This window comes from Heloderma suspectum, chromosome 11, assembly GCF_057233095.1.
Source record: "Heloderma suspectum isolate Gila_16-S chromosome 11, 16-S_ref, whole genome shotgun sequence".
Classification (NCBI taxonomy): domain Eukaryota; kingdom Metazoa; phylum Chordata; class Lepidosauria; order Squamata; family Helodermatidae; genus Heloderma; species Heloderma suspectum.
In genome coordinates, this window is record NC_139468.1 from 5,436,825 (window position 1) to 5,709,776 (window position 272,952).

At 42.9% G+C, this 272,952-nt stretch overlaps 1 protein-coding gene and 1 pseudogene across 3 annotated transcripts; both read left to right on the forward strand.

The window, feature by feature from the left end:
- The first annotated feature begins 16,598 nt into the window (after positions 1 to 16,598).
- Positions 16,599 to 230,247, forward strand: OTUD7A (OTU deubiquitinase 7A). Of its 3 annotated transcripts, XM_084816692.1 has the most exons (15): positions 98,589 to 98,722; positions 111,570 to 111,642; positions 114,062 to 114,141; positions 114,519 to 114,577; positions 134,243 to 134,397; positions 158,183 to 158,368; positions 167,707 to 167,925; positions 191,299 to 191,400; positions 195,988 to 196,115; positions 196,883 to 196,995; positions 203,390 to 203,517; positions 208,838 to 208,987; positions 224,945 to 225,059; positions 225,546 to 225,630; positions 228,635 to 230,247. In XM_084816692.1, the coding sequence occupies exons 5-15, from the start codon at positions 134,247 to 134,249 to the stop codon at positions 230,057 to 230,059; spliced, it is 2,802 nt and encodes a 933-aa protein (XP_084672818.1). In that variant the 5' UTR covers positions 98,589 to 98,722; positions 111,570 to 111,642; positions 114,062 to 114,141; positions 114,519 to 114,577; positions 134,243 to 134,246; the 3' UTR covers positions 230,060 to 230,247. The 3 variants fall into 3 exon arrangements, with proteins under 3 accessions (XP_084672817.1, XP_084672818.1, XP_084672816.1); XM_084816691.1 differs by lacking the exons at positions 114,062 to 114,141; positions 114,519 to 114,577 and adding an exon at positions 16,599 to 16,783; XM_084816690.1 differs by lacking the exons at positions 98,589 to 98,722; positions 111,570 to 111,642; positions 114,062 to 114,141; positions 114,519 to 114,577 and adding an exon at positions 116,565 to 116,623.
- Positions 148,003 to 155,391, forward strand: LOC146336928 (uncharacterized; annotated as a pseudogene).
- Positions 230,248 to 272,952: the final 42,705 nt, after the last annotated feature.

A 272,952-nucleotide genomic window follows, 5' to 3' on the forward strand; every position in this document is an offset into this window, starting at 1 on the left:
GGAGACGGCTAGAACGCAGGTGGAGGAAAACTTGTGCTGAGCCTGACCGAACACAGGTAAGAGCCCACTATCAAGCCTACTCTGTGGCAGTGAGGGTGGCAAAGAGACAGTTCTTTTCCACCAGCATTGCATCTTCTCAGTGTTGTCCAGCGGAGATTTTCTGAGTGGTTTGCGGCCTGTTACACTCTGGGCCAAGGAGAGAGACGGTGGAACCCTCGGTGGCACGCTGTGATAAGTTTGCAAGGCACTTTGAAGATAAAGTCGCTCAGATTCGTCATGAATTTGGACACCACATTAATGCAGTTCCATTGGTAGAGGCGTTCAGAGCACCGTCTGGTCCAGTTTTATTGGATGAGTTTCGGTTGCTGAGGCCTGAGGATGCGGACAAGGTGCTTGGCCAAGTCCGATCGACCATTTGTGTGCTTGACCCTTGCCCTTCATGGCTTATTAAATCAAACAAGGAGGGGATGTCTGGCTGGGTCCAGGAGGTTGTAAATTCCTCCTTGAGAGAGGGAGTGGTGCCTGCCACTTTAAAAGAGGCAGTAATTAGACCACTCCTGAAAAAGCCTAACCTGGACCCAGGGGATGTTGTTAATTATAGGCCAGTGGCCAACATCCCCTTCCTGGGCAAGGTGCTTGAGCGGGTGGTTGCAGGACAGCTGCAGGCACTGTTGAATGAAACGGATTATCTAGATCCATTTCAATTGGGCTTCAGGCCTGGTTTTGGAACGAAAACTGCCTTGGTCGCCCTGTGGGATGACCTCTGCCGGGAGAGGGACAGGGGGAGTGCGACCCTGTTGATTCTTCTGGACCTCTCAGCAGCTTTCGATACCATCAACGATAGTATCCTTCTGGATAGGTTGTCTGGGTTGGGAGTTGGAGGCACTGCACTACAGTGGTTCCGCTCCTACTTGGATGGCTGATTCCAGAAGGTGGTGCTGGGGGATTATTGCTCTGTGCCATGGCAATTGTGCCATGGGGTTCCACAGGGCTCTATTTTATCCCCTATGCAGTTTAACATCTACATGAAACCACTGGGGGAGGTTATCCGGAGGTGTGGGCTGAGGTGCCATCAATATGTGGACGACACCCAGCTCCACCTCTCTTTCTCATCAAAACCAGGTGAGGCAGTGGCTGTTCTGAATCAGTGCCTGGGCACGGTAATGGACTGGATGAGGGCCAATAAACTGAAACTCAATCCAGACAAGACGGAGGCACTGTTAGTGGGTGGTTCATCTGCCCGGCTAGGTGATATTCAACCTGTTCTGGAGGGGGTTGCACTCCCCCTAAAGGATCAGGTTCGTAGTTTGGGGGTGCTCTTGGATCCAGAACTGTCACTTGAGAACTCAGTGGCACAGAGCACTTTTTATCAGCTTAGGCTCGTTTACCAACTACGCCCTTATCTGGACAGAGATAGCCTAGCTACAGTTATCCATGCTCTGATAACTTCTCATCTGGATTACTGCAATGCGTTATACGTGGGGCTGCCTTTGAAAATGGTCCGGAAACTTCAGCTGGTCCAAAATAGGGCAGCAAGATTGTTAACAGGGACTGGCTTGCGAGCTCATATTACGTCAGTACTTTCAGCTGAACTGGCTGCCAGTCCATTTCCGGGCCCAATTCAAAGTGCTGGTTGTTGTTCAGTCGTTCAGTCGTGTCCGACTCTTCGTGACCCCATGGACCATAGCACGCCAGGCCTTCCTGTCCTGCGCTCTCTCCCGGAGGGTGCTCAAGTTCATATTCATTGCATCCGTGATGCTATCTAGCCATCTCATCCTCTGCCGTCCCCTTCTCCTTTTGCCTTCAGTCTTTCCCAGCATCAGGGTCTTTTCCAGGGAGTTTTCTCTTCGCATTAGGTGGCCAAAATATTGGAGCTTCAGCTTCATTATCTGTCCTTCCAATGAGCAGTCAGGGTTGATTTCCTTTAGGATGGACTGATTTGACCTCCTTGCAGTCCAGGGGACTCGTAAGAGTCTTCTCCAGCACCACAGTTCGAAAGCATCAATTCTTCGGCACTCAGCCTTCCTTATAGTCCAGCTCTCACAGCCATACATTACTACTGGGAAAACCATAGCTTTGATTAGACGGACCTTTGTCGGCAAGGTGACGTCTCTGCTTCTTACTATGCTGTCTAGGTTTGCCATAGCTTTCCTCCCAAGGAGCAAGCGTCTTTTAATTTCATGGCTACAGTCACCATCCGCGGTGATCCTGGAGCCCAAGAAAGTAAAATCTGTCACTGCTTCCATTTCTTCCCCTTCTATATGCCAGGAAGTGATGGGGCCAGATGCCATGATCTTCGTTTTTTTAATGTTGAGTTTCAAACCAGCTTTTGCACTCTCCTCTTTCACCCTCAACAAGAGGCTCTTTAGATCCTCTTCGCTTTCTGCCATTAGGGTGGTATCGTCTGCATATCGGAGGTTGTTGATAATTCTCCCGGCAATCTTAATTCCGACCTCTGATTCATCCAACCCGGCGTTTCTCATGATGTACTCTGCATATAAGTTAAATAAGCAGGGTGACAATATGCAGCCTTGTCATACTCCTTTCCCAATTTTGAACCACTCGGTTGTTCCATGTCTGGTTCTTACTGTTGCTTCTTGACCCTCGTACAGGTTTCTCAGGAGACAGGTAAAGTGGTCTGGTACTCCCATCACTTTAAGAATTTGCCACAGTTTTGCCAAGAGTTTGCCAAGAGAGCCTCTTGTTGAGGGTGAAAGAGGAGAGTGCAAAAGCTGGTTTGAAACGCAACATTAAAAAAACTAAGATCATGGCATCTGGCCCTATCACTTCCTGGCATATAGAAGGGGAAGAAATGGAAGCAGTGACAGATTTTACTTTCTTGGGCTCCAAGATCACCGCAGACGGTGACTGTAGCCATGAAATTAAAAGATGCTTGCTCCTTGGGAGGAAAGCTATGGCAAACCTAGACAGCATAGTAAGAAGGAGAGACATCACCTTGCCGACAAAGGTCCGTCTAATCAAAGCTATGGTTTTCCCAGTAGTAATGTATGGCTGTGAGAGCTGGACTATAAGGAAGGCTGAGTGCCGAAGAATTGATGCTTTCGAACTGTGGTGCTGGAGAAGACTCTTACGAGTCCTCTGGACTGCAAGGAGGTCCAATCAGTCAATCCTAAAGGAAATCAACCCTGAGTGCTCATTGGAAGGACAGATACTGAAGCTGAAGCTCAAATATTTTGGCCACCTAATGCGAAGAGAAAACTCTCTGGAAAAGACCCTGATGCTGGGAAAGACTGAAGGCAAAAGGAGAAGGGGACGGCAGAGGATGAGATGGCTAGATAGCATCACCGATGCAATGAATATGAACTTGAGCATGCTCCAGGAGAGAGCGCAGGACAGGAAGGCCTGGCGTGCTATGGTCCATGGGGTCACGAAGAGTTGGACATGACTGAACGACTGAACAACAACAACAAAAACTGCTGCTAGGTTTTATTGTGGTTGTATTGTTATATTGTGGTTTTAATGTTCTATATATTTTAAATTGTTTTATTGTGTGCTGTCTGGTTTTGGTTTTTGTGAACCACCCAGAGAGCTTCGGCTATTGGGCGGTATAGAAATTAAATAAATAAATAAATAAAATAAAGTGCCCAGACTTTGGAATTTGTTGCCTCAGCAGACAGGTCTTGTTCCCTATTTGCCAATGTTTAGGCACCAGGTCAAGTTTCTGCCACTTAAGCAAGCATTTGTCCAGGGTGAATGTTCAGGAGGTGGTATTCTACTATTTTATCCTATGCCTCTCCTGCCATAATGATTATCTGAATCAGTGCTTGGGTGCAGTAATGGACTGGATGAGGGCCAATAAACTGAGACTCGGTCTAGACGAGACAGAGGTAGTTAGTAAGTGGGTTGTCTGCCTAGCTGTGTGGTGTTCAAGCTCCCCCCAAAGGAGTTCGTAGCTTAGGAGTGCTCTTGGATCCAGCATTGTCACTGGAGGCACAAGTGGGGTTGGTGGTGCAGACTGCCCTTTTCATCAGCTTAGGCTGCTATTATTAGCCTCAGTCCTATCTAGACAGAGATGGCTTAGTCACAGTTATTAACACTTCGGTAGCCACATGTTTGGATTACTGCAATGTGTTATATGTGGGGCTGCCTTTCAAAATAACCTGGAAACTTCAGCTGGTCTAAAATAGGGCAATGGGATTGCTAAGATGGACTGGCCAATTCACTCATATTAAGCCAGTGCTTTGTGATCTGCACTGGTTTCCACATTGAATTCAAAGTGCTGGTATTAACCTTTAAAGTCCTAAAAATCTTCAAGCCAAGTTAGGTTAAGGATAGTCTCCTCTCATATATTCTGGTCCAGGCATGAAAATCATATTCAGAGGTCCTCCTCTGGGTTCCCCCACCAAATGAGGAAAGGCAGGTGGATACAAGGGAGAGGGCCTTTTCACTGGTGGTGTTCTAGTGCTTAAATTATGGTCTTTTTGGTGCCAGGTGAAGACTTCTTTATTCTCCTAGGCTCCTTAGCTCTTCAGTTTTTAAAAACAGTATTGCCCTTTTTTTAGGTCTTAGCACTGCTGTTGGTTTTACTTTGGTGCTATTTTGTAGGTGTTTTCTTTTGTTTAGGGTTTTATGCTGTGTTTTATATTTTGATATCTTACGGTTTTAGCTCTATTTTGCCAGCTGCTCAAAGAGCTTTGGCTATTGGGTGCAATAGAAATATAATTAAAACAAATTGTTGTGCTTTATTGCAGGGGCACACAAAACATAGAGTGGGATCTATTGCTAGGTTTCTGAATAATTTGAAGCAGATGGGCAAGTGTTCCTGGCTCCCAATATTGGCTATCTGGCTATTGTTGACAATAGCAATAACAAACAGTCTCTCTCTCTCTCTCTCTCTCTCTCAGACTCTAACAGAAAGTGAAGGGGTGGAGGGAAGTGAAACCAGGAGTTGGTTTGTGGGTGAAAGGACTATGAACTCAATTCTGGCACTGTAAACAAATTCCTGGGCTGAGCATGCACTCAGAGGGACATTGTTCCTTCATTTTCAGCATATGTCCGCCTCCTTAGCCACTATTTTGCACCTGCCTCCAGTAGGCAGACCTTGCCATAAAAATCTTCGGCTGTTACAGTTCTGCATTAAGCTGCTGTTCTTGGTACAGTAGCGGAGCCAGTGAAAGAAAGATGGGAACTCTGAAAGAGAGCATTGATTGACTGAGACCAATTCTTCCCTCTGACTCCCCAACACCCCATCTAAAACCAGCAACAAGAAACGCAGACATTCAGTCAAAAGATGTACAGCAAGAACCAACTCTACTGCCGACCATTCTGTGCATCAAAGCAAGTACCACTGTGACTTGCACGGTTCTTGGAGGCACCCGTGGTCCCTGAATGATAACAGTGCTTTAGGGAGCAATTAGGCAGGCGATGAGTGTTCCTGAGGTTCAGACCCTCTGTATACGACAGATGTTTTCATTGCTTTTACATTACAGGCCTGACAGGAAGTTTCACAACCGCTGCGTGGAGCCTCTGGCATTTCGGAAATATAACTCCTACAAAAAGGAAAATAAAAATGTGGTGAGACTGTTGAATGGGGGCAGTTTTCATTAACAGACGTTTCTGCTGCGGTTTGTCAAATTGTGAAAGCCAAGTCAGTTTTTATTAATGTGGCAGTCACAGGATTTGAATGAAATGATCTCCAAACCTTTATCCCTTCTGGTTTCAATTAGCCTGCTGCTTCTTTTTTTGGCACAGCACCCAACAGACACAGGTCTCTATATTTTCTGTCATTGGGAGGGCTCATACCCAATGACTTAATTCAGGCCAGACTTCAATGCCACCCCTCTGCTGCCTTTCTCTTGCTGCAGCCAGTGTGTGACAGTACTGGACTGGAGCCAGAGATGGGGAGGTAGCAATGAAGGAAGAGAGGGGAAGGGTTCCAGTTATCATCCAGCCCTCCAGCACCTTGGGTGTGATTAAGGAGGAAGGGCTGCAGCTCCCCCCAACCCCACAAAGGACTGCATCCTTTAAGAAGGATGCAGACAAACTGGAGAGGGTTCAGAGGAGGGCAACAAAGATGATCAGGGGACTGAAAACAAAGCCCTATGAGGAGAGACTGAAAGAACTGGGCATGTTTAGCCTCAAGAAGACTGAGGGGAGATATGATAGCGCTCTTCAAGTACTTGAGAGGTTGTCACAGAGAGGAAGACCAGGATCTCTTCTCAATCATCCCAGTATGCAGTACACGGAAGAATGGGCTCAAGTTCCAGGAAGCCAGATTCCGGCTGAACCTCAGGAAAAACGTCCTGACTGTTAGAGCAATACGATAACGAAACCAATTACCTAGGGAGGTGGTGAGCTCTCTCACACTGGAGGCATTCAAGATGAAGCTGGACAGCCACTTGTCAGGGATGATTTGACTTGGATTCCTGCATTGAGCAGGGGGTTGGACTCGATGGTCTTATAGGCCCCTTCCAACCCTACTATTCTATGATTCTAGGTGGTGGCCCCCTGATTGAGAAATGCTCTCCAAACTGAGGTCAGCCTGGTACCAACATTGTCATCTTTCTGGTGCCAGGTCAAGACATTCCTCTACTCCCAGGTATTTGACAGTGTATGATAAAAGTGGTTTTTTTAAAAAAAAAAGATTTTTAAATTGCAGATTGTGTAAAATTGTTTCATACACTCTATGTGAATTTTTTATTCACAAAAATTACTATATTGTATTTTTATGGTTTTAATTTTTGTAAAAAGCCCAGAGAGCTTTGACAATTGGGCAGTATAGAAATGAAATAAATGAAATGAATGAAAACATTTCCATCAAATGATCCAAGATTACAATGAGTATTTCAATAGATTATAAAAGGAAGATCCCCATTCATGCTTTTGCAACCTTGAAGAGGGAGACTTCTGTAACATTCTTTTTGTGGGGCTGCCTTTGAGGACTATTTGGAAACTTTAGCTGGTGCAGAACACTGTGACCCCTTCCTTATACAGGTGAGTGACAGGGAGTACACTGAACCAGTATTACAGCATCCATACTGGCTTCCCATGATTTAATGGACTCAGTTCAAGGTGCTGATTATGATTTGGAGGGCTGTAAATGGTTTGGTCCTAAGAACATAAGAAGAGCTGTGCTGGATCAAATCAAATGCCTCTCCAGTCCAGCTTTCTGTTCCCATAGTGGCCAACCAGCTGTGAGGCCAGCTGGATCAGGTGACCTGCGGAGCCAACAGGGGCCTTGCCCGCCTTATGTAAGTACTGTCACAGGCTTGGTTCCCACTCAATTAATGTGTTACTGAGGGTAGGCTTTGCCTCATACTCCTGTGGCAGCTGGAGTCATAGGTTTGTTTAAATCAGCCTCCCCCAACCTGGTGCCCTCTGAATGTCTTGGACTTCAACTCCCATCAGTTTCAGCCAACGTGGGAATGCTGGGAGCTGTACCCCAACACATGTAGTGGGAACCAGTTTGGGCAAGGCTAAAGCTTAGAGTGCAGCTGGTAGGAAACCCTGTTCTGTCAGTCAGGATCCTAATAGATTTCTGGCCTGGCCAGTCCAGGGGCCTCATAATGACTGCCAGTCATAGGGTCTTACGCTACTAATCCCTATTCCCAATCTGTCCCTGGAAGAGAGCTTTGGACCCAAGTGTCATGCCTGTGTTGTAATGCTCCTCTGAGGAGGAGTTAGAGGGCATCATCCCAACATAGGCCCACACTGCAACAGGGGCTTGAGTCCATGGAGGAGCCTGCTGAAGTCCCAGATGCTCAGGAAGAGGGGGACTCTGCCCATGTTCCATGGAGAGCTAGTGCCAGAGAAGGTAGGCCCAACTCATGGAACCTCAGTGAAGTGCTAGGCTGCAGCAGAGGTCAACTTGGGAGGAAGGGGGCTCTTCGTGAGTCGGGCTCTGACCAGGGAGCTCTAATGTACTGCAGCTGAGCCCTGGGTGGGGCAGCTGGATCTGCTGTTAAAAGCCTGCAGTGTCTGCCTAGCCAGTGCTGGAAACAACACCATTCCAGCATCTCCAATGCCTTGTACCTTGCCCAGTGACTGATGCTCCATAATACTGATCCATGGACTCCTTTTTGACTCTGCTTCTGGACTGTGTAATGTATCTGACTGCCTAACCATGCTTGTGCATTTGCCTGCTTAATTGATCACTCTATTGTTTACGTACCTGCATTGGCTAGCAAAAGAGGTGGGACTCAGTTTAGAGTGGGTAGCATACTAGGCTACTACCCTCAGAATGGAATGTGAGGTTCCTGATTCTTTGATTCCTTCTGCTCCTATGACATGGGATACTACAATACACCAGTGTCACAGTTTCCAAGAAGCCTGGTGTATTGTGTCAATTATGGAATTGATAGGTATGTTCAAGGTGTTTAGACCATATAAAGGACTGACAGAACTGAATATAGCCTGTATTGTTCTGTAGAGTCTACAAGGTGCATCATGCAGTCTGAGACAAATTTTGACTCTGAAGGCATATAAACGCATGAATGTCTATTCATAATGAGAGAACTTTCTCAGCAGCAGCAGCAACTTTCAAACGCATAAACGCTTCTTTAAATCACTTCTCTCAGTCTGTTACAAATAGCAAAAGGAGATTTCCCAGGTACTATTTGTTTAAAATACTCTGTATCAGTACATAAACAATAACTTGCTTTTGGGCTTACAGGTGTAGGAATATTGCCCAGTTCCACTCTCAAAAATGCTTCTTGGAGAAAAGTAGTGTAGTAGAGGCATAAAAGAGTTCAAAAGGCTTGTTTTGGACTACTGCTAGTTCCTGCATTTGCCCACAGTTTTGCACAGTACAACACAATGGCTTTAGCTTTATACTAAAGCTAGCTTATACTGTAACTAGCTTTCCCCTTGAGATCTCATTAATTGCAAGATTGCCTGCATAGCTTGCAATGCCCATAACATAGCAGAGTGCTGATGACAGTTCCATCTGGCATTTACTTAAAAAACAAAACCTTTTACAAATAGTGAATGGTCATAACTTTTCTAAATGGTGGTCATTCACTATCTTAAAGTAAAAGGGGTTGATTTGGAATTATTAAAATTTTGAACTTTGGGAAATTAATAATCGGGTAGAATACACATTGAAGTGATTCAACAAATGATTCAAGCCCATCCTGTTTAGAAATAACAGAACATTGTCCATATACAACTAGGTGGAGGTATGGAAATTCGAGATTTCCAGCTGTGACTGCTTTATACTGTGTTTATATGAATTGATTGTTGCATTTTATTGGTTTTATTGTTAAAAGTTTTGTTTAATGCTCTGGGAAGTAGCCACTCATAGAAGGGTAGGATCTCTTCTTGCTCATCCCAGAGTGCAGGACACAGAATAACGGGCTCAAGTTACAGGTAGCCAGATTCTGGCTGAACATCAGGAAAAACTTCCTGACTGTTAGAGCAATAAGACAATGGAACCAATTATCTAGGGAAGTAGTGGGCTCTCCCACATTGGAGGCATTCAAGATGAGGCTGGACAGCCACCTGTCAGCAATGCTTTGACCTGGATACCTGCATTGAGCAGGGGTTTGGACTTGATGGTCTTTTAGGCTCCTTCAAACACTACTATTCTATGATTCTGTATAAATCCCCTAAATACATTATTTTGGCTTTAGGCCCTCCCTATTCCCAAAGACCATAACTTTTGGAAACATAGTGAAAAAGCTTAATTTCAAAGGTGTTCATGCAAAAGAATGTCCTGCTGGATTGTGGCTCTGATCCCCATTCCAGCCCTGTGATGGTAGTCCTAATGATGAAACTGGAAAATTAATGTTTAGAGACCCTCACTCCTTTTTTTTTTTTTAAAGGCAAAGTATTAGCTAGCCTACTGAGATGATGCATAGTTCACTTTGTTGAACTAGATTCTTTCAGTTTTATTCATCCTTATCTCTTCAGAACAGCATGGAGAATCCACACTCTACTTGTCCTGTTTGCACCAGAAGGCATACTGAATTTCTTTTGCACAACTACTTATTTTTTTCTCCCTCTACATCAAAGCCTCTGGGATGACAGAACTCGATTTGCTATGCAAGTGTGTATTCATCAGCTGTACAGCTATTTCCTTGGGGTCCATTTGAGGATCCTTTCCGTTATCCTTGCGGGCACCCATTCCTGCTGCTTACCTCATGGAATGAATATTAATATCAAAATGCTGCCCCTAGGCTTGAATCTGTGCTCACTTGGGTTCAGAGGAAAATAAAAATTAATAGGAGTGCTATTCTTTCTGTGGCTTTTGATCAATACATTTGTATCTGTCTCAGAGGAGTGGAAATTTGACAGCTGTGTAGGTAAGCAGATCTTTTTTCTTGTTCTTCCTCCATCTCTATCAGGGCACTAAGTGAAGGGGGTGGTTAATTGCCCAGCAGCAACTGTATTAAACATCCCCATATATTCAATATGGCATATTTGTTACACTGCATTCAATAAAATGCCATACATTCTATCCAGTGTCTCTCTGGTTCTGAGAAGAGAGATAAATGTCCAGCCACTACTGAACAGAACTCTACTGTCACTTATCGTCTGGCATCAGGGTCTTGGTCTGCAGGTAGTATCTCTGCTCAATGCATCTGTGTGTGGTCAAGCCACAACAAACTAATGAAAATCCCACTGAAGTTTATTCATTTAAAATATTTCTACACCGCCCCATATCTAAAACAGATTTCGGAGAGGTGAACGTAAAAGGTAAAATAGTAAAAGGGTAAAAAGATTAAAACACCATATTAAAATTATGCTTAAAAAACATTTAAAGTTAAACTATACACCCTATTCTAACTTCACTAGAACTTTGAAGATCTGCTGTGTCATGGTCAGGCAATTCACAGCCAACTATTGATCCTTTGCCCTCATAAAACGGCAGTTCCTGGCACATCTTCTTAGTCCAGGCAACAACTTCCAAAACTGGTCGCTTCCCAGGGGTCTGAACGCTGCACCAAGATGTAACTACACTTCCACAGCCCTGCTACTTCCAGTGTTGATTTCCCTGCACTCATTATTTGCTATCTCATAAGTCTGCACACAACAGACCTCTCTCATGAAGGCTCCTCCTCCTTCGACTGTTACCAGCTGCAGCCATTCCAGCAGGCTGTGCTAAGAAAGAGGAGAGGGGGAGGCAGGGCCATTCCACCAGCCCTGCTGAATTCCCCCCCCCTTCCCTCCCCATTCCCTTTTCCTTGTTTGTCATGTCTGTTCAGACAGTACGTTTGCGGTCAGGGACTGTTTCGTTTAACTGATTATATATATACTGCTCTGGGAGCCTTTTTGGTTGAGAAGCGACATAAAAACACTTCAAATAAATAAAAACAGAATCTGACAACCTATATGTCCACTTTCCCCAATCTGGCTCCCCTCCAGATGTTTTGGACTACAAATCCCAACAGCCCCTGCCAGCATGGCCAACAGTCAGAGATTAAGAACATAGGAAGAGCCCTGCTGGATCAGACCAAGGGTCCATCTAGTCCAGCATTCTGTTCACACAATGGCCAACCAGCTGTTGACCATGAACCCACAAGCAGATTAGGGGAGTTGACATCCAGAGGACAGCGGGTTGGGGAAAGCTGCTACAGGTCCTGCAGAAGAAGCACTACACATTCCTTAGGAAATAGCTTCCTGGACTCAAGCCTGCAATGATCTTTTTTGGTGACAGCAGGGCTCTGTAATGCTAGGGAGCTGTTCATGGTGCTGGAACCAGAGACATTCTGCTTTCAGCTTTTCATAGCCAACACATTGAGGTCTGACATGAAAAAGAAATGTCCACTATGCTCCGTGATGATGGTTTCTCCCCTTTGGCCACTCCTACCCTAGCCTAGAACTTTCCTGTGATTGCTGACGTGCCTTCCTTGCTGCTTTGTGGCTCTCAGTTTTCTGGCTACAAACCCAGCTCCAAATCTATGTAATTCTTTGTTGTTGTTCAGTCGTGTCCGACTCTTCGTGACCCCATGGACCATAGCACGCCAGGCTTTCCTGTCCTGCGCTCTCTCCCGGAGCGTGCTCAAGTTCATATTCATTGCATCCGTGATGCTATCTAGCCATCTCATCCTCTGCCGTCCCCTTCTCCTTTTGCCTTCAGTCTTTCCCAGCATCAGGGTCTTTTCCAGGGAGTTTTCTCTTCGCATATGTAATTCTACTGGCAGGTAAATATATTCCCAACTTTAACTACATCCTGCCCCTTCACCAATTACAAATTTTAAAATCTAGCCCTCAAGAATGGACCCATTACTAGTAGGTTGGTCATCAGATCTTTTGAGACAAAAATACTGAACAAGTCTTCACTCCCCAGATCAGAAGTAGGCCAGGGTGCTCAGTTATGACCTCGCAGTAGGAAAAGCAGGCTACAGCCTTTCTCAGACTTATTTAAATAATTGTAATACTAAAAACAACCTGACCTCACTGTGAAATTTGCCCTGAAATACGTGAATAATTTAACACAGTTGTAGCCAAAACCTCTAGCTTTCATGGTCTTAGGGCACAACACCACTACAGATTTATCCATTGTCAAATTGATTTAACTTTTATGAATTTCACCTTAACTCATGACAATGAGCTTGCAGGGTTGCCAATTCAAGTTTCAGTAAAAGGTGAGGGGACAAGATTAACTGATACCTGTTCTGGGATATATTCAAGATTACACTGCAACACACACAGTATATTCTAGGAACATTTGCTGCCTTTACATTTTAATACCTCATAATAGCTATAACAGTATTATCAACAAGGTCACATGGTAGGCCCCCCCCTGCTTTTTAAAAAATAATAATAAAAGAATTGATGCCTTCAGCATGCATAGCTAGCACGCAAGCTCATTTAATGTTTATAACTGTCAGGGAGTATGAGATATAAATGCTCCTGAGGAAGAATCACAGCTGGTTTAAAACATCTGGGGCATTCCCCCCCACCTTCCCTAAATTGCTCCCCCAGTCTGTTCTTCTCTTTTGCACATATGCACATTTACTTATTTACACAGCCACGTTTAGGGACATATGCAGACTTCTCCCCTCCCTCCGCCCCACATGAATTGAAGGGCACTGGTAGCTGCTGTGTGAGCCAAATTGGTGGCTCCACATGAACAATTTTCACCATGGCACTGCAAACTGTCAAAGGGGTTGGGACAGTATGAAAAACATCTGTGTGGTTCATATTTTATTGGACAAGCAAAAGGTTAGGACAAAAGGAGTATTGCATCAAAAATACAAATAACTGGGAATTAAAAAAAATAATAAAACAAAGAGAAATGTGTATATATAGTACCCTGGCCCTCAGGTTCCTCCAACATACCAATAAAGTTTGCTCTGATTTTCTTGGCTAGTAATGCAAACATGGATAATCTATAGGTAGTTGCCAGGTTGGACTGCAAATAACAGACTGTTTTTCCATCTGAAGCAAACTCACGACTAGGATGCCAGCCATAAATTTAATCTGATGCCACTGAACAACAGACATTGCAGGAGGTAATGCACTAAATCCTCAATCTGATGTGGGTGCATCCAAAATGCCCACATCTGTGTATCTGCTCAGCACATAAACCCAGAAGTGAGCTTACCATGAGGTGGCTTTTGGGCACCTCTGATGGAGGCCAAGTTGGAGACAAGACAGCTCAGACTCATGGCACACAATCCATTGGGATGTTTTCCTGTCCAGCCACCATGGGAGATTTTCTCAAGAGCACAGCAAAAAAGAAGAGGCTGGCCCTGCACCCTAAAACTTCTCTCTCTGTCCCATGTGTTCATATTCTGTGTTTTATCTCCAACATGCCTACCTTGCAGGGGTATGACTGGCATGTCACCCTTGAATCTGAGAGATCTCAGTTAAAATTCCAACGCAGCCATTAAACTCACTGCAGCTATGTTTGCACCTATCCTCTCAAACAGTTACTACAGCAGTAAGATATTTCACCTTAGTAGGTGTGGGTACATTGAAGGGAATTTACAGTTTATTCCCTGCTGCACTGGTGGCAAAGTACTTCAGTACTGGAGTAAAAGAGAAGTACTTTAGTACTGGAGCAAAAGGGTGGGTATGAATGCAACTGTTGTCCAGTCACTCGCTCTCAGTCTGCCTACTGACCTACCTCACAGGATTGTATGTGAAAGCATACAAATGGGATAATCTCATGTATTCTGCCCTGGCTGAGTTCCTTGAAGAAAAAAAGGGTGGGATTAAAATGTAAGAAATAAGTAAAATAAATTAAGCTTCTCTCACACATACCTGTCTACTACACACAGAGCTTCTGCACCAAGCTACTCCTAAGTGTTCTGGATCGTTTGGAAGCCTCAAAGTGTATACAGTAGTATATGTGTAGGGGGGCCCTTTGACATGTTCAGTTAAATGCATGGAGATTGTACAATGCACCCCCTCCATGGGTTCAATTAATGTGTGGAGGGGACCATTTCATGAGTTACTGGTCCAAGGTCACCCAGTGAGCCTAATCTTGAACGCCTAAGTTCCAAAACCTCAAAGCTGACTATGGAATTGAACCTGGCTCTCATAAAAGAGCCAGGCTGGATTAGACCAAGGGTCCATTTAGTCTAGCATTCTGTTCACACAGTGGCCAACCAACTGCCTGTGGGAAGCCCACAAGTAGGACATGAGTGCAACAATGTCCTCCTGCTCATGTTCCCGGGCAACTGGTGTACATAGGCGTACTGCCTGAGATACTGGAGATAGCATATAGCCATCAGGACTAGTTGCCATTGATATCCTTCTACACGAATTTGTCCATGCAAATTTTAACACCATGCAAATTGGTGGCCATCAGTACATCTTGTGGAAGTGAATTCCATAGTTTAATTATGCTCTCTGTGAAGAAGTACTTCCTTTTATCTATCCTGAATCTCCCACCAATCATCTTCATGGGATAATCCCTTTGGGTTCTAGTATCAACTTTCTCTCTTTTCCCCTCTTCTTTGGCAACCCTTCTTTAAGAACCTAAGAAGCTGTGTGGGATCAGACCAAGGTCCATCTGGTCCAGCATTCTGTTCACACAGTGGTCAACCAGCTGCCTGTGGGAAGCCCACAAGTAGGACATGAGTGCAGTAGAACTCTCCCACTCATGTTCCCCAGCCATCATGACTAGTAGTCATTGACAGCCTTTAATCTTACTGGTCAAGAAATCTAGTGCTCTATCCTCTGTACTGCATCAGCAGCATCACCTTCGAGTAGGGAGACTCTTGTTGACTCCCCATTTAGTCAAGAAGCTTACTGAGTGACCCTGGACCAGTAACTCCACTCTTTCTTTCAGCCTCACCTATCTTACATGGTTGTTGTGAGACATTGTTTTAAAGAGCTGGTGTGCGGTTGCAGAGACAATGTGGGATTTAAGACTGGAGAGATCCAGGTTCAAATCCCCACTTAGCTGTAAAGCTGAATTGGGCCACCCACTCCACTCCAATTCCTGTCAGCCTAACCAACCTCACAACGTTGCTGTGAGAGTGAGATCTGGGATTTAAGACTGGAGAGATCCAGATTTAAATTCCCACTGATTGGTCTTTGCTTGGGACCAACTGCCATTTTGCTTCTCTTGTCCATGCGGTAGTTGAAGAAAGCAAGCAACGCAGATCCAAGTTTTATTTGACTGGTGTTGCGAAAGCCACCTTGAAGGCTTTAAAAGTGGAAAGGAGGGGCAAATATACCCTAAATAAAAAATAAAATAAGTATGAATTCAACGGGACTTATTCAGGCTGCACACTTACTAGGAAGTAAGTCCCAATGTGGGATTTACTCCTTCCTAAGTGTGCAGCCTGAGTGACCTTAGGCTGGGCCCAACGTATCTGCCAGGGCAGCTGTGAGGATTTTTATTTTGTTTTTTTAAAGGAGGAGGCTGGGGGTTAGGAGAACCATGCCTCTTTTGGCAGGAAACTTAACGACGACAACCACCCCACATTTAAGCTTTCCCTGGCTCGCCGTCGTTTATCATGACGCTGCTCGCCTCGACTGTTTTCCATCGCTGTGTTTTAACCGTATTTACTGTTTCTGTGCATCTTTGTTCGTTGTGGCTGTTCTTGTTCATCAGCTGAGGTTCATCAGGGCCGGAGCGGGCGGCCGGCCGGCCTCGTTCAGGCCCGCTTGGCTTTGGCCTTCTCCCCAGCGGAGAGCGATCTCGGTGCCCACGTCCAGGTACCGTGGCGCGTGTGCCAGCGCCCTCTTGTCCGTCTTCGTTTTTATTCTTTTGTGACCCGCTTCGGGATTTTTGTTCCAAAAGAGAAGCGGTATAGGAATATGGCTGGTCGGTAAGGAACAACGTAAGGAACTTGAGCGTTTTCGTACATGGATGTGTTGTTGTTGTTGTTTTAAAAAAATAATTCCTCGGCACGTCAAGCGGGTTTCAGAGATGGCTGTTATAGCAAGCGGTATACAAGTATAGGCAAATACATAAAATTAAATGTTAAGAAAAATTCTCCACAGGGGCGCCCCCCCACACACACAAGCGTTCGCGCCCCCCCCCCCGTCCCAGTGGCGCGCGCGAGGCCGCCCTGAGGTAAAGCGTGAGGCGCGGGGGGGGGGGGGAGGCCAGGCCGCCTCGCCTTTTTCCCGCCTAAACGGCGCCGGCCGCCTCCCCTCCCTCGTCCGCGCCGGTGCCTTCGCTGCCGGCGGCCGCACGTCTCCCGGCGTGCGAGGAGGAGGAGGAGGAGCCCGGCTGGCGAGCGGGCAGGCAGGCTCTGGCTCGGCGTGGCCGCCGCCGCCATCACCTCGGAGGGGCGCCGTCGTCGTGAGCGTGAGGCGAGTGGGACGGCCCTCCTTTCGCCGCCGCCGCCGCGGTGACTTCATGGGGACGCCGAGAGGAGGACGGAGGCGACGGCCGCCGCCGCAGCAGCGAGAGGTGAGGCGCCTTCTCCCTTCCATGACGCCCCCCACCCTCTCCTCCCCGGCCCCGTCGGCGCGTTCCGCTCCTGCCCTCCTCCGGCGCGGAAGCAGGTGACTGGGCGGCGGCGGCGACGTGCCTCCCCCTTCCTTCCCCGCCGGTGCGAGCCTCCTTCGCCACACCCCGGGGCGCCCGCTCTGCCCTTCCGCGGCCAGCCCGGGAGGAGGCAGCTGCAGCCGCCCTTCAGGTCCTCTCGCCCCCCCCGGTGCTCGAATTACGGGGGGGAGGGCGGCGGGGGCCCCTTTGCCTTGTGTGAAAGGGTGCTGGGAAGAAGCGTGATGTGGCTGGAATGGGGAGGGGGTTGGGCGGGGGGGGTTCATTAAGGGCCCCCCAGCCTTTCCCCTCATAATTCGAGCACTGCTTCCTCCCCCCCCCCCGTTTATTTATTTATTTAAAGAGAGGCAGACAAGACAGAGCGAGCCTGGCTGGCTTGTGAAGAGTCTGCATTGCAGAATCTCTCGTCCTCCCCCCCCCTTTCTCTCTCTTCCCCCCCCCATTTCCCCCCTCATTGCTGCTCTGAAATTCCTTCCTGACCCGGGACGGTGGAGGCTTACTTTGCTGGGAGCAGGTAAGGGAAATGATCCAGAGTCTATTAGACCTTGGTTGGCTTTTAAAGGAAGGTCAGCACAGGTGTGTGTGTGTGAGAGACAGAGAGAGAGAGAGAGAGAGAGAGAGAGAGAAAGAGAGAGAGAGAGATTTTGGGTATATCTTGTGTGCTGAATTGATGGGCTAATGGCTCTCCCGGCATTGGAGAACACTCATTGCAGGGGAAGGGGGAAATGCCAAAGAAGACCTCCCCTCACCCCAAAGGATGCTTGGCCATCCTGCTGATAGTTGCATGCACTTCTGTCGTGTGTTCGCACACATGTGCGTCTATGGACATGTGCATACATATGCATCAACGTATAGGTTCATAAAAAAGATAAATAGTGTTCTTCTCACTTTTTCCTCCCCCAGCGTCCGAGCAATGATCTGAGTGAATGAGCATCCTTAGGAGTTTGAGCTGGAAGCGTAGTGCAATGAGCATATCAAACATGATGCAGCAGCAGAGGGAGAAGCCGTCTTTGTTTTGTGCGGTGGTCTTTTTTGGGAGCATGATCTTAATTTCTCTTGAAGCGTGACTTTATAATTGCAGGAATGTCACAGCTGTTGATGTTTCTGAAGGCTGGAATGGTGGGCCAGTCCTGTAGCATCCCACCACATCCTGAAGTAAAGACAAGAAGAATGGGTTGGGTTAGGTGGCTTGCAAGAAAAGAAATGTGGTCCTGGTTGCTAGAGAAGTGGAACTGGATACTTTGATCATCGCTGGCAATGAGGCAATAGAGGTGGGAAAATGTGTCACTTGTGTGACCCTTCAGATTTAGCCCATTCCAATGATGTCATAGTGTAAAAAACTTGTGCCTTCATCAGCTCTCCTCTGTCTCTCCCTCCTCCTGCCCCACAGCAGTGCAGTAATTTACAATGAATAAACCATGGCAAGCAATTAGATAACTAATACCAGTGAACCTATACAAAATTAATATGTGCATTAGAAGTAAAAAAGCATTCTAGGTTAAATTATAGAGTGGATATTTGAAATGATCAGGGTGGTTGATTTGCATGAAGCATGTGAAGAAATGCTTGATTTTAAGCAGTTGGAATGCCAGCATCAATATTCGGCCATCACTCTTAAGCTATGAAAAAACTAGGCCCATGATAATGTGGCTGCTATTATGTCTTGAAATGTTCCTTAAATTTTGAATTATTTTCTGTTTTAATTTTTGTGGTTTTTAAAATACTCTGTCTAGAACCAACCATATACTATAAGTATAATATTTATGAATTGATGTAGTAGGTGAAATCCCTTTCAAGAGCCCAAATAAGAAGAGTCACAATTCTGCTGTTAACCTGTTTTAAGACAGGCATGATGGGCATTTGTGCAATGTCGAAGGACTTTTTTTTTAAAGTGTGAGATTATTTTAAATGACAGCTGTTGTGGGCCACTGGTTAGAGTTATTGGGCTTAGTTCTGGAAGATGTGGGTTAGATGTTATCTCAGTCATAAGCTCACTGGGGTCAAGGTGTCTCTCAGCCTCATTTCCCAGTCTGTAAAATTTTAGTATTATGAAGATGTGCAAGATAAAGACAGATAAATCGTATTATCCTGAGCATTAAAAATATAGCACCGTTTAGGTGCAGGGAAAGCTTGCTGTTTTATGTCATTTATTGTTTTAAGTGCAAATTGATCAGATTGTTCCTTTATTTTTATTTTTAGTAATGAAATCAACGTTTGCCCTCCAGATGTATAAGTGTAATGGAAAGATGTATATCCCTGAGTATATGTGTTGAAGAGAATTTCATTGTCTTGTGCTTTATTATAGTGCAGTCTACTTGTATCATAGGCTGCAATCCTATACTCACATAGGAGTAAGCCTCATGGAATTCAGTGACATTTACTTCTAAATAGTTATGTATGGGATTGCACAGTAATTCACCTCAATTCAGACAAACATAAATGTCCTGTAACTAGGATATTTGGAGCAAGACACTGACAAACAATGGAGCCATTAAATCTAGTCTGTTAGAAGGCTTTTTTCAAATGTTGAAAGAGCAACAACATAAGGTAATCTAAGATAACAAAATAGTTAATCATTTGAAAAATTCAGACTAAGAAGCTGAGATGAGGAGGCACCTGGAATGTACGATTTCTGTTCAGCTTCACACTCAGGTAAGGCCTGATTCTCTCTAGTGTATCTGATGTAAGATGAAGGAAGTTGTATCTTCGTGTTTCAACCTGATGGTATGAAATAAACTTTTAAACTATGTTACAGAAGTCAACATTTTCTTGGAAAAAACTACTTTTTGCAATTCATTTTCACTTGACCTCACTGTTTATGTATTCCTCCTCCCAACTCCAAGGATGTATATATAAATGCCAACTTGAGGTTAACACTTCATGCGTCTGATTAAGTGGACAGTGTTCATGAAAGCTTTTGCCATAATAAATTTGTTAGGCTTAAAGCCTATCAGTTGTTGTTTTTGCTGAAATGGACTAACACTATCCCTCTGGAAATTTTCTTAGATATTACTTGTTGATATCTTTTCTTTTTTGTGGGATGGGGACACAATCTCAGACTTTGATATAGCTTGACTTATGTCTACAGTAATGATTATTAAGAGCTCTCTCCAGGAGTAAGCACAACAATGTCCACTAGAAATGATGACTGTATTTTATAGGTGTGAGCTGTGGTTGCCTGATACTGCCTCAGCTCTCTGACTGATGCTGATCTGGTGCTTGAAGTGTTGTTCTGGGGAGTGGAATAATAGTGAAATAGTGGAGTATTTCTCTCTCACACAGGAGAAATATAGAAATATAGGAGAAATATAGGAGAAATATAGGAGAAATATAGGAGAAATAGTGGAGTATTTCTCTCTCACACAGCACATTTGTGTGCGCACACACAAACACACTTTCTGGTCTGTTTTACATTTGCAGATGCAAGGGCTATCTTAGTCACATGCATAGTTCCTATTTCATTATCCAAAGCTTAAGTATTGCTTTGCTTTAAAAAAAATAGTTTAAAACATTTTCTGAAAGATATGCTTCTTGAGTTTTTTAAGGATTGTTTTAGTCATTCATTTCTCTAGACTTGCTCCAAGATCAAATGGAACCTTGAGGACACGGATAAGATACTGAGTCAGTGCACAAGGTGTGCAGTTTAGTTCTGTATCACATGTAATATATACAGAGGGATGTGTAACAAAATGTTGCAGTGTGACCTGCTCCTGTTTCCTGTTCAGTCAGCTATGCCTCCTCCACATTACTCCATTCTGTCCCCCCATTAACAGTCAGCATTCTATGGCCGCTAAGCATGCTTGGTCCTTATTGTGCTGGGGTTTTGGGGTCCCTCCTTAAGGGTTTTTTTCCTAAAGATATTTTGTACTTATGCAAACCTGGGAGTTCCCCAACCCTGTTTATAACTTTCTTTTGTGTGTAAGTAGTGTTATTTTGGCTACATAAGGAATGGCACTTGCAGCCTGATTGAACACTGGAAATAGAGGGTATTATTATTTCTAGTAGAAATTCAATGCATATTGTGTTAGTATCCACCATTATAAGCTATCTCATTACAGAAATAAAGTAGAATATATGTTGTTCAACTAATGCTTCCCCAAAATTTCTGTTTGGCCAAATCCTCTCTGTGTCCCATTATCTGTGAATCACTGTCACTGCACTCCTATATAATTCCCTTATAGATGAATTTCAGATTATCCAAGAGTTTTAGATGTCCAATAGCCATATTGTGGAATTAACAATGCAATCCTATGCATGCTTACACGGAAGTAAGTACTACTGAGTCGAACAAGGCTTACACCTAAGTAAGCACATTGGATTGCAGCCTAAATTGGACAATAATTTGCCCAGAGTTGTTTGCTAGGTAAATTCTACCAGAAATGGATTATCTAACATAGGACTAGAGAGGGGAGAAAGGGGGGATTTGAACTTTCTCATATGAATAGGCTATAAAAATTGCTAATCATATGCCTAACAGCGCAATCCTATGAATGCCTATTCAGAAGTTAGTCCTACGGAGTTCAGTTGACTTACTCCCAGATATGTGGGTGTAGGATTGTAGCCTAAGTCCCTTGTTTTAATAGGAAACATTTAGGTTGCAATCCTATACCCATTTACCTGGGAATAAGCCCCACTGAACTCTGTGGGACTTACTTCTGAGCTGACATACATATGATTATGCTTGTTGAGAGTGCTTGGCATTAGGCGGATTGTGCTCTACACTTCTAACATCTATATTTGTGTTCTTTACATAAGGCCCATCAATCCACACAACTATAGTTTCATGTATTTGTTTCAATACAGGTTGACTTTTCCAGGGGATTTATGTATGTTAAACTGCTTTTGTGAGTAGTTGATAATATATGCAGGTTGTGTTCCTTGAATTTTCTTTAGTTATTAGACAAAGTGTCACAAGGAAGCCAAATGTTTCATGCTTTTGTTGAAAGAATTGTAACTTCGTAATGCTTGGATTTTTCAGGATAGTTATCTGATGATACTGTTTGAACAATCCCCTTTTTTAATATCTCACCCTCTACTCTTACACATGTATTTTATATCTCCAAACAAGAGGACAGAGTATTTCATGGTCATTGTTATACTGGTGCTCTTATTGGTGAAATTATTTGGTGATGTAATGGTAGCAGTAATTCTCTTCTCTTGCCCTCCATAGCTGAACAAAATGCCGACAAAAAGCATGGAGTGGGAGATGGTTATATATACTTTCTCTGCATTCTTAATACAGTTTTCCAATCATTTTTCAAATTTTAACAGCTTTTCCTGGCTTGTATCCTTTTTTGCTGAACAGGTCCTATGCTCTGCTCTTTCAGTTTATTTCAGAACACTCAGTGTTATTTAGAACAGTTAATGTGAATATGACTGCACGTTAGATTTTTCTGATATCAACAGCATGGATGAAAATAATAACTAAAAGTTCAGTTACACCGAATTATATTAGTACCAGAGCAATAAGAACTACAGAGTAAGAACTAAAGTCCTCAGATAACAGAATAGTTTCAGGCAGTTACAAGTTTTCAACAAAGTGGCTTGCCTAAACTTCCTGGAAAGAGTGCTCCACCAAGAAAAAACCCTCATCTGTATATTTATATACAGAAGGATTTTGGAGCTGGGTCTATTCAACCGATCTTAGGGAGGTACATACAGGAAATGCTTTCCCTCAGATATACCCTTTTGACATGTAGCAATGTAGATATCCTTCCTCCCACCCCCAGCTCTACATGAATGGTTGAACAATAGCATAACAACCCTGCATTCTACTCTGCCATGACTGTACTTGGGTACCACTGGGCAAGAAAAGATTTTCCAGCCTCAGTGCTCCCTGGACTGTAAAATGGGAACAAGCATAAACTATCCTACAAGATTATCCTGTGGTTGAATGGCATAAAGGCTGTAAACCAAATCCTTTTGGGAGATGATATAAGAACATAAGAAGAGCCATGCTGGATCAGACCAAGGGTCCATCTAGTCCAGCATTCTGTTCACACAGTGGCCAACCAGCTGTCAATCAGGAACCCACAAGCAGGGTATGAGCACAACAGCACCCTCCCACCCATGTTCCCCAGCAACTGGTGTACATAGGCTCACTGCCTCTGATACTGGAGGTAGCACAGATCCATCAAGCCTAGTACCTATTGATAGTCATTTCCTCCAGGAATTTGTCCAACCTCTTTTTAAAGCCATCCAAATTAGTGGCCATAGCTACCTTCTGTGGTAGCGAATTCCATAGTTTAACTATGTGCTGTGTGAAGAGGTACTTCCTTTTATCTGTCCTGAATCTCCAACAAATCAGCTTCATAGGATGACCTTGGGTTCTAGTATTTTGAGAGAGGGTGAAAAATGTCTCCCTATCCACATTCTCCACAATATGCATAATTTTGTAGATCTCTATCACGTCTCCCCTTATCCTCCTTTATTCCAGGCTAAACAATCCCAGCTGTTGTAACCTTCTCTCACAGGGAGATGCTCCAGCCCCTTGATCATTTTAGTTGCCCTTTTCTACAGTTTTTCCAGCTCTACAATATCCTTTTTTAGGTCTGGTGACCAGAACTGTGCACAGTATTTCAAGTATGGTCACACCATAGATTTGTAAAGGGGAAGTATATTGGCAGTTTTATTCCTGCCAATATCATGTAGATTTCTGCACTGAGCAGGGGGTTTGGCTCGATGGTCTTATAGGCCCCTTCCAACCCTACTGTTTTATCATTCTCAATGCCTTTTCTAATTATGCCTAACATGGAGTTTGCTTTTTTTACAGTGGCTGCACACTGGGTTGACATCTTCATTGATGTCCACCACAACCCCAAGATCTCTTTCTTGGTCGGTCACTGCTAGCTCAGATCTCATCAGGCCACACTTGAAGTTGGGATTTTTTACCCAAACGTGCATCACTTTACACTTGCTTACATTGAACCATATTTGCCATTTAGACGCCCATTCTCCCAGTTTGGAGAGTTCCTTTTGGAGCTCTTCACAATCCCTTTTTGTTTTAACCACCCTAAATAATTGGTATCATTGGCAAACTTGGCCACTTCACTGCTCGCTCCTAATTCCAGATCATTTATGAACAGGTTGAAAAGCGTTCTTCCTAATACAGATCCCTGTGGGACCCAACTATTTACTTCCCTCCATTGGGAGAATTTACCATTTATTCCTACTCTGCTTTCTGTTCTTTAACCAGTTATTGATCCATAAGTGGACCTGTGCTCTTATTCCATGGCTGCTAAGTTTGCTCAGGAGTCTTTGGTGAGGGACTTGGTCAAAAGCCTTTTGGAAGTCCAAGTAAACAGTGTCTACCGGATCACCCCGTCTACATGTTGTCAGGGTGGAAACTGAGCTGATAGAACCCCAGAGCAGTTCTGATTCTGAGGAGGATCAACAATCCGTGGGAGAGGAGCCAGCTCATCCCTCACAGGCACAGCAGCTGGCAGAGATTCCTCCTGCCAGCATTCCTGAGATAGTGACCCTGGCAGTGAGAAAGTGCGGGGGGGAGGCTTGCTAGACGCTCGACGCAGACGCAGGGAGCGATGAGCGACGGAGGGTGCGGAAAGGAGGTGTAGCGCCCATTTAGCACGCAAGCAACGGCCGCGTCCCGTGGACCCAAGGGAAAGAGGGAGGATCTCTCCCTATCCCATAAGTTCAGGGTCTTCAAGTGATTCTCCTTCAAACGGGGACCAACTGCCTACCCAGAGCATAGGCTACTCTGCTGTTCATTGCTTAGTTTCTGGTGATTAGCATCTGAAAGAGTCATTAAGTTGTAAAGGATTAAAGCCTTGAAAAGAATCTTTTCGTCTGTGTCTTGAGTTGGCTATTGGAGTGTACTGAAAGAGGCCACTAGGGCGCTCCTGACACATGTTTACTGACACTCTCAAAGAACTCTAAAAGGTTAGTGAGACAGGACTTACTTTTGCGGAAGCTCTGTTGATTCTTTTTCAGCAGCACTAAACTGGCACAGTTGCTTAACTTGCTTTGTTTGCTGATTCTTTGCCAGTGGGGCCGAAACGCTTAATCGCTGGGACTCCTTGTACTCGGAGAGAAATGCATAGATTAATAGCTATGGCAGTACATCACAACATCACAAAATATATGCTGAAGTTGTAGATGGCTAGGCCAGTGCAAATGGTTAGTGCTTGGGTCACAAAGTACAGTATATGTACTTAAAACATGCTGTACTTTTAGAATCAAGGCGCAGTCATCATTTGAATGGTGCCTAATGCATGAATTTTCTAAATTTTTGTCTTACTCAAAGTTCCATTTTAATAAGCATGTTCTACAGTTGTGCCTTAAGCAAAATGAATTAATGCTTTAAAATGGAAAATCAGTAGTTTTAAAAATCCATTCTCCAGAACAGCTGGCACAATAGACTATATGTTTTTTTTTCCTTTGGAAGGGATAATTTTCTTGGGGTTTTCCTTTGTACAATGTGATGTTCAAGCAGCAAAAATGGTAAAGCCTTGATAGTTCCTGTATATTTTCCCAAAGAGTTTTGATTGGAGTTTTGTAAGTGAATTTTTCAGAAGTGAGAGGGAGGCTGGATTTTCCCTTCTTTGACCCCCCCCCCCAATTTGGATGCAATTTTAAAACATTTCATACATTGAGACTTTATGCCTCTTAAAACTTGAAGGCAGCATAGTTCTATATTTTGTGCTACAGAAAATCCAGGCGAATGTGTGAATGCTTCCCTCACAGGAGGTAAATATTTTTGGTATATCTTTGCTGCAACATTTGCTATTTTAGCAAGGAGCTAATGTGGAGAGAAAAGTCAGAAGACAGCTTGTGAGTAGTAGGGCATGCCATGGCTATCACGAGAGAACGTATGCCAAGTACTTCTGGCATAACGGTCAGACATTTTTGTTGCTGAAGTCTTCAGTTAATAATGCTGCAATCCTAGGCTTAGCATGTAATTTTCAAGGAGGTATCACTTGCACAAAATCTTTTCCCTTCAAATCTCTGAGAACAAGGTAGGAGATGTCTCTGATAAACTGTATTATACATTTCTCACTTACTGCTTGGGGCATCAGATCTCTCTCCTTACAGACTGTAGTTAATGACTTCTCAATAGTTACATAATTTGAAGCTGTTTGTTTCTTAGCAAAATATGTTCTGCTTGCATCTTAGGCTACAATCCTTTATCTATTTACCTGGGAGTACACCCCATTGATAACTTAGTAGTAATAAATGGAATATCCACAAACTTTCAGTGTCAATGAGTGGCTGTGGAAAACCTGGAAAATCACAAGGTTTTTATTTGTTTCAAAACATAAAATGTATAAATAAGAGAAGGTAGAAAATAGTATTTTGAAAAACAAAAACCTTGGATGTTGTGATTTCATTCTGGAAACAGTTACAACTTGGATATAAACATTTTTCTAATTAACTGTCAAAAGTCTATCTTTTGTATTTAGTTAAAACTATTTTAAAGCTAAACGTCTCTTCCCTGTTTATGCTTTAATGATGTGAGTAAGGAATAATAAAGCCCCAAGAGGTCTTAGAATGCTAGCTATTGAGATTATGGAATCAGTCTGCTTATTACTCTGAATTGGATGTTTATGGTGTTCATAAGTGATAAATATAATGACCACATTCAGATGTCACAATAAGCCAGAATTCTGGCTTATTCTGAGCAACTAAGCATGCTGGTACACCTACGTTTTGGCTGCTCCTGCCAGGGAGAGTAGCTAAACAATCAAGGGACTCTCTGTCCATGGTTTGTTTAGCATAATGTCCAATCTGGGATCTCTGTCTTGTTGCTCTCCCAACAAGCCAGAGTCATAAGCCAAAAACAAACTCTGGCTAATCACTCTGGTTTGTTAGGAGAGGAACTAGAGAGAGATTCTGGTTTGGGCATCATGCTGCTTGTTTGTTTGAGACATTTTTAACTCACCCAGTAACCAAAGTACTCTGGGTAGTGTACGCATTAAAAACATAATATACAAACTAACAATATAATAAGGGTAATAAAACAAGACAGGTTAAAACAGGATAAAAATAGCAGAACATGCTGAAACCAAAAATAAAAGCTGCAACAGGGTTAAAACAGTGCAAAGATCTAAATGTGCTAAAAAGATCTTAAAATGTCTGGGAAAATAAAAAGGTCTTCACCTCGCTCCAGGAAGATCCAGGAAGTGGACAAGGTGCTTTCATCTGTAAACCCAACCACCTGTTACTTGATCCCTGCCCATCTTGGCTCATTATGAGCTGCAGAGAGACTGGGTGGGGGGATCAGGGCAGTGGTGAATGCCTCCCTTAAGGAGGGAGTGATGCCATCAGCCCTCAAAGAGGCAGTGATAAGACCGCTCTTAAAGAAGCCCTCCTTGGATCCTCAAGTTTTGAACAACTTTCGCCCAGTCTGGAATCGGCCATTTTGGGGCAAGATCATTGAGCGGGTGGTGGCGATGCAGTTGAAGGCACACTTGGAAGAAGCTGATTATCTAGATCCATTTCAATCGGGCTTCAGGCCTGGGCATGGGACAGAAACAGCCTTGGTCGCTTTGGTGGATGATATGAGGAGGGCTTTGGATAGGGGTGAATGCTCCTTCCTTGTTCTCCTCAACCTCTCAGCAGCTTTTGATACCGTTGACCATGGTATCTTTTTGGACCACCTGGAGAGGATGAGCATTGGAGACATCCTATTATGGTGGTTCCGGTCCTTCTTCTTTGGCAGGTACCAGAGGGTAGCACTGGGAGAGGAGGTGTCGGACCCATGGCCGCTCATGTGTGGGGGCCACAGGGTTCCATCCTCTCCCCAATGCTATTTAACATCTATGTGAAGCCACTGGGGGCTATCATCAGGAGGTTTGGGGCGCGGTGTCGTCAATATGCGGATGACACGCAGCTCTACCTCTCATTCAAATCTTCATCAGGGTTGGCCATGGAATCCCTGTCTAAATGTCTGGAGATGGTGAGTGGCTGGATGGGGAGGAATAAGCTGAAGCTGAACCCTGACAAGACCAAGGTACTTCTGGTGGGAGACAAGAGGTGGTTGGGGGATGTTGACCTGGTGTTGAATTGGGTATGGCTACCCTTGAAAGACCAGGTCTGCAGCCTGGGGGTCATTTTAGACTCCCAGCTGTCCATGGAGGCTCAGGTGTCAGCTGTGAGCCGGACAGCACTGTACCAACTCCATCTGATATGGCGGCTGCGCCCCTACCTTCCCAACCATCTGCTCCCATCGGTAGTACATGCCCTGGTCTCCTCTCATCTAGACTACTGTAATGTGCTCTCCGTAGGGTTACCCTTGAAGACGGTTCGGAAGCTGCAGCTGGTGCAGAACGCTGCGGCTTGCCTGATTAAAGGCAGCCGCCGGCATGATCACATCACTCTGGTGCTGAAGGAGTTGCACTGGTTACCAGTTGTTTTCCGGGCCAAATTCAAGGTGTTGTTTTGACCTTTAAAACCCTATACAGTTCCCGCCCAGCCCATCTCAAGGAGTGCCTCCAGCAACCTCAGACAGGCCGCTCAACAAGATCAGCCTCGGATGGCCTTCTCTCTGTCCCATCAGCCAGGACAGCTAGGCTGGTGGGGACGAGGGAGAGGGCCTTCTCTGTGGTGGCCCCCATTCTGTGGAACTCCCTCCCTAGGGAACTCCGCCATGTCTCCTCTTTAATGAGCTTCTGCCACGCACTGAAAACGTGGTTATTCAGGCAGGCATTTGGGGTGGGTTAGGGTATTTTTAAATAATGTTTTAATGTATAATTTTACTGTTTTAAATTGTACCATTGTACATCGCCCAGAGTGGCCGGGTGACCGGTCAGATGGGTGATTAAGAAAATAAATAAATAAATAAATAAATAAAGATTATAATGTAGGTGCCGGGGGAGTCTCTATGGGGAGGGCATTCCACAGGAAGGGTGCCACCACTGAAAAGGCCCCCTGTTGTTTAGCCTGCCATTTTCTGGGGACACCTGGAAAAGGGCCTTTTATGAGGACTTTAGGGTCTAGGTAGGTAAATATGAGAGGAGATGTGTCTTCAGGTAACCTAGCCTCAAGCTCCTCCTGCAGTCGGGAGGAGCCAAGCAGGAGTGAGCTGTATGCACCAGCACTTGTGTGCTCATTGACAAACAATAAGCTGGAATTCTTTAGAATACTGATTTATCATGAACACGGGCAGTATCTTGTAAGCTGGGCTGTGACCTTTGTTTTTGATTATTTAATGTTTATAAAGCACCATTTACACTACCGTTTGATCCTTTTAAAAAGGCTCTGTAGTAAGGATTGCTGAAAGGAAATGGTATTGGTGGACAGAGAGTTGGAATGAATGAAGGGAAGTAAATAGTTCTTCAGGAAAGCAGCATTGCCTTGTGGAGTTTCTCTGTCATCTCTGGATGTCTTGTGGAGCCATTCTGTTGCTTCATTCAAGAAAGAGGAGAAAATCATTTTTGCTACAAGCAATCTGCTTGTACCTTGTAGTTCATTTGTTCATAAGGGAGGCCACTGGGAAATGCCTGTACTTACTGAGGTCTGCAGTCTTTCCTGTTCAATGTGTTTCATGTTTGCTTTCATTTTGAGTTGTATTGAATATTTTGCAGTGTTCTGTTTTGTAAGAGAGTGATAAAAATATAGCTGCTTTAAAGTGTCTATAGGATGGAATTTTCAGAACGGCTCCTTTATTCTTGGTGTTGAGGGAATGCTACCCATTTCCTTTCCTGCAATCTCTCTCCGTGGAGGTCATCAGCATTTTTGAGTCAGAAATGCAGTCATCACAGTGGGAATTGTTAGTGAAGTATTTGGAATTACAAGTGGAAGACAAGAAAGAGCGATTGTAATGTAACAGGCCAAAGCAGGCAAAATGAAAGCACCAGGCACAGGGCACACAATAGCAGCAGCTTGTCCAACTGTTGCTCCTTTCTACCAAGTCTTAGGGTGAGTTGGTATGATAATTTTAAATGGAGAAATCTGGTCACAAGAATGTTGTAATTATTCTGTATGATTGATTAATTAATTAATTAATTTCATTTCTGTCCCACCCAATAGCTGAAACTGTCTGGGCTGTTCACAGCAAATCACAAAGTACAAATACAAGATAAGAAAATACAGCATAAAATTTAAATATACAAATTTAAAAAAAAATTTAAACAGCTAAAAATATATGCCATTAAATGCCTGGGAGTAGAGGGCAGTCTTAACCTGGGGCTGGAAAGATGACAGTGTTGGCATCAGGCAGGCCTCAATAGGGAGATCATTCCAAAATCAGGGGGCATGACTAAGAAGGCCCTGTCCCTTGTTGCCACCTTCCGAGCCTCCCTTGGAGGTGGAGCTTGGAGGAAGGCCTCAGATGGTGATCCTTGTGTCTAGGTAGGTTTAGGTAGTCATTTGTTCTTATGAATGCACCCCACCCATATGGTGAAATAGCACATTTAATTTAAAAGGCACCATTAATTTCTCAATAAATAAAGAGGTAGGATGCCTGAATGCATAAGGGAGGGTTTTTGGCAGGTGCAACTTGCCATACAGAAGCAAGGAAAGGTGCAGCTGCTGATATTCCTTCCTGTTAAAAAATCAGAACCCTTATCTTCCTCTGCGTTTGATCACTGTTAAGATCTTAACACATGACACCTTAACATGCAGTGGAAGAAACCCTAGTATGATGATCTGCGCATAGACTTAATACCCCCCCCCCCAATACATACATAGGATTGCCCTGAGAACAACGCTCCCCAGGAAGGCCTGTTGGAGCTCATCTTTTTCTGGTTTTTAGGAAGCAAGTGAAAATGACGTTATTACAAGGATTTTTAAAGAAATTATTTGCATTTTAGTCCTTCGCTTAGCCTGAAGCTGTAGCCTTGTAGTGCTGCTTACAGAGGATAGTTTTTTGTTTTTACTATCCTCCTGAAACCTTCCCCCATTGAACAATATATAATGTTGAAGGGCTCAGGATTGGGGCTGGCTTCCACCCCTACATCTAAGAGCTTTATTGCTATATAGGTGGGTTGAGTGAGTATGGCGTGGCGATGAGAGTTTTTAAACTTCATGTCATGCATCCCCAGACCCTAATTCTCACTTTCAGGATACTGTTAGCTTTAGAGTAGCCTTCTCCAGCTTGGTGCTCTCCAGCTGTTTTTGACTACAACTCCCAGCATTCCCGACCATTGATCATGCTAGCTGCTGCTAATGAGAGTTGGTTCAAAGCATCTGGAGGGCACCAGCTCGGGGAAGGCTGTTTTAGAGGCTTGAGCAAGCCTCTCTCCTTCCTTTTTTAATTGACACTTCCAAAATTCCATGCTCTCAATAATAGATTTAATTATTGGTCTCATACTGTCTGCCTAGCTTCTGATTCCTGTAGACTTGTGGTGGAAGTGAAAACTGCCTATAGAACACAATGGAGAAATCCAGGATTTTAGCATACCTGTGACTGGATAGCAGCAAGAGTGAGGTTCCTGTCTTTGGCATTCAGTGTGAACCTGAAAGTTCCCTCTCCAGATAATGAGAGAAGTTATAGTATTTGTTATGGATTTGGCCTTTGCTGAATGTTTTCAAACTATAGTTCCAGCATTTAGGAAGCCTATGGCTGCCAGTAAACTACCCATAGCTGATAAATACACTTCAAACAAAGCGTACACCAAAAATTGTTTTAGTTGGATTCAATTTTCTTTTGTACTAACAAGAAGTAGTTTTTAATTTTTAAGAATTAATGTTTGTGAACCGTCCAAAGAGCTTCGGCTATTGGGTAGTATAGAAATTTGATAGATAGATAGATAGAATGAATTAGTAAAGGAAAATCTTTTGGAACCATTTTTATTTTTTATTCGAAAGACACTTGTAACATCACATCAAAACATAACTTGCATAAAATGGTATAAAACATTTCTGTTGTTAAATAGTGCTTTGTTAGACATTCTTAGAACTTAGTAGCTTAACAGGAAATAGAATTTCTTAAACATTTCTTGTTCTTAGACTTCTAACAGCTTAAAAAGGAGAGATCTCATTCTAAGTACCACATTCCCTATTCAGTATGACATAGGCTATTCAGCTGATGTGGACACAGTCCTGGTGAGCTTTAATAAGAGACTCCCACATTCTACAATCAGCACATATTTATACTTCTTTTGTGTAGAAATTATTTCATAGCTAATATTATCTACTCTCCCACAAATTAGGGCTCACAGTCTTAATTATCTCATTGTTATTAAACATTCCTATAAAATTAGAACATACAAAAAAAGGCTTACACATACACCTTTCAGACTAGAGAAGATCAATTTTGAATTATATCTTTGAGAAAATAACTCCTTACTCAAAATTTGCCAGTTAAACTTAAGTCTGTAAAATCTTCTAGACATCTGTATAACAAGCTGTTTGATGTGTATACCCTATACAATATTTTTTGCTCATTAGTTGGCAAGACTAAGTATACTTTTAACTTAGAATAATATAGTCTCATACCTGTTCATTACTCAAATAACCTTTTGGCCCATGTGATAGGGCTTTAATTTAGCTTTTTCTCTTTGGATACCATCCTGGTGAACTTGACGATTATTTTTTATGCCAGTTACCCAGAATTCATTGTGCACTTGCTTGTGTCTCTGCATTGTCTTCCCTTTAATACAATTACTACGTCTTATTTACATTTTCAAATTCTTAATTATTTATCATTAAATAGTTGGCATTCACATTTCATAATAAGACATCCTACATTGTTTTAAGAAAGGTAGGTTAGCATTTTCTTAATAGTTTTCCCAGCAAGTCCAATAAAGCAAAATCAGCTATTTCCTAAAAGTCCAGAACATAATGCTTCCTTATCCCTATGCCCTCAACATTCTAGAAATACTCAGGGCCTTTGGGGTGGATTAAAAAGCCTTAAAATTCACATACATCTGCATACCTAGGGAGTCTCCCAAGTATGTAGAAACCATGACTTTATTTTTCAGTGCACCATGATTTTATATTTTAATTTCCATACCTCTAGGCAATCAACCATCTAGGTTTGCTATGAGAGGAAATGGTAGTGTTGCTACCACTTTTCACTACTAGCCAATGATGTGAGATGGGAGAAGATAAATGTACAATGGAATGACCTCACATCACACATTGTTTGTATTGTATTAATTATTATAAGGATAAAAGAGCAAACTGATTTAAATTAGAGGAGTATGCATGACTGTGGGTGGACAGTCATGGCCAACCATGAGATCAAGAACTCTGATAACTGGTTTTCACAACCATTTCAAGAAACCCAGTTATCCTGAAATATATGTGGTTAAGGGCGCCATCCTATGGCTGCTAGTCAGCGGCTAGATGGCCACAGGATATGTTGGTTTCTGGGAACCAACCTCGGAGCCCGCGCACCGAGGTTGGTTCCCTGAGAACTGACCTTCCCCCCCTCCCGCACTGCCTCGTAGGCAGTGTGGAACGGTCCCACGCTCTGTGCTCAGAAGAGGAACGTGGTAAGGCAAAAACAGGGCGTTCCAGGGCAGGGAAGGAGGAAATGCTGGTATGACACATCCAACGTGTTGTCTGGGAGCCGCTTCCCCCACTCCGCCTTCCCGTGGCTAGACAGCCGAAATAGGCTGTCTAGCCACAAATGCAGGGCAGCTGAAGCACCAAGGGGACGATCCCCTCTGCACTTCTCCTGCCCTGCATTTGATAGGTGGTTGCCTGTGAGTTCGGAGGCGGCTGCCTATCCCAGTAGGATAGCTCCCTAAGTCATCAAAATGATTTTATGGAGTCATTGCTAAGAAAGAAGGCATGTGGGGTTTGTGTGAATGGGCAGAGCCTCATGTTCACAGCTGGTTGGTTGCAATAGGGAATGATGTATTGAATGTTTTTTGATATTTTCTCTAGTTTTATCAGTTTCTTGATGAATAATCTGTAAAAATTCCAAATATTTTTTTTTTCAAACTTACGTAGAGGATCTCTTCTGCGGTGACACATGGTCTAATTTTTTCAGAGTATAATTTTGTTCTGAGGTGGTGTACACTGCTACTATTCTTTAGCCGTGACTATAGAAAATTATCCCTCTTTTAAAAGGATGACAGATGAATAGTTTTTGAATTGATGACACCACTTTTAAAAATAGAGTTGTATAAAAAGAGGATGCCACAATGCAGAGCATGATGGTATAATTGCTTCTACCAGGTAGCAGGAGTAGAATCCTCAGTACATCCTCAGAAGTAGTATTTTTCTGAGAAGAACTCTGTACAAGGTATTTTAGGCCTATTTCTCACTAGAGGTGGGGTGGAGGATAAATCTGTGGCTGGGCTCACATGATTGAATGTTACTCCATTAAAAGAAATCTCTGATCATAGAAAATTTGCTTATTAGGGGAAAATTGGTGAGAAACCTTCTCCCTGACTACTTCTCTGTGTGTAAGGATTTTTTTTAAAATAGAGTCACAAGAGTCCCCACCTGCAGCATGAAATGATACTGCCCAGGTGTAGGTTTACCACCTCAGTAAAAACTGTGCCCAAAATTAGTACTTTTAGATGAATTCCCAAACTGATGGCTGGTTGTTTTGGGGATATAATTCTTACAGTTCTATAAACATTTTATATCTTCTTGAACATAATTTTTTTTTAAATTTATAAAAGAAAATACAAAGTCAGTCAAATAACTTTAACAAGAGAAGGGGTGTAGTGTGGTGGCAGTCTATAAACCAATGTAACGCAGTACAGTACAGAGTCCTTTCATCCTATGCCGAATATATATACATCTCAAAGTATGAAATCATATGCACATTTAGACAGAAAAAATCCTACAATATGCACAGGATTGCGTCCTGAGTTACTTAACACAGAAATACTGTTCTAATACCTAATAAGTGGGTTCTGTTTTAAGAAGAACTCTGTCTGAAGCATTAGCCCATTTCTTTTATGGACCAATTCTGTCAGTTTGGCCATATGAGCCAATTCTAGTATTTTAAGTATACCTAGTACTTGGTCTTGCAAGGTAGACTCCAGCAATTCATGGAACGAGAATTGCCAGATGTACAAGCTGGGTTTAGAAAAGGCAGAGGAACTAGAGACCAAATTGCCAATATCCACTGGATAATGGAGAAAGCCAGGGAGTTTCAGAAAAACATCTATTTCTGTTTTATTGACTATTCTAAAGCCTTTGACTGTGTGGATCATAACAAATTGTGGCAAGTTCTTGGTGGCATGGGGATACCAAGTCATCTTGTCTGCCTCCTGAGGAATCTGTATAACGACCAAGTAGCAACGGTAAGAACAGAGCACGGAACAGCAGACTGGTTTAAGATTGGGAAAGGAGTATGGCAGGGTTGTATACTCTCACCCTACCTATTCAACCTGTACGCAGAACACATCATGCAACGTGCTGGGCTTGATGAAGCCAAGGCTGGAGTGAAAATTGCTGGAAGGAACATTAACAATCTCAGATATGCAGATGATACCACTTTGATGGCTGAAAGCGAGGAGGAGCTGAGGAAGCTCATGACGAAGGTGAAAGAAGAAAGTGCAAAAGCTGGGTTGCAGTTAAAGCTCAAAAAAAACAAGATTATGGCAACCAGCTTGATTGATAACTGGCAAAATAGAGGGAGAAAACGTGGAGGCAGTGACAGACTTTGTCTTTCTAGACGCAAAGATGACTGCAGACGCTGACTGCAGCCAGGAAATCAGAAGACGTTTACTTCTTGGGAGGACAGCAATGACAAATCTTGATAAAATAGTGAAGAGCAGAGACATCACACTGACAACAAAGGTCCGCATAGTTAAAGCAATGGTATTCCCCGTAGTAGCCTATGGCTGCGAGAGCTGGACCATAAGGAAGGCTGAGCGAAGGAAGATAGATGCTTTTGAACTGCGGTGCTGGAGGAAAATTCTGAGAGTGCCTTGGACTGCAAGAAGATCAAACCAGTCCATACTCCAGGAAATCAAGCCAGACTGCTCACTTGAGGGAATGATCTTAAAGGCAAAACTGAAGTACTTTGGCCACATCATGAGAAGACAGGATATCCTGGAGAAGATGCTGATGCTAGGGAAAGTGGAAGGCAAAAGGAAGAGGGGCCGACCAAGGGCAAGATGGATGGATGATATTCTGGAGGTGACGGACTCGACCTTGGGGGAGCTGGGGGTGGCAATGGCCGACAGGAAGCTCTGGCGTGGGCTGGTCCATGAAGTCACGAAGAGTTGGAAGCGACTGACCACATAAACAACAAAAAGTACTTGGTACAGTGGCTGATTTCCAATATTTTGCCAACACAATCTTTGCAGCCACCAAAAGATTAGCTATCATATACACCTGATTCACATTTGGGACATCAGTGATATAATTAAACAATATTAATAAAACACTCACAGTCAAGTTAAACCCATCATTAGTTCTATCTCATGAAAGTTTTGTGTTGAATATAATTGTACTTTAGGACTACTCCAAAAATATGTAATAAATATCCAGTTCACCACAATTTCGACAACCAAATGTATTGGTACCATATATTCTATTCATTCTACTTTGAGTCATATACCAATAAAAATAACTTTTAACACGGCCTCTTTCAGTGTCATACAAACTGATTTTTTTTGTTTCTATCAAAGACTTTCTGTCAAGCTTCATCACCAGTAGTCATACCTAAATTCCTTTCCCACATCAGCGTATATGTTTCTTTTAGTTTATGAAATGATTTAATGGAATATATCTTAGAAGACTAATGTTTGTCCTCTAATGTCATCAGAAGTTCAGCAAATGAGGCCATTTTTTGAAGTTGTGATATTTTTATTTCTTGTAGAATTAAATGTCGGATCTGAAGGTATTGGTACCAAGGTGGTATCCACTACTGGCTCCCAAACTGCTCCCTATTGATCATCCCTGCATTTAAAATTCAGTTCTTAAGTCCATAACAACTTTTTGCCTCCCAAACCCTAAATCTTTTAAACAGAATACCAAACTTGCCATGCCTAAGTATAGAGGCCAAAGGTGAAATCTCCAGACTTAACTTTTGCCTATACCAAGTCCAAGTTTTCAAAATCTGATCTAGGATCAGTTTCAACCCTGCCGTATTTATTTGTATTGATGCAGTAACCCATTCCTGCTTGAACATATATTCCTTACTGGATTTCTCTTCTGTGAACCACATCCTCATCCTTAAAAGCTGAGCTGCTTAGTACTATAATTGCAAAGAAGGAAACTCTAGTCCTTCTAATTTTGAAGCTTGTAAAGTATCTTAATTTTAAAGGGTTTCGTATCCCAAATAAAATGCATCAATTCCTTTTTCCCAACTCTTCATCCATTCATTTATTATTATATTTCTATACTACCCCATAGCTGAAGCTCTCCGTAGTCAATCAACAAGGGCAAAGCCATAAATGAAAAGCACACACACTGTCATTATATTGTTAATGGTCTTTCCCCCCCATATCTGCTATAACAAATGGTTGGATATTTGGGATTTATTCAAATTTGTTCAGTTTTAAATAATTGAACATACAAATCTTTCCTAGGTTTTTTTTTTTAATTCAAGTAAAAATAAGTTATGCTTTGAATATCAAGATATTAAACTGAATAAAAATATGTAGACAATTCTCTGATTATCAATTAGGTCCTGTATCTGTTGAAATAAGTACCATTAGCCCCTGAATTTGTATGTTAGGACGTGGACCAAGACTATTCTTGAAGATCAAGCTTGATATAATCCTAATTGCTGTTTATGTTTCAAGTACAATACATATTTTGTAGCAGAGGTTTTATAAAGCTTGTAAGGAGACTACAGAAAGGGTCTGTGGCATTGCAGTGTTGCAGGTACATAATGTTGGGAATGTTTACTATTGGCAACAGCTTCAGACAGGCATTGAATTTTAGGACTGAATCACACAGATTATTAATTTATTTGTGAGAACTGCAACTATCACATGAGGGCTTGGTTGAGGAGGTTTCCGCTTTCATAAACAGATCCTCAATGGAGGCTTCTTGGGATAAGCCACCTCAACTGATTATGTGTATTGGTGGTCTTCAGCAGCAGCCCTTTGAGGCCAGGACAGGTATAAATTGTGTGTGTGTGTGTGTGTGTGTGTGTAAGGGAGAGAGACAGAGTGTTTGTGATGGCAACAAGATGGATATGGTGATGGCCAAACACCATGACATTTGTTCACTAAACCAGATATATTAAATTTGCCTTTTTTCACTTAACAAATTTAATTCTTCAAAACTCAGTTGTTTAATACTATACAAGCCTTAAAGTAAGAAGCTAGCCTATAGTACTTTAAAAGCTGTACATCAGACTTCCCCAACCTGGTGTCATTCAAAACATCTGGAGAGCAACTCCCATCAGCTGTGACATTGGCCATGCTGGCTGGGTCTGATGGGAGTTGAAGGCCAAAACACTTGAAGGGCACCAGGCTGGGGAAGGCTGCTGTACATGGTTCCAAGTCATATTCAAGTTGCACGTTGACAATTTTCTGTTAACACAGAAGTTAGCAAACCACTCACTTCTGGATGCATGTACTATGCCTGAAAATACATTTTAAATGCTTTTATGGTTAAAAGGTCTATTGTCCTTAATAACTGTGCAGAATAGGTTATGTTTGCTTTTGTTCTTTAGGCTTGAAGTTCTTGAGATATATGTTTTTAAGTTGCTCATCATAATTTTGGATTTTGAGTGTCTGTTGATAAGATAAAACAGTGGTCTTTTTCTGTTTGGTGCTGTGAAGTACAAAGGCAGTGTGTGCATCTGGATTTAACAACTTTCCTCTCTCAATCTTTGCTTAGCTAAATTAGGTCACTGAATATGTTACGTTTAAATGAGAATAAAAGCTTTATGGTTGTGCAGAAGAAACAATGGTCCCTCAAATGTAGTTACAGATACTTTATAAAAAGCATTAGACCTTGATCTATCCTTCTCTCCACACACCCTTCCCCTAACATGTGGGCAGCCTGCAGACTGCATGCAGCCCTTGGAGGCATTCAGTGCGTCTTGCACTGGGTACCAAAGCCACCCCCACTGCAGATTCCACACTCCCCAAAGCGAATTTTGCTGCCTCGCTGGCCCCATCTACACTACCCTTTTACTCTGGGGCAGCTGCGAGTCAAGGTCCCTCGGGACAGATGCCACTTCGCAGCCATCCGTGGTTTTCTCCTGGAAAATGGAGATTTCCAAGAGGCATTTTGCTGCAATGTTTTTCGTTTGCTGTGGGTTTCCCCACAGTTACGAGCCATCTGTCTCTTCCCCAAACCAACTTCACATTTTGCAGTGGGAATGTTGTAGGCGTGCATAGTGCTTGCATCACTCTGTGATGCCCCTTTACTCCCCCCATCCCTTCACAGATGTGCAGTTACAGAGGCACAGATGGGCATTTTCATTTATTTAATCACACTTTTGCACATTTTTGTGGCTTCATATCTTCGCAATGGTTGCTCTTGGACCTGGTGCCCAAGGGCCTGGGGAGTCTTGGGGGAGGACGAAGTTCGCTCCGGCCACCATTTTGGATTGGTGGGTAGGCACACCAAACTTTCACAAGAGTCTCAGGCTGGGGAACTGACAAACAGGTGGCATGGAAATGAAGGCGCATGGAACACCCCCTTTTTACCTAACAAGGGATGGAAAGACACAACAGAACCTCTAAAACAGCCACTGAAGTGTCGCACCCCCATGCTCATGGGACTACACAGCTGCGCATTAAAGTATAATGGCAAAAAAGGGCATGGTGGTGTCAGTTAGGGAAGCCCGCAGCAAATCGTGGGTGTACCACCAGAAGCTAATTTGAAGCTGCAATGCTGTGCAGTTACGATGAAGTGAAGGAGTGAAAGCAGTGCCATGTAGATGGGGACCCTGTCAATTTTCCCTCCCTGCTGGGTTGGGAGAAATAGAAGCTTCTTCTTCCCCACTCAGCATGGTAGCTGAATGGAAGGTAAATGTGTGAATTGAGGGATGTGGATGGAAGTAAAGTGATGGAATAGGGGTGGATAGATGGGTGTGAATGTATGTGTACTGAGATACATGCCTTAGTTACATTCCATTTGTACTACTGTAATGTGCACTGTTTGGGGTGGCCTTTGAAAAGTGTTTGGAAACTTCTGCTGGTGCAGAGTGCTATGGCCAGACTTTGACCAGGGCCAGTTACAGGGAGCATGTGACTCACTTGTTACAACAGGGAGAGGAGAGGGTGTGTGTGGCTGTGTAGCTAGCTCTACCTCCCTTAGTTTATGGTGTTTGGGTATGTGTTTGTGTTTTCTAAGCATTTCTCACAGTGATGAGTAGCTGGTTCACATAATTATTTTGTATATGTGAACAATGCCAACTGTTCTTAGGCATGGACATATATGGAAAATGTATTTTGTGAGTTGATGCAATAGCTTTTGAGTGTTAAAAGGCAGTGAGAGAGAACTAGTAGCGGAAGCCATAGTATACCTGTAGATGAAGTTTGGTTAACCAATGACTATTTTTCATCCCTTCATAGCATTATAGGATGAAATACTTATTTCTGAAAAGAAATGGATGCAAAGAGCCTCCTAATGCTACCAAGGCATTGTAATGTAGGGGGAAAGGCTCACTGTGTGTGGGGAAAAACCAGTTAATTCCTCTTCATACAGGTCAATGCTGTTGTGAAATTGACTAGCCCAGACAGTAATCAGCTTCTGTTCTAATCTTTGTCACTTCTGTGGGAAACATTAAAAAAAAGTATTCTAAAAGTAAATAATATTTAAGAACAGCTTGTCTTGATACATAAGATACTCCGAATCTAAGACTATAAGAAAAGCCCTGCTGGATCAGACCAGATGCCTATTTAGTACAGCATCCTGTTTCCACAGTGGCCAGCCTGATGTTGTGCAGCACCAGTGCAAGATGTCCTCCCACTGAGGTGGGAGAATATGCCTCTGCTGCCTCTCTCCCTTTCCCTCCCCATCTTTTCCCCTTTTGCTGTTGTGTCAGCAACAGCAGCAGCAGCGAAGATGGTATCATCCATCAACACCTTGCTCTGAGGTTTCCTGTGGTTGAGGTGGCCATGGAAACTGCCTGTGCCACCATGACAGGCAGTCTTCAGGCCACCACACGACAGTGCTTCACTCTGAAGAAGGAACCCTTAGAGCAAGGCATTGTTTGGGCTTGGCAGGTACTCTGGAGAAAAGGCTATCAATGAGTACTAGTCAGAATGGCTACATGCTGTCTCCATTTTCAGAGACAACTCTGCTTGTTTCCATCTCCACATCTCAGGGATTAAGCTGAGTCTTAATCCAAACAAGACAGAGGTTTATAGCTGGTCTTAGATAGGGTTGTAGTCTGGGAGTCCTCCTGGACTCTGCGCTAACTGGAGAAGCTCAGGTGGCTGCAGTATCCAGGAATGTGTTTTACCAACTTAGGTTGGTACGCCAGCTGTGGCTCTGTGTGGAAAGGCCGGACCATGCACTAGTGATGCCCTGGAGTACTATAATGCACAGTACATGGGGATGCCTTTGAAGATGATCTGGAACCTTCAGCAGGTGCAGAATGCAGCGGCCCCAATTTTATTGGGGTGAAGTGTTCAGATCATATAGTGTCTGTACTGTGTCAACTGCACTGGTTACCAGTGTGTTTCCAAGCCCAATTTAACATGCTCGTTTTGACCTTTAAAGCCTTAAATGGTTTGGGATCAAATTACTTGAAGGACTGCCTTCACCCATTCAGCCTCCCCACATTTAAGATCAGCAACAGAGGTTCTCACTTGCCTACCTTTGAGGGTAGTTAGGTGGGCAAGTACATAGCAGAGGGATTTTTCTGCAGTGGCCCCACACCTCTGGTGAGAGTGTTGGACTGGGAGCAGGGAGATCTGGGTTCTAGTCCCCACTCGGTCATGAAAGCTCACTGGGTGACTTTGGGCCCATCACAGATGCTCAGTCCAGCCTACCTCACAGGGTTGTTGTTGTGAAGATAAAATGGAGAGCAGGAGGATAATGTCAGCCACCTTAGGTTCCTTGCAAGAGGAAAAAAGGCAGGGTATAAATTCAGTAAATAAATAAAATCCATCAGGCCTCATCATTGCAGGGTTTTTGAAAGGCCATGAAGCCTTACTTGTTTACTCTGGCCTTCCCCTCACTATGTTTTATTGGACTGTTCTCGGTTGTTGCGGCAACTGTGTTGTAGGTTTTGCCTCTTGATGTTGTTGGATGTATGAATGGTTGCTGTTTTATTACCATACTAGCTGATATACCTGGCGTTGCCTGGGATGTAATTTTGTCATAGGCCCTATTTGTTAGAAATACATTAAGGTAGGTTTACATTTCTCGGAAAGGCCCCATAAGAAAGATGAAAAGTTGAATACACCAGACTTGATTAAAAGAGCACAACAATTATAATGAGCAGATTGAATAAAAAACACTACTAAAAATGCAAGAGACTGAATCTGTAAGCAGTACTACAATATAATCCACACTGAATCTCATACGACTATTAAAATGTTCAACAGAGGCTTCCTTGCTGGATATTGCAGGAACAGGGGAGAGAAACTAAATGCTCTCCACAGTCAGAAAAGGGAACAAACGGGGAGGGAACAAACGGCAGCCAGCCAATCCAAGGTGAAGGAAGTCGGAGTGAATGGGAGAGAGACCAATAGAATGAAAGATGGCCAAAAGGTTGATTGGTAGCTGAAATCAGAAACCTGTCCTGTACCATGATTGAGAGGGTGTACTTGTTAGTAAGGGAAAGTATAAATAAAGTAATAATGTAACCCAGTGACTCCAGTCATACACTCTGGCAAGTGAGAATGTGAAGTAAAAGGGGCAGGAATTCTAGGGCCCAAATGGCAGGCTCAGTGGCCCTTGCAGTGTGATTAGGCCCAGGGCAGCTCCCCCTTATGCCTTGTCTTACAGACAGCTCTGCAGCCAGCCACAAACACACAAACCCCAAAATCTTCAATTCAGCTACACGTAAAACTCTGCTATTTTGCCCTTCATTTTGCTATTGCCTTCTCAATTCCCCCCAGTTCACTCTTTTATGAATAAAGCCCTAAGTCTCCACTCCACTGTGTCATCCCAGCCCCTCAGACAGCGAGCACACACCACACCACATTTCACATTAGTGTTAATCACACACTACTAACAGATATATCTGGCACTGAAAGAGGTAAAGATATTTAACACTAGCTTGCTTGCTCGCTGGATATTGCAGGAAGAGGGGAGGGAAACTAAATGCTCTGCACAGTCAGAAAATAAACCGTGAGTAAAGGGGAGGGAACAAATGGCAGCCAGCCAATCCAAGGTGAAGGAAGTCAGAGTGAATGGGAGAGAGACCAATAGAATGAAAGATGGCCAATTGGTTGTTTATTCGGTCAGTCGCTTCCGACTCTTTGTGACTTCATGGACCAGCCCACACCAGAGCTTCCTGTCGGCCGTCGCCACCCCCAGCTCCCCCAAGGTCAAGTCCGTCACCTCCAGAATGTCATCCATAAATTGGCCAGTAGGATGACTCATAGCTGAAATCAGAAACCTGGCCTGTACCATCATTGAGAGGGTGTACTTGTTAGTAAGGGAAAGTATAAACAAAGTAATAATGTAACCCAGTGACTCCTGTCATACACTCTGGCAAGTGAGAATGTGAAGTAAAAGGGGCAGCAACTGTAGGGCCTAAATGGCAGGCTCATTGGGCCCCTACAGTGTGATTACACCCAGGGCAGCTCCCCCTTATTCCCTGTGTTACAGATGGCCCTGCAGCCAGCCACAAACACACAAACCCACACACAGTTTTTGACTTTTATATATATAGAAGATAGAAGATTGTTTTATTATATGAATGTTATTGTTGTAAGCCATGTTGGGAGGGCTTCTGCCTCAAAGGCGGCCTAGAAATATTTTAAATAAATAAAAAAAAATACTCCTCACAGTAGTCCTGTGAGGTATGTTACACTGAGAAGCAGTGACTAGCCCAAAGTCACGCAATGAACTTTATGGCTGAGCAAAGATTTGAACCCAGGTCTCCCATCCAAGTCCATTCAGTGCACTATACTACATTTTACAGAATGGAACTTGCTTTATTCCATAGTTACTTGGGGAAATACAGCTTTTTTTGTAATTGAGCTATATTGCATTAAATTTGATATGCCTGCAGATAAATCTATTGCTTAGAATTCTTTATGAATGTTGTGATACTTAATGAAAGCTAAATTTGCTTTTATCTATTCAGGCCCAACTCTGAAACAGTTTATATAAAATATTTTAAATGCTTTTCCCCTGGAGACTTGCAAAGCTACACTCAACAAATAATTAGTGCTACGTCCCTGTTTTTAATATTCTGTGATACTAATTTATAAATATCAGTAGTTACACTTTGGAGAGATGAATGAGTAACTGTTAGTTCTGTCTTTTGTTGGCCAAAATGGATTTACATTGTTCTGATATCTGGAGCCATTCAATCTACAACTCCTAGACTCTTTTAAGGCAGGAGATCCTTGTGACTTCCTGAATACCGTTCTTTTTGGTTCTTTCAAAAAGTATAATTTATGTATGTTCCACATGCATAAGTGCTTTTGACATCTAATCTTGATTCACTAGCTCCTAGGCTCATATCTGTGTCACCAATGCACATAATTAATGAGTATTATACATTTTGTCAAATCAGAAATAGTGTGGTTGGAGTGAGCTGAGGCACTTCTGTGTTTTTCATCTCCTCTCTCCCTTCCCCCATGGAATATTCTGGAAAAACCTGAACATTTATTGATCTTGTATATTAAATGAGGGCTTGTCTATTGAAACTTTAAAACTAAATGTTTAGTACCTTTACCTTACAGCCCTGCAAAACCCTTTATACATTGTTGTAGAATTGTATGTAATGGGAACTAGAACAGTTAATCAAGCATAATGTGGAACCTGCATTTGGGTGACACTGGCAGATTGTGGTTTAGCTGTGGATTCATTGGGGAGCACTGGGCAAATGACTTCCTCAGCTTCAGTTTTCTGCATGCAAAATGGAACTACTTGCCACATAGGGGTATGTGAGAATTAATTACTATAAAAATGGCAAAGTATAGGAAATCTTTGTAAACAACCTTTAGAACCTTTGTTGAAACGTGGTTTATAAATAATTTAAGTAAATTAGGAAGGTGTTACCTGAAGGCCAGCACTTTGTTTTAGTTTTATCTCTCCACCGCCTCTATGTTCTGAAACTAATCTCCTCCTCTCTTAATTACTGGGAAATTAATAGGCTATGCAGCTTGTTGTCTGGGTAAATACTTACATGGGTCTGTCTTTTGTATTAATTCAGGCAAGCTATTCAAAGGTAGGGATATTTACTGTGAAACAATATACCCCTCAGGAGTACAGGATTTTCAAAGCAGCATTTTCAAATGTACTACCTGTTACTTGTGCAGGGCTAGGTAGATAGGCAGAACATTGGAGTTTCTGTGGATGAGATGAAAGCATTAGGAGGAAGAGTTTGGATTTGATAGGCACTGTGGATCATTTTGGCTGATCCTGTATAAAAAGAGATGTGCTCCATTTGAGCTGCAGTGGAAGCAGGCTGTTGGTGTTTAGTGTCAAAAAAAGTCACAGATCAGCTTATATATGGACTACTGGGGAAAAGCCAAAAGAAGCTGGGAAGCTTCCATCCCTTAGAAATTATGTTGTAAATGTTTTAGGTCCTCAAAGTGCAGATAGTGTACACCTTGGCAAAGAGTGTGCAGAAAAAAATGACGCGCATTTAAAGTTGTATGAAAAAAAACTTCATTAAAAAAGGCTTCTGGAGAGAGATGCAGTGTATAAGTACTTCAGATGCCAGACTTCAAGCCAAAATGGGGGAAAAGGGTATAGTTATTCCTGGATATAGTATCTATAGAAAAGACACACACACAAAAAGGGCTTATTGTGGGTGCTGCTGCTCTGTATGTCAGAGGAAATTCCCTTTAAAAATGAGAGAAGAAATCAAAAACCAGAGTCAGGAAGGTCAGTCTCTACCATATAACTACCATAATAGAAACCCAAATGAAACATGTAGCACATATTAGAAAAGGTATGAACCATCCAAGAGGATGCCACTATGGTTAACATGCTTAGAAAGCCTGGAAACGGTAAAAGGCAAGAAGGTACCTTTTTAAAAATGAGAATTAGATGAGGAAATTATGAAAGAGCATACATTCTGGTGAAAGACATAAAAGTTGACAATTAGGCAAGTTTTCTTTAGGGGTTTTAGGAACATAAAAGCATTAAACAAGCAATAAAAGAGAGGGGGGTTTGGAGCGATATTTTTCCTTTTCTGATTACATTGTCCTTTCCAGGCTTTTTGCACCCCCACTTCCTGACAAAACTTTTTGGTGCCAGGCCATCACAGCTTACAGCTGTGGCTCATATTAATGGGGATGGGAACAGACAAAAACCTCTTGCCATTAGATCTTCAGATACGACTTCGCATTTTGTGCCTATGTTTTCAGATGTTTCAATGATGAATGTTACATTTAAGACCTTTTCTGCAGTGGCACTCTATTATTTGGATCTCCCTACCTAGGGAATCCCATTTTGTGAGTTTGTTCTTGATTTAGAAGAGTGCCAATCACCTTGCGTAAGAAGAGGACTTTGAGGTTGCTGAGCGGGGTGTGCAACAATTTTATACATTTCTGCTGCATACTTTATTCTTGAGTTAATATTCTGGTTTTATTGTACTGTATTTTATTGAAAATTAGCCACTCTGAGAGACCAGTTGGCTAGAAAGATATGATACAAATTTTAGAAATAAATACATTAATAGAGCGGGGGGGGGGGAGGGCAAGTAGAAGCATTTCTGCTTTATAACAACAGAAAAACTAAATTTAAAATCATTAGAACAGTTTTCTCTTGAAGGAATCCAAATGGCAGAAATAATGTAGTAATGTAGAGTTCAGCTCAGTATCTAGAAAAAACACTGGACCAAATAGCAAGGTTATTAGGATTAGCTCTAAATGCTGTATTTCATACCAATAACATGGTTCCTTTATGTTTGTTCCCTAAAAGGATGTAAAAATAGAATTGTCTGTGTTGTTACTGTGCTGGGAAATATAACTTGACTTCTATACTTATTTTAAGACTGCATAAAAAGCAAGCACATTTCTTAAATGTTCCTCTTACAGGAAATGGCTTCAGTTTCTTCAGCATGTGGTCTGCATGTTTTCATGCAGACCTCAAATGGATAACTGTAGTATTCAGCAGCCTTCCTATTGCAAACCTTTTCTGTAAGTGAACTCATTTATTAAAAATTACTCTTTATGTATACAGTGGCTGGTGTACAACAAATGTAACTGCTGCATTTTAAATTGGATAATTTCTGAATAATGGAAGAAAACAAAAATGTGTATTTGCAATATGCCAATATGTATAAAACTGTTTTGGAGCACTTACTGAAACTGGTTTGACATGTACAGTTTGCTCTGTTATTCCTGCCATAAGTAATACTGCAAGCCAGACTCTTTTGGGGGAAAATATACTGTGTTGCCCATGGGATGTGTTTGTATTTTTTACCATATGTTATTGGCTCTGCATACTTGTTCTAACTTCACTACTGTCCCTATTCCTGTGCTATCACTTGCAGTGTTCTCCAGTGGCTCTCACCACCAAGGAAAGCCAGAATCAGCGTAAGATGTTTTGTACCGTAAACTGAAGTCTCTCAAATCATATACTATATTGTCAACTTGATTGATTGATTGATTGAATTCTTAATCGCCCATCTGGCCAGTCACCTGGCCATTCTGGGTGATGTACAACAATACAGCAATCAAAAACAGTAAAACTAAGCATTAAAACATCATGTTCTAAAAATACCTTTGTTGTTGTTGTTCAGTTGTTCAGTCGTGTCCGACTCTTCGTGACCCCATGGACCATAGCACGCCAGGCCTTCCTGTCCTGCGCTCTCTCCCGGAGCATGCTCAAGTCCATATTCATTGCATCGGTGATGCTATCTAGCCATCTCATCCTCTGCTGTCCCCATCTCCTTTTGCCTTCGATCTTTCCCAGCATCAGGGTCTTTTCCAGGGAGTTTTCTCTTCGCATTAGGTGGCCAAAATATTTGTGCTTCAGCGTCACCACCTGTCCTTCCAATGAGCAGTCAGGGTGGATTTCCTTTAGGATTGACTGATTGGACCTCCTTGCAGTCCAGGGGACTCGTAAGAGTCTTCTCCAGCACCACAGTTCGAAAGCATCGATTCTTCGGCGCTCATCCTTCCTGATAGTCCAGCTCTCACAGCCATACGTTGCTGCTGGGAAAACCATAGCTTTGATTAGACAGACCTTTGTCGGCAAGGCAATGTCTCTGCTTCTTACTATGCTGTCTAGGTTTGCCATAGCTTTCCTCCCAAGGAGCAAGCGTCTTTTGATTTCATGGCTACAGCCACTTTCTGCAGTGCTCTTGGAGCCCAAGAAAATAAAATCTGTCACTGCTTCCATTTCTTCCCCTTCTATATGCCAGGAAGTGATGGGGCCAGATGCCATGATCTTCGTTTTTTTAATGTTGAGTTTCAAACCAGCTTTTGCACTCTCCTCTTTCACTCTCAACAAGAGGCTCTTTAGATCCTCTTCGCTTTCTGCCATTAGGGTGGTATCGTCTGCGTATCTGAGGTTGTTGATAATTCTCCCGGCAATCTTAATTCCGACCTCTGATTCATCCAACCCGGCATTTCTCATGATGTACTCTGCATATAAATTAAATAAGCAGGGCGACGATATGCAACCTTGTCGTACTCCTTTCCCAATTTTGAACCAATCGGTTGTTCCATGTCTGGTTCTTACTGTTGCTTCTTGACCCTCGTACAGGTTTCTCAGGAGACAGGTAAGGTGGTCTGGTACTCCCATCTCTTTCAGAATTTGCCAGAGTTTGTTGTGATCCACACAATCAAAGGCTTTAGCATTGTCAATGAAGTAGAAATAGACGTTTTTCTGGAATTCTCTTGCTTTCTCCATGATCCAGCGAATGTTGGCGATTTGATCTCTAGTTCCTCTGTCTCTTCGAAACCCAGCTTGTACTTCCGGTAGTTCTCAGTTCACATACTGCTGAAGCCTAGCTTGTAGGATTTTGAGCATCACCTTGCTGGCATGTGAAATGAGCGCAGTTGTACGGTAGTTTGAACACTCTTTGGTGTTGCCCTTTTTTGGAATTGGAATGTAAACTGACCTTTTCCAGTCTTGTGGCCACTGTTGAGTGTTCCAAATTTGTTGGCATATTGAGTGCAGCACTTTAACAGCATCATCTTTTAGGATTTTAAATAGCTCAGCTGAAATACTGTCATCTCCTCTAGCTTTGTTGTTAGTAATGCTTCCTAAGGCCCTCTTGACTTGGCTCAAGTTCAGTGACCACACTATCATGGCTATCAGGGATATTCAGATCTTTCCTGTATAGTTCTTCTGTGTATTCTTTCCACCTCTTCTTAATCTCATCTGCTTCTGTGAGGTCCCTGCCTTCTTTGTCCTTTATTATGCCCGTCTTTGCACAAAACGTTCCCTTGAGATTTCCGACTTTCTTGAAAAGATCTCTAGTCTTTCCCATTCTATCGTTTTCCTCGATTTCTTTGCATTGTTCATTTAAGAAGGCCTTCTTGTCTCTCCTTGCTATTCTCTGGAACTCTGCATTCAGTTGGATATATCTTCTCCTTTCTCCCTTGCTTTTCGCTTCCCTTCTTTCTTCAGCTATTTGTAAAGCCTCAGCTATTTGTAAAGCCTCATCAGACAGCCACTTTGCTTTCTTGCATTTCTTTTTCTTTGGGATGGATTGAGTTGCTGCCTCCTGAACAGTGTTACGGACCTCCGTCCATAGTTCCTCAGGCACTCTGTCTATTAGGTCTAATCGCTTAAATCTATTCCTCACCTCCACTGTATATTCATAAGGGATATGATTGAGGTCATACCTGAATGGTTTAGTGGTTTTCCCTACGTTCTTCAATTTCAGCCGAAATTTTGCAAGAAGCAGCTCGTGATCTGAACCACAGTCAGCTCCAGGTCTTGTTTTTACTGACTGTATAGAGCTTCTCCATCTTTGGCTGCAAAGTACATAATCAATCTGATTTTGATACTGACCATCTGGTGATGTCCATGTGTAGAGTCGTCTCTTGTGCTGTTGGAAAAGAGTGTTTGCTATGATCAGCGTGTTCTCTTGGCAAAACTCTATTAGCCTTTGTCCTGCTTCATTTTGTACACCAAGGCCATGCTTGCCTCTTATCCCGGTGATTTCTTGACTTCCTACTGTAGCATTCCAATCCCCTATGATGAAAAGGACATCTTTTTTGGTGTTAGTTCTAGAAGGTGTTGTAGTTCTTCATAGAACCGATCAACCTCAGCTTCTTCGGCCTCAGTGGTTGGGGCATAGACCTGAATTACTGTGAAGTTGAATGGTTTGCCTTGGATTCATACTGAGATGATTTTATCGTTTTTGAGATTGTACCCACCCTTTTGTTGACTATGAGTGCTACTCCATTTCTTCTAAGGGATTCTTGCCCACAGTAGTAGATATAATGGTCACCTGAATTAAATTCGCCCATGCTTGTCCATTTTAGTTCGCTGATTCCCAAGATGTCAATGTTCAATCTTGCCATCTCATGTTTGACCAACTCCAGCTTACCTTGATTCATTGATCTTACATTCCAGGTTCCTAAACAATATTGTTCTTTACAGCATCGGATTTTCTTTTCACCACCAGACACATGCACATCTGAGTGTCCTTTCGGCTTTGGCCCAGCTGCTTCACTCTTTCTGGCACTACTTGGAAATGCCCTCTGCTCTTCCCCAGTAGTATATTGGACACCTTCCGACCTGAGGGGCTCATCTTCCGGCGTCATATCTTTTAGCCTTGTGATACGTTCCATGGGGTTTTCTTATAAAGAATACTGGAGTGGGTTGCCATTTCCTTCTCCAGTGGACCACATTTTGTCAGAACTCTCCACCATGACCTGTCCGTCTTGGGTGGCCCTGCATGGCATAGCTTATGGCTTCACTGAGTTACGCAAGCCCCTTCGCCACAACAAGGCAGTGATCCATGAAAGGGAAAAATACCCTAACCCACCCCAAATGCCTGCCTAAACAGCAAAGTTTTTAATGCATGGCAGAAGCTCATTAAAGAGGGGGCATGGCGGAGTTCTTAACATCATAAGTTATACTGTCAATTTAAGAAACTGTACTGAAGTAAGTGTATGTGTGTATGATGTATATGAATACACACACACCTCAGTTGTAACAAAAGAAAAGCATGTACCAATTCAGAGCTCAGAGAGGATATCCCCCGCCCCGCCCTCTCCCAAAGTATCATGGTCCCCAAAGCAGCAGAAGTGCATGAACACTAATTAGAAATAGAAGCTAAGGTTTGCCTTTGATTCCATTTTTCAGTACTGATGAGCCTCTTTAACGCTTAGAATTGTTGGGACAGTGGAAAATGTGAACAGTACTGTATACAATTGTGGATTTGAAGACATTTTTTCTTAGGCTTGATGTACTGTATGGAGTTGTAATTAGGCTTGATGTACTGTACTGAGTTTAAGTACAGTTCTTTTTCTGTTCCTTGGTTGAGGCAGAGGTTTCAAGTCTACTTCGCACCTGAATGGACAAAGATCAATTTAAGTGAGTCTCTGTTTATTGCCTGCCCTCTAGAATTGGATTATAGCCAGAAGTGGTGGCTTAAGAGGAATCTACATCTCCTCTGGCAGCTATTCAGGCCTCCTTATGGAGACCCACTTTGCACTATAAAAGAACAGTATCACGGCCCAAGATGGAGAAATGGAGCATCAAGCAGGATATGCTTGATAAGGATTCAGCATTTGTACCAGATGTTCTGTGGTTTGAAGCTATGATCTTCTTTTGAGAAGCAGTGTTGGGTTCTTGTGAATTGTAGACTCCTCATTGAACTTGAAAATGTGACAATTTAGAAGATGGTATTTCTCTGCCCCACCTCACCCCGCCTTGTGTTTTTAGTGAACTCCCTGAATTTACACTGTTCAGTTGAACACCATAATTATCCAGTGCAGGACAGATTATAGAGAATGGCTCTTAAATGTTCCTTTGTATACATTGATTTTCTTTTGACTAAGCACTTGGTGTTCACTTCTGGTTGTTTTGTTGTTGTTGTTGTTTCTGTAAGTGTGTGCTTTTTGATTGATTGTCTAAGGCTGTTTTTTTCCCCTTGTACTAAAGCAAATTACTATTGATGCAATATTCCAGAAACTGCTGTGCTGTAGGAGAGAAAGTAATTGTACAAATGGCTCCATAGTTTGTCTTTAGGGTTCCATTTGCTCTGGGAATATTTTATTTTATTTTCAAATTTTAGATTCAGCTTTCTGCTCCAACATCTGACTGTACCTGCAATCTCAGTCCTTTCTGCATACCGTAAAGTCCATAGCTAATTTTTAGAGGACATACTTTGCATGCAGAAAGTCCCAGGTTCAATCTCTGGCATCTCCAGGTAGGATTGGGAAAGTCCCGTGTCTGAAACCATGGAGAGCCTTGCCAGTCAAAGTAGACAATAATGAGGTAGATAGACCCAATAATCTCAGTCGGTAGAAGGCAGCTTCCTGCGTTCTTATGTTCCTTCCCACTTCTGTTGTAAATGAAATATATGCATGCAGTAGGACAGAGAGGCTGAATACAAGAGACAATAAAGGATGAAACTTGAAGTGTGGTTCAAAAAAAAAGATAAACCTTCCCCTTCTTTGATCTCACAATTGCTTGTTTGCCTAGGTGCCATTTCCTTAGTCAATAAGTCAAGGACCTCTCTCCTTTGGATGCCCAAGGTCCCGAATTAGGATATCTCTATCAATTTCCCTTGTGTTACATTTTAGTTTTTGAAAACTCCACATGAAGTCAATATCCAAGAGTGTAGCTTTGATTGGCCAGAATAAGATTAAACCATTTTGCAAGAAGGGAAAGTTGCAGGATTGGCTAATTTCCCCAGGGAGTCTGTTTTCTTCCCCCATTTTCTTTGAGTTTATCGATAAAATAATGAGATTGGTAGGTATGGCTTTTTTCTTTGGCCCAGTTGTTTCCTACAGGGATCTGTCCAGTGATGTGGTGTTGCTGAACCATCTGTGGGGCTGGAAAATGGTATTTCCAGGATCATGATATAGCCATACAATCTGCAGCTAGAACCATTTAAACTAGTTCAGCCCAGAGCATATGTGACTGAACTTGAAATGTATAGCAAGCTATGTATGTACTAGTGTTTTTTATTGGATTACTTGCATGCTGATGCCTAAACTTACTGTGGGGGCAGAATGTGAGATATGGTGCAGCCTTGACAGGTATGCAACACAACGCTCTACCAGTGTAGCTGTTTCGCTGATGAAAAAAAGCTGGTGGAACAACTAAAACAGGGCAAAGTCACGGACAGCACAGGGGAGGAGCACATTCTGTATCTTATAATCCTCCAGACCACAGCCACACCCCTGTTGATGGCGCAGCTTTACACCTGTGACAGACTTGTCATGAGAAATTTCCCTTCCATTGACTTCAGTGGAAGTGATTTTTTTTTTTAAAAAAGCAACCCCCATATCAACAGCTACCCCACTCACATCTTCACAATAGAGCATAGGATATGATGTAACTCAGCACCAAATAATTGCACATCACAACTAGTATATATAATCCACACATATAAGGAGACCACATTTCAGATGATAGGGTGTTGCAGTATGGGGTATTTCTCTCTGTCCTCAGGCTGTCAACACATAGGTCACACAAGGGGGAACTCTGGTGAGGAAATGGGGAGGAAGGGTGCTCTGCACAAAAAGGGAGGACTCTGCACAAACAGCCTGTTTCTAGAACATACATGGGAACCCAAACACATCGCTAACCCTTCTCTGCCTAGAATTGGAATAGGTACCACACATTGAGACTCCAGAAACAACACCCTACACCAAGCTCCAACAATGGGTTGCCAGGCCACAGAGCAGCCCACACGGGTTAGCAAGGGAAGGAGGACACCATGTGACAAAGTAGAACTGCAGCTGCCCTCATGTCTGCCACTCCTTTGCTACATATGAATACAGTGTCTTATCTGAACTGTACTGCTTTAAAGCCTCTGTTTTTCCTCCCCCCCATGACCCCCTCCCCCAGGAAAACTCTCTGTTGGCAAAGGCTAGGCATTTGACTGTAACCATTGACACTCTTCTTGCAGGATAACAGCCCAGATGAACTGAGCAGAAGAAGCTGTCATCACACATGCAGATTCCACTGCAACACCTGAAGGGAAAATGTTGCATATTTTCTCAGTCACTGAAGTCTCCCCCCACCCCCATGGGGGAAAGGCTGAGACATGAACACTGGCCGAGCACTCAGGTGGCATCACTCCCTCTCCTTTCTCACTTCCTCAGAAACACCTACTGTATCCAGGTCCAACGACTATGTAAAGCTGCTGACTGTTGCTTGTCCCTCTGGGTCTTCCCTTGCTTTTCACAGGCTGCTTTTCCACAGGTATAAGATCCATCCCACACCCCATTCCATGCAGACCAGGGGGAAACCCCACCCCATGACCAGCAGTGACCATGATTCTCCTAGCTATTCTTCCATAGGGTTGACATCCTACTTGTATCAGGCAGATTCCTGCACCTTTGCAAACTCCAAGTCTCCATGCTGTCTCCATGGTGTTCCTACCATGGAGCTGAAGCCACAACTAACACTTCACTTCACTTGCTGTCTGTGGAGCCACTGTCCAAGGCACAGGAGCTGTGCTGGGCTGACTGGTTGATAACCCCATACATGTGTCTTACCCTTCAGGGTCTCCTCCATCCCAGGTGCTGTTAATAAAGAGTATGATTTTGCCCCAGTTTTGTTTCTTTGTTTCTAGAAAGTGGTAGAAAGGGATCCCTTTCCCCTACCTTAATGTGATCAGGCTTCAGAGTCTTCAGGATAGGACTCTTGAGAGGGCAGGCAGGGAGCTTGATGGGCTCAGGGTCAGTAACCTCCCTCTCTCTGCTCATACAGGTTCTCTAGAATGCAAGGGGACAAGAGTGTGCAAGTGGGATGGGTACTGCTGCTAGGCTATAGGAGGCAGTCAGTTGAGGGTGGAGAGGGATGATTCAGGGGAGGGGCAAAGAGGCTTGCTGGGATAATACACAGCAGGACTGGCCTAATCGGCAAAATAGCAGTGGTGTGTGTGGATTGGTCACATGGGTTGCCAGGGGGAAGTGGTGGGTCAGAATGGCCCTGTGGCTGATGGAAGAGCTAGGCTATTAGTCCATGCAGCTGTGCTCCTGATTGGCTCAGGTGTACCTGACAGGATGGAGATGCTACCCTTTCCTAGTGTGAAGCTGTCCCCATGATTCAATCCTGGGACCCCCTGCATGAAAAAGTAAGCTGTTCCATGAGAACAAAGTGCCTCCTGCAGCCTGTGCTCTTGGCATCTGTGACTGGATGTTGAAGTAGGAGGAAGATGAAAGCCCCATGATATGTCTGATTTCTGTCTGCTGCTGTGGCTGAGTCATTAGGGAACTGTGTTATGCTCTAAAATAGTGCTTGTGAGCAGCATAAGGGGATTTGACCCCCTGCCTTTAGGGATGCCTGGGGAGTGGTAGCGGTAGAGGAGTTGTTGCTGACTATGCCACTGGGGCTGATGGATTGGCGTTGTGGTGCAATTTTGCATGATGTACTACTGGGGTGTGGGATGGCGGGTTGTCATCAATGGCTCCCTCTGTATGTGGGTGTTGTTGCTGGCACTTGAAAGGTGGGTCTTGATGGTGTTTCCAAGGATGCTGGGAACATGTCTGCTATTTTTATGTCATTTTTGGATTTTCTGTGTGCTGTGTTCCCCTCCCTCCCTAGGCTCAGTGGATATAAAATATGATGGCCATTCTGCCAGTGTAGCAGCAGCATAACTCTGTCCCCAGCGTAATTGGTGTATCGGATAGCATAACAAGTTCATCTATATCCACAGCACTAACCTGGATTCTCAGTATTGATAGTGCAATCCTATACATGTCTTGAGATCAGTGGGGCTCCCACACTGACCTATTAAGTGTGTTTAAGATTTCACTGCAAGTGTTCTAAGCTTTGGTGTGACTGGGAAGACTGATGCAATAGTAGGGAATCCATAAATCCTGTCTCTTAAATTAAAGGAATGCCCTCATAAGTGATACTGGCTTTTTTCAGTCTTCATTGGACTGAAGTGTCAGAATAATTCCATGGAGAGTTATCAGTGATTAACTGAAGTATTTTTTTTTTAATAAAGCAGATATAGTACTTTTTTGTTTTCTAAAGTCCTGGGAGTGGTTAAACCTTTATAGGAAGCAGATATCTTGACAGTAGGCTATCAGTTAAAAGAATGGAAAAGAAAATAACTTTTCATGCACACATGAGCATTTTGTATATGCAGGTCACATAGATTTCCCTTACCCCCGGTCTATTTGCTTCTGAAGCTGCCACCACTTTCATCCTCTCATAATTGAAAATTGTAACATACCCAAAGTACTAGCTTCATACCAGCACTCAAAAGTCAGTATTAAAAAAATTTGTAATATACCAACACCAATGGTCCCATTGATACGTGCCAAGGAACGTGCTTACTATGGTTACTGCTAGTATAGTTGTTTAGTGCAACTAGTCTGCTAGTTATGTTTGTGTGTACAGAAATGTAAAGCTCCCTGCCTTGAAGAGTTGACAATTCTTATTGAATGGATCAGATAGCTCAGAATAGTCAAGGGTTGACAGTGGCATGTTGCAAGGAGACCAGATTGAGGAGCAGGTCAGAGAGGTGATCGCTTTTCCTGTTTTAGGAGACGGGTCATTAGCAAAACAAAAAATAAATCAGAGGATGCTGTGTATTCTTTCTCTCTTTTTGGAAGATGATTTATCTTGTTTCATTTAACCGAGTGCAGTAACTAAATGTATTGGAAAACAAGTGAGGCTTTTTTTTAAAAAGCTCACAATGTTTTTCTAAGGCTTCTAAGGAGATCTCATGTGCAATGAGGTATTGAACAAAACATCACTTTGAAGTAAGTTATATGGTGATATTTTTCCAACTGTGGTTTCACTGTCTCTCCTGTATCCTCGCAGCACTGTGGCAATTTTCAGGTGGGATTTTAAAGCAATAAACACTTCAGATAGTAGCAGTAAGTTTGCTCTGGAGCAAAACTAATGCCTGCAAGCCATACCTTGTCTCTGAAGTGCTTTACAAATTCTGTTTTAAGAATAATCTTCTTTTTGTATCTCCAGCCATATGTCCTCTGGCTGTGACATCTTGCATTTCACTTGATTATTGGAAATAAGATTGAGCTGCTTTGCTCTAGAAGTGGTACCTTTCCTTTGTGACTTTCAGTAGGTAGGTGACAATTGGTGGAGGATGCTCAAACACTTTTTTTGTTAAGTACCTTTATTATGTATTTCTTATACATTATTGTTGGAACTTATATTATTGCCTCTTATCCTCAGCTCAGAGCAGTTTAAATTATATTACTTTACCACCGATGCCAGAAACAAAAATGATAGTTTAAAGAATATATGTTTCTCTGGCATATGTAGTTGAATAAAATAGCATGCTGTTATTATGATAAAGTACTCATGTGGGTCAAAATATATTTACAGTTTTCACAAGAAGCCCAGGAGATAGGCTACCCTTGTTCTTAGGTGAACTGAGGCTGCTTAGTCATAGGCTATTGGTCCATGTACAGTGCACACCTCTGAAAGCCGCAAGGATAATCTCCATAGGTTCGTTATAGTATTGCAGTGTCATGTTTAGATGACATTACCAAATGCAGTTATTAGTTTATTTCTCCTTAGCATGTATAAGCAGTTCTACAGACGTCAAATAATCGTGCTGTAACAACTAGAAGTACTAGTTCCCCTCTACTCAGCACTGGTTAGGCCTCATCTTGAGGACGGTGTCCAGTTCTGGGCACCACACTTTAAGAAGGATGCAGACAAACTGGAGAGGGTTCAGAGGAGGGCAACGAAGATGATCAGGGGACTGGGAACAAAGCCCTATGAAGAGAGACTGAAAGAACTGGGCATGTTTAGCCTTGAGAAGAGAAGACTGAGGGGAGATATGATAGTGCTGTTCAAGTACTTGAAAGGTTGTCACAGAAAGGAAGGCCAGGATCTCTTCTCGATCACCCCAGAGTGCAGGACATGGAATAATGGGCTCAAGTTCCAGGAAGCTAGGTTCCAGCTGAACTTCAGGAAAAACATCCTGACTGTTAGAGCAATATGACAATGGAACCCATTACCTAGGGAGGTGGTGGGCTCTCCCACACTGGAGGCATTCAGGATGAAGCTGGACAGCCACCTGGTCAGGGATGCTTTGATTTGGATACCTGCATTGAGCAGGGGGTTGGACTCGATGGTCCTATAAGCCCCTTCCAACTCTGCTAACCTGTGATTCTATGATTCCATACCTTTGACTAACTTTAGTAAACTGTGCAGCCAAGAAGGCCTTCCACCCTTTTCTACAGGAAATGGTGAGGGTGGCATGCAGGTTTTGGCTGCTCCATGCCTGTTTTGGCTGCCCCAGAGCCTCAGCAATGAAGCAGCCAAGGAAGCCCCAGCCTTTCTCTCAATCTTGGAGTGGAGTAGGGTGGGAATTACTATGCAACTGCCAGGACAATTCTGTCATAGCTCAGCCTAGACCTTAAATCTGGGGTCTCCTCAGAGGAGCAGTCAGAACTGCACCCCTTACCACTGCCAGAGACCCTGAGGACTCCACTAATTCTGTAGAATCTTCCAGTCCTGACATTCCAACTGCAGGACTAGAGAACTCCACACTGGCTTCCTGGCCTTTTGACCGGATCATGGTCCCACTCCTGCCTGGTGAGCCAGGCAGGAGCATCAGGGCCAGCAATGAGCCTGGCTAGCCATAGGAGGCTATCCTTTGTGTGAGACTGCTTGGAGGGAGGGGGAAGGCCATGCAGGTGTCTGCCTGGATTGTGGCCTGGTTGAGAGCTAGGAAGGGATGGAGGAGCCTTTGGCCCATATATAGGCTCTAAGTCGGAGCCTGGCCATTGCTGAAGCAATAGCTCCCTTGGGCTCTCTGGCAAGCTCCAGGCTCCTGTTCGTGGCCAGATACCTGTCAGGTTCATGCCAGCCTTTCTGGAACTGGGAAAACAGACAGATTCCCACACATCTCTGCCATAGCCAGTGAAAAAGTGGAAGCCTGCGAATAAAACTGTTAAAAACTAAAGGAGAATTTTTTATCCTGGTTCAGGAAATAATGAACTAAAGGTTTGCCCTTTGGTTCCTGTGTGTGTGCTACCATGCAAACAGTGTGTGGCAGGCCACATTCCACATCAGATATAAGCTGTTGCCCCACTTCATGGAGTTAAGATTGATTACATTTTTTTTTATCATTCTATAAACAAAACAAAAGAATAGACGGATTTCTTTCTATTACCCCATGTCTCTTATTAATAGTTACATCATAAACCTGATTTTTTTGGTTAGCATAATCATCTATTGTATGAGCTGTCACTTCATATTTTGTGTATTTAAAAGAGTACATTTTTACAGAATACATTCCAAAGTACAGTCCATATTTTCCATTAACATTTCACCATTGCATTTCAGTTTTCTTCCATTTCTAGCACTATTTTATAGTGTAAAGAAGCTTTAGTGTTTGGCCGTTAAATCTTGCATGTTGGTTGCGAAAAGGACTGAATGCAGTTTTGCATAGGGAGATACTGCAAGGTATGCATAATGTTAAGCATTGCTATATCTTTTCCTGCTTAATTAATGCCAACAGAAAACTGAAGAGGAGGGTAGTTTTTAGAAGCCATGGATAGGCCTTTGGGGATGTTGCAATTCCATACAAGCTCAGAGAAAAAAGAAAACAGCATATGATATTGGGTACAGAATTCAGTTTCCTAAAATTTTCTGGTTTCATATTAAATTTTATTTTTTTAAAGCAAGTTTCTTCTCCATGCAATTGCAGAGAAAAACGTGAAAGTATGAGGGCAAAGCCTAGTGAATCTCAAAAGGCAATGCGGCTGCTGAATAAGACTTACAATGGTCAGGGTGAGATAGCTGTAGCAGATCCTAACCCAACCTGGTTCCCTTTTGATATTTTACAGTCCTAACACCCCTTAGCATCTGCCAGGATGGCTGGTGTTGCAGATAATGGGAGTTGTAGACCAAAACATCTCGAGGGCACCAATCTGGGGAAGGATATAGGGAGGAACAAGCCTCATAGTAGAGGCCAAACAATTATTCTGTTTTGCCAATGAATGAGTAGATGGTTCAGTCCTACTCGCACCTTCCACAGATTGTGTAGAGTCTATGTACAATGTGGCTATGGGATCATGCCTGCCTTGCTTCTGTGTGTGTACATAGCTGTAGAACAGGGTCTGCACTCATAAGGCCCATTCAGACATAGAGTTCCTGCCTCAATAAATCTGTTGGACCTGTGTGCTCACCCTTCCACTTACCTCTTCCCCTTGCACTTTGATCCTAATCTCTTTAAACCACAGTTTCCCATTACTGTTTTTCTTTTCTTTTTTTGCAAAACAGGGTTTTAGTTCTTGGCTAGTAAACAGAAATTAAACCAACAGTTCCCTGTTGTTTGGATACGCCAAAGCCAGCAGGTGGAGGAAGTGTGGATTGAGCTTGTCCAAAGCAGCCCAAAGAGTAACATTCACAGGTTCAATCAATGTGGTCATTAACCCCCAAAATTGGAGATAAAATTATGTGGATCTGGCCAAATAGGCATTGCCTATGAGGAGGCTCAATTCCTTTCCTAATGTTCCCCAACATGGATTTTGCCTTTTTCACAGTAGCTGCACACTGAGTCGACGTTTTCATCAAGCTTCTTCACACAGTGCATGTGTTAAACTATGGAATTCACTCCTCAAAGATGTAGTGATGGCCACTTACATGGATGGCTTTAAAAGGGGGTTAGACAAATTCATGGAGGTTAAGCCTGTCAATGGCTACTAGACCTTTTGTGAACCAACCAGAGAGTGATGGCAATTGGGTGGTATAGAAATGGAATGAATGAATGAATGAATGAATGAATAGTCCTGATGACTATATATTATCTCCAGGATCAGAAGTAGTATGCCGTTGTATGCCAGTTGCTGGGAAACATGAGCAGGAGGGTGCTATTGCTTTCATGTCTTGCTAGTGGACTCCCCATAGACAGCTGGTTGGCCAGGGTAGGAATAGAATGCTGGACTAGATAGACCAAAGGTCTATGTCTGATCCAACAGGACTGTTATTACTTCTGGGAATTGTTTCATTTCCCTCTAGGTGTTTACAAATAAGTTATTTTGCTATGTATCCTGGTATCTTCAGAAATACAGAAATCACACAAAGAAGCCTATGATTATCTGTGAGAAACTGAGCAGAGCAGGATGAATATTTCAGCAAACTTTGCACTTCAGGCAAAGAAGCAAATCTAAAACCTAGCAAGTACATTATTGATTCAATGCTTTTGTTGTTTCTCTATGGGAGGATTAAAACATGCCATAAACTTAAATATTTGACTGAAGAATTAGAATCAGACACTTTTGGAATCCCCCTCCTATGGTAACAAGAGCTTGGAGCATAATCTTCTCTAAAACTAGTTTTGTAATAAGGGCAACTAAGCTAAATATAAAACTTTAATGTATGCCACATAAAGCGTAGCACTTTTTGGACCCTAAGTCCAACTGATGGGTCAAGACCCACAGCTACCTCACATCTTAACCTCAGGTGGCTTTCATCAGTGGCACAATAATCATTTTCTTTTAATTTTGCTCAGAGGCTTTTAAGAGAAGGAGAAAAAAATAGCCTTGGTAGAATGGAACAGCCAAATTACCAGCATAGTCATTATGGCTATATAGAACTTGAGTTCAAAGGCACTGAATACCAGTTGCTAGGGAGTGGGAGCAGACTTGCTTGCAGGCCCTGCTTGTGGACTACCCAGAGTCATCAGGTTGGCTGCTGTGGGAAACAGGATGCCGTTTTAGATTAATATCTGATCTCATTGAGGAAGAAAAATGGGAAAAGAGAAGGGCAAAAATAAGTCATATGTCACATGGTGGAGTGAAAAGTGGCTCCCAGATTTGAAAATGTTGAAGACTCCTGTTCTAAACAACGGAGAGGATTGCTTCTAAGGAAGGGTGAGTAGTCACTACTAAAGCAATCTGTCTAACCCATTTTTTATCTTTGCCACTCAGGAGACTTCTTCTTAATAGTACACTTTGCAGCTGCATCCTTTCTTTTATCAGTTTATATAATGCCACTTTTCTTCATTTTCTTGGCGTATCAGCTGGGAATTTTTTCTCATTCACTAAGGAAGTCACATCTGAGGCTATCCATTACTTTCCAGCTTTTGGCTTATGCTCAAATCCCATGGCTGTATGCTTGCTTAATTGCACAACGTGGAAATATTTTTAATTACTGGGCACTAACATGATATTGTTGGAACCAGCAACACATTTTTAGATATGCATAGGCCTGAAAAATTAATCCAATTCCTATGCAATACCTAGGTATTTGGCTGATTAGGTATCTTGTTTGTTTGTTTTTGTATCCCTAACTTGAAAGGATGCTTCTTTTATTAACAGACAATATATAATTTTGTTTTCAAGATCAAAAATACATTTAATGACATAGTCTCCATAGGTCTGTGCCCCAATGCACATCTGGTTTTCTAAAGTGATTTCTTCATTGTGTTCTAGCTTCCTTAGAGTAAAACTACCATTTTTGTGGCTTTGTTATCTTCAATCATTCCTGCGTTGTTGTACTGGATCTATAACGATGGTTTCTCCAAGATATTTTCTCACACGCTCTTTGAAGCATCGTCAAAGCTTGCTTGGACTGTTTCCTTTATGTCTTTCTATTCTCCATTAATTTTGTCCATCTGTTATTTTTATATTCCTTCTGTTCGTTGTTGATTTGAAGTGTTTTTGGTGCTTCAAGAGAATGCCTTTTATTATTAAGGAAAAGCAGCCTTTGGTTACAAATGTTTGTAATTTTACAAGGTAAAATCCTGGAGTTATTTTGCTAAACTCTTGTTGTGATGGGAAAGCTACCTGATATTATATGAGGTCCCACATGCAGGAATTGACTCACATCAGTGACACGAAGCAGGGATAGCGTTCAGTCACACTGTTGATTTACCTTTTCAGTGCCTCAAGTATATAAGTGGAAATTTTGCATCGTTTTAGGTAACCCAGTACACTCAAAAGAACTGCCAAGGTCTTTCAACTGAATTTAGATACTTAGGAGTTTTTAATAATTTCTGCATATTTTTCTGTATGGAGTTTAGAGAGAATCTACTATTTCTTTAATATTAGCTGTCAAAATTTTTTGCCAAACTGAACATGCATATATCAGTGTGGCAAGACACATGGTCTGACAGTGAATGCTAAAAAATGAAGTACATGGACATTTCCTAACTATAAAAATGGCAGTTTTGTTATGGGGAGTGTTTGGGCCGGGCTGTGGGCTGGGGAGGAATACTTAGTGTCCAATAGAGTTATGTTTAAAATCTTATATGCTATTGAGTCCCAGCAGTAGCACATAGCAGATAGGAGTACTGAGAGAGATTGGCAAATTGGAAGGAAGATTTGATGAGTTAAAAGGAATCGGAACAGAGGGAGATAGCTTGCAAGGTGAGAGGAAGGTGCAAAACAGTGTAATGGAAAATCAGGAAAAAATAGCATTGTGTTTCTGTACTGAAAAGCCTTACAGTAATGCTTTGTTTATTTAAGAATGTATATTCTATTGTTAGATTTGCAAAACTCCAGGGTTGCTATCAAACAAGAATAAAACAATTGCAAAATAAAATCACAATACATAATTAAATCTGCAAAACAGTAAAAGCAGACCATGACATTGAAACAGTAAAATCCATAAAACCATTATTCCCTGGTGCCACAAAGGCATTGAATTCAGTCCAACTGAGCCTCTGTGGGGAGGGCATTCCACAGAAGTGGTGCCATACTGAGAAAGTCTTCTTACCACCCAATGAACCAGAGAAGACGATGGAGGAAGGGGATTTGGAACAGGGCTTCTGCAGATAATCAAATCATGGGGCGGGCTCATGTGGAAGTAGATGGTTATTAGATACCCAGGTCCAAGGGTAATTTTTTTAAAGAAGGTTGGTTTTTTTTTTTTTTTTAGTATCGAATGAGTTGCAGTTAGAAGCACTTTCATATTGACCCGGTTCACATGGCTTTCCCCTGATAAGCCAGGGTTCCTAGTTCGCATGTCTTGGCAAAACAACACAGGGATGGAGCATCCCTGGGTTGTTTAGCCACTCTCGCACATAGTGGGAGCGGTTGAGCAGTATGAACTAGCATACTCAGTTGTTCATGACAACCCAGGGTTTTTAAAAAAAACAAACAAACTTGAATTGACATTATGTGTGAACTGGACCTTTATGAAGCCCGGCTGCTGTTCAAACTGTCTTCTATCATACTTGAGGATGTAGATGCTTTTGAGTGTTGTCTCCCCTACCCCCTTATTCATTGTCTAAACATGAGGCTGTCCTGTATTTGACACAGGCGTTTGGTTCTATAAATCAGTGCAGCAAACTAAAAAAATCTCACCAAGGTAACTAACTTCTTTTTCTTTAACTACTTGGAGGGACTAATCATGTGAAACCTTGTTTTTCCATATGCAATCAAAAAAGAGAAGAAATGGCAGCTTCTTTCCATTTGAAATTTCTTGTTGAGTTACATCGTCGATAGAGAGGATGCGTTTTTAGTATCACCTTCAAATCAAAGGACAACTAGCATGCATCAGAATTAGATTTTGAGCCTTGCAGGCTTAAGTTGCCCAAGAAGAGATTACCAAAGGAGGGCTGTGTCTCTGACAAGCTGTCACATGCCATACAAATCTTTGCAGTGTGATTGTAGAAAATGTCATTTAACCTCTGTAACTTTGGGTTGTCATTTAATGTCTTCCTGCAGCCTTTAGGTTGATGTCTATCTGTTTTAGTTAAAGTTTGTTTTTCTTCTGTCTCTCTCAAAAAAATCTGTTCATTTCCAGTAAGATTTTTAATAAAACAAAACAAAACATGGGATTGGACTTAAATTGAACTATGCCACTGATACGTAATAAATTATTTTCCTTAGGAAAAAGTTTCCTGACCTCAGCAATAGCTGAGTGAGGTGATTGTAAGTAACAATGTCAGTATTGATGAAATAGGACTTCTTCTAGAACACTGCCAGGAAGTGACCTACAAATAATAGTGGACACAGCAGAGAACAAATGAACTAAGGATACAAGATTGTAGCCAGAGTGCCACGTTAGGTGACAGCAAAACATTTTTTCAGTTCTGTGTTCTCCGCAATCCATCATCCCTGGCTCCCAGCATAGGAGAGATTCAAAACCACAAGCAATTTCAATTCCTGAACTCGATATCCTGTTCTTTATGTGTGTCCAGATAAATAAATAACTACATTAGGAAATAGAAAAGTTGACCTTATGCATATTAGTAACTGCAGCATTCCCTTCCGTAATACCATATTGATGCAGGTGTTTCCGCCATCCCTCCTTAAACAGTCACAAGCATGATACTTTTGCACAGAGAAAATCATTGCAATTTATTTTTCAGTTGGAAATCAAGTGTACCAAACCAGCAAAGCCAGCTAAAATTATTACCAAGATAATTTAACATCCATTGCCCATGGCAACATAAAGCTTATGAGTGATGAAGCAATACTTGTCAAATGAATCGTTATTTAGTGCTTCCTGAATTCTTGGTGCTTAATAAGTTCAGCCATCTCCATATCAGTGCTTAATTTAATTGCTGCAGTAGTTCTGGTGCTAGACAGCAGTCTCTTTTAGTGTCAGCCTTGACACTTCCATAACCTTTGATAGTTGCGCTTTGTGATAGCTAACTAAATCTCCCAAGGGAGGACAAGGCACTGTAATGGATGGGCTCTGTAGAGGCCAGGAATTGAATAATGCATTTGTCTAACTACATTAGCACTTATCTGCTGGTACTAGTTATCTATGAGTCTGCCGCAAACATGTCCAGACAGTAATCATCTGCATGTTTTCCCCCACCCTCTCCTCTCCCTCTTGCACATTTTCTTTCCTATAGGACAGGGGTCCACAGCATTTTGGGGCCTGTGGACATGTTTTGAATTTTGAGAAAGCGTTGTAGACACCTTCATAAAATGGCTGCCATGGGGTTTGGCCAATGACAAAATTTTCTGCTGCAGCAGACCAACTTTTTCTCAGGCAAACTGATGAGACTAAAAGATAAGTAACTTGATCAGGAAACTAAATATAAAGCAGAGGTGATGGGGCTTCAGTCCAGACCAGGATTGTAGGTGGGCTGTAACCATTATTCCCCTGCTGTGTACCTGATCCGGACCATGCGTGTGTGCCTGTATTTTGCATTGCAAAAACAAGTCTGATTTCAATGGGACCTCTTTTTGCAATGCAGACAGCCAGTGCAGGGGGCCTTGATCCAGCTTGGGAGATAGTGGGGCTGAATTGTTTGCCCCCATTGTGGTCCTGATCTGGATCAGGGTGCTGCACATGCATTTTGCGCTGCAAAAATAAGTCCCATTCATTTTAATGGGACTTCTAATTCAAATTGCCAGCATAGGCTCCTTGACCCAGATTGGGAATGCAGCAGGGGGCAAAGGGGTAATGCCTCCCTACCCTCATACTAGGGTCCCAATCCAGGCCCCCCTGCTGGCAGTTTCTCTACTTATTTATTTGCTAACTATATTTATGTACTGCTTCTCGTTTGAAAGAAATTGCAAAGCTATTTACAAAATAATTTTTGCAATGATCTTTGGACTAAACAATAACTGTATTACTTACTACAAAAGAATAAAAACAAACAAACAAAGAAGAGACCACACACACACACACACACACACACACACTGGTATCATGAGGCTGGTACAAAGATAGCTCGTGGCTGTGGAAAAGCCAAAAAACAGATGTTTGCTTTTATGTTTTTGGTTGAAGCCCTCTCTACACACACACATTTTTTGCCACTTCCTGCTCATCTTTTGTCTCCTTCCTTTTTTTCCTGGCCAACTGGGCATGCTTCAAAGTGAAGCACCAGCCTGTAGCTGCCCTCCATTTTTTATTTTCTAAGAATGATTTGGCCCATATGGGGCCCATAGGCATTCTGGGAAAATAAAAAATAATGTTAGAGGCAAGCACTTAACTTTGCAGCATGCCTGGCCTCTAAGTAAAAAAAATGTTTTTTTAAAAAATAAATTTTATTTTTTTTGATGGGAAGGACAGGAGGCCTTGGTAGGGCCAAGCAGGGCAGGGCTGTGGGCATTCTTGTGCTCATGGGAGCTGTATTGGAGACCCCAGCTCTAGGGATATAATCTCATGAGGATATACTCTTCCTCGTGATACCATATAAAATACTTAGGGCTGCAGGTTTCTAGTGGACTTCATTGATTAAAATTTGTTGTTCAGTCGTGTCCGACTCTTTGTGACGCCATGGACCATAGCACGCCAGGCCTTCCTGTCCTGTGCTCTCTCCCGGAGCGTGTTCAAGTCCATATTCATTGCATCTAGCTATCTCATCCTCTGCCGTCCCCTTCTCATTTTGCCTTCAGTCTTTCCCAGCATCAGGGTCTTTTCTAGAGAGTTTTCTCTTCGCATTAGGTGGCCAAAATATTTCCGCTTCAGCTTTAGTATCTGTCCTTCCAATGAGCAGTCATGGTTGATTTCCTTTAGGACTGACTGATTTGACCTCCTTGCAGTCCAGGGGACTCGTAAGAGTCTTCTCCAGCACCACAGTTCGAAAGCATCAATTCTTCGGCGCTCAGCCTTCCTTATAGTCCAGCTCTCACAGCCATACATTACTACTGGGAAAACCATAGCTTTGATTAGACAGACCTTTGTCGGCAAGGTGATGTCTCTGCTTCTTACTATGCTGTCTAGGTTGGCCATAGCTTTCCTCCCAAGGAGCAAGCGTCTTTTAATTTCATGGCTACAGTCACCGTCTGCGGTGATCTTGGAGCCCAAGAAAATAAAATCTGTCACTGCTTCCATTTCTTCCCCTTCCATATGCCAGGAAGTGATGGGGCCAGATGCCATGATCTTCGTTTTTTTAATGTTGAGTTTCAAACCAGCCTTTGCACTCTCCTCTTTCACCCTCAACAAGAGGCTCTTGAGATCCTCTTCGCTTTCTGCCATTAGGGTGGCATCATCTGCATATCGGAGGTTGTTGATAATTCTCCCGGCAATCTTAATTCCGACCTGTGATTCATCCAACCCGGCGTTTCTCATGATGTACTCTGCATATAAGTTAAATAAGCAGGGCGACAATATGCAGCCTTGTCGTACTGCTTTCCAAATTTTGAACCAATCGGTTGTTCCATGTCTGGTTCTTACTGTTGCTTCTTGACCCTCGTAGAGGTTTCTCAGGAGACAGGTAAGGTGGTCTGGTACTCCCATCTCTTTCAGAATTTGCCAGAGTTTGTTGTGATCCACACAATCAAAGGCTTTAGCGTAGTCAGTGAAGCAGAAATAGATGTTATTCTGGAATTCTCTTGCTTTCTCCATGATGCAGCGAATGTTGGCGATTTGATCTCTAGTTCCTCTGCCTCTTCGAAACCCAGCTTGTACTTCCGGTAGTTCTCGGTTTGCATACTGCTGAAGTCTAGCTTGTAGGATTTTGAGCATCACCTTGCTGGCATGTGAAATGAGCGCAGTTGTACGGTAGTTTGAACACTCTTTGGCATTGCCCTTCTTTGGAATTGGAATGTAAACTGACCTTTTACAGTCTTGTGGCCACTGCTGAGTGTTCCAAATTTGTTGGCATATTGAGTGCAGCACTTTAACAGCATCATCTTTTAGGATTTTAAATAGCTCAGCTGGAATACTGTCATCTCCGCTAGCTTTGTTGTTAGTAATGCTTCCTAAGGCTCACTTGACTTCACTCTCGAGGATGTCTGGCTCAGGTTCAGTGACCGCACTATCATGGCTATCAGGGACATTCAGATCTTTCCTGTATAGTTCTTCTGTGTATTCTTGCCACCTCTTCTTAATCTCATCTGCTTCTGTTAGGTCCCTGCCTTCTTTGTCCTTCATCATGCCTGTATTTGCACAAAACGTTCCCTTGAGATCTCCGATTTTCTTGAAAAGATCTCTAGTCTTTCCCATTCTGTTGTTTTCTTCGATTTCTTTGCATTGTTCATTTAAGAAGGCCTTCTTGTCTCTCTTTGGTATTCTCTGGAACTCTGCATTCAGTTGGATATATCTTCCTCTTTCTCCCTTGCTTTTCGCTTCCCTTCTTTCCTCAGCTACTTGTAAAGCCTCATCAGACAGCCATTTTGCTTTCTTGCATTTCTTTTTCTTTGGGATGGATTTCGTTGCTGCCTCCTGAACAATGTTACAGACCTCCGTCCATAGTTCCTCAGGTACTCTGTCTCTCAGGTCTAATCGCTTAAATCTATTCCTCACCTCCACTGTATATTCATCAGGGATATGATTGAGGTCATACCTGAATGGTTTAGTGGTTTTCCCGACATTCTTCAGTTTAAGCCGAAATTTTGCAACAAGAAGCTCACGATCTGAGCCACGGTCAGCGCCAGGTCTTGTTTTTACTGACTGTATAGAGCTTCTCCATCTTTGGCTGCAAAGGACATAATCAATCTGATTTTGATATTGACCATCTGGTGATGTCCATGTGTAGAGTCGCCTCTTGTGCTGTTGGAAAAGAGTGTTTGCTATGATCAGCATGTTCTCTTGGCAAAACTCTATTAGCCTTTGTCCTGCTTCATTTTGTACACCAAGGCCATGCTTGCCTGTTATCCCAGTGATTTCTTGACTTCCTACTGTAGCATTCCAATCCCCTATGATGAAAAGGACATCTTTTTTTGATGTTAGTTCTAGAAGGTATTGTAGGTCGTCATAGAACCGAACAACCTCAGCTTCTTCGGCCTCAGTGATTGGGGCATAGACCTGAATTACTGTGATGTTGAGTGGTTTGCCTTGGATTCGTACTGAAATCATTCTATCGTTTTTAAGATTGTACCCCAGTACTGCTTTTCCCACCCTTTTGTTGACTATGAGTGCTACTCCATTTCTTCTAAGGGATTCTTGCCCACAGTAGTAGATATGATGGTCACCTGAATTAAATTCGCCCATGCTTGTCCATTTTAGTTCGCTGATTCCCAAGATGTCGATATGCAATCTTGCCATCTCATGTTTGACCACCTCCAGCTTACCTTGATTCATTGATCTTACATTCCAGGTTCCTAAACAATATTGTTCTTTACAGCATCAGACTTTCTTTTCACCACCAGACACATGCACATCTGAGTGTCCTTTCGGCTTTGGCCCAGCCACTCTTTCTGGCGCTACTTGGAAATGCCCTCTGCTCTTCCCCAGTAGTATATTGGACACCTTCCGACCTGAGGGGCTCATCTTCCGGCATCATCTCTTTTAGCCTTGTGATACGTTCCATGGGGTTTTCTTGGCAAGAATACTGGAGTGGGTTGCCATTTCCTTCTCCAGTGGACCACATTTTGTCAGAACTCTCTGCCATGACCTGTCCGTCTTGGGTGGCCCTGCACAGCATAGCTTATGGCTTCACTGAGTTACGCAAGCCCCTTTGCCACAATAAGGCAGTCATCCATGAAGGGGCATGGATTAAAATAATAAGGATTAAAAAATAGTGAAATGAAGTGCAAGCAGTCTGGAGTCACACCTCTAGAATGCCATGGCTTTGGGTGCTAAACCCCTAATCTTCTTTAACGACAGTTTTACAGTCTGCTCAGCTTTTGTCTCCTTAAAAATGTTGTGAGGGTTTGTCTTGCAAGCACTTTAAAAATGGGCAATATCTTTAAGATACCAGTTAAATAAAACACTACTTTGGGGGATGGGGGGAGATTAAAACAGATCTGAAAGTGCAGAGGTTGTTATGTCCCAATTTCTATTTAAAACTGATACTGCAATCAACTCACTTGCGTATGAATAACTCATTTATCTCTGGGGAATTATTCTTAAGTGTGTAGTGCAATGCAGATTTTAACTTCATGCCTTTTTTTAGGTGTGTGCTGATTAAAAAACAGACACACACAAAATGTTCCTTCAGGTGAAAGAATTCAGAGTTAGTGGTGATGGGGCGAGGTTTTAAGTGCATTTAATTTCCAACTTTGTTAATTTTTATTTTTAAAAAGCATGGCAAAGAGTATGTTGACTTTTCCCTTCAGGTAGAAATATATCTAAGGGAAAAAGTACACATTATTGTTCATTACTGAGTTTCCACCTCTTCCTAACATGTAGTACAACATAAGTAATGCTGGGACATCAAAACTTGTGTTTCCTGCCCCAAATCATTGGTGAGGTGTGGAAACTCCATGTAATGATATCAGGGACATGGGGTATGTCAGTCTTATGAAGAAGTTCACAAAGGTTACTAGTCCACACACAAAAAAGTAGCCAGCTCTTAGCTCCCTTTCTGCAGTGGTAGGCTTATGGGGCATATAAAAGCACCCCCCCCCCCCAAAGCAGATGGCCTGTTGTTAGAAAAAAAAAGCCTTGAAGTGTTTAATATCCACAGTGCCCCACATGAACTCAGTGTTTGGCCTAGAATATGCCCCAGCATCCCCTGCAGTTTGTATGACCTACTCAGTCAAGATGAAAAGGGTTCCCTGAAGCTGAATAGCTTTAAAATACTGTTCTATGAAAATAATTTTGCAGCATCATGGTTTCATCCTCCCTGCAACACTGTATATCTATTTGTATTGACTTGTATTTTACAGATCAGGCATTGTGGGTGCGGAGATGGCAACTAGTCCAGAGCTACTTATTGGGACCATGCCTGATCAGGGATTTAAATTCAAGTTGCCTTGCTTCAAAAGTTTCCAGCCATTTGATATGAAAATATCTTGCGTGCTGATTCTCTGTAGCACTGAGAAATATGCAGTGTTGATTTTTATAATGCTTTGTAATGCTACTACCAGATTGTGAAAAGAACAGGTCTTGAAACATTCCTTCTCCAAGGAGACTGCAAAATACCTATCACTCCTCAGGGAAAACAGAATATTAAATGTAAGAAAAGGTTATTAAGTTACTTTCTACTGATTGCTTCTTTTCTGGACAAGTTGGCTGTCAGGCCAAGAAGGGGAATCACTTGCTATTAAGTTAACCTTTTATATAATTAGAGTATCTATTTTCTTTTGACTGAAGAATGGCAATGAGCCTCTCTTGTATTTTTATTATTTGCAAATTAGAGGAATAGAAATATTCATTATGAAAATACTGTGATTAAATTAATGGTATAATGACAGGAGATATATCTTAAACATTTGATAAAATAAACATTTGATAAGGATCTAGATGAGACATTGGCATGTGAATATTCCATGGACATGTATAATGTTATAAGCATGACTTGTAACACATTATGAAAACATTCATTGAGCTGAGCTCGCATAGTTAGATTTTCCCCCCAGTATAAGTTAAAATAGTTTGCTACCAAAACTTCTACATAACAGTTTTCTCAAACCAGCTTCAGTTTCTCATAATCACCCTAAAATGTCTTCCATCCGTAACTGAGTCAGTTAAGGGCATAACATATTTTTTATCTCCCGGAGAACCTACAGAAAGTCTAAAATGCTCCATATTTGTAGTTACTGGATTTAGCTCACTCCTCATACTTTCTTCATGGTTAGTCATGGTGATCACTCGTGACCGAGTAAGATTGTCTTTCAAGAGTAGAGTCTTAACAGTGGGTCTGCAGGTGGCTGTAAAGGCCGATTCTGGATTTACACAGCCTCCCACAGTGAGGACATAGGTTTCCAGGTGGAAGGCGATCACGGTGAGGGTTTGCTTGACGTGCCTTCCCTGAGCTCGTTTCTCCCTTTCGCCCTGTACTCGTGCTTCTTCAAAGTCCATAGCACCTTTAATATAGGCTGACCTCCAGTTGGAACGCTCATGGGTTAGAGCTTCCCAGTTCTCAATGCTTATGTTACATTTTCTTAGATTAGCTTTGAGAACATCTTTAAATCTCTTTTGCTGTCCACCAATATTCCATTTTCCATTCATAAATTGGGAATAAAGTAGCTGCTTTGGGAGATGATGATCAGGCATTCTAACAACATGGCCAGTCCAGCGAAGTTGATGTTGGAGAATCATTGTTTCAACGCTGGTGATCTTTGCTTCTTCCAGTATGCTGACATTAGTCTGTCTGTCTTCCCAAGTAATTTGCAGAATTTTTCGGAGGCAGCGTCGATGGAATCTTTTGAGAAGTTGGAAGTGGCGTTTATAGATGGTCCATGTTTCACAGGAGTACAGCAAGGTCGGTAGTACAATGGCTTTGTAAACAAGCATTTTAGTCTCCCTGCAAATGTCTCGATCCTCGAACACTCTACGCTTCATTCGGAAGAATGCTACACTCGCATTGCTCAGGCAGTGCTGAATTTCAGTGTCGATGTCAGCTTTTGTGGAGAGATGGCTGCCAAGATAAGAAAAGTGATCAACATTTTCCAGCATCACACCGTTAAGCTGGATTGATGGAGCTATAGAGGGATTGGTTTGTGTTTGCTGGTAAAGCACTTTGGTTTTTTTGATGTTAAGCAAGAGGCTGAGCTTTTCATATGCTTCTGCAAAGATGTTTAGGATAGTTTGGAGATCTTCCTCTGAATGTGCGCAGATTACGTTATCATCAGCATATTGAAGTTCTATGGCAGAGGTTGTAATTGCCTTACTTTTTGCTTTCAGCCTACTGAGATTAAAAAGTTTTCCATCTGTTTGATATATGACTTCTACACCAGTGGGAAGTTTCCCTTCAACAAGGTGTAGAATCATAGCGATAAAGATAACGAATAAGGTTGGAGCAATGACACATCCCTGTTTAACATCTGATCCCACTTTAAATGGATCACTATGAGAGCCATTGTTATCCAATTTTGTTGCCATTTTTGTTGCCAAGATGTTGACAAATTTATTAGGACATCCAGTTTTCAGAAGGATGGTCCAGAGAGCAGTTCGGTTTACAGTGTTGAAGGCCTTAGTCAGATCAATAAATGCCATGTACAAAGGTTGGTTTTGCTCCCTGCATTTTTCTTGGAGCTGTCGTGCGGTGAAGATCATATCCACTGTCCCCCTGAAGGGACGGAAGCCATTTTGGGATTCAGGGAGGATATCCTCTGAGATAGATAGAAGGTGGTCTGTGAGGATCCTTGCCAGGATTTTGCCTGCCATAGCTAGAAGGGAGATGCCTTGATAGAACAGATTGTGGAAACTATCACCCTTTTTGAAGAGAGTGATAATTATGGCATCCCTGAAGTCGCCTGGGATCTCCTCCCTCATCCAGATTTTTTTGATGAGCTTGTGAAGCTGTTGTTTAGCTTCAGGCCCACCTTCTTTAAAAACTTCAGCAGGGATCCCATCGGGTCCACTAGCTTTGTTATTTTTCATTTGGTTGATGGCTTTACTGACTTCCTCCAAACTAGGGGATACTGCAAGCTCATCTCTGGTTTGTTTTTGTGGAATTTGCGAGAAGACCTCATCAGCCACAACAGAGTTACGGTTAAGGAGGTTGTGATAATGCTCTTTCCAACCCAGTGCAATAGACTCTTTGTCCTTCAGAAGTTTGGCACCATCTATTGAGCGCAAGGGGTTTGTACCGTGATTTGTTTGTCCGTAGATGGCCTTTGTGGCATTAAAAAAGCCCCGTGCATCATGGACATCTGGAAGATGCTGGATTTCTTGAGCTTTCTTTATCCACCAGGTGTTCTTAAGTTCTCTAGTTCTTCTTTGGACCTCAGCCTTTGCACTGGCATGGATTTTTTTCTTAGCAGCACAGTTGATGTCTTTTTGCCATATTTGGAAGGCTTTCCTTTTCTTATCAGTAATATGTTCAATCTCCCTATCATTCTCATCAAACCAATCCTGATGTTTCTTAGTTTGGTATCCGATAGTTTGTTCACAGGCTGCGATAATGGAGGTCTTCAGTTTATTCCAGTGTTCCTCGACATTTTCAGGGGTTTCCATAGATAGATGTTCCTTGAGAGTTGTTTGAAAGCAGGCTCGCTTAATAGGATCTTGAAGGGCTTGAGTGTTGATTTTACGTCTTAGTTTTCTTCCTTGGAGCCTACGTTGAGGGACAGTCTCAATGGCCATCGTAGAATGAATTAATAGGTGGTCTGTCCAGCAGTTGTCAGCTCTCGTCGTGGCTCTAGTGAGGAGTACATCACAACAATCTCTAGCACGGACAATTACATAGTCTAAGAGATGCCAGTGCTTCGACCGAGGATGCTTCCATGATGTTTTAAATTTTGGCGAAAGAGTGTGTTGGTAATAACAAGATTATGCTCTGCACATTTAGTCAGAAGTAACATTCCATTCTGGTTACTATTGCCGACTCCTTCTTTCCCAATGATCCCCTGCCACAAATCAAAATCACGCCCAACTCTTGCATTGAAATCACCCAGGAGGATAATTTTATCCTCCTTAGATATCTCTGATAAGATGGTGTCCAGCTGGGAGTAAAATTTTTCTTTGATGTCTTCATCAGCATCTAATGTTGGTGCATAGGCACTTAAAATAGTTTCCTGCTGGTTTTTGGCGAGTTTTATTCGAAGGGTTGAGAGTCGTCCGTTAATGCCAGTAGGAACTTCTGACAAGAGCATCATAAGATCATTTTTAATAGCAAAGCCTACTCCAGGTATTCGTCGTTCTTGTTCAGGCAGTCCTTTCCAGAAGAAGATATAACCTCCTTTTTCTTCCTTCAGTTGTTGAAGTTCCTTCCTTCTTCATGGATCTTATCATGTAATGATCACATAGTAGTACTAGTCCAGTTAATCCATAGAATTTTATTCATGTGTTTTAAGACCTAGAAAGAGCAGAATATATTTGTAGCATATTTGTAATAGTGATACTTCATTCATTTTAATATCAGTCATAACTCTTTTCTGGCTTGATGAAAAAGTTCTTTTTTAAATAAAGTAGCAGAGAGGGTAGTAAGTTTTTTATATAGACATATAAGCAGAGTAAGCTGCATATCAGAAAATAAGGTACATTCCATTTCATTGCGTTACTAATTCAGGCAACGTCTGTTAGACAAACATGTTCTATTAGACAAGGGTATATGGCAGAGGTGGGCAACCTTTTTACCTCAAGAGCTTCATTCCCTTGGGGGTAATCTGTTGGGCTGCATGGCCAAAGCTTGGGTCCCTCTCTGACACCGCCTCTCACACAGTCCTCCTCTCCCTCCCATTTGCATGCACACACTTCTCCTTCCACTCACTCACACCCCCAGTCACTCACAGATGTAACCCTTCCCCCTTCATTTCAGTTGATGATTCCCCTGCCCCTGTGCTGCTATTAAGCTTTTTCCTAGGTGGTAATCTTTATCAGGATCACAGGGGAAAGTTTTAAACCTCCACTCCCCTGTGCTGCTTAGCATTGTTCTCTTCCTGCTCAGATGGGGAAGTGGTCCCCCCTCCCCACCCAGACAGGAGTTCTCTTTAAAAGTGTGAAACTGATGAGATCTGCACTTTCAAAGTACCCTCCTCTCCCTCCTTGGGCAGGGAGGGCTTGGACAGAATCTGCCAGAAGCATGCAGACTGCATGCATTGCAGCAGAGGGTCAAATGTGAGCCGTAAGTTTCCCACTCCTGGTATATAGTAACAACTTCTTCTCCAGGCTTTTTTGTTTTATTCTTCTATATTCTGCCTCTGTGTTATGCAACATAGGGTGAGGTGAGGATGGAGGAGATGGTAGTCAATGATCATAGTATCTGATCCACCTGCATGACAGCTAGCTAACATTTGTGGTATTCAGAATGGTAGAATAATTACCAATGTAATTATTCCTTTGTTTTCAGTGAGATAAAACAGTACTTGACATATAGAAGGACATAGTTGAAGGGTATTTTTTAAACTCAGTGACTTTTTTTACTTTGCAGTAAGTGGGTCTGGATGTCTATAAAATGGAATCTACTTGCAGTTTTTTAGTGCAGTTAATGACATCTTTAAGTTGGATGACAAGGTTTTTTTTAAAAGAAAGATCAGAATTATAGGCTATAGTTATTATAGTGATGGCAACATTTTTAAATGGCACCCCTTCGGTTGTTCACAGTGCAATTGCTGTAGGTTTTGCAGATAAGCAAGGTTGCTGCTTGCCATTGGCATGACCTGAATTCTGAAGTAGGAGGTTAGTACTTGACATAACATTCAGGTAAACTGGATTTATAGGAGACTTTGCCATAATACCTACTTGGTTGGATGTGAGATTTCTCTATTGAACTTAATGCAAGCAATGATGGCACAGTGGTGTAGATGGGAAAATGATAGTGTTTAATAGTAGTCTGTGTTCCACAGTCACTTTGAGATTTCCTTGTCAGTTTCATTAGTTGTTCTAATTGTGCTGTTCAACTGTAAGAGAGCAATTCTGTGTCCCCTAGACAGTGTCTGAGGGAGATAAGATTTTTCGGTAGACAGTGCTATGAGCTCATAGAAAGGAAACTGTGCTCTCCGCCCCCTCCCGCTCATAGCTGGAGCGGAGAGAACCACGGCAGCTGCCCCTCCATGCCGGTCCATGCTCATAACATGGAGCACAGACAGGGCAAAAAGGGGGCGTTCCCAGGGGCAGGGAGAGGAGGAGACCGCAGAAGCTATTTTAGACAGTTTCCTATGTGGTCTCCAGCCCTGTTCCCACCCCCTCCTCGAAGCCATGCTTAAACGTGCAAAATCAGGCTTCTAAGGAAAACTGCAGGGCAGCCAGAGTATAGAAGGAATCCTCTCCTCCGTGCTTCAACCGCCCTACATTGGATAGGCAGTCACCCCCGACTTCAGAGGAAGTTGGAGGTGACTGTCTATCTCAATAGGATTGTGCCCTAAATCAACTTTTAAAATCTCTCTTGAACAACTAGAAAAAATGAGCACAAATTTGCCTGCTGCATTAATTAATTAGTTAATTAACATTTTTATACTGCCCAGTAGCCGAAGCTCTCTGTGTGGTTCACAGCAATATTGCAATCTGTTTATTAAGAACATAAGAAGAGCCTTTCAGGATCAGACCAAAGGCTTGTTGAGAACAGCATTCTGTTCACAGTGACCAACCAGATGCCCCAATGTGGAAGGCCCACAAGTAGGACAGGAGCACAACGGTTTCATTCCATTCTCTATACATTGTCCAGGATTTCAACACCCTTAATGTTCCCAAACTAAAATTTGAGGGGCATATAGTGGGATATGGACTTAGAAAAGCCAAATGTAGACGATTTAAAGTCTGTTATGCTTTTAAGGAGGGTGATCACTGCAAAACCTTTATATAGGGCCAGTTTGCACACCATGCTAAGCTACCCTGGAGAATAAGCCGCTATGGGTAACCCACATTACTCCCAACAGACGAACCATGACAAGACCGAGGTACTTTTGGTGGGAGACAAGAGTAGGTTGGGGGATGTTGACCTGGTGTTGAATGGGGTATGGCTACCCTTGAAAGACCAGGTCCACAGCCTGGGGGTCTTTTTAGACTCCCAGCTGTCCATGGAGGCTCAGGTGTCAGCCATGAACCGGACAGCATTGTACCGACTCCATCTGATACGGTGACTGCACCCCTACCTTCCCGATCATCTGCTCCCATCGGCAGTACATGCCCTGGTATCCTCTCATCTAGACTACTGTAATGCGCTCTCCGTAGGGTTACCCTTGAAGATGGTTTGGAAGCTGCAGCTGGTGCAGAATGCGGCTGGCTCGCCTGATTAAAGGCAGCCGCCGGCGAGATCACATCACTCCAGTGCTGAAGGAGTTGCACTGGTTACCAGTTGTTTTCCGGGCCAAATTCAAGGTGTTGGTTTTGACCTTTAAAACCCTATATGGTTCCAGCCCAGCCTATCTCAAGGAGTGCCCCCAGCAACACCTGACAGGCCGCTTAACAAGATCAGCCTCGGATGGCCCTCTCTCTGTCCCATCAGCCAGGACAGCTAGGCTGGTGAGAACGAGGGAGAATGAGTTACTGCATTTGCACAAATTTCTCCTCTGTTTACTGCCATGCCTTTAAATTTACGCCACCTTCTAAGGTTTTTTGTTTTGTTTTGTTTTTTTTAAACCATTGGGCAGATTTGCGCAAATGCTCTGAAGTGCAGTCAACCCATTTTAGGGGTTGACTCCCACCTAGGTTTAACATCTGTTGCAGCAAGCCACCGATCCAACTGACAGAGTGGAAGCAAGATTCAGCCACCAGTCCAGTCTGTGTATGTACATGGACTGCGGAGGGAGCACATTCTTGTCCTTTGCCTCAGGCACCAAAAGGTCTTAGGCCATTCCTGCTCCAGGGCATTTGGGTATCTGCCAGAAGATCCTGTGGGTGTCAGTTCCCTGCCCAGCTGTAGCTAGCTGTTCACGTAGAGCTGCTGTCACATACAAAATTAAAATTTTTGTAGGCCAACAAAACTTTTGTCCAGTGTTTGCCAATGTGTGCAGGTGGGAAATTGATATGGGCAGGGAACTGATAACTATCTGATCAAGTGATCAGACCGCTACCCAGGGCCCAATGGCTGTGCAAATGAGCCATCAGTGTTAATATTTAGGACATAGGAAAGGTGGTAGTCTCCTTAAGTATGTTGTGCATAAAGTCATTAAGACTTCACATGATTAGAATGAGATTCAGCTGTTAGAAAAAATAGTTAAAATGGTTAAAACTCCTAAATGTTTAATAAATTCCCTCCATCCTGTTGAACTGCACATGAATAATCTGAAAGTTATTGGAAGGCCAAGTATGAAAGTTAGTGCATTTGCCTTCTGCATGACATCTGCCAAGCAGCTGCTGAAGGCTAGCTAAGCTGTGTGCCACAGGCAAGCCTCCCAATCCTGCTTGGTAATATGTATTTGCATTATGCAGAATAAGTTTCTCATTGCTTGTTTTTGCCAACTCTGTATGCTTTGAGGGTAGTATAATTGAGAAAACAGTATGTCATTTTCAGAAAGCTCACTTCTGTCTGATGGTGCCACGGTTTGCTTGTGTGTGTCTTTCATTTTTTTTTTTAACACTTTACATTAGGCTTTACAGAGATAAACTGAAGCCTAATTCCTATAACTGTTTTAACATAGACATTTCCCACTTGCTTATGTTGTTTAGATGGTATATGTATGGAAATAACCGAAGACCCATTGTATTTTGGTAGCCACTTCCCTATGGTACTATTCCATACAGCGCTCTCTGTCTCTCACTTTGTGTGAATACACCAGCCACATGGTGGGCCCAGTCACATGACTCTTTCCTATATGAATGCCATCCTAGCAGAAGGGAAGTTGACATTCAGCGGGAAAGCTCTACACAATCTGTCCCCACCTATATGGTTGCAGCATTCACACACATAGTGGAGCCAGCACATGAGATTTTGCTGCCTGAGATAGAGCAGGAAATCCCTACCCCCTTCTGCCAAGTCAAGGTGTACCTGCAAGCATCCATCTCCCTCCCTTACAGTAAAAATACAATGGGTTGGATCCAAACTTAGTCATACTTAAAGTAGACCCACTGAAATCAATGGAACTTAAGTTAATCATGGTTAACCTAAGTCTCATTGATTGCGATAAGACAAACTTGTCTGAGTAAGCCAAGACACAGTGAGGAATTTAGAAACCTAAGAAGCTGCCTTATACTGAGTCAGACTCTTGGTCCATCTACCCCAGTATTGTCAACAATAACTGGCCGTAGTTCTACAGGGTTTCTGGCAGGATTCTTTCTTTATCCTACCTGGAATGCTGAGGATAGAACCTGGGACCTTGTGCATGCAAATCCAGGTGCTCTACCACTGAGCTACAGCCCTCAGTTTGAAATGATAAGAGTTATGAGAGTTAAAATCTTGGAGCAAAAATTTTAGTGGGATATAAGAAGCTTTGGCTATTAGCACTCTTTCCAAATTCCAGGCATCAATGGAATTTATTTTAAAATATGTGAATATGATTCAGAGACTATGGATTGACATAGTGAATAAATCTGATTAGTAATTGATTGGGGTGCCATTAACTATTGGTCAGTTTACTTGTTGTCTGCACAAGGAACCCCTTTCACACAAACCCACAACTGTATGGTAGCCACTTCCCTGTGGTACTATCCCATACAGTGCTGTCTGTCTCTCACTTTGTGTGAATACACCAGCTACATGGTGGGCCCAGTCACATGACTCTTTCCTATATGAATGCCATTCTACCAGAAGGGAGGTTGCTATTCAAGTGGGAAAGCTCTACACAATCTGTCCCCACCTATATGGTTGCAGCATTCACACACATACCATAGCTATGTATGATAGCAGCATGAGGAAGTGAAACTACAGGTGCATGTGAAGGGGGCTGTGGAAGATGCTTTAAATTGCATCTGCATAGTAGTTGTAGTTTGTGAGAAATCATTTGGTGGACCATCACATGATTTGGCCATCATCATGTGATTTATTTCCCTCCTGCTGCAAAACTTTCTTGTGGGTAGTTTGTACTGGCATAGCAAAAATCATATTGTGTTTGATTCATGAGCAGGATGAGCTGCTCCAACCAGTGGTTTGCTGTGTTGGGTGCCTGCTCTATGAATGGAATTTCAAGCAGCCCCCACATGGCAGCTAATTTGGGTGAAAGGGACTATTGTCATTTGTTATGGACAAACTGCTTGGAGGACGGATACCAGCCATTTGCTCTTCAGATCCTTCTCCATCCTGGCTTGAGAAATCCTCCAGACTTGGGCTGGGTATCAACCTCTGACATAGTCAGTGCCTCCTTGAGGGATGATGAGCAGGCCCAGGCCTAGGTATCCTGCTGCCTCAAGCGAAGTGGTAGTGCTGCCCTTGGTGCTGCTGCTGCTGCTCCAGTTCTTATGGAGGAGGAGGGTGGTAGCGGCAGTGGCAGCTCCTCCCCTCCCTCCATGCTCACCAGCTGCAGGGGCCTCCTGGAAGAGTTGGCCAAAATATTGCGAGAGCGGCTGGGAACTCTTGTGGTATTTTGACCGACTCTAGCAGGAGCCCGCTGTGGCTGGGGAAGAAGGTAGAAACAGCTGGCCAAACAGCTGACCAGCCAACAGGGAGGCAGGCAGGCCCCAGAGGAGGAAGAGGTGTTGGCAGCGGTGGCTCTTCCTCCCTTCCCTCCCTTCTTCCCCAGCTGCAGGGGCCTTCTGGGAGAGTTGGCTGAAATATTATGAGAGGTCTTGGCCACAGGAGTGGCCAAGACCTCTCATGATATTTCGGCTGACTCTGCCAGGGGCCCCCGCAGCTGGGGAAGAAGGTAGAAGCGGCTGACCAGTGAGCACAGAGGTGGGCAGGCACTGGAGGAGGAGAAGGCTCCTCCTCCCTTCTTCCCCAGCCATGGGAGTGACAGCTGAAATATCACATATTTCAATATTTGAAATATGCAAATATTGCAGTATTCTGGCCGACTCTGCCAGGAGGCCCCCGTGGCTGAGGAAGAAGGTAGAAGTGGCTGGATAGGAGGCTGGCTGGTGAGAAGGGAGGCGGGTGGGTGCTGGAGGAGGCATGTGGCAGTGACAGCAATGCTGCAGGAGGGAGAAAGATGCCGGCGGGCTGGGCAGGCAGTGCCATGCCCTTTGGGTGAGGAGATTGGCGCAATTCGCCGCTCTTCCTATTCTGCGCTGCCTGATGTGCCCGCATCAGTCTACATCATTGTAGGGCTGGCCCTGATTGTAGGGTTCCTTCGGCTTTGAAGAAAGCAGTGGTGAGGCCCTTGTTGAAGAAACTAAATTTACATCCTATGGTTTTGAATAACTACAGTGTCAAATTTTTCATTCTTGGGCAAGGTGCTGGAGCACGTATCATCCTCGTGTTGGATGATACTGATTCTTTGGATCCATTCCAATCAGGTTTCAGACCCGATTATGGGATGGAAACAGCCTTGGTTGCCCTGGTTGACGACTTATATCGGGGAATGGACAGGGGGAGTGCAATCCTGTTGGTTCTTCTGGACCTCTCAGTGGCTTTTGATACCATCAATCATGGTATCTTTGTGGATCATCTATTTGGGTTGGGCTTAGGAGGCATGGTGTTAAAGTGGCTCTGGTCTTTCTTGCAGGAGCAGTCTCAGAAGGTGGTGCTGGTGGACTTCTGTTCTACCACATGGGACTTGTGGAAAACCCAGGTGGCTGCAGTGTGCTGCAGGAGTGCATTTTACCAGCTTAGGCTAGTATGTCAGCTGTGGCCCTCTCTGGAGAGGATGGACCTTGCCTCAGTTATCCATGGACTAGTGATAATGTAATACACTATATATGCGGCAGCCTTTGAAGATGGCCTGGAAACTTCAGCTGATGCAGAATGCAGCCACCTGAGTGTTGGTGGGGGTGAGAGGTCATGTCATATAATGACTATACTGCACCAGCTGCACTGGTTACCAGTGTGTTTCCAAGCCCAGCGTAAAGTGCTGGTTTTGACCATTAAAGCCTTAAACAGGTTGGGACCAGATTATTTGAGGGACTGCCTTCTGCCATATCAGCCTGCCTGCACTTTAAGATCAACAGAAGCCTTTCTCACTTGCCCACTTTTGAGGGCAGTTAGATGGGCAAGTACATGAGAGAGGACCTTTTCCGCATTGGCCTCACACTTCTGGAATGGTTTGCCATGGGTGGGGGTGCAGGCATTAGGCCCCATAATTGCAGGCTTTTTGGAAGGCTCTATAAACCTACTTGTTTACTCCAGCCTTCACCTGATTGTGTTTTTTGGACTAGTATGCTGTGTAGCTGCAATTACATTGTAGGGTTTTAGTTACGTTTATTGCTCATGTTTGTTATTTTATGAATGTTTGTTGCCTTATTATTGTATCTGTTTTAGGAGAGCTTCTGCCCTGAAAGGTGGTCTACAAATATTTTAAATAAATAAATAAATAGTGTGTGCATTACTTTTGATGATCTTTAATTTCAGATTTTGTGCCTGATTATGGGATGTATGTGTGTGTGTCACATTAACAAATAGAGGACAACAAAAGATAAAAAAGAACATGCAAGAAGTTTACGTCTTCCTCTTTCTATGGCAAACTGAGAAAAGAATTGATCTGAAGAGCAGATTTGGAATTAAGAAAGCAATGTCCTTTCTACACAGTAGCAAAATGGAAGCAAACAGATATGTTAACAGTTAAACCAGAGAGTGTGATAATAGAGCTTTCTCTGCACTTTTCTTTTCAAATCTCCACATGTTTTAAAATTGGAAGTTTTATATATACACTTTACTTGCATTCTAAGAGCTTTAGAATGTTCTGTTCATGAAGAAGTGAGAGAGATTTGGGGCTTTCTTAGAACCTGAAGTGTCATTGGGCAAACTGCTGATACCAAGATGGGTTAGAAGAATAGCCTTTCAAAATTCTAGGCACCTCTTCCTTGAATATGTTCAGCTGAAGTTAGAATCTAGTCAACCTCTTTTGCAATGTTCAAAAGTTTAGTCATGTTTTGCATCATATATACTGTGGATGCGGAAAATTTGGTTAATATTGATGTTGACATGTAAATGTTTTCAATCCCAGATGAATTCTGTAACTGCCTCAAAAGATATATATTCACACTCTCAATGTCACACACACACACACACACACACACAGATTGAGCTTTCCTTATTCATAAAGGTAGATGCTGAAAATCATATTAGGTGACTGTTAGCATTCACTGGTGTATCTCTTTGATGGATTTTCTACATTAGGCATTTATCATGCGCTCGCCATTCCCTGCTCACGGTTGTTTACAGGTTCTTTAGACAATGTCGTGGCCCTCCAGTTTCGCTTCTGTATCTAACCAGCAGTTTCAGCGAGTTTTTTTAGAGCATGGAAAATGTGGCATTTAATTGTGAAAGTGAATGGGAGTGAGATTTCCTCTAGTGTATTTGCACTATTCTGCTATGCCACAGTGCTTATGTAGCAGAAAAGCCACAGGTTATGTAGCAGAAAAGCAGGAAAGGAAACACTCCCAATATAGTGCTTGAATCTCAATTCAGTGGTGAAACTGAAAGTAGATACAGTGTAGTAACAGCCTCCTGTAGAAAAGCTGTGAGTGTTTGGAAATTGACAAAATTTGTTTGGCATTGCCAGCATTCATATATAAATAATATATACTTTTTAGTATTTATTCAGCCCTTTAGTGGCCCAGTGCAGATTGCCATTTATATTGTACTACATTCCACCACATGTGCCTTTTTCTGCATAATTATTCAGTCCTTGATCTAGCTATGTAGCACTAAGTAACCATATGCTGCAAACATTTTTATCTTTTAAATAAACATTCACTTTTTTGACTCTCACAGTAAATGTGGATGGGTATTCTCATAAAAGTACCTTTCCTGACCATTTTACCAAGAAGTTTTTGCAGCACACATCAATCTAAGATGGTTACCTATCCAAATATCACATCGAAATTGCAAAATGGACAAGCTTCAGACTTCTAAATACATTAACCTTTGTTTCTATTCACTTTGCAAAAGCTCTTGTCCATATGTTTGCACATATGTATTATGTATTAGCTTGTTCTTTGGCTTTGACAGATCTAATTTTGCCTTACTTAGGTCCATTACAAATGCTGCTCATGTGGTCAGTTTCCTTTGTCTTATCCCTCTCCCTCTCAACATTTTTTTTTACTTTTCTCCCACTGGATCCTTCCTATTCTTCACTCTTATTTTGGCATTTTCAGACACGAAGCTTAGTGCAGCCTTTGCTTGCATTGGATTTGTAATATGAAATAAAATCTGTATAATGCTCACTCATATTATAAATGCCTCTCCTTTGCTTTCTCCATGTATAATTTATTATTTACAGCATTTATGCACCCCCCCCCTTTAGCCAAAAAGTTTCCCAGAGCCGCTTACAGAGATAAGAATCCATAATGTGGCAGTCTCTGCCCTCAGGCATACAATCTAATAATCGGACAATCACATAAACCTCATGAGAAAGGGTCAATGGCAATTTAAACTTCTAATGAAAATGCCCTTTAGAGTCTTTGTGGCTAATTGCCAGTTAACATTGTTTCATGGCAGGTTGGAAGTAAACCCATATCTTAGCTCCGCAGGTAGCTTCTGTTTCAGTCAGTCATCAATTGAAATTGCAGACCAGTATCTTTTTCCCAGTATGAAAAAGAATGTATGTACACAGTGGTTCTCAAATGAGTCTTTAGCTATGGTTGCAGGTGAGGCCACAGAATATGCATGAATAGCTCAGGTGTAATTCTGTCAGTTAGTGATTTGTGTGACTGTAGACCTTTCCCCCTTTTCTGTATAAGTCAACAGAGTCTAGCCCCTGCGGTAGCAGCTCAAGTATTTGGATGGGGAGCCTGAATAAACCCACCATCCACTCAGGATTGTTGGGTTGTTGTTTTTTATGCTACCTGCTGGAGAAGGCAGAAGGCACAATTTGAGAAGAACATAAGAGCTTTGTTAAAGCAGACAAAGGCCTATCTAGTTCAGCATTCTGTTCTCACAGTGGCCAAACTGATGCCCATGGGAAGCCCGTAGGCAGGACACAAGCACAACAGCACCCTCCCACACGCATTCCCCAGTGACTGGTATTGAGAGGTATACTGTACCTGATACTTTATATAATATACAGTCATCATGACTAGTATCCTTATCCTCCATGAATTTGTCTTTAATCTTTTTTTAAAGTTGGTGGCCATCACTACATCTTGTGGTAGCGACTTCCATAGTTTTAATACGTGCACTTTGTGAGGAAGTATTTCCTCTTGTCTGCCATGACTTTCCCACAATTCTCTTGCAACCTCACAAGGAGCAGAGGGTGGGTATGGAAATCCAGGCCCTGCTTAGAGATGTAAAGACTCCATTGGGCTTTGGATTTTGTCAGATCAAGTTACTGCAGCACCTGAGAATTTCTAGATGCAGTAAGATCTTATTCTTACATATCTGTTAACTCCTTCCGGCTCATGGTTCCTTCTGCTGATTGTATTCTACTTCAGGTCTGTTTCTTCAGAAATTGTGTTGCACCTCTCAGGCTTTCAGCCCAGCGGTAACTGGACAAACTGGTTTTTTTTTTTGTTTTCATTTCTATACCACCCAATAGCCGAAGCTCTCTGGGCGGTTCACAAAAATTAAAACCAAACAGCACACAATAAAACAATTTAAAATATATAGAACATTAAAACCACAATATAACAATACAACCACAATAAAACCTAGCAGCAGTGCAGGGATTTAAAATACAGATTTAAAACAGCAAAGCTTGAAGTCTAGAATGCTAAAATGCCTGGGAAAATAAAAAGGTCTTCACATGGCACTGAAAGGAATACAATGTAGGTGCCAGGCGAATCTCACTAGGGAGCTCATTCCAGAGCCAGGGTGCCACAGCAGAAAAAGCCCTCCTCCTAGTAGCCACCCGCCTCACTTCCTTTGGCAGGGGCTCACGGAGAAGGGCCGCTGAGGATGATCTTAAGGTCCAGGCAGGCACATATGGGAGGAGGCAATCCTTCAGATAACCTGGCCCCAAGCCGTTAAAGGCTTTAAATGTTAATATCAGCACTTTGAATCAGGCCCAGAAATGGACTGGCAGCCAGTGCAGCTGAAAAAGTACTGGCGTAATATGAGCTCGCTGGCCAGTCCCTGTTAACAGTCTTGCTGCCCTATTTTGGACCAGCTGAAGTTTCCGGACCGTTTTCAAAGGCAGCCCCACGTATAACGCATTGCAGTAATCCAGACGAGAAGTTATCAGAGCATGGATAACTGTAGCTAGGCTCCCTCTGTCCAGATCAGGGCGTAGTTGGTATACCAGCCTAAGCTGATAAAAAGTGCTCCGTGCCACTGAGTTCACCTGTGCCTCAAGTGACAGTTCTGGATCCAAGAGCACAACCAAACTATGAACGTGATCCTTTAGGGGGAGTGTAACCCCCTCCAGAACAGGTTGAATATCAGCTGTTGCATTTGGTTTACATATTGGGTGGTGTGAGTGTGTGCATAAAACCCATCACTCATTCATAGAATCATAGAGTAGGAAGGGACCATTTAGGCCATTGAGTCCAACTCTCTGCTCAGTGCAGCAATCCAGTTTAAAGCAACTCTGACAAATGGCTGTCTTGTCTCTTCTTGAATACCTCCAGTGACTGAGAGTCCATCACCTCCCTAGGCAGTTGATTCCATTATCGATGAATGTGTGAGGGCAAGAGCAGGAACATACCTGCTAGGTACACCCCTTACCACATGAGTTTGGTATCAGTTTGAATAGGGCCTATACACATAGAGACGTATAAGGCGTATATATGATCATAGCAAACACTCTTTTCCAACAGCACAAGAGGCGACTCTACACATGGACATCACCAGATGGTCAATATCGAAATCAGATTGATTATGTCCTTTGCAGCCAAAGATGGAGAAGCTCTATACAGTCAGTAAAAACAAGACCTGGAGCTGACTGTGGCTCAGATCATGAGCTTGTTGCAAAATTTCGGCTGAAATTGAAGAACGTAGGGAAAACCACTAAACCATTCAGGTATGACCTCAATCATATCCCTGATGAATATACAGTGGAGGTGAGGAATAGATTTCAGGGATTAGACCTGATAGACAGAGTGCCTGAGGAACTATGGACGGAGGTCCGTAACATTGTTCAGGAGGCAGCAACGAAATCCATCCCAAAGAAAAAGAAATGCAAGAAAGCAAAGTGGCTGTCTGATGAGGCTTTACAAGTAGCTGAGGAAAGAAGGGAAGCAAAAAGCAAGGGAGAAAGGGGAAGATATATCCAACTGAATGCAGAGTTCCAGAGAATAGCAAGGAGAGACAAGAAGGCCTTCTTAAATGAACAATGCAAGGAAATCGAGGAAAACAACAGAACGGGAAAGACTAGAGAAAATCTATTTCTATTATTAAAAATCAATTTTCTATTTCAAGAAAATCGGAGATCTCAAGGGAACGTTTTGTGCAAAGACGGGCATGATAAAGGACAAAGAAGGCAGGGACCTAACAGAAGCAGATGAGATTAAGAAGAGATGGAAAGAATACACAGAAGAACTATACAGGAAAGATTTGAATGTCCCTGATAGCCATGATAGTGCGGTCTGAACTTGAGCCGGACATCCTCGAGAGTGAAGTCAAGTGGGCCTTAGGAAGCATTACTAACAACAAAGCTAGCGGAGATGACATTCTTCCAGCTGAGCTATTTAAAATCCTAAAAGATGATGCTGTTAAAGTGCTGCATTCAATATGCCAACAAATTTGGAACACTCAACAATGGCCGCAAGACTGGAAAAGGTCAGTTTACATTCCAATTCCAAAGAAGGGCAACACCAAAGAGTGTTCATACTACCGCACAATTGCGCTCATTTCACATGCCAGCAAGGTGATGCTCAAAATCCTACAAGCTAGGCTTCAGCAGTATGCGAACCGAGAACTAGCGGAAGTACAAGCTCGGTTTCGAAGAGGCAGAGGAACTAGAGATCAAATCGCCAACTTTCGCTGCATCATGGAGAAAGCAAGAGAATTCCAGAAAAATGTCTATTTCTGCTTCATTGACTACGCTAAAGCCTTTGATTGTGTGGATCACAACAAATTGTGGCAAATTCTTAAAGTGATGGGAATACCAGACCACCTTACCTGTCTCCTGAGAAACCTGTACGAGGGTCAAGAAGCAACAGTAAGAACCAGACATGGAACAACCGATTGGTTCAAAATTGGGAAAGCTGTACGACAAGGCTGCATATTGTCACCCTGCTTATTTAACTCATATGCAGAGTACATGATGAGAAATGCCGGGTTGGATGAATCACAGGTAGGGATGTACGAAAGGGACTTACCTTGTCCCGCAGCTTTTTTCGCGGTGGGGGGGAGGCGCTTCGCTTCTCCCCCCGAAGTTCATGCGAGGGGGGGGAGGCTTCCCGCCTCGCCCGGCCGAAATTCAGGCCGGGTGGGAGGTGCCCCATCCCTCGCTGGCGAAAATCAGGCTGGGTAGAAGCGCCCCGTCTACCCGGCCGTGGAAAAAAAACAAAAAAAAACACCCCCGTGATAGGCTACGTAACGATTAACGTGGCCTATCACGGCTGACTTTGCAAATCTAGCCGTGATAGGCCACGTTAATCGTTACGTAGCCTATCACGGGGGTGGTTTTTTGTTTTTAACTTTCCTTGTAATGGCAGCGGTTGCAGCCGGTCAAAAGACCGGCTGCCGCCCCCGCCCCTGACGAAGACCCGACGAACCGCCGCTGGGACTCGCCGCCAAGAGGGACATTCGTGAAAGGTAAGTCCCATCCCGGGGGGGGCGGAGAATTTCACTGCCGATTTCGGGGGGCCGAATGTGTTGGCACTCGGCCCCCCGAAGTTTCGGGGAGAAATTCTCCCCCATCCCTAATCACAGGTCGGAATTAAGATTGCTGGGAAAATTATCAACAACCTCCGATATGCAGACGATACCACCCTAATGGCAGAAAGCGAAGAGGATCTAAAGAGCCTCTTGTTGAGGGTGAAAGGAGAGTGCAAAAGCTGGTTTGAAACTCAACATTAAAAAAACTAAGATCATGGCATCTGGCCCCATCACTTCCTGGCATATAGAAGGGGAAGAAATGGAAGCAGTGACAGATTTTACTTTCTTGGGCTCCAAGATCACCGCAGATGGTGACAGTAGCCATGAATTTAAAAGACGCTTGCTCCTTGGGAGGAAAGCTATGGCCAACCTAGACAGCATAGTAAGAAGCAGAGACATCACCTTGCCGACAAAGGTCTGTCTAATCAAAGCTATGGTTTTCCCAGTAGTAATGTATGGCTGTGAGAGCTGGACTCTAAGGATGGCTGAGCGCCGAAGAATCGATGCTTTCGAACTGTGGTGCTGGAGAAGACTCTTACGAGTCCCCTGGACTGCAAGGAGGTCAAATCAGTCCATCCTAAAGGAAATCCACCCTGACTGCTCATTGGAAGGACAGATACTGAAGCTGAAGCGGAAATATTTTGGCCACCTAATGCGAAGAGAAAACTCTCTGGAAAAGACCCTGATGCTGGGAAAGACTGAAGGCAAAAGGAGAAGGGGATGGCAGAGGATGAGATGGCTAGATAGTATCACCGATGCAATGAATATGAACTTGAGCACGCTGCGGGAGAGAGCGCAGAACAGGAAGGCCTGGCGTGCTATGGTCCATGGGGTCACGAAGAGTCGGACACGACTGAACGACTGAACAACAACAACAACAAGGCTCTTTCCATAGGAAAGGAAATCCTGGCTAATCAGGGTTCCTGCTTCCATGGAGGAGCCCTTTGCATGGATACCAGATGTGTGGTCTGACCAGCATGTGTACTGGTACTAGGTCATGCTAGTGTGCCTGATGTTGGGAAAAGCCATTAAAGGCACAGGAGCCTCTGTCAAGAAAGAAGCTGGGAGTTCTAGATCACTTTTCGGCTGTTGTATACTACCATAATTTTTGTGCTGTGCTGATGGAGCTGGTATAAAAGCTAGAAGAAAACTGCAGCATAAATAAGTCTATATGAGGCTATTTTATTTGTTCTGAACAATATTCTACAAGAATTTTGAAGAACAGAAACCATTTATAGCATAACTGTGAATGCTACTCCCTACCAAGTGAATTAGAGTTCTAGGATTTTATTTGTGGGGGTGTGGACAATTAGTCATAGTGAGCCTACTAACATTTGTTCTGGTTTCAAAATCTTACAGCTCCCACCTTTATTCATCCTTTTTTCTTTTTTTTAACTAGGCCTGAGTTTCCCAAATGGTACAGTTCCATATATGTCTCTCTCAGATTATTCTCCCCTCACCCCCACCCTGGCAAAACCTTATTGTTTAGCTGATCATTTCTCTCCTTCCTCCAATCCTCCCATGTCCAGTTTTTCCAGCCCCTGCCCAGGTCCTTCTCTCCTCAAGCCCAGTGACTCATTTCTTCCTTCTGCACAAACCTACATTATTGCTTCCTGTGGCTTTGCTGATTCAGGGTTGACAGCACTAGGCTAGTCATGGACTATTGGTTTGACTCAGTTTCTGTACTTGCTTTTGTACCAACAAGAATTCTGCAGCTGTTCAGAAGCTTACTTCAAGAATTTTCTTGCAGTAGGTGATTTTCTTTCTCAATTCAGGGACTGTCTTGATTGCTTCACATGGTTGTCACTCTAAGAATTATTCTCATTTATGAATTTGCAAATTCCATTTGACCAATCTAATCTTTCTTTAGGACCCAGTTCCACTAGCAGCTCACCTCTTTGGTTACGTTCAGACAAATTGTGGCTCCTCAGGTTCCACCTGAGGAGTAGGGGTAGACCCAGGTAGGGGTTTGGCAGACCCAGCTCTACTTTGTTGTTCAGTTGTTCAGTCGTGTCCGACTCTTCATGACCCCATGGACCATAGCACGCCAGGCTTTCCTGTCCTGCGTTCTCTCCCGGAGTGTGCTCAAGTCCATATTCATTGCATCGGTGATGCTATCTAGCCATCTCATCCTCTGTCGTCCCCTTCTCCTTTTGCCTTCATTCTTTCCCAGCATCAGGGTCTTTTCCAGAGAGTTTTCTCTTCGCATTAGGTGGCCAAAATATTTGAGCTTCAGCTTCAGTATCTGTCCTTCCAATGAGCAGTCAGGGTTGATTTCCTTTAGGATGGACTGATTTGACCTCCTTGCAGTCCAGGGGACTCGTAAGAGTCTTCTCCAGCACCACAGTTCGAAAACATCGATTCTTCGGCGCTCAGCCTTCCTTATAGTCCAGCTCTCACAGCCATACGTTGCTACTGGGAAAACCATAGCTTTGATTAGACGGACCTTTGTCGGCAAGGTGATGTCTCTGCTTCTTACTATGCTGTCTAGGTTTGCCATAGCTTTCCTCCCAAGGAGCAAGCGTCTTTTAATTTCATGGCTACAGTCACCGTCTGCGGTGATCTTGGAGCCCAAGAAAATAAAATCTGTCACTCTCACTTAATGAATTCATTTGAGTTTGCAACCTACTGCCTATATTATATCTATTCCTATATTTTGGGGGTCTAGGTGGGCCCTAAATTATGGCATGATCTCCCCAACGAGGCCTGCCTGGTGCCAGCATTGTTATCTTTTCGGTGCCAGGTTAAGACCTTTCTGTTCTCCCAGGCGTTTGGCAGTATATGATAAGTGTTTAATCGATCCTGGAATGTCTTATGGTTATGGTTGTTTGGTTTTGAGATTGCTTGTTTGAAGTTGTTTTAGATAACGTGTTTCTTTGTGTATATTCTCTGTTTTATGTAAATGGTTTTTAATCTCTGTACATTGTATTTTTAATGTTTTTAATCTTTGTAAACCGCCCAGAAAGCTCCAGCTATTGGGCAGTATAGAAATGTTGTTAATAATAATAATAATAATCCAATATTATTGTGAGAGAGGGAGAGAGAAAGGGAGGGGGAGTGGTAATAACAGCTGAGCAGTGGGGAAGAAGGGCAGAGCTAAAGATTAACTTTATCTTCAGCCAAGCCCCCTTTTCTCGGTTACTCAGCTGTTCCCTACTGAGCAGCACAGGTGGGAGGCTTAACCCTTCCCACTGCCATAATCCCAGTAAAGGTTGCCTCCCTTTTGCTATTAAGCTTTTTCCTAACCTTAATAGCAGTGGTGTGTGTGTGTGTGTGTGTGTGTGTGTGTATGTGTGAGACTTTAATCACACACTCCCCCCTCCCCCCCATGTGCACAACTGATTGGCAAGGAGCACCTGAACTGCGGAGAAAAGTAGGCTGCCGTCACACCCAATTTCGCCCACTTCTTAGGTCACATAATATTAAACAGCACCTGTAGATCCTCTGAACTACAGATAGAAACCAAAGGCATGTTTCTTGGAGCGTATGCATAATAACCAGACAGTGTACAAAATGCAGTTGAGATGTGCACATTCCCCAAGGCCTATTGGAGAGTATGTATACTGACCAAGACATGTGCATAATTCCCTCTTCGTGGACAGATTATATATACATTTTCCGTGATGCACGGAGAATGCGCACAATGGTCAGTTTGTATGAGTGTTAGCCATTCAACTCACATTAACCCCTATCACATACATGGTGGGAAACCTAGATTTGCCTCTGCGTGATGTCTGAAATAGTGCCATGATGTTTGATGTTGTCATAACGAGAAAGTCTTCAAAACCTCCAGTGGATTTTGGCAGTTTGCTATCCCTAAAAAAGACCAATGTGTGACCTTTTTCTTCCAGAGTACCTTGTTGTTGGTTTTACTGCATAGAATAGCAGGGAATACGGAGAAAACAAATTGTCTCTTAACCATTTCATTTGATAATGAAATGGTAGATGTCAGCCCTCTAGTGCCTCTTGTTTTAGCTCATTATAATCCTGCAATTGCAGTAGTGTTGCTTTCACAGGAGTCTTTGAAGAAATGCTGTTAATTAGCATTTAATAAACATGAGGTTAAGCATATATAACACAGATTACAATAATTGTGGCTGTTACTGCAACTTGACAGAACTAATGAAAATAGTTGCTTTCATTAAAATTTCTATAGTACTTTCAGTATATAAATTACCCTAAGATTCTTCTGTCATTTTATCTTTATAGCGATCTCAATGCCCTGTGAAGTGGCATTTTGCCCAGAGCTGCCAGTAAGGTTCATGGAAGAATAGGGATTAAAAGCCAAGCTACGTGGTTGTGTGTGCATGCATGTTCATGTATATATACACAGAGACTCAGGTGTATTAGGGAGAAGGTTCTTGCCTAGTCTTCTTCCTGGAATGCTAATTTAGAATGTATAGGGGATTGTTTACATTGAGAAGCATGGAAATATGCGATTTCTCCTACCTGAAGTCTCATGTTAATACTGTCCAAGAACAGATGCCTCACAGAAAGCTGCTGTTCATGGCTCTGAGCACAAAAATGCTCACACATGAAAATTCAAAACTTTTTACTGAGCCATGAGGAATATTGAAGGTATATTAGAGTTATTATGTGCCTTCAGGTTGCAGAATAGGTTATCAGTTATTCATGGCTGTTTCTTACTGTTCTTAACCCATGCTCAATGAATCCTAACACTGGCTCACTCTGATATCTTGTGTTCTCCAGTCACAACAGGCTTTGTGCCATTACCCATGTTGTTGAATATATGGTTCATGAATATGGGACATCAACAGTGGCAATTTCAAAACCACCATGGCCAAGGTTCATGATGGGTTTCCTTTTGCTTAGAAAGGGGACCTAGTATACATCCTAGTGTAGTCCACTGTGCGGTGGACATGTTTTGTACATCATAGAGCTTATACTGAGATATTTCTGAGACAACTCGTTGGGTGCCTGAGGATGCAGTGAAAACCTCTGGCAATCCTGGTGAGCCACAGTGAGCCTAAGGCTCACATACTTCCCCTCCTCTGGTACAGCAGTGAGGAGTTTGGAAGTGTTACTTCCATTTTAGACTAACTGCAGCTTGTTGTGATGTCCAAACCCTATCAAATTGCAGTTTTAACTAGATATGGGGACGGGGTATTTGTTTATTTCACATTTTAATATGAACTGGCCTACTTCACACTTCCTGAAGTAAGTGAACCAGAACAGAGTTATCCTTCAGTTTTCACACTTCCCTGAATTTTTTCCAATTAAAACTGCATACATTAGGGAAAATTCCACACAAAAATGTATGTGTTAGGAGAAATGCATACAAGAATGTGTGCACTGGGTGCTTGTCATGGTGGAACTTCAATTATGGAATTACCTGTTCGGAGAAATCCATCAGGCCCATTCTATAGGAATTTTTGGAAGGGTGGTAACATCTCACCTTTTCCCTAATGTTTTAAGCTGCTTTGAGGGCATTTTTTTGGTTTGAAATACAGCCTATAAATATGAATAAATACTTTAGAGAAATACGGATGTATTGGAATGATTGCTTAGAATCACAATGTTCCTACTCAGGCTAAAAGTAAGACATGAGTAGGACTTGAGTCTGTAATGCTGTGTCTTTTGCCAGTGTTGTAGTTGATGTTAAAGAGAGCACCCAGGCAGTGTTGACATTACATAGACTAGAATAATTGTGGTCCACAGGCAACAGTAGCAGCTCATCCTTGTAATACTAAACATGGTTTAGCATTACAAGGATGAGCCTTGTTTAGCATTATGTGTGAATGCAGTCTTTGTCTGAATTGCTTGCTTTCTGAAAAAAGCAGTGTAATTCTGACTTCCTTTATGTGATAAGTAATTAGAATCTACCTTAGGTTTTGCCTTTATTGATTGTTAATACATGATTGCCCCTTTAGGACAAACCAAGTGGAACTCTGGGAAAAGAGGGGATAGCAGACTCCAGGACACTTCTGTTAAAATTCTGACAGAATGTGGCGGTCTGCTGAGTTTGAGAATGTTTTCAACATTAAAAGTATATTTTCTAGGAAGATAAGAACATAGGAAACTGTCTTATACTGAGTCAGAAAGGGAGGTGGGGTTGCACTATATGTGAAAAATACATATCTCTGCACAGAAATACAGGAGGATGAGCTTGGTAGCCCCATTGAGAGCATCTGGATCAAAATAAATGGAGCAAAGAATAAAAGGAACCTGGTGGTCAGAGTCTACTACTGGCCAACCAATCAAGGAGAAGATGAGGATGAAACTTTTGAAAAGCAAATAGCCAATGTTTCAAGAAGCATGATGTAATAGTGATGGGGGACTTCAATTTCCCCGATATTTGTTGGGAGACAAATTCTGCAAAACATGGCCCCTCCAGGAAATTCCTGACTTGTGTGGAGGATAATTTCCTCCTACAGAAAGTAGAAGAAGGAACTAGAGGACTGGCTATCCTTGACTTGATCCTAACCAACAGAGATGACTTAGTGGATAAAGTAGCAGTTACAGGAACTCTGGGGGAAAGCGACCATGTTATACATGGCACCTACAGACCAGTCAGTCTGACATCAATCCCTGGGAAAATTCTGGACCAGATGACCAAGCAATCCATCTGTAAGCACCTTGAAAACAATGCAGTGATTACTCAAAGCCAACATGGATTTGTCAAGAACAAATCCTTCCAAACGAATCTGATCTCATTTTTTTATCAAGTAACCTTCTTTGTGGACTGTGGAAATGCTATAGACATAATATACCTCGACTTCAGCAAAGCTTTCAACAAAGCACCCCATGATATCCTGATGAGCAAACTAGCTCAAAGTGGCTAGATGAAACAGTGATCCGGTGGATCCACAGTTGGCTACAGAATTGGACTCAAAGAGTGCTTATCAATGGGATTTTCTCCAGCTGGGGAGAGGTAACAAGCGGGGTACCGCAGGGCTCAGTCCTGGGCCCAGTGCTCTTCAACATTTGTATTAATGACTTGGAGGAGGAAGTGCAGGGAATGCTGATCAAATTTGCAGATGACACAAAATTGGGCGGGATAGCTAATACTTTGGAAGACAGAAACAAAATTCAAAGTGATCTTTATAGACTGGAGCACTGGGCAGAAAACAACTGAATGCCATGGGTCTGATAATAAGAATTCCTTTGGAATCTTGTGTCACCACCTTCTTAGTTGTATCTATACTTGCTTGAAAAAGCACTTTGAAATTATGCTGTATGTACAGGGGTCTGTTTGTTACAGCTCATTTCCAGAACCTGTTTATTTTAATACCAAAACAGTGTCTGGAAAAGAAAAGTGCCTCTGAGTGTGATCAGTCTTTACCCTTACCTCCACAGCCTGTCCTTGCACACTTAACAGTGTGTGTCTGAGGCCCTTTGTACTCATTCATTCATTCCTCTCTCTCTCTCTCTCTCTCTCTCTCTCTCTCTCTCTCACACACACACACACACACACACACTGTGAATTGGTATAAAAGTGAAGGTCCAATCCTATTGATCTTTTTAATTACCTTTGTAAAGTGAACACATAATCAAATCAGCATTGGTTCCCAGAGAAAGCTGTCATGTGGGAGCAATGCAAGGAAAAGATTTTCAGCCATTATTTTGATGTATGTGTTATTGTGCAGACTCTGTCCTGCAGCACTTCATAGTCAATGAAAGGTTTTAGTTATTCAGCTATTGTGCGCGGTCATTCTGCAGTGTATGGGTAGGGCTGAATGCACAGAGCGTTTAAAGCTCTCCACCTTTCTTCCCCATACTTTATCTAATGATTTCTTTTAACTCTTGTCTTACTGTCATCGCACAGTGCAAGCTTATATGCACTGTTAGCTCCCTTGTCCTGAGGATATGGAGATGATACAAGAAGATCTTATTTTCCACTTGCTTCCATTTGCTTTAGAGCCAGTCTGTGTACTTATCTGTATGGGAAGTTGCTCCCTTGCCATATACATCCATCTGATCATACAGAGAGTTTCCTCTGCTGCTCTGGATGCTGCCAGGAATATTCAGCACTCACATGGAAACTCTCCACATGATCAGGAGACCATGTTGCACTAAATTATAGCTAAGCATAGACAATCAGTATGAGGAAATTAAATTCCATGCAGATAGGTTCAGCTTTCCCACTGGCAACAGTAATATAGCACAGAGTAGGTAAGGAGTTGTGTGCAGCACCATCTCCACACATGACTTGGATGGTGGTGATGATAGTGCAGAGTTCTTGGTAGTTCAAAGTTCACCCTGACATCATACCAATCCAATCTGAAGAGGCTTCCCCTGATCCTGATCAAGGTGAGAAGACAGTACATGTACACCACTGAAATTATATCTGTACACATCCTAAGAGGTAGTCAGCTAGATTACATCTTGAGCCAGAAAAGCTGGAACAAATAGTACCTGCCTCCATCACCTATTTCCCTAGGCATTCCTCTCCAAGCAAACACCACTGTAAGGAATGCAATCTAAACAACCTATCATAAGCATGAAAGCTCTAATGGCTGGAATTTGGGTCTTTGGTATCTTTGCTTTCTTGTGCTTCCTTTTCTATATAGTTGCTCTCCTGGAATATTATCTCACGTAATTGTTTGTGTACTGCATGCAAAGCAAGAAGCATTACTTTCTGCTTTGGGTAGCAAAAGAAGCACAGGAAAATGCAAATAATGGTTGGTTATTCATATGTGCAGGTGTATCCCAGATAATACTTGTAGCTAATACACTATGCCCACTAAATACAAGGTGGGCTGAATATGGTGATAGTTCAGACATGAAGAATTTCATTCTAACAGACATTCTATTTCCTTACAGATTTCTCAGGGGATACAACTTATTCACACATGTTCTACTGTGATAAAAATGAGCTGTTGTCTTCACTGAAAACTAGCAGCGTAAGGTCCATCTGACGTGTACTACGCAGAACTGTTACTTAAAATCTACTGAAAGTAAGTCAAATGAACCACTTCAAGATTGCCTTAATTCTCTCTCTATTTTTGGCTCAAGAGCAGACAGCCTTAACAAGTGCACTAATTTTAGTAGGTTAAGGCTGCTGCTGTTTGTTCTTAAATGAAAATATTGGAGAAATAGATAATAGAGGAAGAGATGCCTATGTGGTACTTGTTACAAGCATGGACATGAACCATGTGACAAAATGTTTTAGGTCTTCTCTCTGTAGGTGACATTGGAAATTTACAGTAATAATATTGAGCAAGTCCGTAGTACTGACTTGGGGGGTTAACTTTTTTTGTTTCAGTGTTTATGTTTTCTCCTATTTCTCTGGAGCTTCATTGTGTTCAGTGCATTAGATTATTATTTATTTCAGGTTTGCTTACTACCCCACTTCTCCAAGGGTCAGCACAGATTACAAGACTTTTGAAAACCAAAAGCTTAAAAAACAAAACAACTCCTTTTCCCCTAAACCAGGAATTATAATTCATAAAGACATAAAAGATTATCTCCCAGAATGGTTTATGTTCCTCAGTGAATGAAAACACCCACATACTTGCACGCATACACTACTGACTGATTGAAAACTGGCCTGAAGAAGAATACTGCTATGGTATCCCACAGAGAAATATATTCCATATAGCAGAGAAAAAGAGGCTCATAAGAAATGCTTCTTCGAAGAGGTAACAAACTTTCTTAGATGTGGATTGAATGTTCATTAACAGCCAATCCATATTGCATCTTTTCTAGGCACCAGGTGTCGCTTGTGAGTAGAAATATGGAGTATGAATGACTAGGGATGTACGAAAATCACTTACCTGTTCGCGGATTATGTTTATGGGGGGGGAGGCGTTCCGTCCCTCCCCCCGGAATCCTGGACGGGGGGGGGGAGGCGCTCTGTTCCTCCCCCCCGGAATCCTCCGCGGCCGGCTGTGCTCCGCGGCAGCTCCACGGAGCAGCCGGCCAGGCCCGGCCAGGCCAGAGCCGTCCGCAGTTGGATTTCTGGTCATGGAGTGCTCCGGGGGGGGGGACGGGGGACGCATACGCAAATGGCGGCGGCTACGGTCGCCGCCATTTGCATTCCTTATTTTTGACGTCTTAATCTACGTAAATATTTACGTAGATTAGACGGCGAAAATAAGGGGAATGCAAATAGCGTAGTGGACGCTATTTGCGTTCCCCTTATTTTGGCCGTCTTAGTCTACATATTTATTTACATAGACTAAGACAGCCTAAAATAAGGAACGCAAATGGCGGCGGCCATAGCCGCCGCCATTTGCATACGTCTTTTTTTTTTTTAACTCAGACATTTTAGGCTACGTAAGTTTTTACGTAGCCTTTCACGTGTGTGTAAAAAAAACCCCAAAACGGCAAATGGTGGCGGCAGCCGTCCAGAAGACCAGCCGCCGGAGCCGCCGCTGGAGCCGCCACCGCCTGGAAGATCCACCCCAGGTAAGTCTCGTCCCCGGGGGGATCTTTGGGGGGGTTGGGGGGGTGGCAGGCCGTTCTGCCACAGATTTCGAATGCCAGTGCATTCGGCCTCCCTGAGATCCGTGGCGGAATTCTCTGCCATCCCTATGAATGACTTATATCCTCAATTTGCTCCCATGACTTGATCACTCCAGAATCCAGGCAATGGATCACTTTAAACTCCTTTTTGCAGGCTAGGAATTTGTTGCTTCAAAGGCTTGTCCTCCTAAGCCTTAAGCCCTGTTCCTACTCTTATTACGTATAAAGCACTGACCACTACCAATCCTCCCCTGCTTCCTTTTCCATTGATCTCTTTATTGCCACTAAAAAATAGACATGGGAATATTATTTTTAATAATAAAAACCATTCTAATAAAAAAATCCTTTCTCTTTTCCAAAGCATCTGGAACTTCAGATTTTACTATTGTTGGTAATGTTGACTATTTAGTTTTGTAGTGTTTTCCTGTGCCTGTCTGCTGTATTCTCTTCCCCTCCTTTTGGTTTTATTATGTGATTTTAATAGAATGTATGCCTTTCTGGCAGGGATTTCCTGTTTTATTGTTTTATTAGTGCAGTGCCATGTGCACTGATGGTGCTATATAAATAAATAATACTAATAATAAGAAATACAATTTAAATGATGTTTGGGAGTAAGTTAGCAAATGAGAGGGATAATAAAAAGTTCACCTGCCTTCCAAAAGGTTCCTGTTGATGTTCCTAAATAGCAACTTGCTGGTTTTAGTATTATGTTCATAGCCAGTTTCAGCTAGCCTTTCCCCATAAATAAAAGCCACATCCTTCAGGAAACCCTTGTTGCTTCTTGATCAAGGTGGTGTTTCCTTTTACAATGTAATACAGGCGTGTTTAACTTTTTTCATCCCGAGGGCCAAATTCCATATCAGAGGAGCTCTTGGGGCTGCATTCCAGTGGTGAGTGGGTGCCAAAGGCAAAGGAGGCAGAATCAAAAATAGGATATTTTAGCTTAAAGCTCCTACAGCCAGCAATTAAGTTTTAGGAGAAGCATTTCAGCCTATTAGAATGTGGAGGAAACTGCACAAAAGCCAGGAAACTAACAAACAATTAGTGGTTGGGGGAAAGGGGGTGAGTCCAGGGGAAGAGGGCATGGCTATTCGGGGAACCCCAGTGGGCTGGATTGGGATCATAGATTTGGCCCTTGGGCCTGAGGTTCTATACCCCTGATGTAATATGCACTGGCTTCTGCACATAAATGTTAGTTGCAAACAGCTTTCCGAATAGCGAAGTACTACATCTCAGTTCTGAAGAAAATGCCTAATTATCAGGGAATTAGGCCCATTCAAACATCTGTCTACCTTTTCTCCCATAGCTTTGTTATAAAGAGTGGAATAACCAATAGAAGCCTGGGGTTCTGGTGTTACCCTCTGTGCTTATCACATCACTGGCATTCCACAGTGGAGCCAATAAACATTGGGTTACATGAACATGGTGGCTCCTTGCATTGCAGGCCTTCCTACTTTGCCCTGTGAAGTGGGAAAGATTGCTTGGGGGTGAGTGGGATGTTCTTAGTTATACAATCTAGCACATTACAAAGAGATAAGGAAGGCAAAGAAATTGACAATCAAACATGTATATTTTAAAATGGTCATGTGGTGCTGTCATAAAGCAGAATAACAAACAAATTTATTGCTTTTAGTTAACACTTTGACTCAAGATTAATTCTCCCTGAAATGAGTCAATGCTGCAGTTAGCAGTTTTTTTTAAATAGACTAATAATGAAACACAAAAAATAGCAAAAAGTTAAGTTACAAAAAAAAACTATTTAAAAACATTTTAATGATAAGTATGTAAACTAATGCAATCCAAAGATCAATCTGCTCTTATTAAGGAATGTAACTAATTTTGAAATATAGATCACCTTAGAAGTTATCCAGCAACTTACAGTGTGCTAGATTTTAAACATGGATGTATACACTTCAAATGAAAACAATAGTTTTTACTCAGTGTAAAAAAGATTGACTTGAGGGCTAGGAGGAATATTTTTGGGGATCTCCTGAACAAATTTATCTGGCTTGGACAAGAATAACATCAGACAAGTGGGTACTAACTATTATTCATCAAGAATACAAAATAGAATTCAACACTCTCCCGCCAATAGGTTCGATACGGACCACACCATCTTCTAAAGCCCTACAGGAAGAAACACAATCTCTTCTAATGAAAGGAGCTATTCAGCGCCTCCATCCAAAGCTCAGTGTGGAGGGCCTCTTTTCCGGGTACTTCACCATGCCAAAATGGGATGGGGGCCTTAGACCCATTTTAGATCTTTGAGGCCTGAACAAATTTGTCACTATCAAGAAATTCAGAATGACAGCTCCAGCTATGATTTTACCCCTCCTTCGAAAGGGTTCGTGGTTCACCACAATCGATCTTAAGGATATGTATTTCCACATAGCAATAGAAAAATTATACAGGAAATTCCTCTGTTTTGCCATCAGCCCAGAAATTTTCCATTTCAAGGTTCTTCCATTCAGATTATCAACAGCTTCATGCGTATTCACGAAGTGTATGGCCATGGTCTGCGCTACCTCCGTATCAAGGGCATAGGGATCTACCCGTATCTCGATGATTGGCTTTTAGTGGATGTCTCTCAGGAAGCCCTATTGTGTACTATTGTAGTCGTTCTGAACCTCCTCCAGGTACTAGGACTCAGGATCAACAGGGAGAAATCCCACTTGACCCCCACACAAAGAATACACTTCATAGGGGCCATACTCGATTCTAGGACTGGTCAGGCATATCTTCCATCAAATTGTGCCAAAGGTTTGATCAAGCATGCCACTTTGGTATTTTTCAAGTGCCATACCAGAGCATGCAGCATTCAGTGTCTGCTGGGTCACATGGCAGCAATGGTATCAGTTGTGGAATGGGCCAGACTGCAGATGAGGTCCTTACAAAATTGGTTCATTCGAACTTTCAACATAGCCGACAATCCCTTCTTGGTCAGGCTCAAGGTTCCGGAGGAGGTAGCTTCCAGCCTGAAGTGGTGGATGAACTCCCAGCATCTGATCCGGGGGATGCCCTTTCTTCCCTCTCCTCTGTCCAGGGTCCTGATGACAGATGCTTCCTTACTAGGTTGGGGAGCCCATTGCGGACCTCTACAAACTCAGGGTCTCTGGTCACCCACAGAAATTATCTCCCACATAAATTTCCTGGAGTTAATGGCAGTCTGGAAGGCTCTATGTGCCTTCGAGCCGTATCTTCTGCATCGACATATCCAGATCCTCACAGACAACACCACTGTTTTATGGTACCTAAACAAGCAAGGGGGAACACATTCCTCGAGTCTTCTTCATCTCACCATGGACATTTACAACTGGGTCGTTGCGAGAGACATTTGTCTGATGGCTGTCCATATCGCAGGAGTAGACAACATCCTAGAAGATACTCTCAGTTGCCTTCATCAGTGCTCCCACGAATGGCAATTGGCCAAGACAATTCAAGGGATGATCTTCAGAAAATGAGTTCAACCCAAGGTAGATCTTTTCGTAATGCCCAGGAATGTGACTTGCAAAAACTTTTGCTCCAGAGCAGGAGTCGGTCAGGGATCATTAGGCGATGCCTTTCTCCTGGAATGGAGAGGAGACCTATTCTACCTTTTTTCCTCCGCTTCCCCTTCTCATGAGAGTAATCTCGAAAATCAGAGAGGATACCACAGATTGCATCCTAATCGCCCTATGGTGGCTGAGGCAACCTTGGTTCAAAATACTGACGAACCTGGCGGAGGGACATTATCTGCCACTTCCACAAGTAGATGGCCTAATTTCTCAGGACCAAGGTCACGTTTGTCACCCCGATCTCGACACTTTGAAGCTCATGGTGTAGAGGATTCAGTGTCCAGAGACTGCCTTCCATCGATACCAGCAAACATACAGGCAATACTAGATGCATTGCGAAAGCCGTCGACATGCTGTTCCTACTCCGCCAAATGGGCTTCTTTTGTTAAGTTTGCGACTGCAAACAATTGTGATCCTAACGACTGTTCACTTCTATGTTTTCTTCAGCAATTATATAGTAGAGGCCTGAAATATTCCTCTGTAAGACTATATACCGCAGCAGTATCTTCAGTTAGAGGCAAAATAGAGGGGTGTTCGATTTTCAGCCACCCGTTACGCAAGCAATTTCTACTTGGCCCCTCCTATGAGAGACTTCATTCCTCAATGGGACTTATCACTGGTGCTTAACACTCTAACTTCAGTCCCATTCAAACCTCTCACTTCCATAGACTTAAGACTACTGTCTTGGAAGGTTGCCTATTTGGTAGTGATTACAACCTCAAGGAGAGCGAGTGAGCTTTCTGCATTACGTATAGACTCTCCTTGTACCATTTTCCACAAGGGAAAGATAATACTCAGGCTGGACATAGCCTTTCTCCTGGAAGTGGTGACTGTTGTTGTTGTTCAGTCGTTCAGTCGTGTCCGACTCTTCGTGACCCCATGGACCATAGCACGCCAGGCCTTCCTGTCCTGCACTCTCTCCCGGAGCGTGCTCAAGTTCATATTCATTGCATCCGTGATGCTATCTAGCCATCTCATCCTCTGCCGTCCCCTTCTCCTTTTGCCTTCCGTCTTTTCCAGCATCAGGGTCTTTTCCAGGGAGTTTTCTCTTCGCATTAGGTGGCCAAAATATTGGAGCTTCAACTTCATTATCTGTCCTTCCAATGAGCAGTCAGGGTTGATTTCCTTTAGGATGGACTGATTGGACCTCCTTGCAGTCCAGGGGACTCGTAAGAGTCTTCTCCAGCACCACAGTTCGAAAGCATCAATTCTTCGGCGCTCAGCCTTCCTTATAGTCCAGCTCTCACAGCCATACATTACTACTGGGAAAACCATAGCTTTGATTAGACGGACCTTTGTCGGCAAGGTGATGTCTCTGCTTCTTACTATGCTGTCTAGGTTGGCCATAGCTTTCCTCCCAAGGAGCAAGCGTCTTTTAATTTCATGGCTACAGTCACCGTCTGCGGTGATCTTGGAGCCCAAGAAAGTAAAATCTGTCACTGCTTCCATTTCTTCCCCTTCTATATGCCAGGAAGTGATGGGGCCAGATGCCATGATCTTTGTTTTTTTAATGTTGAGTTTCAAACCAGCTTTTGCACTCTCCTCTTTCACCCTCAACAAGAGGCTCTTTAGATCCTCTTCGCTTTCTGCCATTAGGGTGGTATCGTCTGCATATCGGAGGTTGTTGATAATTCTCCCAGCAATCTTAATTCCGACCTCTGATTCATCCAACCCAGCATTTCTCATGATGTACTCTGCATATAAGTTAAATAAGCAGGGTGACAATATGCAGCCTTGTCGTACTCCTTTCCCAATTTTGAACCAATCGGTTGTTCCATGTCTGGTTCTTACTGTTGCTTTTTGACCCTCGTACAGGTTTCTCAGGAGACAGGTAAGGTGGTCTGGTACTCCCATCACTTTCAGAATTCGCCACAGTTTGTTGTGATCCACACAATCAAAGGCTTTAGCGTAGTCAATGAAGCAGAAATAAACGTTTTTCTGGAATTCTCTTGCTTTCTCCATGATGCAGCGAATGTTGGCGATTTGATCTCTAGTTCCTCTGCCTCTTCGAAACCGAGCTTGTACTTCCGGTAGTTCTCGGTTCGCATACTGCTGAAGCCTAGCTTGTAGGATTTTGAGCATCACCTTGCTGGCATGTGAAATGAGCGCAATTGTGTGGTAGTTTGAACACTCTTTGGCATTGCCCTTCTTTGGAATTGGAATGTAAACTGACCTTTTCCAGTCTTGTGGCCACTGTTGAGTGTTCCAGATTTGTTGGCATATTGAATGCAGCACTTTAACAGCATCATCTTTTAGGATTTTAAATAGCTCGGCTGGAATACTGTCATCTCCACTAGCTTTGTTGTTACTAATGCTTCCTAAGGCCCACTTGACTTCACTCTCGAGGATGTCCGGCTCAAGTTCAGTGACCGCACTATCATGGCTATCAGGGACATTCAGATCTTTCCTGTATAGTTCTTCTGTGTATTCTTGCCACCTCTTCTTAATCTCATCTGCTTCTGTTAGGTCCCTGCCTTCTTTGTCCTTTATCATGCCCGTCTTTGCACAAAACGTTCCCTTGAGATCTCCAATTTTCTTGAAGAGATCTCTAGTCTTTCCCATTCTGTTGTTTTCCTCGATTTCTTTGCATTGTTCATTTAAGAAGGCCTTCTTGTCTCTCCTTGCTATTCTCTGGAACTCTGCATTCAGTTGGGTATATCTTCCCCTTTCTCCCTTGCTTTTCGCTTCCCTTCTTTCGTGAGCTACTTGTAAAGCCTCATCAGACAGCCACTTTGCTTTCTTGCATTTCTTTTTCTTTGGGGTGGATTTAGGTGCTGCCTCCTGAACAATGTTACGGACCTCTGTCCATAGTTCCTCAGGCACTCTGTCTATCAGGTCTAATCCCTGAAATCTATTCCTCACCTCCACTGTATATTCATAAGAGATATGATTTAGGTCATACCTGAATGGTTTAGTGGTTTTCCCTACGTTCTTCAATTTCAGCCGAAATTTTGCAAGAAGCAGCTCATGATCTGAGCCACAGTCAGCTCCAGGTCTTGTTTTTACTGACTGTATGGAGCTTCTCCATCTTTGGTTGCAAAGGACATAATCAATCTGATTTCGATATTGACCATCTGGTGATGTCCATGTGTAGAGTCGCCTCTTGTGCTGTTGGAAAAGAGTGTTTGCTATGATCAGCATGTTCTCTTGGCAAAACTCTATTAGCTTTTGTCCTGCTTCATTTTGTACACCAAGGCCATGCCTGCCTGTTATCCCGGTGATTTCTTGACTTCCTACTTTAGCATTCCAATCCCCTATGATGAAGAGGACATCTTTTTTTGGTGTTAGTTCTAGAAGGTGTTGTAGGTCTTCATAGAACCGATCAACCTCAGCTTCTTCGGCCTCAGTGGTTGGGGCATAGACTTGAATTACTGTGATGTTGAATGGTTTGCCTTGGATTCGTACTGAGATCATTCTATCATTTTTAAGATTGTACCCCAGTACTGCTTTTCCCACCCTTTTGTTGACTATGAGTGCTACTCCATTTCTTCTAAGGGATTCTTGCCCACAATAGTAGATATGATGGTCACCTGAATTAAATTCGCCCATGCCTGTCCATTTTAGTTCGCTGATTCCCAAGATGTCGATGTTCAATCTTGCCATCTCATGTTTGACCACCTCCACCTTACCTTGATTCATTGATCTGACATTCCAGGTTCCTAAACAATATTGTTCTTTACAGCATCGGATTTTCTTTTCACCACCAGACACATCCACAGCTGAGTGTCCTTTCGGCTTTGGCCCAGCCGCTTCACTCTTTCTGGCGCTACTTGGAAATACCCTCTGCTCTTCCCCAGTAGCATATTGGACACCTTCCGACCTGAGGGGCTCATCTTCCGGCGTCATCTCTTTTAGCCTTGTGATACGTTCCATGGGGTTTTCTTGGCAAGAATACTGGAATGGGTTGCCAGTGACTGACTTCCATGTTAATCAATCAATCGTACTGCCTGTGTTCTTTCCTTCTCCAACTTCAGACTTGGAGAAGAGATTACACACTCTAGATGTCCAAAGCGCCCTGGCTTTTTATAAATCAAGGACTGAGTCTTTCCGTAAGTCACAACATCTATTCATATGCTATGGAGGGCATAGTAAGGGCTTACCAATATCCTCCCAGAGGCTAGTATCCTGGATTGTACAGACTATTCGATTAGCATACCAAATCTTGAAAAGAGACCTACCGCCTCGGATCCGAGCACATTCAACACGGGGAGTGGTGACTTCTACAGCGTTTACAAGAGGGGTGCCTCTGGTGGATCTATGCAAGGTAGGTACCTGGTCTAAACTCTCTACCTTTATAAGGCACAATAGGCTAGATGTTCGGGCTCGATCAGACTGTGCCTTTGGCAGGGCTGTGCTCTCGTTGGTATTGCAGTGAGACACTGACCCACCTCCAGTAAGTCAGCTTGTTATTCACCCATATGTGTGATGCACAGAGACCACAAAGAAGAACTGTAGTTCTTCAAGTGGTCATCTGTGCATTCACACATACGGGCTCTGCACCTGCACAGAGACTTGTTCAGGAAACTTCCAAGCTGAGCAAGTTTGGGTGGGAACCCCTGCCCCACTATCCATATTATATACCGCGTGGGCTCCTGCCTTCCCCTCAGTTCCTTAAGACCGCAAAAACAGTCTCAAGTCCAAGGAGAAAAAATACCTCAGTACCAATAAGAGATGACATTGACACCAAAGTGGGGATGGTGGGAGGGTTGTGTGAATGTACAGTTGAATGTCCACTTGAAGAACTACGGTAAGCAACCTGTCTAGCTCAACTGTGTCCAGTTCTGGGCACTGCAGTTTAAGAAGAATATTAGCAAAATGGAGCATGTCCAGAGAAGACTGACAAAGATGGTGGGGGGCCTGGAGACCAAGTCCTAGGAGGAAAGGTTAAAAGAGTTGGGTATGTTTATCCTGGAAAAGAGATGATTAAGAGGTGATGTGATAGCCATCTTCAAATATTTGAATGGATCTCAGAAAGATGATGGAGCAAATTTGTCTTCTGATGTTACAGAGGGTAGAAGCTAAACTGCCTCAAAGGTGGTAGACCCACTTCGTTAGTGTGTTTTAAGCAGAGGCTGGATGGCCACCTATCAGGAGTGCTGCAGCAGTGGATTTCCTGCATCGGCAGGGAGTGGGCTTCCAGTTCAGTGATTCTGTTCCTCCCTCACAACTGCCATTCTATAGTATAGTAGCACCAAAGTGCTTATGATGGGGCTGAATGTGCAGGTGTGACCTTGTGTGATACAGCACTGGCAGAAGGTGGGTGGTATAATTGCCTCTCTCTCTTCATGCTCTATGGGAAAATTCTGGGCAAAATTGGCATCAGGAAATACACCCTTGATGGCACATATTCCACAAACCTACCTAAAATATCTTTTAAACTAGGTTGAGGCGCTGCGTCCTTCATTGTTTCAAGCATCATTGGTCCCCTGGAGGTAGTTTGTGAAGGGGGCAGAGCCCTTAGTAGCTTAAACAATCCTCTGGGAGAGTGTCATTTCCATACTGCTGAATAGCTGAAGCTCTTTGGGTGGTTCACAAGAATTAAAACCACAAAGTACAACCGTTTAGGAACTCATTCCTTGACTCTAATTTCCTTCTCCCCAATACACCACTTGCTACCTTTCTGCCTAATGGTACCCCAGTCCATTGAAGGCCTGTGCTGTGCCCTTATGTTGCTATGGTGCTATGGCAGCAAGAGGGCAGCATGCAGGCTCTGCTCTTCCTATTGTGAGGGTTTCTCCACTCACTTAAAAAAAGGAAGAATAAAGAATGAATAAAAAAAGAAAATAAGCTGGCTAGGGCTTTGTAGAATGCTTCACAGCTCCCATTCATTTCGTTAAGACTTGTGCAGTAGAACTTCCTGGTGGATTGTGCCCTTTAACATTAGCATTCCTCAAGCAGAAAGTGAAATGTTCAGGTGCAATACTGTATTTATTACCATCTAGTACCATTTAAGTATGTCATTCTTCGTATGTTGTTTACGCTTGAGTCACTTACCTACCTGACACAGTAGCTGTGAGGATGAATTTGGGGGCGGGGGGATGGGCCATATATGTGCTCTGAGCTCTTTGGAGGAAGAGTAGGATAAAATTGTAATAAATAAACCTCCAATGTGGGTGTTCTTTCAAACGAGTTTCACTGGAGTCCTTTCATCTTCCTTTGGGTTTTATGCACAAAGAAGTTAGAATCCTCTTATTCCTTCCTGACCATCTGCTCCCATCAGTAGTACATGCCCTGGTCTCCTCTCGTTTAGACTACTGTAATGCGCTCTACGTGGGGTTACCCTTGAAGACGGTTCGGAAGCTGCAGCTGGTACAGAACGCGGCGGCTCGCCTGATTAAAGGCAGCCGCCGGCGAGATCACATCACTCCGGTGCTGAAGGAGTTGCACTGGTTACCAGTTGTTTTCCAGGCCAAATTCAAGGTGTTGGTTTTGACCTTTAAAACCCTATATGGTTCCGGCCCAGCCTATCTTAAGGAGCGCCTCCAGCAGCACCAGACAAGCCGCTTAACAAGATCAGCCTCGGATGGCCTTCTCTCTGTCCCATCAGCCAGGACAGCTAGACTGGTGGGGACGAGAGAGGGCCTTTTCTGTGGTGGCCCCCACTCTGTGGAACTCCCTCCCTAGGGAACTCTGCCATGCCCCCTCTTTAATGAGCTTCCGTCGTGCATTAAAAACGTGGTTGTTCAGGCAGGCATTTGGGGTGGGTTAGGGTATTTTAGGAAATGTTTTTATTGTAGAATTTTATTGTTTTAAACTGTTTTATTGTATGTTGTACATCGCCCAGAGTAGCTGGGTGACCAGCCAGATGGGCGATTAATAAATTTAATAATAAATAAATAAAATAAATACCAATAGAGTTTTGGAAAGCATTGCTGTAGTTCTGGATTTTTTGATTCTTCCAAAATTGATGGCTAAAAAACCTTGTTTATTGCCTGCATCTGAAGCTAAAATAATTAGACCGAATCCCCCCCCCCCGCCTTTTCTCTCCTTTGCTGTTTTCTTAAATAATAGCACTGTCGTGGTCACTCTCCTGCCCTCTAAGGACAATTCCTGGCTTATGTGAGTTTTAGAATGTCAGCTAAAAGCTTTCTGAGTTAACAAACGTATGTGTTTAGCATTTCTCCCACTCCCTTCCTTAGGTCCTGTTAACTTGATGACCTCACATCATTACCTTTGAGTTGCCAGGGCATCTAAGAATGTATGTGAAGTGGGATTGCAATGGATAGTGCCACCTGTAGGCTGTGTGCTTCAGCTGTCAGAAAAGGACCTTCTGTGCTTCATGATACTTACCACTGCTTATCAGTGCCCACAATTCACCTCCTACCTCTTCCCCTTCCTTGATGTGCATGAGATTCCCATGAGGAGGCATGAGTGCTAGGAGTGATCTGTAGCCTCTGCTGCCAAATGTGGTACCTGAGGACTGCTCCCTCCTGAGAAATAGTTCTCACTGTTCTCCCTTCTAATCCCACTTTCCTCCCTCGGCAGAGTCCTTGAAGGTAAAGGGCAGGGCAAGAGAATGGGAGTACGAGGCAGAAAACCACTAGCAGGAAGTCACCAAGTAGCAGCTGAAGAAAAGAGCAGCTTTGTTCCTGGCCTTTGGGTTAGTGCCTACAGCTAGGGATCCTGGAGAAATTCAAGACGGGCTAAAATGAGCTCAGATTTCTAAGAATCCAACCTGCAGAATCCGCTGTAGAGCAACTCCCTCAGGCCACGTGGAGTCCATGGACTGTCGGATTTTATTTTATTTTTTACTTACCTGAAATTTATGCATATTTATTCATAGGAAAATACGCAAGTTTCTGCTGAGGAAAAGTTAACCGGAATGGCGGACAATATGCCAAATGTTACATACTAAGGTAAATTATGTAAATTCTTACAAAACCTCTTAGTAATTATTTACGTATTTTTCCACATGACAGAAAAAAAATCACATTTGTCTCTGAGCGGACAAGAGAACAAAAGGCACCTGACAATCCACGAAACACAGATGGAGCTAACTTTACACAGTCTGTACATATCTACCTACAACAACTGAGCACACTTTGTTACCACCTCCTTACCCCTCTCACTTGTCTAGACAGGGCAGCTTCTTCACCATCTCTACCACCACACTCTCCAGGCCAGCATGCACTGGAGCCAGCCCCTTGTCTTCCTTAGACATGGAAAAGAGGAAACACTCCTGTTAAAATAATGTTTGAATATTCTTTTCTTATCTATAAATCTTTCTATACAGCACTGGACTATATGCACGTGAGGAACTTTGCAGTTTCACCCATCATATAGAATGTTAGGAATAGCTTGAGAGATGAGTAAGTTTAGAATTATGTTAAGTTATCGCAGGGGTCCCCACATTTTTTAAGTTGGTGGGCATCTTTGGAATTTTGAATGTTGTAGGCACTCCCACAAAATGGCTGCCATGGGTATTGCCAGCCACAAAACACTCATTTTACAGAAGGCTTATAGAAAAATAACTTGCCTAAGAACCTAAATATAAACCAGAGGTGGGGTGTGAGCTCCAGAATGCAAAACCACTCTTTTGAACCTACCATTTTCTGCTACAATACCCATTTCAGAAAGCAAACTGATGAGGCTCAGAGACAAGTAATTTGGTGAAGGATGCCACGTGGGGCCCAGACATTGTTTGAAGTAAAGGTGGCTGTGGAGGCTTGCCCTTAACTTTGCAGCATGTCACTGTTTCAGTTAATGTTTTAGATTTAAAAAAATGAAAATGAAAATCAAGAGGGGCAGGGAATCAGCCAGCATCAAGAGAGGTGTCTGTGAGCACCATGTTGGAGACCCCAGAGTTATTGTTTTAACTTACATTGTTAGCTGCCTTGGGCTTGTTAAGGAAAAGGCAGGTATAAATACTTAAAATAAATAAATACAAGTGTGAGTGCAAGTTCAAAGTGTCTGAGAAAAGCTCAGTTCTTCAAGGCCTTGTACATTCTTCTTGAGTAATAGAGTTTAATTATTTAAAATCATTTAAATCCCACTCTCCCTCCCTAACAGGATTGGAGTAATATACAGGAGAAACAGTAAACCAATCTAAAAAGGCAATAAGAAACAACAAAGCTCTCAGTAATTTAGGTGTCCTCAGAAATCCTGACTTTAGTGGAGTTGCTTAGAGTTATTACAGTTAACTGCATGTTTAGGAAACTTCATAGGTTGTTTCTAGCATGTTCAGCAATAGGCAGTATAGAGTAGGGTGTTCAGCAACAAACAAAGTAGTGTTCTAGCAGAGGAAGACCAGAGACCATATTTAACATTCTGACATTTCTTAAAGCCTTTAAAACCCTGGGCAAGGGCTTAAAGATAATGATGAGATAAGACTTCTTGTCACAAATGTCACGGTCTTCAAACTTCCACAAAACATTGGAAGGATTTCCAAGTTGGCTGAAGCAATCACCAGTCTGTATGGCTTCAGCAATTTTGTGGGTGACGTGAAAGTCATTGCACAGAATGTCCTTGTACCAAGAAGATGAATTGGAACAGAAAGGGCTCTTCCTGCAACATCATTAAATGGGATTGCAGTACAACATGCTTTTTCATTTTCATATCCCCTCATTCTGTCTTTGTCTCTTCCAGTGATGCATTTCTCCATTTTCCCACTCTACTTTCATCCTACTCTATTTTCTTTTCAGCCTGTCATTTCTGGTTCTGATTTGCGTGTAATTTCTTGAGTCCCAGGCCAAAGAAATGAAGGATGGGTTGAGAAGAAAAGTCCAAGACTTGAAGACATAACAATATGGTTAACTACATTAATACACAATTTGCCTTAAGAGTGGCAGAACCTTGCAGTTCCAGGTTATTGTACCCAATGGAGCTGTTATTTTATTCTATACATATGATGGACAATTTCAGCTGGCACAATTGCTGATGACTAGCTTGAGTGCATGAGTGATTGAAAGACTGGAATGACATTGCCGCACTAAACTGACATGCTCATACTGAACCAATATCATTAAACATTGTCAAACTGAAATATGTTATACTTTCTGTTTGTAATTGCTGACTGTTATTTGTTCAATTGAACTATAAGGGAAAGAGTGCTACCAAAGGGTTTTGTGGGAGAAGAACTTGTCCCTATCCTGACTTGTCAAATAGCTGATGGCTTCCATCATTAGGGAGGGGAGTGCAAGGGGAACAAATAACGGGATAATGGGGGGAGTGTTGTTGTTTTTTCAATGTGTCCCAGTACTTTTTTTTTTTTAACATTTGATTACATGCTTCTTGTTTCTGTTCCTAATTTTAACCTCCCAATCTTGTGAAATCTAGTCTTTCTTCCTGGAAGTGGTTCACGATATGCAAGCATTGACTCTCTTGCTTCTGGATATGCAGCATGAACCCAGGTGTTGGTATGTATTCCAAGTGGCAACTAGATCATGTCTGCTTCTGGACCGTAACCACTCTGTTAGTATTATTTAATGGTTGAGCTTAAGATAATTGTTTGGAATGTTAAGGTTTTAGGGTAGTCTTGCAAGTTCATGCAGTTGAGAGCTGATACTGCTTTTCTTCAAGGGACCCACTTCCCAACAGCTGAGGTGGGCGGCCTATAAAAAGACAGGTGGGGCTGGTAGCGGGAAGAGGGGAGTCTACTAAATCTTAGGAGGTGGAGCAATTATTTTCCGTAAACACTTAACCTATGATAATAGAGTCCAACTGATGAAAATACTTATTCCTCAGTTAATATTTACACTCCCAATAGAGATGATCTCTTATTTTTTTACACCAGCCATGCAAAGGCTGCAAAACTGCAGAATGACATCATCATTTATGGGGAAGACTTCAATGGTGAGTGCATATAAAGGGGGAACCTACCAAGCATGGGAGGCATTTAGGGCACAATCCTATGCATGTTTAGACAGCTGGAAGTTGTAGGACTTTTTTCTGTCTAAACATGCATAGGATTGCACCCTTATGTGCTTTCATAGATGAATCTTGCCTCCAAGATGTGTGGAGACTGGAAAGTTGGACTTACCATGTAGTGGTGGATCAGCAAGGCAGGAAAAGGTTAACTCCTACTTCTGTGGAAGGTGGACCAATCAGATCAGATTTGTATCCACCTGGAAGGGGAGGAACTCTTCTTGCTTCAGCTTAGAGAAGGAACTTGGAAAATCTTTTAACTGAATTAATTAACTGACCAACTATTAAGAAATAGAGAAACACTCAAGGGTGTTTTTTTTAATATAGTCCCTAGTTAGCTATGGAGGGGTACTTAATATTACATTACATTTCATTCATTTATTACATTTCTATACTGCCCAATAGCTGAAGCTATCAGGCACTGGATACAACCCCCAGATTAGAAATTGAGAGACTTGAGCAATCTGTAAGATGACAAAACATTCAGTTATAATTCTTTATGTAACTATATGTTGTATCTATCCCTTGGGAAAGATTACATACTTTTAAAAAAGATAATCAGAAGCTGCACTGAGCATCATAAGTTGCATTTTTAGTTATTTGTTTTCTTACTTAATTTTATCATCTTGGTCCTGAGCAGCATAACATTCTGTTTCTATTACTATCAGTTGTGATATATTCTATGATCTCTTAAAAAAATTCCCTTAGCATGTGGAGCTGTGTGCAGCTGGAAGTCTTTCTACCGTATGTGGCTACAAATCACAGAAGCCTATACATCCAAAGAGAGAGTGCTCCCCTGCAAGAAGCAGAATAGTTTCTGTTTAGACCCACATTCGTAAACCTGGGAAGAGCAATCAGCAGTATTAATCAGACTACAAGGGCTTTAAAATGTCTTGAAGAATAGACGTTTCAAAACACATTAACATACCTGTGTTCCCACTGGTCACAGGTTCCATTGTTCTTTTAAAATGAAAGGCAGGAAAACCTAATTTGAATGACTTTTCAGTTGCTTTCTGAGCTATAGCACTTAGTTTCCTCCAGTTCCATTTTGTGTTTTATATAATAACCAGGAAATTACTTTGTACAATATTAGGTTTGCATTTGTTACTTGAAATGATAGTAGCCATCCATTGATGAGTGAGGTGGAGACAGTAATTCTTCATCTATATGTCACTCAACTCAATCTCTGCCTTTACCTGATCACAATGCTATGGCCAGGTAGGACCAGCCTAGAAGGCAGGGAACAGAGCTGTTCTTCCTCCCTCAACTGTCACCACCACCAACCATTCCAGCAGACAGAGCTAAGAGGATGCTTGGTTCAAGTAGCATCAGACAATACTACTACCATCTTCTACCTGACCAAGCAAGGCAGGATGGAATCTCTTCCTCTGCTCAAACTCACACTCCACATTTTTCATTGGTGGGTCCCTCATCGGATGGCGCTAATAGCAGTGCACCTCACCAGAGTGGACAGTTGCATTGCCAGTGGCCTCTGTTGGACTTGCTCAGCATCCCACAAGGGGACGTTGAAGGAGTTGGTTGCATCTGATCTTTTTCACCTGTGGGGCATGCCAGACACAGATCTATTTGCCTTTTATGGAACAGCAAGTGCCACTGATTCTGCAGCAGAGTGGGAATGGACTTGGGTTCAATGAAGGATGCTTTTCTTTTTCAATGGATGGGTCTGCTGTTCTACCTTTTCACTTTTGGTCAAGTACTGGTGAAGATCAGGGAGGATAGGATGGACTGCATATTTATCACCCCGTGGTGGCTAAAACAAACCTGGTTTGCACTGCTTCTTCAGCTGTCTCTCCAGGAGTTTGTCTTCCATCGATCCCAGACTTCTTTACACAGAGCCAAGACAGGATCTGTCATCCGGATCTCAACATGCTCCAAATGACGGCTTGGAGGGTCCGTTGAACATTCCTGCTGGTCCTATCCTGGATGCTGTGCAGCATATACTTGAGGCAGCAGGTAAGCTGGCCACGAGGAGTTCTCACGCCCACTAGTGGACATCTTTCTGTACATTTGTGGGCTTCCATGGGTTCAATTCATTTCAGTGCCCATTGCACCAGATTGCAACTGTTTCTGTTGTTCCTTCATGAAAGGGGTTTGAAGTTATCATCTTTGTGTGTGTATCTGGCGTCAGTCTCTGCCTCTCATCTGCCAGTGGATGGAGTCTCAGTTTTTTCACATTCAGTGGCAAAACAGTTCCTCCATGATGTTCGCAATCTCGATCCACCAGTCTGATCCCTGGTTCCAGCATGGAGTCTGTCTGTGGTCCTGCAGGCTTTGTCTGCCAAGCCATTTGAACCGCTTGCTGCTGTGGACTTAACCTACTCTCCTGGAAGATGGCATTTATATTGGCAATCACATTGGCACGGAGGACAAGTGAACTTGGTGCTTTGCATGTTGATCCACCTTGTATGACTTTCCAATACGACAAGGTAGTACTCCATCCTGATGTTACATTCTTTTGTAGGGTTATTTCTGATTTCCACCTTCATCAGGAGATAATTTTGCCAGCTTTCTTTCTGTCACCTTCAACCCCAGTCTCGTCTTCCCTTCACACCCTGCGCTGGCTTTTTACAACTCAAAGACTGAGTCATTTCTAAGTTACCTCACTTGTTCCTCTGTTAGGGAGCAAGAGGCAAAGCATTACCTGTGTCATCACAGGGGCTTTCTTCCTGGGTGATGCATACCATCAGACTGGCCTATGAGTTGGTAGGACTTCCACTCTTGGACCTAATCCAAACTTATTCCACTCAAATGATGGGTATATTGGTGACATTTGGTAGGGGTGTTCCTCTCCCAGAACTGTGTTGACTAGCTATCTGGTTGAAGGTATCCACAGTTATCAGCCATTACAAGCTTGACGTTCAGGCCAGAGCTGACTTTTCGGCGTGCCATTCTTTTGGCAATTTTATTTCGGCGTGCCATTCTTTTGGCAATTTTATTTTGGCGTGCCATTCTTTTGGCAATTTTACAGTAGGACACCGATCCCGCCTCCAGTAAGTCAGCTTGTTAACCACACATATGTGTGATGTACATAGACCAGGAAGAAAAAAGACAGATTGTTTACCTGTAACCATAGTTGTTCGAGTGGTCATCTGTGCATTCACACAACCCACCCACTGTCCCCACTCGGGTGTCAATTTCGATATTGGTACTGAGGTTTTCTTCGGTTCTGAGGCTGCATTTGGCGGTCTTAGGGAACTGAGGGAATAGGCAGGAACCCGCTAGGGTCATGTGCACTGCGTCAGTGGGGGAGGGTTCTCGCCAAAACATTTCTAATCTATAGAAGGTTCCTGATTGAGGCTCTGCAGGCACAAAGCCCAGATGTGTGATACACAGATGACCACTTGGAGACTACAGTTACAGATAAGCAACCTGTCTTTCCCAATTCACACATAGCAATAAACAGACCATGGATGGAAGGTCTGTGGGTTGTTTAGCCACTCCTCCTTGCAGCAAGAGCAATTCAATAGAGTGCATGAGCACACTGCTCTTAAACACTAAGACGCTGGAATCCTGTCTTATTGTTAAGTCTGATCTGCATCAATGAGTCCATGGACAATTTATCTTGTCAGTTTAAAGAGCTCAGGATAAATTGACAAAACACCTGAGGTTCAGCAAGTTTTGTTTTAAGAGAAGCTTCTCTTCATTCAGTAGAGCCCGCAAGAAGAAAAAAGCTGATTCCTCAGGTTTAGCTGATACTTCATGCTTGGTCTTTTCATATTGTTTTCAGCAGCCTGGTATTTGTGTAAGAGAATATTTACATTCTCTTTATGGGTTCATCATAGCATCACCAAACTGACCTGGACCCTGTCTCCACAACAACAGCAAAGGGAGGCTTGCCCAGATTTTTCCAAGGAATCAGCTTTGGTGCACTTTGGTCCTCACAGGGCTCCACGAGCAAGTGCATCACTCCAGTATAAGTCGCTTCACAGAACATACTTCCGGATGGGGTGGGGGGATTGGAGTAAACATCATCAGACTGGCAGGGGCTGCTCAACCAATAAGAAAGCCTCCCCACCCACCCCATCCAGGGTCTCCTTTTTCCTTGCACTGATTCTCCCATAAAGCGATGGATGGAATCTTAGCCTCATTGACCACAATGGGATTTACTTCTGAGGAAACCGCTTCCCCAGTCTATGCCCAAGTCCGCCAGTTATTTTTTATTTCTCCCCCTCTAAAACCACTCTCTCACTTCGTCACTACTGCACGATAGTGCTAATATGCGATAGTGACATAGCGAGAGATAGAGGGCATAGCTGTTACTAGATAAATTCATGATAGTGACCTAGTGACCTTAAAAACCCCTTTGTAGTGTGATTTATTTTAACCTTCTTTTCTGAATGGGTGATTTCTTTCATGTCTATATGCCTCTATCATGCATTTGCTCTATCACGCGATTGCGCAATTGCGTGATAGAGCAAATGCGTGACAGAGGCATATAGACATGAAAGAAATCACCCATCCAGAAAGGAAGAAGTTTAAAAAATCACACCTACAAAGGAGTTTTCAGTGTCTCTAGGTCACTATTACACATTTGTCCAGCAATAGCTATGCCTCCGAATAGTGGCCTAGTGAGGTAGTAAGAAAGGCGATATGGATACTGCTGGACAAATGCAAGGTAGTGACATACTGAAATAGTGAGATGGGGAGAGGTTTGGGTACTGCCGACAAAAGTGCTATTTCAGTTTAATACTTCAATTTTTAAAAAGAAGTTAGAGGCTGCCCAGAGCACACCTATACTTTGCGTGAATGGCCACCAGAGTTTAGTGGTAGGCAAGGTGAAGTAAATGCCATGAGGTAGTGCAGAACTCTGACAGCCAGCCCTGAAATAGCGGAAACAGTAGGGGAACACAGGCAGGGAAAACATTGGGGAAAAAACCCTTGAGTGGGGGTCAGTGAGGTGAAAGACACCCCCCTGGGCAGGAAAAAAATCGGACTGAAAGTAGTCTCAGCACAACTGGTTTTTCGGCGCAAAACTCTGGAGTGGCTGTGAGATGGCCATGACGTCGTGTATCCCTAATGATGTCTAAACACTGCCAGCTCGGAGTAAGTCGCTTGTGGAGACACCCCCCTAGACTGGGAGGAATTTCTGATGTATAAAACTAGATAACATAAAACAGATTGTGTTACAGTCATGCACTTGGTTAACACCAACTATCCAATTGTTATTTGCACTCATATCTACTGGTTGTGGTTTAAGAGTCTTCTTATACATTTAGATCCTTGGATGAAGTGTTTCACTGAGAGTAACAGGGCAAGTATTAATACGTAGAAGTGTTACTAGTGGCAAAGTGGTGAAGTCATTGGATGGTGTAGGAGGTGCTTTGTTCATCCATTTGGAACAAACAGTCTGAATGCAGAGTTTCTAATTTCATAGTGACTCATTGCTCGTCAGTCAGTCTTTCTGTGCTTAAATTCTTCCTTTACCATGTTTACCACTAAACTTACATAGCCTTTCATACTCCCTCGGTGTGCTGTCACACCATATTGCATTTGAGAAATTGTCCGCCTTCTAAACTTCCTTTTTATGTTCAATGCCTCCTTTATCCTCATTTCTGCCTAGGACCCTAGAAATGTCATTGGGGATACCCACCCAGCTCCACTACACACACCTGGTGTCAGGAGCGCCCTAGCGGCCTCTTTCAGTACACTCCAATAGCCAACTCAAGACACAGATGAAAGGATTCTTTTCAAGGCTTTAATCCTTTTACAACTTAGTGACTCTTTCAGATGCTAATCACCAGTGACTAAGCAATGAACAGCAGAGTAGCCTATGCTCCGGGTAGGCAGTTGGTCCCCATTTGAAGGAGAGTCACTTGAAGACCCTGAACTTATGGGCTAGGGAGAGATCCTCCCTCTTTCCCTTGGGTCCACGGGACGTGGCCGTTTCTTGCGCACCAAATGGGTGCTACGCCTCCTTTCTGCACCCTCCGTCGCTCATCGCTCCCTACGTCTGCGTCGAGCATCTAGCAAGCCCCCCTCCTGCACTTTCTCACTGCCAGGGTCACTATCTATCTCAGGAATGTTGGCAGGAGGAATCTGCCAGCTGCTGTGCCTGGGAGGGATGAGCTGGCTCCTCTCTCACGGATTGCTGATCCTCCTCAGAATCAGAACTGCTCAGGGGTTCTATCGGCTCAGTTTCCACCCTGACACCTGGTGTTACTCCATTAGTCTGTTCCTACAACCCTCCTTCTCTGCTGAATATATGCTCCTCAGCTCTTACACCACAGATACTTCATCTCTAGCCTGGGGCAACTGGACCTGCACCAGCCATGGATTTCACAGGTGACAAGCCATTGAAGGGCTCTGTTCTCACACTCAAGCTTTTTCACCCATATCCAGTGGCATGGAAGCAGCTTCTGCGTGGTGCATCCCCCAGCCACTGGAGACTGTGTGTGTGTGAATGAAATACAACATGGGTTGTGGTAGTTGCATGGATCTTTCCAAGCTGGTCAGCTCCTCATGGGAGAAAAGGGTGCTGATGGATGGGGAAGATCCATTTAACTGGCCCAGTCCATGAAACTGCGTAATTCGTAGTCTCTCTCTCTCAGGAATGAATCTGAGCATGTGGAGATAGCTAGCAGCTCAGATTCAGAATGGGAACAGCCGGAACAGGGGGAGACTCCCTCCCTAATGAGCTCAGATATGGCAAGCCTTCTTCTCAAGACCTTGGTGCACAGATGGCTTGGCCTGAAGGCCTCCCACCTTTCCTCCTCCATGAGAACCCAGGTCTTGGGGGAGGAGGAGAGTGAGGGGCATGACTTGAGGGATGCTAGGGTCCGTCGCAGAGCAGGAAAAGTTAGAGGTGGAGCTCAGATGCTCCACCAGGTTGGCTATGCATGATAGCTTATGTAGGAAGGAGCAACTGTAAGGGAGGGGCATCCTCCCTAAGCTAGTCTGGCCAGGAAGTTCTTGTTTAAACTGCTGGCAGCTTCTCTAACTTCCACTTCAGCTGCTCTATTGGTATTTGTAATTGTGTGGAGTAGCTGTTTCCTTTGTAGCCTGAGAGTTTCCTAGAATTTGCATTTGTAAGGAACTTGGTCCTTAACTACTAAAACAGTGAGCCTGAACCCTGGTATCTTGGAGTGTGTTGATCTAGAAGGGGGAGGATGAAGGAATGTGACTCTGACTCTCTCTCTCTCTCTCTCTCTGACACGCGCACACGCACACACACACACACACACATGCAGAAAGAGAGAATGACGAGAACATGGTTGGGATGGAATGGGCTTACAACTTAGAAAAGGTGTAATCAGCGATGTGAATGTATAAGAGGGGACTGGATTTATTTTACACTAATATAAAAGTGTTCTGTTTTCTCTCTCTCTCTCTCTCTCTCTCATTCTTCCATGCCTTTATTTGACATGCCCTACAATCCTATGTATGTTTACTTAGGAGTAAATCCCACTATGTTCAGTAGGACTTACTCCTAGATATGCATGTATAGGGTTGCAGCCTTAGCACGTTCTTCAGAACCTGGTAGGAAGTTTTAGTACTTTTATGGTGCAATCCTATGCATGTTTAGACAGAAAAACGCCCTACAACACCCAGCATGCCCCAGCTAGCATGGCTGGCTGGAGCATGCTGGGAGTTAAAGGACTTTTTAATGTCTAAACTCTTAATGTATATTCGCTCTTATTTGGCTTAAGGCTTTTGGACAGAGCAGGCTACAATATAATTTATTTATGTATTTATTTATTTAATTTCTGTACCGCCCAATAGCCGAAGCTCTCTGGGCAGTTCACAAAAACCAAAACCAAACAGCACACAATAAAACAATTTAAAATATATAGAACATGAAAACCACAATATAACAATACAACCACAATAAAACCTAGCAGCAGTGCAGGAGTTTAAAATACCAATTTAAAACAGCAAAGCTAAAAGTTTAGAAAGCTAAAATGTTAAAATGCCTGGGAAAATAAGGTCTTCACCTGGCACTGAAAGGAATACAATGTAGGTGCCAGGTGAACCTCACCAGGAAGCTCATTCCAGAGCCGGGGTGCCACAGCAGAAAAAGCCCTCCTCCTAGTAGCCACCCGCCTCACTTCCTTTGGCAGGGGCTCACAGAGAAGGGCCGCTGAGGATGATCTTAAGGTCTGGGCAGGCACATATGGGAGGAGGTGATCCTTCAGATAACCTGGCCCCAAGCCGATAAGGGCTTTAAATGTTAATACCAGCACTTTGAATTGGGCCTGGAAATGGACTGGCAGCCAGTGCAGCTGGAAAAGTACTGGCGTAATATGAGCTCGCTGGCCAGTCCCTGTTAACAATCTTGCTGCCCTATTTTGGACCAGCTGAAGTTTCCAGACCATTTTCAAAGGCAGCCCCACATATAACGCATTGCAGTAATCCAGACGAGAAGTTATCAGAACATGGATAACTGTAGCTAGGTGCTCTCTGTCCAGGTAAGGGCATAGTTGGTATACCAGCCTAAGCTGATAAAAAGTGCTCCATGCCACTGAGTTCACCTGTGCCTCGAGTGACAGTTCTGGATCCAAGAGCACCCCCAAACTACGAACGTGATCCTTTAGGAGGAGTGCAACCCCCTCCAGAACAGGTTGAATATCACCTAGCCGGGCAGATGAACCACCCACTAACAGTGCCTCCGTCTTGTCTGGATTGAGTTTCAGTTTATTGGCCCTCATCCAGTCCATTACCGTGCCCAGGCCCTGATTCAGAACAGCCACTGCCTCCCCTGGTTTTGATGAGAAAGAGAGGTAGAGCTGGGTGTCGTCCACATATTGATGGCACGTCAGCCCACACCTCCGGATAATCTCCCCCAGTGGTTTCATGTAGATGTTAAGCTGCATAGGGGATAAAATAGAGCCCTGTGGAACCCCATGGCACAATTGCCATGGCACAGAGCAATAACCCCCCAGCACCACCTTCTGGAATCGGCCATCTAAGTAGGAGCGGAACCACTGTAGTGCAGTGCCTCCAACTCCCAACCCAGACAAGCTATCCAGAAGGATACCATGGTCAATGGTATCAAAAGCCGCTGAGAGGTCCAGAAGAATCAACAGGGTCGCACTCCCCCTGTCCCTCGCCTGGCAGAGGTCATCCCACAGGGCGACCAAGGCAGTTTCCGTTCCAAAACCAGGCCTGGAGCCCGATTGAAATGGATCTAGATCATCCGTTTCATTCAACAGTGCCTGGAGCTGTCCCACAACCACCCACTCAAGCGCCTTGCCCAGGAAGGGGATGTTGGCCACTGGCCTATAATTATTAACATTCTCTGGGTCCAGTTTAGGCTTTTTCAGGAGTGGTCTAATTACCGCCTCTTTTAAAGCGGCAGGCACCACTCCCTCTCTCAAGGAGGAATTTACAACCTCCTGGACCCAGCCAGACATCCCGTCCTTGTTTGATTTAATAAGCCATGATGGGCAAGGGTCAAGCACACAAGTGGTCAATCGGACTTGGCCAAGCACCTTGTCCGCATCCTCAGGCCTCAGTAACCGAAACTCATCCAATAAAACTGGACCAGACGGTGCTCTGAACGCCTCTACCAATGGAACTGCATTAATGTGGTGTCCAAATTCATGACGAATCTGAGTGACTTTATCTTCAAAGTGCTGTGCAAACTCGTCACAGCGTGCCACCGAGGGTTCCACCGTCTCTCTCCTTGGCCCAGAGTGTAACAGGCTGCGAACCACTCAGAAAATCTCTGCTGGACGACACTGAGAAGATGCAATGCTGGTGGAAAAGAACTGTCTCTTTGCCACCCTCACCACCACAGAGTAGGCTTGATAATGGGCTCTTACCTGTATTTGGTCAGACTCAGTATGCGTTTTCCTCCACCTGCGTTCTAGCCATCTCCCCTCTTGCTTCATTGCCCTCAGCTCAGGTGTATACCAAGGAGCTGGCTGGGTTCTGCTCAGAGGGAGAGGGCGCTTGGGCGCGATCGTGTCAACCGCCCGAGTCATCTCTGCATTCCACAGAGCGACCTGGGCTTCAACAGGAGCACCAGCCATACCAGCAGGAAAATCCCCCAGAGCCCTCTGGAATCCATCGGAATCCATTAATCTCCAGGGGCGGACCATTTTAATAGGTCCCCCACCCTTGCAGAGGGGGAAGGCTGCCGGGGGTCTAAACCTCAGCAGGAAGTGATCTGACCATGACAAAGGGACAGATGTTAATTCCTCCACTTTCCTATCACCATCCTCCTGCCCAGTCGAGAAAACCAGATCAAGCATGTGTCCTTTTATATGCGTTGGGCCGATGACATGTTGGGACAGCCCCATGGTTGTCATGGTGGCCATGAGGTCCTGAGCTGCGCCGGATACAGCGGCCTCAGCATGGAAGTTGAGATCCCCCAGGACCATCATCCTCAACAAGGGGTCCTCAACACCAAGTCCGAGACCACCTCCGTCAGCTCAGGCAGGGAGTCTGATGGGCAGTGGGTGGGCGGTACACCAACAGAATCCCTAATCTGTCCCAGGTACCCAACACAAGGTACAAGCAGTCAAGATCTGCACTCAAATGAGCAGGAAGCCTGGAGAGGGAGATTGAATTCCTATAGACCACAGCAACCCCCCCTCCCCGACCCTCAAGTCGGTGTTGGTGCTGCACCGAGTACACAGGGGGGCACAGCTGGGAGAGAGTGACCCCTCCCAGTTCCCCCACCCAGGTCTCAGTAATACATATCAGGTCAGCCCCCTCATCCACAATCAAATCATGGATGAGGGAGATTTTATTTTGGGTTGACCTGGCATTCAGCAGCAGCAGAACCAGACCCGAGGGCAAACTGGTAAGGCTGCCAGGAACCATCAGGTTGGGGGAAGAACCAGAAGAGGGGACAGCTGTAAGGTGTCTAGCCCCTTTTCTCCTCAGCTGGCCTGTTAATCCCCCAATGCCATACCTCCCCCTGCCCGTGACCACAGTTATAGTGGCACCTCCCTGACCCCCCGAGTTGCCCAATAGTCCTCCCAGGCACATATTAAAATGTTAGGATATAAAAATGTTCAACAGTGTAAAATAATATAAGAGATAAAAGAGAACAGCAGCTAAGAAGGAGCAGATAAAGTCCACGTTTGCCCCTTTCTCCCTCGTCTTTAGAGCTGCTGCCCTCTGCTGCTGCTATTTGCTGCTGGTATCTGTGGCTGCTGGTGTCTCTGGAGAGGCAGGTGGGTGGGTCTTCAGGTCCTGTTCCATGCGACTCCAAGTGCAATGCTAAGTGCTCCTTCCTGAGCAGCCTCTGGCAGCCCCGCCTTAAGTACCTGTTTGGCGGGGGCAGAAGCAGGCTCAGGATCCGCCTGGTGCAGCTGCTGGCTGGTCCTCCTTCCCACAGGCTCCTTTATAACTGAATAAATATATAAAAACTATCAATGGAAATTTAAGAATGCATTTAGTGTGGCAACAGTGCTCAAAAATAGTGAACCTTTATTTAGGTGTTTTAGTGATTGATAAGTTCAGAGTGAAAGCCTGCTGACATAACTTTTTTTAAATGACCTGACTGACATGAATTAACTACCAGGTAACTACCAATTTATTCCGTTACGAATAAAACCTAACACCTACTATGTTTGGCATCACTAATCTTCAGCTGTCTTTCCCTGTCTTTTTATCTGAATTTAGGTATGCTTGAGCGAATTAATGTCATTCAAGAAATGTGCATTCTGGTGCTAGCATTTATATATAGATTAACAGTAACATAGTGCTTGATTGCAGTTCTCTAGTACAGTTTTTCTAGGGAGAATAGATACACTGAGCCCAGGAAAACTCCAAAACTGCTACAGAAAAAGGCTACTCCATGTCTGAATTATTCTCACCTCAGTAAAAGAAGGCACATGCAGCCTCATTCCCTGATCTGAGCAGATGGGCAGGGGGAGAGACATTTCCTGCAGTAAGCATGGCCTAGGCCATTTTGAGCTCTGAGGGCCCAAGTTTCCCACCCATTCCTTTTAATGCTTTGGTAGTGTATTGAAATTGCCAGCTCTTGTTCAGTGGATACACAAAATTACACATAAATAAACTCATACAAATTAAACCCTCAAAATTCTCCATAACAAATTGTTCTGTGTGATGGGAAGAGAGTGAGATTTCATGTAACTATCTCCGGTTCAATTCATATGGAATATTTTCAGTTTTATAACAACCATGCCACTGTGTATTTTCTTGACTTGGAGAGGTTTACCATGATGAAGATTGATAAGAGCCATTTGATACTTATGTTCTTGTGTTCTTACACTGATTCTGACATTATTGACCCAGTATGTATTTAAATTCTGTCATTTAATGCCAGCTGCAAAATAAAATTATTTTCCTATCTTGCTATTATTAAGGCCTTTTTAATGGAACTTGCAGGACTGTTTAGCACAAGGTGGCTGCTGGGCAGAAACTTGTATATTCCTGGACTTTGCCTTCCTCTTCATGTTCTGATAAAGGGTTATTTGAGAACACCTTTGTTGTACAGGCTTCAAGATGGCACTATTTTGACACCTTGCTTAGGTTAGTAATGGGAATGACAAGCATTTTGTTTCCAACAGCAATTTGCTGCCAATTATGACATGAAGCTAATGGCCTTCTCCTGTTGTTTGACCTTAGCTTCTGATATTCAGAGGTATGCTGCTTCTGTACATGGAGGTTCCATTCTAACCTCAGCTAATGGAGTTTCTCTGCTAATTCCAGCAAGTGGGACATTGTAGTGTTCTTCCTCTTCACAGGAGTGCTCTTGTTCGGGGTTCCAGCCAGCCATTCTTTCCAAGCAGGGTATTCTATTCTTCTCTCCCCCCTCCCCCCTGCCATTTCCATTTTTCTTTTCCAACTGGTAACAGATGCTCAACATTCCATGTTTACTGAGTATAATAGATTTTCATTAGCCTGTTTTGCGGGAATCTTTGCTCCCTTAGATTAAAAAAAAGAAGTTTGTTTTGTTTTGCAAATCTCGGGTTCCTGTAGCATACTCCTGTTTCCCTCTTGTTTCTCAGTGGTCCCATTTTGGCTCCATTTCTCTTAGCACTCTCCACCTGAGTTCACAAATAGAGCGATTGATTCTAAAACGTTATATTGAATAACAAACTGAATATAAAGACCACAATTCAGTGTGCTGGCTTTAGTAGTGTTGGATTTTAGCCAATAAAGTCAATGATGCAATGGTGTAGTAAAATTGATCAGTGTCATTGTGGGTTGACATATCATATCCAAGACTTATGAAGTAAGACTACAATTGTGCTTGGATGTAAGCCCATAGAAATCAGCAATTTCTAATTATATAAGATCAGGCTTGAAGAATACTGGATCTCACTTTAGTTCTCACAAAATTATTGTGACATTTATTTCTGCACAGAGTAATAATATGTCCTCCTTGAGTGATCGCTGCCCTCACAGGTAGTCATGTGAACAATTTTTCCAATTTGTTCTGAGAACTGGCAAGATGATCTCACAATTTCCCTTGGCTAAGCTATATGTTTCTTATCACCAGTTCCTTTTAGAAACAAAGCACAGAAGGGCATGTATTAATCCATATCATAATTTATTTGTGTGTGCGTGTGTGTTTGTACAAATCTGTGGTGAGAAAATACAGCTAGCTTTTACCTTGCAGCGTGTATAGAATACATTCTATTATCTTCATGGAAACAAGATTGTATTTGCATTTCCTCAGCTATGACTGTTGGTTCTGTTAGCTACCTACAGACTAGCCCCTATGCCAATGAGTCAGTGTCATATACTGGTGTGATTGTTGCTTTTCTCAGCAACTGGATGGTACAGACAGCTGGCAGTAAGTTGCTGAACCTACATTGCATCACTTAAAATGTGAACAACCAGATCATTGTGCACAGGAAACAGGATTTCCTACCTCTTCAGAAAGAACTCTGTGCACAGAATGTATTATGTGAATAATTGGATGTATTAAAATACTGTCGTGTGCCTGCTCTAGCCTCTTATAAGATGTTCCTTGCATTTTAGGTAAATATAAGGTTTGTATGTTTGCTTAAGGTTTGCTATACTGCTGTGATTCAGCTAACTTTAAAATTATACATGTGGGCTTTGCGGGGAATCTGGTTGGCCATTGTGGCAAACAGGATGCTGGACTAGATGGACAGTTGGCCTGATCAAGTAGGCTCTTGGTACTTACTAATATGCTGTTCGGGAAAATTATTGTGACATTTATTTCTGCACAGAGTAATAATAATATCAGAAGTCTATCTTTTCAAAGATCTGTTTTATTTGTTTATAAATGCTGTAATCTGAGGCTGCATGCTATCTGTTTGTTCGTGTGTGTGTGTGTGTGTGAGAGAGAGAGAGAGAGAGAGAGAGAGAGAGAGAGAAGTGAGAGAGAAAATGAATATTAATTACTGGGCGTATTAACATTGGTTATGTTTTATTATGTGAATTTTCTATAGCACTTCTAATGTATTATATAGTGGAAATAGCAGTGGTTTCCCATAGTTGTTGTGAGAAAAAGCAAAATATATGAACTGTAAAGTACTTTATATGTAAAAAGTGTATACATCAAAATATTAACAATATAGTGGCAAGAGAATGCATTCTCATGGGGAAGCTGTGGAAAACCATTTATTTATGGCAAATGACCCCTTGCCATACTATATAGAGGTACACATCATGTGGATTCAACACCTAGAAGTTCACAATGTAATGGCCCAACCCATGTGGTAAATATTCGTACATATTGCAGCCCAGGCAGAGATGATTCACCACAATGAAGACATTTTTATAGCATCCCTGTGGCAACCTACAATGCATTCCCTAAGGCATCCACTGAGTTCATCTTTGAACATGGCAATCAGAGCCACGTTTTGAATCAGGAGCTTCTTGGTTCAGACTCTTAGCCATCATGCCTCACCAGCTATTTAGTCTTTGAGCCTTATGTGAAGGGTCTGCATATTTTTAAGGCAAGGTCACTGGTATTTTATATAGCTATAAATTTAAGTAGTCAGCATTATATTACTTTCCCTGGTGCCCCCTCCAAATGAGGTGAGGTGGGTGGCTACTAAGGAGAGGGCCTTTTTAGTGGTGGCACCCTGGTTGTAGAATGTCCTCCCCAGAGAGGCTCACCTGACACCTACATTGTGATCTTTTTGGTGCCAGGTGAAAGACCTTTTTATTTTCTCGGGCTATTTAGCCCTTCAATTTTAAAAATTGTGTTAGTGCATTCTTAGATCTTTGTACTGCTGTTGGCTTTTATCTTAGTTACTTACCTGGTTTTATTCTGTTTTCAACTTAGTTTTTTTATATTATACGTTACTATGTTCTTGTATTGTATGGTTTTAAGCTTTAACTTGTAAACTGCCCAAAGAGCTTCAAGTAATGAGTGGTATAGAAATGTAATAAATAAATAAATAAATAAAACTTGAGCTTAATAGATAGGCAATAAAGGTGGTTACTTTTATTTTTATTTTTTTATTAAATTTTTAAACCGTTCTTCATCAAATAACTATCAGGGCAGTTTACAAAATAGGGTGTGCAAAACAGAACCCGAAGTGGTCATACAACTACAACATATAAAAACAATAAAAACAGAATCATAAAACAACTTTAACAAGGCAGTAAAATGCAATAGGATAGACTAACAAACTAAAATGCCTGGGCAAACAGGGAACTTGGTGCCGATAAGATAGCAAAGTCGGTGCCCGTTGCACTTTTGTGAGGAGGGAATTCCACAGTTAGGGCGCCTTAACAGTAAAAGCTGTCTTCCTCATTGACACTTAATGTGTAGAAGTTTCTTTAAGAAGAGCCTCCCTGATGGAACTTAGGATATGGGCAGGCTGGTATAGGGAGAGACACTCCTTCAGGTATTTGGGTCCCAAGCTATTTAGGGCTTTGAAGGTCAAAACCAACACCTTTGAGCCCAGAAGCAAAGAGGCAACCATTGCAGCTCCCTCAGAACTGGTGTAATGTGATCCCATCTGGCCACATCCATAGACAGTCTGACAGCTGCATTCCTCACTAGTTGAAGCTTCTGGGTCATTTTCAAGGGCAGTCCCGTGTACAAAGCATTACAGTAATCCAGTTGGGAGGTTCCCAGCACATGAGCCACCCTGGCCAGACTATCCAAATCCAGGAATGATTGCAGCTGGCAAACCAGCCAAAGCTGTTAAAAGGCACTGAGCCACCGAGACCATGTGAGTTTCAAATGACAAAGCTGGATCAAGGTGTACCCCCAAATTACACATCTGCTCTCTGAGGGGGAGAGCAACCCTGTATAGAATAGGGGTGGGGGATAATGTGTCTTTCAAGCAAATTCTGGTCATTTGCTTGAAAGACACATTCTCATGACATTTGAACTATGAGCTATTTACCTTGAAGGAATCGTGAAAATATAAAAAAAAATAGTAAAAGCTATTTACCTTTTATTCCTGTTTGTTGTTACTGGGTAGTTGAACCACTCCTTGGTAGAGAAACAAAAGTTTGTGTTTGTCTTTGCTGACTTGACATGTTGTCAAGTTGCTCCTGAGTTTGATTGTGATGTGACAATGAATGCTACAATGAGATAATATCATCGTACACAGTGTTTGGCTCTTAAGAGAGTAATCTCAAATAGGAAGCAGTCAGTGTGAACAACTGGCTCACATTTTAAATATGAGAAGCAGCAGTCTGGGGATTGCATTGGGAGTAGTATTCATCATTCTCCTTATGATTGCAATCATCGTTATACTCAAAAGAGATTCTTTAACATGGCTCTATAGAAGTCTGGTGAATCTGCCCTCTCTGACAAAACAGACATCACCAGTTGCTTCTGAGGAAGGCTGTAGAGAGACAGAGAGGCCCTGTGACGAAAGTGGTAGTAGTTCTACTTTGAAGGAGAAAAATGATCATCACACTTCAGAGGAGGTGGAAGAAAACGTAAAATCCAGTGAAAACAGAACATTCAGGCATGGATGAACCAGATAAAATAATAATTGACTGTAAGCCTGTCGGCAAGGCCTGTTTTAATTTTTGCTCAATCCCTAAAAATCCTGGGGTGCTTTATAAATAACAACAACTGCTGCTGCTGCTATTAGTATTAGTAACAACAGCATTTATGTAGTGCTTTGTGATTGTTCAGTATGCTTCATATATATTATCTCAGTAAATCCTTACAACAACCCTCAAAGGTTGCATTATTATCCCACAATTGCATGGACCTGAGGCTGAGAGAAAGCGCACAATTTTCTTAAGGCTGCCTAGTGGGTTTATGGCTGAGGTGAAATCTGAATAAGATAACTGCTGTATTTGAGCTCATAGTCTTTGCCACTGCACAAATAATTGTACAAATTTTATAGTGTCAGTATTTTACAAATCTAAATTTAACACAAATGCTTGCTACAGTAAGCATCTTAAAAACAGAAGACACAGTGTAATAATAAGGCCAGATCATAAACTGTCTGAATTCTACGTAATTATTTATGTAATTTATTTACCTTGAGCACACTCCGGGAGAGAGCGGAGGACAGGAAGGCCTGGCGTGCTATGGTCCATGGGGTCACAAAGAGTCAGACATGACTTAACAACTGAACAACAACAATTTATTTACATCTTTGGAGAAGGACTTGTTGCGCATGCTGTGACCTGTAGGTTGTCCTGGCAGCAAAGTTGAAACAAGCTTTCACCTATCGTTCGGAATGCTCTCCTCCCTATTGTACAGGAGGCGCCTTTTTAAAACACATCATTTTTCTCAGGCTTTTCCCAAGCACTAAACACTGGATCTTACTGCCCTGGATTTTAAGTATTCTTGGTGTCTAATTTCTATTTATTATGTTTATTTTGTTTTGTTTGTAAACCACGTTGAGTTTTTGGATAGTTAGTAGTCTATAAATATTTTGAAGAAGAAGAATAGTGATAGAAGTGTGAAATCATGTACCTGGCAAGATTTTGGCAACTTGATAGTATCAGTCTTCATTTTTTTTATTTCTAAGCAAATCTCTGGGCCGTGCAGTTATAAAAAAAAGTTTGGAAACCCTTGAGGAGAAGAGAGAAACCACGGGAGAGGCAAGAAGGACAAGCATTAATCCCTGTCTCATAGTCACTAATTTCTGGAGAAAACAGTATCTTGGAAACAACAACAACAATAATAATAGTGTGAAATATGCACATTTATATACTGTTACTGCATGTATTTGCCTTGGCACAGAGCACACAGCTCTGAATAAAAGACTGATTGTGGCTTTTGTCTTCCTTTGAACTGTATGAGCTTGAACTGCCTTGTTTAAACCACATGTACATACTTACTAATTATGGGAATTTGTTTTTGCAGTTTATTTTTCACCAAGGCATTATATGAAAACAATGAACTTGTAGTAGGGTGGAAGATATAGAATGTTTGCATGATGCAGGGTGGATTAAAAATAAATGATTTTTTAAAAATATGTTTTAATTGGATTTTCAAAAATTTAAATCAGGTTTTTTATTTACATTGAGTTTTTAAAAATCATAAATAAAATACTAAATTTCTCTCTCACTTAAGTAATGACATAGTTACAATTAAATATCATAAACATGCTAAATCTACACTAACAGTCACATAAAAATGAAGTTACTTTTCCAATTAAATATGGGCATTAATTTCAGTTTTTCATCTCATGAAAATGGCTTTGTCCAGCCTAACTGCTTGCTCTTGCTTCTTGAAAGTTTTGGGCTTTCAGTTTCTCTGACCAAAGTCACATTTGCAAAGACACAGGCTAGATAGGATTGTTGTTCTGTGCTAATGTGATGGTGACGTTGGGCTACGTAAGGCAGAAGAGTTAGTTAAGATATAAATATAATATAGCAAGGTGGATTTATTGATTTATTACACTGATTTTTCAAAAGTTAAATTGGATTTTTTTTGGTAGTAAGTATCAAACTTCGCTTTGAGCTATCAGTCATGGGCATTTCGTGTTGTTGGGGTTTTTTGCTACTTTGTTTTTTGTGAGGGCAAGGCTGGGCCAAGACAAGAGTGAAGCAGAAAGTTGCAACACTGGAAAGAAAAAGTGGAGACAAAATTATCCTGTATGCATCTTCCTGTATGGCCATAGCAAGGCTACAATTCTATACCGACTTACCTGGGGGTAAGCACTATAGAATTCAGTGGAACTTATTTCTGAAGGGCCATGTATAGGATTGTGCTGTTAACCTCACACTGTAATGGGTGCTGGTCATAAGAACGAGCCTATATGGAAATATTTTAATGACATTCCCTCTATAGGTAAAAAGGAAAGCATGCAAAATATATACAGCGAGATGAAGAGATGCAAAGCCAGCTTGTAAGAATGAAACAGTGTAAATACTCTATCTAGTTGTAAATTAACATGGCTTAGTGGTCCGTTTTGCACCATTGTTCAGGAAATATATGAAAAAGTTTCAATGGGAAACTTGTTTTAAATCAGTGTTTTAAATTGACCTTTTTTCTTGCTGATTTAAAACCATGATTTAAATCAATCCACCCTGGCATGATGGGTTTGGTTTTGACAAAATGGGGTGTCAGTATTGACAAGCACTGGAGCAACCATATTAACTGTGCAACAAGAGTTTTCAAGAATATGTAATAATAACCTTCCAATTTTATTTTTCAATATTTCAAGCTTAGAAACTTGATCTTTAGTCTCTCTCCGTAGCTTTTATCTATAGGATTACTTTATTTTTCTCTCTTCATAGATGGATGTCTTGTAGCCCGCTGCCAAATCCTGGCACTGCTGCACATCTCGCAGCACCTCTACATGGTCACATGACTCTTGATATGGACGCTGTCCTGTCAGACTTTGTTCGGTCCACGGGGGCAGAACCAGGTCTGGCAAGAGACTTGCTGGAAGGTAAGCTCAGGCTTCATAGAACTCTTAAAATGTTTTTTCCTATCCATTCTCTGTGAAAGCATTCTCCTTTATACTCTTGATCTGCATCCATAGAAGCCTGCCTGGGCTTTATGATCAGCAACTGAGGCCCTACTCTCTATCCTGTCAATAAGAGAGATTAGGTTGACTGATACCAGGGACAGGGTATTTTTGGAAGTGGCCCCACATTATGGAACTTTCCCCACTAGGAAATACAAGCGCCCCCAAATTTGGAGACTTGAGAAACAACTTTGAAACATTTTTATTTCAGTCCACTTTTTATTGATTGCTGATGCTTTTATTAATTGCAGTTGATGTTTTAACTGCTGCTGCTCAAATTTAAGTGGTTTTAATGTAGTTTTAACTGGATGATCATTATGTGTTATGACTGTATTTTAAGAAATCTTGTACACCACCTTGAAGGGGCAATTGTGCCCTAAAACACAGTATATACATCTGGTAATAAATAAATAAAAATGCCATGATGCAGGATTTCCTTTATGGGATCAACATGAGAGTTAGACAGTTATGAAGAGGAGCTTTTGATTCTGGTGTCTGAGATGTGACCCATCAGGAAGTATATGGGCTTCTCCCCCGCCCCCATTTGAGGACAGTGTGGGATGCTCCATAGTGTGGATATGTTTGCTGATAAAAGATTTTTAGAAGACTTGGCTGCTCCATGTGACTGGTCTCTTCCATTCATTGCAGTGGGGCTTGCACAGGAGAATGTATTCTGAGTGGGTTATACCACTGTTAATTAGGGGGAACGTGATGGTGCCATCTGCATTTTCCACCAAGCACCAAAATCTCTTATGCTGGCCCTGTGTGTAACTTTGTGTTCAGAATTGCACGCTCTGTCATTACTGCAACAACTGTCAAGTTTTGTGAAGTGGGTAAATGGCTGCAATATTCTGAAACTATCTTCTAAAACAATCTGCTGAGAAAAATTAGGTAGCTAAAAATGTTTGCTAAATAAAAACAAGTATTGAAGGAAATAGCAAATGGTTATTGTGTTTAATTTGTTTTAAGATAGTTATTTATCTTGAGTACAGTAAACTGTGGAAGGAAGTGTTACATTGAATTCTGTTTGCCTAGCATAGGCCAAACGTTTTAGCAAAGATAAAAAAAACTAAAACACTAAAACACTAAAAAACTGGGCACATGAGAAGAGGTTTGAGACCAGAGGTGGGGGGTTCAATGAAGAGTAAACAGTTATTTAGAATACTATTTATGCCATTGGTTATGTGCTATGAAGTTAAAATATCATGTTCCTCCCTTGCCAGCTTGTGAAATGCCCCAAGTGTATGTAACATGTTGTGGATATATTTAGATAATGTTTCAATTCATAGTTTTCTGTACTTGTTGCAATGTAAATCACACTGGAAAATAAGGATTTTTTAAAAGCCTGTCTTAAAGAGTTTGGGTATTCAAATGTTTTCGCACTCTTAGAAATAACGCCTTCACCATTTTCTAGTGCAGAAGAGGCTACAGTTCCAAGAGAAGTCTGAATTTTATGTTTCTCCTCTACTTTAAGACCATATCTGAGCAGCTCAGGACTTCATGGCTACCATGACAACCATGGGGCTGATCAAACATGCCATTGGCCCATTACATGTAGCTGGTCACACTTTGGATTTGGTTTTCTCTAATGGACAGGTGGATGGTGGGCTGAAATTGGGGGATCTTACATCTATTCCCTTATGCTGGTCAGATCACTTCCTGCTGAGATTTAGGCTTTGACTAAATATTCCTCCGGCAGTGGGTTGGACCTTTTATCATGGTCTGCCTCCAGAGGCTAATGGATTCCAGTGAATTCCAGGGTGGTCTGGGGGGATTTTCTGGTTAGTATGTGGGGTCCTCATGTCAAAGCCCTGGTCACTCTGTGAAATATGGAGATAACCCAGGCAATTAACATGATCACTCCTGAACATCGTGTCTGATTTTGCAAACCCCATTCAGCTTCTTGGTGCACATCTGACCTGAAGACAATGAAACAAGCTGGGAGAAAATGGGAATGCAGGTGGAAGAAAATTTGTCTCAAATTTGTCTGATCAAACATGAGTCAGAGGTCATTATTGAGCCTATTTTGTGGCATTGATGTAGGGGAAGAAGCAGTTTTTCTCCTTCACCATTGTGTCCTTCCAATGTCGTCTAGCAGAGCCTTTCCAAATGGTTTAGGGTGTTTTGGGTTCTGGCTGAGTAGGAGATGAGATAGAAGCTTCAGTTGCTGTGACTTGTTTGCTAGACATTTTGAGGACAAAATCACTCATATCCATCATGATTTTCAGGCATTTTAATCTAAGGAGATGTCCAGTGTACCATCTGGTCAGATTTTACTGGATGACTTTCAGTTTTTAGGGCCCAAGTATGGGGACAAGGTGCTTGGCAAAGATTGACCCTCCACCAGTTTGCTCAACCCTTGTCCCTCATGGATTATTAAATATAGTAGGGAGTGGATGACTGGCTGGGTCCAGGAGGTTACAAATTCTTCCTTATGAGAGTGAGTGGTCACAGACTAATTAAAGGAAAAAACCACTTCTGAAAAAAAAAAAACATAGTTGGACCTGGAAGACCTGAATAATTATAGGGTGGTGGCTAATATCCCCTTCCTGGGCAAGGTGCTTGAGTGGATGGTGGTCAATCAGTTCCAGACATTCTTGCATGAAACAAATTTTCTAGATCCATTTCAATCAGTGTTTAGGCTTGGTCTGGGCCCTTGATCACCCTGGGGATCACCTTTTCCAGGAGAGAGACGGGGAAGTGCAACCCTATTGATTCTCTTGGACTTCTCTTGCAGCTTTCAATACCATCAACCATGGTATTCTTTGGAAGAGGCTCTCTGAGTTGGGTGTGTTCAGTAGTGCTTTGGATGCGGATGGTAACATTTCAAGAAGGTGATACTGGGAGATTTCTGCTTAACCCTATGGAATTTATGCTTTGGGGTACCATGCTGTTTACATGAAACCACTGAGTGAGGTTATTCGGAGATTTAGGAACATAGGAAGCTGCCTTATACTGAGCCAGACCTTTGGTCCATCTAGCCCAGTATTGTGGACACTGACTGGCAGCAGCTCTCCAGGGTTTCAGGCACGATTCTTTTGTAGCCCAATCTGGAGATGGCCAAGGTTGAACTTGGGTACCTTCTGCGTGCAAAGCAGGTGCTCTACCACTGAGCTGCAACCCTACTGCGTTTAGCGTGCAGTGCCATCAGTATGCTCCCTTTAATCAGACCTAGGAGACGCAGTGGAAGTGCTTAATCAGTGCCTGGCCATGGTAATAGATTGGATGAGGGTTAATAAACTGAAGCTCAATCCATACAAGATGGAGGTGTACTGTTAGTGAGTTCTTTGACCAGGTGAATGGTGTTCAACCTTTTTGGGAAGGTGTTGCACTCCCCGCAAGATATCAAGTTTGTATCTTGGATGTGCTAGATATCTAGTATCTAGATCTGTTTTTATCACTAGATGCACATGTCTTCTGTGCTTGGAGCACCTTTTACTAGCTTAGGCTGGTATGCCAGCTATGATGCTACCTAGATAGAGACCACCTTAATAAAGTTTGGAAAAACTCAGAGCAAGTTGGTGGATACATAGAGCAGAGCATTTCTTCAGTAGAGTTTTGTGTTATTATATTGGCATCATCTCTTGGGTTTTGTGGGGGAAACTGTATTCTAACAAAGTTATTGAAAACATCACTGTGATATTGCAGCAGTTTTTAAAAAATCAAACATTATTTTTAAAAGGCAAAAAGAACACATTTGTCTAAACCAATGAATGATACACTTGTTCTTTTTTGTGCTAAGCCATCTGTATCAGAAATATACCGCCACCTGCTACATGGAATAATTATCACCCACCTCCAGCTTGATATATTGCTTATTTGAGGTAGGTACAATTTACCACTCACTTGTATAAACCACAAGGGAGCCAGAATGAGTGCAGTCAGGTGCACTGACTCAGCAATAGTTAAAGCTAAGTAATCCATCCTTGCATTCTCTCCAATGAGCACAGGTTTAATAAATACAATCCCTATATTCCATCCATTGGTGGGGTATACTGAACCCAACCCAACACTGGAGTTTTAACTGCTAGCTCTTTTGATGGTATAACACTCTTTTCCTTTTTGAAAAATGGATTTTTAAATATGGCTATTTGATGCTGCATTTTGAATATATGAAGATTTTTGCCTATCAGACAGTCAACCTGCATGTTGTTTTGGGATCTTATCATTGCCTTTTAAGTTGGCAGATGACTAGCCATTTGCTGATGTGGGCTCCTCACTCTCTTTCTTGAGATCTCTGTTTCCATTTCTCCCTTTCTTATCATTATAAACCCACCTGAATTCTTATCTCTGAGAACCTTTAGAAAATCCACTGTTGTTGCCTCTTACATCTCTAGTCTTCTTCTTTCCTCATTTTCTTTTTTAAAAAATCTTAAAAGCAGTTTTAAAGCGTTTTTATTATATTTTCTAAGTACTGCCACACTCTGACTTAATGTGAAATGTATTTTGGGGGGTTGTGGAGAAATTCATATTTTCATGTTCATATGTCAACATTTCTCTGCTGTGGGATGTCCCAGGATCTACAGAAGTGTTTCTTCCATTTGGCTTGCTCACAACCATACTGTAGGAACTACACAGTCATTTACAAGCCATCAACTAAGGTCTGTCATCCTGTATCACCAACATCCACTTGCTTTCTGCAGATTTGATATATTCCAGCCTTCCCTAACCTTGTGCCCTCCATATATTTTGGACTACAACTTCCACCATCACTGGCCATTAGCCACGCTAGCCTGGGCTGATGGACATTGTAGTCCAAAATATCTAAAGTGCACCGGGGTTGGGAAGGCTAGATATGGACAGTAACCCACCATTCTTTGAGGTGAAAATTCTGCCACATTTCCAAAAATTATAATTTCTTCTTCAACTTATTTTGGTCAAAACACATTTAAGATACAAGCCCCCAAGTTTCATAGCCTGCTAGTTAAAGAATTTGGGGATATAATTTTCATAGTGTTTGTCTAAGTTGGGGTAGAAGAGCTTAAAATTATCCAGTATGTATAAAATATTCCTTTTTTTTTCACCTGGCATTTACAGATGAAAACATTCATTTATATATTCCAGAACTCTGGCTATCTACTGTATATGTATTTATGCATGAAAAATTTCCCAGTTTACTTTGACATTAAATGATACCATATCTCTGTTGAGATAGAAAGTTGGGAAGGAGTGTTACACTCCCCATCTCTGTCCTTCTTAAAAAAGCAGTAATTATCTATCTATAACAGAAAGCGAGCAGTAATCTATGTGGGGTTTGAAATTGTATGTTCATTCCATTTTATCACCCTGTAAAGTAGTTTGGGAATAAATGAGTGATTAAAAAAATGGATAGTGACAACATAGAAAATCACCATTCACAGAGCTAATACATAAAAAATAGCACACATAATTGCCATAGCTGAATAATGTTGAATTTAAATTATAATTAAGAGGGCCGGTTGGAAACATGAAAAGAAAGGTGGCTGTCTATGCATTATATGACCAGAAGACATACCATCTTTCCATGTCATGATGCACTCTCGCAATTGACTTTTCTTGTGTGTGCCAAGTAGGGTGGCATACAATTAGCACTGTAACAATTTCCAAAGGGGTAGCCATGTGTTTCACTGTGGATTTGAAAAAGAGATGGAGTGGGTGGTGATATCCAGGGTTAAGATGGTTCCAAATCCAAATTAAAGTAACATTTAAATAATGGTGGCTTCAAAAAGCAACTTAATTGCTTGACGTCAGCCAGCTTTTTAGAGAATGCCATTTAAAAGAAATGTCAGCATCTAAGCAGGTCTTGTGGATTGCCTCATTGTCTGCTTGTTTGTGAAGATGGCATTCTCAAGAGCATGTGTTGAGGGAATCTGGCAATTTCTGACTGTCCTTTGAAAGATTGTTAAGTGCTTTCATCCTTCTGGTGTAAATGCTGCCTTGGTTCAATAGAAGAAAATTAGAGGCATTCTGCTTTGATAAAAACTAATAATCATCATCTGGTTTGAGAGCCAAGAATTACTCATATGTGATTTCTCTGAAGGCTTTTTCTGGCAGAGGTAGCTTTATGCCATGCATGAACTAGCATCAGTACACTGTTCCGCCAAATAACAATACTACTAGATTTCCTTGTTTAGGAATAATACAGATTTTTCTGTGATTAAAACCAAGCTGTAGTATTGTTATTATTAATATTATTTCATGCATATAAGCAAAAAACTGGGATAAAAGTTATAAATACCCTTATTTGCAATCAAATTGGCTCTCGAGGGAGCTGTTGATTTAGATTCCAGAGTATTTTAAAACACTTCTATCACTTCTTACACAATTTCATACTCATGATTAAGGAAATTAATTTTAAAATAACTTTTTAAAATGTCATACATTTTCTGTCATTTTGTAGCTTCAGGCCCTAGCAATATAGTTTCACTATCATTAAAACTCCGGAATACTTTGCTTCAAATTTAAATTTCAAATTTAAAGCATAATAAATATGCTTTATTAACCTAATGAAAGCCTCTACTATTATAACTAAGCATATACAAGCCTTTCTAGTTTGTTTGTATTTTTTCTTGTGTGCAACAGTGAAGATACTTCTTGTATTTCCCATGTGTGGCTTCTAATCTCTTTTGTGTTACTGCTAATGCTGATAGGTAGCAGCAACAAATGCTTAAAAGTTTCAACAGGAAATGTGGTAGGAAGTGAAGTAACTCACTGATAGATGCATAACAAATGAGAGAGAGCTTTTGTTTCAATCCACCTTGAGTTTTCTCTCATCCCCTCCCAGTGATCACAGAATTATAAAGAGAGGAATGAGCAAGTCCATAGACACCTGGACCACTAGGAGAGAAATAATGGGGTGCTAACTTTTACTGAGCATTTCAGTGTGTTTTTTTTCCTTCTACCATGCTGCCATGTAGACAGAGAGGGTTTCCTCTGCTGGTGGCACTGGAGAAGAATAGAGCACTTCAGGGAATTTGCACCCCTGGTTGCTTCACTTGTTTTCAGCTGCATCACAGTATTCCAAAACTAGATTATTGTGCAACACACTGAACATGTATGTGCCAGGCATTAATGATCACAGCTCATCAGTGACTGCCAGAATGCTCACCACAGCATTTGTCATGGAGGGCTGTTAAGCTAACAAGCCTATTGCCAAAATATATGTATACAATATACATCCAGTGGGACTGTCTCTAGTGCAAGTCCTGTTAAAGAAACAGACTTGTGCAAGAGTTCCTACATCAGATGTATCTAATAAGAATGACTGAGACCTGCACAACCCCTGCCAAATAGCAAATTCCTCTGCAATTGAAGCAGGGTCATGCTATATGCTGGAAGCTGTGTGCACTGCCCTCCATTAACTTCCATGAAAGACCACTGTTGATAGTAATGGGATGTCAGATGACTTTCTTCATGACAGCAGCAGTATCTCTAGAATATCCAACAATTTTCAAGGCCAAATTAATAGGTGTTACAAAAAAAATATATCAGTAGTGTTTGGAACCAAGTCAGCCTTATTTAAAATAGTTTTTTTTTCTTATGCAGTCAACATTAATAGCAATTATTTGATCCAGGTTCACAAAAATACACGTTAACATTGTAAACCTATACTTGCTTATCTGGGACTAAGCCCCACTGAACTCACTGGGACTTAGATCGGAGTAGACATGTATAGGATTGCACTGTACATTTGGCAGTATATATTAATTATTTTACATAAAAATGATTTTCAACATTAAACAAGATTTTTGAAGTTTTTAACTGCGTCCATTAACAATCACCATATTATTTTACATATCCCCTGCTGCAGTTGCAGTTCCCTCCTCTGTACTTACCTAGAATTGTATGTTTTATCTGCTGCTGTTAGTTTAATGTTGTTTTTGCTGCTTTTTATTTTTTATGTGCTTGTTTTATCTGATTTATTGACTTATGTGTGTATGTGGCAATTTTACTCTGGTTTTACTTATTACATTTTAATATTTTAATGTTGTTTTGTATGATCTTATGCTGTTTTATTGACTATTGTAAACTGCCTTAGGTGGATAATCTATCCTGAAAGTCGGTTTTAAAATCCATTAAATAAATAAATAAAATGTGTTCCAAAATTAAGTTAACTGACTCCTTTGTGCAGCAGTAATGTGTCTGACCTATTGAGTCAGTCACACTATTTTCTATGAATTAATGGGTTAGTGCTTCACTAATCATTTATTGTATTTATAGTAAATTGTACGTATTGAACTCTTTGTTAGTTTCCCTCTCTAGGGCATTCACGATGTAATAACAATGGTTTTCATAATATGTTCCAGAATTTCTCAATGGCAAGATTGGTAATGGTGGACAAACTTCTCAGAAAAACTGCTTGCCCACCAATCTACCAATCTTCCCCTATGTTGTACAGCTGTAGGAAAGTGTTGGGTATGTTCTCAGTCATACACTCAGTTTAAGCACGGCAATAGTGAGGTCCAACCTGCCTGGCTTGGGCCCTAATCAAACTAGGTATGACCCTAGAACATGCTCCAGAATCTTCTTCAAGACACTGACAAGACAAATAAACCAGGAGAGGGTTTTCTGAAAGAACAACATTTAAAAAACTATGGGTGTATAAGATAACCAGAGCACTTTGCTCTCTGAGGCTATATTAATAGGAACATCACTTTCAAGACTACAGAAATAACGAGGACTGGAAAAATTCTGACAGTCTGAACAGCTGATGCTGGCTAAGTGATGGGCAAAATCTGCACATCACGATTCAGTATGGGCTGAGTCTTTCCAAAAATCTTTGGAGAATTCTCAGAAAAAGCTCAGACTTTTCCCAAGAATTCTGCAGAGCTTGGAAAGATCTAGCCCATGAGAGTTAGGGTTGCCACAATTTCCCTCCCATCCAGCCACTCTTCCAAATGTATAATTTTGCAGTCATCTGGGAAAGACCTTGATGTTTGCAACCCCCTTTGACTACTGTTGTCCTTTCCTCAAAAATTTCAGCTCTTTTCTAGCATGCTTGAATCCTCCACTATCAAGGGGTACTCTAGGAGTCATAATTTTTAATTTCCTCTAGCAAATGATTCAGAAAGAATAAATAATGATACTTCCCAGAAATAGCAATACAAGCTCAAAACATGTTCAGAAGACTTCATTGCAGAATGAAGCCTCTTAGAAATAGCACCGCGCTTCTTTCTGGGAAATGCTGTTGTTGTTGTTCTTATTCCTCTTGATCAATGAGTCAGGAAGAATAAAAAAGAAAAACTAAACTTCTTCTTTGTGGTCTCTGCATGACACATATGGGCTCTGTGCCTGTGCCAAGTCTCATTCAGGAAGCTCCTATAGGTGAGGAACATTTTTGGCAGGATCCCTCCCCCACCGTCCACTGTGTATGTCTTAGGGGGTCCCTGCCCATCCCTCAGTTCTCTTTCACCCGCCATAGTGGATAGTCTGTTCAGAGCTTCCTCTCTGTGGGAAAGAGAATTGCAGTGCTTTTTCTTCTGCTGCTGGTGAGGACATTGTTTTTTTCTTGTTTCTTTTGTGTTCTCTCGTGTCTTCATCGTCGTTCCATCCCCCCCAAAATAAAATCCTTTGTCGTTCGTCCCTCTGTTGACTGCGGCTGCAATGTTGCTTATGGCGGCAAAGGCACCTTTTCATAAGTGTGTCAAGTGTGGGAGTAAGTTGCCCCCACTGACCCTCGCTCCCTCTGCCTTTTCTGTTTGGGTGAAGGCCGTTTACCCAATTCCTGGTCCCTGTGCCAGTTGTTTACTAAACAGGCATGAAAGAACAGATTGGACAGTCTTAAGGCAGAGCTGTGGAAAAGAACATTACTGGCTATGGATCTAGAGAACATGGCATCTTTTGTCTGCAAAAGACAAAGCAGAGGTGACTGTGTCTTCGTCTAAGTCGATGTCCCCTCACCTGACAACGTCCGTTGAACGGGCTGATCCTCCGACTCCGGGGTGCTCCTTAGCACTCTCAGTCGCCAGAAAGATCACTACAAAGGCAAAGATTCCAAAGTCGGGATCGACTGGCCTTAAAAAACAGAAGAAAAAAAGCTGCCAAAAAATCTTCCAAACCGAAAGAAACACCTCTTTCTTTGCTGGATTTGCCAATTTGTGTATTGTCACTGGTACCAACTGCTCCAGTCATTCAGCTGGTGTCGACGGTGCCTGAGGGTGAAATCTTGGACTTTCCCCCTCCACTACCAGTCTCTTGGGATTGAGAGACTTCTCCATCCAGAGATAGTCAGTCACCGGTGAGGCACGAAGCCTCTCGTTGCCGCATCCCATCTCCTCCTCGGGACTGAGAGCATTGGTTTCATCCTGGGCTGTGCTGTTCCCCCTATCGGGATCACTGCTTCGACTACCATTATAGGGAGAGATCAAGGTCTCCACATGGTGACTGGGAGAGGGGTTCAGAGTGGTCTTGCCCTCCACAACACCCTTGCCATTTCAAAGACTGGCATACTCTCCAGGACCGAGAGTACTTCTTTGACCACTCCAGATATATGGGAGCAGCTTCACCTCGGTATCTACCACGGGCATCGGAAACTGTTTCTCATCCTCTTGCGAGAGATGAGTTGCTCGTGCCTCCACCCGTGCCACCTCGTTCCTCTTCATTGCTGCGGAGTCAGTTGGAGCCACCTAAACCAACTCAATCAATTTTGGCATCGGAATCGCAGCCGATCCCACCTGCAGACCCCTTGCCACAAGCAGCCTTGCATCATGAATCAGCTGATGATTACCAGTCAAATTCATCTTCATACTCCTCTATCCCACCTTCCATCCCATCTCCAGATGACATAGTGGGATCCCAGGACGGAGCCTCTCCCTCGGAGGACATCAACTTCACTTAGCAAATCAGCTGGATGACCCATTCTTCGGGCACTGAAATACAGCAGCTGGAGGAGCATATTCAGGACCCCGTCTTCAACTCAGTCCATACTGAATCATTGAAACCAGGTGCTCCTGACCCTTATTCAAACTGTTCCATCAGTCCTGGAAGGCTCCATCTTCCATGGCTCCGATGTCTAAGCACTTTGAATCCCTGTATAGGGGGCAGGAAAAGGACACAGCATTCTTGCATTTATACCCATGCCCCAACTCCATCATCATGGAATCGGCACAGGGATGGTCACAGAAACCTCATGCATTGCCTGTTGACATGGAAGGGAGAAGGCTAGATCTTTTGGGTAGAATGTATTCCTCTGCTGCCCTGGGGCTCCATATGTCCAATTATCAGGCCATTATGGCCAGACACCAGCTATTCCTGTGGGAAAAAATGGACTCCCTTTGTGCCTACCTTCCAGAGGACCAAAAGGACCTTGCCAGGTCTTCCATACTGAGGCTGTCAAGCCATCGAGACAGCAGATTAATAGCTCTTGGCATTAGGTGGACTGTAGCGCCAAGTCGATGGTTGGCACCATCACCCTCAGGAGGCATGCTTGGCTAAGGTCTGCGGGCTTGATTCCTGAAGCCAGGTCCCGAATAGAGGATTTGCCCTTTGACAGTGAAGGGCTCTTTACCTTGAAAACGGACGAGCAGATAGAGTCTGTCCAGAAAGCAAAGACAACCACCCGTAAGATGGGCTTGTGCCCTCAACCCGCACAGCACCAATACAGATGCCACAAGTGGTTTCACCCTCAACCGTATGCAACCAAACAGCAATTTGACTGATACCAATGCTACCATCCCACCCAACAGCAGAAAAAGCAGACTGCTCCATCTTCAAAGTTTTGTCAGGGTTGTAGCAGGCTCAAGTCATCTTTTAAGTGTCGCCTTTGACTTCCTGGTGTTTATCACCCCCAACCTCTCCAGTTGGCCTGCGTTCGGATCTGTTCTGGCATGTTTCCTGCCAACCTGGAAGGCAATAACATCAGACACCTGGGTGTTAGATATAATTGCTCAGGGTCACATGATAGAATTTAATCCCCCCCCCCCCGCAGAGACTGTTCGCGTTACTCCATCATCACAAGCCCCCCTTCTGGAGATGTCCACCCTGCTTCAAAAAGGAGCTATCCAGAGAGTCCTTCCATTCCATCCGGAAGACAGTTTCTTTTCTTGGTATTTCGCTGTACCGAAGTGGGGCAGAAGCCTCCATCCCATCATGGAGTTGAGGGACTTAAACAAGTTCATCACCTCCAGAAGGTTCAGAATGATCACGTTGGCTACGATTCTCCCTCTTCTGCTGCTGCTACCGTAGACCTGAAGGACGCATATTTTCATATAGCGATTGCGGACGCCCACCACTGGTACCTGCGTTTCATCATTGGCACCGACATGTTCCAGTTTCGAGTCCTGCCCTTTGGTCTGGCGACTGCCCCAAGAGGTTTTAGGAAATGTATGGTGGTTGAGTGCGCATATCTGAGACTACAGGGAATCAAGGTTTATCCTTACTGGACGATTGACTCCTTGTATCAGACTCCAAAAGGGATCTTTACCGTGCCATCAGGATTGTACTGAACCTTCTGGGTGTGCTGGGCCTTTATGTTAACAGAGAACAATCAACTCTGGAACCTACTCAATGTCTCCAGTTTATAGGAGCGCTACTAGATTTGACAGTTGCAAACACTTACCTTCCTTGAAACCGGCAGGATCAGCTGGTTACTCTTGCAGAAACTGCCTTTCTTCATCAACGGATCGCCGCCCGCACCATTCAAGTTTTGCTGGGTCACATGGCAGCTACGGTTGCAGTTGTTCGATGGGCGAGACTTCAGATGCAGCCACTGCAGAACTGGTTGCTCCGAAACTTCGATTCCACCTCGAATGCTCGGCATTGTCAACTCACGATCCTGGACAAAGTGTTGACGTCCCTTCTTTGGTGGACCATGCAACTTGGACTGAGGCATGCCCTTTGTCCAACCATCGCGTACATGAATCCTGATGACAGATACATCTCTCTCCAGATTGGGAGCCCACTGTGGTCCGTTGTGGACTCAGGGACTCTGGTCGGCAAAAGAAAAGAAGTGCCACATAAATTTCCTAGAGTTTCTTGCAGCTTGGAAAGCGATGCGGGCTTTCGAACCTTGCCTTCAAGGTCAACGTGTATGAATCCTGACTGACAATACAACAGTCTTGTGGCAAATCTGAAAGCAAGGTGGGATGCACTTTTCCAGACTTGTGAAGCACACCCTGGACATCTTCCAATGGGCAATTCAACGGGGCATCTTTTTGAGTGCTCTTCACATTGCCAGACAAGACAGTGTTTTGGCAGATGCCCTAAGTCGGGGGTACCAGTCGCCTCATGAGTGGCAGATGTCGGCTTCCATTTTGGATCGTCTCTTTCTGGACTGGGGCCGTCCCTCAATGGATTTGTTCACAACCCCAGCTAATTCTGTGTGCCCCCATTTCTGCTCGAAGTTTCTTTTTCTTGTAACACACGCTTCCATACCAGTGGGACTCTGGTTAACAACAAACCTCCAGTGAATAGAGGACAAAGCACAGGCTGTCCCAGTACAATCAGAAAGCTAGATACATAAAGGGAATAGAGACTATGGAAGGACAAGACTCTCCAGTGGTGGTGACCTGCAAGGTCTGTGCAGTGTTTGTTTTCTTGCCTGAGATCAACATGGCCTACACGTGCAAAAAGTGCAAATTAATCACGCTGTCGGAAGAAAAAGTAAGAGGACTGGAGCAGCGAGTGGTGACCCTCCAGGGAATAAGAGAACATGAAGAGTTCTTAGACAGAATGGTGGAACTACAGCAGCAAAGTGAAGAACAGAAGCTAGAAGAGCAACAGCAAGCTGAGGCAGAAGAGGAAAATGCTGAGGTGAGGAAAAATGAAGTAGAGGATACTCCTTGGAAAAGGGTGACAGGAGCAGAAGAACTAGAAGCCACTCTACACCAGTGGAAACATTGGAACTATGGAACCGTTTCCAGGTACTTGAGGATGAGACTGGAGGACAGCCTGCAGAGGAAGAATTACAGGGGAACCTGCATGAGAGCAAGCAAGAGGCTGAAGGTCAGTCAAGCAGAGGCAACAAAACCAAGGCCTACAACAAGAAAAAGAGGAGTAGTAGAGAGAGAGTAGTGGGATCAAAACCCAAGTATGTCGCGAAGACCCATGGACTCACCAGGTACGCTGTCTCCCAGGAGGATGGATTAGAGACGTGACTGAAAGCCTGCCTACACTCATAAAGCCCACTGACAGGTATCCCTTTCTTCTCATCCATGTGGGAACAAATGATACTGCCAAGCGGAGCTATGAAGAAATCATGTCAGACTTTGAAGCTTTGGGAAGGAAACTCAAGAACTTTGGGGCCCAGATAGTTTTCTCATCCATCCTTCCAGTAGTTAGAAGAGGGATAGAAAGGGAAAGAAAAATACTCCGGGTGAATGACTGGCTATGAAGGTGGTGCCGGCACAAGAGACTTGGATTCTGGGACCACAGGCTATACTTCCTGGAAGATGGACTGTTGGCAAGGGATGGGTTGTACCTCACAAGGTCTGGGAAGATTGTGTTTGGCCACAGCATGAAGAACTTCATCAGGAGGGCTTTAAACTGAATCCTATGGGGGAGGGAGATGTAAAGTTGGGGGTAACAAGGCTCATGCACCACAACAGAGAGAACAGCTCTAATAGCGCCCAATAATAGTCTTCAGACACATGTAGGAAGAAAGCCAGACTATAAAACACATGGTCTTCGATGTCTATATACTAATGCCCAGAGTATGGGAAATAAACAGAACGAACTTGAACTCTTAATACAGGAGGGAAATTATGACTTGACAGGTGTAACTGAAATTTGGTGGGATGCCTCCCATGACCGGAATACAGCAATTGAAGGATATAACTTGTTCAAAAAGAACAGGAGGAACAGAAAGCGAGGTGGAGTTGCGCTATATGTGAAAAATACATATACCTGCACAGAAATACAGGAGGATGAGCTTGGTAGCTCCATCGAGAGCATCTGGGTTAAAATAAATGGAGCAAAGAATACAAGGAACATGGTGGTCGGAGTCTAATACCAGCCACCCAATCAAGGAGAAGATGAGGGTGAAACTTTTGAAAAGCAAATTGCCAGTGTTTCAGGGAAGCATGATATAGTAGTAATGGGGGACTTCAATTTCCCCGATATTTGTTGGGACACAAATTCTGCAAAACATGGCCCCTCCAAAAATTCCTGACTTGTGTTGCTGATAACTTCCTCCTACAGAAAGTGGAGGAAGGAACTAGAGGATTGGCTATCCTTGACTTGATCCTAAGCAACAGAGATGACTTAGTGGATAAAGTAGCAGTTACGGGAACTCTGGGGGAAAGTGACCATGTTATACTTGAGTTCTTGCTTCTGAAGGAATCAAAAGCCGAGTGTAGCCAAACATGTACCCTGGATTTTAGGAAAGCCAATTTTAATAAACTCAGAACAATGATAAGTAAGGCCCCATGGCAAGTGACTCTAATGATAAAAGAAGTCCAAGATGGGGGGGGGGGAGTTTTTAAAAAAGGAAATTCTCAAGACACAATTACAAACAATTCCAACAAGAAGAAAAGGTGGAAGACAGCAGAAGAAGCCAATGTGGCTTCATGAAAAGCTGAGAGATGACCTGAAAACAGAAAAGAACACATATAGGAAGTGGAAGGAAGGCCAAGCTACAAAGGAAGTTATGATGGATCCTCAGTTTTCTCACATCCTCTCGTCGTCAGTTTTTGAGAGGAGTTAAAAATCTTGCCCCTCTAGTGAAACCTCTGGTACCGGCATGGAGCAAATCTGTGGTTCTGCATGCGCTTACCAAAAAACCATTTGAGCCACTTGCTACAATGGATCTTCACTTTCTTTCCCTAAAAGTGGTGTTTTTGGTGGTCATTACCTCAGCCCGGCACTCTGGAGAGTTGTGTGCCCTTTGAGCGGACACTCCATACTTACGCTTTCATAGGGACAAAGTAGTACTTCGTCCTGATATTGCTTTCTTACCTAAAGTTGTTTCCCATTTTCATTTGGGTCAGGATATAGTTCTTCCTGCCTTTTTCTCTTCACCCTCGACACCAGTTGAAAAGACTCTGCACACCTTGTATGTTCACAGGGCTTTGGTATTCTATAAAGTGGGAACGGAGTTGTTTCATCAATCCCAACATTTGTTTGTCTGTTACAGGGTATCTAAAATGGGACTCTCGGTCTCCTCCTAGTGCTTAGCGGCTTGGGTAGTTCAAGCTATTCAACTGGCTTATGAATTGGAGACCTTGGAGTTGTCTGGTCCGGTGATGGTGCACTAGACTCTGCAGTAGAGCAGTAGTGACATCATTGGTGTTTGGGAGAGGGGTGTTGATAGCAGATGTTTGTCGGGCTGCAACCTGGTCCACCCCTTCCACATTTGTTAAATATTATTGGCTCAAAGTTCAAACTCGAAGAGACTGCTCCTTTGGTCGAACAGTGCTATAAGAGGTTCTTCAATGATGATACTGACCCACCTCCTGGTACGTAAGCTTGTTATTCGCCCATATATGTGATGCACAGTGACCACGAAGAAGAAAGTCAGGTTGCTTATCTGTAACTGGAGTTCTTCAAGAGGTCATCTGTGCATTCATACAACCCACCCACCATCCCCACTTCGGTGTCAATGTCATTTTTTGGTGTTGGTACTGAAGTTCCTTGGTATTTGTTGTTGTTGTTCAGTCGTTCAGTCGTGTCCGACTCTTCGTGACCCCATGGACCATAGCACGCCAGGCCTTCCTGTCCTGCGCTCTCTCCCGGAGCGTGCTCAAGTTCATATTCATTGCATCCGTGATGCTATCTAGCCATCTCATCCTCTGCCTTCCCCTTCTCCTTTTGCCTTCAGTCTTTCCCAGCATCAGGGTCTTTTCCAGGGAGTTTTCTCTTCGCATTAGGTGGCCAAAATATTGGAGCTTCAGCTTCATTATCTGTCCTTCCAATGAGCAGTCAGGGTTGATTTCCTTTAGGATGGACTGATTTGACCTCCTTGCAGTCCAGGGGACTCGTAAGAGTCTTCTCCAGCACCACAGTTCGAAAGCATCAATTCTTCAGCGCTCAGCCTTCCTTATAGTCCAGCTCTCACAGCCATACATTACTACTGGGAAAACCATAGCTTTGATTAGACGGACCTTTGTCGGCAAGGTGATGTCTCTGCTTCTTACTATGCTGTCTAGGTTGGCCATAGCTTTCCTCCCAAGGAGCAAGCGTCTTTTAATTTCATGGCTACAGTCACCATCTGCGGTGATCTTGGAGCCCAAGAAAATAAAATCTGTCACTGCTTCCATTTCTTCCCCTTCTATATGCCAGGAAGTGATAGGGCCAGATGACATGATCTTAAGTTTTTTTAATGTTGAGTTTCAAACCAGCTTTTGCACTCTCCTCTTTCACCCTCAACAAGAGGCTCTTGAGATCCTCTTCGCTTTCTGCCATTAGGGTGGTATCGTCTGCATATCGGAGGTTGTTGATAATTCTCCCGGCAATCTTAATTCCGACCTCTGATTCATCCAACCCGGTATTTCTCATGATGTACTCTGCATATAAGTTAAATAAGCAGGGTGACAATATGCAGCCTTGTCGTACTCCTTTCCCAATTTTGAACCAATCGGTTGTTCCATGTCTGGTTCTTACTGTTGCTTCTTGACCCTCGTACAGGTTTCTCAGGAGACAGGTAAGGTGGTCTGGTACTCCCATCACTTTAAGAATTTGCCACAGTTTGTTGTGATCCACACAATCAAAGGCTTTAGCGTAGTCAATGAAGCAGAGATAGACGTTTTTCTGGAATTCTCTTGCTTTCTCCATGATGCAGCGAATGTTGGCGATTTGATCTCTAGTTCCTCTGCCTCTTCTAAACCCAGCTTGTACTTCCGGTAGTTCTCGGTTCGCATACTGCTGAAGCCTAGCTTGTAGGATTTTGAGCATCACCTTGCTGGCATGTGAAATGAGCGCAATTGTGCGGTAGTTTGAACACTCTTTGGCGTTGCCCTTCTTTGGAATTGGAATGTAAACTGACCTTTTCCAGTCTTGTGGCCACTGTTGAGTGTTCCAGATTTGTTGGCATATTGAATGCAGCACTTTAACAGCATCATCTTTTAGGATTTTAAATAGCTCGGCTGGAATACTGTCATCTCCGCTAGCTTTGTTGTTACTAATGCTTCCTAAGGCCCACTTGACTTCACTCTCGAGGATGTCCGGCTCAAGTTCAGTGACCGCACTATCATGGCTATCAGGGACATTCAGATCTTTCCTATATAGTTCTTCTGTGTATTCTTGCCACCTATTCTTAATCTCATCTGCTTCTGTTAGGTCCCTGCCTTCTTTGTCCTTTATCATGCCCGTCTTTGCACAAAACGTTCCCTTGAGATCTCCAATTTTCTTGAAGAGATCTCTGGTCTTTCCCATTCTGTTGTTTTCCTCGATTTCTTTGCATTGTTCATTTAAGAAGGCCTTCTTGTCTCTCCTTGCTATTCTCTGGAATTCTGCATTCAGTTGGGTATATCTTCCCCTTTCTCCCTTGCTTTTTGCTTCCCTTCTTTCGTGAGCTACTTGTAAAGCCTCATCAGACAGCCACTTGGCTTTCTTGCATTTCTTTTTCTTTGGGACGGATTTCGTTGCTGCCTCCTGAACAATGTTACGGACCTCCGTCCATAGTTCCTCAGGCACTCTGTCTATCAGGTCTAATCCCTGAAATCTATTCCTCACCTCCACTGTATATTCATCAGGGATATGATTTAAGTCATACCTGAACGGTTTAGTGGTTTTCCCGACGTTCTTCAATTTAAGACGAAATTTTGCAAGAAGCAGCTCATGATCTGAGCCACAGTCAGCTCCAGGTCTTGTTTTTACTGACTGTATGGAGCTTCTCCATCAATTGGCAGTCTCCTTGTAACTGAAGGATTGAGCAGGAACCTGCTGGAGTATGCGCAGTGGATGGTGGGGGAAGGGTTCCCACCAATTTTTCCTCAGCTATAGAAGTTTCCTGAATTGAAGCTCCATGCACTTGCAGAGCCCATATGTGTAAATGCACAGATGACCACTTGAAGAACTCCATTTACAGGTAAGCAACCTGACTTCCCTGTTTTGAAGAAGAAGAAAAGGATTGCTATGCATTTGTGGCGATTTCAAGGTGACCATTAGCCCAGTGCTGAAAATAAAACATTACTCCTTGCTTCAAGTTGAGGGTATTTTCTTAATGTTAACTAGAGGAAATAAATATAGGAAACTGGATCTGGCACAGGCTTATCTCCAGATGGAAGCAGAGGAGGAGTCAAAGAAGTTTCTGACCATCAATACTGAAAAGGGATTGTTCTAGTATAGTCAGTTGGTATTTGGAATGGCATCTGCACCTGCAGTTAGGCAAAGGGCAATGGATCAATTACTGCAAGGTACATAAGAACACAAGAAAAGCCATGCTGAATCAGGCCAAAAGCCTATCTAGTCCAGCATTCTGTTCACACAGTGGCCAATCAGCTACCTGTGGGCAACCCACAAGGATATGAGTGCAGCAGCACCCTCCCGCTCCTGCTATATACCCCAGGAGCTGGTGTATATAGGCATACTGCCTTTGATACTGGAAGTAATATGTAGCCATATATAGCCATCATGACTAGTAGCCATTGATAGCCTTATTCTCCATGAACTTGTCTTATCCCCTTTTAAAGCCATCCAAGTTGGTGGCCATCACTACATCTTGTGAGAGTAAATTCCATTGTTTAACACAGCTGGCTGGGGCTCTAAGCAAACTAAGTGTGACCTAACTAAGCAAACTAAGTGTGAGCAGGGGTCCCCAAACTTTTTGGACCCGTGGGCACATTCGGGAATTTGAGAAACTGCTGTTGGTACCACTACAAAATATCTCCCATGGAGGATGTGGTTGCTCATATAATGGCTGCCATGGGGACCTGGCTCGTCAAAAGTGAGCTAAAAAGGAGGGGGAAATAGCAAGGCTAATGGGTGAAGGGTAGAGAAAGAGCAAGGCTAGAGGATAGAAAGGGAGAGAAAGAAGACTAATGTTTTCCAAGGTTTTTATTTAAAAATGTTTTTGAAGGGGACAAGAAGTGGAGAGTTTTGGGGCACCATTGGAGGTGTCCACAGGTGCCATGGCTCCCACGGGCACCACGTTGGAAATCCCTTCTCTAGAACTTACTCCAGAATCCTCTACAAGACACTGGGGTATTTTGACAGACAAATCAATAAGGATGTTGAGCATGACACAAATTTGTATCGTGCCAGTCATGCCTGTGGTACTGAGATGACAGAGAGACAAAGATCTCTTGTTCATAGAAGCTACCTTAAAAGTGTGGGAAAATGAGCCAGTGGAGAGTTTAAACCCCTATTTTCACCAGAGAAGTGATATCACGATTGCTCAAGGCCCTCTGATAATGGAGATGTCATGAGATAATCCTGGGCAATCTGCAGGCCAGGATTTTAGAAGAACTGGCATAGTCAAGGTAAAGTATGCTGGCGAGCTATAGATAGACAGATTGAACAAAGCCAAGAACTGACTGGAGAGGCACCACTTCATTTGTGAAATTGACCAACTGTTTCTAGAGATGCATTTACCTGGATTTTACAGGCACATTCTTTGAGCAGTGATGGATGGATATTCCAAATAGCCAGAGGTATTCTGCATGCCATCCACAAGCACGAAAGATAGTCTCAGAAACCTTTTTGCCTGAAAAAGTTTGCCTGTACAAGTGGTAATGGACAATGGCCCTCAATTTGTTTCAGCAGAATCCCAAACTTTTCTGAAATAAACTGGCATCAAGCACATGACATCTACACCATTTCACCCAGCAACTAATGGATTGGCAGAATACTTTATCCAAATCATGAGACATGCTTTGGGAACTGCAGAAAAGTAGCCAGGCTACTTATCTGTTAAACTTGCTAATTATCTGTTGCCATACAGGAATTCTGTGCAACCAGACACCTTCCAGGTTGCTTCTGGGACACAATCTCAGAGCCCAGTTGGATCTGTTAAAGCCTGACCTACGATATTCTCAACGTGCACCAGGAACGCTCTTCACTTAGAGAACTACAGATATTAGAATTATTTTCCTCACAGAGCTTTTCAGCACTACCTGCACTGAATTTGATATATCTAATCAGTGAACTGGCACAAACGGCATGACCATCAGTACCTGTCACAACTGGACAGGATCCAGAACTGCCATCCAGTGCATCTCCAACACCATCATCTGAAACATCTCCTGACTCTACTCCAGGACCTGAAAGCCATTATCCTGTTCATGTGATGAAACCATTTGACAGGCTAAACCTATAATTGAACTAACAGATCAGTTAACAAGTGAGATATTACAAAGTTGTTCTTATAAATGTTAAATGTTATCTTCTTAAATTAGGAGAGGAGGACTGTTGTGCATCGTCCACAGCAAGCATCTGGGTGGGTTCCGCTGTCTCTGTGTATGTTGGTGCAGAACAAAGCGAGCAAGCAACATGTCTGCCTAATAACAAAGCAGTTATTCTAGTAATGTGTCCACGAGTATTAGTGGAATGTACAGATATTACAAAAAAGACCTTTCAGAACATGAATGACTGGGGAGGGGGATTTAGCTCAAATGTGCTACGGGAGCCAATTCCCATTATGACCTTGGCTGTATTTTGCCAAAGAACAGGCTGCTGTTTGTGGTAGAGCTGGCCCAGAAACTAGCACCAAATATAAAGGAGCAAAATATAACCTTCGGTTGTTTAGTCAAGGTAGCAGAGTTCCCTCATAAGGTACTTGGGGAGCAACAGAGACGAAATCAGAACTTTTCAAGAAACTGAATTTTATTGTAAAAGAATAACAAAATAGCAATTTAATAATTAACTGTGAAGGATGACCCAGAGATGGGAAATTATCAAGAGTGGGGATTCATTTAGCATATATACTACACTGAGGGCCAAATCCTATGGTGTTACCTAGTGGTCAGATTGTTTGATGTGTCTTCTTGGAATGAAGTTCCAACTCTCAAAGTTGTGCAAGGTTCTGATGCCACTTATATCTGGCTTTTTTCCTCCTCTTTCCTTCTCCTAATCAAGCTTCTAGTGTCTTAAAATGTGCCCACTTGTCTTAGAAAAACTACTTATTTGAATTAGAAAATAAAAACTTTTGGATTGATTTGGCTTGCTTGTTGTGTGCTTTATGGAAACAACTGCTTTTAATTATCTCATCCTCTTCTTCGTTTTAATCACTTGATAACAGACATTTAGCTGCAGCAGTTTTAGCATTTGCTAATTAAAGTGCAGAGCACCTTTTAGTTGTATTCTGCCCTCACAATAGAATGGGTTGTGTATGTTCAAAATAGATTTGGTCAAAATATTGTGGAGAACAGAAGTCTGATTTACATTTGAACAATTAAGAGGGGATGATATTATAATTAATATTTTACTGTTGCCTTTTTATTATCAGTACATAGAAGAATGATAAAGGGCTGATGTGACTGCATGTGTAAAGTTTAACTTGAGCGTATGAATTAAGCTATTTTCACATTAGAATAAAACAGTTTGAAGGCAATAAACCAGCTAAACAATTATAATTGAGGGCAAGATATTTAAGTTGATGAAAGAAATTAAAGTTAAATATACAGCATTCCAAATTATGTCAGGCCCTCTTTGTTTTATTTCACATCCTTTGGAAGGCATTCTGCTTGTGCATATGTATATAATAAAAATGTGTTTTTCTTAAATTAAACCTTCTTCATAGTTACAGTTGGAATGCTGATCAATTGATTTATCAATTGACAAAGATTGACAATGTACTATCGTTTGATCATGTTCAAATATTTTATGAATCCATGAACTGCTGTGTACTTCCTTTGTGTAGATAGTAGCCTGTGTATTTGGGTATTGTTGTTTTTTAAAGGAATCGTAAAAAAAGGCGCTACTAGATAGTAAAGGTAGAACTGACTGCTTGACAAACTGTGATCAATATTTGACCTGCTATATTGACCAAGTACTTTTTTTTAGTAGTAGTCAAATGTCCAACCTTAGTATGTAATAGTAACAGCTATCTGAGTTCACGGTCTCACTAACAGAGCAATCCTGTGGACCCTGGGAGAGTGTCCCATGGACCATAGGATATTTCAGATTCCCCCTCCTGAGGCCATAGACACTCCTATGATCTCAGAAGAGGGAATCTGAGATCACCCTATTCTCCTGCCGCAGAAAGCACTGCCGTGCCTGCCTTCTGAGGTCAGAAAAGTGACCTCAGAGCAGTTCAAAGAGGCCATAAACAGGGCTTTCTGGTGGCCAGGGAGGGAAGAGGAGAGGCAAGGATCCTCAGGATCTTCTCCATCACCCATCCCCACGCATTAAGGCTAAGGTATCTAGACAGGCTCAGAGGCCCATCTGAATGTTTTGTTTTTGAGGAGGACTGGAAGGTGAAATTGCCTCCGTCATTCCTCCTGCCTACCAGCAACCACCCAAAAGGGCATGTGATTTTTGGAAGTTTCCAAGCTCAGAGGCTTCCGTCTAACAGGCAGCAATATCATAGGACTGCACCCTAAATTAAGATCTTCTGCAGTTGACATCTGTAAAGACAGGGCTTCCGTATCTGTGTGGTTCTCCAAAAGTGGCTGTTTAGAACAGGGGTTCTTATGTTTTGTCATGATAGGTTTCCTTAACAGGAAAAATATTGGCTGAACCTCCATAAGCAGGTACTATTTTTGGTGTGTAGACACATCGTGACACATTTTATTCCAGATTAGTTAATCCAAAACAATTGTCATCCATTGCTTCATACTCATAAACACCAATCACCTCTATATCCAGAAGCATGCATTTGAAGGTTGTTAACTATTTTCCTTTGGTCTGTTTTTAGGCAAAAACTGGGATTTGACTGCTGCTCTGAGTGATTATGAGCAGCTTAGACAGGTTCATACAGCCAACCTGCCTCAAGTGTTCAATGAAGGGAAGTATCCCAAGCAGCAGCAGGAAAGAGAGCCTTCCCAACAGGTGAACAAGAGTGAGCGCTCTTCTCTCCAGAGACAGGATGAAATTGCTCAAGGTAAAGTGCTGTGAGCTCTGATAGGGAGCTATAGGCAGTTTTGTGGGCAGCAGAAAGTAGAGCAGAAACTCTGAGATATGGACCATGTATGTTGCCATTTCCTATGATGTGCCTCAGCTTATTTGTTTGAGTCATGTAGAGCTATCAGTTCTATAGGTACAATGGTGTAGTGCACCATATTGGTTCCCTCTTCCTGCTTGTGGCATTCTGTAATCTAAATTCTGTGGGTTACCCTATTTGGGGGTGGGCTGTGTTTGATCCTTCCTGACAGGACAGGCGGCTGGGGTTGATTACTTTCTGAAGGTCCTTTACAGCCACTGTATTTGTAGATTCTGTATTAGAAATAGTCAATTTTGGCAAAAATATGAATGATAGATTGTGTGCTTGGCTTGCGAATGTGTGGGCTGGGGGAGGCTCAATGGTTGTGCAGATCTCCCTCTGCTTAGTGAAAGAGGAAAAAATCCAAACAGAGCAAAAGAAATATGTACATATTCGTTTGATTTGCATAATAGACACATATCACAGAATTCGCACATGTACAACTCTGCTTATAATTAATTCCATATTTTAAAGTTTTCTCTCTGTATTGGCCCCAGGAGCGTACCCAAGTCACCTGTGGTGTTAGAGGGGCCTAGAGATCCATAACACCTTGCTTAAGTTCATTATGGGCGCAATTTCCTTGCTAGTAAGCCACTGAGCATGTGAAGATGAGTCAAAGGGCCGATAGCACGGCCTAGCACATTCCATGCTAATGAGTGAATCAAGATGTGCCTGGGAAGCAAAGTTTGTTTGTCTTAAAACTGCAGGTGGCTGTGCTGGGAACCAAGCCCAGCTAGTCTGTGGTGGGAATGAACGTTAGGGGGTGGTTGCTGCTGCCATGCTGCCGTACTGCTAATATGTATGGTATAAAACCCATTGTACCCCATAGCCCTGAGTTCAGAGAAGCTGTCTGATCCAACCATTGGGTACGCCTGTGTGCTGTAAGTTACTCAATAAACTACTCCTTGTAAGTAAACCTGGGTCTGATTTATCACTATCTTGGCACCTCTAAACTAAGAATTCAAAGCCTACGGCCAGGGCAACACAATTGGTGCAGTGAGCAGGGTGCCAAGAATACTGCTATGTTCAGATTCCAAGGGAAGGAGAATGCGGTGGTCAGCGTGTTAAACCAACTCCCGGTGGTCCTGAGCAGACCGAGAGCATGCCCAGAGGCCGTGAAGAACTGCACACCAGTGGGTCTGGAAACTGCGTTGGAATCTCTGCAGCTGGAAAAGCAGTCAGCTAAAGAGAAGCGGGGTGCAGGAACTCTGGCATGGCTTGTGCCGACAACAATGCAAACTGTCGGGCAGAAAGAGTTGTAATGGAGAGAGAGAGCAGAAAAGCTCAAGAACGAACAAGATCTGAGGCTGTTAATTAGAGAAATGTTGCAAGACAGCCTGGCCTCTAATGAGGTGTGGGAGCGTGAGGCTGAAAAAGTAGCCGTTAAGCTGATATGCCGAGCTCAGAAGAATTGCCCACGGAGTGCCAAGGTGTGCAACATCATCACCCTGCCTGATTGGGATGAAATCCCTAAAAAGTGGAAACTGAAGATGAAGACCCAGAAAATGAAGACGAGGAATGGAGTGAAGGTGAAGAATCAATGCCCCCAGAGCACAGGCTAGACCCCTCTTAGAATGGAAACCATGCCAGAGGACAGTCCCAAGGCAGAATGAAGCACAGAGACCACGTTGAAGATCTCTGTCAAGGTAATAGTGTTTAGTTTTGAACTGTTCTAGAATTTCATAGAACCTGTAGCTACTGACCATCAGCTATATGATTTCTGAAGAGTGTAACCATTAAGCTTTTGCCGTGGGATTCCCTGCAATAAAGAAATCTCACTGATTTGAGTGTCCAGCGTTGGACTGCCTGAGCATGTGCACTGAAGAGATCGAGAAACCGGTCAGCATGTTCCTGGGCAAGCCAGAACGTTACTACTATGCTCCTGCAAGCTGCAACAAATTGTGTAAGCTGGGAGACCCAACCTGATTGAGAGGAAAAGAAGATATCACAGTAGCTGTCTTCAAAAACACTGAGAACTGTATAGCTTGCTGGCTGGCTCTGTAAGTGGTGTTACAACTGCAAACTAAGACTGCTTTCCTGTTTGAGACCCCAGCTTAAAAAAGCTGGCATGAGTCATTTGTCGCCCCTGACAAGGCAAAGATTTGGTTGCCGTTTACCTCATCGTGTCTTTTTTCGAACTTGGGATTTACAAATACAAACTGTGCAGACCTGCAAATCACCTTGCCGCCTCCCGAGGAAGATTGATGGCGGCATAAAGAATGCAAGTATAAGGCGACCCCCATCTCCTTGCAACATCCTGAGTTCTGGCACTTTGTTTCTGTGTGCCAGGTTGAGGGAAAAGAATAAGGGTGTGTGTGTCATGTTGTGAACCCCTGGCTAGCTTGTCTAGTGATAGATAGCCCCAGCTCTCCTTTTCTCCTTGCAAAAGAGATAGTTTTGTTGTCTTTAATGTGTTGGAAATGTCAATCTGAACTATTTCAAAGTAGACCCATTGAATGCTCAGAAGCACTGGCGATGTTTTTGCAAGCTCCCTAGTTTAGACAGTCGCTTCCCCTCGCCAGTCTCTGAGCAACCAAGCTGAGACAGTGTGGGGGGAGGGGAGTAAGTTTTTAGAATGAAGAGTGTTATGAGAGCGAAGATAATATCAAGGCCCAGTATCAGTAATGCAGTGAGGCCTTGTGAGTTATAGCCATGATTTGATTAGAAGTAGTCTAAAACCTCCCTCATCCATGACATGATCCTGGCTGAGGGTGCAGACCTGGCATGTATTACGGAGACCTGCTGCTCCAACCCTTGCAGCCATGTGTCCAGCCGGATTTTCGTATGCACAGCAGCCGAGGGCTGGGGATCAGGGAGGGGGAGTGGCTGTTATCTACCAAGAGTCCTTGGTCTTCAACAGACCCCCTCTCCAGGAGACCAAGGTTGTTGAGTCCATGTACTGGAGGTTGGGCCCGAAGGGCAGTCTGGAGATTCTGCTTGTGTACCGTCCACCCTGCTGCACGACTGACTCCCTGGCGGAGGTGCTTGAGGTGGTCTCTGATGTGCATGTAGAGTCCCCTAACTTATTTGTGTTGGGGGACTTCAATGTACATTCGGAGGCCATCCTCACAGGAGCACCTCGGGACTTCATGGAGACCATGGCTTCCTGGGAGCTGCACCATATTCTAACTGGGCTCACTCATGTAGCCAGTCATGCACTAGACCTTGTGTTTGTTTCTGGAGAAGTGGGGAGTGATCTGGAAGTCAGGGGTATATCCACCACCCCCTTGTCATGGTCAGATCGCTATCTGGTGACATTAGACTTCTCGGTTCCGCAACCCCTCTGCAGGGGTGGAGGACCCATTAAAATGGTCCGCCCCAGGCGTCTTATGGATCCGAATGGATTCCTGAACACGCTTGGGGATTCTCTGGGGCACACCAATGGCCACTCGGTCATGACCCTGATGGGTGGCTGGAATGCCACAATCACTGGGGCATTAGATCAGGTGGCTCTGAAACGCCCTCTCCCCCTGAACAGGGCTCGGACTGCACCATGGTTCAATCCGCAGTTACGAGCTCTGAAACAGGAGGTGAGACAGGTAGAGCGCTGGTGGAGGAAGTCTCGCTCCAAAGACGATCAGACACGGGCTAGAGCTGTATCTTCAGCCTATCACGTGGCGGTGAAGGCGGCAAAAAAGGAATATTATGCTGCCTCTATCGTGTCTGCAGAGTGCTGTCCCAGGAGGCTGTTCCAAGTGGTCCGGAGCCTGGTCGGTCCTGTGGCTCTGGAACCGCTGGAGCATTCTAAGGCCTCCTGTGAGGCCTTGGCAAGGCACTTTGCAGATAAAATTGATCAGATTAGGTGTGTTACTCTGCACACTGTGGATACAGTTAGCGAGCAAGAGGTGGCCTGTGGCAAACCGGTTTTGTGGGATCGGTTCCAGCTTCTTTCTTCTGATGAAGTGGACAAGGTGCTTTCATCTGTAAGGCCGACCACCTGCTTACTTGATCGTTGCCCATCTTGGCTCATTATGGGCTGCAGAGAGAGACTGAGTGAGGGGATCAGGGCGGTGGTGAATGCCTCCCTTGAGGAGGGAGTGATGTCATCAGCCCCCAAGGAGGCAGTGATAAGACCGCTCTTAAAGAAGCCCTCCTTGGATCCCCAAGTTCTGAACAACTTTCACCCAGTCTCAAATCTGCCATTTTTGGGCAAGGTGATTGAGCAGGTAGTGGCGATGCAGTTGAAGGCACACTTGGAAGAAACCGATTATCTAGACCCATTTCAGTCGGGCTTCAGGCTTGGGCATGGGACAGAAACGGCCTTGGTGGATGATATGAGGAGGGCTCTGGATAGGGGTGAATGCTCCTTTCTTGTTCTCCTCGACCTCTCAGTGGCTTTTGATACCGTTGACCACGGTATCCTCCTGGACCGCCTGGAGGGGTTGGGCATCGGAGACTCTGTATTGCGGTGGTTCCGGTCCTTCCTCTCCAGCAGGTACCAGAGGGTAGCACTGGGAGAGGAGGTTTCGGACCCATGGCCACTCACTTTTGGAGTTCCACAGGGTTCCATCCTCTCCCCGATGCTATTTAACATCTATGTGAAGCCGCTGGGGGCTATCATCAGGAGGTTTGGGGTGCGGTGTCATCAATATGTGGATGACACGCAGCTCTACCTCTTGTTCAAATCTTCACCAAGGTTGGCCATAGAATCCAATCCCTGTCCAAATGTCTGGAGACGGTGAGTGGCTGGATGGGGAGGAATAAGCTGAAGCTGAACCCTGACAAGACCGAGGTACTTTTGGTGGGAGACAAAAGGAGGCTGGGGGATGTTGACCTGGTGTTGAATGGGGTACGGCTACCCTTGAAAGACCAGGTCCGCAGCCTGGGGGTCATTTTGGACTCCCAGCTGTCCATGGAGGCTCAGGTGTCAGCTGTGAGCCGGACAGCGCTGTATCAACTCCACCTGATATGGCAGCTGCGCCCCTACCTTCCCGATCATCTGCTCCCATCAGTAGTACATGCCCTGGTCTCCTCTCGTTTAGACTACTGTAATGCGCTCTACATGGGGTTACCCTTGAAGACGGTTCAGAAACTGCAGCTGGTACAGAACGCGGCGGCTCGCCTGATTAAAGGCAGCCGCTGGCAAGATCACATCACTCCAGTGCTGAAGGAGTTGCACTGGTTACCAGTTGTTTTCCAGGCCAAATTCAAGGTGTTGGTTTTGACCTTTAAAACCCTATATGGTTCTAGCCCGGCCTATCTTAAGGAGCGCCTCCAGCAACATCAGACAGGCCGCTTAACAAGATCGGCATTGGATGGCCTTCTCTCTGTCCCATCAGCCAGGACAGCTAGACTGGTGGGGACGAGGGAGAGGGCCTTTTTCTGTGGTGGCCCCCACTCTGTGGAACTCCCTCCCTAGGGAACTCCGCCATGCCTCCTCTTTAATGAGCTTCCACTGTGCCTTAAAAACGTAGTTGTTCAGGCAGGCATTTGGGGTGGGCTAGGGTATTTTAGAAAATGTTTTTATTGTAGAATTTTATTGTTTTAAACTGTTTTATTATATGCTGTACATTGCCCAGAGTGGCTGGGTGACCAGCCAGAAGGGCGATTAATAAATTTAATAAAAAAATAAAAAAGAGTTTAGGCCTATTCAGTTATTAGAATGTCAGAGTCTGTGCGAGCTTATCTCTGTCATTGTGCTCGGAGCAGAGTCAGGGGGAGTCACCCAACTCCCTGTCCACCACTAGTCTAGCCTTGGTGGGCAGGGAGGCTGGAAGCTGTCTGTGAGAATCTGACAGAGGTGATGTGAGATTTGCAGAAAGGTTGCCCAGGTTGAAATGTCATTGCTGGAGGGCTGAGCAGTGATGCCTCATTTGGAAGGAGCCTCACTGAAAGGCCGACAGCCCTTGTCTTTCAAGGGATCTGGAAGGGGTGTACAGTCTAAGGATGGACGAAAGTCCCTTACCTGGTCCCGCAGCTGTTTTCGGTGGGGGGGGAGGCGCTCCGTTTCTCCCCCCCGAAATTCAGGCTGGGGGGGAGGCGCCCCGCCCCTCCTGGCTGAAATTCAGGCTGGGGGGGAGGCGCCCCATCCCTCCCCGCCGAAATTCTGGCTGGGGGGGAGCGCCCCGTCCCACCAGCCGCGAAATAAAAAAGTAAATTGTAAAAAAAAAAAAACACGTGATAGGCTATGTAACGATTTACGTAGCCTATCACGGCTAGATTTTCAAAGTCAGCCGTGATAGGCTACGTAAATCTTTACGTAGCCTATCATGGCTGACTTGGAAAATCTAGCCGTGATAGGCTACGTAAATCGTTACATAGCCTATCACGTTTTGTTTTGTTTTTTTACTTCACTGGGAAATGGCGGCCGCGGTGGCCGGTCAGAAGACCGGCCGCCGCAACGCCCCCGGGACCCGCCGCCGAGAGGGACATTCGACAGAGGTAAGTCCCATCTTGGGGGGGGGGGGCGAGGGGGCGGAGAATTTCCCCACCAATTTCGGGAGGCTGAATGCGTTGGTATTCAGCCTCCCGGAGATTCGTGGAGAAGTTCTCCAACATCCCTAGTACAGTCACACCTTCCCCTTTGAGCTGATGCAGAGGCAGGGAGCCTTTGCTGGAAACATCTCGTCTTTATTGCCCGAAGCCTCCTCTGTTTGGATCCATCATCGTCTGGGCTTTTGAGAGGTACTCTGCACATAGACTGGAACTTTAAATTCTTAAAGACTTGCCATGGAAAGTACTGTGAGGCTTTTCATAGCCTTGAACTCTTGTTGCTGTGGATTGTGTGTCTTTGTTTATAGTCAGTTCAGTGTACAGCAGGCTGAGTTTGATCTATGACTTTTGGACTTCCCTCTGCCAGAACTCATGCAGCGTGGAGTTTCTGATGCAAAAGTGGTGGCCTAGAACTCTTTGCATGTATGAATATGCCCTTCCCTTGATCTTGATGGGCCCTGACCATTCAGCCTGGAGGAGCAGTATGATTGCTAGATCTGCTCCATCATGCCTCACCATGCAAGAAATGTTTTCCAGTCAATAGTGTTAGATTTCAGTGAAAGTTTGCTGTGTGCATTTTATGATTTCTTAAATATTATGTGATATTTGCAAATGTAATTACTGTCAGTTGCAACTCTGAATGACACTGAGTGTGGTTCCCAATGTTTTAATGTTAGTGCCACCTGGGACAGAGCCTTCAGAGTTAACACGCAGAAGGCAAACAAATCCATTGGAAAAAAAAGAGAAAGATCGAGACAGGGACAAAGACAGAAGTAGGGACAACGAAAGTGTGAAGAGAGAAGGAGAAAGTGGCAGACAGAGACAGGGGGGAAGAGAAGGGGAAGGGGAAAAGGCAGAGAGAGGGAGAAAGAGAAAGGGAAAGAGAAAGATGAACAAGTGAAGGGAAAAGAAGAGGACCAAGAGAAAGAAAAAGAGAAGGTGCCAGACCCCCCGGAAAAGCATGGCAGTGGTTGCCCCCAGGGTAGATTGGAAGATGCCCCCTGGGATTGCTGTGGGGTCCCTAAGGGTTTGTGAAGACCTTGAAGAGCCCTGCAGTAGGCAATTACAGGGCTTAAAAGATGAGATGGCAAGGAGACATCTTCAGTTCGGCTGATTATGCCTGGAGCTTATTACCTGGGGGTGGAGTAGCCATAATAATGTACAAAGTGTATGTTTTTAGAAAGGCAATAGAAACAGTATTGAACAACACTGCTGAAGCACTAGAAGCTATTGAGATAAAGAAGACAAGCATAACTCGCAGTGTAAAAGCTTTGTATGTGCAAAGTGAGAAAATACAGCACTTAGAAAGGGAGTCCCTCTTCGACCCCATTTCAGACTGGTTTCAGGGAATCGGGGTGGTGGTGGAAGCAAGTGGTTGTGATAATTATGAGTGTTGGCAGCTTTATAGTTTTGTGTGCTTGCTCATATGGCTGTCACATTTTAAAGTATACATGTAAGTAGATTCAATCCCCTAGTGATCAAATGGCAGGGCAAAGAAAATCCGACCCACTGGGTAAGAAGGGATTGTAACGTGTAGACTGCTATCATCCTTTGATAATCTGGGGGTGGAATGTATTGGCCCCAGGAGCGTAACCAAGTCACCTGTAGTGCTAGAGGGGCCTAGAGACCCATAATGTCTTGCTTAAGTTCATTATGGGTGCAGTTTCCTTGCTAGTAAGCCTCTGAGCATGTGAAGATGAGTCAAAGGACCGATAGCGCAGCCTAGCACATTCCATGCTAATGAGTGAATCAAGATGTGCCTGGGAAGCAAAGTTTGTTTGTCTTAAAACTGCAGGTGGCTGTGCTGGGAACCAAGCCCAGCTAGTCTATGGTGGGAATGAACGCTAGGGGGTGGTTGCTGCTGCCATGCTGCCGTACTGCTAATATGTATGGTATAAAACCCATTGTACCCCATAGCCCTGAGTTCAGAGAAGCTGTCTGATCCAACCATTGGGTACGCCTGTGTGCTGTAAGTTACTCAATAAACTACTCCTTGTAAGTAAATGTGGGTCTGATTTATCACTATCTTGGCACCTCTAAACTAAGAGTTCAAAGCCTACAGCCAGGGCAATACACTCTCATATCTAATTTTGCCTTTATTTAACAGCCCGTTAGCTTAATTTATTCCCCCCCACCCCCATTCAGATGACAATTACCAGGTTAGAGAGAGTTTATGTAATCTGCCCTCTGATTCTGGACCAAACTAGACATTTAACTCACTCCTTTGCAAGATAAAGTAGAACTTACCCATATTGACATTGAGATTCTCCATTCTTCCCACTCTTGTTCTACCAGCTTTTACAGGGTAGGAAGTGGAGGAAAGCTGTATGCACAATTTCCTTGCAATGACTGCTGTATCTTTATTGTTGTCCCTTTGAGAAGAATATTGGGGTAATGTGGATCCTTGCAAAGTACTTAACCCCCCAAATCATTCAGCATTTTATTTGCCTTTTTTAATGTGTTAGTGCAATAGTTTATAAGCATGGTTTCTGGTTTCCTAGTGCTATGTATTCCTGACTAGAGTTGTGGAATATGTAGTGTACTCTCTGTAATCCATCATAAACTCATAATCAGAGGGCAATCTCAGTTCCTCTTGTATTTGGGGCAAGAATGTAGAACCAATGAGAAAAGACATAATTGTCTCCACAGATGTAAGGTATATTGAGAACATACCCAAAGATTGCACACTTAACTAAACTAAGCACACTTAATAGGGACCAAGCCCTGTGGGTTTTATGTCTGTGTAAACATGTTTAGGATTGAACTGTTAGTCTAAGTTTGACTATCTTTTCCTTTCTTCTGCATAGAAAAGAGACTCTCTAGAGGAATTTCCCATGCCAGCTCAGCTATAGTCTCTCTTGCTCGATCCCACGTAGCCAATGAATGCAACAATGAACATTTCCCACTGGAGATGCCCATCTATACATTCCAGCTCCCCGATCTTAGTGTTTACAGTGAAGACTTTAGGAGCTTCATTGAGCGAGACTTGATTGAACAGGCAACCATGATTGCTCTGGAACAAGCTGGTGAGTAAATACTTAAGACATGTGTCCCTGGCTGGTTTGACCTTCTCATGCAGCATTCCTTTAAACCCAAGCTATTACAGGAACTAGTTATTTGCATCAAAAGCAAATATGGGAGTTTTGAATATTGTCTACAGATCTTATCATCTCATCTGTAACAGATTAGAGAATTGCTGGAAAAGGTACCAAAAAGAGCAAGTAAAATAAGCTAGAAAAGGTTCAAAAGTGAGCAACAAAAATGAACTGGGAAAAAGTACCAAAAAGGGCTAGTAAAATGATCACAGGGTAGAGAAACTTCACTCCAAGTAAATGCTAAGGAGGCTGAAGTGTTTTAGTTTACCTGGAAGTGGGCAATGCAGGGGAGGAATGTGCTAAAGGTTTACAAAATTATGAATGTGTGAAAAGACATTTCACGCAGCATTCTCTCCCTCTCTCATAATAACAGAACTTAATTAATCTGATTGACAGTAGGAAATTATAGTTATTTCTATACACAGTGCTAAGCACAGCACTAACATTCTGTGGACTGGCAGAAATGGATCATCAGTGTTGCTTGCATTTTGCCCCTCCTCTCATCTGAAAATATTAAAATGGCGCACATGAATGCACACAACTATGCCATGCCACTTGCGTGTGGTGTATTCAGGGTGGCATGGCATCATGGGAACTTTTTGTAAACTGCCTTGGGTGCCTTATAGTGGAAATGATGGAGTGCAAATAAAAGTAAGCCTCCTTGAGTGCCATTTTTTGGTAGAAAGGTGGGGTACAAATCAAATCAGTCAATCAATCAATGTCATGTGAGCCACCAGCTAGGATGGATTTTTAAAAAGAGATTAAACAAATTCATTTTATAGACAGCAGAAATTAGAGCAAGATCTCTGATGTAATGACTGCAACAGCATGAAGGGTGGCTGGTTCAGCCAGGGCCCATCACATGTTGTCCGAATTCAGGTAGACAACTGATAGATGCTGGGAGCTATTCGTGCATGTCCACAACCTGTTTACAAGCTTTCAAGGTATATGGCTGGCCACTACTAGAAATAACATTCTGACCTAAATGGACCTTGGTCTATTCAGCAAGAAAATTCTTATGCTACTGCAGTTTGTTTAAAACTTCACAGTGGAAGAATATATACATAATTTAATTTGGCAGAATAAGAGTTTAAAAGGCTTTTATATAATGCTCTACTTTACAAGCTTTCAGATATGTCTCTGTTCTGCTGCTTTAGCAAAATCTCAACATGCCACAGCCCCAGGCATTAGTAGCAACACCACTGCACTTTTCATTTCTACCACCCCTAGGAGTAATTTTTGAATGCAGAAGGAGTATTTTATTGAAAGGCTAGCCAGCAAGGCTTTCAACAGATGGATATATTGGGAACAGGTTGGATTCCTGCATACCTGAAGATTTCCTAAATTTCCATCACTATCTGGCAATGTTCCAGTGAGCTTTGGACAAGGTCAGACCTTCCTTTAGAAGACCTTCCTTTAGAAGATAACCGGAAATTATTAATTATCTCTCATAATCTGAGGTATTTATGCACAATGCTACCTTACTGATGACCCATTTCTGCCAGTCCATAGAATCACTTTCATTTGGCCCCTCATCCTGACAAAATAATAGTAAAATGTCACTCATGAAAATACACACAAAGTCCATGCCATGCAAACCACAGCCCACACAGCGGCTCTTGATGCTTCTACCTATGTGTGGTGCATACATAGCATTGTGGGATCTGTAGTTCCCATGAGCAGCACAACTCTGGATATCTTCATGCACATGCAGGACCATCCAGGTCACTCCTTACTGCTCCTGAGGAGTCATCTGGGATGGGTGGGGGTGGCAGCAGAGGGTCTGATAAAACCACGTAGCCTGGCAGAGACCTTTAGAGTCTGGTTCATGCATGCTAGTTGTATTCTGGTGCATGGAGAGGCCTAGTATGACCTAAAGTGGCATAGGGGCATGGTGAAACAAGGTGGAACCTTTGACATAGTTCATTGAATCTTCATGAAATCCTGTAGTATCCTGTGCTATAGGTATGATGCACCTGCTTTGGCAGAAGCAGTGGTACAGTTCCAGTTGTTCATTTAGGTGATGCATTTCAAGGACATAAATCAACACTGAGCAACCTTGCAGCTTATGTGTATTTCATCAGCTAAATCAAACACAAGCATTTCTCTGTGTAGGTCCTTTCCTTGGAGGGCATAGCATTACCTGGATATAGAATCAGATCATAGTGCTACATAAGAAAAGTACAAATGGACAGTATATATAAAGGAAAGCTGCAGTTCATCTTCTTATTGCTGGCCCTTATATGTAAATATATATTCCTAAACCTGACAGCATGCCCATACAGGATTTTCCAACACTGAAAGTTCAGTGTCTTAAATATTGCTTAAAAGAACCGAACTTCTACATAGAACTTCTGTTGTGTCACCATTTCTGTTACTCTGGGAGGTTTGCCATTTAAAACCATCTATTTATGATAACTTGTATATCTGCCAATCTGCTTTGGGGGATAGTTGTTGGGAAAGTTGGAAAAGAAATGGCAAAAATTGTGGGAAACAGCAGTCATTCTAACTGTAATACAGTTTATCTAAGTGGTTCTCCCCATGGGATTTTTGCTGAAAGTTTGCTGTATTTGTAGGTTCTTCGGTACACATGACATCGTGGCCATCCCGCAGCCACCCCGGAGGTTTGTGCCAACAAACCAGTTTTTCCAAGACGATTTTTAGTCCAATTGTTTTCCTTAATTCAGCTTGTCTGTGCTTCTGCTACAGTGTGCACCAACCCTATGCATTTACTTGGGCATGATAGCCCTACCCAGGGTTGTGTCTTTCACCTGGCCACAACCTCACTGACCCTGGTCAAGAGGTGTTTCCCCAACATTTCTGCCATTTCACAGTTCAGGAGCTCTGAGCTACCTCATGGTATTTACTTCACTTTGCCTACGACTAAACTCCATCCCTGCAAAGTGTAGGTGTGCTCTGCTGAGTAGCCTCTAACTTTTTAAAAAAGTAAGTCATAAAAGCGCAACATTGAAATAGCACATTAGAACTACATCATGAACCTGAAATAAGTAAGGAGGCAGGTTCACCAACCATAGCTGCCTATGGACTGTAAAGTATATCGATCTTAGACATTTAAAGTTGTTACTGCGTATCTATTGGTCAAGCTAATAGAGAGGGTTTCAGGTGCTAAGGCTTACACTGGTAAAAGTGCCTTGAGGAATACGTATACTCGGCCAGATCTCAGTTCCTGAAGTAGTAACTGCAGGACTCTGCAATTTCGCATTTCAGAGCCATTTGAATAGCGCATTTGTGTAGCAATACATGTACTCGCTATAATGCTACAGTGAAATTATACCACACCCAGCGGGACACTGAATAGTGCTAATTGCAGTTGCGGCTAAGTGAAATCGCAGTTTAGGCACACCTTCTAAAGTACTTTGTAAGGCACAAACACAACTACAGAGGCAGGGCAGAGCCCCCCAGGAAGGAACTACTCCACCCGATGGTTACACCACCCCATGTTAAATGAAAACACGGTTCTGCACATTTACTCCTGTTGCCATTGCGCTATTGCGGTTTTAGAGGGAAAATAATAAAAAGAAAATTGTGGAGAGTCAGGGATATGCTGGGGAGGCAGACACTAACGCACACTGGCCAGAGAAAGCAGAAAGGATGGAACAAAGCAAGAATGGGAGGGAGGGAACAGGCTATCTAAGTGATGATGTGGATGAGATTCTACCCAGTAGCTACCCAGACAATTCGTGGTAAACTGCCAGATGACCTGCCCAGAGCCCCAAGCTAGCTTTGGGATAATGCAGATTTTCAAGCCCCATGTGTCCCCAGATGGAGCAAATATGACTTCAGTAAAAAGCGCAATAAAGTGGAGAGCAAACTAAAGCTGTTGTTGTGAAGATTCCCCCCAAATCTGTGCTTAGTCTAGGAAGACCAAACTTGTTGAATTTTGATTGGAACTGAATTAAATTGACTTTCAAGAGATTATACCTATTGTTTGGCAGATCTATTTATAAATATGTAATACCAATGATTTCCCATTCCAAGAGGCCTTAAAGATGGTACTAACTTTAGAATTGGGCAGTCAGGTTAGTTTAAACTAACACTCAACAATTTGAGTGTTCATAGTTGGTTTGGTTTTTACCCTGTCTTTCAACCAAAAAAATGGCACTCAAGGTGGCTATTGATTATGCAGTCAACTTTTGGACCTTGTCTACATTTACTTCTCACTTCAGTAGTTCATGGTCCAGCTAAAGTTAGTCATAACTAAGTCCTATTGAAACCAGTGGAGGAAGTTAAAACTAACTTAAATTCTGATTGCTTTCAGTGGACACTAGTCATTTTGAACTTTAACTCGATCAGGACCAATGTTTATATACACAGATTTGATAAAGGCAAAGAGGAATGTATTCACACTTCTCTTCTTTTTTTTTTAAATGTTATTTATTTTTGACAATATACATAAAACACCATGAACAATAGTCAACAAAATCCATCATATAAAATAAGACTAATAAACAGAAAAAAAGAAGGAAAAGAAAAAAGAGGAAAAGGTTGGGGGGAAGGAAAGGAAAAAATCCACAATAATTCAGACAACATAGGGAATCTTATACATACTCACAAAAAATAAGTAGGAGTCTTAGGGGGGTATTACAAGTATTAAAATAAATATAAACATATGTAAAGGAGGTTTATATGCCTTACATAAACCAAATATTACTAAAGGCTTTTGGGACTGAATGTGTAGTACTATCTTTATTCATATATTCAATAAAAGTCCACCACTCGGCAGCAAAAGTATCTATTTTCTTTTGTCCTTTTGGTATGCATAACTTTTGAATCAATTTTCTTATTAACACTACTTCCCATATCTTGTTATACCATTTAGCTATTGAAATTCCTTGTATCTCTTTCCAATATCTGGCAATAAGCACTCATGCTGCTATTAAAAGATATCCCACCAGTTTCTTATGTGATAGAAATCTATACTGTCCATGGAATAGGTTTAAAAGCACTAATTCTGAAGATTTGGTTATAATTGTTCCTATTACGTTTGAGATTTCTGAGCAAATTTGGTCCCAGAAATCTGAGACCCTCTTGCAATCCCACCACATATGGTAGAAAGACCCTACTGTATCACATCTGCTCCAACACTTAGAAGAACTATTCTTAGACATATAAGAGATCCTCAAAGAGATGAGATACCACTTCTGAACTATTTTTATTGATGTTTCTTGAAACATAGCTGATGTGGACTTATAAGGGAATTGTGTCCATAAAGAGGACCATTCCTTCTCTTCAGTATCAATATTCCAGTCTTTTTCCCATACTCTTTTTAGGTCATTCAAAGAGCCCATATCTGTACACAATAAGATGTCATAAATCGTGGAAATCAATCCCTTTTCCGTATCTGTGAAATCTGCTGCCAACTTTTCAAAATGGGTAAGAGGCCTAGTGCCTTCTTCTTTAATATCAGGTTTCCTTATAAAGGTACCCAATTGGTACCACATTAGCCACATTATATTAAATTCTCACAGTTGGAGCCTCCAGGTCTCTCATGCTATTAGTTGTGAATTTTTATAAACCCTAATCTATATAAATTTTCTTCTTGGTTATTTTACTTCGATTCTCCTATCTTTATTTTTAAATTCATGATGGATATGAATCAGAGTCAAAGGAGAAATTCCCGGCATTAATTGTTCTTTATGACATTTCCAAATCCTAAAGATTGGAAGCATACCTGAGTTTTGATTCATTAAAACTTTTTAAAGATCCTGTTTTACAAATGGGATGCAATGAGCATCTTCCTGGTTTAATAAAGCCACTTCAAGACTTGCCCAATGCTTACTTTGATTTTTATCCATAAATGTCGAAGCTGATAAGCTTCATAATAAAGTTATAATTGTGGGAAACTCCAACCTCCCTCTGTCATCAACCTGTATCAGGATGTCTTCAACACCAGGGGTTTCTTACTTTTAAAAAGGAATTTTTCAGTCCTAGCCTGCTATCTCTTAAAACATCTAATTGGTATTTCCAGGGGGAGCACATAAAAAAGGTACATAAATAAAGGTACATAAATTTAGAGAGAATCATCATTTTGATTACAGAAATCCAGCTTGAAAGAGATAAGTTTAAAATTCCCATCTTTTTATATCAGTGACAACTTTTTCCCCGAACACTCTATAATTAACCTTATAGAGCTTATGTATTTTTCTGGGGATATATATCTAAAAGAGGAATGTACCAGTGATAGTTTTAATTGTTTAGATTTATTTATTTATTTAGCATATGGCACACATTGCCAGGGAGTCTACAATGTTTTTACACGGTAGATGTTCTGGCACGGGTAGTTGCTAGTCTTTGTTGCACTGATGCACCACAAGAGGGCGAGCTAGCTTTGCATCGACTGGCCAGCAGCATTCTTAGGGAAGTAGGCTCATCCGGGCTTTTTCTCCACCGCTTCTCCGCTGATCACGTCCAGGCAGATCCAGTGCCGGTTCCTGCTCCCCGCATAGAATGCTGCCAGCGTTTCCCCCCACCGAAATGGGGGTACCTATTTATCTATTCACAGATGGTATGCTTTCGAACTGCTAGGTGGGCAGGAGCTAGGGATGAAATGACGGGAGCTCACTTCCGTCACGTGGAGCTGGGCTCGAACCGTTGGAGTTGGAGTCGACCATTTCTGGCTGGCAAACTCCAGCGTCATTAAGCCACTGCGCCACCCGCGTCCCCTTATTGTTTAGATATACCTAATTGAATGTTAGGAGGAATATTGAAACATAATAAATCAGATTTATCATAATTCACTTTTAATCCTACTTGCTGAAATGACTGCAATTCTACGAGAAAGTGTGGAACAGCCTGAGATGGCTTGATGAGCATCAAAACCATATAATCAGCATACATGTTTAACAAAAGGGATTGTACTTGAATTTGTATTCCTGCAATATTGGGATGTTGTCACACTTTATTTGCTAAAAATTCTATTACTAATGTAAATAAGAAAGGAGAAAGGGGACAGCCTTGTTTTGTTCCCAAATACAAATTAATAGTCCAGGAGAGGGAGTTATTAATGTCAATTTTGGCTGTTGGGGCATAAATTGTCTTTAATACCATTGAGAATTTAGGGCCAATTTTATAATGAAAAGAGGAATTTAATAAAAAGATCCAATTCACGCTATCAAATGCTTTATATAAATCTAAGGCAACAATAGCTAAGTGGGATTTACTTATTTTACTATAATTCATAACACTAAATAATCATATGACAGGATCTACTATATATCTCTTTGGCATGAAACCATACTGGTCTGGATGAATTATTGTTCCAGTAATCATGCTTAATCTTGCTGCCAAAATACAGTAAATACTTTATAGTCAACATTTAGGGGTGAAATAGGGTGATAAGAATCTGGAAGGGTGGGGTCTTTATTTGGTTTCAGAAGAACAATTTTAGACTGTGTCCACGTAGGTGGCAATTGGGACCCGTCCAATATTTCATTAAATAACTTTTTTTTATGAGGCAATAACAGATCTTTATATGATTTATAGAATTCAGTTGCATAACCATCAAATACGGGAGATTTATTTGGTTTTGTCTTTTTTAAACCTAATTCAATTTCTTCTATGGTAATTAGTTGCTCCAATAATGCTTTATCCTCTTTCGAGATGGGGAAAATGCCAGTGGTTCTTTGATATTCCATAATTTTCTCCCCATCCAGCTGATTATCTCTATATAAATGTTCATAATATTTGGCTGAAATCTCCCCCATTCTTCTTCGTGGTCTCTGTGCATCACACATATGGGCTCTGTGCCTGCGTGGAGCCTCAATTCGGGAAACTTCTATAGCTAAAGAAATTTTGCCAGGAACCCTTCCCCCACCATCCCATTGTGCACACTCCAGCAGGTTCCCGCTCTCTTTGTCGACTGCCACTGTGTTAGTACTCGATCAAAGGGACTTCTCATTTGGACTTTGCTGAGGAGATTTCTCTTTTTTTCACTTCCTTTTTCTTCTAGTTCTTTTCTGCCTTTTACATTTATTCATTTTTAGTTATATTTTATTTTGGTCCTTTGCGATCCTTTGATCACGCAGCGCCTTTGGGTGTATGGCTGTTAAGGCTCCTTTTCAGAAGTGCGTTCATTGTGGGGGAAAGCTTCCACCCATGGACGGTCACTCCTTATGCCTTCTCTCTGTCTGGGCGAAGGTTATATCATGGAGGCTTGTCATCATGGCATGTGGTTTAGCAAGCAAGCGAGGAAGAACCACACTGACAGACTCAAGGCGATTCTTTGGGAGAAGGCGTTGAAGGCATCAGGACCCCCCCTCATCTATGGCATCAGGGTCTGATCAACCAGCAAGTGGGCCCGGAACCTCGGATAAGTGTCCTCGTAAAGAAGCGGTGGAGAAAGAGGTGATCTTGCCTTCCCAGTCAGCTCTGGTTCTAGCCACAGGCTGATCTGATCCTCCTACCCTTGGACTATCCTTGGCAGTTTCTCTTGCTAAGAAATTGTCCAAAAAGGCGAGGTCTTCTCATTCCTCTGAACTGTAGAAGAAAAAGAAAAAAGTGAAGGAGTCAAAAAAGATTGTCTTTCTGGTTAAACCCCCCTCCTCTGACACTAGATTCTCCAATTCCAATGTTTTCCACCCCTTCGTATTAACCTCGGTACTGCCACTGATAGCATCTATTTCAGCAGGGGAGGTAAGAGACTTGACACTGACTCAGGATCGAGGGCATGTTGGCATGGCCCCAAGGCATGCGCATCATGGTGAATTATCCCCACAGTCAGTTGCTCTACCTATTCTCGTAGGGGTGAAGAAGCACCATTTTTTCGACAAACATTGTATAGGGAAAGGTCTCATTCCCCCCATTCTGATTGGGAGCGTGGATTGGACTGTTTTTTTTTCCTCCAGACCGTCGCCACGAGTGGGACAATTGGAATTATTATTGACTTCATCCCTATCCTTATGGACACTATGTCTACTCGGGAGCTTATCGGCACCTTTGGAAGATTTCATCATCCGCTACAATGTCAAGATCACCGGTTATGGAGACCTTTATGCCGCTGATGCCTTCTCCACCAGTTGTGAGGGAACCTCCATTGTTGCCAGTGCCTGCTCCATGGTGTCAGTTGCCTCACCTTCAGCAGCCGGTTCATGAGACTTCTGATAGGCAGAAAGTCGATGAACACAGGCCGTCGTCTCCGCTTCTGCAAGCTGAGTCACGTAAGCCCGATGACCATAATGCTCAGAGCGGCTCTTCCTGCTCCCCTAAGGAGGAATACCAGTCTGACTCAGCTTCAGTGTCATCCGTTGCACTGTCACTTTCATCACCTGACGGCATGGTAGGCTCTCAAGACCCATCTTCACCTTCGGAAGATATGGGTCATTTTGCTGAACAAGTGTCTAGGATGGCCCAGTCACTTGGACTTGAGACTCAACAACCTGTGAAGAGAGTTAAGGATCCAGTATTTGATGTTCTCCATACTGACTCTAGCACTCCAGTTGCCATTCCATTTCTTTCCATGTTTTTGCAAATGATACAGCTTTCATGGAAAGCACTGTCTTCCATGACTCTGACCTCTAAAAGTCTAGAAACCATGTATAGGATCCAGGAGAAAGATGCAAGGTTTTTGTTCACTTACCCTTTGCCCAATTCGGTTATTGTGGAGTCATCACAAGGCAAGTCTCATCGAGTTAATTCCTCGGGCAGGCATATCTACTCCTGTGCAAGTATATCTACTCCTCTGCTTCCCTTGGACTATGGGTTACAAATTATCAAGCAACTATTGCTCGGTACCAGCTCTTTTTGTGGGATAAGATTAGCTCCCTGTGTGACTACCTTCCAGATGATCACCGTGAACTGGCACGAGTGTTTCAGTATGAGGCCATGAAGGTAGTGAGACAACAAATTAACAATGCCAGGCAACAAACCGATTGTGACGCAAAAGCCATGGTGGGGGCTATTGCACTCCACAGACATGCCTGGTTGAGGTTGGTGGGCCTTACACAGGAGGTGCGTTCTCGAATTGAGGATCTTCCCTTTGACGGTGAAGGTTTATTTAATTCCAAGACCAAAAAGGCCATGGACGCTATTCAGAAAGCCAAGACTAAGGCAAGGAAGATGGGTCTGTTTCAGGTTCAACCACCTTTTAGACATTTCTGTTGGTACCTCTAGTTGGCTTTTCCCCAGGCTCAATGTCCTCTGGATCGACCACTGTGACAAAACCAAGGCTCCTAGCAGAAGTGCCAATTTGCTTCAGTGTCACGTTTCCAGCCTTCTGGTAGGAGATCGGACTATGCTAAGAAACAACATCTTTGACAGTCCTCTTCCACTGCGCCTCCTCCAGGACCACGCTTCTCTTTTTGGATCCCATCTCGCAGCCTTTTTTTCCAGCATAGCAGAGAATAACAATGGATTCTTGGGTTCTGGCTATTATTTGTCAAGTTTACAGAGTCGAGTTTGATGTTCCTCCTTTCTCAGGCATCACAACTGCACCTTCATCTCCAGTGCTTCTAGAGGAGGTAGACAAGCTCCTTTTGAAGGGTGTAATCAAGCCGGTCCCTCTGTTGGAAATCCACAAGGGTTTCTATTCCCAATATTTCATAGTGCTCAAAAAGGGTGGTGGGCTTCGCCCAATCCCAGATCTCAGAGTGGTCAATGCATTAATTCCACCCAGAAATTTCAGAATGACAACATTGACTTTGATCCTATTTATTTATTTATTTATTTATTTCATTTCTATACCGCCCAATAGCCGACGCGCTCTGGGCGGTTCACAAAAATTAAAACCAAACAACACACAATAAAACAATTTAAAATATATAGAACATTAAAACCACAATATAACAATACAACCACAATAAAACCTAGCAGCAGTGCAAGAGTTTAAAATACAGATTTAAAACAGCAAAGATAAAAATTTAGAAAGCTAAAATGCTAAAATGCCTGGGAAAATAAAAAGGTCTTCACCTGGCGCCAAAAGGAATACAATGTAGGCGCCAGGCGAACCTCACTAGGGAGCTCATTCCAGAGCCAGGGTGCCACAGCAGAAAAAGCCCTCCTCCTAGTAGCCACCCGCCTCACTTCCTTTGGCAGCGGCTCACAGAGAAGGGCCGCTGATGATGATCTTAAGGTCCGGGCAGGCACATATGGGAGGAGGCGATCCTTCAGGTAATCTGGCCCCAAGCCGTTAAGGGCTTTGAATGTTAACACCAGCACTTTGAATCGGACCCGGAAATGGACTGGCAGCTAGTGCAGCTGGAAAAGTACTGGCGTAATATGAGCTCGCAGGCCAGTCCCTGTTAACAATCTTGCTGCCCTATTTTGGACCAGCTGAAGTTTCCGGACCGTTTTCAAAGGCAGCCCCACGTATAACGCATTGCAGTAATCCAGACGAGAAGTTATCAGAGCATGGATAACTGTAGCTAGGCTCTCTCTGTCCAGATAAGGGCGTAGTTGGTATACCAGCCTAAGCTGATAAAAAGTGCTCCGTGCCACTGAGTTCACCTGTGCCTCAAGTGACAGTTCTGGATCCAAGAGCACCCCCAAACTACAAACCTGATCCTTTAGGGGGAGTGCAACCCCCTCCAGAACAGGTTGAATATCACCTAGCCGGGCAGACGAACCACCCACTAACAGTACCTCCGTCTTGTCTGGATTGAGTTTCAGTTTATTAGCCCTCATCCAGTCCATTACCGTGCCCAGGCACTGATTCAAAACAGCCACTGCCTCCCCTGGTTTTGATGAGAAAGAGAGGTAGAGCTGGGTGTCGTCCACATATTGATGGCACCTCAGCCCACACCTCCGGATAACCTCCCCCAGCGGTTTCATGTAGATGTTAAACAGCATGGGGGATAAAACAGAGCCCTGTGGAACCCCATGGCACAATTGCCATGGCACAGAGCAATAATCCCCCAGCACCACCTTCTGGAATCGGCCATCCAAGTAGGAGCGGAACCACTGTAGTGCAGTGCCTCCAACTCCTAACCCAGACAACCTATCCAGAAGGATACCATGGTTGATGGTATCGAAGGCCGCTGAGAGGTCCAGGAGAATCAACAGGGTGGCACTCCCCCTGTTCCTCTCCCGGCAGAGGTCATCCCACAGGGCGACCAAAGCAGTTTCCGTTCCAAAACCAGGCCTGAAGCCCGATTGAAATGGATCTAGATCATCCGTTTCATTCAAGAGTGCCTGGAGCTGTCCTACAACCACCCACTCAAGCACCTTGCCCAGGAAGGGGATGTTGGCCACTGGCATCCTACCCTTGCTGCAGAGAGGAGATTGGTTCGCAACCACTGATCTAAAGGATGTGTATTTTCATATTGCAGTAGAGGAGTTCAGCCAGCGTTTTCTCCGCTTTGCAGTTGACAGTCTTGCTTACCAGTTCAGGGTGCTACCCTTTGGGCTCGCTATGGCTCCACAGGTCTTCATGAAATACATGGCTGTGTATGTGGCCCTCTCAGACTTCAGGGGGTCCAGATCTGTCCCTACTTTGACGATTTGCTTCTAGTTGCCCAGTAAAAGAGCTGCTTGCAGAAGGTTGTTCTGCTTATTCTGGATCTGCTGAAAGACCTCGGCTTGTGCGTGAATGTGGAGAAGCCGGTTTTGGTGCCATCCCAAGTTGTCCAATTTATCAGGGCCTTCACAGATTCTCTGGAGGGGCGGTCGTTCTCTTCCTTGAGATTGGGCACTGCTCCTAGTAAAGCTTGCAACAGACGTACAGGTTTGCCGTACCATGCAGGCCCAGATGGTACAGAAATTGCTCAGCCTGATGGTGGCTACAACAGCGGTGGTCCCTTATACCCACGTTCGCATGAAGGCATTGCAAACTGTTTCATCAGGACATTCAACCTAGGGCAGGATGCACAGAAAGTCAGGTTACAGCTCCCTTCCATTCTCAGGGCTTGGTTTTGCCAGTGGACAGTGGTATCCAACTTCCTACAAGGTTTGCCTTTCCAGCTTCCCATTCCGACATTAACAGTCATGACAGACGTCTTGATGCTAGGATGGGGCCCTCGCTGCAGACACGTTAAGGTGCAAGGTCAGTGGTCAAAGACATAGGCAAACAGTCACATCAATGGTGTAGAGCTTCTTGCTGTTGACAACTCCTTGAAGGCTTTCAAGATGGTCATCTGTGGCCACCACATCTAGATTGCTTCCGACAACATGACAGTTGTGTTTCACCTCAACAAACAAGGAGGGACTCACTCGATAGTTGATTCAGCTTTCAATACAGATCTTTGGTGTATCGCTCAGGCCATCGACTTTACTGCGATACATATTATGGGCACAGACCTTAGCCGACCATCTGAGTTGCTCCTTCCCAGACTCCCATGAATGGGAGCTCAATCCAAGTGTCCGCAACTGTTTGTTTCACCAATGGGGTTGCCCCTCTATGGACTTGTTCGCACCCGAGAAATACGCAGTGTGCTGCAGGTTCTGCAGCCGAGCAGGCAGAGGCGCATGGTCTCTTGGAGTCACATTTGCCTGGAACTGAAGCAGATGCTTCCTCTATATGTTTCCACCATTCCCTCTTCTCACCTGGGTGATAGCAAAGCTGGGGGAGGACGATGCAGAGGGCATCCTGATTGCAACATGGTGGCCCAGGCAGCCCTGGTTTGCCAAACTCCTGCACTGGTCCAACGCAGGGCTTTGGCGTTCTATGAAACTAGAGCAGAGTCAGTTCGTTGTTGCCGGTGTTTGTTCATCTGCTGTGGGGGCTCTAAGGAAGGGCTTCCCATCTCCTTGAAGCATTTGGCGTCCTGGGTAGTACAAGCTATTAAACTGTCTTATGAACTGGAATGCTTGGATTTGCCTAGTTCGGTGACGGTGCATTCGACTAGAGCAGTAGCGACATCAGTGGTGTTTGAGAGAAGATTGTCGATACCAGATGTTTGTCAGACTGCAACCTGGCCCACCCCTTCCACCTTTGTGAAGTATTATCAACGTTCAAGCTCGTAGAGACTGCTGCTTCGGCAGGACGGTGCTGTCAGAGGTACTTAGATGATGACACTGACCCACCTCCTGGTATGTAAGTGTCAAGGGCTCCTTGGAGGGCACTCAGTCTAATCCAGTAGCCAAGTCCAGACACAGACAAAGGGATTCTTTTCAAAGCTTTATTCTTCTTTTACAACTTAACAGCTCTACAGGTAGCAACTAGATCTGAGCAGCAGCATCCCTATGCCCTAAGTTAGAACAGTTGGTCCCCGTTTGAAGGGCATTTACTGGCAGACCCCTGAATATAAGGACTAGGGAGAATCCCTCCCCTTTTCCCTTGGATCCTCTGGGCGCAACCGTTCTTTGAGCACGAACCATTTGGCGCCGCTCTCTGCGTCTGCGCTGCGCATCCCCCCCCCCCCAGTCTGCTATCTGTGCTGAGTCACTCCCTGGACTGCTTTCTAAACTAGGAATGTGGGTGGGAGGAAGCTCCGTCAGCTGTTGGTCCTGGGAAAACAGCAGCGCGCTCCTCTCCCGAAGGAGCGACTGCTCTTCCTCAGCATCAGAACTACTCTGGGATTCTATGGGCTCAGTGTCCACCCTGACAGTAAGCTTGTTATTCATCCATATGTGTGATGCACAGAGACCATGAAGAGGAAAGTCAGGTTGCTTACCTGTAACTGGAGTTCTTCAAGTGGTCATCTGTGCATTCACACAACCCATCCACCACCCTGCTTCGTTGTCAATGTCATGCTTGGTGTTGGTACTGAGGCCCTTGATTTATAAGTGGGCCACAATTGGCGGTCTCCTTGGAACTGAGGGATTGAGTGGGAACCCGCTGGAGTGTGCACAATGGGATGGTGGGGGAGGAGTTCCTGCCAAAATTTCCTGAGCTACAGAAGTTCCTGGATTGAGGCTCTGGGCAGGTGCAGAGCCCATATGTGTGAATGCACAGATGACCACTCGAATAACTCCAGTTACAGGTAAGTAACCTGACTTTTCTTCTTCATCGAATGTTCTTTCCCCTGAATCTATGTACAAACTTCTGATTATATTTTTCTATTGTCTTTTCTTTACTCTATTGGCTAGCAATTTAGACCCCTTCCCATCAAATGCATAATATTTTTGTTTCATAGAAAGCATACTTATCATTGTTTTATCTATATTAAGTAAATTCAGCTCTGTGTGTTTCTTTCCATTTCCCTCCTGATTGTTTGTGAACCTGTAATCTGATAATCTGCAGTTAATTTTTCTAATTCCTGTTCAAGTGTTTGTTCTTGTTCTCTTCTGTTTTCTGATGTAACTCATTTCTTTAATACATATTCCTAGAATCACTGCCTTCATAGCTTCCCATCTAACTTCCTCCCTAATTTCATCAGATGAATTATCAGAAACATCAGTTTGTATCCCCTCTCTAATATGTTCCATAGACTGTGATTGAGTTAATAGATATGAATTAAATTTCCATTCTGTAAATGATTTATTTTTAAATTGAGATTTAAAATGAAGTGTTACTGAACATGATCTCTTACTTTAATTTGACCAATATCTATTTTTTCCACCTTCTGCAAGAAATGTGGGGATACTAAAAGCATGTCTAAATGTGAAAAAGTTCCATGGGGTCTGGAATAAAAAGTATAATTAAATTCCCCTGGACTATCCTCTGCCCATACATCTCTAAGGTCATATTTATGGATTACATTATTAAATTTAACTGCTTGGGATGTTTATGTACAGCTTGAATATTACCTATAGGGCTCCAAATCTCTCTGTCCGATGCCTCTGGGTGTACCCCTTGAAGTTTCCAGTTAACATCTCCTCCTATTACAATAGCTGTCTTCATAAATTTCTTTAATTTTTTCAGTACTTTATGCATAAAGTGTAATTGGTTAACATTGGGTGATAATGTTAACCAATTACACTTGGTTAACATAATTACACCGTAAACGGAGCCAAAGGTGACCGAATCCTGCTTGTTCAGAAGTTCTTCTGCAAAAATATATCTTCCTTCCTTATCTTGTAACACTCTATGTGGAGTAAAATCCAGTTCACTATCAAATAATAGCCCCACTCCCCTTGATTTCCCAGACCCTGGAGCTAAATTGGCTATTAAGAAAGCCATCTCTAAGTTTTGCTTTATGTGTTTCTTCGAGCATAAGGACTGTAGGTTTTTAATCTTTTATTACCTTAAACAGCCATGTCAGTTTAATAGTGTTTACCATTCCTTTTATATTTAGAGTTGTTACTCTGATTTCTTTAACCATTATACCTTAGTAAACAATTCAAGCATAGAACTTCTCTGTTGTTAAAAAATACTAAACATCCATAATAAAGCCGGAAGAATCTACCCTCCTCTGTCTTCATCCCCCCTTTATCCCACTTCAACAAGACCAGTAAAAGAAAAAAAGAGAGAAAGGGGCAGCAAAGCTAACAAGAAGCAGCTTCTGCCTTTGCGAGTACGCCTGGGATCAGCCATCTTAACTCTAATACCTTTACACTGCCAAAAGAGTCAAAAAGCTGCACCAGCGCTGCTTTATAGTGTTTTTACTCAGCAACAAAATACAAAAATATATCAAAAAAACACAAAACTTAAGCTCAGTAGGAGTGGATAATCCAATTATTAACATATAAGTTGGCCATACTAAACGAGAGCCACCCCCAACCCTTTACATTTCAAAGCTACTTTAACATCACCCAAATTATTTTAACTTCTGTAAATACCTCAGTGCAGATACTCCCCCCTTATTAAAAATAATTCACTCAACAGTATATCAGACCTCAACTACAGGTTTAGTCTATACAACAAATACACAGTTTCTCATCTCCTTCTGCTTGGTAATGCACGCAAAGCTCTGATTAGCGCATCTTCTGAGGCTGGTCTCTGAAATCGTGATTTATTCGGTTGCTTTCTCCTAACAGTTTCCCATCTTCATTATCTGTATCACATTCATCCTCTATCTTTTCCAGCTCTGCTTCATTTATATCCTCTGGGAGGTCTAAATTCAAGATCTTCAGAATACCAGCAGCTTCTTTTAATGATGCTGCAATGTATGTTGTGCACTTACATGAGACTAACAAATGAAAAGGAAAACCCCTGTGATAATGGATACCAGCTTCTTGTAATCTCAATGTAAATGGTCTAAATTATCTTCTTCTTTGTACATTTTCCTGAAGAATCTGCAGTGGTGTATCTGTAAACTTTACTTCCTTTAATTCACTAATCTTTTTCAAAAACTCCTCTTTCTTGGAGTACCTGACAAATCTCATTATTATGTCCCTTGGATTTGTAGTATCTTTCCATCTGGGTCCTAGTGCTCTATATATGCTCTTCCCAAATAATTTACTTCAGTAGATAAATTAGGCACCAAAGAGGATAGCCATATTTTAAAAAATTCTTTAATGTTCCCTCCTACCACTTCTTCATCCACACCACGGATTCATAGGTTTAAAAGTCTGTTTCTGTTCTCCATCTGCTCCAGTTGTGTGTTTATCTCTAAATTAGTTTTACAGAGGCTTTTTAGCTTTTTTTCATGGTGTCCTGTTGTTTCCTACATTACAGAAGCATTTTTTTCTGTTATTTTTAGTTGTGAGCTGAAAATGCTAAATTTGTTATCCAAAGCTTTCCCAATGCTGTCTGTGATTTCTTGTTTAAGTAATGTAAATTGCTGTATAATTTCTTCCTTTATCACAGTTGCAATCACCTCGTTTGAGATCGAGCCCCCCTTCTGTTGGCTTTCCTTATCTGGTTTGGAAGTTATAGGCACCATTCTAACTGTGTCAAGATCACACCCCCGCCACACAGAAGATTTATTAAGTCCAATATTTCTCTCACCACCCCAAGCGTTGTTTCTGTCATTTCTGTTTCCGTTCACTCCCTGTGGGTTTCTCCTTCAGAAGATAATGGTTTGAGGTCTTTTTATAGGCGGTTTCTGCTTGAATTCTGGGAGGTTCTGAGGATCAGGTTGAAGAGCTCTTGCCTTATGCCACCATCCTATATCCATGCTAGCTCCGCATGCTTCTCTTCTAAGTTAACAGTTTTAAGAACACCAGAGAATTATATATAATATCAATCCAAACACAAAAGGAAGTATCAGCATTGAATTACTTGAGATCTTTCATTTAAGACTAGTTTTAAGCCTATTGCCTTCTTAGCATCAACAAATAATAATAAAAATATTGGAGTTATAGACTTTTGAGACTGACTAATAATGTTAAATCTATATATTTTGACTTTTATAAAGTCCATTTGATGACAGTGCGTATGTTTGGAAAGAAACTGTGCAAACTGGCAGCTGAAAGCTTGTAACGAATAATTAACTAAGATATAGATCTATATAATTCTACTTTAGAATTGTTCTTTCTAGATTTAGTAATCACTATCACTTTAGCCTCATTTCATTTTACTGGTGAATCTATGGGGGACAGACATTTTATTTCATTTTGATAGCATCTAGAACTTATTGATGTCCAGGGGTATCAACAGAGAGCGCTTTACAGAGCATTTCCATCTTTCAAAAAAAAATCTGTAGCTTCCATTGACTATCAGATATATAGTTTTGGATCCAAACTGTAAGGCTGGATTTAAAGAACCATGAACAGCAGGAAAATAGCTGCTAGCTCTGTTCTGTAAATGCTTAAAAGTTCACTCAGTGCTATTATAGTATAGTTTCTATAGCAGCTATCCAGGCTTCAGCTTGTGCAAGAGACTGCACAAGCTGATGTACAAACAGGTGTATTCCAAAATGGGGAATTGTGTTTGACTTGGGAGCAGCAGAACAAACAATATGAGGAGGGACTTAGTCTGGTAGATCATGGAAATGCAGTGGACATAATATATCTTTATTTGACCAAGCATTTGATGAAGTCTCCCATGATACCCTTGTTGACAAGGTGGTAAGATGTGGACAGGCTGATAATATTGTTAGGTAGGTCCACAGCTGGTTAAACAACTATACTCCACAGATTGCTCATTAATGACTCTGCATCACCCTGGACAGAGGTCTCGAGTGGAGTGCCCTAGGGCTCTGCCCTAGGCCCTGTGCTGCTCAATATTTTTTATAAATGACTTGGATGAAGGAGCAGAGGTTTCCGACTGATATGGCGGGCTCTCCTGTTGAAACTCTGGTTGATCTGTGGAATGCAGAAATGACGCAGGTGGTTGACACGATTGCTCCTGAGCGCCTTCTCCTGAGTAGAGCTCGTACTGCTCCGTGGTACACCCTGGAGCTGAGAGCGATGAGAGCATTTGCTAGGCACTTCCAGAATAAAATTTCTTGCATCTGTCGGGACTTGGACTCCAGTGTTATAGCAGGTGAATCTGGTGAGGTATCCAGAGCACTGCCTTGTCCTGTTCTCCTGGGTGAGTTTCAGTTGGCACAGCTTGAGGACATTGACAAGGTGCTTGGACAGGTTCGTGCAACCACTTCCGTACTGGATCCTTGTCCCTCTTGGCTTATAAAAACTGGCAGGGAAGGGACAGCTGGCTGGGACGGGGAGATGATAAATGCCTCCTTGCAAGAGGGAGTGGTTCCAGGCTGCCTCAAAGAGGCGCTGGTGAGACCACTCCTGAAGAAACCCTCCCTGGGCCCGGAAAATCTTAATACTTTTAGACCAGTGGCAAATGTTCCTTTCCTGGGCAGGGTCCTTGAGCAGGTGGTTGCCAGCCAGCTCCAGACACTTGAATGAGACCAATTATCTAGATCCATTTTAGTTGGGGCTCAAGCCAAGTTTTGGCATGGAAACAGCCTTGGTCGCCCTGTGTGATGACTTTCGTTGGGAGAGAGATGGGTGGGGCCGGGGGGGGGGACTATGACTTTTAACCTATAAAGCCTTACATGGCTTGGGACCGCAATACCTGATGGCACGCCTCTCCCGAAATGAACCTACCCTTATGCTACGTTCAGCATCTAAGGTCCTCCTCTGAGTGCCTCCTCCAAGGGAAGCTCAGAAGGCAGCAACAAGGGAGAGGGCCTTCTCAGTGGTGCCCCCCCATCTGTGGAACGAGCTCCCCAATAAGGTCCACCTGGCGCCAACATTATTATCTTTTTGGCACCAGATTAAGACATCTCTCTTTTCCCAGGCATTTGGCAGCACATGATGAGTTTTGATCAGTCCTGGATGTGTCTTTAGTTATGACTGACAGTTCAAAGTTGTTTTTAGTTACATGTTGTTTGTGTATATTTTCTGTGCGCTTTTATGTAAATGGCTTTTAAACTTTTTATATTATATTTAATGTTTTAACTTCTGTAAACTGCCCAGAGAGCTATGGGGTGGTACAGAAATGTAGTAGCAGTAGTATAATTAATAATAACAACAACAACAAGAAGCTGTAACTGCTGCTTGTTTATCTGGTTCACAGAAAGTATTTGATCTGTAAAACGGACAGTAGGACAGCCAAGGTGTCTGTCCTGGCTACCTATAGTAGCTGTGTGTGGCTGAATCCCTGTCCAAATTCCAGTCACCTAAAGCATGCAAATGTTACTGTAACTTAAGGGAAAGGGCAGAAAATGATACTTCATTATCCAGATTTTGAAAATTGCTGATAATATGGAATTCCATTGGCATCTGTGCTGAATATCTTCTGTCATGTTTATGCTTTTTGGATTGAGGGAGATTGGCAACAACAAAAGCATCACAGTTTACAATTTTGAAAACATTTTTTGTTTAGTCATAGAAGGAATTGGGATTGATATAATCTCTCTGAAAAACTATTTATTAACACAAGACAAATACCCTTAATATATATTCTGAAATGTAACAGGTACCACATCTTAGTTTTTTTTTTACTTGGCTATGACCTTCTTCATTATACAACTCTTACCAAGAAATGTATAGGTATTGTATAGATTTTATGAGTCTCCTTTAAGCACACCCTTGATTTGTCACCACCTGCATTATTTCCCAAATATTCTGCATGGAGCAGGTGATAGGCTGTTATTTCACAGAGCCCACGAGAAAGGAATTGCTAAAAATGAGAACATGTTACTTCCAATTTTATCTCTCCCAGAGGCAGTCCAACACACTTTAAATTATGCTTCCCAAGTGCACTCCTAATTTAGATTTAATAAGACTGGTTAGAAATGTGAAGTGCATACCAGCTGCTGCTTATTGAATTCATGTGGAGATTACCAAGTGTTTTTAATAAACCAAACTATTACAATTGATAAACTTTTCTGGGTCTGTTTTTGTTGCAATCCTTTGTATGCTGTTGAACTCCTAAATGAAGCTAATCCTGAATTAAAACCATACAATTGTAAAGTGGATTAGGTATGTCCAAGAATCAAACAATTAACTCAACAGCAACTTCAAATTTTAGTTAGGTGTCTCAGTAAGGGTTTGTTTCAGAATGGGGTGGGGAGACTGGTGGTGAGTATTGAGGAGCAAATCCAACATGTAGCAATTAATCTGGGGGAATAGTTCATGGCAAATTGTGGTATAAATGAAGAGGACTAGGAACCAGTAGATCTAGTGCTGCACTCACAATGGCAAGGTGATAAAATACGATTGGTCAGGATGGTAGTTAAAAGCCAGAAGATTGGTTCATTAAAAGGCTGGTAGAGACAAAAGAGATGCAGAGAGGTCCAGAGCCAGAAGCCGGTTCCAAGGATGAAGCTGAGATTTAGACTGAAAAGGAGAAAAGAGAGGTGGTGCAGAAGAAGGAGTAAGCAAGCTGCATCGTTAACCAAAGTTATTATCACTGCTATTTAAAAACAAGCAGAAACATCAATAGTCCTTGCCCAGAGGGTTTATGGTGTTAGGACTGAGTCAGCCTTTGTAACAAGAGTGTTTGTAATGTGTGTACCACTACTGCAGTCATATATGCTGTCAGATATGAAGAAATTTGACAAGCACCTTTGCCACATAAAGTGTGAATTATCCCTTAGTTGAATGGGCCTTAGTTGGTTAGAAGATAGGGTTTAATAAAGTGAAGTGAGGGAGAGTTCAGCTGGTAGCAAAATCATATAAAAGCTTTGTTTTCTGGGTAGAGAGGTGTGCAAAACTGAGGAAGTGATTTCTTGCTGGGGATGGGTGTATTCCGGACTATTTCTGGTCCCTGTCAGTTTCACATGTATGCAATTGTAAATCCATTCCATCCAATTCCCCATCAGTCTGCAATTTAAAAAAAATGCATGAAAATCTGATTTTATTTTCATATGCAATTTCCCCTGATATATAGTTTTGTATGCAACGTTCCCTAACATACACATTTTTGCATGCAGTGTTTGAGCTGAGAATTGCATTACAACATGTAGAGAATTATGCAGTCTGAAGGATAACTATGTTCCAATATACATATTAATCTAGGAAGTGCAAATTAGGTCACTTCATTTTAAAATGTGAATGAAAAATATTCTCCCCACCCTATTTGTTACCCAGGTAAGGAATTACCAAGACTACGCTGCTGTTATACTAAGGGTTAGATGTTACTACACAACAGTCAATATGTGTCGGGGGAAGAGGTTAAAAGAGCTTGAAATAACCTGTCTTTATCAATACAGGGTGTGCAACTATACCCAGCAGGATCCAGGTGCAAGAACCTGAGTTTAAACCCTTTTCTTATTTTTCTTTGACTAATATGGTATCTTAATATTTTGATTTGTACCATTGTGGCTGAACCATAATCTTGTACAAGACAAATGGGAGGAAATACACCTACTACATGTACAATCCCATTATAACTACTTAGTATAGCATGTCGAAGTTGCAGACTTGTGATGCTGTAGCAGTTTCTGCTATGGCCCAAGAATCCTTAGTATGCAAAGAGTTATCATCAATCCTATCTCATTTCTGTAAAACCACTATATCATTTCTGATTATGATGGGTGCTGCTAGTCCCATGCTGCACTGGTAAAACATCTATTGCCTCATGCTGCCCTTATGATGCTGCACCAGTACACCAGTTCTTGCACCTGAGTGTAGACACTTATTTATCAGTGCAGAAGCTCATCGAATTCAGGCAGAGGGCTCTTGGAACTCCTAGTCTTAATCTTGCTTTGATTGAGATGTATGTTTTAGTATCCCTGTAAGATTTCTGCATGGCATCTGGGACTAGCATACTGTAACTGGATGCAATCCTCTGCATTTGCTCTTTTATTTTTCATTTTGATACCCTCACATTTTTATCTTCCCCCAGCTATTTTAATTTCTTATATCACAGGAAGATTTATTTGGGGGGATATGTACTTCCAGTGAGATACAAAATACTCCTGAGTTTAACCCTGATCACATTTTCATGTTCTATATTGCTTTAGCCCACATACAGTGGCCACAATCCAGCTAAGATAAATCCCTCCTAAGTCCCACTGATTTGAGTGGAAAAGATTTAACTCTTCCTTTTGAAATCAGTAGGACTTCAAGATGGTTAATGTTGGCAGGATTGTGTTCTTTATTTTAAAATAATGCTTCATTTTTCAGGTCGTCTTAACTGGTGGTCCACAGTATGTACAAGCTGTAAACGGCTTCTTCCATTGGCGACAACAGGTGATGGAAACTGCTTATTACATGCTGCTTCTCTGGGTAAGTCTTGTCTTCTGATAATAGCAATCCATTTTGAAATACTAGCATAATGGTCTGTTTTATTTTTAATGTTTACATCCCACCTTTTTACAAATGAAGAAAACTCACATGGACATGATATGGAAGTGAAAAGACCTAATGGTGTATAAATAGGCTGTTAAGGAAGTTCCTTTTATCCATGACGGCTAGCTATACTAAGTTCAGTGTGGTCCAATAAGCAGCAGGTTGGACTAGGATCTGAGAGATCTAGGTACAATTCTCTGGTCATCCATAGACTCGCCAAATAACTTTAAGGAACTTATAGCTTCAGTTCTCTGCCTCACATAGTTGTTGTGAGCTTCAGTGAGATAAGGAAATATTACCTTTTTTAGATGTCAAGATAGAACGGGCTGAATTGAAATAAAATGTTCCATTTTCTCCCCTTCAGTTATATTGGATATCTCACTGGTCAGTACAGTTTGATGGATGACAGAAGCTTCACCAGTTTGCTTGCTAAGATGAAGGTGCAACAACAAATTACACTTTTAACTTGTAGGAGCCAGCATATGATACCCATAAAATGTTTAGTCTGATATAGGCAAAGATTCCATTTTAATAGGATTGTATCCACAACAGAAGTGTAGGCTCAGGTCTGAGTCTTCAGGGACATTTATAGTTCATTTTATATTTATGTCCATCTTTGGGTTTCATGCATCCATTTCACTGCTTTATTTACTTAGTATTAGTGTAAAAAGTTGTAGCCCTGTAATCCGTAATGAGAGACAGGGAAGGATGGAAGAACCAATATTAAAACAACAAAAGAGAAAGTCTCTAAGTTACTCTAAAAACATGTTGTTTGTTGGACCCAATGCATTTTGGTTGGTGCTGTGAGGAGCCAAGAGAGAAGAGTGAATGAGAGACGAGTGAATGAGAGAGAAGAGTGAGTAGGTGTCACTTGGCTGTCCAGCCAGTTCTCACGCCTTAGCTTTCCCCCTATGTGGGGGAAGGGAAAGTGCAGTGACTGTGAGTATACTTCCCCCTTCCCATTGGGATTGTAAGAAATACTATATGTGCAGTAGCTGTTTGTTCTACTCCATGCATCTGATCCTGTAAGGCAGGGTGTCGAACCTCAGGCCCATGGGCCAAATCTGGCCCACCTGGGGTCCCATTCCAACCCTCTGGGGTTCCCCAGATGGCCTGCCCCTTTCCCCTGGTCACTAAACATTCCCCAGCTTTTGTTGGGGGGTCCCCATTCTGAAAGGTTGAAATGCCTCTCCTTAGGCTTAGTTACTGGCAGCAAGGGTTCTAAGCTGAGAAGGTTTGCCATTTGCTCAAACTGCCGTATGTCTTCTGGGGCCACGCTGCTTGTCCCAAGTGCTTCCTTTGCAGTCAAAATGGACTTTCTCCATAGTTTTGCATCACCACAGTTCCTTCCTGTGAGCTCTCACTGTATGTGCCCTAACATCTGAATTATGGTCTCCCTGTGTGGGATTTATATACTGATGGGGGGGATGTTGTCATTGAGTCCTGAGTTACACCATGTCCTATGCTTTATTGTGGTGAAATAGGCATAGTAATTGTCAACACTTGGGCAACTATTTTGACCCCCACACACACATTTTTCTATCGCAATCAATGGGAAGGAAACTTGCTGTGCCAGGTCTGGGCTAGAGTAAAGTTGCAGCATCAACAGAGGCATGGATTGAAGGAGTATAGGATAAGTGTGCCACCCCATTTCAGCCTTTCTACCAGCATATCTATACCAGTGTTTTCCTCTGATATATCTGAGGTCTTCCACTGGCATATCTGGCATTTGCCAGTGTGAGGATCTGCTGGGGCTCACCACCTCCTCCTAGGCTCCCATGGCACTGAGATCAGCCTAGCCAGGATGGCCACAATCTGATAAGCCAGAGTGGTCCATTGTGACTGCCTTGATGAGTTACAGCTTGCAGTGGGTGGAAACAGCTGGGAGTGGCAAGCACATGCTGAAGGCAAAGATAAAATGGAGAGAGGCAGGGGGCAGTGGATGGAGTTGAAAGAAGGAGGTGAGAAAGACAGCAAGAGGGAGAAGGGATTTGAAGGGATTTGAAGCCAGTGCTGTAACAAGTTGTTGTTGTTCAGTCATTCAGTCATGTCCGACTCTTCGTGACCCCATGGACCACAGCACGCCAGGCCTTCCTGTCCTGCGCTCTCTCCCGAAGTGTGCTCAAGTCCATATTGCATCAGTTATGCTATCTAGCCATCTCATCCTCTGCCGTCCCCTTCTCCTTTTGCCTTCAGTCTTTCCCAGCATCAGTGTCTTTTCCAGAGAGTTTTCTCTTCGCATTAGGTGGTCAAAATATTTCCGCTTCAGCTTCAGTATCTGTCCTTCCAATGAGCAGTCAGGGTGGATTTCCTTTAGGATTGACTGATTTGACCTCCTTGTAGTCCAGGGGACTCGTAAGAGTCTTCTCCAGCACCACAGTTCAAAAACATTGATTCTTCGGCACTCAGCCTTACTTATAGTCCAGCTCTCACAGCCATACGTAGCTACTGGGAAAACCATAGCTTTGATTAGACAGACCTTTGTTGGCAAGGTGATGTCTCTGCTTCTTACTATGCTGTCTAGGTTTGCCATAGCTTTCCTCCCCAGGAGCAAGCGTCTTTTAATTTCATGGCTACAGTCACCGTCTGCGGTGATCTTGGAGCCCAAGAAAATAAAATCTGTCACTGCTTCCATTTCTTCCCCTTCTATATGCCAGGAAGTGATGGGGACAGATGCCATGATCTTCGTTTTTTTAATGTTGAGTTTCAAACCAGCTTTTGCACTCTCCTCTTTCACCCTCAACAAGAGGCTCTTTAGATCCTCTTCGCTTTCTGCCATTAGGGTGGTATCGTCTGCATATCTGAGGTTGTTGATAATTCTCCCAGCAATCTTAATTCCGACCTGTGATTCATCCAACCCGGCGTTTTTCATGATGTACTCTGCATATAAGTTAAATAAGCAGAGCAACAATATGCAGCCTTGTCGTACTCCTTTCCCAATTTGGAACCAATCGGTTGTTCCATGTCTGGTTCTTACTGTTGCTTCTTGACCCTCTCAGAGGTTTCTCAGGAGACAAGTAAGGTGGTCTGGTACCCCCATCACTTTAAGAATTTGCCAGAGTTTGTTGTGATCCACACAATCAAAGGCTTTAGCGTAGTCAATGAAGCAGAAATAGACATTTTTCTGGAATTCTCCTGCTTTCTCCATGAACCAGCGAATGTTGGCGATTTGATCTCTAGTTCCTATGCCTCTTCGAAACCCAGCTTGTACTTCCGGTAGTTCTCGGTTCGCATACTGCTGAAGCCTAGCTTGTAGGATTTTGAGCATCACCTTGCTGGCATGTGAAATGAGCGCAATTGTGCGGTAGTTTGAACACTCTTTGGCATTGCCCTTCTTTGGAATTGGAATGTAAACTGACCTTTTCCAGTCTTGTGGCCACTGTTGAGTGTTCCAAATTTGTTGGCATATTGAGTGCAGCACCTTGAGCTCTTTGACTTCTATGGAACTTATGAACCAAAGAGGGTTTGATGTGCTCCTCCCATATAAATGTATAATTTATATGGCTGCTTTTCTTTACTGTTTTTATTGAGTTCACTTTCAGAACACCCCAGTAATTTAGGTTATGATTGTTCTCATTTTCTAAGATTGAAATTGAGGCTGAAAGAGATTATTTTAGTGAAGGCTACACAGTAAGTCCATGAGAGAGGCAGGACTTGTACCCAGATCTCCAAGATCAACATCAGTCTTCCTGTTACCAGGCCACAATGGATTTCATATGCATCTTAACAAGAAAGAGTGCTAAATTTGAACAAAACAATCACGACTTTTGGACTTGCTTCTTCTGGAGCAAAGATGTTTTAATCCAAGGAGCTGAAAGTAATGGCAACAGATTCACAGCTTTGTAGTGGTGCTTGTCACAACTAGAGCCCAATCCTAAGCATTCTACCTCTGTAGTAAGTCCCACTGTTTCCAGTGAGATTTACTTCCAAGTATATACTTTTAGGATTGCAGCCTTAGAGCACTGGTGTTTTTCTTTAGTTGTATTAAGGTTTTTCTCTTGCTTATCTTAAAACTTGAAAACCTGTGGCTGGTTGTATTTTTAGGATTCACATATTGTGAATTCTGTTTTTTTTATGAAGGTCTTGTGTTCCAGAGGATGTTAATCCCATTTTTGTGGAGACAGCAAGCCCATACGTCCTTGGATCATTACTTCTGAAAAGCTCAACAGAGCCCCTACTGATCATTAGGAGTACAAGGCCTGCTTCCGAATTTCTAAGGCTAAAATCAGGAGCATTTGGTCCATCTAGCAAAGCGGAGTCAAAAGACTGTGTTCCACATAACACTTTTTTCTTAGGAAGGCCTCTTAAACTGAATTCAATATTGCTCTTCATTCACATATTTAATGTTTGCAGCTTTTATTTGAAAAATGTAAGAATAGTGAAAGGGAATTAAACACCAGTTAGAAGAACAAGGGAAATGATTTATAGCATGCTCAGCCTTAGTTATTCTTCCTGTGTTTTTTTGTGCTGCTTCTATCTTGATACTTCATGCGTAACACTCGTCCTATTTTTTTCTGCATTTAGGAATGTGGGGGTTTCACGACAGGGACCTTGTGTTACGGAAAGCACTCTACACGATGATGAGAAGTGGTGCTGAAAGGGAAGCCCTGAAGAGAAGGTGGAGGTGGCAGCAGACACAGCAGAATAAGGAGGTGTGTATGGTACAAAGAGACAAGAACTTATCCAGGGCTTAATTTTGAATTTCTTTACAAGTTTGTTATGGAGTCCCATATTAGTGCCAGGGTTACACCTGGTGCATGTGAAAGAATTATGATAAAGAATGTTTTTGAGTCTGTGCATGGTGCTTTGTCCTCATGCCACTGGATATCTTCAGTCATCCCCCACAAGTCCGGGAGACAAAATGTGACTTAGGCCAGCCCAAGTCCTGGTATCTCACTTAACACTGAAGCACTCAACTTACACCGCCCAGCTTTTGGTATCAGAAATATTCCTTTTTCTTCTCCATTATTCTTTATGATCCCATTTTGCTGGTTGAAACAAACATTTTGGGGAGACTTTAACCTGAACATCTATTTCTCCAACCTGAGAAAACTTGAAAGCACTATAGAAGAGCTTGAAGAGTTACTATGCAGGAAGTCCCCCTCCCCTGATCTAGCCTGTTCTTAGGCTTACTTTCCAGGAAAAGGTGCATAAAAGAAGCCCAAGAAGATTGCATGTATGAACATTTAATTTAAAGCAGGATAATGTACTTCATTCAAGCAGATCAATTAATTTATATTTGAAAAGGGGACATTTGAGTCCAAACAATTGTATACTAAAGTTCCAGAGAACAACTTCTGCAAACAGGAGTCTAAAGATGTCTTAAGAAGTCAGTGCACAAATCAGTGCACCTCCACTCTCTTGTATGAGTTATAATTGTCTCCTTGTTTCTTACAATACATTTTCTTCTTTCTCCTAGTCGGGGTTAGTTTATACAGAAGAAGAATGGGAGCGGGAATGGAATGAACTGCTAAAACTGGCTTCAAGTGAACCACGCACTCACTTCAGCAAAAATGGAGGCACTGGTGGTGGGTAAGTGTGGATTGCTATGTTCCCATTTCTGCTTTAGAGGTCTGGCAGTAGCATATTTTGTAATATAATATGAAAAGGAAATTTTATATTAAATATCCTGCATACAGAAATGTGTCTGGAGTAATAGGGTGTGTCCCTGTCAGTGGAAATGCTATATTATAGTTTATGTAATCCTTATTTGGTAAACTAAAAGGTTGCAAAAGCTGTACCTTTTCTTGTAAGAGTAAGATCACCTTCCATAAGACAAACTTACACAAAACACCCATTTCCCAGAAGGCAAACTGGTAAGATTAAAACAAAAGTAACTTGACCAAGAACATAAGTACAAGTCGGGGTGTGTGTGTGTGTGTGTGTGTGTGTGTGTGTCTTAATTCCAAACACACAAAACTACTCTTTCAAACCCACAGTTTTCTGCTTCAAAACCCATTTTACAGGGTGTGCCACAGCAGAAAAGGCTGTCTTCCTGGTAGCCACCTGCCTCACTTCCTTTGGCAGGGGCTCCCAGAGAAGGACCCCTGAAGATGATCTTAGGATCTGGGCAGATACATATGGGAGGAGATGATCCTTCAGATATCCTGGCCCCAAGCTGTTTAGGGCTTTGAATATTAATACCAGCACTTTGAATTAGGCCTAGACATGGACTGGCAGCCAGTGCTGCTGGAAAAGTACTGGCATAATGTGATAATGTTGGCCAGTCTCCGTTAACAATCTTGCTGCCCTATTTTGGACCAGCTGAAGTTTCCAGACTGGTTCCATGACCAACTATTCTAAGGCACAGTTGTTTAGGGCATCAAGAAATTTAACCTCTTTGTTGTGATGGAACATGCATTTATCCAGTCAATGTGGGGTAATTCAAGTCAACCATTATTATAACACTTCCTCGTTTGGAGAACTCACTGATGTTGTCTTCCATCTTAAAATCACCCTGAGCATTCTGGTCTGGGGGACAATAGCATATTCCTAGTACTAAATTAGTTTTGGAGCCTGGTATTGTCACCTGCAGTGCTTGTGTGGAGGAGTCTGCTCTTTTTAGGTTTTCTAGTCTGCTCAGTGCCATGCCCTCTTTGATGTAAAGAGCAACACCTCCTCCAATACTCCCTTCCCTGTCCTACCTATAGAATTTATATTCCAAGATGACCATATCCCACTAGTTCTGTCCAGTCCACCAGGTTTCCATAATGCCCACTATATCCAGGTTCTCCTTTAAAACCAAGCACTCCAACTCTCGCATCTTGGCTTGGAGGCTTCTAGCATTTTACATAGAAACACCTGTACATGGTGTCCCTCCCCAGATGTCTCTGACATGTGCCTCTTCTGCTATAGCACTTAAGCCTCTTTGACTAGCTATCATATTTCACCGTATGTTCATGGCCTCTTTCCGCCCCATCTCCATTTGGACAACCAGGAACATTTTCATCTTCATCCCTTAGGGATGATTCAGCCCAAACCAGATGCTTCCCAGCTCCTGTCGGCTTTCCACCAGGGTTCAGTTTAAAAGCTGCTCTGCTGCCATTTTTATGTTTAGCACCAGCAGTGTGGTTCCATTTTGGTTCAAGTGGCCCTCTTGTACAGGCCTGGCTTGTCCCAGAATGTTCCCCAGTGCCTAACAAATCTGAACCCCTCTCATCCATGCATTGAGTTGAGAGGGTGGCTTAATCCATGCTGCTTTCAGGTCCTTGTCAGCAGTTTTCTCAACCTCATTCTGTCCTTCCAAGACTGTTCATACCATATGTTTTTGCAGAGATTGATGTACTACAATTAGAGATGTGCTGAGATGTATTTGCCAAAAAAGCTCAGTCGTAAAGAAATCACTTCTGATTTCTGAAGAAGTAAAGCTGTCAGAACACACACATACCACACATCTCTAATAAATATTTTAAATATGTAGCACCACAGTTCTCAAAGTGTGAATCAGTACTCCTTAAGGGGAAGTTGCCAGTCACCAGGGGAAAGTTTAGCCTTCCCCCTGCCCCCAGATCTTTTTAGTGTAGAAAATGATGCATGGTGTGGAGAAAGTGTCTGGGAAGATATTTTTTCCCCTCTCATAGAACTAGAACCTGGGGTCATCCCATGAAGTTGATAGTTGAGAGATTCAGGACAGATAAAAGAAAGGACTTCTTCACACAGCACCTAATTCAATTATGGAATCCGCTACCACAAGATGTGGTGATGGCTACCAATTTGGATGGCTTTAAAAGGGAATTAGACAAATTCATGGGAGATAAGGTTATCAATGCCTGCTAATCATGATGGCTGAATGATACTTCTAGGATCAGAGGTGATATGCCTATGTACACCAGTTGCTGGAGAACATGGATGGGCAGGTGCCATTGCACGCATGTCCTACTTGTAGGTTTTCCACAGGCAGCTGGTTGGCCTCTGAGAACAGAATGCTGGATTAGATGGACCCTTGATCTGATCCAGCATGGCTCTTCTTATGTTCTTCCAATGCTGACTATAGTAAATATACTATATGAAACTAATAGATAAACCATTCTAAAACCATCACAGGCAAATATACATCTGGATAGCATACAGTTAGGTTCTGACAGATATGAGTTTTAACCCCACACAATATTACTGATTTATTTTATATACGAGTTGACTTATAGTCAAAGTTCTCAGGGTGACATACATAATAAAAACAACATAATAAAACCAGTAACTTGATTAAAAACAAAAATTAAAAGGAGCAATAACACCAGCATTTTAAAAGCAGAAGATATATATTCAGTAGCACAGAGAAGAGCAATTTTAAAACACAGCTTTAAAATATATTGTGAGGAATAAACAAGTAGCAAGCTAAAAATTTTAAAGATTTACAAAAATAAAAAGGTCTTTTTGGCTATCGCCAAAAAGTTAACAAAATCAGTGCAAGGTGGACCTCTCTCGGGAGGACATGCCACAATTTGGGGGCTACCAGAGAAAAGGCCCTTTCACAGGCACACAGGCTCATCTCACACACATGGCTGTTATGAATTTTTCTTTTTTAAGAGTGGGAAATCCATGGGTCTTAGTAGTTTGGCTCTAATTTTTTGAAACTTCTAGATGGGGCCACATTATTTTCAGATTCTTTGCTCTAAGTAAATGTTGAACAATATTAGTAGCAAGGTTTAATAAATGCTTGAACACAATGTTCTGTAAGGGAGATAACTAAGGATAGGTTCACATATTATATTATTTATATGGTAAATATTGTTAATATTTGATGATCATAGATTATTGGCCTTCTTTCACAGCAGAGGTGGGTCTTGATTGTGGGCATCTTGTTCACCACTATGGGAAACAGGACCCTGAACTAGATGGACATTTGGTCTGTTCTAGCAAGGCTGCTAGATTATATAATTGCCAAACAGTGGAAACCAAACCAGTCAGTGATAGGCCTAACCTTTTGGTTGGACTTATCTACCTGTCCTTTCACTGAATATCTGAAAGTATACTAAAACTGGGTTCAGACAACATGATAACCCACACTCAAGGGTTGAGTATGGGTTGAGTGTGGATTGTCATTGAACCATAGATAGTTGTTGAAATGTGGGTTATCATGTTGTCTGAAACCAGCCGTGCTACCAAACCATGGTTTGTTAACCACCAACATTTCATGAAGAGAACGCATGGTTTGTTGTTAGGTTGAAAACTGTGGGTCGTTGGTGGTTAACAAACCATGATTTGTTATTGTGGCTGGGTTCAGACATCACAACAACCCATGGTTCAATGACAACCCACACTCAACCCATACTCAACCCTTGAGTGTGGATTATCCTGTTGGATGAACCCAGTCTAAGACTGTGTCTGCGTGTCTTGTGAAAAAGTCACCCCTACATGTGGAATTACTTTTGAGTCTGCAGTCTCTTCCCTGGATCCCAGCTGAAAATCTGAGGCATAAATATAAATATGAGAACCCTCAACCCAGGTTCCTTTTGGGGGAGAGAACACTCCAAGAGGACTTCTGAGCACCAAACCCCTCCCAGTTATTTCACTGTACTGTTGCTGAAGAAAATTTGCATGTTAGCCTTTGAATTATAGATGAGCCAGCTTTCTTTGGTGCGAGAACAAACTTGATGCATCCAAAGTTGCATTAGCTTCAAAGCAACTCCTGTTTTTAAAGAAGAGGAAATAATAGATTCTAAACTAGACAAGATTGCCAGTTGTGTGAGGATTTTCATTTTCATATTTTTTATGAGTAAAACATGTTCTTAAAAAAGAAAAGTACAAATGTTGTCAACTTCCAGAGTTCTGAAGAATTCAAGAACTCTTTTGTGTGTCAGGTTGCCAATTCTGATGTTGCGAGTGACTTCTGTGATTAACTGTTCATACAAATACACGTACTCACAAGGAGGAGTGCATACCTTATTCCAGATCCTGGACAGAGGCAAATAGGTCTCAGTTGGTCTTCAGTTTTCTCTTGGCATTCCTGTGTTTTTCAATTTTTTCACCAAGACAGGAATTTCACAATATGAAATTGCCAGCAAACATACTTAGTAGGATGTTACCACAGTGCAACAACCAAGATTTATTACCAACTAACATAAGGACATCTGTTCCAGCCCTTTCAGTTCTGGTTAGTAAGATGTAGGTCAAGGTGGTGATGATTATTCCCTTCTGTTCCCCCCAAATCTGCAGGTTGGTTTACACGTCCATACTCACTTTTTGGATGCTGTATCAAGTAGTGACTTGCATATCTGAATGATACTTCACAGATCAAACACTACAGCTAGACTTCTCATATCGCCTCAAACACAATGTTTTTCAGTGGAGTCAGTTGACACATTCAGCTGCTAGTTACCAAGTGCTGAATAATCAAGTGTCTGCTATAAAAGCATGTGTGAACCTGCCCTGCCTCTTAACACAAGGTAGCTTTTATAGCAGATAGACACTATCAACAGTACTGAGCTCATACTAAGTAACATGAAAGTTGACATTTTTAAGATGCCAGTTCTGCACGTGTTCAAATGAAAACTTGACCTCTAAATGTTTTTTTTTTTTTACTTTCGGTGCAGGGAGTTGCAGAAAGGAAGACTGATGCAAAACAGTGACCACATGTTATGGCTTTGGCATGGGAAACCCTCCACATAGAAGTGTTGGCTTGGCCACAGGCATGCCACAATCATAACATCTGAATCCACCCTGAGGGCAGCTTTTCAGGCTGGGTTATGCATTTGGATATAGATACTAGAGAACAATACATACAGAGGGCATCGGTTGATAATGGTGCATACAACCAAGTTTGTTATTATTATTTATCAGTTTTATACTCCCTTTTCAGACATGCTTGTCCCCTAAATTAGGTTACAATTAAAATACACAGAAAAGTACAATGGGTTGAATCCAGCCTACGTTAGTTGAACTTAGTTCCCATTGAGATCAATGACTAACTTGTCCCATTGATTTCAGTGGGGCTTAAGTCCAACTGACTTAGGGCGCAATCCTATGGTGATAGTCAGCTGCCTCCAAACTCAGAGGCGACCGACTATCTAGTGCAGGGTGGGCGGAGCGCGGAGGGGATCTTCTCCTCCACGCTCCAACCGCCCTGCATTTGCAGCTAGACAGCTGATTTTAGCTGTCTAGCCAGGGCACCTTGGAGTGTGAGGGGGAGGGGAAGGCCAGATTGTGCATAAGAAGCATGATAACAGCGCTTCCACCCTCCCCACCCCTAGGAATGTCCCCTTTCCCCCCACTCCTCGCTGCTCTTCCTAGCGCAGAGCCGGAGACAAACTGTGCCCCCTATGAGGCAGTGGGAGCAAGGCAGGGGAGTCAGTTTTCTGGGAACTGACCTTGGAGTGCTGGCTCCAAGCTCAGTTCCCAGAAAATGAAAAATTCTGCGGCCATCTAGCCGCTGTCTAGTGGCCATAGGATTGTACCCTTAGTCAGGATCCAACACAGTATACTTGGGGATATGTTGGTATGTGTGGGGCAGTCTCTTCTAGCTCCCAGCCATTCGTGATACAGTCCAGGTTATTACTTCCAGAGGATCATCATATTTCTCTTTAAATTAAATGGAAATGGAGCCCAATCCTTTCCTAGTAACCGCTGCTGTGTAAAGGGAGAAATGCCTGTTTTGCATTTTCATGCCTTCCTCAGCTGATGCACTATGTGTATATTTTGTTCTCTGTTATATGGATCTAAGTTCAACATTTAGCTATCCTGAGTTTATGCCTTCTGGAAACAATGTAAGAAGTTATTTCAACAGACGTTTGCTGTTGTAGATAAATTTGGTTTTATTTCCATCTTGTGTTTTAAATGATTTGAGAGTTGTAAAGATGTTATGTGCTTTTATGTATATCTTTTATGTGGGACAGAGCATATAAACAATTTTGCATGATTAGTAACTGTAGGGAGAGGGGTGAAAAAGTCTTCAATTCTGAATGATATGCCATTGTGCTTGGTTTTCTAGAGTGGACAATTCTGAAGATCCAGTATATGAGAGCCTAGAGGAATTCCATGTTTTTGTCCTAGCACATATATTAAGGCGACCGATTGTTGTTGTTGCAGATACAATGTTACGAGACTCAGGAGGAGAAGGTTAGTCTTTTTGATAACTTATACCTGTTGTTAACTGTATCATCTCATTCCAATGGGAACTTTGTTCAACTGATACCTAATGGGTATGAGATCTAACGTTGTAGAAGTTAAATATTGGGCCAAAATGGCAAAAAACAAAATTCAAATGCTTCATGTAAGTGAGCAGGGATTAAGATGGTGGCGAAATACCCACTATTGGTGTTTATTCTGTCACAGCGTGTCCCTGCCATACAATTTTGGTCCTGGTGTTTCATACCTTTGCCCCTTATTGGAAAGAAGCATTCTAGTAGCAGCCAGTCTCCAAAGCAGCTACAGGCAGCCATGCCTCAACATCCCCCTTCCTGCTGTGCCCTCCCCCAACACTTCAGGCAAGGAGAGGGTGAGTGAGAGGTGGCAAATGTAGTTGCTTTTGGGATCATTTATTATTATTTTTATTTATTTAAAACATTTGTATCCCACTCTATATCATTAAGATCTAAGGGCGGTGTACAGATAAAATCAATTTAAACACTGTAAAACAATAAATAATTTAAACAGCTAAAAACATATTAAACCATTAAATAAACAAATACCAATTAAAATCTAAAACAATAAAGCAGTTAAAACAGTGTGTTACTTTAGGGAATGCATTTAGCCCTAAAAGCCTTTGTGTAAAAAGCCATGTTTTTACTTGGTGCCAAAAATGAAACCAATGTACATGCCAATTGGGCCTCCAAGGTGCCACAGCAGAGAAGGCCCTCTCCCACGTCCCACCATAGTGTATGTCTCACTCTGGTGGGATGCAGAGGAGAGCCCCTCCAACAGATCTGAGTCCTTGGGCAGGCATATACAGGGAGAGGCGCTCCCTCAGATATCAAGGTCCCAAGCTTCTGAGGGCTTTAAATGTCATCACCAGGACCTTGAATTCTGACCGGAAGCGTATTGGCAGCCAGTGCAATTCCTTTAAAACCAGTGTTATGTGATCTTTATGAGATATTCCAGTCAGCAGCCTAGCTACTGCATTTTGCACTAGTTGCAATTTCCGGGCTATCTTCAAGGGCAGCCCCACATAAAGTGCATTGCAGTAGTCTAATTGGGAAGTTACCAGCGTATGTACTACTGTGGCTAGGTTATCCCTATCCATGAAAGGCCGTAGCTGGTGGATCAGCTGAAGTTGGCCCCAAGTACTCCGGGCCACAGAATCCACCTGGATCCTCTGTGGAACTCCCTCCCTAGGGAACTCCGCCATGCCCCCTCTTTAATGAGCTTCCACCGTGCATTAAAAACGTGGTTGTTCAGGCAGGCATTTGGGGTGGGTTAGGGTATTTTAGAAAATGTTTTTATTGTAGAATTTTATTGTTTTAAACTGTTTTATTATATGCTTTGTACATCGCCCAGAGTGGCTGGGTGACCAGCCAGATGGGCAATTAATAAATTAAATAAATAAATAAGCTACACACCTGCTCCTTCAGAGGGAGTGCAACCCCATCCAGGACAGGTAACTTACCCAATTCCCACACTCAGGAACCACCAATCCACAGAGCTTCCATCTTGTCAGGATTTAGCTTCAGTTTATTGGCCCTCATCCAGCCCATTATAGCTTCCAGGCACTGGTCCAGCACCTGCACCACCTCAGCCGACTCCACAGACAAGGAGAAATAGAGCTGAGTATCATCGGCGTACTGGTGACACCCCACCCCAAAACTCCTAATGACCTCCCCCAGTGGCTTCATATACATGTTGAACAGCATGGGGGATAGAATAGAACCCTGTGGCACCCCACAGCTTAATAGCCATGGGGTAGAGCAGGAATCCCCCAGTACCACTCTCTGGAATCAGCCCTGCAGGTAGGAACAGAACCACTGTAACACAGTGCCCCCAAATCCCATCCTGCAGAGCTGATCCAGTAAGATACCATGATCAGTGGTATCGAAAGCTGCTGAGAGATCCAGGAAGATCAACAGGGTAGCACTCCCCCATCTTTCACCCAGAGTAGGTCGTCAGAGCAACCAAGGCCTTTTCAGTGCCATACCCGGGCCTGAAACCAGACTGAAATGGGTCCAGGTAATCAGTTTCTTCCAAGAAAGTCTGAAGCTGCTCAACCACCACACGCTCAAGCACCTTGCCCAAAAAGGGAATACTAGCAATGGGGTGATAGTTCTCACATACCTCTGGGTCCAGGGAGGTGGTCTTCATGAGAGGGTGCACTACAGCCTCTTTCAAGGCAGCAGGCACCACCACCACCCACCGACAGAGTGAAGCATTTACCACCCCCTGGACCCACCCAATCAATCCATCCCTGCTAGATCGTATTAGCCAGAATGGGCAAGGGTCAAGGTTACATGTGGTGGGACAGACTGATTCAAGTGTCGTGTCCACATTATCAGGCTGCAACAACTGAAACTGATCCCAAGAAACACAACCAGACAGAACACTGGACACCTCCCCAGACACTGCAATAACAGTGGCGTCAAGCAATTTCAGCTTCTGGGATGCGTCATTTCTCATGTTCCCTCATTAGAAGCAAACATATGCACAGGTTCACTTGTAGTTATAAGTGGGTAAGGAGCAAGCTGCATATATCTGGTCTGTTCCCAAGAATCAAATCACTTCCTCAGCTGAAGTCTGATTCCTTCCCTTTTGGATTCTAGAAATAGCTTTTCAAAGAACCAGTCAGTTATGATGTGCAGAAACAGTAGTGGCAAATTCAGAAATGCAGGGTCCCTTTGTCACAACCACGCCCCCTTCTAAGATTATACAAGCTTGTCAGATACACAGCCTTCAACTGGGATCCAGAAACAGTGCAGCTGAGAGTAAGGCAGGGGTATTTCAATTGGACATCTGAGAAAAACTGCAGGGGTGTTAAAATCTTTTTCACTCACTCACTCACTCACTCAAACACAAATATTTTAGGTTTTCAAAATATAATACTCTATGGAAGCTTCACCCTCTCAACTCAGCCCTCATGGACAGATCCTTTCTCATTTAAACAGCCCCCTTGCACACTCCCTTAGCACCCCATCATTACCCATTAGCCTTCCCTAAGCTCCTTCATTATATCTCCTCCCTCCCCCTCCAACAGAAACATCCACACACCCAGCTGGATTGAATCACACATGCACGCGCACAGTGGTGTAGTGGTAAATTTGAAAATTCAGGAGCTCATTGTGACAGTCTTCAAGGGCAGTCCCAAAAATTTCAGGCAGCTGTGTCGATCCATATCAACAAACCAGTTCTAGGAGTTGTCATCTCCACCAGGAGCACATCTTTGGTAAAGTGAATAGGTCTTAATTGCCCATTCCAGACCAAGTCATCCCAAATACTTTGCATTCCAACATGGAACAATATATTGTTGCTTGGAAAATTCATTCCCCCCACAGCTACAGTGAGGATTGCAGCTAAGCTCAGAGGGAACAGGGAATTCTGAGTGGGTGGCAGATGACATCAGAGTCCCTGCTAATGAAAAAGTGCAGGGGCTGTGTCCCTGTGAGCCCTGCCTCCACTACACCACTGTGTAGAAATGTCATCAGTAAGTACATTTACATAGGTCTTTGCACCAATGAGATTGCTGCTGTTCTAAATAAGTTCTAACTTGTATCCTCTCTAGAGAAGAGAGGTCATGGAAACTCTCTCAGATAAACTGAGTAGCTTCTCTGACCTTGGTGTTCGGCGCAGGTTAGCTGGCCACATGTGTACTTGACCACTGCCCATCTTGGCTAATTATATCTAGCAAGGGGGTTGACTGCATGGTTCCAGGATTAATGCCTCGTTGGAAGAGGGAGTGATCCCAGTCACATTGAAGGAGGTGGTTGAACGGCCTCTCCTCTGTGGACCCAGAAGATTGTAACAATAATTGCTTCATCACAGATATTCTCTTTCTGCACAAGGTGCTCGTGCAGGTGGATAAGATAGATTATCTTGACCCATTTCAATCCAGTTTCAAGTCTGGCTTTGGCATTGAAATACCCTTCATCACCCTGATGGATTACCTTTGTAGGGAAAGAGACAAGGGGGAATATGACCCTGTTAATTCTCCTTGATCTCTCAGTGGCTTTTGATATCATCACCTATGGTATCCTCCTGGACCAACTCTGTGGGATAGGTGTGGGAGGCATGGCAATATAGGGGTTCCACCCCTATCTACATGGTTCCACAAAGTAGCATTGGGGGATTCCTGTTCAACCCTGTGATATTCATGCTACAAGCTTCCATGGGGGGCCATCTTGCCTCAACACATGCACACACACTGTAACATGTATGTGAAATTACTGGGTGAGGTCATCCATGGATTTGGGGTGAAGTACCATGAGTATGTTGATGACATCCAGCTCTATTTCTCTTTGTCATCTAAGCCAGGTGAGACTGTAGAGGTGGCCTCAGGGTCACAGAGTGCTTTTTGCCAGCTTTGGCTGGTTTGCTGGTAACATCCATTTCTGGGCACAGTGATTCATATTCTTGTAACTGTGCATAGACTACGTAATAAGTAGGGCTGCCCTTGAAGATGTCTCAGAAGCTTCAATTGGTGCAGAATATGACTGCCAGAGTTTTGGCTGGTACAGCATAGTACACCAGTTTAAAATAACTTATTGCTTCCAGGCCCAATTCTGGTACTTATATCTAACACCCTAAATGGCTTGGAATCCAAATACCTGAAGGAGCACCTCTTCCCATATCAACCTGGCTGTGCACTAAGATCTTCTGCCAAGGCCCCTCCTGAGGTGCCTCTATCTGAGGTACAATAAGTGTCGACAAAGGAAAGGGCTTCCTTGGCTGTGGCACCCCAACTATGGAATACCTTCCCTACAGAGGCTGACCTGGTACCCATGTGGCAGTCTTTCCAGCTTCAGGCTAAAATGTTTTTGTCACAATACACTTTAACTTGTGTATGTTTTTAAGAATTAAGAGCTGTAGCTGTTTTTTATTGTTGTTGTTTATATCGTGTTGTACACTACCCTGGAATTTTAACCAAATGAAAGGCTGTACTAAGAGGATTTAAGTAAGTTACTAAATAGCCAAACCAATGATCAGACAATGTTAATTAAAAAAAGCAGCTTGGTAGGTCATCTTGTCCAGCACCTGGTGGACCAGTTTACGTGACCAGTGGGTTGCATATGATTTGGTAGGTCACAAGCTCTGCAGACCTGGGTTTGCGGATTCCTGATACTAAGGTATTCTGGATTTCTGTTCTGCTGTGCTGCTGATTGTTAACTCTGAATGGCCTCTATGACGGATGTGAAATGAATGAAATGCAATGCATCAATATTAAAAGACATCTATTTTTCTTAGTCTGTCCATCCAAAGGTTTATACCTTATTTCCAAAAACTTGGTTTCTCTTCACAGCATTTGCACCAATTCCATTTGGTGGAATTTACTTGCCTTTGGAAGTCATGCCTAACCGATGTCATTGCTCACCCCTAGTCCTTGCCTATGATCAAGCACATTTCTCTGCTCTTGTGTCTATGGAACAAAAAGATCAACAGAGGGAACAAGGTATGTTGAGTATGAACGTAAATGGCTTTGTAATCGAGAGGAATGCAGGGATGCTGTCTGTGGGGTGGCCTGCTATATGCACTTACTTCAGTCCAGTGCTGAGTTGGAGTGCCTGATCTCTAGTTTTTATATGAGAAACATCTGTTCATAGGAATCCCTGAGAGCTGTACTTGTGTGGGTCACAGTGCAATATTTTGGAGCATTGCCAGTATAATTGGTGGCTTTGGTAATTCCAAGTTAACTGTACTTATCCATCCTTAGTGGTATGTGACTAGACACGGAGCAGAATTCTGACCTCCTATGTTTTTACTTCTGGTGCCGTCATGCATTCTGCCTTACACAAAAGGTAGAAGTACATCTTGTACATCCATTTCCAGTTTTCTTTATTGTGCTTTGTTTGGGTAGGAATGTATGTGTTCTTGTACTCAATTCTCAGAGGGTTTTTTGAAAACAAAATGTAAAAATAGAAGAACTCTGGAGATTGTAGGCAAGTAAAGCTATATATTTTATTACAGATAACCATAACAGAACAGCCAGGAATGGGGTGGAAGAAAACAATGCTAAGAAAACTTGGGGAGAATCTATTTATTTAGTTATTTATTTGCAATGTTTATATGTCACTTCTCATGTGAAACCTATCCTTTAGCATAGAAGTGCCCACTGCTGTGGTAATAGAGAGTTTGCTTTTAATTAAACACCAGTTGGAAGAGTAGAAGGACCAATGAACCAGCACCACACAAGCTAGCATGGCAGTAGGCTGCAATGCAGACAAACCCTTTACCTACTCTGAAAGGTCACAAAATGGATTCTATTGTTCCACTTTTGAGAAACTTTTCTAAGGGGCTGAGCACAAAATGGGAAACAAGCTATCACTTCTCCTAGTAGCAAACTTAGGTGCTGAGTACCAACAGGATTGTAGCCAAAATAGGGCCACTAAGAAAGAAGAGGGAGGTATCACCATGCTTGACGGAACACCAAGGTTAACAAAAGAACAGAAATATTTAGGGGGAAAACCCTAAGATGCCTAGTCCAAAACAAATAGCACCTTCAGGGACAAATAGCAGCTGGGAGTGGGGGAGGACTTTCAGCAGGAAACCAATGCAGAGCCCTGATCTGGATTGGTTGCATGGTACAGGTTGTGGGCTTACATACCCGACTTTAAACACATGACAATAAACTGTGGTTAGTTTAAACCAGGAAGCAGATGCTTTGCAGCTGCATCAAAGGTGGAAAGGGTACAGGGGAGTGTGTGAGCCCAAAGCTCACCCAGTCTAATTTCCGACAGTTAAATTATGGTTTAATGTTATGTGCATAATTTAAAGTTTGGGCTATTTAGAACTGTGTACCAGAATTTATCCCCTTCATGGATCACTGCCTTGTTGTGGCGAAGGGGCTTGCATAACTCAGTGAAGCCATAAGCTATGCCGTGCAGGGCCACCCAAGACGGACAGGTCATGGCAGAGAGTTCTGACAAAATGTGGTCCACTGGAGAAGGAAATGGCAACCCACTCCAGTATTCTTGCCAAGAAAACCCCATGGAACGTATCACAAGGCTAAAAGAGATGACGCCGGAAGATGAGCCCCTCAGGTCGGAAGGTGTCCAATATACTACTGGGGAAGAGCAATTTCCAAGTAGCGCCAGGAAGAGTGAAGCGGCTGGCCCAAAGCCGAAAGGACACTTAGCTGTGCATGTGTCTGGTGGTGAAAAGAAAGTCCGATGCTGTAAAGAACAATATTGTTTAGGAACCTGGAATGTAAGATCAATGAATCAAGGTAAGCTGGAGGTGGTCAAACGTGAGATGGCAAGATTGAACATCGACATCTTGGGAATCAGCGAACTAAAATGGACAAGCATGGGCGAATTTAATTCAGGTGACCATTATATCTACTACTGTGGGCAAGTATCCCTTAGAAGAAATGGAGTAGCACTCATAGTCAACAAAAGGGTGGAAACCTCAGTACTGGGGTACAATCTCAGAAACAATAGAATGATCTCAGTACGAATCCAAGGCAAAGCATTCAACATCACAGTAATTCAAGTCTATGCCCCAACCACTGAGGCCGAAGAAGCTGAGGTTGATCGATGCTATGAAGACCTACAACACCTTCTAGAACTAACACCAAAAAAAGATGTCCTTTTCATCATAGGGGATTGGAATGCGAAAGTAGGAAGTCCAGAAATAACCGGGATAACAGGCAAGCGTGGCCTTGGTGTACAAAATGAAGCAGGACAAAGGCTAATAGAGTTTTGCCAAGAGAACACGCTGATCATAGCAAACTCGCTTTTCCAACAGCACAAGAGACGACTCTACACATGGACATCACCAGATGGTCAGTATCAAAATCAGATTGATTATGTACTTTGCAGCCAAAGATGGAGAAGCTCTATACAGTCAGTAAAAACAAGACCTGAAGCTGACTGTGGCTCACATAAGCTTCTTGTTGCAAAATTTTGGCTTAAATTGAAGAACGTAGGGAAAACCACTAAACCATTCAGGTATGACCTCAATCATATCCCTTATGAATATATAGTGAAGGTGAGGAATAGATTTAAGGGATTAGACCTGATAGACAGAGTGCCTGAGGAACTATGGACGGAGGTCCGTTACATTGTTCAGGAGGCAGCAACGAAATCCATCCCAAAGAAAAAGAAATGCAAGAAAGCCAAGTGGCTGTCTGATGAGGCTTTACAAGTAGCTGAGGAAAGAAAGGAAGCGAAAAGCAAGGGAGGAAGGGGAAGATATATCCAACTGAATGCAGAGTTCCTGAGAATAGTAAGGAGAGACAAGAAGGCCTTCTTAAATGAACAATGCAAAGAAATCGAGGAAACAATAGAATGGGAAAGACTAGAGATCTTTTCAAGAAAATCGGAGATCTCAAGGGAACGTTTTGTGCAAAGACGGGCATGATAAAGGACAAAGAAGGCAGGGACCTAACAGAAGCAGATGAGATTAAGACGAGGAGGAAAGAATACACCAAAGAACTATACAGGAAAGATCTTAATGTCCCTGATAGCCAGGATAGTAATGTCCTTGATAGCCATGATAGTGCGGTCTGAACTTGAGCCGGACATCCTCGAGAGTGAAGTCAAGTGGGCCTTAGGAAGCATTACTAACAACAAAGCTAGCGGAGATGACAGTATTCCAGCTGAGCTATTTAAAATCCTAAAAGATGATGCTGTTAAAGTGCTGCACTCAATATGCCAACAAATTTGGGACACAACAGTGTCCACAAGACTGGAAAAGGTCAGTTTACATTCCAATTCCAAAGAAGGGCAATGCTAAAGAGTGTTCAAACTACCGTACAATTGCGCTCATTTCACATGCCAGCAAGGTTATGCTCAAAATCCTACAAGCTAGGCTTCAGCAGTATGTGAACCGAGAACTACCGGAAGTACAAGCTGGGTTTCGAAGAGGCAGAGGAACTAGAGATCAAACCGCCAACATTCGCTGGATCACGGGTAAAGCAAGAGAATTCCAGAAAAACATCTATTTCTGCTTCATTGACTACACTAAAGCCTTTGATTGTGTGGATCACAACAAACTGTGGCTAATTCTGAAAGTGATGGGAGTACCAGACCACCTTACCTGTCTCCTGAGAAACCTGTACGAGGGTCAAGAAGCAACAGTAAGAACCAGACATGGAACAACCGATTGGTTCCAAATTGGGAAAGGAGTACGACAAGGCTACATATTGTCACCCTGCTTATTTAACTTATATGCAGAGTACATCATGAGAAACACCGGGTTGGATGAATCACAGGTCGGAATTAAGATTGCCAGGAGAATTATCAACAACCTCAGATATGCAGACGATACCACCCTAATGGCAGAAAGCGAAGAGGATCTAAAGAGCCTCTTGTTGAGGGTGAAAGTGGAGAGTGCAAAAGCTGGTTTGAAATGCAACATTAAAAAAAACTAAGATCATGGCATCTGGCCCCATCACTTCCTGGCGTATAGAAAGGGAAGAAATGGAAGCAGTGACAGATTTCATTTTCTTGGGCTCCAAGATCACCGCAGACGGTGACTGTAGCCATGAAATTAAAAGACGCTTGCTCCTGGGGAGGAAAGCTATGGCCAACCTAGACAGCATAGTAAGAAGCAGAGACATCACCTTGCCGACAAAGGTCCGTCTAATCAAAGCTATGGTTTTCCCAGTAGTAATGTATGGCTGTGAGAGCTGGACTATCAGGAAGGCTGAGCGCTGAAGAATTGATGCTTTCGAACTGTGGTACTGGTGAAGACTCTTACGAGTCCCCTGGACTGCAAGGAGGTCCAATCAGTCAATCCTAAAGGAAATCCACCCTGACTGCTCATTGGAAGGACAGATACTGAAACTGAAGCTCAAATATTTTGGCTACCTAATGCGAAGAGAAAAGTCACTGGAAAAGACCCTGATGCTGGGAAAGATTGAAGGCAAAAGGAGAAGGGGACGGCAGAGGATGAGATGGCTAGATAGCATCACCGATGCAATGAATATGAACTTGAGCACACTCCAGGAGGGAGCGCAGGACAGGAAGGCCTGGCATGCTATGGTCCATGGGGTCACGAAGAGTCGGACAGGACTTAACAACTGAACAACAACCAGAATTTATAAGCACTTCTGATCTAAGTATAGTACTAAAAGCAAAGATGTGTCTGTATAAACTCCTTGCTACTTTCCCAATTTGTTGGAACACAGAAACTATGGTTACCAGCTTCAGAACACACCTGGATCTTGAACAAACTTCAAAATATGGTCTAAGATTCTCACTTCTGCCAAAACTTTTAACCATAGTTTCCCAGTCTGGAAAAAGAGGAAACTATAGTTAATTAGATGCGGCCAGGTTTGATTATGGCTTGCCTCAAAGGACTGTGTGTGCAGGTAAAAGGCTTGTGCTTATCTCAGCTTAATCTGAGACAGTATTGTCTGAATGCAGCCACTACTACTTTCTTCAGAGCTATGAGAGGTAGAAAAATTACTTTTGTCTTTGTTTAATGAAAGTTTAAATTCTCATGAACCCAGCTTCCATGATAGTTAGCCTCTTCATAGAGCATATACAGCATTGGATATACAGCACTTCCATTTTCACTGTGCTTAGGAAAGATTGGCTTCGTTTATGAAGTTTGAGCTTAAGAACTCATTCTGGCAAAGTTTGAGAGCCTCTGGACTATATACTATGCCAACACAGAATCTTAAAACATTAATGTAGTGACTTATTAAATTTGAAAGGAAACTACTTTTTTTTGCACATGACTGGGCTCTTAAGCCTTATCAGCTGACAAGGGCTTAAACTTGCTGCTAATGTGGGGCAGAAGCTTCTGTGTAATGTATAACACATTATGTATACTCATCATTGTGGAACTTGATGTACCACTGGGATAAAGAAAGTGTGGCTGGTTTCATTTTCATTGAGAATGTATTTTTCCTTAGCACTTTGATGTTCAGTATTACTGTGTGCAAAATTGTAATCATGGACAGTTTGTCTTTCTAATAAAAGCGACACACCATGTGAAAGAATAGTTAGAGGGAATATAGAACAGTTAAATTGACATTTTAAATTGGACCAACTTCAGTTGGTATAGGCAGAAAAGTAGCTCCTTTTATATTTTTATAAAAATTTCTATATTGCTTTTCTACATTGCAATAAGAATATAAAAACCAGTTTAAAACACACCAGTAAAACCTCAAAGAATAGCAACATCACAGGATTTATAGAGTAAAAATAATACACACCTCAGCAAAAGTCTTATCACAAATTATCCAATACCTGGATCTTGCCAGGGATGTAACTAAGTAGGGTTTGCATCCAGAATTATAGTACCACAACAGAGAGAGCCTTGCCTCATATCTCCACCAGAAGAGCAACATGTGGGAGCAGAATCCATAGCAGGGCCTCTTCCCTATATTTTAATAATTGGGAAGGTTCATATGGGAACAGATCATAATGTGAAAACTACTACCTTAAATAAACATAAAACAAAACATAATAGTAAGTGCAAAGTTGGCTAAAGATGCAAACTCTCTCCCCCAAACACCTCTGTGATAGATATATAGTATATAAAGATGGAGGGCAATTTTGATGGAGGGCAAGTCAGACCTCTGTGGGAGTTTTAAAAAATATGGGTGGTGCTGGAGGAGGTGAGATTACCCCTTTCCTCCAGCACCAGGAGAGAAGATTTAGCTTCCCCTTCCTGTAGTGCTGTGGCCTGGATCTGAGTTGTTATTGCCACCATTGTGGTTTCTCTTTAATATTTTAAAAACACACAAGATCCAGATCTCCTGCATCAGATCTGGTTTGACTTTCATTCTTTCATCTCACAGCTATGCTGGAGATGATGGGACAAAGTAGCACAGACAATGAGACTTTGGATAAATGCTTTCCTGTGATGCCATAACAAAACATTTAAGCAAATAGAAAGGGGTATGTAGTAGGAGTTTCACCAGGATTCTCGGTGAAGTAGGACTCGGAGTTTCATCTACAGCAAGAGATTCTCTGAATGCCTCCTCCCCCACACCCTGTCCTGTTCTGGACCAAATGAGCTCATGGGCCACAGTCCAAGCAAGACAGACTAGATGTCACAGCACCAAGGAGAGCTCCTAGTGAACAACTTCTGACAAGGTCTGAGACCGGAGTGAAGCCTTTTCTCCCTGGACAGCCCAAGCACCCTCTCAAACTCTACCTTTTCCTTGCAAAGTGGAAAGCCTTAAAGGGACTAGCCTGTGGCCTAGCATTCAGTCTCTACAAGTGTTTGTGCCAAGCACACTGCCTGCATTGGTGTGCTGGCTCCATGGAAATGGGTGTGTGGCCAGTTTCTGGGCTCGGAAGCTGCAGTTTTTGGTCCATGCTTGAGGGTCTTGATCTTGGATCCTCCATTGGCACCACTGGTTCCTCAGCCTGTGTGTCCATGTCTAGGTTACTACTGGGCTCTGGGGTCATGTCTCACACGCACACACACACACGCCAAACTTGGTAGCACCACTAACTGGGAGATCTTCCCTGTGGCCTAGGGAATGCAGCAATATGATGGAACATGGGGATCTCACAAATTAATGTCCCAGCTGAAACAATTAGTTGTTGTGTATACGCCATACCAGTTATTTTATATATCAGATGATGCTGAATTCCCACATTAAGGTGCTTTTACCTTCTATCTGTATTTTTTTTCTTTGAAGATGCATTTCCTGTGCAAAACAGAAGTGGGCCCCTTGATTTCTAGACCTTGCTGTATAAAGTAAGCAACTGCCATGCTGAAATTCTTTTAATCATGGGTTTCTAGCTGAATTATTCCTAGAAGCCTTTATTCATGAATTTGTCAGTTCAAAGGCACAAGTAACTCTGTCAAAGGACTAGTTTCACATAAATGGATAAGTGTAATAGCTCTACTCCCAGTGTTGCTCAAAGCATCCTTTGATTTCAACAGTACAAGGAGATATTATGAATGGAAAAGATGCTGTGATTATGGGTGCCTACTCAGTAGACATTTCCAAATCCATTTAGAAAGATTAGATTATATTTCCTGGCAGGTTGTGGGAATTTCAAAGAGAGAACAAAAAGGGAACAGTGACAATATTCATTGTACTTTTTAATTGATTTGTAAACATTTTTAACCTACTTTCCATATAGCTGTGTGGGTCTTTGTCTTTGTAAAAGCCCACCAGTGATTGCAAAGGTCTGTCTCTCATTGGTAAAAGAGTTATCAGACTTCTCCATGTTCGAATGTATCTCTCAAGTATAAATTCCAAGCTATAATCTTTCTTCAAATGCTATAGATTAAGCTGTCAAATTTTTGCTGCTGCTTTGCTAGAAGATGTGTAGTGCTTCCAAAATTTATCTTCTACCTAATATAATTTAGTTTTGCCGCATTGATCTGTATGGCTTTGAAGCTACTCCGACGTTTGTCTAATTCTCAAATATGAGAACTCCCCTAGCTAGCTGCATCTCTCTGATTAGTGTAAATTACCTCTACGAAGGCTCCACTGAATATGTATAAGATAAAAGGGAGGCTGCCATTGAGTTTCCACTGCTTCCTGGCTCTTGCTAACTTTCAGGCACACAAACATGTAAGGTTGCCTGCCACCTTTTTTTTTTTTTTTTACTGGCTAGGCTGCTGCACATTTTAGCAATGTGCACCATTCTGAGTTCCAAGAAGGAAGGATGGGATATACATTTAATTAATAAATATAAGTCACTAATTCTTCCAGAAAAGTTGTTACAGAAAATACAATGCAGTCCACAGAGTTCCGCCACACTGGAACATAGTTTGGCTTCTGTTCTAAAAGGTGAGGGATGGAGGTTGCACGTACAAACAATAGAATGGAACACAGATGATGGTCAAATCATGAGAAAATGCTGCTATCTGCATTGTACACTGAGCCAACAAATGCAAGGGGGTCCCTCATGATCACAAGTTTTTCAGGCAGCCACAATGTACCCTGTAGGGTGTGGGATGCCATAGCCCACTGTTCTTCTTGAGCAAACAGGTATTCATTGACTACTGCCTCTGAAGCAAGAGGCAGCATATGCAAGCTCTCTCTCTCTCTCTCTATCTATCTCTCTGTATATATATATATATATATATATATAGCCATCATGACTAATAGCCATCACGACTAATAATAAGGTTATCAAATAGCCATTTGATAACCTTATCTATAAATTTGTCTAACCCCATTTTAAAGTCATCTAAATTGGTGGTCATCACCACTTTTTGTGGTAGTAAATTCCATAGTTTAACTATTTCTGTCCTAACTTTCCTACTATTCAGCTTCATTGGATGATTCCAACTTTTAGTAATATGAGATAAGTAGAAAAACTTCCCTCTATCCCTTCCCGCACATCATGTATAATTTTATAGACCTCTCACTTAATTTATTTTTTAAGCCCCAAAGGTTATTCCTACAGCCCCTAATAATTTTGGTTGCTCTTTTCTGCACCTTTTCCAGCTCTATAGTATCCCTTTTGAAGTGCATCAACCAGAACTATATACAGTATTCCAAGTGTGGTCACATGCTAGATTTGTAAAAAAAGTATTATAATATTGGCAGCTTTATTTTTTTATCCCTTTGGATCCCTTTCCATGGAATTTGCCTTTTTCGCAGCTGCTGTGCACTGCACTGATGTTTTCATTGATCTATCCACCACAACCCCAAGATCCTTTTCCTGGTCAGTTACTGCCACCTTAGACCACATCAGTGTATATCTGAGGTTAGGCTCTTTTGCCCTAATATGCACCACTTTACACTTACTTATATTGAACCACATTTGCCATTTTGTTGTCCATTCACCCATTTCGGAGAGATCTTTTTTGAACTCTTCGTAACCCTTTTTTTTGTTTTTACCACCCTTAATAATTTCCTGTTGCCAGCAAACTTGGCCACCTCACCTTTCATCTCTAACCCTAGATCATTTATGAACAAGTTAAAAAGCACCAATCCCAATACAGATCCTTGGGGGACCCTACATCTTTACATCCTTACATTGTGAGAACTGTCTCCATTTATTCCTACTCCCTACTTCCTGTTGTTTCTGAGTCACAATAATTAACAATCCTCGTTTTGTGGGATAATGCAATGCATTGTCTTGCCATGGCTCATTACACTGAGAAAGCCTTGAAAATCAGCTCTGGCAGAATACCCGAAGGATGTGATCTGAACACAAGTTGGACCATTTACAAGGCTAGGATGCATCTAGATCACAAATACAAGAGATGGCTGCAAAACATCACCATGTGGTTTGAGGAGAATACAGTACTGTGAATCTGAAGGGGACTGATAAGGCCTACTGAAATGTTGGTGAGTCAGGTTAAAGCATCCTTTTTTTAGTTATAGCATAATTAGTATTGGTGTGTTCTGTTGTTGTGGGTCACTGGAATGACTGGAGTGTTGCCTTGGTTGTGTATAAACTGGAGTCCAGTCTTTCCTAAATAGTGGCTCCAGTCCATAGGTGGGCATATGGAGGACCTTTTTTCTGATTTGTCCTGAACAGCATCTCATAGTACTTTTTCTTCCATTGCTCAACATTGCACAATGCTTCTAAAACTCGCCTGAGTTTAAAAAACATCTTACAGTGGGCTGGGCTGGGGAGGGAGTAGGAATATTTGCTATTTAGGAAAGCCAGAAAAAAGCCACACTTCATATGTACCAACCAATACAGCCCCTTAAATTAACAAAACAACCTCTTAATAGGGCTCTTGGGTTTGGGGTCAATTGTCTGTTCTTCTAGGGCTCATACTGTTCTCATAATTCTTCCCATATTAGTGTGAAGCATATTATAATTTATAGATCTTGAGAGACAGTTAAACAACAAACTGTCCTTTTGATGAGAGAATACAGTTGAATACTTTTCTATGCTTTGTTCCTGAATGATCTGAAATCAGCTGTCACATTCCACTCTCTCAGGTACAGCCCACCCTCTACTTCTTTCAGAAAGAGACATATAAGAGGTTTTTAGAATAATAACTACACATCACTTCTCCTTCAAGAGCATCTGTGTACAAACACAGTTGAGTTCCTGCAAATCTCTGGCTTTTGACATGGTTCACATTACAGATGGATCTAACTGCCCAACCTCAATTTATAGTCAAGGCCATTATTGACAGCTCTTTACAAAGCATGTTCTTCACTTTGCTCCTCAACTGCTTCTGCAAAGGTTTAAATTATTTAAGTTAAAAGAAGAACCATCATGCTGGATCAGACCAAGGCCATGCAGATCTCTCTGAGAAGCTCACCATCAGGGTATTAAGGCAACAGGCCTTCCTGCATTTTGTCCCTAGCATTTGGTATTCAGAGGTATATTGCTTTTGTACACAGTGCCAGCAAGTCTGTATCCCCCAACCAAAAACATGTGGAGTTCTTGGCATCTGTCTTCACCAAGACCTTATGATTCAGGTTCTGGTTATTGACAGGTGATCTGCAAGACTGCATTGGTATCATCAGATGGAATATGGAATCATGGGATGGAGAAATAAACTGAAAATACACTAACAATAGCCACTAAAACAGATTGCTCGGGTTGTCTTGAGTAAGTCAGCCAGTCTCTGTTGTTGTTGTTATGTCACTCTGCGGCCTTGGATCTTAGAGCAGTGTACAAAGTAAGGTAATAAATAATAATGATAAAAACAACAACATAAAATTCCATAAAAAGACAACAGGTTGCAGCAGCAGGTAAATCTTCTTTCCTCTGTAAATTATCTTTTACACCCCACAATGTCATGTGAACCTCTTCAAGATCAGCAGATCCCTATTTAAACTTACAGAAGGTAATTTACAAACCTCTTCTTTTGTAGTTTAGATTTCATAGAATCATAGAGTTGGAAGGTACCTTAGAGATCATCTAGTCCAGCCGCTCTGCAAATGCAGGCTGTGTGCTGCAGGGTGCAGCTATAGCATCCCTCTTTTGTTTAAATACCTCCAGCAAAGGAAAACCCACTGCCTCCGGAAGCAATCTGTTCCACATCTGATCAGTTCTCTCTGTTAGGAATTTTCTCCTAATGTTTAGCTAAAATCTGCTTCCCTGCAATTTCCAACCGTTGGTTCTAGCCCTGCCCTCTGGAGCAACAGAGAACAAGTCTGCTCCATCTTCTGTATACCACGCTTTCAGATATTTGAAGACTGCTATCATGCCTCCCCTTAATCTTCTTTCTCCGGGCTAAAGATACATAGCTCTTGCAACTGTTCCTCATAAGGCTTAATTTCATTAAGTTTACACACTTAAAATACAGCAGACAAGATAATCTTGGTGAACCTTACAACATAAGGTTACAACCTTATGTAATAACTTAGCCAGTTTTTCATTCGTTCCCCCTCTTCTTCCCGTGTCCCTCCAGTACCCAATCTATATTCTTACAGTTTCAATCAACTTAAATTAGAGATTGCCCCCCTTTGAAATGTAATAAGTCTCATTGCTGCAACTTACATATTATACAAAGCAAAGTCCCCTTCTCCAGTTTAACTTGGATTGAGTGGTCTTCGGTGCTGTCTCCCTCTTATACATCCCTATATCTCTCCCAACTGCTCCTCTTTTCAGATCTAATATGCTACCTCTTCTTTGGCAGTTGTATTCAAAAAGACTTGTCAAACACTGCCATTCACCAGCAGTAAAGGTTACCAGAATCCATACTGAATAGGGCTCCTCCATTTTTCATAGTTATGAAGAAGGAAGAATTTCAGAGCAAATACACCTTTCCTGCATTATAGTGCTACAGTTAAGTTATTAGTTGACGCAATATGTGCGAAAATTCTCCTTTTTAGATAATTTTGTATGCACAACTTGAAGAGTTGAGTTCTTCAACTCAAGAAGAGCCACATCTTGGCAAATATCATCACTGAGAATCATTACATGACATCAAGCCAGAGTTTTAAGCTAGTAAAGCCAAGTATATATGAGAGAGCTACATCCACAGCAAGAGAGAGAGAGAGAGAAGGTTAGACATATAAGTAATTACCAACCTAACAAGTGCCTTTGGGATATTTCCAGTGTGGTTCTGAAAACATGTAATGTGTTCTCCAGGCAAAGTGATTAGTCAAGACCTACTGGAAGGTTTTTGTTTTTGTTCTTTAAATTAGGCTTGCCTTAAAGCCAGAAAATCCTGGGCCACATAACCTACTAAACTCAAAAGAGGGAAGAACTGAGTTGCATTCTGCTTCTGTCCTTAATGCAGAAATGCATTAATGGGTTATTATTTTAACCAAATATTTGTTAGAACCTTGAAAATCAGAACTTTTGTGTGTGTGTTTAAAAAACAAACAAACATGTTATTGGCATTATTAATTATTGTAATAATAATTATCAAGATAATGTACATCAATTCTCTTTGTTCATTCTTTGTGATGTCACATAGGATGTTGGGTGTGCAGCTTTCAGATTGCGTGCTGCTTTGTTGGTACCTGTTAAAAAAATTACATCCCATGCAACAGCTTTGGGTTGCTTTTATACAGTTGTGCTGGTCCTGAATCCAGGTAGTAAATATCGCTGTTAAAGGATCCATGCTACATGCTTTTGAAATTTGAGTGTGTTGGTAAACTATGCACTCTGGTGCCACCTAGTGAAACATTGTTCATTTAACAAGCAGTCCCATATTTTGTTGTAATAACTGCGGGTTGTGTCAACTGATCCTGCAAAATATTTTCTGTGTTTGTGTATGGCTACTATTTCCTATGAACCTGAGCACACTCCGGGAGAGAGCGGAGGACAGGAAGGCCTGGCGTTCTATGGTCCATGGGGTCAAGAAGAGTTGGACACGACTTAACAACTGAACAACAACAATTTCCTATTTTTCACTGTATGGAAAGCACTTTGAACATATGAAGCCACTATGCAAATGCTGTTGTTGTTCCTTTACTTTTACATGTTCTGTCATGGTATCTGACAGATAAATAGGTTGTGCAGCCACATACCCTGATGTCATTTTGTTCCTGACCAAAATGTCAGCTGGAGGAATGTTCCTTTAGCAGCACCTCAGTTGGGGCTCAGCTTCACTGTGCACAGGCTTTTAGAGAAATTGGCCCATAGGCCAGAGGCTCACTATCCCTGGACTATAATCTTCAGTTTCTAGTTTTTCATCAGTAGTAAGTTTTGATTTTGTGTTTTGTTTTGGCAATATGGCCCTGATGAATGGCTTTGACCTGCAATCTATCTGGCTCTGCAAATGCAAGGATTCTGTCAGGGTTGGATCAGAGCCCATAGAGCCCCAAAGCAGTTCTGATTCTGAGGAAGAGATAGAAACCATGGGAAATGAACCCGCGCGCTGTTCATAGGTGCCGCAGGAGGAAAAGCCCCTCCCTGATCACATTCCTGTGAATGGTAGCAACCCTGGCAGGCAGGGGGAGGGACAACTGGAGCTTTAGGACGCTAGACGGCGGCAAAGGGACAAGCAGGAGATGGAGGGCGCTGAGAGGAGGCGCTCAGCCTGCTTGGCGCGACATCAACAGCTGTGCCCCGATGCCCCACAGGAAAGGGGTGGAGATCAACTGATCCAAACGGAGATCCAACTGATTTTGATCTCCGTTTGGAGATCCAAACGGAGATCAACTGATTCACCAAGGCTAGAAACCCCAAGTAGGCAGCTCTCTTAAGTTTCCCTCATTAGGCTCCTGCAATTAGCATCTGTAAATGTTATTAGGTTGAATGGAAATAAAGCCTTGGAAAAGAGCCCTATCATCTGTGTGTTGATTCTGGCTACTTGAGGATTTCAGAAGGCAGCAAGGGCACTCCTGACAGATTCTGGGAAATTGCATAGCCACATATGTGGCAGTTTCTGCTAAATGCCTAGCTTTTATTGAAAGTACTTCCCAATAATCTGTAAATATTAGTTTGCATCCTGTTTCAGTATTTAACAAAATGTGTTGGGGGGGGGGAATCCAACTTCTTGAAACAGACTGCGTGATCAGAATCAAGAATTTAAACTTGATAAATTTTATGCAATTTTTGCAGTTAGCATTTACATCACTTTTTCACTGGGAGGCAAACTACTAAAGGGCATACCATTATTCCTCAATACATAAGGTAAAGGAGCTGTGGTATTTCTAGTCACAGAATGTTAGTTTTTACTGAGTGTTTATTAGCACAAGGAAGTATACACTTCACTGCTTCTCTGTTCATTGACAAATTGTTGTTATAATTAAGGAGTGTTTCCTGATATCCAGATGAAAATGAAATCTGCTTTTCTGCAGTAATGTCTTGTTAATCATGCTCTTTTGCCAGTAGGTGGTGGTGCCAGTACAGAGTTTTATTTTTTCTTCCCCCACTCCCCAGTTCATGTGTAGGAAGAGTAAGTAATAATAAGGGGAGGGGGGAGAGTCAGCTTCCGTATGGTTTTTGCTAAAGATCAGATAATAATTCCTTACAATCTAGTCGGTGATGAGGAACCACAAGGAATGTTCTCAAATGGAGGTAACTAGCAGTGTAACGGCAACCTGAAGGCTAGGAACTGTGGTGCAGAGAAGGGAAGGAGAGCCCTTGGCCATTGCCACACTTTGTTATCCCTGACACCACTAGTGTGGGGTGAGCAAGGGGCAAAGGTAAGCCCTGTTCTCTGGATCTGGCCACACTCCTTCCCAGCCAAGCAGTGGTGCTTGTATGGGTGATGTATAAAAGTGTATTATGTGTCTTCTGTCCTCCAACCAGAATCTGGCCTATTAACCTTTCTCTCTGGTGTATGCTGGGCATTCTGTCTTCATTCTGAGAGTCTCTCCTCCAGTACTCCAGCTCATTGCTCATACAGTTTCTTTGTTTGGAGACAGACAATAGGTCTTCGGTGTTCAGAGACTGGGATTCGGTGTCAGGAAATAGGATGAGTGTAGGTGTCAGGAGAAGGCAGATCAGACTTACCCTCCGGTAGGCTTTGCACTTGATAGCGTGCTAACTATTTTTGGTTATAACCCACTTTATCCTTGAGGCTGTAGGTGGGTGACGTGTTATTAAAGGTAACAAAAATATTAATTTTAATGCTCAGGTCATGTGTTTAAAACCATCTATTGAAATTCCTTTTTTAAAAATAAAAATTAAAAATTAAAAAAATTAAAAACTAGAAATAAAAATGCTTGCACTGCTTCTGTAATATACTTAGGGGAGAGATGTGGTGAGCCTGAGGCTGAGCCAAAAGTTCAAATCTATGAGATAGGTTGAGACTATCTCATAATATTAAATTGAGGAAAGCAGAGAGAGAGAAAACATACTGAAGATAGAGTGGTCAATAAAATACCTACCAATTAAAAATATATGAATTGCCATCTTATGGTCTGGTACTACTTTCTTTCACCATAAACATGTACCGCATATGAAAGCATTGCCATCTCCAAAGGAGACATTTCTTCCAACGTAGTTTACTGAGGGGACAGAAGGACTGCATGAAATGCAGCACTTTAAACACATGCCTCTAAAATGCGCTTTTTCTTTTCCTTTCCTTCAGACAATTTGTATTTCTTATCCTTTTTCAGCCAAACTAATTTTTTTACTTTTGATCTTCTTTCCTTCAGCGGTGATCCCTCTGACTGACTCTGAACACAAGTTACTGCCTTTGCATTTTGCGGTTGATCCAGGGAAAGACTGGGAGTGGGGGAAGGATGACAATGATAACTCCAAGCTAGCCAAGTAAGATCTCTTTTTAATAACTAAGATTTCAGCACCAACTTGCCTTGAGGACATCTGTGTCCCTAAGATGCTTGGTAGCCTTTGCTTAGTCTGCACTCTTTGTAGCAATCCTAGAACAAATAGTTTCATAGAATTTTTGAGCCACATACAGCTGTTGCATAGCTCATTGGTTAGTTGTGAAATTTTGCAATCTGTGAAATGCTAGTAAGTTGCTTCACCTTGAGCCAAAGTTGCCTTGACCGACAAGACCAGTGCAGGCTGCACTTTGCACATAGCTGGCTTCCCATAGTAAGTCCAGGAGGAGTACAACCTCATTTTTCCTGGTATTTTTCCTCTGGAGAGCCTGGAATGTGGGTACCTGTATTTGAAAGTGTGCTTGATGAAATGATATACTCTCTGTTTCTCTTGATTAAGTGTGAGTGATCTATGGCTGTACCTTTTGAGTAACTATATGGTGTGGTCTTTCCTTTCTTTTTCCTTTCTCAGTTTGATTCTGTCTCTGGAGGCAAAGCTTAATCTTCTGCACAGTTACATGAATGTAACTTGGATACGCATACCATCGGAAACACGGGTAACCCCTTTACTCTGTATAAGTAGCTTGAGAGAAATAAGCCCAGCTTGTGTGACTTTGTGGTCACAGAGGAGCACGCAAAAGCAGATGATCCAGTGCGAGGTTCCCAGCACCAGCACAAGGGAATGCATTGCATCCTTGCTCTGTTGCTCTTGTGGTAGCACTTTAGGGAAGCTCTTGTGAAGCACAGTGTTCTATGCAAGGGACTTTTGGAGACAGGGAAGAGGTGCAAGAGAGGCAAGGCATCCAAGTATGGCCTTGCACTGCTGCCACTAAAGTAGCAGCATAGGTTTAGGCTAATGTCAGATAATACATATGAAGACCAAAAAGGAGAAACCTATATGAAATTAAAGGTCCTATGAAATTAAAAGTCCTAATTTAACCATGAAATGTGAAACCTTGAGTTTCACATTTAATTTAACCATGAAATGTGAAACCTTGAGTTTTCCCACTCTATTTTTCCTATTCTTCTCATCCCATATGCAAATAACCAACCTTGTTTACCTTTCATTGAATGGCTCCTTTACCCAACCTTTCTTTTCTTTTTTTAATTACGGTAGAAATATGATGCTGATGGAGTGTAAGATATTTCACCCAAACTGTCTGCACCCTCACTTGCAAAACATCTCTCTCCGTGGCTGAACAAAGCGAATTCCCAAGTCATGTGTACTTTGCATTTTGTTAATGGCAGGGAATTACAGTTATTTGTCTGGTACGTCTTGGTTAACAAACATATGCAGTATAGCATATGGAACGATCTAATGTCACAGCAGCTGTCCTTCCTTCCCACTTCTGGCTGGAAATCCCACCTTCCATCCAGCCATATCAGTTCTGCCAAGGTGAATAGGCTTTAGTCAAGACAAAAGTGTAATTGGCCAACCTACCTACCCTTGCTTTGGGAAAAGGTGGCAGAAAGAATTGATTCTTGTCAGTCTGCAATCCCACATTTGGGAGTGTGCATGCTCAGGCCCAAATATCATAAAGTTCTAGTGCTTTGACATAGAATATGCACAAATGTGAGACTACAAAGTAGACACCCAAGAACATCAGTTAGAGGTAAGAAAATTAGAGCAAGCCAAATTTTCATGGGCAAATATTTCCAGTGCACAAAACAGAGCTTTGAGGGGTAAAAATGGTCTCTGAAATCCTTCCTCCCAGCGTTGCCCTTTTATACCATTTCTATCTATCTGTCTATCTATTTTTCATTCATTCATTCATTCATTTATTTATTTTATTAATCGCCCATCTGGCTGGTCACCGAGCCACTCTGGGTGATGTACAATAGTAAAAACAGTTTAAACAATAAAATTCTACATTAAAAACATCATATTACTAAAAATACCCTAACCCACCCCATGTTTTTAATGCATGGCGGTTCATGTTTACCTACTCTCTCAGAAAATGCTTGGGCACTTAAAAAGAAAAGTGGGTCGTTCTTGTTTCTGGTTACATTCTCCAGACAATCAAGGATCATGTATTCAGTGTGATGACATCACTGTACCATATAGCCAAACTGCAGTGTACTTGAACATTCTTGTGCACATTTGATGCATATGGATTATGCTGGCTATATGATTATGTTGGCTATATGATGACAACACGAACTTAAATCACAATGATGACAATCCTTCCTGCTCTCACAGTAAATGGGTGAACATTTTTACCCCTCAAAATATGAAACTTTTGTTTTTTGCAAACCCTTTCTTTCACCTCATCCAGAAAGTTAATTGTTTCCCCAGAATCAGTTTTCACAGGAGTTTTCAAACGTTAAGGTTATCATGTCTCAGTTTACTTCCTGGTGATTAGTAATGCCTTAGTATAATAGGAAGGCTTTCTAGCTATGATACCACTTTAGCAATAGCCTTTTCAGACAACCAACCAAGTAGTCAAGAAGTAGTTCACATTATGCAGTGAGAAATATGCAGTGAGAAATATGGTCAAATTGATTTGCCGTCATTGTACATTGTGAATAATGTGCAAGGCAAATTCAATATGGTTGCCTAGTTGCTTATTAGGTCAAAACAAACTATGAGTTGATATCTCTTTATATTGCTTTTGTTAAGACGTATCATGCCAAGTGCAAAATTCTCTTCAGCTGTCCTTTCCCATCTATAGGCATGGTAATTTGGACACACACACATCCTGCTCACACACACATATTAATGATTAATTATTCTCTTGCACAACATCAGCAAATTTTGTTGCCTCCCAATAAATGGGAGAGCAGAATTGTTTGAAAACAAACATTTATGGAAGGATACCTGAGCATCATATTTAGAAGTCTTTGAGATGAATTTTATAGAACACACTTTTAATAGTTACACGGGAAATTGCTTGCAGCACATTCCATGTTCTCAGATATAAATATGAATTGCAATTATTTTTATTGTAGCTGAATTCGTGCAACATAGTTGTTGTTTTTTACTGTCAAATTAATTCTTGCAGTTTTAATCCATTCCTCCACCCCCCAAAATTTGCCATTATGTTTTGTCTTAAGGTGCTTGCCATATCTCGCTAGATACCCAGAGAATGGCATCTGGAGTCCTACTATCTTTCTTGTGTATTTTTGATGGCAATTTCTTCCTAAACCCATCAATCAAATCTCAGAAAACTGTAATGAAGAACATAACATCTCCATCTAACATTTTATCACGATAGTTCCCATAGCTTCAGGTGTGAAAACTTATGCAAAATAGCTGTGCTACTTTCCGATTTGGTCATAAGCACCTTGGATATGCTCTGGAATTCACAGCATATATCAGCAGTACTTTCAGGAGAGTGACTTCCCAAAAGATCAGTTAAGAAAGACCACCTGTTAATGTAACATGATAACCATCATCATGTTACCCTTATGCGCAGAGCCATACTTTTAAAGACTATTTCATTTTTCATATGCTAAAACATCCCGAAAAATACACATAAAAATATAGAGGTTTCTTATTGAGGCAAATCATTGTGTAAGAATGCTCATCATTTCTAATTGTTAACTTGCTTCTCCTAATAGGCTCCTCTGGCTCAGCCAGAATCCCCTACTGCATCAGCAGGAGAGGATGTTCAGTCTCTAGCTGATTCCATGGACTCCGATAGAGATTCCATCTGTAGTAATTCTAACGGCAATAATGGCAAAAATGGGAAAGAAAAAGAAAAACAAAGGAAGGATAAAGAAAAAAACCGGGCTGATTCAGTTGCTAATAAACTTGGGAGTCTCAGTAAAACTTTAGGAATCAAGCTAAAGAAGAATATGGGTGGGCTTGGGGGACTAGTGCATGGCAAAATGAGCAGAGCAAATTCGGGAAATGGGAAAAATGGGGAGATCATTGAGAAAGTTAAAGAGAAGAAGTCCAAGTCGCGTAAAGGAAGCAAAGAGGAATCTGGCCAGTCTGCAAGCACTTCTCCCTCTGAAAAGACAACCCCCTCCCCCACCGAGAAGGCAAGTATCTCACCTGCTGAAAAAATGAATTCTAAATCCCCTTCGGATAAGCAGTCAGACCCATGGAAGTACAGTACTGATGTGAAGCTGAGCCTCAATATTTTGAGAGCTGCCATGCAAGGGGAACGCAAGTTTATTTTTGCTGGCCTCCTACTGACCAGCCATAGACATCAGTTCCATGAGGAGATGATTGGTTATTACTTGACCAGTGCCCAGGAGCGCTTCAGTGCCGAACAGGAACAGAAAAGGAAAGAGGCAGAGAAGAAGGCTGCTCTCAATGGGTCGTCATGCAGGAAACTGGAGCAAGAAGCATACTCAAAAGACAAGGTGGAATCATCTCCTCAGGGAAGGGCATCACCAGTCTTGCCTCAAAGCCATACGACTCAACTGGTTTTAAAGTTTAAAGACCGCACTAGTCCCATACCAGGGTCATTTTCTTCACCTAGCAATGGTGCCAAGAAAAGTGGACCCATTCCAGTATCTGCCCACTATAGCCATACACCCCCTGTTCAAAGGCAGAGTGTCATCCATTTGCATGATGTCAACTCCAAGCCATCAAGCTTCCAAGATGATACTTATAAGCCGATGGTTGGCACCTTAAAAACATGTGCCACGTATCCCCAACAGAACCGGTCATTGTCTTCACAGAGTTATAGTCCAGCCCGGATAGCAGGCATCCGTACTGTCAACACAGTGGAGTCATTGACCTATGCCATGCCTACAGACCACAAGTCGCAAACGTATACCAATGGGTTTAATACCAGTGACATTAGAGACTGTTTAGAATATGCTGATGAGGAAGCACCTCAGACCTGGTTGAACAATGACAAAAATCGAGGCAGGAACACAGTTTGCCCGGTATATTCTATCCAGCAGAACCGCTGCAAGAAAGAGAACTGCTCCTTTTATGGTCGCCCTGAGACTGAAAACTATTGCTCCTACTGCTATAAGGAGGAGATAAAACGCAGGGAGCGAGAAAGTAAGGGTCACCGACATTGAAGATGGTGGAGCTCTTCCCATGAATATTTATTTCCTCCATTTTCTTACTTAGGAAGTATGTGGCAATGAATTATAGGGTGAAGGAAAAAAGACTCCTATGGGGGATCTGTGAGGAGAAAGGTCTAGCTTATTTTTTTTTCTGGGGCGATAAAAAAAACAAGGATTAATTTATCATAAAGAGTTTATTATTTTCCATTTTGTCAGTGTCTTTTTTACATACACTGGTAAGCTGAAAAGTTGTTTACTCCTTTGTCAGTGCTGTGTATATGTGTGGTCAAAATTTTACTAATGGTGCCTGAATTTACACTGACATCACTCAGGTAGTAGAAAGATAGGGAAAAAGTCATAATAATTGGAGATGTGGTATTGTAATAAGATAGTGTCTGCCTCATTCTATAGAGCCATCTCGGTTAAAGAAATTTAACTTTTCATAGCTTGTTCTCCTACCCCCCTTTTTTTAAAGGGGGGAGGAATAGTAATTTTGCATACAGTGTATACTAACATGCTAACATCTTGCTATAAACATTTGTATTATTTTAGTACTACTGTTTCTCCACAGATACACAAATGAAGGTCTGAATTCATGAGCACAGCTTTTCTTACGAAACACAAATTTTGGGGTATATTGATTTAAGCAAACACTAGTTTTGTACTCCACAGGATACTCTGTGGGGGCCTTTTCTGTGGTGGCCCCCATTCTGTGGAACTCCCTCCCTAAGGAACTCCGTCATGCCCCCTCTTTAATGAGCTTCGGCCATGCATTAAAAACATGGTTGTTCAGGCAGGCATTTGGGGTGTGTTAGGGTATTTTAGAAAATGTTTTTATTGTAGAATTTTAAAATTGTTGTAGAATTGTTTTAAACTGTTTTATTATATGTTGTACATCGCCCAGAGTGTCTGGGTGACCAGCCAGATGGGCGATTAATAAATTTAATTAATTAATACTCAAGAATGAAAGGCCCATCTACAAAGTGGCAGACTCTTGGTAAAAGGGAGAGGTTATTTATTTTTAAAACAGGGCACTAGCCCTCATGGTTGAGAATAAGCACTTTAGAATTTACCAGGTGGGCAGTCCTTGGATCATGCAACAACTCTAGTCATAGCTTTAGAGCTCTGTCTGACTCCATTCTGTACAAACTGCACAGCCAGGTATCCTGTATCTCATTGACTATATCCTTGCCTTGATAGTTTTGGCCACTTTAGCAGTCCTGCTTATCGAAGCACCATTATCTAGCTATTAATTCCTAGCAATTCTGGAATGTTGGCATATGCATATCTTTATTATCCATGTAGCCCAATGTAGAGTTGCTACCTCTTTGCAGGAAAGGAAAAATGGCTACTGTTCATTTGCATGTGCGTTAAAATATTTACATACTTTAAAATGTCCATACATTTGTTTATATATGTATTTGTTCGTTGTTGTTGTTGTTTATTCGTTCAGTTGCTTCCGACTCTTCCTGACACCATGGACAAGCCTATGCCAGAGCTTCCTGTCGGCCGTTGCCACCCCCAGTTCCCCCAAGGTCGAGTCTGTCACCTCCAGAATATCATCCATCCATCTTGCCCTTGGTCGGCCCCTCTTCCTTTTGCCTTCCACTTTCCCTAGCATCAGCATCTTCTCCAGGGTGTCCTTTCTTCTCATGATGTGGTCAAAGTACTTCAGTTTTGCCTTTAATATCATTCCCTCAAGTGAGCAGTCTGGCTTGATTTCCTGGAGTATGGACTGGTTTGATCTTCTTGCAGTCCAAGGCACTCTCAGAATCTTCCTCCAGCACCGCAGTTCAAAAGCATCTATCTTCCTTCGCTCAGCCTTCCCTATGGTCCAGCTCTCGCAACCATAGGTTACTATGGGGAATACCATTGCTTTAACTATGTGGACTTTTGTTGTCAGTGTGATGTCTCTGCTCTTCACTATTTTATCAAGATTTGTCATTGCTGTCCTCCCAAGAAGTAAACATCTTCTGATTTCCTGGCTGCAGTCACCATCTGCAGTCATCTTTGCACCTAGAAAGACAAAGTCTGTCACTGCCTCCACGTTTTCTCCCTCTATTTGCCAGTTATCAATCAAGCTGGTTGCCATAATCTTGGTTTTTTTGAGCTTTAACTGCAACCCAGCTTATGCACTTTCTTCTTTCACCTTCATCATGAGCTTCCTCAGCTCCTCCTCGCTTTCAGCCATCAAAGTGGTATCATCTGCATATCTGAGATTGTTAATGTTCCTTCCAGCAATTTTCACTCCTGCCTTGGCTTCATCAAGCCCAGCACGTCGCATGATGTGTTCTGCGTACAGGTTGAATAGGTAGGGTGAGAGTATACAACCCTGCCGTACTCCTTTCCCAATCTTAAACCAGTCCGTTGTTCCATGCTCTGTTCTTACTGTTGCTACTTGGTCGTTATACAGATTCCTCAGGAGGCAGACAAGATGACTCGGTATCCCCATACCACCAAGAACTTGCCACAGTTTGTTATGATCCACACAGTCAAAAGCTTTAGAATAGTCAATAAAACAGAAATAGATGTTTTTCTGAAACTCCCTGGCTTTCTCCATTATCCAGCAGATATTGGCAATTTGGTCTCTAGTTCCTCTGCCTTTTCTAAACCCAGCTTGTACATCTGGCAATTCTCGTTCCACGAATTGCTGGAGTCTACCTTGCAAGATCTTGAACATTACCTTACTGGCATGTGAAATAAATGCCACTGTTCGATAGTTTGAACATTCTTTGGTGCTTCCCTTTTTTGGTATGGGCATATAAGTTGATTTTTTTCCAATCTGTTGGCCATTCTTGTGCTTTCCAAATTTGCTGGCATATGGCATGCCTCACCTTGACAGCATCATCTTGCAAGATTTTAAACAGTTCAGCTGGGATACCGTCATCTCCTGCTGCCTTGTTATTAGCAATGTTTCTTAAGGCCCATTCAACCTCACTCTTCAGGATGTCTGGCTCTAGCTCACTGACCACACCATCAAATCTATCCCCGATATTATTATCCTTCCTATACAGATCTTCTGTATATTCTTGCCACCTTTTCTTGATCTCTTCTGCTTCTGTTACGTCCTTGCCATCTTTGTTTTTGATCATACCCATTTTTGCCTGGAATTTATCTCCGATGTTTCTAATTTTCTGGAAGAGGTCTCTTGTCCTTCCTATTCTATTATCTTCTTCCGCTTCCGCGCATTGCTTGTTTAAAAATAATTCCTGATCTCTTCTGGCTAACCTCTGGAATGTTGCATTTAATTGGATATATCTCCCCCTATCACTGTTGCCTTTTGCTTTCCTTCTTTCTTGGGCTGCTTCCAGTGTCTCAGCAGACAGCCATCTTGCCTTCTTGGTTTTCTTTTTCTTTGGGACGTTTTTTGTTGCCGCCTCCTGAACAATGTTGCGAACTTCTGTCCATAGTTCTTCCGAGACCCTATCTACTAAATCTAGTCCCTTCAATCTATTCTTCACCTCCACTGCATATTCATGAGGAATATTCGTGAGCTCATATCTAACTGATCTGTGGGTCTTCCCTATTCTCTTGAGTCTGATTCTAAATTGTGCAATAAGAAGTTCGTGATCTGAACTACAATCAGCTCCAGGTCTTGTTTTTACCAACTGCATAGATGTCCACCACCTTTGGCTACAAAGGATGTAGTCAATCTGATTTCGGTGTCGACCGTCTGGTGAAGTCCATGTATAAAGTCGTCTCTTAGGTTGTTGGAAGAGAGTGTTTGTTATGCACAGTGAGTTGTCTTGGCAAAATTCTATCAGCCTATGTCCTGCTTCATTTTGTTCTCCCAGACCATGCTTGCCTGTAATTCCAGGTGTCGTTTGACTACCCATCTTAGCATTCCAGTCTCCTGTAATTAAAATAACATCTTTTTTTGGCGTACTATCCAGTAGGTGCTGCAGATCCTCATAGAACTGATCTTATTCTGCTTCTTCAGCATCTGTGGCTGGGGCGTCTATTTGGATCACTGTGATGTTAAATGGCTAATCCTGAATTCAAATTGAGATCATTCTGTCATTTTTTGGATTGTATCCAAGCACTGCTTTAGCCACTTTATTATTAATTATGAAGGCTACTCCATTTCTTCTGTGATCCTCTTGTCCACAGTAGTAGTTCTGGTGGTCATCTGATGTGAAGTGGCCTATTCCAGTCCATTTCAGTTCACTGACACCCAAAATGTCTATATTTAACCTTGACATCTCCCCAATAACCACATCCAATTTGCCCTGGCTCATAGATCTTACATTCCAGGTTCCTATGGTGTGTTGATCTTTAGAACATCGGATTCGTCGTTCACCACCAGCACCATCGGCTGCTAGCCGTCCTTTCAGCTTTGAGCTAGCTGCGTCATCACATCTGGGGCTAGTTGAACTTATCCTCTGTTCCTCCCCAGTAGCATTTTGACCATCTTCCGACCTGGGAGTCCCATCTTCCGATGGTATACCAACATATCTCTGGTTGTACTGATCCATTTAGTTTTCATGGCAAGAATACTGGGGTGTGTTGCCGTTTCCTTCCCCAGGGATCGTATTTAGTCTGACCTCTCTGCCATGACCTTCCCATCTTGGGTGTCCCTTCACGGTTTAGCTCATGACGTCATTGAGGTGCTCAAGCTCCAGCACCATGACAAGGTAACGATCTCCTTTGCTGAAGATTACAAAATACAAAGGATGAAATCTGAGTTCCATCAAGCAGTATTGCAAAAACTCAAATGAAACATAATTGTTTGTAAAAGATTTGGAAGCCACCAGATAGTTTGGATACTTTTAAGGGTTTATTGAGCTTTTTTTGGCATAGATCTAATATTGTATAAATGTAAGACTCATGTTTGTTGTTTGGGACACCTTTACCTTTTATTTAAGAAAATGGCATATTTTCCCAAGGTAGCATACAATATATAATAATATCAATTTTAGAAATATAGCATTATTAACATTAGCAATAATGCAACAATGATGAGCAGAAAACAGTACAAATTGCAGATAGAAGGAAATTTAATTCAATGTTCAATAAGATCAGATCTTTTCATTTAATTTTATTCTCTTTCAGCCAGTCAAGATCTAAAAACAGGGCTACTAAGAAAAAAATAAAAATATAATCTGCACTCTCGATTAAAAGCAGTCTGAAATAAAAATGTTTTAGGGCCTACCTAAACAACAACGGAGGAAGGAACTGATCATATCTCCCAAGGGAGGAGTTCCACAGATGTAGGCCCATCACTGAAAGGATCCTGTTGCCTGTGCCCACCAGCCCAACCTCCCTTCCTGGTGGGTATACAAACATGGCCTCCATAGTTGATCTTAATTGCTCAGGCTGGTTCATATGGATGACATCATCATCATCATTTTCATTTCTATACCACCCAATAGCTGAAGTTCTCTGGGCGGTTCACAACAATTCTCAACATAACATACAGCATAAAACTTAAATATACAAAATTTGAAAACAATTTAAACAGCTAAAACAATATCAGTAAAATAGGTGGTCATTTAAGTAACATGGTCCCAAACCGTTAAAGGGTTTATATGCCAATATCAGTACTTTGATTTGGACCTAGTAGAGAATAGGCAACCAGCACAGCTGATACAAAATCAGTGTGATATGATCAAAATATTTCACCCCTGCCAACATCCAGGCTGCAGCATTCTGCACCAGCTGAAGCTTCTAAACCATCTTCAAAGGCGGCCCCACATAGAGTGCTTTGCAGTAGTCTAGTCTGGGTGCAACCAGAGCATGAGTATCTGATGCATCCAGATTGGGTTACAGCTGGTGAAGAAGCCTAAGCTTATAAAACACACTCCTGGTTACTAGAGATGGATGGTTCTTTTTGTTTAATTTTCTGTAATGTTTGCCATTTTTCAAGCACACTTTCATTCATTCCCAGTTCTGCATCATTTTGCAGATGTGTGTTTTTTAAGCCTGCACAAGAATTCATATGCAGTTTGTACACAGTTTCCTTTAATACACACATTTTTACAAGCAGTTTTCCCTAATGGGATCAGGGAACTGCACCGAAAAACTTAGAGAAGTGCTCTGCTTTTTAAATTCCTGTTTAAAATTGGGTTCTGGTTCACATATTTGTTCAGCAAGTGCAAATTTTGTATTAAAATGCAGACCAAACAAATTCTGCCTCTGTTCCCACTAGTCACACCTGCCAACTGTGCTTCCACAGATAGTGTTAAGTCCAGAAGGACCCCCAAACTGCAAACATGATCATTCAGATGGTGTACAGCTCCACCCAAGAATGGTTGAATTTCTCTATCTGGAACAAATGATCCTCCTACCTACAGTACCATCACCTTGCACCGTACCTCCGTTAGGGATGTACGAAAGTCACTTACCTTGCCTGAAATTTGATTTGCAGTGGGGGGGAGGCGCTCCGTCCCTCCCCCCAAAATTCTGGTCGGGGGGGAGGCGCCCCGTCCCTCCCCCCCCCGAAATTCCGGCCAGGGGGGAGGCGCCCCGTCCCTCCCCCCCGAAATTCTGGCCAGGGGGGAGGCGCCCCGTCCCTCCCCCCCAAAATTCTGGCCGGGGAGGAGGCGCCCTGTCCCTCCCACTGCGAATCCTGGCTGGCCGGGAACGCAAATGGCGGCCATAGCCGCCGCCGTTTGCATCCCTGCAATCAGCCATGATAGGCTACGTAAATGTTTACGTAGCTTTCACGGCTGAGTAAAAAAGAAAAACTGCGCGTACGCAAATGGCGGCGCCCATGGGCGCCGCCATTTGCGTACGCGCGGGTTTGTTCGTTTGTTTTTACTCAGACGTGATAGACTACGTAAACACTTACGTAGCCTATCACGGTATTTTTTTTTAATCTAGCCGTGATAGGCTACGTAAATCTTTACGTAGCCTATCGCTTTTTTTTGTTTTACTGGAAATGGTGGCGGTGGCAGCCGGTCGGAAGACCGGTCGCTGAACCACCACCGGAGCTGGCGCCGCCAGGGACATTCGCACAAGGTAAGTCCCGTCCCGGGGGGGCGGGGGGGGCAGACCGTTTCGCTACCGATTTTGGGGGGCCGAATGCGCTGGCATTCGGCCTCCCCGAGATTCGTGGCAAAATTCTCTGACATCCCTACCTCCATTGAACTACGAAGGCTCTGTCTCCGTTAAATCAAGTTATATCCATAACAAGGCTTCAGTCGGCATTAATAGAAGCCGGTTTTGCTTTCCTTCTCCCTTTTTTTGCCAAGCAAACCACTTGCTGTCAGTATAGATACCAAATGGTATGATCCATAGTTTTTGAAATGTCTGGTGGAAAGAGCCCCCCTCCCTTCCCTCCTTGTGTACGTTGTACCTTGATGTCTAATAATACAGCCAGTTCCAAAAGCACACCTAAGCTATTAGAGGTGAGCATCGTCCCATTAAGAACTGATGCTGAACCATACCGAGCAATCCCCGTACTATCTGGCTCTCCCCCAGTCAGGATCTTTCTCTTTATCTGGTCTGGATTAAGTTTCAGTTTATTCACCCTCATCCATTCCATAACTGAGGACCCAATGACACCTGATGAAAGGAGAAAGAAAAAAATACGACAGAGTGTCATCCTGATGACACAAGTCCAAGCCCACAAAATGACCCTACTTTTTATTAGGAAAGATCACTAGGAGTGGCCCATATTTAGGACTCTGCTTTTTAATTTCTATGTTTATAAGCAACTTAAGAAAAGATTCACTCATGGCCACTCCTCACTTTACATTTTTTACTTGGTTCTGCACTCCCAAGTTCAAAGTAATTGTGCCTCTGGTCCATTGGGCATTTGCTCACAAATTTAAATTGTCTCATGTTGTAGTATATTGTAGTGGCAACCACTCCTGGATCCATACCTGAGTACAAAATGAAGTGAGAGATGCTCTTCAGTATCTCTTCAAGAAGAATTTTTGGGTGGGGGGAAACCACACAAATATTACTTGACCACAGCTCTTCATGAATCCAGGCTTGAAGTTTATGCATCTTTGGGAAGTTTACAGAATGTGTGGTATTTCTGAATTATTATTGATGTTTCCCCCCAGATAAAGCTGTGTTACCACACCTAAGGGTACCCTCACACCACCAGATTTGATAAGGGTGTGCACAGAGGTGTTAGTCCCAGTTCTGTTATGGGAAATCCATACAAGAAAGAGGATGAGCTGTGTTACCACCACTAACTGGTGTTGCAGTCTTCTTGACCAGCTTTGCCATTTATTCCAAAGGAGCAGGCAGAGCTGGAGGCACCTTAATTCCTGAGAGACTCTTCCCTTGCCATTTCTGTGGTTCCAGTTTAGAATCAAGGTACAAAACTGATGCAGTGGGCAGCTGCTATGTGGATTAGAACTCCTGTTACCTTTGGTATGGTTCACTCATTGAACAATACTGCTGGGTCTTGGTGTTTTTGTTAGTTGTGGTAATTACTCGTATGTTTCTTTGGCCAAAGAAATCTGGTACCAAATGGGATTACCTGTGATTGTATTTGTTACAGAGAGAAATCGGGCATGATTTTGGAAAAGAGTTTAAGAAAGCAAATTTCAGTACTAACGAATTAGTATAGGAATAGCCTTTGATATTCCTATGAATACTTCTCTAGGTGAAGTTAGGCATAAAAACATTGCCATTAATAAGTTTTGCTTTCCCCCTTTGATTCAAGTATGTTATATCAGGATGAAAAGCTTTTTGTAAAACCATCTTCGCAAAGTAGTATGCTATTTTTTTTTAAATAGCAATGATAATAAAGCAGTTCTTATCAGAAGAGTAAATTTTAGTAGTCTTCTACTGTATCATTTTGAAATAATAAACAGAACTAGGTGAAAATAAGTTGTGCTCAGATGATAAAAGTATCAAGTACTCTGATTAGCTTCTCAAATCAGTACCACACCTGTGCTGCCCAATAGCTATTTCATAGCACCCATGCTCTAATCTGATCCTTGTTTGAACCCCTAATCATAAAAATATTTCAATAAGTATTGTTTTTGCCTGGTCGCTCCATGCAACAAAAAACCCTTAGGTATGGGATAAGGGAGAACTCCACTAGACTGCAGAGATTCCCAGAAAAATCATGGCTTTGATTTCCTCTTTCTACTCCCATATCCAAGTTCCTTCATCTACAGTTAGGAGTGAGACCAGGGGCAAATCCAGACATGGAGTGAGAAGTCTGTTCTTAAGGGTTCTAAACATCAGTTACTGGAGTTATCGCTTTGGGGGGGGGGGTAGTTGAAGTCTGGAGTCAAAGTGAAGAGTCAGAAGATAATTGCTTTTTTGACCAGGAAAGAGCAGATGGCCAGGGTTCTTAAATGTATTCCGAGCTGGCCAGTCCAGAGGATTCATGCTGCCAGCTGGTCATAGAGGCCAGTGTCGCATACCCCTCTTCCTTTTTGTGCCTGAATAGGGCTTTGAGTACATGGTAGCTCACTAGCCTAGATCCCAGATGCAAATTGTACAGTTCTTCGTCAATTCTCATGGGACCCTGACAACAGATGCAACTGAGGGTGAGTTTACACATTCAAATTGCTCTGATCAGTTACTACTGATCATTATTTCTTGCCATCACAAAATGGAAGCCAAGTTCACATATTGATTGTCAACTGACCAATTATGCAGTTATGAGTAATCTCACCATCAGTGTTCTGTTCCTTTCTGTCTTTTCTGAAAGATAGATAGTTGCTTAGAGGTTGAATGAAACATCAGTAAAAAACTATAGTTGTTAACTTCCTTCTCACTGGAAATTAAGTGTCTGTGGAATTTAATGCTCAAAAGCTAAAACATGGTTTGCTTGTGTTCATTCTTTGTGTGTCTGTGTGCATCCGTGTATACACACACACACACGTATGACTGCTGTCTCATTCAGCTCAGCGTTTTTCTTGTTTGTTCCAGTGATTTATGGGTTGGTCACTTGGTGGGGAACAAGTGGATATTGTAGACAATTCAGTATATATAAAGGGCTAAGGGATTTGTGGGAGGTTACTTCCAAGTCAGGAAGGCAGGGCTGTGCAAAGACAAAATTCCATTGTAGATATGGGAATTTGGGGGTTGCATCAAAGTTTATTTTGCAGAATTTAGGCACAATTCACTGGGGTGTTCTTCACAAGATCTTTTGAAAAGAACAGGGGCCACAAGAGCACATCAGTGCCCTTGCACAATTCAGGTTTATTTCAATGGGACTTGTGCAAGAGGACTCCAGTTGATTGTGCCCGTTGTTTGGTGCATCAGAAGTACAAAACATGGAACAGTGGTTGAATGTAATAAGTGTTGCTAACTGTTCTGGGGTAAAATGATGTTTTTACAAATGAAAAATGCTTTATTGTTAAATATATATATATATACACATATACACTGCTATTATACACTGCTAACAGACCTTGGGAATGGGGAGTATATTGGGCGGGGAGGGGGGAGGTTGTTTGCTTAAATTGTTCAAGCCACTAATCCAAAACTTGTTAAAAGACAAGAAAATATGCAAAATGTTTGACCTGTGGAACAAAGGTTCTAAGCTAAGGATTATTAAGAAAATGGTATATAGGCATTCTCACACTTTGTAATAATACAAAGAAGTATTAAAAAGGGCTAATGAATGAATAAAACATGATACACTTGTGTTTACAGATAAGTTGTGTTGTGTGTTTTAGGTGGTTTTAAGCAGGTCTGCAGAAAGTTGTGCAGGTGACATTAAGTCTCTGCAAGTAAATGTTTGGACTTGGTAGACGGAGCTCTCTCTGCTATTGCACTGCCCCAAGTCTAATCAATTACTCATTGCTGTTCTTTCAAAGCAAGGCCAGATGAATTCTCACTTTCCTGAAATCCAAAGATCGTGCAAACTCCTTACTCTAATTCAACATGCATTAAAATCAGTGGTAAAACACCATTCTCTGCTTAAATCATGTCCTCAGGGAAGGACTGGCATAATGTGGTATGGATCATTTGTGTCTTATTTCCTGTAAATTTCCAGCTTTCACTTCTGGACTCTTGCTCTGGACTAATCTTCCCTTGAAAATAAATGCATGTTAGCCATCCTGCATTGCAAAATGTTTAATGGGCACAACCATATCTTCATAAAAGTTGGAGAAAGAAAAATTGATCAGAAGCTGGGCAGGGAAAGTATTGTGTCCAATCACACACTCGACCACTGTCCTACATCTGTGTTTTAACTTTTTGTGCACAACAATTTACAATGCATCCATCCGTCCTGCTGAAAAAACAGATGTTAAATATTAATAGACATTCAATCACCAAGAGGGCAAAGGGCAATCACAGTGTGCTTAGGAGAGGCATGGTCCTTTCCCAGAGGGCTTACTGCCAACTCTCTCTGTGTGTGTGCATGCATGCTGCAATTCTGTGGAAGTGCAGAAAAAGTGTATTGGGACAGAGTTCAGCTTCATGAGAATCTCAGCTTTTTTCTAGCTCTTATGGCTGCAAAGATATACTTGAAGGTGTGTCAGCAGCACCTGCTGAAATCTCAGAAGTCAGAAGGGCAGCTGTATAGCTCTATGGCCTGCACTGTGACTGGAAAAACCAGAATTATTTATGCAAAACATTTTTTAAATTGCAGAATAAATTATGCAAATTAAGAGAACATGCAAATCTGTTAATTTGCCTAATTTATACAAGTAGGATTCCGCTTTCCTGGATGCAGAATTTGTGGCAGAATTTCAGTCCTTTTATCACTCCTCTTTAGAGGAAACGTATACATTTAAGCAAGTGTTTGTACAATCTGGTCCGACTCTAAACAGAACCAAAAACCAGTAATGCTTTGAATCCACATTTCTGTAATGTCTTAGTAACAATGGCACTAGAAGGCTGTCTCGTTTTAATGATCATCTTGGCTGCTTTCTGTGTCTGAGGGTAAGCAGCACATTTTTTTAAAGTACATTGTCACTGTTGTCATGGCAGTGCTCCAATACACTGACCATCAGATTGGAATAATGACAAGCTGTGGCACCTTTAGTAAAGGAGGAAGAGCACTTATTTGGAAGTGAAGGCCTTATAATGGTACAATTTGCCCTATGGACAAAGTCCTTACCCATAGGAACACTCATTTAAGATAGATGGGAGTGTGGCCTTTCTTAATAGGTTTTGGTTCCATTCTCCCCACTCCTTGCCAAAAACACACACAATACATTTCTATTTCGAAAAATCTAGAATGTGCTTTAAAATGTGTACTTTGGATTGGATGCAGATGTAATCATACTTAGAACATGATTTAAATGAGCGGGGCTTAAGAGTTAGTCATGACTAGCCTAGGTCCCATTGATTTCAATGGGTCTACTCTAAGTATGACTAAGTCTGCATCCAACCCAGTGTATCATGAAAGAATTAATTACACTGAGGAGTGGGGAATACATTTCTGCACTTCTAAGGAAATGCACATGTTCTTGTGATGACAGAGCCAGAGTGGAAAAATAATAGCTGACCTTGATTGTAAGTGGCTTTTCAGCTCAGACCATGTTTAAATCTTTTGCAGTGTACAACTGCGCTCTCTTTATTTGAAAGTATGGCAAACTTTGTAGAATTATTGCCAAATAGAACATGGTATAGACTTTAAATGACTTCAGTAACTTGTTTGCACATTTGCTTTCCTGTGTACATGATTGTTCTTTAAAAAAACAAGAAGAAAAGAATAGTATACTGTTGTTGTTTTTTAAAAAAAAAAACTAAAGAAAGGCGTTTGTAAGCTTGTTCTGTTTGTAGACATAAACAGCTGTATTGCGTTGGAATTTTCCAAGCCAAGTTTAAATTATAATATAGAAATTATTTTTATATTATTTTCAAAATATGCTACAAAGCAATATTTTGCGCCTTTATGATAGAGTTGTTGTCATTTTAGTAGGTTGACGTGGGAAATGTGGTAGTATTAAACTTGTGAAGAAAGCTTTGTAAATGTTATGATACATTCTGAATGCTCCTTGTCTATGTATGCCAATGTCTGTTGAAAGTTGGAATATAGAAGGATTTTTATTGAAAAGCTTTTTATGGTGGTTTATATATTTTGGTAAAAATACACTTTGTCCCCTCTTTATTTCTGTATGGAATCCTCTTTTATAAGAAATTTGTGTCCTGAATGAAAATAGTCTTTAGATCGACCTAAAGTCTATTATACCATTTTCAAATCTAATGTATCTTCAATGTTAGCTGAGATTCATAAGTTTGCTTTATCTGCAACTGACTTAAGACAAAGCTCCACATGAAAAATAGGCTCTTGAATGGCTCTCACGTGCATTACTCCAAAGACATTGTTGCACACAGATCTCACCGCAAGATCATTGCAAAACATAAAATAAAATCCCACGATGGCTGGGAGAAAAACATCCTTCTCTTTTACCAGAAAGATAAGCAATCTAGAACTATACATGGCATATGAAAGAGAATCAGATTTCTCTGAAGTTAAGTTGGTATTCATAGTTAATACCATCAAGTACAACTGATGCATTCTCTTGTGCAGAAATCCAGATGTTGCCATTTAAATCATAAAGAATAATACACATACCAGTTTCATTCAAAACAGATCTTGAAGTTGTCATGAATCTGAATGCTGAAATTTCAGTCAAGTAAGGTTAGAAACCATCGACAAGAAAAGAACAAAAGGGTTATAAATATCACAGGATCCCTTAAGACAGCAGAAATTTGGAATGTGATTTTAGGTTTGTTTCCAAATATAAATGTAGTGATCTAATTTAATTTCAGCTCTTGCTGCTTCTAGGATTTCCCCCTTTTCCTTTATAAATTCCTAATTATATATGCAACAATGGTATTTGGTTTAGCTTGGATGTATAATGTACTTGATCTATTATTTTCCAGAGCCTATAACCTGAAAACATGGAGCAGGTGAACACCAAATGGCAGGTGTGCATTTACTTTTGAAACAGCCCTCTTGGGTTTATGGCACATGTTTCTACTCACATTAAAACTGTAGTTGGGGACTGTAAAGTTCCTATAAAGTTCTGTATTCTGCTCATAGTCTGGTTAATTATATATGGCTGTTCAGTATCCTTAATTGTGTGTTGTTTAAAGAGCATTTGTTTTGAAACCTACAGATCTTTGATGGCTGCCAGAGTGGCTGGAACCCTCAATGAAAGGGAAAGAGAATGGAAGGGACTCATGATAATTAGGTAGATAATTTAGCATCTATGGCAACAAGGAGTTTTAGTGCAGGCAAATATCAAAGACCAGTCTCTCCCCAGGCAAGATGTGCTCTAGACCAGACTTGTAGCATATCATTTTAGCTATTCCTCTTTTTAGTTGTTGAGCTCTTTTCATCGAGAAGGCTTATCTTAAGGGGATGTGTGAGGAAGGATTCTGTAGTTTTATTATATAATTTTTGAGCAAAGTAAACTTGTCTTCATGTGGAGTATTGTCTGAAAATCACAAGAGCAACATGCAATAAAAAGTCAAGAACGGCCCAGTAGTTCCTTCATAATATTTTCATCAGGCAGGCAATGGTGCCATTCCACAAACTCAATTAGCACTAGCAGAGCTCCACTGAATTTTTCAGTTGCACAAGTGTTTGTGCATTGTGCCAGTGGAGCACATTTAACTTTAGTTGGATTCTCCCCTTGTGCATAGTTCAGAACTGAGTTTCCAATAGCACAGCATTTGGTGCTAGCAGAATTGCACTGTTGGATACTGCCCAGTGTCATCAAAAGCAGTTTAGGAAGGTAGCTGGATTTCTGAATGCTGTTCAGAAGTGGGTTTTCTGGATGTTATTGAGAGAAGTCTATGGGGTGCTTGCACATCTATAGTTTGAAAAGTATATCTCTATTATCATACTCTATCTTTCTGTTGACAGTTGTTTTACAAGATTTAATTCTTTGGAAGCCCACAGTCTTGGGAGACTGTAATTCATTGCCATAAATATGTGATGACTGAGGTGATGCAGTTCAATTTAACATAGGTTGATCGTGGACCATAGTATTCAAATTCTAGGATTCCCATAGCCCTCCTTAACCAATTGGCTGTCTGGCACTGGGCTGACAAGCCCCTCTCTGACATCAGAGCAGCTAAACCAAAGGTAGCCAGAGGTATCGTGATACTCCCTGCCAATACAAGTTCATTGTGATGTTAGAGCAGGTCAGTTAAAGTTAGAAAGAACCACTTTCCCACCTGATACAAGATTTGAAATGTGTGGTGGAGGAATTTTGGGGGACACCAGAGGAGGTTTTGTTTTGATTTTTTAAAAGACTGCTAGCAACATTTTTAAGGGGAGTTTTGTACATCAGTAGTAAAAATGTGTCAAAAGAACAGAAATCCAGAGAAGATTGGAAGAGAGAGGGCTATCAGGAGGGAGGTTTGACAGTCTGTCATTAGCATGTATTAGTCTTCATTTATGAATATATGAAAAGGTCTTTCTTCTAAAAGCAAAAAAAGTACTATGATCCAAAATGGAAGCATCACACCCACAACTGGATGATAGTAGCTATATAGGTACATTACTGTCAGTGAACATGTGGGACAGTATAACAACAGGGGCTTAGGAAGTTTTCACTCAAGGTGGGGCAGTGCTGTCATGGGGAAATGCACTTGCATTCAAAGTTCCATGCCTAAATGATCATTCATGTGCCTATATTAGCAGGGGGACAGACATATGACCTCCAGTGCTTCTTGTGGACATTTGCCTTACATGTCTTGCCTCCCTCAACACAGATACATGTATTGTAGCTCACTCCTCACATATCTGCAGCTCTTTAGATACAGATGTGAGTTGGAAAAGACCATCTCTGACTTTCAAAAGAAGTGTGAAAACTGCTTCTATGGGAGTTTCACTTACAGATCTTGAGCAGAAACAGAACAGTAATCCTCAAAGAAGAGTGAACACATCATTCTGTTGAAAGAAGGAGATCCCCATCCCCAGGTCATGTCCACATAGAAAGAATGGCCAGATTCAGTGTCTCAAGCTCCTGAAAAATGCATGCTACCCAGCCTTATGCCAGACCTCTGTTCTGTGATTATCTGTGAGGTGGGGGCAGGCCAAAGGAAGAATGATATCAGTGTTTGTACTGGAAGCCATAGAGAAGGTTAAGACTCACATTCTTGTTCAGTATAATTCCCTTTTAAGGTGCACATCTGGAAGTGCCATGGGCTGCTGAAGGAGGGACAAAGTGTTCTGTGCCTCTGCTGGTAGGCCACTTAGCCTTTACATTGGACAGATAGGAGGGGGCATCCTCTGCTCCCCACTTTGCATAGAAATGCAGTGGATTGCTGGAGGAAGGGCTGAGCACTCTCTGCCCCTCGCCTGACAGCTCATTTGGTTTCTGTGCTAGGCTGGAAGGAGGCAAAGTGCCTTCCTCCATGCCCAGCATAGAAATGCAGTGGGCTACTGGAGGAGGGATTCTTCTTACAGTACACTCACTTTCCTGGGGTAAATTCCTAGTTGCTTATGGTGACCAGAAGAGTGTTTAAAAACAAGGATGATTTAGTTGAACTTCTTTACTCAAATTCTTCTTGTATCTTTTCCCCACAATGACTCTTCATGACAAATTCCCAGTAACGTTAGTCTGGACATCTGCATTCAATTAGTGCCAAAGCTGGTTTGTTTGTTTTTAAATCAGTAGATAAGAGGTGATATTCAAAATAACCTAATGAGCTCAGGGTGAAAAAAAGACCTGCATTCATACGATGTACGTAAGAGATACTAGCTGCAAATGCATAATCTGAACTTAATGCGCAAAAAAAAGTATGATTCTTCTAGAACAAGATTTGACCATATTTGCGGAAGGTTAGTTTAGCTGATTATTTTGCCGTTCTGTAAAATGTCACACTTTCAGCAGAGTACTGTATTACAGCAAGACAGATAGAAGAATGGCTAGAGAAGGATGAATAGAAGAATAACCTACGCCTTAGGTTCTCTGCACTTCATTATGTCCAGTTGGATATTAATCCATGCAAATGAGTTTGATTGGTTCTGTTGAACTCTGATCCTAAATATTTGTGCCAGTAATGCTGCCAGTGACTGTACCAGCAATGCTGTATGTGGGCCCTTTTTATTTTCTGCTGCAACACATCCTAGGATTAGATGCATTTGATTATTGGTTGCCTTTCGTCTTTGTAGCAAAGGCTGGGATCCAAAGGGCCTCTTTAGGCATGCCTAGGGACTTGGGCACGGCCAGTAGAATTATTTTAGTTTTTCTCATTGAAAAGCAGAGCCCTCTATGCCATATAACACACTGCTTTTGACCCCCACCCCCGGCTCTGTTTCCAAAGAGGCATGCCATGCAGTATGAGGAGCTGATATCTGAGAAACAAAAGTCCAAGCCTTCCTTGGTCATGTGGAACTGCTCTCGTGCAGTTCTTTGGATCCAAGCCAAAGTCTTTTAACCTACTCCTCATAGCATATTTAAATTAATTGTTACAAGAAGCAAACACACAAACTACGAACAGGTACAGAATGTCTCTTTTCTTTGGGGATATGTGTGTCCTTGAAATTTTTTTTCTATGTGCAATCTTCCTTCCAATTAAAAGTAAATGTTATTTTTATATCCTTCATTCTTTGACCAAGAAGATGTGTAAGAGCTGTTTTTAGCAGTTGGGTTGTTGTTTTGTAAAGTATGGAAGGACTAAACCAATTTTTTGCAATAGTTACTATTAAAATCTGGCTTTTGTTTCAGAAAACTTCCAGTTATGACTGTCACTCTTTTTATAGAAGTGTAATTAATTTCTTTCTTTTATGAAAGAATGCTACAAGTTACTGATAGCTCTGTAATCTGTGTGATTGGCTTCTCTGTTGTTTGAAACAGAGGGAAGCTCTGATAGCTATTCAATAAAATCAACTTATTTGTAAAATATCCAGTTGTCTGAATTCTTGGGCAATTCTTTTTCTGTGCAGACTATCCATGCATCTGTAAATTGTTGTCCCATTCCCCCTGCCCTACCACCTCCCAGGTGGTCAAATGATTTTTTAAAAATTTTAGTTGAATAGTGATATACCTTATAACTAATGGGGAGAGCAATCCTATGGTCCCTAGACAGCGTCTGGGGGGCCATAGGATAGTTTGGATTCCTGGATCCAAGGTTGGAGACAGCTCCCTGACCTTGGACCCAGGAGTCCAAGCTCTTCTCCCCACCGCCTAACAGCTGGAGAACTGAGCCAGCTGCTTCTCCAGGCTCACTAAAGTGACCTCGGATCGGATGGAAAGGGGGTGGTTCTGTGGGAGGGGAGGGGACTGGGAAGCAGGGATATGAGCCATCCCCAGCCTCCTCCCCTCCCCCTCTGCAGAGCCCTAGCTAGACAGGCAAAAATACCCATCTGAGAAAAATGCAGAGCAGGAGAAGTGCAGAGGTAACAATCGCCTCCACATTTCTCCTACTCTGCATAGGATGGCCGTCAGCCTCCGCGTTCAGAGGCTGACAGGCATCTGGACAGGATTCCACCCTAAGGCTACAGTTCTATCTTTTACATGCAAAACGTCCCAGGTTCAATCTCTGGCATTGCCAGGCAGGACTAAAAAGACCTCTGTCTGAAACGATGGAGAGCTGCTACCAGTCAGTGGTAGATTGACCAGTGATCTGAATCAGTATAAGATGGCTTGTGTTCTAATAAGGACTGAACTTGCCTGAGAGTTTAGAGGGGAAAATTTGACCCAGGAGCTAACGTGACGGACGCAATATTCCACTTTATAAACCAAACTTGATCATCAGTTATTAAGGATCCATTGAGAAGCAGCTTTACCATGAAACCAAGAGAGGCAGCCCCCTCCCACCTCAGGAAGCAGACACTGAATGCCATAAAAGGCAACAGTGTGGGGAGACAGATGGTGCTGACCCAAGGGGCACAATACACTCTGTGTTCTTGCACAGATCCTGTTTTTTTCATGTGGTTTGTTCAGGAAGACCTCTTGAGGGATGGTGACCAATGTTAATTAACTGAGCTGGGGGGAGATTTGAATTCTTTGACTAGGACATCAAATACACTGGGCTGATCCCACCCAGTGGTGCCCTCCTGAACAGCCAGAGTCAGTGTGCACACCCTCAATCTGGGCGTAGCCCCATTATGCAGAACCAATTGCCAGTGGGCCTTCCACTCTACATTTTATAATGCACAAGGAGTAGCCATAGTGGCATTTATTTTATTATTCATTTAAGGCATTTATATATTGCCTTTCCAGGGTAGTTTACAATGTTCTATCAGAGATTGGTAGTATCAATTTAATCTACAAATCCAGAGTCTGTTACTCTGCAGTGATGAAGAGGGTAACCCGGTGGGAGAGTGCTGGAAGTTTGTCAGGCAGGCTGGGACTGAGAATCGGTACAGTACTTGTAAACACCAGAATCATCAGGACTTAGAGATCTCTCAGGTAGAGAGATCTGGCACAGAGCAGACCCTTGAGATTCATAGCACTATTTCTGTTCACTTGAAAATATTTAAAAAAAAAAAAACCAGCTGTAAGTAACTCTAGAAGGAAATCTTTGCTTGGGTGGCGTTTCCATCAAAGAAGGGAGGGGAAATGCTTCTGGGCCTCGGTTAACAGTCTCTGTGAACTGGGGGAACCTGGACTTTGTGTGTGAAAAACACACATTTCTGCTTTTGCTCTTTTGCAACCTAGATGTGGCTGTGAGCTAAGAACAAATTTTCAAAAATTCAAACTTTAGTTGCAAATTGTTTGATTTCTCTAGGTTGCTTCAGTATTCTGTCTGTCTTGTATATAAGAGCCAGTTCCTGATTTCTGTCTCTGACCAAGAAACAGAGCTCATGGCTGGGTTATGCAGGTAGGAGTGGGCTCAATTCTCAGTGGTTCCCATTATGTTGTACAGAACATAATAGGTGTGGAATGAAGGTACACACCCATGGTGTCCCAGTATACTCTCCTTTAGTTTCTCCCTTCTATGTGAACAGTGATTATTCCCCTCTATGGGGGAAAAGTAGAGCACTACAAATAGCATTGTTGTGGAGCCAAAAAGTCTCCCTTCGGCACTGAGTGGCCCTGTCTTAACAGAATGTGGACCCTGGTGGTGGAGGGGGGGAGGCTGCAATATGCTTCTGTGCTTCAGAAATCTATTGTGTGCACTCCTGTGATTCTGGAGCTGTCTTTAGGAAAAAGACTATTGTTGGGACTAGAATCACAGCAGTTTGCATTGACAGTGAACTTTTCTACCACAAGCCTATTAATCTGCTGTATCTACTTTCTGTTTCATCATAGAATTGGGATCCAAGTACTGCACGAAGAGTGTTTGCTTTTCTGCTACATAACCTCTAGGTGGCACTGTGGTATAGAAGAGTAGCACAATTACACAACTGCAAAAACTGTTTTCTTTCACTTTCACAATTAAATGCTGCATTTTCCCTGCTCTAAAGAAACTCACCGCAAGTGGTATTTAAAAACAGAAGTGAAACTAGAGGGTCGTGACATCATCTAACAAACCCATAAACAACTGTGAGTATGGAATGACAAGCACACAATAAATGCCTCATGTAGAAAAGTGCAGTGTCCCTTCTTGCCACCTCATGGAAAGCAAATTCAAGTTGTAGCTAGGTGAAGCAGTGACAGTACTGAAGTCTAGATCTATGAAAACAATACGTTTCATTTGAACAGCTTTCTAATCTTGAAAATGGCACTGCTGATCCCTTAAAAATTATAGGTGAGGGACCATAGCTCAGTGATAGAATTCATGTTTTGCAGGTGCAAGGTCCCAGGCTCAATAATATCTCCAGCTCCAGTAGGACCTCAAATACAATAGGGCCAGGTAAGACCTCTCTCTGCCGGAGAATCTTGAGAGACACTGCCTGTTGGATAATACTGAGCTAGATGGACCCATGGTCTGACTTTGTATAAGGCAGCTTCCTATGTTCAAGGAGGAAGCTTCCACTGAAGCCAGCTCCTGCATTCAGGTGGGCAAAGCATCGGAAACACATCAGTCCCCTTCACAAACATGGGTCTCGGGTTTTGAAGAGTACACAATGCACCTTTGATGTACTACTTCCCCTGCTACCATAGTATTCTATCTCTTTGACCATCTCAGAGAAGAATATAAATGCAGAATGTTTGCTTATTCTACAACTAGTTGCATAGCTAATGTCAAGAAGGGTGTTGGGAATGCTTTTGGAGGTTACATCTGGTATTTCCTGATAGTTGTGCCCACTGCTCAAATAGTTAATTCACTTCCATATGGAAACTTGTGTCAGTCTTGTGAAACTCCCAAGGGGTTCCTGTTACAGCTGGTTCACCTTTGCTAAACAGTCTTCTCTCCTCCCCGTTTAAATAGCAATATGTATTAATTTACTTCAAAATGTGTTAAGTCACCGCTCTGCAATCGGTCTAGTTGTGGAGCGGTATATAAATGTAAATAAATAAGCCCTGCTGTGTTTGGGAGCCCCCCTGCTCACATTGCTGAGTGGGGCCCTGGACCTCTGCCCTTGAAGTTCTACCCTGATGGCACCACTCTTTCATGGCCACAGTGAGGATCAATGTCCAACCTATAGCTTTTCTAGCTCCCTCTCCAACCCATCCTTTGCCCCCTGAGCAGTTCAGAGAGGAAGACATGCTTTTCACAATAAACAGAAGAGAGGCAAATGCCTACTTGAAAGGGCAGAAAGAGTCCTCACTTGAATGAGTTAACTGGTTGTAAAGCTTTACTGGGAGGTTTCTGTTCGGTGTGTGGAATATTCCCTTGAGGTCTTCTGTGCTAGGCTGTTATTAAAGTGGTGCCAGAAGACTTTCTAATTCACTGTAGATAAAGGCACCAGGAATTAGCATCAAGCCTATGATCAGATGACCCGCTCGGATTGCTGACTACAAGGAAAACCTCCCGTTCTCCATAAAGAGCTCTCTTGTTTTGGAGTGGTTTTTTTCCCCTTCATTTAGAGATTATATATTTGTAGGAGGAAATCAGAGTAGAGGTGAGATGAATATGTCATTGGAAGTGTTCTGGGCTTGTCTAAAGTGGGACAGGCACATGCTGATCTGAGTTTTATCAGGTGATATAAACTGGTGACAGTTCAAATTTGTGGGGCCATGTAGCAGATGAAACTGACATTCTGTATTGGAAAGATTTATTAAGAACTCTGATAGAAGATGAAAGCATACAGTGAAGGTGGCAAAGAACTGATCACATATTCCATGTTGCACACTGCTTTTACAAACAAAGCATTCGCAAGCTCATCTACCCCATGCTTGTATTCTCATGCATCTTAAATGGGCTCTTATTGTATTGCATTTCTTACAGGTCAGGGACAGTGGAATAGGTAAGAATAATAACCCTTATTCAGCAGCAAAAATGATGCACTAGACATTACAGGGGAGCACCTATATTATTCTTCTCTTCCATGGCTAATAGCTCAGTGGGAGGGGATTTGGATAAGGGCTCTGTGTGTGGGGGGGGGGGGCTATGCTGCTCTGTAGTGCTGATCCAAAGATACACGCACACCCTGGCTGCTTTTATGCGAAGAAAATTACATTGATTCAGAAATTATAGGTCTCCTTTGTAACATGTAGATAAGCCCTAAAGGACAGCATATAGGATGGCTATATTTTTCTGTTCTGATGGTCACCTGCCTTTGGCAAGTGGATTCTCTGACTGAGTCACCATGCCAAACTTTCACATGCCACTACAAACTGTCTGAACAGGCATTCAGAGATGACATACAAACATTTCTGCTTCGGGTGAGCAGATCATCTGACTCATTTGCCACAATCAAGCACCTATAACAGGCACAACATAAACACAGCTTCTGCAAACAGGAGACTTATTTACAGTCATCCCCAGATCCTGGGAGATGATGGGTCTATTTAGGGATGTCACGGACGCCTGACTGGGTCTGGAAAGTCCATCGCCCCCCCACCCGCAACCCCCGGACCATGCCCGCCAAGCCCTTGCCCCTGCTTGTGCCCTCCCAGACTCGCCCCAACGCGTCCAGCGAGCACCCGCCATTTTGCCGCTTTTTTTTTATCCAAAAAAGGGAGCTTAGAGACATGTAACCTAAATATTTAAATATGCGCGGTTTAAAGCTCCCTTTATTCATTAAAAAAATAGCAGGCGCTTGCCAGACAGGCCCAGAGTGAGTGCACGCAACTTGCCAAGCTCATGGGGGCTCGAGTGTGGGTCTGGGGGGGGAGTGGGGACAGTGCTCCAGCAGGTGCCTAGAGAACCCGGGCTGGGGGGCGGGGGTTGCACATCCCTAGGTTTAACATAGTTGTGCATGCAGCTTTAGGTTAGGCTTGAATTCTGCATATATTTCATTTCAGATTTCAACTCCTGTGAACCCTGATGGCTTCAGCATGGTTAATCCTGCTCCAGTTAAGCACTGTGTATTATATGCATTATACATAAAGCCACAGTGCTTTGGCCACCAGGAGTCCAAATTAACACTAGGAGCCTAAAATGCAGCAGAATGAGATAAGGGTGACATCTCCCACCTTCTGACTGAAGTGGTACAATCCATTCTTGCTTGCCATTCTGCACATGTAAGCCAAGCTTTAGGCTGCAGCAAATGCCCATCTGCCATGGCATCATTCTTCTAGTCCTTACATGTCTCTGTACAGGGGAACCCTCCAGCAGAATATGTTCAGGAGAGCTCATTTCACTACTGTCTAATTAAAATTTCCCAACTCCTCTACAGCCATATTTGATTTATTACAGTGGTCTGCTGAACTAATAAATGAGGAGTTATGCAAGTTTTATGCCCTGTGTGTTTAAATTTCATGAGCAAACCTTGTTTACAACACAGCAAGTGGGTGTTTTCCATTTGTCTCACAGTACACAGATGACTCAGTAAAGTTTGCTGAGCTTCCTGTGGAATTGGGAAACTTCCCTCAGACAGCAGTTTCCTTTACTCATCATCAAGAACATGTGCCAAAGTCCAGCTTTTCATAAAGCTGTCAGAAAGAAAAAGGAAACTTTACAGTTTGGAAATGAAAAACTTGGAACTGGTGCACTAACCAATAAGTGGGGGATTGTTTACACCTTTGGGGAAAGTCCGTAGCTCTGTGGTAGAGCACACCAGTGGGATCTGCAACAAAATGTTGCAGTGTATCATCACCCCCTAATAGGAGTATTCCTATTCAGGGTTCAAGATAACCTGCCTTCCTCCTGGGTACTATGACCTGTAAAGGCCTGAAGAAGGACATCCAATCACTCTGCCCCATTTTCTAGTCTTTTCCAATTGACATTCAGCATCCCATGGCTTCTAAGCATGCTCAGTCCTCTTTGAAATGGTGTGTGTGTGGGGGGGTGCTCCTTAGAGTTTTGTACTGTGAATTCCTGAGCATGCTGATGCTGCCCTTTTATTTCTCAGTAGTCCCGTTTTGTCTCCATATCTGTTGGCACTCACCATCTAAGTTCTCTATTGGAGTGATGTCTTGCTTGGCAAATGCCCATGCAAAAAAGGCAAATGCTATTTTGGGCTGCATTAATAGAAGCATAGCTTCCAAATCCCATGAAGTGCTAGTTCCCCCTCTACTCGGCACTGGTTAGGCCTCATCTGGAGTACTGTGTCCAGTTCTGGGCACCGCACTTTAAGAAAGATGCAGACAAGCTGGAGAGGGTTCAGAGGAGGGCAACAAAGATGATCAGGGAACTGGAAACAAAGCCCTATAAGGAGAGACTGAAAGAACTGGGCATGTTTAGTCTTGAGAAGAGAAGACTGAGAGGAGATATGATAGTGCTCTTTCAAGTACTTGAAAGGTTGTCACAGAGAGGAAGGCCAGCATCTCTTCTTGATCATCTCAGAATGCAGGACACGGAAGAATGGGCTCAAGTTATAAGAAGCCAGATTCCAGCTGAACATCAGGAAAAACTTCCTGGCTGTTAGAGCAATACAACAATGGAACCAATAACCTAGGGAGGTAGTGGGCTTTCCCACGCTGGAGGCATTCAAGATGAGGCTGGACAGCCACCTGTCAGGGATGCTTTGACTTGGATTCCTGCATTAACAGGGGGTTGGACTTGATGGTCTTGTAGGCTCCTTTCAACCCTACTATTCTATGATAGGTCCAAACCCTAGCATTTCCAGTTAAAATGATCAGGTTGCAACTGGCAAAAAAGACCTTCCTGAAACCCTGGAGAGCTGCTGGCAGACACAGTAGACAGTAGTGAGCTAGATGCTCAGATAGTCTGACTTGGTGTAAGGCAGTTGACCCATGTTCCAATTATCTAGAGAGAATACAGTGCTTTCATCTATAAAGCCAACCACCTGCTTACTTGATCCTTGCCCATCTTGGCTCATTATGAGCTGCAGAGAGAGATTGGGTGGTGGGATGAGGGCAGTGGTGAACTCCTCCCTTGAGGAGGGAGTGATGCCATCAGTCCTCTAGGAGGTAGTGATAAGACCGCTCTTAAAGAAGCCCTCCTTAGAACTCCCAAGTTTTGAACAACTTTCACCCAGTCTCAGATTGACCATTCTGGGGCAAGATCATTGAGCAGGTGGTGGTGATGCAGTTGAAGGCACACTTGGAAGAAGCTGATTATCTAGATCCATTTCAATCGGGCTTCAGGCCTGGGCATGGGACAGAAACGGCCTTGGTCGCTTTGGTGGAAGATATGAGGAGGGCTTTGGATAGGGGTGAATGCTCCTTCCTTGTTCTCAGCCTCTCAGCGGCTTTTGATACCATCGACCACGGTATCCTCCTGGACCGCCTGGAGAGGTTGGGCATTGGAGACATGGTATTACAGTGGTTCCGGTCCTTCATCTCCAGCAGGTACCAGAGGGTAGCACTGGGAGAGGAGGTGTCGGACCCGTGACCACTTACTTGTGGGGTGCCACAGGGTTCCATCCTCTCCCCGATGCTATTTAACATCTATGTGAAGCTGCTGGGGGCTATCAGGAGGTTTGGGGTGCGGTGTCATCAATATGCGGATGACACGCAGCTCTACCTCTCATTCAAATCTTCACCAGGGTTGGCTGTAGAATCCCTGTCCAAATGTCTGGAGACAGTGAGTGGCTGGATGAGGAGGAATAAGCTGAAGCTGAACCCTGACAAGACCAAGGTACTTTTGGTGGGAGACAAGAGGAGCTTGGGGGATGTTGACCTGGTGTTGAATTGGGTACGGCTACCCTTGAAAGACCAGGTCCGTGGCCTGGGGGTCATTTTAGACTCCCAGCTGCCCATGGAGGCCCAGGTGTCAGCTGTGAGCCGGACAACGTTGTACCAACTCCATCTGATATGGCAGCTGCGCCCCTACCTTCCCAACCATCTGCTCCCATCGGTAGTACATGCCCTGGTCTCCTCTCATCTAGACTACTGTAATGTGGTTTACATGGGGTTACCCTTGAAGACAGTTCGGAAGCTGCAGCTGGTGCAGAACGCGGCGGCTCGCCTGATTAAAGGCAGCCGCCGGCGAGATCACATCACTCCAGTGCTGAAGGAGTTGCACTGGTTACCAGTTGTTTTCCAGGCCAAATTCAAGGTGTTGGTTTTGACTTTAAAACCCTATGCAGTTCCAGCCCAGCCTATCTCAAGGAGCGCCTCCAGGAACACCAGATAGGCCGCTCAACAAGATCAGCCTTGGATGGCTTTCTCTCTGCCCCATCAGCCAGGACAGCTAGGCTGGTGAGGACGAGGGAGAGGGCCTTCTCTGTGGTGGCCCCCACTCTGTGGAATTCCCTCCCTAGGGAACTCCACCATGCCCCCTCTTTAATGATCTTCTGCCATGCATTGAAAACTTGGTTGTTCAGGCAGGCATTTGGGGTGGGTAGTAATGTATGGCTGTGAGAGCTGGACTATAAGGAAGGCTGAGTGCCGAAGAACTGATGCTTTCGAACTGTGGTGCTGGAGAAGACTCTTACGAGTCCTCTGGACTGCAAGGAGGTCAAATCAGTCAATCCTAAGGGAAATCAACCCTGACTGCTCATTGGAAGGACAGATACTGAAGCTGAAGCTCAAATATTTTGGCCACCTAATGCGAAGAGAAAACTCCCTGGAAAAGTCCCTGATGCTGGGAAAGATTGAAGGCAAAAGGAGAAGGGGACGGCAGAGAATGAGATGGCTAGATAGCATCACCGATGCAATGAATATGGACTTGAGCACACTCCGGGAGAGAGCGCAGGACAGGAAGGCCTGGCGTGCTATGGTCCATGGGGTCACGAAGAGTCGGACATGACTGAATGACTGAACAACAACAATGCGAAGAGAAAAGTCACTGGAAAAGACCCTGATGTTGGGAAAGATTGAAGGCAAAAGGAGAAGGGGACAGCCGCGGATGAGATTGCTAGATAGCATCACCGATGCAATGAATATGAACTTGAGCATACTCCGGGAGAGAGTGGAGGACAGGAAGGCCTGGCGTGCTATGGCCCATGGGGTCACGAAGAGTCGGACATGACTTAACGATTAAACAACAAGGGTATTTTTAAATGATGTTTTAATGTGTAATTTTACTGTTTTAAATTGTACTGTTGTACGTCGCTCAGAGTGGCCGGGTGACCAACCAGAGGAGTGATTAAGAAATTAAATAAATAAACCCCTCCCTTTCACCTCTGATTTTTTTACACATTCAGGGGCTAAATCAGAGCTTGAACTGAGTGGAAAGACAGACAATGGATTCTAGCAAGATGAGAGGCCCTTGACTTGCCTTTCTTCACTCCAGTAGAAGTAGTGTTACAAATGGTGCGGTGAAAGTGGATAAGGGTAGTTTTTTCTCTTCTCCTAATACTAGAACTATGAGATCATCCAATGAGTGGCTGGGTGACCAGCCAGATGGGCGATTAATAAATTTAATAATAAAATAAATAAATGAATGAATGAATGAATGAATGAATGAAGCTGAATGGTGAGAGATTCAGGACTCACAAAAGGAAGTATGTCTTCATACCACACATAGTTAAACTAAGGCATTTGCTGTCACCAAATGGTTGCTTTAAAAAGGAGTAAGACATTCATGAAGGATAAGGCTATCAATGGCCACTAATAATGATGGCTATATGCTACCTCCAGGCTCAGACACAGCATGGCTGTACAGACCAGCTGCTGAGAAGCAACAGCGGAAGAGGGCTATTGCCCTCACGTCTTGCTTTGCGGGCTTCCCAAAGGCATATGGTTGGCCACTATGGGAAACAGGATATGTGGGACTAGATGGGCCCTATTAAATTGCCTGCAGTTCTGATTACAGAGGCTGCTCCCTCATCTTGTGTCTTGCTGGCTGTAGACTATAGATGAGTTGGAAACCACTTCAGGTACTGCAATGGCTCTTGGGTTTCCAGATGCTGAGTGTCTGGTGTCGGATGAGCATGACATGAATGTTCTTTGCTTGTCCTCCTTTCAAGTCTTTCCTTTAGGAACTTCTGTGATGTCCTTGCTTTCTGACTTTAAAGAAGGGCCTTTTGTGCCTAAAGGAAACAATGAGTTGTCCTTATCTGAGCCACCTGAAGAATGAGGATGCCTATTATGCTGTTAAGCATCAGACATCACTGTCTGCACTAGCAGCTATTTACACACAGAACTGGTCATACTCTGCACAAAAAGCATATGGGGGCAAAACTAAACAAAAAATATGCTTATGAAATGTAACTGATTAGATCCAAGTTTGTTTGTTTTGCATTTCCATTTGTCATTTCAAACCCTATTTATGAGCACTTTCATACCCTTTCACAAATACCATAAGAACATAACAACCATGCTGGATCAGACCAAGGGTCCATCTAGTCCAGTATTCTGTTCATACAGTGGCCAACCAGCTGTCAATCAAGAACCCACAAGCAGGGCATGAGCGCAACAGCACCCTCCCACCTATGTTCCCCAGCAACTGGTGTACATAGGCTCACTGCCTCTGGTACTGGAGGTAGCACATAGCCATCAAGACTAGTAGTCATGGATAGCCTTTTCCTCCAGGAATTTGTCCAACCCCCTTTTAAAGCCATCCAAATTGGTGGCCATCACTACATCCTGTGGTAGCAAGTTCCATAGTTTATGCTTTGCGTGAAGAAGAACTTCCTTTTATCTGTCCAGATTCTCCCACCCATCAGCTTCATGGGATGACCCCACTGGGTTCTAGTATTTTGGGCAAGAGAGAGAAATGTCTCCCTATCCACATTCTCCACACCATGCATAATTTTGTAGACTACTATCATGTCTCTCCTTACCCTCCTTTTTTCCAAGCTAAGCAATCCCGGCTGTTGTAACCTTCTCTCACAGGGGAGATGCTCCAGCCCCTTGATCATTTTAGTTGCCCTTTCCTGCACTTTTTCCAGTTCTACGATATCTTTTTTTACATGTGGTGACCAGAAATGTACACAGTATTTCAAGTGTGGTCGCACCATAGATTTGTATAAGGGCAGTATGATATTGGCAGTTTTATTCTCAATTCCTTTTCTAATTATGCCTAACATGGAGTTTGCCTTTTTTACAGCCGCCACACACTGGGTTGACAACTTCATTGAGCTGTCCACCACAACCCCAAGATCTCTTTCTTGGTCGGTCACCACTAGCTCAGATCCTATCAGGCCACACTTGAAGTTGGGATTTTTTGCCATAACGTGCATCACTTTACACTTGCTTACATTGAACTGCATTTGCCATTTAGATGCCCATTCTCCTTTTGAGAGGAGAGATCCTTTTGGAGCTCTTCACAATCCCTTTTTGTTTTAACCATCCTAAATAATTTGGTGTAATCCACAAACTTGGCCACTTCACTGCTCAGTCCTAATTCCAGTTCATTTATGAACAGGCTGAAAAGCATTGTTCCTAATGCAGATCCCTGTGGGACCCCACTGTTTACTTCCCTCCATTGGGAGAATTTATCATGTATTCCTACTCTCTGCTTTCTGCTCTTTAATCAGTTACTGATCCATAAGAGGACCTGTCCTCTTCTTCCATGGCTGCTAAATTTGCTCAGGAGTCTTTGGTGAGGGACTTTGTCAAAAGCCTTTTGGAAGTCCAAGTAAACAGTGTCTGCTGGATCACCCCGTCTACATGTTTATTGACACTCAAAGAACTCTAAAAGGTTAGTGAGACAGGACTTAGCTCTGTGGAAGCTCTGTTGATTCTTTTTCAGCAGGGCTTGTCCTTCTATATGCTTACTAATTTTATCTTTAATCATGCCTTCAACCAATTTACCTGGAATAGATGTTAAGCTAATTGACTTGTAATTTCCCAGATCCCCCCCAGTCCCTTTTTGAAAATTGGTGTTACATTGGCCATCTTCCAGTCCTCTGGTACAGAGGCTGATCTTAGGGACATGTTGCATATTTTGGTTAGAAGATCAGCAATTTCATATCTGAGTTCTTTGAGAACTCTAGAATGGATACCATCTGGGCCCGGTGATTTATTTGCTTTCATTTTATCAATAAGGTTGAGAACTTCATCTTTTGTCACCACTATTTGCCTCCGTTCTTCAGACTCCCTTCCTGAAAACATCAGTTCAGGCACAGGTATCTGTCCTATACCTTCTGCAGTGAAGACGGATGGAAAGAATTCATTCAGCTTCTCTGCAATCTCCTTGTCCTCCTTTAAGTCCGTTGTCATCCAATGGTCCAACTGTGTCCCTAGCTGGTTTTCTGCTTCTGATATATTTAAAGAATTCTTTATTGTTGGTCTTGATATTGTTAGCGATATGCTCTTCAAACTGCTTTTTTGCATTCTTATTGTCTGCTATATCGCCTTTGTGAAAGCTAGTGGTCCCTTTTGTTTTCCTCACTTGGGCAAGACTTCCATTTTCTGACGGAAGCTCTCTTGTCTCTAATAGCTCCCTTAACACTGCTCATTAACCATGCTGGCGACCTCTTGGACTTGGTGCTACCTTTCCTAACCTGGGGTGTAAATTTTAGCTGGGCTTCTGTTATTGTGGTTTTAAGTAATCTCCAAGCATTTTGAAGGGATTTAATCCTCTAGACTCCCACTTTTAACATCTTTTTCACCAGTTCCCTCATTTTAGAGAAATTTCCTCTTTTGAAGTCAAATGTGACTGTGTTGGTCTCCCTGGGCAATTTCCACTGAAATATATATTAAACCTGATAGCACTGTGATTACTGTTTCCAATTGGTTCAACAACATTTACATCTCGTTTACATCTACATTTACCAATGTAGTTGTGTTAGTAACAGGATCAGTAGGGCACGTGTGGGCAAGGGAACATGAACTGAGATTATGATGAAAGGAAAAGGTGGCCCTGAAGGTTGTAGAGCGCTTCTTCTTGCTCAAGAAAGGAAAGAAGGGTAAACCCAGTTTCTGTGCCAGATATCAGAATTTCTGTGAAATTCTGCCTTTATAAAAATTACATGATAACAGAGCTGAACATATTCTGAATTGTGTATTCTTTTTTTAAAAAAAATGTCAACAATTGGCACCAATAAAGGGCTAGAATGCTTTGACAAGGGTAGGACTATGTTGAGTTCTTCCCCTCTGTCTGTCTCATAATGTGTAGGATAATTTATCCCAGGGGTAGTCAGAAGGACCCATCAGCCCCTGCCAACATGGCCAATGGTCAGAATGCTGAGAGTTGAAGTCTAAAACATCTGGAGATCTACTTTCTGATCACCCCTGATTTATCCTGAGTTATGATGTCCTTGTGTTGTGCATTTTCCCTATCCATGCTAACAGCAGCCACTTATGTGGGTCAGGAAAGCCATACAGATTGATTTCACAACATGCTGTAAAAGATCTACATATTGTATACAGAGGCCTGGGCAATATTTTGATACTAGCCCAGCTGGGGGTGGAAACCCGTAGGGCAGGGTGCAGAATACATGGGATGGATTCCTCTTGACTTCAGCAAGAGTTAAACTCTGCGCAGGGCAAGGGCTGGAGCAGAAGAAGAGCCATGATGCCAATGTGACTAATTTAGCTTATCAACTTCTGTGTACAGCCTGAGCCTCTGTCCTGGCACTCTGCGACTGGGTTCTAGACAGAGGCACTGCCAGGGTTGGGAGGGTCCTGAGCAAGGTAGCATTTGCAGGGCCCTTGCTCGCCTGGCTGCTCCCCTATTTTCCAAATAAAAAAATAATAACATTGTTGGATGGCAGGGCTGCTCTGTTCACTCCTTCCTTCCTGCGACCCATCTCTTTTTCTTTCTGTCCCCCCCACCCCCATTTCCTTCCTTCCCTCCCTTCTCCGAGCTGCATTGCTGCCCCACTTTTGTTTTTTACCTTTGGGCACTTCTCCTTGGTAAGACAGGGAGCCAGTTTACATGGCCGATTTAATGTGGAGAGGGAGCACATCAGGGTCATTTGTGACAGATGACACTGTCGCCAATCCACAGCTAACCAGCGTCCCTCTTGAAAAGCTGCATTTTCGGAAAGTCCTTTTAGTCCATATTTTTTACTTAAAGTGGCTCCCAGGCGGTTCCTCAGCATTGTGCCCTGCCCCCCTGCATTAAATCCTGGGCGTACCTCTGTGACGTGGCTGTGACCTGACAGTGATGTGGTCAAGGGGTGGAGCCGCCCCGCCCCTCCATTCGCTCTTTTTCCCCATTGGCAGTATGGCGCTCAGTCTGCAGACTGTGTTTCCCATTCAGAATACCACAGTTGCACATTTTTGAGGAGTCAGGTTAGTGAAGTAATTGCTTTTGCCAATCAGAGTAAGTAGCCTGCCTTTCCCATTCATGAAAGTGCTATAGCATGGTTTCAGAATTTTGCAGTTGTTTCTTTCACCAGAGTAACTAGCCTGCCTTTCCGATTCATAAAAGTGCTACAGTGTGTTTCTAGCCTCCACAATTGCGCAGTAGTGGCTTTTGCAATGCATAGTATGTAGCCTTATTTCAGATCGCAGTAGCCAGGGGGAGCCTGGACAGGGGTGGGAAACAAGCCTCTCTCATTTGCTAAACAGCATCTCTTGCCAAGGGGGAGAGTCAGCTTACTGGGGTGGGGGACACCCACTGAGCTTGTTTTCAGCACTTTCTGCCCTCCCCCAATCAGCTTCCAGTCAGTTAAGTTCAAATATGATCCTGATATGAGATTGAGCAACATCACATACGCCTGATAATACCAGGCTACACAGAAAAGGGTGGAGGGGGGGCGGGGAGGTTCATGGTATATAAAGTTCCAGCCATGGAAAGGGAATGCAGACAGAGCAAGGCTGCAATCCTCTGCGCTCTTCCCATGAAGTAAATCCCGCTGAATACAGTGGGACTTACTACCGAGTGAAAAGGCGCAGAATGACAGTTCACGGCTGCAAAACACGGGCACACTGCCTCCCTTGAATGGCGTGAGGTTTTCTTCCAAGTAGACACATACATAAGACTGAGCCGCATAGAACTAAAGAGGTGGGGGTCCCAGTGCTGGCTGCCCCTTCTCTGTCTCCTCCCTGTATTGTTTTCTTTTCAGCAGATCGCAGTAACACTACTGTAAAATACCACTCCTGGAGGCTCCTGGTTCTGGCCACCCCCTCGCCTTCCTGGCTGTGTATTCTTTATCGTGCATGACATATGGTGAATAGCTAGCCCAGGGACAGACACCCTGCATGGAGGGAAAGGGTTGGAGTTGCCTCCCTCTGCTAATCTCCGCTTCCCCAGTCTCAAACTCGTGTTTGTGCAGGAAAGGCTCCTCCTCCTTCACACACACACACACACACACACACACACACACACAGGGAGCATAGACGGGGCGGGGAATAAGCCTCTCTCATTCGCTGAGCAGTGTTGATGGGGTTGATGACGTTCAGCTCTACTCTGCCCACCCGGAATGAGAAGCACTTCTGTGTCACCAGTGAAAGTGGGGTTTTATACTACTGGGGAAGTGCAGAGAGTATTTCCAAGTAGCGCCAGAAAGAGTGAAGCAGCTGGACCAAAGCCGAAAGGACACAGCTGTGGATGTGTCTGGTGGTGAAAAGAAAATCCGTTGCTGTAAAGAACAATATTGTTTAGGAACCTGGAATGTCAGATCAATGAATCAAGGTAAGCTGGAGGTGGTCAAACGTGAGATGGCAAGACTGAACATCGACATCTTAGGAATCAGCGAACTAAAATGGACAAGCATGGGCGAATTTAATTCAGGTGACCATCATATCTACTACTGTGGGCAAGAATCCCTTAGAAGAAATGGAGTAGCACTCATAGTCAACAAAAGGGTGGGAAAAGCAGTACTGGGGTACAATCTTAAAAATGATAGAATGATCTCAGTACGAATCCAAGGCAAACCATTCAACATCACAGTAATTCAAGTCTATACCCCAACCACTGATGCCGAATAAGCTGAGGTTGATCGTTTCTATGAAGACCTACAACACCTTCTAGAACTAACACCAAAAAAAGATGTCCTCTTCATCATAGGGGATTGGAATGCTAATGTAGGAAGTCAAGAAATCACCAGGATAACAGGTAAGCATGGCCTTGGTGTACAAAATGAAGCAGGACAAAGGCTAATAGAGTTTTGCCAAGAGAACACGCTGATCATAGCAAACAGCACAACAGTTTCCAACAGCACAAGAGGCGACTCTACACATCACCAGATGGTCAATATCGAAATCAGATTGATTATGTCCTTTGCAGCCAAAGATGGAGAAGCTCTATACAGTCAGTAAAAATAAGAGCTGGTGCTGACTGTGGCTCAGATCATGAGCTTCTTGTTGCAAAATTTCAGCTTAAATTGAAGAACGTAGGGAAAATCACTAAACCAATCAGGTATGACCTAAATCATATCCCTTATGAATATACAGTGGAGGTGAGGAATAGATTTCAGGGATTAGACCTGATAGAGTGACTGAGGAACTATGGACGGAGGTCCGTAACATTGTTCAGGAGGCAGCAACTCAATCCATCCCAAAGAAAAAGAAATGCAAGAAAGCAAAGCGGTTATCTGATGAGGCTTTACAAGTAGCTGAGGAAAGAAGGGAAGTGAAAAGCAAGGGAGAAAGGGGGAGATATATCCAACTGAATGCTGATTTCCAGAGAATAGCAAGGAGAGACAAGAAGGCCTTCTTAAATGAACAATGCAAAGAAATCGAGGAAAACAACATAATGGGAAAGACTAGAGATCTCTTCAAGAAAATCGGAGATCTCAAGGGAACGTTTTGTGCAAAGACGGGCATGATAAAGGACAAAGAAGGCAGGGACCTAACAGAAGCAGATGAGATTAAGAAGAGATGGAAAGAATACACAGAAGAACTATACAGGAAAGATCTGAATGTCCCTGATAGCCATGATAGTACGGTCACTGAACTTGAGCTGGACATCCTAGAGAGAGAAGTCAAGTGGGCCTTAGGAAGCATTACTAACAACAAAGCTAGCAGAGATGACAGTATGCCAGCTGAGCTATTTAAAATCCTACAAGATGATGCTGTTAAATTGCTGCACTCAATATGCCAACAAATTTGGAAGACTCAACAGCGGCCACAAGACTGGAAAAGGTCAGTTTACATTCCAATTCCAAAAAAGGGCAACACCAAAGAGTGTTCAAACTACCGTACAATTGCGCTCATTTCACATGCCAGCAAGGTGATGCTCAAAATCCTACAAGCTAGGCTTCAGCAGTATGCGACCTGAGAACTACCAGAAGTACAAGCTGAGTTTCGAAGAGGCAGAGGAACTAGAGATCAAATCGCCAACTTTCGCTGGATCATGGATAAAGCAAGAGAATTCCAGAAAAACATCTATTTCTGCTTCATTGACTATGCTAAAGCCTTTGATTGTGTGGATCACAACAAACTGTGGCAAATTCTTAAAGTGATCTTAAATTCTTTAAGTGATCTTAAAGTGATTGTCGCCCTGCTTATTTAACTTATATGCAGAGTACATCATGAGAAACACCGGGTTGGATGAATCACAGGTCGGAATTAAGATTGCTGGGAGAATTATCAACAACCTCAGATATGCAGATGATGCCACCCTAATGGCAGAAAGTGAAGAGGATCTCAAGAGCCTCTTGTTGAGGGTGAAAGAGGAGAGTGCAAAAGCTGGTTTGAAACTCAACATTAAAAAAGCGAAGATCATGGCATCTGTCCCCATCACTTCCTGGCATATGGAAGGGGAAGAAATGGAAGCAGCGACAGATTTCATTTTCTTGGGCTCCAAGATCACCGCAGACGGTGACTGTAGCCATGAAATTAAAAGACGCTTGCTCCTTGGGAGGAAAGCTATGGCAAACCTAGACAGCATAGTAAGAAGCAGAGACATCACCTTGCCGACAAAGGTCCATCTAATCAAAGCTATGGTTTTCCCAGTAGTAATGTATGGCTGTGAGAGCTGGACTATAAGGAAGGCTGAGCGCCGAAGAATTGATGCTTTCGAACTGTGGTGCTGGAGAAGACTCTTACGAGTCCCCTGGACTGCAAGGAGGTCAAATCAGTCCATCCTAAAGGAAATCAACCCTGAGTGCTCATTGGAAGGACAGATACTGAAGCTGAAGCTCAAATATTTTGGCCACCTAATGCGAAGAGAAAACTCCCTGGAAAAGACCCTGATGCTGGGAAAGATTGAAGGCAAAAGGAGAAGGGGACGGCAGAGGATGAGATGGCTAGATAGCATCACTGATGCAATGAATATGAACCTGAGCACACTCCGGGAGAGTGCGCAGGACAGGAAGGCCTGGCGTGCTATGGTCCATGGGGTCACGAAGAGTCGGACACGACTGAACGACTGAACAACAAAGTCTACGTAAAGATTTACGTAGACTACGGCGAAAATAAGGGCAACGCAAATAGATAAATAAGAAATAAATAAATATTTACGTAGACTAGACGTGCCAAAATAAGGAACACAAATGGCGGCGCCCATGGGCCACCGCCATTTGCGTACGCACTTTTTTTTTTCCAAAGTCACCTGTGATAGGCTACGTGACGATTAACGTAGCCTATCACGGCTGACTTTGGAAATCTAGCCGTGATAGGCTACGTTAATCATTACGTAGCCTATCACGGGGTTGTTGTTGTTGTTTTTCAGTTTTTCTTTTGCGGCCGGGGAGATGGGGCGCTTCTCCCCGGCCTGAATTTCGGCCGGGCGAGGCAGGGCGCCTCCCCCCCCAGCCTGAATTTCGGCTGGGCGAGGCAGGGCGCCTCCCCCCCCTCGCCTGTACTTCGGGGGGAGAAGCGAAGCACCTCCCCCCCACCGCGAAGCAAGCTGCGGGACAAGGTAAGTCCCTTTCATACATCCCTAGCTGGAATGCACTGGAAAGCAAAGTGCTGTGCCATCCTTTGAGACTGCAGCCATAGATCTTTCTAATTTGAAGTATTTCCTCCAGTCTGGGAGATTAGCAGTGAGCTGAGCCAATCAGGCACTCCCAAGCTTATTCAGTGCTGTCATTGGCTGTGCATCCCAAACATTAGTGTCTGATTGGCTCAGGTTGTGGCCACTCTCCCAAACTGGGAGAAATGCTTCAAATTAAAATGTTGCATGGCTGCAGCCTTTACCCAGCCATGTTTTGCAAGGGACTTTCCTGGTCTTGTTTGGAGGGCCTTCAGGCTGTGGGGCCCTGGACGTTTGCCCTCCTTCAGGCTGTGGGGCCCTAGACGTTTGCCCTGTAGTCATAGAATCATAGAATAGTAGGGTTGGAAGGGGTCTTCAAGGCCATCAAGTCCAACCCCCTGCTCAATGCAGGACCAAGTCAGAGCATGCCTGACAGGTGGCTGTCCAGCCTCATCTTGAATGCCTCCAGTGTGGGAGAGCCCATCACCTCCATAGGTCATTGGTTCCATTGTCGTATTGCTCTAACAGTCAGGAAGCTTTTCCTGATGTTCAGCCAGACTCTGGCTTCCTGTAACTTGAGCCCATTATTCTGTGTCCTGCACTCCGGGATGATTGAGAAGAGATCCTGGCCTTCCTCTCTGTGACAACCTTTCAAGTATTTGAAGAGCGCTATCATATCTCCCCTCAGTCATAGTAATGATGCCACTGGTTGTAGAAAGAGAGCTGTCCTGCTTCTCTGCTAATGGAGTGCCAAATAGTGATCCTCTCATACGTGCTAGCTACCTCTATCTGCCCCTGATCCTGCATGAGAGAAGAACAGGATATGCAGTCTTGGGGGTGGAGTGGGGGGTGGGAGAGAAAGCCGCATGCCGTGCATAGTCCTGCCTTTATAGATGTCATCCAAACTAAATAGCATGGTATATATTCATTTGTTTTACATAATTTATTCTATTTCTATTTGGCCATGAGAAAGGACTAAGAGAGATGCAGGACCCCAATCCTATCTTCTGATGACTGGAGATCCTAATAATGCCCAGTACCATTTTAAAAATGATTTGCAATGTGTGGTTGTGGATAAGGCTGAGCTGAAATGTCCCAGCACACATCTCACCACTTAAATCTTGGGCATCCAAAGGGGGCACTTCAGCCAGTGACCACCAGGTCACACTGATTCCCCCCCATCCCCTTCAAGAGCATACTACATGATAATATAGCGTCCTTCCAAGGGACCTTAAGGGGAGCAATGGTGGCTGTCAGGTGAAGTGCAAAATAGCAGTGAAAGACAAAAGGAGTGGTTTAAAAGGTAGGCCAGTCTTGTCCTCTCTTTTGCTTCTGAAAACCTGCCAAAATTCAGCCAAAGTTTCTAAGTAGAGTATTGATTGGTTAAAGCTAATCAGAGTAACTTCTCATAGTTACTTTCTAGCCCTCATGGTATGAGGAATGGCTTGGAATGTTTTCCAAGGCATGCCCAGTCAAGAGTTTTCCACACTCCTGGTCTGGCTGTCCAAGGCCCAGTCAGGAGCCCAAAGAGGATTGGGGGGCGAGGGGGGGGGGAGCTTAATGTAAAGACTTCAACAGCAAAGCACTTTGAAATTTTGTCTAGGTAATATTTTTGCCCATTCCCCATCCAAACTAGGTTGTCTTCGTAAATCTCTTTGCTGCTTCTGAATCTGCCATGCCTTTTAAAAAATTTGCGTAGCACCATCAACAGGGTACACTAAAGAGCAACATAAGCAAAGAAAATGCAAGTCTTGCCCCAAGGAAGGTGCAAGCTAAATCTCAAGGGTGGGTAACAAACAAGGGATGAACATGAGTAAATAGAGCTAGCTGTGAAGGCATTGGGAGGTCACTGAGTGAGAACACACCCTCAACCTTCAAGAGGCAGCAAAGATACTCCTTGTTCTAGGCCACCAGGTGGCAATGCTGGCCTCAGGACATACACCTACAGTGCAAAGGAACCCTTTGGGCAATGGCCTGTGTTCCTGCGTTGTTTACCATTGCTGCTGCTTTTTAGATTTCCTGACAAGAAATAACCTTGTGTAGCTTCTCCTGTTAATTAGGGCTCTTATGATTCAATCTTCCATTGCAGAGCTACTTTCTCTAAATTTGAAAGCTGCTTAATCATGGATCCAGGTGGGTTCCGTGTAACAGGACTCCATTTTCACCATGGTAGTATAGTCTCTATAGACTTTCCTGATATAAGGATAGATATAGATATAGATGCATGCACACACGTATGCACCCCCCCCCCATCTCAGGGTCTCCTGATTCTGTAGCATTTTCAGGTGGCCGGAGGGGCTGCCGTGGGAAGGAGGGGATGGGGAAGTCCACTTCCACCAGTGCAGTTGATCTAGCATAAATCTGGATCCAATCCAATATTTTATGAGTTATACACTTGGGAGAGCTGAGCATTTAGAGTGAGGCAGCAGCCTGGGTCATTTGGACCTGGACTGCTATCAGTTTTTCTCCTCGTGTAAATCAAATCAGAGAGCTGTTTCATTCTTTACATGACAATCATTTAATTAATTATTTCTGAGGAAATGTATGACCCACCCTACCAGCTATTACTTTCAGAGTGGCTTTAAACAATCAATACAAAGTGTTTTAAAATAAAAAATACAGCCACACAGCACAGCAAAACACGAAACGGCAGACAATTAAAACTACAAAATAAAACCAGACTCAGCTGTCATTAAAAAAAAGGCATCCCCCCAAAAGGCACAAGAGTAGGCACCAGGCAAGCCTTCCTGGGGAGAGCACTCCAAAGATGGGTATTACTACTGAGAAGGCCATCTCTCTGGTTGCCAGCTTTTCTGTGGCTCCCTGATTGTGGAACACCCGCCCTTCAGAGGTATGCCTGGCACCAACATCTCAATACTTCCAGGTTAAAGCTGTCCGGCTTGCCTAGGCATTTTAAGTTGGATTGTTTGTCTTACTGTATTGGCTGGCTCTCAGTTGCTTTGGTGATATTATTTTGTATTTATATGACTACTTATAGTCATACTTATTGTATACCACTCTGGTATCTGTAGGAACGAAGGGGAGTTTATACATTCTTTTTCATGAATAAATCTCCAAATACACAATGCACACGCATCATGGAGGTGCAGCCAATTGTGGCTGCCCAGCATGTGTCTACCACATGTCCTTAAGCATTTGGACACGCCAGTTTCTCTTTCACACCTTACATTCTCACATTATCTTTTCTTGGGAGAAGGGTCTGGATTCCATGCAATAGCTGAATAACCATTCCATGTTGATCATGGAACAACAGAATATTGCCTTGAAGGGTCTGTCATAGCAAAGGGAGGGAGGGAGGGAGGGACAGAAATTCTTAGATCTGCCTCCTTTTAGAATAATTCATTCATGTAATCGGGGAAGGAGAATGTTCTGTTTTTCAGAAGGAACATCTCACATCCTCTTCAAAATCATTATGATTGCTGGGCCAAAAAGGGAAAGTTGTGTTTGAAAAGTTTATAAATACATGACAAATCATTGTGAAAAAAAACCATGTAATGATGTGTTTTCTGGAGGAGGGAAGGAAAATTCCATAGCTTACCAACCTCACTGTGATTAAACTTGAAATGGCTATGTTTCATTTAAAACAAACACAAATCTAGTTTTTCCTCTAACGGGAGTCTGGCTAAATGAAAAGACCCAGACAGATGTGCCAAGCAGAGGATTCCTCCTCCTGCTCTGTCAGTTTCCCTTTTGTGTTTTCCACATTATGCAAGGGGAGAAAATAAACAAGCCAGCGCTTCATCCCTTCCAAGAGCAAACAGAACGGCCTTCTCTTGGGCTGTGCTAGGTCAGATGCCATAGAACAAGAGCCTTCCGCCCTTAGCCGAACCGGAAATACGGGACCTACATTTATTAATGTTATGCTCTGTCTGTCTCTCGCTTCGGTCTCTTGTCTCTCTGGCCTTCACATATTCCCCCTCCCCCCACTCTCTCTCATAAAAAAGAATCCTAAACAAGCAAAAAGAAATGGCAGTGATTATGTGGTCTGTTGAACCTTAACTGTTGAATTCAGACTTCCAGCCCAGCAACTCTAACCTCCCCTCATTTAAAACTGCCTGTCCGGAATGGGTATGCGCTTTCACTTGTTCAGTGCTCCCCACTTCTTCTTTGTGTGCGCACCCAAACTTGGATATCAAGCCGCAAACAACTTGGACACACTTCTGTAAATTGTACATAATTTTCAGCACAGCACTGGAGGTTTCTTGATGCAAAGTTTCCCTGTTTTTGTGCAAATAAATAAATAAATCTCTTGCATTTTTGTAAAGAATCTAACTGAGCATTGCCGCCTCCTCTGCCTCCATGTTCTGTGATCTGACAGAAAGACTGAGAAGCCCCAGCCTCACTGTAGATTGTTGGTAGTAATCTGCAGCTAAACATCTAGCCTTTGCAACAACAAAAAAGGAAAACCATGTGGGAAACCGGTGGATGGATAGTACAAAGTGATCTTGTTTGTCCCTTGGCTGATTGCCCATCCTTGGGGAAAGTCGAATAAACAGAATGGGAAAAATGTAAGTCGAGTAGCTCTCATCTATTTGTTTCTTTTTTGTTTGTTTCCCTTGGACTCTTTTGGAATGTAAAGAGCATTTATGTAAAATGTGTATGTAGAGAGGGGAGGGCAAGGGAAGAAGGGGAGGAGTTTCTGGGCTCCGGTTGCTATTGTTCTGTTCTGTTTGGTGTCCATGCAATTTTGTCTCCAGGATCTCACAATAATGAGTCATTTGGTGAGCTACCCACAACACCAAAGCCTGGGAAAGTACATTCATTCACCTCTTAAAGACACATGCACACATTTATCAAGAAACAGTGGAACAGGATGGTCTAAGAGGTATATACTGTATCAACATTCTCACATACTTGGGATCAAACAACACCCAGCTTCTGATACCCCAGATTCTCTTTCCACTGGTAGGGCAAGCATTGAGATTTGGCTGCCAGAGGCACAACCGAGGCCCGTCTGTTCCTGATACCCATTCTCATTCTCTCTCTCTCTCTCTCTCTCTTTCTTGCTGCCTAAGGAACATTAGCTTCTGCCAAGTGAGAGCAAAAAAGAGGGAAAGAAAAAAACACACGCAAAGCTCCTTCAGTCCTAATCAGGTTGAATAGGTTAATATTTTAGCTCACATTCTGATGAGGAAGCTATTATGCTTTATAGATGTTTTCACTACAGTTATGTAGAGTAGTTGTTATTTATTATTATGTAGTTATCTTTAGTAGCACTATGTTTCTAGGCCTCCAGGGCCTTTTCCTTTCTGAGATGCCACAAAGGCATCTCTGTGTGTGGGCGGATATGCGTGCATGCACTCTTAGCTGATTAGCTCTAGACTGGTTCCACTCTAGCTTCCCACAAGAGTTTGGTTTTTCCCATCCACCCCTGCCACAGGGCATCTCCTCTCACATTCAGGTTCTTCTCCCATAATAATATAAGAACACAAGAAGAGCCCTTCTGGATCAAACTAAGGGTCCATCTAGTCCAGCATTCTGTTCACACAGTGGCCAACCAGCTGCCTGTGGGAAACCCACATGCAGGACATGAGTGCAATAGCACCCTTTTGCTCATGTTCCCCAGCAACTAGTGAACATAGTCATACTGCCTCTGATACTGGAGGTAGCATATAGCCATCAAGATGAGTAGCCATTGATAGCCGCCTCCATGAATTTGTCTAACCCTCTTTTAAAGCCATCCAAATTGGTAGCCATCATTACATCTTGTGGTAGCGAATTTCCAAATTATGTAACCTTTCCTCATAAGGGAGTTGCTCCAGTCCCTTGATCATTTTAGTTGCCCATTTCTGCACTTTTTCCAATTCTACAATATCCCTTTTTTAGGTGCAGTGAGCAGAACACAGTATTCCAAATGTGGTCGCAATAAGGATTGGAGTAAGGATTAAGGGACCTGTAAGTGACTCCCTGGCTTCACTGCAAATTGCCAGGGGATTTCAGAAAGT

What these genes read in the sequence shown, in the direction of transcription:
- OTUD7A (XM_084816691.1), top strand. Translation starts at nt 134,247, where the DNA reads ATGTCTTGTAGCCCGCTGCCAAATCCTGGCACTGCTGCACATCTCGCA. An exon ending in ACAGGATGAAATTGCTCAAG is followed by an intron (nt 158,369 to 167,706) that starts GTAAAGTGCTGT and finishes TCTTCTGCATAG; the next exon opens with AAAAGAGACTCTCTAGAGGA. An exon ending in GCATACCATCGGAAACACGG is followed by an intron (nt 225,631 to 228,634) that starts GTAACCCCTTTA and finishes TTCTCCTAATAG; the next exon opens with GCTCCTCTGGCTCAGCCAGA.